General features: G+C 46.0%; 2 protein-coding genes, 3 long non-coding RNA genes and 5 pseudogenes across 33 annotated transcripts, besides 22 other annotated features; 2 read left to right on the top strand and 8 right to left on the bottom strand.

Moving 5' to 3' along the window:
- Positions 1–498: 498 nt before the first annotated feature.
- On the bottom strand, positions 499–55,443 carry LINC00842 (long intergenic non-protein coding RNA 842). The gene is made up of 4 exons (NR_033957.2): positions 55,012–55,443; positions 3,631–3,757; positions 3,334–3,452; positions 499–2,692 (listed from the first exon to the last, which is right to left on the bottom strand). It is a non-coding gene; the product is annotated as a long intergenic non-protein coding RNA 842 (long non-coding RNA).
- Positions 5,944–6,444: an enhancer, noted in NCBI's record as "H3K27ac hESC enhancer chr10:47101901-47102401 (GRCh37/hg19 assembly coordinates)". NCBI's record gives its function as "activates a minimal SCP1, AML or CMV promoter by ChIP-STARR-seq in primed H9 embryonic stem cells {active_cell/tissue: H9 hESC(primed)}" and the evidence as "EXISTENCE:reporter gene assay evidence [ECO:0000049][PMID:30033119]".
- Positions 11,643–12,599: an enhancer, noted in NCBI's record as "H3K27ac-H3K4me1 hESC enhancer chr10:47107598-47108554 (GRCh37/hg19 assembly coordinates)". NCBI's record gives its function as "activates a minimal SCP1, AML or CMV promoter by ChIP-STARR-seq in primed H9 embryonic stem cells {active_cell/tissue: H9 hESC(primed)}" and the evidence as "EXISTENCE:reporter gene assay evidence [ECO:0000049][PMID:30033119]".
- Positions 28,400–28,900: an enhancer, noted in NCBI's record as "H3K27ac hESC enhancer chr10:47124350-47124850 (GRCh37/hg19 assembly coordinates)". NCBI's record gives its function as "activates a minimal SCP1, AML or CMV promoter by ChIP-STARR-seq in naive H9 embryonic stem cells {active_cell/tissue: H9 hESC(naive)}" and the evidence as "EXISTENCE:reporter gene assay evidence [ECO:0000049][PMID:30033119]".
- Positions 28,901–29,401: an enhancer, noted in NCBI's record as "H3K27ac hESC enhancer chr10:47124851-47125351 (GRCh37/hg19 assembly coordinates)". NCBI's record gives its function as "activates a minimal SCP1, AML or CMV promoter by ChIP-STARR-seq in naive H9 embryonic stem cells {active_cell/tissue: H9 hESC(naive)}" and the evidence as "EXISTENCE:reporter gene assay evidence [ECO:0000049][PMID:30033119]".
- HNRNPA1P33 (heterogeneous nuclear ribonucleoprotein A1 pseudogene 33) lies at positions 37,389–37,952 on the bottom strand (annotated as a pseudogene). The gene has a single exon (NR_003277.2). The product of NR_003277.2 is annotated as a heterogeneous nuclear ribonucleoprotein A1 pseudogene 33 (transcript).
- Positions 56,568–57,183: an enhancer, noted in NCBI's record as "NANOG-H3K27ac-H3K4me1 hESC enhancer chr10:47152525-47153140 (GRCh37/hg19 assembly coordinates)". NCBI's record gives its function as "activates a minimal SCP1, AML or CMV promoter by ChIP-STARR-seq in naive H9 embryonic stem cells {active_cell/tissue: H9 hESC(naive)}" and the evidence as "EXISTENCE:reporter gene assay evidence [ECO:0000049][PMID:30033119]".
- On the bottom strand, positions 62,027–78,029 carry ANXA8L1 (annexin A8 like 1). Of its 3 annotated transcripts, NM_001098845.3 has the most exons (12): positions 77,933–78,029; positions 73,830–73,920; positions 72,565–72,659; positions 71,113–71,226; positions 70,259–70,349; positions 69,520–69,599; positions 68,972–69,031; positions 68,332–68,425; positions 67,998–68,093; positions 66,161–66,219; positions 65,290–65,412; positions 62,027–62,934 (listed from the first exon to the last, which is right to left on the bottom strand). In NM_001098845.3, the coding sequence occupies exons 1-12, from the start codon at positions 77,951–77,953 to the stop codon at positions 62,875–62,877; spliced, it is 984 nt and encodes a 327-aa protein (NP_001092315.2). In that variant the 5' UTR covers positions 77,954–78,029; the 3' UTR covers positions 62,027–62,874. The 3 variants fall into 3 exon arrangements, with proteins under 3 accessions (NP_001092315.2, NP_001265852.1, NP_001265853.1); NM_001278923.2 differs by lacking the exons at positions 69,520–69,599; positions 70,259–70,349; NM_001278924.2 differs by lacking the exons at positions 67,998–68,093; positions 69,520–69,599; positions 70,259–70,349 and having other exon boundaries at positions 72,565–72,773.
- Positions 72,015–72,556: an enhancer, noted in NCBI's record as "H3K4me1 hESC enhancer chr10:47752508-47753049 (GRCh37/hg19 assembly coordinates)". NCBI's record gives its function as "activates a minimal SCP1, AML or CMV promoter by ChIP-STARR-seq in primed H9 embryonic stem cells {active_cell/tissue: H9 hESC(primed)}" and the evidence as "EXISTENCE:reporter gene assay evidence [ECO:0000049][PMID:30033119]".
- A 2,212-nt stretch (positions 78,030–80,241) lies between the features above and the next one.
- FAM25BP (family with sequence similarity 25 member B, pseudogene) lies at positions 80,242–84,718 on the bottom strand (annotated as a pseudogene). Its single transcript, NR_104039.1, has 3 exons — positions 84,620–84,718; positions 82,604–82,666; positions 80,242–80,428 (listed from the first exon to the last, which is right to left on the bottom strand). The product of NR_104039.1 is annotated as a family with sequence similarity 25 member B, pseudogene (transcript).
- Positions 84,719–95,940: 11,222 nt separating this feature from the next.
- AGAP14P (ArfGAP with GTPase domain, ankyrin repeat and PH domain 14, pseudogene) lies at positions 95,941–116,544 on the bottom strand (annotated as a pseudogene). Its single transcript, NR_165820.1, has 8 exons — positions 116,359–116,544; positions 115,921–115,989; positions 113,549–113,617; positions 110,865–110,899; positions 103,187–103,287; positions 100,564–100,599; positions 97,212–97,262; positions 95,941–96,566 (listed from the first exon to the last, which is right to left on the bottom strand). The product of NR_165820.1 is annotated as an ArfGAP with GTPase domain, ankyrin repeat and PH domain 14, pseudogene (transcript).
- A 7,131-nt stretch (positions 116,545–123,675) lies between these two features.
- Positions 123,676–167,713, bottom strand: ANTXRL (ANTXR like). Of its 22 annotated transcripts, NM_001354208.2 has the most exons (19): positions 166,764–166,808; positions 166,295–166,465; positions 161,676–161,747; positions 159,905–159,976; positions 157,705–157,786; positions 157,553–157,586; positions 156,477–156,553; positions 156,331–156,399; positions 155,894–155,974; positions 155,743–155,803; positions 150,985–151,083; positions 146,933–147,002; positions 146,325–146,403; positions 145,139–145,347; positions 144,603–144,692; positions 143,306–143,344; positions 142,140–142,295; positions 140,489–140,569; positions 123,676–124,206 (listed from the first exon to the last, which is right to left on the bottom strand). In NM_001354208.2, the coding sequence occupies exons 14-19, from the start codon at positions 145,286–145,288 to the stop codon at positions 123,721–123,723; spliced, it is 1,002 nt and encodes a 333-aa protein (NP_001341137.1). In that variant the 5' UTR covers positions 145,289–145,347; positions 146,325–146,403; positions 146,933–147,002; positions 150,985–151,083; positions 155,743–155,803; positions 155,894–155,974; positions 156,331–156,399; positions 156,477–156,553; positions 157,553–157,586; positions 157,705–157,786; positions 159,905–159,976; positions 161,676–161,747; positions 166,295–166,465; positions 166,764–166,808; the 3' UTR covers positions 123,676–123,720. The 22 variants fall into 22 exon arrangements, 19 of the variants coding, with proteins under 19 accessions (NP_001341137.1, XP_047280661.1, XP_047280662.1 ...); XR_945612.2 differs by lacking the exon at positions 145,139–145,347 and adding an exon at positions 128,474–128,585 and having other exon boundaries at positions 166,295–166,808; XM_047424705.1 differs by lacking the exons at positions 145,139–145,347; positions 166,764–166,808 and adding an exon at positions 167,357–167,713.
- Positions 139,467–139,967: an enhancer, noted in NCBI's record as "H3K27ac hESC enhancer chr10:47685074-47685574 (GRCh37/hg19 assembly coordinates)". NCBI's record gives its function as "activates a minimal SCP1, AML or CMV promoter by ChIP-STARR-seq in primed H9 embryonic stem cells {active_cell/tissue: H9 hESC(primed)}" and the evidence as "EXISTENCE:reporter gene assay evidence [ECO:0000049][PMID:30033119]".
- Positions 143,973–144,576: an enhancer, noted in NCBI's record as "H3K4me1 hESC enhancer chr10:47680465-47681068 (GRCh37/hg19 assembly coordinates)". NCBI's record gives its function as "activates a minimal SCP1, AML or CMV promoter by ChIP-STARR-seq in naive H9 embryonic stem cells {active_cell/tissue: H9 hESC(naive)}" and the evidence as "EXISTENCE:reporter gene assay evidence [ECO:0000049][PMID:30033119]".
- Positions 144,577–145,182: an enhancer, noted in NCBI's record as "H3K4me1 hESC enhancer chr10:47679859-47680464 (GRCh37/hg19 assembly coordinates)". NCBI's record gives its function as "activates a minimal SCP1, AML or CMV promoter by ChIP-STARR-seq in naive H9 embryonic stem cells {active_cell/tissue: H9 hESC(naive)}" and the evidence as "EXISTENCE:reporter gene assay evidence [ECO:0000049][PMID:30033119]".
- Positions 148,337–148,836: an enhancer, noted in NCBI's record as "H3K4me1 hESC enhancer chr10:47676205-47676704 (GRCh37/hg19 assembly coordinates)". NCBI's record gives its function as "activates a minimal SCP1, AML or CMV promoter by ChIP-STARR-seq in naive H9 embryonic stem cells {active_cell/tissue: H9 hESC(naive)}" and the evidence as "EXISTENCE:reporter gene assay evidence [ECO:0000049][PMID:30033119]".
- Positions 153,272–153,850: an enhancer, noted in NCBI's record as "H3K4me1 hESC enhancer chr10:47671191-47671769 (GRCh37/hg19 assembly coordinates)". NCBI's record gives its function as "activates a minimal SCP1, AML or CMV promoter by ChIP-STARR-seq in naive H9 embryonic stem cells {active_cell/tissue: H9 hESC(naive)}" and the evidence as "EXISTENCE:reporter gene assay evidence [ECO:0000049][PMID:30033119]".
- Positions 155,538–156,038: an enhancer, noted in NCBI's record as "H3K4me1 hESC enhancer chr10:47669003-47669503 (GRCh37/hg19 assembly coordinates)". NCBI's record gives its function as "activates a minimal SCP1, AML or CMV promoter by ChIP-STARR-seq in naive H9 embryonic stem cells {active_cell/tissue: H9 hESC(naive)}" and the evidence as "EXISTENCE:reporter gene assay evidence [ECO:0000049][PMID:30033119]".
- Positions 167,714–167,807: 94 nt separating the features above from the next.
- Positions 167,808–168,955, bottom strand: LOC105378577 (uncharacterized). Its single transcript, NR_160731.1, has one exon. It is a non-coding gene; the product is annotated as an uncharacterized LOC105378577 (long non-coding RNA).
- Positions 168,765–169,254: a silencer, noted in NCBI's record as "silent region_2352". NCBI's record gives its function as "represses an Ori minimal core promoter by ATAC-STARR-seq in GM12878 lymphoblastoid cells {active_cell/tissue: GM12878}" and the evidence as "EXISTENCE:reporter gene assay evidence [ECO:0000049][PMID:35858748]".
- Positions 170,619–170,768: a silencer, noted in NCBI's record as "silent region_2351". NCBI's record gives its function as "represses an Ori minimal core promoter by ATAC-STARR-seq in GM12878 lymphoblastoid cells {active_cell/tissue: GM12878}" and the evidence as "EXISTENCE:reporter gene assay evidence [ECO:0000049][PMID:35858748]".
- Positions 180,113–180,982: an enhancer, noted in NCBI's record as "H3K4me1 hESC enhancer chr10:47644059-47644928 (GRCh37/hg19 assembly coordinates)". NCBI's record gives its function as "activates a minimal SCP1, AML or CMV promoter by ChIP-STARR-seq in naive H9 embryonic stem cells {active_cell/tissue: H9 hESC(naive)}" and the evidence as "EXISTENCE:reporter gene assay evidence [ECO:0000049][PMID:30033119]".
- Positions 180,983–181,852: an enhancer, noted in NCBI's record as "H3K4me1 hESC enhancer chr10:47643189-47644058 (GRCh37/hg19 assembly coordinates)". NCBI's record gives its function as "activates a minimal SCP1, AML or CMV promoter by ChIP-STARR-seq in naive H9 embryonic stem cells {active_cell/tissue: H9 hESC(naive)}" and the evidence as "EXISTENCE:reporter gene assay evidence [ECO:0000049][PMID:30033119]".
- ANTXRLP1 (ANTXR like pseudogene 1) lies at positions 184,197–234,780 on the top strand (annotated as a pseudogene). 2 transcript variants are annotated; one of them, NR_103827.1, is made up of 5 exons: positions 184,197–184,423; positions 190,197–190,295; positions 199,709–199,784; positions 204,834–204,914; positions 234,099–234,780. The product of NR_103827.1 is annotated as an ANTXR like pseudogene 1, transcript variant 1 (transcript). The 2 variants fall into 2 exon arrangements; NR_103828.1 differs by lacking the exons at positions 190,197–190,295; positions 204,834–204,914.
- Positions 186,788–187,453: an enhancer, noted in NCBI's record as "H3K4me1 hESC enhancer chr10:47637588-47638253 (GRCh37/hg19 assembly coordinates)". NCBI's record gives its function as "activates a minimal SCP1, AML or CMV promoter by ChIP-STARR-seq in naive H9 embryonic stem cells {active_cell/tissue: H9 hESC(naive)}" and the evidence as "EXISTENCE:reporter gene assay evidence [ECO:0000049][PMID:30033119]".
- Positions 201,577–202,078: an enhancer, noted in NCBI's record as "H3K4me1 hESC enhancer chr10:47622963-47623464 (GRCh37/hg19 assembly coordinates)". NCBI's record gives its function as "activates a minimal SCP1, AML or CMV promoter by ChIP-STARR-seq in primed H9 embryonic stem cells {active_cell/tissue: H9 hESC(primed)}" and the evidence as "EXISTENCE:reporter gene assay evidence [ECO:0000049][PMID:30033119]".
- Positions 202,154–202,654: an enhancer, noted in NCBI's record as "H3K4me1 hESC enhancer chr10:47622387-47622887 (GRCh37/hg19 assembly coordinates)". NCBI's record gives its function as "activates a minimal SCP1, AML or CMV promoter by ChIP-STARR-seq in primed H9 embryonic stem cells {active_cell/tissue: H9 hESC(primed)}" and the evidence as "EXISTENCE:reporter gene assay evidence [ECO:0000049][PMID:30033119]".
- Positions 203,863–204,362: an enhancer, noted in NCBI's record as "H3K4me1 hESC enhancer chr10:47620679-47621178 (GRCh37/hg19 assembly coordinates)". NCBI's record gives its function as "activates a minimal SCP1, AML or CMV promoter by ChIP-STARR-seq in naive H9 embryonic stem cells {active_cell/tissue: H9 hESC(naive)}" and the evidence as "EXISTENCE:reporter gene assay evidence [ECO:0000049][PMID:30033119]".
- Positions 214,198–214,297: an enhancer, noted in NCBI's record as "active region_3325". NCBI's record gives its function as "activates an Ori minimal core promoter by ATAC-STARR-seq in GM12878 lymphoblastoid cells {active_cell/tissue: GM12878}" and the evidence as "EXISTENCE:reporter gene assay evidence [ECO:0000049][PMID:35858748]".
- Positions 224,770–225,424: an enhancer, noted in NCBI's record as "H3K4me1 hESC enhancer chr10:47599617-47600271 (GRCh37/hg19 assembly coordinates)". NCBI's record gives its function as "activates a minimal SCP1, AML or CMV promoter by ChIP-STARR-seq in primed H9 embryonic stem cells {active_cell/tissue: H9 hESC(primed)}" and the evidence as "EXISTENCE:reporter gene assay evidence [ECO:0000049][PMID:30033119]".
- Positions 229,377–230,747, bottom strand: AHCYP1 (adenosylhomocysteinase pseudogene 1; annotated as a pseudogene).
- A 14,119-nt stretch (positions 234,781–248,899) lies between the features above and the next one.
- On the top strand, positions 248,900–278,900 carry LOC124902418 (uncharacterized). The gene is made up of 2 exons (XR_007062137.1): positions 248,900–249,355; positions 251,188–278,900. It is a non-coding gene; the product is annotated as an uncharacterized LOC124902418 (long non-coding RNA).
- The last annotated feature ends 4,706 nt before the right edge of the window (positions 278,901–283,606 follow it).

Below are 283,606 nucleotides of genomic sequence, written 5' to 3'. Positions count from 1 at the left end.
TCTGGTTTTGTAGCTGTTTGGTCCCAAGTTTGACAGCCGTTGTCTGCTGACTGAAAGGGAGCTGAAGCAGCTCCCTTTGCATCCTGGTTTCCTGGTTTGTAATAATAAACACTGGCTGCCATGTATTTAGTGCCCCAACCACTGTGCCAGATGCTTTATATACATTGCCTTCCCTCAATCCTGAGATCAGATAGATGAAGAAACTGAAGCTTATAGAGGTGAAATAATTTTTTCCACATTTTCAATAAGAGCCAAAGATGAAACCCAATCAGTTATCTTCCAAAGCCTATGACTTAGACTGTTGTAGCAGGAAGGACAGTTGGCCAGATGACCTCCAAGTGGCCTTGAAGCTCATAGCTAGAAAGTATGAGCTTTATGGGCAATGGAGAAGCACTGAAAGCTTTTAAGCAGGGGGATGGCATGGTCAGGTTACATGGAGGGAGAGTAGTGTGGCTGGATTGGCCTGCATTCCCCAGAAAGCAGAAGCTGGGGCAGAGGTCTATGAGCTTTTCCTTTATTAGGGAGAAAGATCCCAGGGAACAAGATGAAGAATATGGGGAAGGAGACAGGGAAGGAGGGAGAGTCAATCTGAAGATGCGCTACTGAGCTGGCAGCTGATTACTCGGTATCTCTTAAAACCATCTTAGGACAGTTTGTCTGGACGAAAAAAGAGGTAAGAACTCATCCATCGGTTTCCATATTCCCTTGGCAAAGGTTCGTACATGGAGCATTACCTCCCCACACTCTGGGGACACACAGGAACACTGAACATACCTGGACATAAACAGAGCAGGTCCTGCAGAGATGAGAAGGATGTTTGGGGTATGAGGTGAGGCGCCATCAGGTCGCACCTGTGTGAAGCCAGTGAGCTCTCTCAGAGCTGGTGCCTCAGTGGGTGCTGGACCAAGAGGCCAGTGAGGACAAGAGGATCATAAGCAGAGCAGAAACAGCATCCAATTCAGGGTCAGAGGAGGTGGTGTGGGCTGAACTGTGTCCCCCCAAACTCATATATTGAATTCCTAACCAACGGTACCTCATCATGTGGCCTTCTTTGGAAGCAGTGTCATTGCAGGTATAATTAGTTAAGATGAGGTCATACTGGAATATAGTGGGTCCCTAATCCAATCCCTTGGCAAAGGTTCATACATTGAGCATTGTCCGTATAAGACTGGTGTCCTTATAAGAAGGGGAAATTTGGACACAGAAACACACACAGGGAGGATGTGTTGTGACCATGAAGGCAGAGTTCAGGGTAGTCCTTCTACAAGCCAAGGCATGCTGAAGATGGAAGTAATCCACTAGAAGCTGAGGGACAGGCACCCAACAGGCTCCTGCACAGCCTTCCGAAGGAACCAACCCTGCTGACACCTTGACCTTGAACTTGCAGCCTCCAGAACTGTGAGACCATAAGTTTCTGTCGTTTTAGCCGCTCTGCCTGTAACGCTTTGTTGTGGCAACCCCAGGAAACTAACAGAGGAGGTGAGATTGGGGGCAGGGAGGCCCATCTGTGGGGGGCATCATGTCAGTCAGGCACTCAGTAACTGGGGGAAAATCCCAAACTCAAGTGGGTGATGGCAAAATGGGGAAATTATCGGCTCATGGAATGGGGCTCTCCAAAGGAAGTTCTTTGACTTCAGGCTTGATTCAAGGGTTTGAACGAGGATGGTAGGGCTCTCTAGTCCTTGCCCCCTTGTCTCCACATGTTTTGAACTGCACGTTTGTGTGCCTCCAGAATTCCTATGTTGAAACCCTAACCCACAATGGGATGGTATGTGGAGATGGAGCCTTTGAGAAGTGATTAGATTTAGTTGAAGTTATGGGGATTCTTCATGACGGGATTAGGCCCTTACCAGAAGAGACCAAAGAGCATGCTCTCTCTCTCTCTCTCTCTCTTTCTCTGTCTTTCTGTCTCTCTCTCTCTCTCTCTCTGCCATGTGAAGATACATCAGGGAGATGTCCATCTGCAACCCAGGAAGAGAGCCCTCACGAGGAAACAAGCAGGCCAGTACCCCAGTCTGTAGGACTTCCCAGCCTCCAGAACAGTGAGAAATAAATTTCTGTGGTTTATAAGCCACCCAGCTTAAGGCATTTTGTCACAGCAGCCAGAACAGACCAAGAGAGGTGCCTGTGTCTTGATCTCTAGAGAGAGCATTGGCCAAGGCCAACCCAGCCATGAGAGAGAGACAGAGAGAGGCAGGGCTGGGCTGTGGCTGGCTGGGGTGTGGACTGATCCAGAGCTGGCAGTGGGCCAGAGGAAGTTCAGCTCCCCAGGGCTGGATCTGGTGAGAGGACATGGAGGTCAGCAAACAAGTTAGGGTCCTGAGGCACCGGGTGGGGGTGGGGTTCAGCAAGGAGGTCTTGGTGGACAGGATGTGGCAGTGGCAGAGGAGCTAGTTCTCCAGAGCTGAGACCAGAGATGATACCAGGTAAGTGGCCCTTCACCTGTGCTCTGTGGCCTCACTTCTGTAGAGAATCGAGGCCAGCTTCAGGGTCAAGCTTCTCGGCTGGAAGCTGGGAGTTGTTGCTGTGGTTCACTGAGTGGCAGGGATACAGTGATGACTGAGAAAATGCTGAAGAGACCTGGAAGTCCCCCATAGAAGAAATCTGATTCTTACAGCGCTGCGGAGAGGCAGTCTGGGAAGGCCTTTCTTCCCAGAGTATCTCTTCAAGGTTCTGATACACCTCACAACCCCTGCAAATACAGACAGACCGGAATGGGGCTCCCAGGTCCAGAGGAGATATTGGGAAAGGGTCCGAGGAGCAGAGCAAGATGTCTGCTTAGCCGGCAGTAGCCAGCACTCCCGGCCTGGGCAGCCAAACAGGCATCTGCAAGGGGACTTGACAATGATCGGTGGAGCAGGAGGGTGCTTGAGAGTGTGGCTGCTTAATCATGGCCTTGAGGTTTGTTGTTGTTTAAATGTCACCACTTATTTGAAACTAATTCCTGTCAGACTGCGAAAAGTTTATCAGTGTAATTGGGTGCCGGCAAAAAGCTCTCTTAAAATACACATCCTTTCATTCATAAAGCTATCAATGGGGCATTTGATTAGCATCTTTTTGACTGCCAAGGAAACCATACTGAAAGCAGGGCATGCATTCAGAACAAAGAACTCCAGCTCGTGGGTGAAAACTCTGCGATAGCCATATCTCCCCCACCAGATAGTGTGCTTTGTGATGGCTGGCAGCCTGTGCCCCTTGGAAATGTCATTTTCAGCCCCTTCTGGGCTTGTGACTAAGGTGTGGGTGGTGGATCTACAAAGGATTTCCCAAAAAGAAGGCCTCCTTTACATACCTTTTGTTCTGTGGACTGACCCACTTGTCCCACCCACATACCTGCAGCAGGCGGGAGACTTGTGCCTTAACTGGGCAGCTGTGAGCACCAGTTTTTTTCCCCAAATTCCTGGGTGCTATCTGAGCATGCTGCCATTTGGCAGTGGGGCCTCAGTCACATCCTGATGGAGAAAATGTGAAGGTTTGTCATCAGCTTATTTAACAATTCAGAGGCTGGAGTCTATTCCACTTTTTGTCCAGTATGTAGCTTTAAAACAGTTACATATAACATGGAACAGTATGACATGAAAAGAGAGAGGTTTATAGAGGGAGATGGGAATCGTGACAGCCCCTGCTTACGGAGTTTGCCCCTCCAGTCCTGAATTCTTCTGCATCCCCACATCCTGCTTGTCTGGAAAACGGCTGCAGCTTGCTACTTCGATTCTTGGCCTTCCAGAAACTGGACTCCTGGCCCATCTTTTCATCTCTTTGGAGAAACAAACAACAAACAATAATCTCGTCATAATTAAAATTCACTGTGATATAAAGCTACTCTAAAAATAGTACAATTAAAATTAAAATTTATTTCATTTCTTGAGCTGACATTTCAGACAGCCAGGGGCCTCCCACTAAACTTGAAGGTGATGAGTCTCTGCTCAGTCTCACCTCCCGGGCTTCTGTTCCAGCATGAGTCTGAGCTCCATTCAACTCTTCCCGGGCCTTTTCAGCTCTAGGTGTAAAGGTTCAGTGTGAACTCGTAGAAAGAAGACAGGCTTTTCAGTCAACAGATCTGAATTCTTACACGCACTGTCTCATAGTCCTTGGTCTCAGTTTCCATGTTTGTACAGTGAGGATCATGGGTTCCAAGGATTTGGGTTCCAAGGTGGGGTTGGACAATGAAACCATAGCTGTCCAGTGTGGTGGCCATGGGCCACATGTGACTTCTGAGCACGTGAAATAGAACTGGCACAAATTGAGATGTGCCAAGTGTAAATTACACATTGAATTTCAAAGACAGCCCCTACAAAGAATGTGAAGTGTCTCATTAATAATTTTGTATATTGATTATATGTTGAAATAGCAATATTTTAGATATATTGGGTTAAAGTATGAAAATCAACATCAATCTTTTCGTTTTACTCTCACTATTTTTTAGAGCAGCTTTATAGTCACAGTGAAATGGAGTAGAAAGAACCCAAATGACCACTCCATCTGTCCTAAGCCAGTCTGAGGGCTTTCTGTCCAGCCCTAACGCTGTACCATGATCCTCACTGTACAAATATGGAAACTGAGACCAAGGACTATGAGACAGTCCTTATAAGAATTCAGATCTGTTGACTGAAAAGCCTGTCTTCTTTCTACGAGTTCACATTGAACCTTTACACCTAGAGCTGAAAAGGCCCAGGAAGAGTTGAATGGAGCTCAGACTCACACTGGAACAGAAGCCCAGGAGGTGAGACTGAGCAGAGACTCATTACCTTCGAGTTTAGTGGGAGGCCACTGGGCTGTCTGAAATGTCAGCTCAAGAAATGAAATAAATTTTAATTTTAATTGTACTATTTTTAGAGTAGCTTTATATCACAGTGAATTTTAATTATGACGAGATTATTGTTTGTTGTTTGTTTCTCCAAAGAGATGAAAAGATGGGCCAGGAGTCCAGTTTCTGGAAGGCCAAGAAGGACTTCCCGTATCCTTCCTGGGCCCCAAACATGCACAGCCTCCCCGTTAGCTACACTGTCCACTAGAGTGGTGTGTTTGTTACAGTTGATGCCAGACTCCATGGTTCGGGGTTTGCTCTTGGTGTTGTACATTCTATGGATTTGGACAAATGCATCATGACACGTAACCACCATTATAGTATCACACAGAATAGTTTCATGGCCCTAAAAATCCTCTGTGTCTTACCTATTTATCACCTCCTTTCCTGTTAAACCCTGGCAACCACCGATCTTTTTACCATCCCCGTAGTTTTGCCTTTTCCGGAAAGCCATGTAGTTGGAATAATACTGTATGTTGTCTTTCATATTGGCTTTTTTCACTTAATAATAAGCATTTAAAGTTCCTCCATTTCTTTTCATGGCTTGACAGCTCATTTCTTTTTAGAGCTGAGTGATATTCCATTGTCTGGATGTGCCAAAATTTATTTATCCACTCACCTACTCGAGGACATCTTGGTTGCTTCCAAGTTTTGGCAATGATGAATAAAGCTACTGCTGTAAACATCCATGTGCAGGTTTTTATGTGAACATAAGCTTTCAACTCCTTTGGGTAAATATCAAGGAGTACTTTTGCTGGATTGTATGGCAATGGTGTGTTTAGTTTTGTAAGCCACTGCCAAACTTCAGCCGATTCCTGGTTTCCCTATTCTCGGCAGGCTGGCCTCACAAAGTTCGTCTCCTGCAGAGCTCCAAGGAAGCTGGTTTTGGCTGAATCTGAAGATGATCAACACTGGTAGGATGCTGCTGTGTCATAGACTGGAACCCCAGCTCCTGATCATGCTGGAGTGGGGCTGCTGCTCCCTGCAACCCCACCTGCCTCCCCCTTGAGCTGGAAGAGAAGGGCTGATGGCCAGAGTTCTGCCATACCCCACTACGATCAGATCAAGCTCTGATCCCACCAGGCCAGGGGCTGTGCTTCCTTGATCATATAAGCCCAAGGTCCGGGGTCGCTCTCCTGGAGTCTGACATCAGCCCGGCTAGGTCCCAGTGCGCTGCCCTGGAAGGGTCAGAACACTTGTTCCTGAGATTATCTCTGTGGATTTTCCCTGATGAACTCTGATCTAGCAGGAAGTGTATGGGCTGCTAAGTACTTTTCCCTTGTTTGCTCAAGGAGTTTGCGGCCCCAAGATCATTTCCAAAGCCTTTTGCTTCAGCTTGCTAAAGGGAGGCTGCTCTCACTCTCTTCAGCTTGCTAAAGGGAGGCGGAGTTCTGAGGAAGGCAGGCACCTTAAGGGATGTTGAAAGTTGCCTCTGTTTGCTGTGCCTACCACCTACTTCTAGTCCTCCTCTCGCCGCCCAGATCATCCCCTACAATGCATTACCCATGCCTGCCCCCCACCACCCAGAAGCTATGGGGGCTCTGGTCCAAGCCCCACACTTGTCCGAAAGAGGTGCCTGGGCCCCACAGAAGCCTTGTCAGATGATGGCAGCTCTCTTCTGATAGTTCAATGGATCTGCCACCTACACAGAGAGGTCTGGAAGTCGCTAACTCTCTTTGAGTCTCAGATTCCATAGTAGTCAAATGAAGGGTTTGAACCAGAATATTTTCAAGAATTTGTGCTCTTCTAAGAGTCCATGGTTTTTTTAAAAGTTAATTTAAGTTTTAAAATTTATTTTTTATTTTATTTAAACATTTTTATTTATTTTTTAAAATCTTTTATTTTAGGTTTCAGGGTACATGTGCAGGTTTGTTACATAGGTAAACTTGTGTCATGGGGATTTGTTGCACAGATTATTTAATCACTCAGGTACTGAGCCTAGTACCCAACAGTTATTTTTCTGATCCTCTCCCTCATCCTACTCTCCATACTCAAGTAGGCCCCAGTGTCTGTCATTCCCCTCTTTCTGCCCATGGGCTCTCATCATTTAGCTCCCACTTATAAGTGAGAACATGTGGTATTTTGTTTTCTGTTCCTGTGCTAATTTGCTAAGGATAATGGCCTCCAGCTCTAGCCTACACTATGGAATACTATGCAGCCATAAAAAAGAACGAGATCATGTTCCTGTAAAGGACATGATCTCATTCTTTTTTATGGCTGCATAGTATTCCATAGTGTATATGTACCACATCTTCTTTATCCAATCTACCATTGATGGGCATTTAGGTTGATTCCATGTCTTTGCTATTGTGAATAGTGATGCAATGAACATGTGCATGCATGTGTCTTTATGGTAGAACGATTTATATTCCTTTGCGTATATACCCAGTAGTGGGATTTCTGGGTTGAATGGTAGTTCCGTTTTTAGGTCTTTGGGGGAATTACCTCACTGTTTTCCACAATGATTGAATTAATTTACACTCCCATCAACAGTGTATAAGCATTCCTTTTTCTCTACAACCTTACCAGCATCTGTTATTTTTTGAGTCTATGATTTATCTTTGTGGGAAATAGAGTAATTTTAAGGCCCTCCAACCTCTCCATGGAATGAAGTAGAGATCTGCCAGCAAAGCCAGCATCAGGACCGAGTAGAATATCCAGTACATGGCAGGTGCTGCGTGATTTTTGTTAAAATCATAATCTCATTTTAAGAGGACTGTCCTACACAGGCCAAGCTTGATTCCATGGCTCTTCCAGTTAATTTCCTCATCTAAGTTAGTATTAGCCATGTCCACATCTGAGCTGTGCTATTAAAAGCCAGACCAGCAGCCTCATTGCTCCCATCGACGGGCATATGGTACTAGATAAAAAGCCATAAATGTCCAAACTGTTGAGAAAAAATGTGAGATGAGTTGAGGGGGACACAGGTTGCCAGCCTGCCACTCTGGGCCCCGTGCTGGCCTGGGTGCAGCCCTGTGTCCTGTGTTGCTGACCTGTCTCCCAGTGTCAGGCTTGGGCCTCCCTAGGAAAATTTTCCATGGGGCTCTGGGCCTCCTCCTCCCTCCTGCCTTGCCTGAACTGGCCCCACACTCAGGACTGGGGAGTGTCAAAGTGACTGAGCCTGGGGGAAGGAACAAATGCAAAGCACGTGAGGATTCCTCCTCTGGGGAGAGTTTATCCCATAAGTAATGACATCACGGTTCCCCAGCCTTCCAGGATGGCATCCTCAAGGTCATCTTCATCCTCTCTTCCTCTACAGGCTCTGCCACTGCAGCTACAAACTGCAGCGAAGGCCCCCATTAGGAAAAATACTCCCCACGACTTTGCCAGCCCCTGTTCTGGACCTTCTTCCCCTCAGAGCCAAGCCCCACAAGAGTGTTCTACACTCCTGGCCACCACACTCTCACTTTCTCTTTGCTTCTCAGCTGACAGGCATTTTCACTTCTGTGACTGCTGAAGCTGCTCTGCATAAAAGCCCATCTCTACTAAAGATAAAAAATTAGCTGAATGTGATGGTGGACAACTGTAATCCCAGCTACTTGAGAGGCTGAGGCAGGAGAATCACTTGAACCCAGGAGGCGGAGGTTGCAGTGAGCCGAGATCGCACCATTGCACTCCAGCCTGGGCACTAAGAGCAAAACTCTGTCTCAAAAAAAAAAAAAAAAAAAAGCACAAGTGGCATGGTCTTGCCATGCGATTTGGGTCCTTGCAATACTTGATCTTTGCAGCTTCATTCTTGACATCACCTCCCTGAAATCTCCTCTTCCCTTAGCTCCCATGGCCTGACTCCAGCTAGGTCCTCTGTCCCTCATATGCCAGGCTTTCCTGGTTCTGCTGTAGCTTTTGTGTCCTGCCCCCAACACCCTCCATAAGCAATTGCAACTGTGCCCCGTTCCCAGACTCACACCTTCTCCAGTCTCCGTCTACCTGCAGGCTGGACGCCTCCACGGCGTGTTCCACACATACCTCAAGTGCAAGTCCAAAGCAAAATATGGTCCTTCTCAGATTCCAGCTGGATTTTCCATCACAGTTATTCCTATTGTGAACCACTGAATTGCCTAGTTAGGGGCATCTGATTCAGACTTGTTCCTTTAGCTTGGACTATGTCAAGAACCTCCCTCAATGACATCTCTGCCACCAGGCCTTTTGTCCAGCGATCCTTTCTCTGGACAACGTCTCACATCTGACCTTGACTCTCCCACTCAGCGGTTCCTGCCCTCTGCAGGATGGGGTCCCCGTGCTTTCACATGGCCCCTGGCCATTCACAGCTTCCCCCTGGCTGGCCTTCCTCTCCTGCTTGTTCCAGCACCCCCTCACTCCCACCCCATGCTTGAATCCACAGACTCCTTATTTTTGGGTCCTCACATATGCCACACTGTGCCCAGCTCAATGCCTTCCGAATCTCATGCTTTCCAATTCCAAGTTTACCTTCTCTGAAAACTTTTCCTGCCTCCCTTGTTTCGTGTCTGCATCCCTGGCTTTTGCACTTTGCCTTGTTCCTGTTGGGCACTTAGGGAATCTTAGAGCTGGAAGGATGCAAGAGAGTCTCCATCTTTTCACCTGGCTGTAACCCCGGCAAACAAAGGGTGTAGGTTGTTATCTCCTGGGCAGCTGGCACAGTGCCTGGCCCAGAATAATGCCCCCTGAGAGCACAGTAAATTGGTTTCCACCGTGAAGAACAGATATTGGAGCTTGAAGGTGAGCTAGCCTCCAACAGGGGACCAGGGAGGTGCTAGGCCAGCGAGCCCACCTTCCCCACGATGCAGCCAATCAAGACTCCAGAGGGCTCCAGCAACAGCATGAAAAAAATAGCTCTCCATACAAAGCATGGAAACTAGACTTTAGGGCCTAGGGGAATGGGGCTTGTCTGCCTCTATGTAAGAAAGCAGGACAGGCCGGGCATGGTGGCTCACACCTGTAATCCCAGCACTTTGGGAGGCCGAGGAGGGTGGATCATGAGGTCAGGAGTTCAAGACCTGCCTGGCCAACATGGTGAAACACCATCTCTACTACAAATACAAAAAATTAGCCAGGCGTGGTGGTGGGCGTCTGTAATCCCAGCTACTCGGGAAGCTGAGGCAGAGAAATGCTTGAATTTGGAGGGAGGAGGTTGCAGTGAGCCGAGATCATGCCACTGCACTCCAGCTTAGGCGACAGAGCGAGATTCCATCTCAAAAAAAAAAAAAAAGAAAAGAAAGCAGGACAGTATATTGCAAATTAAGCTCAATAAAAAGAGAGAAAGAGAGGGAGAGAGAGAGAAAGAGGGAGGGAGGAAGGGAGGGAGAGTGAGAAGGAAAGGGGCAGTCAGGCAGACCATGGTCCCCTGCCAATTCTCTGGGCACCGGTGGAAGCAAGTTCTGCATCTTGGGCACAGTACTTTATCACCTGATTGTACTTCCTCCACCTTTCCCCAGGCAGAACTATTGACCCAGGGATCTATAACATTTGTATATATCAACACAGAAACCAATTAACAAATGCTTATATTCCTGTGCAAATATGCAAACTTCCTTCTGCAGACAGGGGTAAGCAGACACCTGGCAGTATTTTTAGAAATATTTAAGAAACACAGTTCAGGTAAGAAGCAGGCTGCTGTACCCTCCTCCGGGAGGACCAGTACCTAGAACCATCTGTTTTTCTTTGTCTTCCCTGCTCTGCTCTGAGCGTGGGGATGGTCCTTATCCTTAGCTTCATCTTTATTAAAGCTGGCATTTTCGGCTGGGCATGGTGGCTCACGTCTGTAATCCCAGCACTTTGGGAGGCCAAGGTAGATGGATCACTTGAGGTCAGGAGTTTGAGATCAGCCTGGCCAACATGGTGAAACCCCGTCTCTGCTAAAAATACAAAAATTAGCCAGGCGTGGTGGCATGTGCCTCGAGTCCCAGCACTCGGGAGGCTGAGGCACCAGGATTGCTTGAACCCTCCGCAGTCAGCCAAGATTGCGTCACGGCACTCCAGCCTGGGGGACAGAGACTCTGTCTCAAAAAAAGAAAAAAAAAACAGCTGGAATTTTCTTCAGTGCTTACGCTGTGCCAGATACATGCATTTACTCACTTCACAATGAGAGGGAAGCCACTATGTTTATCAGTGAAGCAGGGTCATTTGGGAAGCATTATCCAACACCACCTACTATGGGCCCGGCCCATGGCAACTGGAAGCAGCACTACTCAGAAGGAAAGGCATGTGGAGAAGCTCAGAGCTGACAGGGGAGTCTATACTTGATTGTAAGATTTCTGTACAAAATGCCTTTCTGTGTGCTGTATCATGTAGTGAAAGATAAGAAACAATAGAATGTCCAGCAATCAGAGAAGGCTTGACATGACAGGCTACTTTTTAACAGCACTGAGAAAAGCTTGCTATCTATTAAATATTTTAAAATCAGGTGCTAAGCCGCAGAGTAAGCACCTCATTATTTGGAAATGCACTTATACATTCACAGAAGCAACACCCCTGGAAGGAAATACCCCAGTGATCATGGGATTGTAGTAACATTTTTGTTTGTACTTTTTATATTCCTTAAATTTAAAATTCCTTATGAATAGGTGAAAAGCCTGTCCAGGAAGCTTTGTAGGGTCCCCTGAGTTCTTGGTGTTCTGTCAGTGGAGGCTGGTTTGAGTCATTCCTGTAGGAGAGCTACCCAAAACAAAACGAAGGGGAAGCAAGAGATGCAAGCTTCTAAGCCTCTGACACCTTTTGCAAAATTGCTTTCCTGCAAGGCTGTGCTGCTTCACCTGCTCCCCCACGAGCTGGTGTGAGAGGCACAGGGTTTGGAGCAGACAGCTGTGTTCTGAAGGGATGGCATTCTGTCTGGTGACACTTAGTGGCAGTCCACTTTTCTCCCACAGGTTGCTGGCTGATCTAGTTGCCAAGGCTCCTGCGTAGGTGTTATCTCCAAACATGCAGGCATAGTTAAGAGATGAGAAATACACGTGTTTGGACAAAAGACTGGAGCACAGTTCAATCAGCCTCAGCAACATTATCTCTAAAAGCAAATGAGTCCTGCTGTTGCTGGGGACCTACTCCTCTGCCTTGGCTGGAAGTGTTTGAGTCTGTCTGAACGGTCTGTTATCTCCAGGGCAACATAAAGTTTGCAGGAGGCCTGTTCACTCCAGGTGTTATCGCTGTCGCTGAGATGGTGCTAAGCCTACAGGCGGCAGAAGGCCAATTGCTAAGGCAGAGGGAGCCTTTAGTGGGGAGCCAGGCAGCCTGGGGACCCTGGGCCACAGCTTCCTTCCCTATGACATGCACTCTCATGCCCTTCCCACTCAAACATCCAGTCATTCTGCACGTCCTGGTAGAGGGAGATGCCAGGCGAACCCTCGGGGTAACCCCAGCACCTGGAAAAACTCCTCAGTGGGTTTGCTCAGTGTCATTTAAGGATCCCAACCTTGAAGGTTTTGGACTTGGGATCACACATTGTTTCATTCAGAGTGTTAGGATAGGGGTCTGTCTAGTTCAGGCATCTCAAGTTAGAGATGAGAAACCAGACTCAGAAGTCTGACGGTCCTTGGAGGCCGGCCGAGAGAAAGACCTGAGGCTCCCCGTCTCCCTGCCTGGGCACCTCATACCACCTTGCTTTTCCCTGCCCCATGTCAAGAGCAAGCTGGAGCCGAATTTGGGGCTCCCAGTTGGGCTCCAAGTGTGATTTCCTCCACACTTGATGACCAGGAGGCCATTTGTAGGAGGCTGGGATGAGCAAAGTGGGTCAAAGTGCCCCCTGCCTCCAAATGCTCGCGTGGAGGTTGGGCAGTCAGACACCATGGGGGAGAAACCCCAGGACTTTAGCAGAACAAAAGAAGGGCACCCTCCCTTCCTGGGCCCTGCCAGACTCTTGGCAGAAGGCCAGGGCTACTCATGGGGCGGGGAGTGGGGGAAGGAGGGAGGAGCAGGGATGGTCTGTTCCAGCCCTCCTGTGTTCATCCTGAGCCGAGTCACTGAGGCCTGCAGCACAGCTATGACACAACTTTTGGGGTGTCCTGGTAGGAGGGCTTTGGGCTACAGGTGAGGCATTGGAAGCAGATTTCTCTCTATAGTAAGGCAGTAGATCCCCAGGCCTTGCCCTCTGTTCCTGAAAATGTGAGTTGTACCTTGAACCACAAAATGGCTGTGGGGTGCAGCTTGGTGTGTTGGAAGGAGGGCTTTGGATGTGGGCTGCAACTGCATCATCCTTGCTCAGTTCTCATGTGGCAGGTGTGCTCCTGCCTGGTCTGGGGCAGTCTGGCAGGCTGCTCTGTAGCCCCAAGCCTGGATCTGCCAAAACTGGCAAGGAGTGGAGGCCTCCCCGTGGAGCAGTGCCTGAACCTGCAGCCCCTGGGGCAGACACTCCTGGCTCCTGGGCACCTCACTCACCATGGCTCCCCACTTTCTTAGTTGGCTCGGGCCGCTATTGCAGAATGCCATACACCACGTGGCACGTGGACAACATAAGTTTATTTCTTACAGTTCTGGAGGCTGGGAAGTCCAGGATCAAGTAGCTGAAACAGATTTGGTTTCTGGTGAGGGCCTCTTACTCTTTCATAGATGGCGCCTTCTTGCTGTGTCCTCCTATGGCAGAAGGGGTGAGGGATCTCTCCAGGGTCTTTTATAAGGGACCTAATCACCCCTGCACAACCCAGCCTCCTAATAGCATCACCTTGAGGTTTAGGATTTCAGCACATGCACTTTGGGTAAACACCGTCAATCTAGAGCATCCTCCCCCCCCCATCATGCTGGCTTCCGGACTCTGCTCCCAAGTGAATGTCCACACCCAAGGGGGGCCCTGAGTCTTCCTTAAGTCTCTTTGTCTAGGACAGACTGTGCTGAAAGGGCCCATCTAATCTCCTGATATGGTTTGGCTGTGTCTCCATCCAAATGTCATCTTGAATGATAGCTCCCATAATTCCCACGTGTCGTGGGAGGGGCCTGGTGGGAAGTAATTGTATCATGGGGGCAGGTCTTTCCCATACTGTTCTCGTGATGCTGAATAAGTCTCATGAGATCTGATGATTTTATAAAGAGAAGTTCCCCTGCACATGCTCTCTTTTGCCTGCCACCATGTAGGATGTGACTTTGCTCCTCATTCACCTTCCACCATGATTGAGAGGCCTCTCCAGCCATGTGGAACTGTGAGACGATTAAACCTTTTTCTTTTACCCAGTCTTGGATATGTCTTTATTAGCAGTGTGAGAATGAGCTAATACATCTCCCGACAGCCTGGGCCCCACCCACCCCCACTCTTCAACCCTCCTCAGTCTGTCCTTGTACAGGTTCCTTCTCCTCCAGCCCCATCTCGCTTCATGTGACTTCTTTCTTCCTTAAACTCTCTGCACTCTCTCCTGCTCCCAGGATTTTGTATCTGCAGTTTCCTCTGCCTGGAATGTACTCCACCTGGTCTACAACTCCCAGCTAGCCTGGAGTGGAGAGCTTCTATGTCACTCCCTCTGGGATGCTCTTGCTGACCCCCAAGACTGGCTCAGGCCCTGAGTTTGACCCTCTTGTGGTTCAGAGAATTCCTGGGCATAGCCATGCCCTCACTTGTGCTTCCACTGCCACATGGGGTTGCTGGACTGTTGTCCACTTCCTCAGGGGCATCTGCTTCCTCAGAACAGGGCCTGGGCATTTTGTCACCTAGGATTCCAGTGCCAGCACAGAGAGTGGGCTCAGCTGCAGACACTCAGCAATGTTGACTGAATCAGGAGGCAGCAGGTGACTCGATGTTATGGGCTCACGGGAAAACCCCTCTCCTCTTCAGAGGGCCTTACCCTGAGGTGGCCTCACCCCAGTTGTCTTCACTGGGTATGGGTCTCTTTGCCCACCCGCTGCTGCCTCACTAACCTTCCTGGCCTCAGACAAATCTAAACTCAAGTCAAAACCAGGGTGAAGATGGGCCTACGTCAGCTCCAGAGAGGGACAGCCTGAATTCCCCTCCCTCTGGTCCCATTTCCTTGGGAGGATCAGCCTCTTCCTGGATGATGACACCAGGGCTCTTCACCCCCTAGGGAGGGGTCCAGCCCATGTCTGTGGCTCTGGTCTGGGCCCTGAGGGGACACACAGTAAGTGGCAAACACAGACGGACCAGGCCGAGAGCAAGACAACATCCTCAATGGTTAAGATGTATAGGCCAGAGGGAAATTGATCAGGAAATGAACTTAGAAGTATCCAGGGACTGATGGGGAAGGAGCTGTATTTGGAGGACCTGTGATGCAAGTTACAGAATCAAAGATGTGGCCCCTGGTTTTGCTGTGTCCTCCTGGAATGGGTAGCAGGACAGGAGCCACCATGCAGAGGGTGGTCACACACTCGGGCTTGCTTTAACCTGGGTCTTTCCTTACCAATGCATTTCTGGCTACACTGGGGAAAACGAGGTGGCTAACACATTTTTTTTAGGTGTTAGAAGACCTGTGTGCACTTTCTCTCTTTCTCCCTGCACTCCAGCCACACTGGCCTTTGAGTTTGTAGAATGCCTACACTCTGCTCTGCCTCAGGGCCTTTGCATGTACTGTGCTCACTTTATGGAAAGCTTTGCTCTCAATCTCATCCAATCTCTTTAATTATTTGAATGCTATCCATCCTTCAACATTCAGTTCAAATATCATAGCCAGTAAAATCTGCTGTAATAAACTCTCTTAGTTTCCTCCAATTTTTCTTCCTAATATTTATCTCAGTTTGTAGTCATGTATTCTTGCGATGGTTGGGCTAATATCTGCCTCCTCACTGGTGTTTAACCTCTAGTAAACACTAGAGGTTTAATCTCTGAGGTCACATCTCTGAGGGCAGAGATATGAGTGACAGGTCCAGTCTTATTCCCAACATCAAGGCCAGAGCCTGTCAGGCAGCAAATGCTTAGTAAGCATTTGTTGAGTTGACTTTGAATTGTCAGAGCCAGAGGGTCGGTTTAGCATTGACACATGGGGGACATCATGGGAGAAGCCACGTTTTGTTAGGACCTGGCCCTGGGGAGATTTCTTAAGCCAAAGGCTTTGGGTCTGCCACCCTTCCATCCAAGGAGAAGTCTGAAGACAGGGTCAGCATTTTGTTTGTCCTCCACAGTTGCTAACTTTTTTTTTATTTTTTGAGACAGAGTCTCCCTTTTTCACCTAGGCTGGAGTGCAGTGGCATGACTTCAGCTCACTGCAACCTCCGCCTCCTGGGTTCAGGCAATTCTCCTGCCTCAGCCTTCCGAGTAGCTGAGATTACAGGCATGTGCCACCAAGCCCAGCTAATTTTTGTATTTTTAGTAGAGACAGGGTTTCACCATATTGGCCAGGTTGGTCTTGAACTCCTGACCTTGTGATCCACCCTCCTCGGCTTCCCAAAGTGCTGGGATAACGGGCGTGAGCCACCGAGCCTGGCCCACAGTTGCTAACTTTTAACACACAGGACATTTCATGTAAAAATTGTGACTTGCAGCTTCTTTTGAAGAATCTGAAGTCAAGCAGCCCTGGCCTGCATTTGTGCATGGCTACCTTTGTGGGATCTTGGTCACAGCTGACCCTTTGGGTGGGCATGCTACTCTTCAGTTAGTTGGGCCCTCTTCACTAGTTTTTTCACTAGTTTTTAGCACCTGCTTGCCCCTGTTAGCAGGTATGGACTTTTACCTGAACACTCAGATTAGAAAGAGATGGAAAAACCACATGGCCTTGCAGAATAAGGGAGATCTCATCTCCATGCAATGAGGAATCAGTGGCAGGCCTCTTTGCAGAACCTCCCTGGAAGGGAATTGCTATGGTTGCATGTGTCCCACAAAGTTTATGTGTTGGAAACTTAATCCCCAATGCAGCAGTTTTGAGAGGAGGGAGTAATGTACAGAAAAATATCCAGAAATCTGTACAGTTGATATGGCTTGGCTCTATGTCCCTACCCAAATCTCCTGTTGAATTGTGGTCTTTAGTGTTGGAGGAGAGGCCTGGGGGGAGATGATTGGATCATAGAGGCAGATTTCCCCCTTGCTGTTCTTGTGATAGTGAGTGAGTTCTCATGAGATTATCACTTCCCCTCCTGCTCCACCATGTGAAGGATGTGTTTGCTTTCTCTTCCCCTTCTTCCATGATTTTAAGTTTTCTGAGGCTTCCCCAACCATGCTTCCTGTACAGCCTGTGGAACTGTGAGTCAACTAAACCTCTTTAACTCATAAATTACCCAGTCTCAGGTCATTCTTTATAGCAGTGTGAGAACAGATTAATACAACAGGGTTCCCCATGGATCTGTTATAAAAATTAGGTTGTGGATGTCTATCATAAAACTCCAGGAGGCTGGGCAAAGGGTGATTGGAAAGCAGTGAGCAGGCACTTTCAGAGCTCATGTGGGACATGGGGGGACTCCTGCATTCCTACCAGCCAGAGTGGAGCGTCCTTGTAGAAAATCTGGTGCGTTCAGTTGACATCCCAGAAAAGTCATGTCTTGGCAGGAGGAGTAAAGAAGCCCTAAATAAAGTCTAATCTAACCCCTTTCCTTCAGTCAAAGCTTCAAAACAAACCTCAAAAGGGTCAGGGTAATTTCTAAGTAACTCAGCTGGCTGCCAGAAAAATATCTACCAATCTTTAGAGGAGGACAACAAAATCTAGCATTAAGTAAGGTATAATTAACAATGTTTGGTGTCATATAAGAAATACAGACATGTAAAGATGCACAGAAGTGCAACTCCTACCAAGAGAAAAACCAGTCAATAGAAACACACTCAGGAATGATGGATGTTGGAAATAGCACACAAAGGATTGAAAACACCAATTACAGATATACACACGAATTTAAAGGAAACATGAAAGTAATCATCAAAGAAGGAGAAAAATTAAAAAGGAAATACAAGGGCCAAAAATAAAAATCTTAAATAAAAAAATTTCTTTATGAAATGAACAGATTAGACGTGAAGAAGAAAAGATCAGTGAACTTGAAAGTTGCAATAGAAACTTTCAAAACTAAAATTCAGTCAAAAGAGACTAAAAAGAAAATTTAAATGAATCTTTAGTAACCTGTGGGAAAATATTCATGCAAGTATATGGATCACATACTTGTAATTGGAAGCTGAGAAGGAAAGGAAAGAGGGAAGAGAAAAAATATTTGAATAATGGTAAAAAATGCTCCAAATTTGATGAAACATACAAAACCACCCATCCATGATGCTCAATAGATCAAAAGCAAGATAAGCACAAAGAAAACTATGCAAGGTAAAACATAATCCAATTGCTAAATGCCAGTGGCTAAGAAATGTGGGTGGGCTTCATCAAATCTATTGAAGATCGGAATAGAACAGACAGACTGACTCTCCTGCAAGTAAGAGAGAATTTCATCCTGCCTGACTGCTTTGAGCTGGGAGGTGGTTTTTTTTTTTTCCTGCCATTTTTGAACTGAAGTATCAGCTTTTTATGAGTCTTGAGCCTGCCAGCCTTTGAACTGGAAGTACACCATTGGCTCTGCTGTTTCCAGCTTACTAACTGCAGATTTTGGGACTTGTCAGCCTCAATAATCATAGGAGCCAATTCCTTACACACACACACACACACACACACACACACACACGTTATGCATATGTACAAAATTATATATAGTTATATATTATATTTAAGTATAATCATATCTATCTATTCCAAAATTGGGTCTCTAATCTGATTACATTTTAAGTTGCTAATAACTTTATTTCCAATTGTAAAGAGAGCACTAATAGTCCATGGCATGATCTAGCAATAAAGATATCACCACTGGATACTCCTAATCAACCCCTTATAAGAGACAAGGAGCTGGGTAACGGTGTATACTTTCAATTATTTTCCTCACACTAACAAATATAATAAGACTCACCAGGTGTTTCTAATGTGAAGTGATACTAAGTGGACAAAGGATGAAAAACACTTAATGGTAAGTATGTGGGTAAATACAAAGGCTTTTCTCATTTTTAAATTTCCTTAAAAGATAATTGATTGTTTAAACAAAAATAATAACAATGTACTGTGTGGCTTATAACCTATTAAAGCAAAATATGTAATGATAGCATGATGGACAGAATGGAGGAAACGGAAGTATATGGTTGTAAGGTCTTACATTGTACATAAAGTGTTATAATAGTATATTTGTAATGAGCTAATGATACATATTGTATACCCTCATGCAACCACTAAACATGAAGCCAGAGTTATAGCTAATGAACTCACAGTGGAGATAAAATAGAACCATAAACATTTTTAATTCCTCTAAAAGAAATCAAGAAAAGAGAAATAAAGGATGAAGAACAGATGAAATAAACAGAGAACAAATGACAAATGGTAGATTTATACCCAACTATACTGATAATTATATAAAATGAAACTGGTCTAAAAATTCCAATAAAAAGACAAATATTTTTAGACTGTATAATAAGGCAAGACTCAACTCTATGTTGTCTGAAGACCTCAATAATTTAAAGGCACAGGTAGGTCAAAAGTAAGAGGATGGAAAAAAATATACCATGTAGCACCAATTATAACAAAGTTGGAGGGGCTAGTTAAATATCAGAAAAAGTAAACTTCAGAACAAGAAATATGCAGAACAAGAAATAAACGAGAACATTTCATAATGATAAATTTATCAGAAAGAGAAAAATTGTAAACATATATTCACCTAATAATAGAACTTCAAAATATGACAAAGAAATGGACAGAAATGAAGGGGGAAGTAGAGAAATCTACACTTATATTTACAAATTGTCATACTTGTTTCTCAGTAACTTATAGAACAAGTAGAAAAAATGAATAAAGGGGAAGGACACTTGAACAATATTACTAACCAACTTGATTTAATTGATGCCTATAGAACCTTCTACCTAAATACAGATTTTTAGGTGTAGTGTTCTATATCCTAGGAATGCAAAGTCAGTTTAATCAACAGCGCAATAAATCAATCAATGCAATTCACCGTATTCGTAGAATCCACATTGTTTCCAACTGAACACAAAACTTTCATTATAATGGACCATATCTGGGGCAGAAAACAAGTTTATACATTTAAGAGGACCAAAATAATATAGAACATGTTATCTAAATTCAGTGGAACTAAAATAGAAGTTAATAGCAGAAGGATATCTAGAAAATCCCCAAGTATTTGGAAACTGAGCAACATACTTTTAAATAATACATGGATCAAAGAGAAAATCACAAAAGATATTTTAAAATAATTTTTCCTAAATAAGAATTAGAACACAGAATATCAAAATTTTTGTAATGATTAGAGACAAATTTATAACTTTAAATGATTTTTATTAGAAAATATAAAAAGTCCAAGGTCAATGATTTAAGCTTTACTTTTAGAAGTTGGAAAAAGAGGAGCCAATTAAACCTAATGTAAGTAGAAGAAAGGAAATCAAGTTAATAGCAGAAAACAATGTAATAGAAAACGGAATAATAAAGAAAGTCAATAAGATAAAAAGTTCTTTGAAAAGATCAATAAAATTGATAAACTCCTAATAAAAAGTCATAAAACAAACTACCAACATCACTAATAAAAGAGGGAATAAAAATTACAGACTATGTAGAGATTAAAGAAATAATATGGGGATATTATAGAAGCTTTACGGCAACAAATTTGACAACCCAGAGGAAATGGGAAAATTTTTCAAAAGAAAAATTACTAAAGCCCAGTGAAGAAAAAATAGATAACCTGAATAGCTTTATAACCATTAAAGAAATTAACTTTGTAATTAAAAACTTTCACACAAGGAAAATTCCAGGCTCCAGTGACTTCTCTAGTGAATTCAATCAAATATTTAAGGAAGTAGTAGTATCACTTTTATACAAACTTGCAGAAAGTAAAGGAGGAGGAAAGACTTTCTAACTTAATTTATGGGATCAGCATAATCCTGATATCAAACTCAGAGAAAAGATACTACAAGAAAAAAATCTTATAGGCCAATGTCCACAAGGAATATACATGCAGCTGGGCACCATGCTCACGCCTGTAATCCCAGCACTTTGAGAGGCTGAGGTGGGTGGATCACTTGAGGCCAGGAGTTCAAGACCAGCCTGGGCAACATGGTGAAACCCCATCTCTACTAAAAATACAAAAAATTAGCTGGGTGTGGTGGTGTACGCATGTAATCCCCGCTATTCAGGAAGCTGAGGCAGGAGAATCACTTGAACCTGGGAAGTGGAGGTTGCAGTGAGCTGAGATCGTACCACTGCACTCCAGGCTGGGAGACAGAGCAAGACTCTGTCTCCAAAAAAAAAAAAAAAAAAGGAATATACATGCAAACATCCTTAAAATATTTCAGTATGTTGAATCTAGGAATATATGTAGAGGGTAATACACTATGACCAAGAGTGCTTATCCTAGAAATGCAAAGTTAATCAGTGCAATTGACCAATCAATGAATGCAATTCTAGCAGTTTAAAGCAGAAAACCCAGGTGATGATCTAGATAGATGTTATAAAAGCATTTGACAATATGCAATACTCATTCACGATGTACTTTTTTTAAAAAAAATAAAATCCTCTTAAAACACTGGAGTAGAAGGGAAACTCATCAACCTGAAAAAATGCTGTCATGAAAAACCTACAGGTATTATCAAATTTGATAGTGAAAGACATAATGTTTTCCTCCTCAGGTTGGGAGTGCGGCAGGAATGTCCACTTTTGCCATGATCATTCAACATTGTACCAAAAGTCCTAGGTGGTGCAATAAGGTAAGAGGAAATACCGACATAAGATTCGAAAGGAGGAGGTAAAAGTGAATCCATTCATAGAAGAAATAATAATGTACTTGAAAATCCTAAGGAATTTACAAAAAGTTACTAAAATAAGCGAATTTAGCAAGGTCATAAGATACAATGGTCAATAAACAAAAGATCAGTTGTTTTCCTAAATTGTGGCAATTTGGAAGATTAAATTATATAAATAATACTGTCTATAGTACCATTTGAAAATACTTACAAGATGAGCAAAATCTCTATGTAAAAAACTATGAAACATTGTGGAGACAAAGTGAATTGCCAATATTGTTAAGAAGTCAGCTCTCCTGATTTTTGGTTGAAATTGACAAAGCGATTCCAAAATCTACATGGAAGTACAAATAATCTAGAATAATCAAAGCAATTTTTACAAAGAATGAATGTTGAGGACTTATCTACTTTATTTCAAGATTACAGGAAAGCCAGTAATGAAGACATGTGGTATAGGTTTCAGTTTAGACAATTCATCAGTGGAACAGAATCAGATGTCCTGTTTCTGGACATACATAATATGTTGATTCCTAACAAAGTTACCAAAGTAATTTGATGGGGAAAAAGATAGTCTTTGAATAAATGGTGCTAAAACAAGTGAAGATCTATACATGAAAAAAGTGAACTTCAACCCTTACCTATACCATAACTTGAAATGTATCACAGACAAAAATAAAAGCTAAATTTGTAAAGCTTCTAGAGAAAAACATAAGAGAAAATCTTCACAACTTGGGCAGGCAAAGATTTCTCAGGGCACATAAAATTTTTGAGGAAAAAAATTGATAAATGGGCCTTATTGAAATTAAAAGTTTTTGGTCTACAAAAGACACCATGAAGAAAATGAAAGGGCAAGTTGCAGACCAGGAGAAAATATACACAGGTATTTGGCAAAGTAATGGTATGCAAAAATTAAAAAGAACCCTGGAAGATCAGTAAGAAGAAGACAAAACAACTTTATCAAAATGGGCAGAAAATTTTGAGCAAACACTTCCCGAAACAACCAATAAACACATAAAAAGATGCACTGCAGCATTACACATCAGGGAAATGTGACGACCCCTCACACCATGAGGATGCCTGAACTTAAAGATCGACAATTCTGAATTTTTGTAAGAATCGGGAGCAACTAGAACTCTTGTACAATGTTAGTGGAAATTCAGGATTAATGCTGTCACTTCGAAAAACAGTTTGGAAGTTTCTTATGAATTTAAATATATACTTACCATACAAACCAGAAATTTCCACATCAAGTTAAAAAGCTGCACAGCAAAGGAAATGACAAAGTGAAGAGACAGCCTACAGAATGGGAGAAAATATTTGCAAACTACCCATCTGATCAATAACCAGAATCTATGCAAAGCTCAAACAACTAAATAGGAAGAAATCTAATAATATAATTAAAAATGGGTAAAATATCTGAATAGACGCTTCTCAAAAGAGGTCATACAAATGACACATAGGCATATGAAAAGGTGCTCAACATCATTGACTGTCAGAGATATGCAAATCAAAACTACAATGGGATCTCATGTCAACCCGGTTAAAGTGGCTTTTATCCAAGAAAGGCAATAACAAATGTTGGTGAGGATGTGGAGAAAAGTGAACCCTTATACACTGTTGGTGGGAATGTAAATTAATACAGCCACTAGGATGAACAGTATGGAGGTTCCCCAAACAACTGAAAATAGAACTACCCTATGATCCAGCAATCCTACTGGTAGGTAAATACCCAAAAGAAAGGAAATTAGTGTATCAAAGAGATAGCTGCACTTCCATGTTTATTGCAACACTATTCACAATAGCCAAGATTTGAAATCACTCTAATTGTTCACCAATAGACAAATGGATAAAGAAACTGTGGTACATATATACGATGGAGTACGATTCAGCCATAAAAAAGAATAAGATCCTGTCATTTACAACAACATGGATGGAATTAGAGGACATAATGTTAAATGAAATAAAAAAGGCACAGAAACACAAATTTTGCATGTTCTTACTCATTTGTGGAAGCTAAAAATTAAAAATATTGAACTCATGGAGATAGAGAGTGGAATGATGGTCACCAGAGCTGGGAAAAGGTTGTGGGTGTGGGGGGTGGGAAATGGAGATGGTTAATGGGTACAAAAGTAGAGTTAAATACAATGAATAAGATGCAGTATTTGATAGCACAACAGGTTGGCCAGTCAACGATAATTTTTAGTATATTTAAAAATAAGTAAACGTGTATAATTGGAATTTTTGTATCACAAAGAAATGATAAATGCTTGAGGTGATGGATACCTTGTTTACTGTGATGTGATTATTACGCATTGCATGCCTGTATCAAAACACCTCATGTACTCCATAAATATATACACCTACTATGTACCCATAAAAATAAAAAAAAAAACAGAAATTCCTCTCCTAGGTATTTATTTATTCAAGAGGAATAAAAACACCTGTGTTCACAAGGACTTATAAACAAATATTTATAACAATTTTAGTAGCTTCAAACTGGGGAAAAACCCCAGACAGTAGAATGGATAAGCAAATTGTGATATTGCTGCAGAATGGAACACTACCCAACATTAAAGCAGGAGAGATTACAGATACACATGACAAGGAGAATGGAGCTCAGAAACATTATGATGAGTGAAAGGAGCCCACACAAGAGACTACAGTCATGGTGGTATAGTTTGGCTGTGTCCCCACCCAAATCTCATCTTGAATTCCCGTGTGTTGTGGGAGGGACCCAGTGGAGGGTAATGGAATCATGGGGGCAGATCTTTACTGTGCTGTTCTCATGATAGTGAATAAACCTCATGAGATGTGATGGTATTATAAGGGGGAGTTCCCTTGCACAAGCTCTCTCTTTGCCTGCTGCTAACCATGTAAGACGCGACTTGCTCCTCCTTGCCTCCCGCCGTGATTGTGAGGCCTCCCCAGCCACCTGGAACTGTAAGTCCATTAAATCTTTTTTTTTTTGTAAATTGCCCAGTCTTGGGTATGTCTCTATCAGCAGCTTGAAAATGAATTAATACACAACGATGCTCAATGACAGTGATGCGTTCTCAGAAACACATCATTAGGGGATTTTGTCATTGTGTGAACATCATAGAGTGTACTTACACAAACCTAAATGGTACAGCCCATTACATACCTGGGCTCTATGGCATAGCCTGTTGCTCCTAGGCTACCAATCTGTGCAGCATGTGACTGTACTGAATACTGCAGGCAACTGTAACACGGTAATATTTGTATATCCAAACATAGCTAAACATAGGAAGGGTAGAGTGAAAATACAGCATAGAAGACAAAAAGTAGTGCACCTCTGTGGGGCATCTACCATGAATGAAGCTTGCAGGTCTGGAAATTGCTCTGGATGAGCTAGTGAGTGAGTGGTGAGTGAATGTGAAGTCCCAGGACATCATTGTACACTATTACAGATTTTATAAACACTATAAACTTAGGCTACACTAAATGTATTTTAAATTTTTTTCTTCCTTCAATAATAAATGAACCTTAGCTTCTTTATGTTATCAACTTTATTTTTTTAACTTTTTGACTTTTTTATATTAATACTTAGCTTAAGACACATGTTGTATAACTGTACAAAAATATTTTCTTTCTTTATATCCTTATCCTATAAGCTTTTTTCTTTTTTTACATTTTAAATTAGAAAAAAATTAAAATGAAGACACACACATTAGCCCACACCTACCCAGGGTCAGGATTATCAATATCACTGCGTTCCACCTCCACATCTTGTCCTACCAGATGGTCTTCTGGGGCCGTCATGCACATGGAGCTGTCATCTCCTGTGATGAGAGTGCCTTGTTCTGGAATCCCTCCTGAAGAACCTGCCTGAGGATGTGTTACATTAACTTTTTCTTTTTAATAAGTAGAAGGAGTGCATTGTAAAATAATCATGAAAGTATAGTATAGTAAATACATAAACTGCTAACAGTCATTTGTTATCATTGTCAAGTACTATGCACTGTACATAATTCTATGTGCTAGATTTTATACAACTGGCAGTGCAGGTTTGTTTACACCAGCATCACCACAAACACCTAAATAATACATTGCACTAGGTTGTTGCCAGGCGATAAGATTCTTTCAGCTCCATTATAATTTAATGGGATCACCGTCTGTAGTTGACTGAAGTGTCACACAGCATGTGACTGTATGCATATTCACCTCCTAGAACCCAGACTCATACGAAGAAGTAGGGAATACCCTACTCGCAACCATGTTTTATTTCCTAGTTTCTTCCATTGGCCATTTTCTTTTTCAGGCTGGAGACTTCCCTCCCATCCCCACTGGTGTTCCCAGTCTCTCTGCCTCCTAAGTCTTCCTCTGTTGCTCTCTGGGGACCAGCTTGTGCAGCAGTTTTGTATCACTGTAGGGTAGGGCTTCAATGAGCCCTGTCCTGTGTCCTTCCCTGGCTCACTGCGTCTTGCCTTCCCTTCCTCGCACAGCCCAGGGCCTGACACCACCTCCTGCAGTTGGTCATTCAGGAGCAGGGCACTCAGGGAAGGAGACGGCTCTGCTTCGAGTATAGCCTGGGCACCATCCACAAACGCCTTGGTGTTTGAACTCACCTGTGCATCCCAGATACAGGTATAGTCTCTCCAAAACAAAGGGTGTAGGAAATATTTTTACTTCTCCATCTTTCCAAAGTATCCTTCCCTTAGTATCTTAGCAACCTTCCCCGGAGAGGCTCTTTGGGCTGTGGATGTAGTACCCAGTATCCTGGGCTGCAGATTCATTGATTTTCCATGCTTTGATTGGGTATAATCATGCTCAGAGCTGAGCAAGGTTGGCAGTGAGTGGGCCACTGACATCAGCTTATTCATGATCTCTCTGTGCTCCGATTCTGACATGAACTTCCTTTTCTGTCTCAGAGGAGAGAGATTTCAGGGCTGTGAGCCTGAGGATGGACCAACACGCACGTCAGTTGTGTCTCTGAGGACTAAAGATGGCCAGGACCCAGGACCCCAGCTAGCCTCCGGATGCTGCTGGCTGCTGGGGACCCGTGACCTAAGGCACACCCCTCAACACATTTTCTTTCATTCCTGTCAATCTCCTGTACTGGTGACTGGGCTGGGCCCTCCTGCTGGCCTCCAGGGCCCCACCTGAGCCTCTGGTCCCGGCCTCAGTCAGGCCCAGGCCTAGGGGACCGGCTTCTTGTTTCCTTTCCCGAGAGCTCTCTGGGAGTCCTTACAATAGATTCCAACCCAGGCACTTTTGACAGTGAAAGAAGATTTGTATTATTTTCTTAGGGCTGCCGTAACAAATTGCCACAAACTTCATGGTTTAAAAGAACAGAAATTTATTATCTCACGGTTCTGGAAGTCAGAAGTCCGAAATCACAGTGTCACAGGGCTGTGCTCCCTACTTAGGCTCCAGGCAAGGTTCTTCTTTGCTTTCCTGCTTCCAGTAGCTCCAAGCTTGGCTCGTGGCTCTGATCTCTGCCTCCAGCCTCCCATAGCCTTCTCCTCTGTGTGTGTCTCTCCTTTTCTGTCTCTTACAAGGACTGAGTACTCAAACTTATATCTAACAAAGTACTGGTATCAAAAATATAAAAATTACTCCTGCAATTCAATAATAAGAAGACAAACAACTTAATTAAAAATGGCAAAGTCAGGATGAACTTACCTGAAGATCCTTAATTTAATTACATCTACAAAGCTGTTTTATCCAAATAAGGTTATAGTCACAGGATCCAGGAATTTGGACCCAGACCAACCTTTTGTGGGGGCCACAATTCAACCCACTCCAGGATTTTAATAATAACTATTCCATAACAAAAGACAGAACACCATGACTGTCCCTCCATTCACCTGCATGGCCTCTGAAACCTAAGGACACCTTAGAAGTGGCATCTCTAGCTCGGCGTGGTGGTTCATGCCTGTAATCCCAACACTTTGGGAAGCCGAGGCCGGCAGAGCACTTGAAATCAGGAGTTTGAGACAAGCCTGGGCAACATGGCAAAACCCCGTCTCCACTAAAAATACAAAAATTAGCCAGATGAGGTGGTGCACGCCTGTAATCCCAGCTATGTGGGAGGCTGAGGCAGGAAAATCATTTAAACCTGGGAGGTGGAGGTTGCAGTCAGCCGAGATCGAGCCACTGCACTCCAGCCTGGAAGATAGAGTGAGGTTCTGTCTCAAAAAAAAAAAGTGTCATCTCCACCACTGGCTCCCTGGGCCACAGACAGGCAGGGAGGAAAAGGACTCAGATCCCTCGTGTGCCTTCCACCGACGGCTTCGCCTCCTCCTCTAACAGGCCTGTGGTCTGATGTTGAGTCCATGTGGCCCCCAGTCTATGCCGGAGGTACTCCCCGGCTAACCCTAGAAGCCAGTTGTATTAGTCCTTTTTCATGCTGCTATGAAGAAACACCCAAGACTGGGTAATTTCTAAAGAAAAGAGGTTTAATAGACTCACAGTTCTTCACAGGGCAGCAGGAGAGAGAATGAGTGTTAGCAGGAGAAATGCTGGGCACTTATAAAGCCATCAGATCTCACGAGACTCACTCACTATCATGAGAACAGCATGGGGGAAACCGCCCCCATTATCCAATTACCTTCATCTATCTAGTCCTAACTTTAACACGTAGGGATTATGGGGATCGTAATTCAAGATGAGGTTTTGGGTGGGGACAAAGCCAAATCATATCAACGATGTTATCCTGTCAGAACTCAAGAGAAGGGTGAGGGCTGGGGGAGGGCCGGGGGATGAGCCCATCTGAAGTGGCCAGTGGAAGCAGTTGGCCTTCTGGAGAGGGAGGCAGGAAAGGCTGGGAGGTAGGTGGCCTTGGAGGCCCAGAGGGTAGGGGGAGAACGTGGGGGTGGAGTGACAGCTGGACATCCCGAGGTAGGGACTGGAAAAGGAGGCCTAGGGAGTTCCAGATGTACCCACCTTTCTCTTTGTAACTTAATGCTGGTTGCATGACCTGTAGGTAACGTTGCAGGGGACTTGGGGTACAGTATGAGCTCTGTGGTTCCCTGCTTTGAGAAAAGGAATCCTCTTTACAAACTTTCTATGTGATTGTGGTGGGGGTAATAATAAAGAGAGCCCCCCACTGCCCACCACAAGGGCAGTCAGAGGACCCACATTGGCCAGAGTGTGTCACACATTGGACGTGCTTATTAGGTTGGGATCAGCACGTGGACAGCAGGGCCAACTAGGGTCCATTGTTAGGAAACTGAGTGCTGGGAGAGCAGTTGTCTCTCCTTCGGCATGTGCTCTAAGGAGTCTGAGCTTGGACCTGCTGAGCACCATAGCTGTCTCCTGGGGAGACTGTGTCTGAAGCTGGAGCCCAACAGAGCCCTGCAGAGGCCAGAGACGGGGAGGGAAAGTTCAGGACCTTGCTTGGACTCCTGGATCCAACCTCACTTCAAAGTCATGGTCACGGATTTCCCAGTTAGAGAGCTCACCTTGAGAGGTGGGGTCTCTGTCCCATCCCCTGGAATCTAGGTGAGCTCTATGACTTCTCTGACCCATAGAGTGAGGCACATGGTGCTGTGCCCGCTTCTAAGCTCAGGGCTAAGAGGCTGTCAGCTTCCACTTCTTGCCTTTCTGATCCAGATGCCATGCTGTGAGAAGGCCCAAGCCACATGGAGGAGCTGTGCCTAGGCCTGCAGACCACAGCCCTCACTCGGTTCCCAGCTGCCAGCTATGTGAGGAAGCCACTTGGGATGTCCAGCCCTGTCGGGCCTTTGGATGACTCAGACGCCATCTGACTAACCCAGGGAGAGACCCCACACAACACCTGCCTGGCTTAGCCAAGCCAACTCCTTCAACTGTGAAAGATGGTGACAAATTATTGTTTTAAGCCACTAGGTTTTGAGGTTATTATGCATTATTTGAAAATAATTAAAATTATTTCAAAAACTGTTTATTGTGACTGATATGGATGCCTAAGGTCCTTGCATAAATGTGTCCTCACTTGATTTAGATGCCAAAATAGGAATCTGCACCTTGAATCTCATCATGAGCTCCATGAAGCTTTGGGTAGCCTCAAGAATTCTAGAGTGCAGGGGCTTAAATTCAAATAACTCTGGCAGAACACTGATGGCCTCCCTCCTCTGGCTGTATCATGCACAGCCTGCTTCAGCTAAGGGGACAGAAGGAGGGAGCCAGCATTTCTCTGAGAACCAATTATAAACACCTTGGGGGAACTCTCATGATCAGTAAGATGCTCTCAGAGCATCGCTTTATGCATATGCTAAGAAGCTGGGGCAAGAGTAGCTTTTTTTTTAATAGTACATTTCATGTAAATTTTTACTGAAGTGAACAGACATATACAAAAATACACAAATTATAATTATATGGTTCGATTAATCTTTGCCAAGGGAACCATGTCACCAGCACTCAGATTCAATAATTGAACATTGTAAGCACCCAAGAAACTGACTTGCACCCTGTGTTGATCATGCCCCCCCAACAGTGATAGTCACCTCATTCTCCAGAGGCCTTAGGCATTGCCTCAGGATCATGGTGGAAGCTTCTCTGGGTGGGGCTGCTTGGGGACCAGCCATCCTGCAGTGGGCCCATGATAAGCACCTGTGGCGCCACACCCCTGGCTAGCAGGCCTGCTGGGAACACCTGTAGGAAGACCTTGGCAGGATCATTGGCCCTTGAGTCAGCTGCTTGCTCAACTTCATGATCAGAGATAAAGGTGAATGCAAGTACTGTGGCCATGCCATGCTTAGGACTCGAGAATGGTGCAGCCTCTCTGTAGGCCAGGGAAGGACCACTAATATGGCTCCCAGCCAAGGGCCTCAGGGATTCTGAATGGCACAGTCTCTGCAGAACTTGCACTGTGTGGCTTCAGGTCTTCCAGGACAGCTAAAATGTGTGGGCCTTGAGGGTGCCTTTGGGTGCTCATAGCCTCATTAGGGAGATGAAGAGGTGAGCAGATGTCACATATGCCAAGACAGTGGAAGCATTAAGAAAGGGGAAAGGATGGGGAGGATATCACCCCAAAGGTATGGGAAAGGACCTGGTATGTCTGGAAAGTGAAGAAGGCCAGTGTGGCTGGAACAAAAGGCACCTGGCCAGAGAGCTGGGAGATGAGGGCAGACAAGGAGGAAGGGGCTTTCCAGGCAAGGCTGAAGCCTGGATTTACCCAGAAGGCAATGAAGAGCCACCAGACACTTTAGGGGGCCCATGGTGTTGTAAAATGAAGCATTTGGGCTTTGTCCCAGGTTCCTGGAAGGGAGCTTGGCATTTTCAGGGTGGCAGGAGTGTCTTTGCTATTCATCGTGGGTCCCTGGGGCCACACCGGAGTTTATGCTGACCAGGTGCTTCAAGGTGGGACTCCATAGCTTCAGGATGCAGGCTGGCCAACCATGGCAAGACCAGCCATGTGAATAAAGGGTCAGGACTTTGAGCCACATGATATCAGCCTGACCTCTGGGGAGAGAGTGGGTATTGGAATTGAGTACAAAGGTGTAAGCAATGATTTCATCAATCATGCCTAGGTAACAAACCCCAATAAAAACTCTGGACATTGTAGCTCAGTGCAGCCACCCTGGTTGGTAATCGTATAACCGTGTTCTGGGAGGCTTCACATTTGGGAATCTCCCCAAACCTCTCCCTGTGCATCTTTTCATTTAGCTTGTCCTGATTTGTACCAATCAATAAAACTGGAATTGTAAGTGCAGAGGTTGGTGAGTCATTCTAATGAATTATTTATTCAACTTGAAGCCCTGAGTGGGAGCCTCTATCTTGGTAGCCAGTGATTGGAAGTGTGGGTGCACTGGGAATGCAGCTGGCATCCTGCAGGGCCCTAAGTCTGTGGCATCTGTGCTAACATCAGGTGGTTACTGTCAAGACTTTCTTCACTCAGTCAGGTCTGTGCTTCAGGTGCACTGCTCTGTGGAGTGGGGAGGGGGCCTGGAGTGCATTTCTGCTCATGGGGCTCATGATTTGAACTCAGGCCTAATATGTTAATGAGCAGACACCTGGCCAAGCCCTGGGGGCCTCAAAAAACCAAGACAGGGGAAGCATCAAGAATGTGATGAGAGAGTACGCGGCCATGGGAGTGTCACCTTTGCCTCCTCTTCTCCCTGTGGCTGGAAAGGCTGGCCTGTCTGGCTGCCCAAGGATAGATGGGGAGAGGTTTAATTGAATCACCTACTGTGTTGGGTAAAGTAAACTGTCGTCATTGCAAATATAATCAGGACTGTATTTTAACAGTAGAAAATGTGATTATAATGACATATTTATCAGCTCCTTTCACCTGGGTGGATCTGAGGACATTTCAGAAAACAAGTGATTGGAATTGCTTGGCCTACCTCACACACTTACACACACACACTCTCACACACTCACAGAGACACACACTTATAAGCACACACAGTCCTGTGCATGCACACAAGTGTATACGCACCCACGCACATTTCCACATGCATGTGTGTGCACACTCACATACACAAACACACAGAGACACACCCTTACAGGGCATCTGGTGCTCTGGCCTGCTCTGACACGCAGCCCCTCCTGGGAGTGGGCAGTAAGCATTGGGGGGACATGTAGGTAGTCCCTGGGGAAGCTGGAAGGCTGACCACCTGGCGAGCAGCAGGGCGCACTCACTGGAGCCCCTGCCTGGATGAGCTGGCTTTGCTCAGCTCCAGCTGTGGTTCCCTCTGTAGACTGTGGGATCAGAAAGCCCTCATCACATGATGTAACTCTCACAAGGCTGCAATCTACTTCCCTGTCCAGGTCCCAGAGGCTCCAGGCTCTTTGTGGAGTCACCTGCTTGGGCAGCCACGGTTCTGTGGAGCTGCTTGTCAGAGAGTGCGCAGGCTCTGGAGTCAGTCAGACCTGGGTTTGACTGCTGACTCCATCTCTTACCTGCTGTGTGGCCATGAGCAAATGCCTATTCTCACTGGGACTCAGTTTCCTCATCTACAAAGTGAAACGTGTTCATACTTCCCTTATGGTCAGTGAGGATGGAATGGGATAACATTCTGCACCCCGCCTGGCACCACAGGCATATGAGGTATTCGATAAGTGAATGATTGTGCCAGACAAGAAAGCTGCCTGCCCTCCTCCTCCTCGGCCCTGTGCAGGGACTGGGGTGGATGAGAAAGCCCGTGTTTCCTGAACACCTGTTTGCACCAGGCACCTATTTGGCTGCTGCCTGGATGTCCTTCTCAGGTTCCAGCTCAGGTCTCTTGGACCAGTCCCCTGGTCTGGGGTAGGGATGCCTGGAACGGCTCTAGCGGCAAGGCCATATCTCGCCAGGCTGCCAGGATGAGCTGAGCATTGTGTCCACGGTGGGTGTCTGAAGGAAATAATGTATACAGTGGTCCATTTCCAAGACCAAGTGCCTTGAATCGGCTTAGGTCAGCAAACTATAGAAGCAACAGGACATACTAGGCCCCTGCTTGGATAGCTGCTGCCTGCTTGTCGGCCTCCCCCTTCTTCCCTCTTCCCCACCCCCTTAGTTGCCCTCACCCGAACCAAAGAAGTTTAGATAAAAGTTTATTAGTCTGCAAGATAGCTTGATTTGTCTCTTCTTGTCAGCCTGCCTAGCTACTTAGGTCATAAGTCAAACACTTGAAGAGCCCCTGAGCTGACTAGGATTGCAATGCATTGTGAGCTGCAACAAAATGCAGCAAGACAACCCTAAAAAAAAACACCTAAAGCCCCTACCTAACAATCAATAGGCAACATCCGGGAAAATTGTGACCCCATAGTACTCAGTCTATGAGCAACTGGGGGAGGGACCCGTACTCTAGGGATAAACTGCTTGTCGAAACTGCTGGGTGTGCTTGTCCATCAGACACCCGATCTTGCAAGTTCATCATTAAAAGTTTCACTTTCGCTGTTCTCTGGGTATCTGAGTCCATTCTTTGGGTTTGGACGGGTAAGTTTGTTTCTCACATGTACAAGCCAGAGGTCCATGAGTGAGAATCGGGGGCCAAGGAGCTTTGTCCATGGGGCCGTAATGGGATGAGAGGGCAGAGGTTATCAAACTCTGAGGGCTGGAGGAAGACATGGTTTCTACCTCTTATCTCATTTCCTACTCATTTAGCCTTCGGAGGCAGGCACTGCCGCTATCCCACCGAGGAGGAGTCTGACACTGTGGGCGGTGAAGGCCACAGTTACCCGGTGAGTAGCTGGGCTGGACTCCACCCTTGCTCCCTCCTACAATCAACCTCCTGCTCCTCCCAACAACTTTCCTGAAAGGAGGCAGTGACCACTGTGCCCTTGCAGCCTCCCCGGCAACCGACTTCTGAATCATCCCACTGCAGAGATCTCATTACCGCAGTGAGTGTGGCTCCAGCCTCCCCTCCCTTGGCTGCTAATGAGCGCCCTAATTTGATTGCCTCCAAATGAGTGTGATGCAAAATTAAAAGATGCCAGAAGACATGACCATAAATCCAGTGAGTTGGCTTCAATTTATTATGTTTGAATTCAATTAGATTTCTCCTCCGATGTTTTCCGAATATTTATCTAGCTGCTGGCTACAGAACGATAACTGGAAGGGGCTGTTACTGTTTAATTCCAGCCTCCTCCATTCAGCTTGGGCTCTGGCAATACCGTTGGATGGAAAATCTCAGCCTGGATGTGGGGAGGTCAAGGGAGTTCAAGGTCAGCTGCTGAGCCTTCTGCCAGCCAGCCAGCATATTTCCTGTTGGGGAAGGGATTCAAAGCAATATACCCTATTAAAATGTTTTAAAAATGATTTTTAGTGCATAAACACTACAAGGGACTCCACAGAAGGGAGTGTTGGTGTCAAGGCCTTTGTTGTGTCACAGGCAGCAGGGGGGATGGGGATCTGGGGTCTGGGCTCAGCCTGGCCACGAACTTTGTGTGACTTGGGAAAATCACTAACCTTTTCCAGCCTTGGCTTCTCCATTTGCAAAACGACGGAGTTGGACTCTGGGAACTGTTTTCAGTGGCCCTGGATTCTGCACTGCTACTCTCCTTTTAGTTTCAGGGTGTTTGCCCACTCTCCTTCCCCACCCCCACAGCCATGTGTCCTGCTTGACCCTGGGAACCTGACGTCTTTAAGCTGCCTCTCAGGCTTTCTTACTGACTGGGCAGAGGTTGGAATTAGCCAGTGGGAGACTCTAGCTGGAAGGCAAAAGTATAGGAAGAGAGAGAGTGGTCAGTGTATCCCCCCACCCCGTCCCCACTGCCCCTCCCCAAGGCTGTGTCTCTCCAAGACATCAGCTCCTGCTGGAAACCCCTTCTCCACATCTCTAGCTCTTACTGGCTGTGGCAACACTATTCCTCTCTGTCTAGCCCCATGAGTAACAGCATCCTAGAGTTGTTTGTTTTCGTGCTTCTCAACATCCCTGTTCATCCTCTTCACCTGGCCACACTTCTGTAAGGACTACTGCCATTAAAGTCTCATCATTTGAAGCATTCAATGCCATTTCTTGCCATGACCCTGAACAATGCAGATACTAAATCCATTTTTCGACTGTGGTTTTCCATGGAGGGCTCCCCAGGTCTAGAGGGGAGCTGAGACAAAAGCATTCCCGGCTTGGGAGCCTGTTGTGCAGTTGGGGAGGTCCCAGAGCACCAAGGCCAAGCTGGGGAGACGTTGTCCCTACGGGCATGGCCAGGCCTCCGGCCTCAGGGAGGAGAGGGAGACGGTGATCATGGAGGGGAGGCCCTGGGAGTGAGAAGCTGGGGGAATTGTTCCACCCTGCCCCTCCCCCCAACCTCCAGAGAGCGAAAGACGATGGGATGTGGGAGGAGGGCAAAGGGGAAGAGGAAGAGGCTCCCTGTCCTGCTGGGTCCTTAGCCAAGTTGGAAGAGGGAGAGTGAGAAGCCCGCATCTAGGGTAAAGGAGTATGCCCCCAGGGGAGGAGAGAAAGGCTGATGACACAGAGGGCTCATTTGCTCTGAAATGGGCCTCCCAGTGGAACAGTGACGAAGAGGCAGAGTCAGCCGTGGCGGAAGAGCAGGAAGGAGAGGAGTCCCAGAGCAGGATGGAGGGAGCATCAGGGAGATGGGTGGATGGCCAGGGCTGGCCTATGGGGCGATGACCAAAGGTTGCAGGGGTGGGTTCAGGAATGAGACCAATGAAGTCTCCTGATTTATGGCTTCCAGCTTTGGTGTAAGTCAATGACCCGAATCTCTGGAGAAGGGTGGGGAATCTGACTCTGAATATGTGGCCCAGGAGCCCTGCATGAAGGAGCTGGGGCCTGAAGAGTAACTCTGCATTGAGTACTAGGCCTCCAAATCAGATCCTGGCCAGCTGCTGTCTCTGATGGCTCCCAGTCCTCCCCTCAGACCCACGGCCGTAGGCCAGACTGGCAGGGGCAAGAGGCAGGAGCCAAGTGGGACATGTCCAGTGTCCTGGCCAAACATACACTGGACGCAGATGAGCCATATGCCTGGGAAACAGAGAAATGGGGTGAGGCCAGGTCTTCTTGTGAGAATGAATGTGCCTTACTCTCTCCTGGAGAGAGGGTGATGACAAGAGTTCATTCATTCATTCATAATTGCTTTTTGATTTAAGCAGGCGAGTTTGTTGTTTAACAGGCTGGGAACATCTCTCTTTTATTGAAACATGTGACATAGCAGGTTAAACTCCTAAAGATTCAGCACAGCAGATGAGAATCAAGGAGTTTCCTTCTTAAAAAGCATAACTTGCATATGAATGAAGATGATTCCAAATTATGTTTTTTCCCCATGACCCTAAAATTTTATCCCAAATGGAGTTATAATATTAGATATTGATCAGATCAGCATTTCATATCAAAGCTCAGGACATCCATCTAAATATTTAAAAATCTTTCACTCTCACAGCACATCTTGTGATCAATGTAAAACAAACAGATAGGAACAAATCAAATATGAGAGAAGGGTTTATGGTGAGAGAAAACAGTTTCTATCCTCTCCCCTCCCCAGTCCTGGCCTCACTCTCCAGAGGCAACTTCTTGTAAACATTTCCATTTTTAGTACTTCTGGTGGGTGCCTCCACAATGCTTAGTAGCATGTATAGGCACCCTTATTTTTTTATTCATCTGGAGAAAATTTATCTACCTCCTGTGATGGAACATAAGAAATGGCCTCATTATGCACCTCTGCTTCCTCCCTTCATCCTTCCAAAGTTTTATCATTTTGGCATAATTATTTTTAGTTTTCTGTTATTTACTTTTAAAACTTTAAACCATATAATTGTACTTTGATTCTGCATTCCATCCACCTCAGGGAGAGTAACGGTCTGGGGCGGTCAGGTTGGGTCTGTTCCCATACCCTCCCCTTCTTCTGAAAGGACTCTCCCCTCCCTCCCGGGGGCCTGTGCCCATGACCAGCCAGTCACAGGGCCAGGCATATGTCCTGGGCCCTGGCCACTGTGGGATACAGGCATGCTCCCCAATCTTGACCACTAGGAATCCTGCAGGACTTTCACTACTAAAACTGCTCTCTTCAGGTCACAACAGTAACTATCAGTTCAACTACAACAAAGGTTTCTGAAGACAATGGCTTCTCCACCCAAGCAGGTTGTATATAAATTCCAAATAGAACTTGGCATCACCCTGAAGGAATTCTAACTTCACACTGTTGGGGAAATTTACCAAGATAGCTTCAGAGTAAACTAACTTTACACAGCACATTAAAACAAAAGACATTTATTCAGCGTCATGATCAGACTATTACATTTAGCAATCAACAGCATGGGTGCAAAAAAAAAAAAAACCTATATTAAAACCCTTAGCTGGAATGCTTTACACTTTCCACAGAACAGAAACTAAAATAACCTGTTATACAGTTAGTCACAAATACAGTCCTCGAATTTTTTGCCCATACACATGAGTATTTGTCTAAAACATGTCTTCTTTGTAGCAGCTAGGCCCTGCCACCACTGTGCTTGGCTGAGTTCACAAATCTGTCGTAACCTGTAGATTCCCTGTCATTTCTCTGGCTCTCCTCTCCTGCTAAGCTTTGTTTCCTAATTAAAATCTGCCACTGCCATAGCTACTGCTGCTGCTGGAACCGCCAATAGCCACCTTGGTTTCATGGTTTTGCAAAGTATAGGCCTCCATTGCCACAGGGGCCAGAGCTTCTGCCTCCAAAATTTCCTCCCTTCATGGGTCCAAAATTTGAAGACTCATTGTTGTAATTGCCAAAATCATTGTAGCTTCCACCACCTCCAAAATTGCTTCCATCATTACCAAATCCATTACAGCCATCCCCACTGCCACCATATCCACCACCACCACGACTGCCACCAAAGCCACCAAGACCACTGAAGTTTCCTCCAATACCAAAGTTGTCATTCCCACTGAAACCACCTCCACGACCACCACCAAAGTTTCCAGAACCACTTCGACCTCTTTGGCTGGATGAAGCACTAGCCATCTCTTGCTTTGACAGGGCTTTCCTAACTTCACAGTTGTGGTCATTCACAGTATGGTATTTCTGAATGACAATCTTAACGACGGAGTCATGGTCGTCAAAAGTTACAAAGGCAAAGCCCCTTTTCTAGCCACTGACTCGGTCAGTCATGATTTCAGTCACCATTAAAAGGGATTACCCAAGCAAAATCATGGAATTATTGGTTATAAAAGTAATTGTTGGCACATCCTATGTAACATATCTAATTGAATAATGGTACCAGATTAAATTATAGATGGGAATGAAGCTTGTGTATCATCCATTATCATGTGTAATCAATAAACAATTTAATTCTCTTGAAAAAAATAAATAAAACTGCTCTCTTTTGTTCTGGGATTACCTCTAGGAAGGAAATGTAAAATCAGCTCTTGTAGGGTGCCTCCAGGCCCCTGACACGTGGAAAGATCGTGCAGGAGAAAACCAACCCAGAGGTCAGTGGAGGTGGAGAGGAAGTTGTGAGAGAGATCAAGCTGTGGTGGTGAGAAAGGCAGCTAGTCCTGCTCACTGAAGCCTCCATTGCTTCCGGACTGTCACAGTTACACCGACCTGACAATTTCAGTATTAGCATTAGAGAATTGTTTCAGCTTTCCAACTAACGCAGGGTGTATTGTACACCCCACCTCAGGTAAGATGAGAATTAGCACGTAGGCTGCCTGTGCTACTTTTCTGTTGCTGCTGTAACAAATTTCCACAAATTTATGATTTGCTTAGAGCACCACAAATCTTACAGTTCTGGAGGCCAGAAGTCCAGCATGGGCCTCACGGGGCTAAAATCAGTGTCACAGGGCAGCTGTGTTCCCATGAGGCGGCTGTGTTCCCATAAGGCTCCGGGTGGAGACTGTTTCCTTGCCTTTTCCAGCTTCTAGAAGCTGATGGAGTTCCTTGGCCAGCCACTTTCTCCCTCCATTGTCACAGCAGGTGTGGCTTCACTCTGACCTCTTCTGCTTCTCCCTTCCACCGAAGGGCCCCTGTGGTTACACTGGGTACACCTGGGGGCTTAGCCTGTCTAATATTGCCACACCCTCTTGTGAATCTTCTTTTTTCTTTTCTAAGAGATGGGGTCTCGCTTTGTTGCCTAGGCTGGAGTAGGGTGGTGTGACGGTAACTCACTGCAGGCTTGAATTCCTGTCCTCAAGCGATCCTCCTGCCTCAGCCTCCGAAAGTGCTGGGATTACAGGTGGGAGCCACAGTGCTAGGCCTCTCATGAACCCTGTCTTCCAGAAATGTGTTGGACTCTCATCCATTAGTAAGCCATCTTTCTCTCTTTTTTTAATGCTTTTCCCTTATAGATTTACTCCATTTTAAATTTATAAGCTTAAATTTCAGTGATGATGTCTTAGGAAGAACAGGAGAGGAGGAACAAAGGAACAAACCACTTTAATGGGAAGCTGAAAGGACCCTTTTAAAAGTGTGCAGTGGGGAGAGCCTGGGCTTGGTCTCTGGTAAACCTGGTGAATGGTGGGTTAACACTCCCTCCCTCACTCGGTGTTGCTGGGAGGATAAGACAGAACTTGTGGCGAGCAGGTGTCCAATAGCTGCCTCTTGCTATGTGCAGCCAGTGCCACATCCAGGCTGAGTGCTGTGGGGAGTGTGGCTCATCCCGCTGGGGCCACCCCAGGCCTCGCTCACTGGAGACTCCAGAATCAGGGCTGACTGAGCAGCTTGTGGCACTGAAGAATGTTCTAGGAAAGGAGGTGTGTCCTCCTTGGAAGGGGAAGCTTCATGGTGGGTGAGCTGAGGGTAAGGGGTGGGTGAGGGCCATTTGAAGAGTCACCTCCCCTACATTCTTTTATCTTTTGGAGCCTCCATCCACGCCACTTCAAACAATGAACACACACATCCAAGTCAGTAAGTGCACTTTGTGTATATCTATATAAGTGATGCGCAATTACTATATAACAGTTCACTAGCTGACCTGACATTATTCACATATCGTAGGCATGTGACTAATTGTAGGTGTGTAATGAAGTGTTCACATCTTATTACATATTTAATTCCTAAGGCATTTCTACAGTTTTATTTGAGAATTTTGGAACTGCCAGTATGTTTTTCATGTTTCAAACCTTTTCACAGGCCCTGAAAAAACCCAAAGGCCTTATATTCTGGGACCGTAATGGACAAAACAGCCCTGGGAAGTATGCTTGAGAGGATGGCGAAGGCTGGGTTTGCTGAGGGAGGTGCCAGCTAAGGTGCTGGGCACACCAGAGGCAAGGGATCTGGACCACAACTGTCAGTTTGACGAACACACTAATGGTGGAGTGACCCCCACCAGGAGTGGCCAGCAAGCAGGGTCCAACAGGAAAGACATCTGGGAGGCCAGCAGGTAGAATCCTGGCTCTGCCACCTTCGTGCTATGTGATATCAGCCAAGTTACTTGCCCTCTCTGATTCTCAAATGCTCGGAGGCCCTTTGACCTCTAGAGTCTATGGGACCTGAGTGACCACAGGGCTCTTGTTTGTTGGTGGCTGCCTCTTTATTTAACTCCTTTTCTCAAATACGGTCTATGGGCTTTGCTTAAAGTGAGGTGTCCTGTGCACACTCTTCTCCATGACTTTGAGGCCGTGAGAAGCCCCGCCCTGCAGAAGGACTGAGGAAACTAGTGCTGGAGTCTCCTTTCTTGTATCAGTGAAGGAAGGGGAGAGAGGAGATAAAGTGCTCAGGTTACAGAATGTGAGGATCATGCCCCTTTTTTCCAACTGAAGACATTCCTAGGCATTTTATCTCCCCTGTTGCAACTCCTAAATCACAAAAACCTTATGCATCCAGTTTGGCTGACATCCACCTGCAATGGGAGTGAGTGAGATTGAGCCACTCCTCAGGTGAATGGAAAATTAAGGCCAACCAAGGCCCACCCCATGCCCCACTGTGGGGTCTAAAAGGAGCAGGCACTGGCCTGCTTTCTTTTTCCCTAAAGAAAGCTCTTTGGGGACCCAGCAGAAACAGCAGAGGTGGGGATGCGAGCTTCCGCCTGCATTTGTTCCAGGGTGGGCCAGTGAGGATTTGGGAGGAATGGTGTGGAAAGGCCCTGCCCAAGAAGGCTGGATGCTGGCTGGGGAATGCCCAGGGTGCCAGCTCCCTACCCTGGGGAAAGGCCAGGCTGGCATATGCCGGAGCCAGGGTCCAAGGTCACAGAGAGGCCACACCTGGGCACCCCTCCCAGCAAGGGAAGGTCCAAGCTGGGAATTACTTCTCTTTGGAAAGTGAGGGGAGTGGTACAGAAATATTGCTATTGTTGCTGTTGTCCTGTCACTTCTGGCATTGGAAATGGTGTTGAGCTTCTACGTGACGGGCATTGGAGGTCAAACCTGAAACAGGTGAGGCCCATCCCTTTACTAGGCTCACGTTCTAGGTAGGGAGGAGGCAGGTACCTCCTCCACCTAAGAAACAACAAGAGATAGAGAATGCAGTAACTGTCCTAAAGAGAAAAACCAGGGGATGGAGAGAGAATAATGGTTGTCAGGACGGGTCAGACTTTAGGATGGTAAATGAGGAGTGGTCTCTGAGAAGGGATGAGGCAGAGGAAGTGAGGCTCAGGGAAGTGAAGCACTTGCCCAAGGCAGCCTGCTGGTCATGGCAGAGCTGGCAAGCTCATTCCCTCCTCATTATGTCAACCTTCTGGGACCAGAGTCTGGGCAGGGCAGAAACTACTGCACCAGGGGTGCGTGGCTCCAGCAGAGAGAGACAAAGTGCCCCATGCAATCCAGAAACTGAGCCCTCTGGGCTCAATCTTCAAAGGAATGACTCTCAGAGTTGTGTCCCCTGCCTTTTCTTCACCATGGAACTTTTCCCAGCTCCACTCTGGTGGGCTTGGGGACAGGACCTGCCCTCTGCAAAGTGATGACCAAGGATAAGTCGCATTTTCAAGGAGACCTTGGAGAACACCACCCTCTTATTGTGCAAAAGAGGAAACAGGTCCAGAGAGGGTGAGCCATTTTTTCAGCATCACACAGCTGACCTGGAGCAGAGTTTCCTAAAAGCTCCCTCGGTGCTCTTTCCCCTGCTGTGGCTAGACCCCTCCACAGGAACTTAACAGGAACCCAAAGGAACGAGTCACTCATGGCAGAATCACTAATGTGATGGAGGGCAGGAGTGAGAGACGGCATAATGTCAATGCTGGCACACTCCTGGCACACGGGAAGCTGTCCATGAGTGGTTGCTTCCCACCACTTCCATCGCCCAGTTTGGGACATGTCTGAGATCCAGTGCTGAGCCCAGGGTCTAGCATGTCATGGGAGCTCAGGAGTTCCTAATTGACTACATGAATGCTAAGGTGTGGGATGTGCTCCTTCCTGCTTTCTCATTCTCAAAGAATACTCTTATACACCTGGTTGTGGGGAGGGTATATAGGCAATCAACTTTTGCGTACTCACTTCCATTGTAGGATCATGCATGCATGTGGACGTGCGCACACACACAAACACAAATGCACACACACACACACACCTGCCTTCTCAAACTTGTGGGACCAGAAAGGATGCTGCAAGGCCTAAGATAATTGCTGGTCTCTTTTTTCTTATGCTTTAGCAGGAAAAACACACTCTTCCAAGCACACAGCTGCAGAGGTCTTCCTGAGCATCATGTAGTCTTTAATCATGTTGTGGAGGACAGGATGATCTGTGCCTCAGGAATCAGCTTAGTTGATAACTCAATTCCATGGCTGGGCCCCATTTGTAAGCAGTCATGGCACATCCCATGGAAACCTATAATCTAATTATGGCTGCTGCATCAGTCCTCATCCTTCATGCTGTCATCCACAGCTCCTCACCACCCATCTTACTTGGATGAAGGCTCTCTGAGGTATGAAGGGCAAACATCTGATCCTTCCACTGGAGGCCTAGGCTGCTTTCCTTATTCTCACAGCAGCCACAAGTATTGGGATCACAGCTTGAAAGGCTCTTCTTGGTCCGTGGGACTGGGGCAGTCAGGACAATTTCAGGCCTTTAGTGAATGGAGGCATTTCATTACTTCAGATCTCACCTAGTCTTGGAGGTCTTGGGCATTTTTAGAACTCACCCAGCCAGGCTGCCACTCAGGGTGAGGCTACCTGGATTGTTTATTGGTAACGAATGTTTGAATCAGAGACTGTTAGAAAACCAAAAATGAAGATTTTAACAATACAAAAAGCAGAACCTAAAGAGGTTTAATCAGTAGGATTGGTACCAGTTCTTTGTATGTCTGATAGAATTTAGCTGTGAATCCATCTAGTCCAGGGCTTTTTGTTGTTGTCGTTGGTAGGTTTTTTATTATTCGTTTAATTTCAGAGCTTGATATTGGTCTAGTCAGGGTATCAGTCTCTTCCTGATTCAATCTTGGGAGATTGTATGTTCCCAGGAATTTATCCATTTCCTCTAGATTTTCTAATTTGTGTGCATAGAATTACTCACAGTATTTTCTGAGGATCTTTTGTATTTCTGCATGTATCAGTACGCCATACTGTTCAAGCACATGGACTTTGCAGTTGGACATTCCTGAGTACAAATTCTGCTTCTGGCAGAGCATTTAGGTGACTTAGTCTGCTGACAAAGCTGCAGTATCTTCATCTGCAAATGAAGATGAATTGTAATATCTTTGTCATTTCTGACAGTACTTATTTGGAAATTCTTTTTTCTTTGTTAATCTAGCTAGTGGTCTCTCAGTCTTGTTTATTTTTTTGAAAATCAACTTTTGGTTTCATTTATCTTTTGTATGGATTTTTGCATCTCAATTTCATTAAGTTCTTCTTTAATTTTAGTTATTTATTTTCTTCTGCTAGCTTTGGGGTTGGTTTGCTCTTTTTCTCTAGTTCTTCTAGGTGCAAAGTTAGACTGTTAATTTGAGATTGTTTTAACTTCTTGGTGAAGGCATTTAACGTTATAAACTTTCCTCTTAACACTGCTTTGGCTGTATCCCAGAGACTTTGTTAAGTTGTATCTCCATTTTCATTACTTTCAAAGATTTTTTTATTTCTGCCTTAATTTTGATTTTCACCTAGGAGTTAATCAGGAAAAAGTTGTTTAATATCCATGTATTTGTGTAGTTTTGAGAGATCTTCTTGATATTAGTTTCTATTTTTATCGCACTGTGGTCCAAGAGTGTGTTTGGTATAATTTCAATTTTTTAAAATTTATTGAGACTTGCTTTATGACTCAGCGTATGGTTGATCTGAGAATATGTTCTGTGTACAGATAGGAAGAATGTATATTCTGTGGTTGTTGGGTGGAGTGAATGTCTATGAGGCCCTTGTAGATAAAATAATAGCTGAAATTGGAAAAAGAGGTTTAACCAGCTTTACTCATTTAAAATGCAAATGCGCTATTAGATAAGGGCCACATCACTTGGCATCAGGCCATAAGACAAGATGTGTCTGGATTATCCTGGGATTAATACTCATTTCCAAACTTCTAGGACTATTGAGAGTTGGTTTTTTTTTCTAGAAATCTCTGACGGACTACATTTGTTCCATAGTTCAGCCTCATCATCTTATGAACTATTTAGATAAGGGATAGAAAGTATCTTTTGAATTCATGTCAGCACCAATAGATTGGTGGTGGCTGCTTTAAAAACTGGGCCTAGAAGGATTCTGAATTCTTAACTGGGCTTAGAGAGAAAGAATGCCATGTTCAAAGAAGAAAGTTATCAATGGCTGCAGGAGGGGTGAGGTGGCCCATGTGTCACATGACTTGCTATCTTTGCACTGGGCAACCCTAACCTCTGAGAGGGTCCTTGTTGAATAAGATAAGTAGGTCCAGCCCTCAAGTTGTTATCAGTATAGCAGAGATGGTGAGCCACGAAGTGCTGCCAGATCACTGTATTGTGTTCTGGTCATGGCAGGTGCATGTATCAGTATGCCATACTGTTCAAGCACATGGACTTTGCAGTTGGCCATTCCTGAGTACAAATTCTGCTTCTGACAGAGCATTTAGGTGACTTAGTCTGCTGACTAAGCTGCAGTATCTTCATCTGCAAATGAAGATAATACCCACCTCACAGGGTAACTGGGGTCATTAAATGATATCAGATTTCAAAGCATTAGATGCTCACCTTGTAGTAATCATTATTACTATAATTACTATTGGTGTGGAAACACAGACACGCCTCTAAACTGTCCTGGGTACAGAGAAGGCTCTACAGACAGGCCCTGTTTTAAATTGCAAGTGATACTCAGGCAGTCTTCAGTAGACAAAGGCAGAGGCCATTCAGTGCAGGGGAGGACATTCTGTCCCCTGGTTAGGAAACCTGAACTATGGAATAGAAAAAAACTTAGACTCAATATTCAGAACAACTTTCCTGAAATAAAGGAAGACTTGAATTTTCTGACCGAAGGGTAAATTGATTTAGAGAAGTCAATGCTGAGATGACAGATCCTAACAAAATGAATGTTTGCCTTCAAAGAAAAGAATCCTAGGAGTATCCAGTAGAAAACCATCTCTCCAAAAACCAATCAAGACAACAACAAAAATAAAAACAACTACCCCAAACAATCACATGAAAACTCAAACCAAGAGAAACACTTGCAGAATGTCAGAATAAGGACTTCTGAAAATCCTTCCTTAACAACAATGAGAGCACTGGCAAAAATGTCAAAATTAACATTTTCAGAGTCCTGGAAATTAACCAAAGGCTTTCAGCAATCCAAGTTAGATTTATTCAAGAAACACAGCTGAATCTCAGTAAGAATAGCAAATTTTGTGGTGTTTTAACTTGCCTTATTCGTAGTCTTCTTTTCCAAGCTCTATGATAGACTTGAACATAAATGTTCTCAGCTAGGCATGGTGGCTCACTCCTATAATCCTAGCACTTTGGGAGGCTGAAATGGGAGGATTGCTTAAGTCCATGAGTTTGAGACCAGTCTGGACAACACAGAGACAACCTCTGTCTTACACACACACACACACACACACACACACACACACACAATTAACATTCTCACAACCATGACAGCTGTGAAAACCAGCAGCCTGGTAGCCACTGGGGAGGACAGAATAGGTTTAGAGCTCTCCAAAAATCCCATCCTCAGAAAGTTGTTACTATTTGATCTGTCTGACAGCTCCCTGGAAAAGGCACATTCTCAGGGATTGTCTTTGCTTAACATGGTTTGGAGCTTAGTCTGTGTGAACAGCCCTATCCTGAGGGAATCTGTCAAAAACAATCAGCAAAAATTGTTTGACATTGCAACTGCCTGAGATGGCAGTACCAGTTGGGGCTAATAAGAGGCTGACCAAAACAGTTACAAGGAAAAACTGGGGAATGAGGTATTCATAGAGGCTTTGGAAAAGCTCTGACATATTCTTAAGAACCTAGAAGGCCATGTGCACGTGCAGGGTTGTACACATGTCCAAGACAGATCTAACTAGAGCTTAACTTTTGTTTGGCTTTGAGGCTCTGTGCAAGCAGGAAGTAAACTCTGAGGCAGAGTTGTCAGCTGCTTGCTGAAGCATCGAAGGCATGGCTCAACACAAACAAAGCTTCCCAGCAAAGGTAGGTAGATTTAGTTGTGCAAGGAATTTAAAGAAATCTCTGTCCAAAAATTAATGGACAACTAAACTGAGGAAAGACTTCGGTGGCTACACATGACAAAAAGTATACATTAAAACTTAGTCCAGGAAATTCACTAAACAGAGAAACAGCAGCATCGGCAACAACAACAAACAGAAGCAACAACAAATTGTGAAGAGGGGTGAGGTCTGATTTTTGGAGACACCACATTATTTTATTTAAAACATTCAGTTTTTAAGAAAAAAATATGAGAAATGCAAAGAAACAAAATGTGTGACCTATTCACAGGGAAAAAGCTGCCATTAGAAACTTTTTCTTGAGGAAGCCCAGACATTGGACTTACTATCAAAGATTTTAGAACAAGTCTTAAAAACATGTTTAAACAACTAAAGGAAAGCATGTTTAAAGAATTTTAAAAAGCATGAAAATGATGTCTTACCAAATACAGCATATCAATAAAGAGATAGAAAATTATATAAAAAAGGGAAAAAAATAAAATTCTGGGTTGAAAGTGCAACTGAAATAAAAAATTATTAACCAGAGGGGCTTAACAGCCAATTTGAGCAGGCAGAAAAAAGATTCAGTAAGTTGAATAAGGGTCAATTGAGATTATACAATCCAGGGAACAGAAAGTCAAAAGAATGAAGAAAAATGAACAGAGCCTCAGAGAGCATACCAATATGTATATAATGAGAATCCCAAAAGAAGAGGAGATAAAGGGGCAGAAAGAATATTTGAAGAAATAATTGCCATAAACTTCCCAAATTTGATGAAGAACATTAATTTACATGCTCAAGAAATTCAACGAACTACAAGTGGTATAAAAACAAAGAAATCCATACCTAGATACATCAGAGTCAAACTATCAAAAGCCAATGACAAAAAGAGAATCTCGAAAGCTACAAAAGAAAAATAACTCAGCATATACACTCTAGCTTCAAATTCCTCAATAAGATTAACAACTGACTTTTTATCAAAACCATTCAGGCAAGAAGGCAATGGGATAACATATTAAAAGTATTGTAAGAAAATGACTGTCAACCAAGAATTCTATATCTAGCAAAGGTATCTTTGAAAAAAAAGAAGAAATGCCCAGATAAATGAAAAATGAGAGAGTTCATCATGAGTAGATCTTCCCTACAAGAAATACTAAAAGGAGTCTCTCAGGCTGAAATGAAAGGACACTAGATGGTAACTTCATCCACACAAAGAAATAAAGAGCACTGCAGGGTAATTACATAATTAAAAAGACAGTATAATGTATTTTTAATTGTAATTCTTTTCTTATCCTATCTGATTTAAAAATAGCTACATAAATGAGTAATTATAAAACTGGGTTGTTGGGCTTATAATGTATAAAGATGTAATTTGTACGATAATATTAACACAAAGGAAGGGGGCAGGAAATGGACCTATATTGAAGCAATCTTTAAATATATTGTTGAAATTAAGTTGGATTGATATGGATTAGATTGTTTTATGATAAAATGTTATAATCCCCAGGGCAAGAATAAGAAAATAACTAAAAATATATGGTAAAACAAACAAAAGAATTAAAATGATATGCTAGAAAATATCAATTGAATTCAAAAGAAGACAGTAATGAGGGAAAAGAAAAACAAAAAAGATGTAGGACATATAAAAATAGCAAAATGGAAGGTGTAGAGCCTATCTTTTCAGTAAATCATATTAAATGTAAATAGAGTAAACATACCAATCAAAATGCAGAGGTTGTGATTTTAAAAAATGAATCAACTGTTATCTATAAGAGACATACTTTACATTCAAAGACACAAATAGGTTGAAAGTAATAGGATGGAAAAAGATAATCCATGAAAGTAGTAACCAAAGGGGAGCTGGAGTGGCTAGCTATACTAACAGTAGACCAAATAGACTCTTAAGACAAAAATTATTACAAGAGACAAAGAAAAACATTTTATAATTGTAAAAGTTTCAATCTATTAAGAAGACATGGCAATTAAGAATATATATGCACTTAATAGCAGAGATCCAAATACATGAAGCAAAAACTGAAGTGAGAAATAGAAAATTCAACAATTATAGTTGGAGACATCATTACTCCACTTTCAACAACGGATAGAACAACTAGGCAGAAGATCCACAAGGATATAGAAGATCTGAAAAAAACAGTAAACCCACTAGAGCTGGTAGTTACCCACAGAACACTCCACCACCATCAACAGAATAGACATTCTTTATATGTGTATATGGAATGTTCTCAAGAATAAATCTTGTCATGAGAAGAATAGTGGCCCCCAAAGATATCCATGCCCTAATCCCTGGAACCACGTTACATTACATGACAAAAGGGGCTTTGCAGATATGATTAAGGGTATAAACCTTGAGATGCGGAGATTACCCTGGATTGTTTGGGTGGGCCCAATCAAAATACATGAGTTCTTAAAAGTGGAGACACTTTCCTAACCATGGTAGGGAGATGAAATGGAAGGAGGAGGAGACAATTGAGGTGTGAGAAAGGTTTAAGTGACTACTAAACTGATGGACTTGATCCACCATTGCTGCCTTTGAGGATGGAGGAAGGGGACTATTAATAAGGGAATGTGGGTAGCTTCTAGAAGCTGGGAACAGTTCAGCTGACAGCCAGCAAGGAAGTGGGAATCTCAGTCCTACAACTTGCAGGAACTGAATTCTGCCAACAACTCGAATGAACAAGGGAACTCTCCGAGAATTTCCACAAAGGAATACAACCACACAGATTCCTATTTTTAGCCCAATAAGACATGTCAGACTTCTGATCTTCAGAACCACAAGATAATAAATTTGTGTTAGGTGCAAATTTGTGGTAATTTGTTATGGCAGCAATAGAAAACACATACATGTATATTCATCCATAAAACAAAATGCAGTAAATTTAAAATAATTGAAATCATATAGAATATGTTCTCTAACAATAGCAGAGTGAAATTCAAAACCAAAAACAGAAAGAAATTTCGGACATCCACAAATATGTAGAAATTAAATGACACACTCCAAAATAATCAATGGGTCAAAGAAGAAATCACAATGAAAATTAGAAAATTATTTGAAATGAATGAAAATAAAATCACAACATATCAAAGTGTATGGGGTGCAGTCAAAGCAATACTTAGGGAGACTTTTATAGCTGTAAATGCCTATATTAAAAAGAAGAAAGATCTCCATAACCCAGACTTCCACCTTAAGAAAGTAGAAAAGGAAGCGCAAACTAAGCCCAAAGCAAGCAGAAAGAAGAAAATAATAAAGATTGTAGTGGAAATAAATAAAACAGGGAATAGAAAAAACACTAAGGGAAAAAACAAGAGTAATTGCTTCACTGAAAAGAGCAATAAAATTGGTAAACCTTTAGCTTGACTGAGAAGAAAAAAGTTATGTGCCCTATTTCATTCCCTATACATTAAATTATTAAATTATTAATGTATAGGGAATTAAATTATTAAATTAATAATGTTTAGAGAATGAAATAGGGCACACCACTACCACCTCATAGAAATAAAAGGATTATAAAGGAATACTATAAACAATTGTAAGACAGCAAAATTTTAACTTAGGTGAAATGGAAAAATTCCTAGAAAGACAGGAACTACAAAAACTGAATCAAGAACAAATAGAAAATTTCAATAGACCTTAGTAAGTAAAGGGATTAAATTAGTAATTAAGAAACTCACCATGCACAAAAAAGCTCAGTACCAAATGGTTTCGCTGATTAGTTTTCCCAAACATTTAAAAAAGATTATTGTTAATTCTTCACAATCTTTTCCAAAAATAGAAGAAACAAACTTCAACTCATTCTATGATGTCATTATTCTCATGATACCAAAACAAAAGACATTCTAAGAGAACACAGCAATATCTTTCATGAATATTAATACAAAAATTATCAACAAAATACTAGCACACTAAACCTAGAAACATATAAAAATGATTATGTATCACAATCAAGTGAAATTTATTTCAGGAATGCAAAGTTGGTTTAACATAATAAAATAAATCTAATTAATACACCACATTAATAAAATGAAGGATAAAATCCACCTAATCTCAATAGATGCAGAAAAAACATTTGACAAAATCAATATCCTTTCATGATAAAACACTCATAAAACTAGAAATAGAGGAGAATTTATGAAATCTAATAAAGAACATCTATGAAAAACCACAACTGACATCATCCCAAAGGGTGAAAGAGTGGATACTTTCCTTCTAAGACCAGTAAGAAGGAAAGGAAGTCCATGCTCACCACTTCTATTCAACATTGTATTAGAGATCTGAGCTAGGGCAATTATGCAAATAAGTATGTAAATTTAAAAAATAGCATCCAAATTGAAAAGAAAGATGTAAACTATATTTACAGATGACATAATCTAAGGAATTCACAAAATAACTATTACGACTAATAAATGAGTTCAGCAAGATTGCAGATACAAGAACAATATGAAAAACAATTGTATTTCTACACACTAGCAATGAATAATCTGAATATAAGATTAAGAACAGAATTCCATTTACAATGGCATCAGACAAAATAAAAGGCTTATGAATAAATTCAACAAATAAGTCTAAGACTTGTACGTACTGAAAACAATAAAACACCACTGAAGGAAATTAAAGAAGACCTAAATAAATGAAAAAACATCCTATGTTCATGGATTTGGAAGACTTAATATTGTTAAGATGTCAATGTTTCCCAAATTGGTCTACAGATTCAATGCAATCTTGATTGAAAGATTATGTGCCTTTTTCTCAGAAGTTCACATGCAGATGCAAGAGACCCAGAATAGCCAACATGATCTTGAAAGAGAGAGGACTACACTTCCTGATTTAAAAACTTAATACAGGTTGGGTGCAGTGGCTCACACCTGTAATGCCAGCACTTTGGGAGGCTAAGTTGGGAGGATTGCTTGAGCCCAGAGTTTGAGATTAACCTGGGCAACATAATGAGACCCCATCTCTACAAAAAATAAAAAAAAGATTAGCTGGGTGTGGTGGTGTGTGCCTGTAGTCCCAGCAACTTGGGAGGCCGAGGTGGGAGGATCACTTGAGCCCAAGAGGTCTATGATGCAGTGACCTATGATCAAGGCACTGCACTCCAGCCTGGGCAACAGAACAAGACCCTATCTCAAAAACAAAATGAAACAAAACAACCCCCCCAAACCCCAAAGAAAACCAAACTTACTACCAACATCTAGTAATCAAGATAGCCCAATACTAGAAATGTAATAGAATTGAAAATCCAATATTAAACCTTCACATTTATGGTTAACTGATTTTTGACAAAGGTGTCAAGACAATTCAAGAGGATTAAAAAAAAGCCTTAACAAATGATGCTGGGACAACCGGATTTCCACATGTGAAGGAATGAAGCTGGACACTTACCTTACATCATGTACAAAACTTAACTCAAAATGGACCAAAGTTCTAAATGTAAGAGCTAAAACTATAAAACCATAGAGGCAAATGTTCATGACCTTGGATTGGTAAAAGGATTATTAGATATAATACCAAAAGCAGAAGTGACCAAACAAAAAAAAATAAGTGGGGCATTATCAAAATTGACAGCTTTTGTGCTTCAAAGGACACCATCAAGAAAGTCAAAAAGCAACCCACAGAATGGGAAGAAGTATTTGCAAATCATATATATATACATATATATATATATATATATATAAAATTTGATAAGCCACTTGTATCCAGAATATATGAAGAACTCTAACAATTCAGCAATAAAAGACAATAACCTAATTAAAACATGGGCAAATGATTTGAATAAATATTTGTCCAAAGAAGATATACTCATGATCAAAAAGCACCTGAAAAGATGCTTGACATTATTAGTCATTAGGAAAGTGCAAATAGAACCGCAATAAGATACAACTACACACCCATTAGGATGGCTTTCATAGAAAAAGACAGGCAATAAGAAGTGTTGGTGAAGATGCAGAGAAATTGAAAACCCCGTTCATTGCTGGTGTGAACATAAGATGGTGCTGTCACTTTGGAAAACAGTTTGGTAGTTCCTCAAAAAGTTGGGTGTAGTATTATCATATGACCAAGGAATTCCACTCCTAGATACATACCCAAGAGAACTGAAAACCTATATCCACACAATATCTTGTACAAGTGTTTTCAAAGCAGCATTATTCATAACACCCGAAAAGTAGAAACAATCCAAATGTCCGTCAACGAATGGGTAAACAACTGTGGTATTCCTTTCCAGTGGTAAGAGACAGAATTGATTAGGGAAATGAGGCAGATTCACTAAACTCCACTGAAGGATGGACCTGAGCCAACAGTTCACAGGAAAATGACACAAAAGGCCTTTAAATATATAAAAAGCATCATGTTTAAAGCTTCACTTGTCATCATGGGAAGTCAAACTAAAACACTGAATTACTATACTTTGTCCACCAGATGAGTGAGGATCAAATTTTGAAGATGTACTGTCTTAGTAAGAGGTTTAGGAAATTGGTATTTTCCTTCTGTACTGATGAGAATGGGGACTTCTTGACAAAATCTATCTTAAGTACAATTCCACATGCCCTTTGATCTAAACACAATATTTTAGGAGTCTATCCTATGATGATACAAAGTAATATAAGAATGTTTATTGCAATAACTTCCAATAACAAGCTACCGAAACCAGCCTAAACAACCAAAAACAGATTAAATGAGTAGAGATTGGTTAAATAAATTATGGTACATTCACAATGAAATCTTACACTGCTGTTAAAAAGTATTAATTTTTCCTAAAGATATATTAAATACATATAATTAAAAATAGAAAGAAGACTAGCATTAGACAAAAGCTAGAGAAGTAGGGAAAGTACATATATTTTTGCGTATTCCTAGAGAATTTCTAGAAGCATATACAGGAAACTTAACAATCGTGAGAGAGTTTGGAGAGGACTTTGGCTGGGGGTTCTGGAGTGGTGCAGAGATTTATTTTCACCACTTACTCTTTTGTACTACTTGATTTTCTAGAAGCATATGCAAGATGAATTTCTAGAAGCATATACAAGAAACTTAATAACTGTGAGAGAGTTTGGAGAGGACTTTGGCTGGGGTCTCTAGAGTGGTGCAGAGATTTATTTTCACCATTTACTCTTTTGTACTACTTGATTTTTATCAAGTGCGTGCATTACTTTTTTGCCTTTTAGGTTTTTATTTTATGTATGTTTAGACTTTTAAATTTTCAAATAATCATAGATTGACAAGAATTTGTGAAGGGGTCCCAATATCCTTCACCCAGTTTCTCCACTGTTTACGTTTTACATTCTACAAAACAATATCAAAACAAAGAAACTGACATTAGCACAATGTGTGTTCTTCTATTACATTGTATCACATGTGTAGATTCCTGTAACCACCAAGACACAAAACTATCCCATCATCCCAAGATCTCTCCTGCTACCTCTTTGTAGTCACACTTCCCCACCACCGCCTCTAACGCCTGCCAACCACTAATCTGTTTTCACTGTTTATAATTTTGCCCCTGGAAGAATGTTATACAAGTGAAATCGTACAGTATGTGACTTTTTGAGATTGGTTTTTTTCACTTAGCCTAATGCTCTTGAGATCCATCCATTTAGTTATTTGCATGAATAATGTTTCTTTTTATTGCTGAATATTGGCATAGATGTGTCACTTAGTTTAAGCATTCACTTAGTGAGGGACATTTTGGTTCTTTTCTAGTTTCTGGCTATGATAGGAAGACACAGGAGAAAATCATCTGGACCTAGGAGTTGAGGATGAGTTCATAGGCATGGCACCCAAGTACGATTCATTAAAGAAAGAATTGATAAATTGGACTTCATCAAAATTAAAAACTTTGCCTCTGCAAAATATTCTGTTAAGATGATGAAAGGACAAGCTATGGAGGGGAGAAAATATTTGCAAACTGCATATCTGACAAAGGACTCACATTTACAATGCATAAAGAGCTCTCAAAACTCAACAGTAAAAAAAAAAATCTGATAAGAAATTGGGCAATAGACATGAAGAGACATTTCATGGCCGAGTCAAATCAGCATGTGGAAATATATTTAACATCATTAGCCTTTGGGGAAATGCAAATTGAGATCATGAGAAATCACTGCACACTTATTTGAGCAGTTGAAATAAAAATATAATGATAAAACCAAATGCTAGCAAGGATGCAGAGAAACCAAATTTCTCATCCCTTGCTTGTGAGAATATAACATGATACACACAGCCACTCCCAAAAATAGATTGACAGTTTCTCAAAAAACATGCACTTACCATATTACTCAACAATCACATTCCTGGGCTTTTATCAGAGAAATTATAATTTAAGTTTGCACAAAAAGCTACACACAAATGCTCATAACTGCTCTATTCGTCATGTTTTTATTGGCAGGTAATTTACATACAAAGAAATTCAAAAATCTTAAATTTCACAATTCAATGTGTTTTGTCAAATGCCTGCACTCCTGTCCCTCCCCCACTGTAAGATTTACAACACTCTAGCACCCCCAAAAAGTTATTTCATGCCCCCTTCAGCTAACCTCTACCATGCCACTCCATCCATAAACCCCAAAGCAACTATTAAAAAAAAAAAAAAAAGGCAAAAACCGCAATTACTTTTGCACCAACCTAATACTAGTCTGATTTTTAAATCACAGATTCATTTTCATATAAATGGAATCATACAATGTTTATTCTTTCATACCTGACTTCTTTCATTCAGGAACACGATTCAGAGCTTCTGCTGTGCAGTAGGGGACATCAATAGTTCATTTTCTTTTTATTGTCTGCTAACATTCCATTGTATGGATTCAACCTAGTCTGTTTATTCATTCTTCTTACTGATGAAGTTTTTTTCTCACGGCTTAAGTCCAAGGTGTGTCTTTTTCGTCCAGCCAGGTGGCCCCGGCAGGTCGCTCCTCAGGGACCCACATGGGTCAGGGCGGTGCAGCAGTGACCCACAGGGGCCAGTGCAGTTGAAGTGGCTTTGAAACCTGATTGGAGAAACAGACTGCTCAGCTGTTAAGAACACACAGCGCTCCAGAAAACTGGTGTTCAACACAACGCGTCACTCCGGCTTCCACTGCTGCTGCGGAGAGTCAGGTTCTCCGGCAAGGCCCCGCGCGCCCGCCCCCGCGCGCCCGCTTCTCTGTCCAGGGAACGCCTTTCTGCGGGCGGAGGCGGCTACGAGGGGGCGCTGCGAAAGCGGATTTCCAGGCACGCCTGGCGCCACTAAGCGGCGCTGAGACGGCGCTGCCTCCTGACTGCCGGTTGGAGGCTACAGGGGCTCTGGGGCAAGGGCCGCTTTTAGGAGTTTGCTGGTCACGAGGGGGGACGCGACCTCGTCCAAGATCTGTCTGCAAGGGACCCTTCCCAGCCGATGTGAACACAGCCCGGGGAAAGGGGTCTTCCGGGGAGCAAAGGCAGCCCGGGAAGAGGAGTAGGGGCTGAAACCAAAGGCAGCCTGGGTACCCAGGTTTTCCCAGGGGACAAGTCCCCCAGTTAGCTGGGCACAGGGAGGCATGGAGAGCGGCAGCAACTGCGTTGGGATGGGGCGGCTGCCCCAGGTTGGGGCGGTGACCCATGTTCCACCAGGCCAGGCGCAGGGCTGAGGTGGCTGACTCCTGTTTCACAAGTGAAGACCTGGTCACCCCAGCAGCAAGGCATTCCGGAGTGGGAGAATTCCTGAGTCCTGGGGAGGAAGCCGTGGTTACAGGGCTGTGGCCCTGAGCAGGAGCTGGCTGGCCCAGCAGGGTGGGCCGAGCACTTCAGTCAAGGCTGAGCGCCAGGCACCAGGGACTCAGGTCTGAGAGACCTGATGTACATCCTGCTCCAGAGCAGATCACAGAGATGCGCCCGCATGAATCCCCAGGCTAAGCCCAGAATTCCGTGGAAGATGCCCATGGGCCAGGAACACGGGTAGTCACCGCGCTAGGGCATCACACAGGGCCCCCCTTGGCCAAATACCACGAGGGAACTTAGACACCTGCATGGGGCCATGGAAGTGCCTGCAACCTCACACTCAGGCCTAGGGCTTACCGAGGTATTGCAGATATTTGTGTTCTCAGAGTAGGAGCTTAGGAATCAGTATCTTCTCTTCGCTACAGGGACAGAGATGCAGTGGCCTAGGACACATCACAAATATTTAAAACGATGTCCTTGGTCAAGGACAGAGGTAGCCAAGGCCAGCCTTCTCCCAGGAAACTAACCCAGGACCCCAAAGCACAGAGCTGTTAGGTGGGAGGGAATTGGTCTGTATGTCTCCCTATAGTGTTGCAACACTTCGGCGCTGGGCTCCCTGTCCCAGACTCACCTTCTATACTCAAGCCAGAGGCCTACGAAAGCCGGGTTAAGATCTTCCCCTGCCTGTCCCTGTAAAGCTTCCCCACTGTCTCTGGAAATCATTTGAGCTTCTTAGCCCCACAGCATGAGCCCGCTCTGACTCAGGCCCTGACAAGCTCTTTCTCTTCTGTCTCTCCCTCCTCTGTTGATATGGACACACCATTCCTTTGGCATGTCTAGTACAGACCAGATCCCCTGCTGTTGTTAGCATTCCTCCCTCTCCCTGGAATGTTCTTCCTTATCTGTCTACCTGATAAGCACTGAGTCATCCTGCAAAACTCTGCACAGCTTTCACCTTCCCTGAGGAGCCTCCCCTGGCCAGCCCCACCCTGTTGCAGGCAGAATGCTTGGCGGTGGGTTGCTGACCACAAATCCATTCCCCCTTTATTCCTTGCCAAGGGAATGCTGATTTTGCTCAGGTTGTCAACCCTCAGGGAGGTGACCCTAAACATGCCAAGTCCAACACACTAGCTCTACCCCCTGAGAGCATGAGAACAACACGGATGGGCATGTGCCCGGATCTGGCTTTGCCCTCATGGACTGCAGGTCAGGGGTGGGAAGCTCTTATAGAGCAGCCCCAGGAGCCCTAGGGGCCATCCTGCTGGCCATGCCATGGCAGTGTCAGAACCCCAAACAGCACCTGGGGTGAAGGAGCTACTGAAAGAGTGGAGAGACTCCACTTTGTCCTGTTAGATCTGTCTCAGAAGTATTTTTATTAGGATTGACTGGGTAAGCTTTCTTCCACAGGGAGCCTAAGGGGGCCCAGAGATTCTTCTCAGAATTGGAGGCCATCAAGGATTGGCTCAGGCTCGCTGGCTACTAGGCTCTCCTGTTCCCAAAGTCCATACTCTTGTTTGTTGTTATTCAAAAATATTTGTTGAAAGCCTGCTATCTACTAGGCCCTGAATGTTTAAAAACAAATAAAGTTCCTGCCTTCAAGGGGCTCACAGCTTTTCTGAGAGGACACGTAAACAGATAAAATGTCATTAGGGTGTAGTTCTGTGTAATAGAGGGTGTTCTTAGGTGCTGACAAGAGCATCTACTCTGTAGTTTAAGCAGAAAACAAATGTATGAAAGGCTATTGGACGGCTCACAGAATTCTGTGCGGCACGAACACTGTGTCTCAAATCATGCTGCAGGACAAACTTGGGGCTCAGTATGCTGGACCATGTTGTGCCTTCTCTCCCAGCCAGTGCTGCAATGGAAGAAAAGGAATTCAGCTCCTAGGAAATGCAAAACATTGATCTGAGGATAGAGAAGGAGTATATGTAGATATCATCTCTTGGAGGGAATTAAAAAGCAACGATGATAGAGCTATGGCAAGGCTACAGGTAGGGAATACCTATGGCAAAGAAAAACCAGAGCTAGACGATAAAGTAGTAAAACCAGATTTTATTCAGGACTATTGCAATAAGCGAAAAGAGACCTCAATATACAGTCAGGCTGATTCTAAAAACAGCATGAGAAGTTGAGACTTGGAGCCATGGAGCAGGTAGGAGTTGAAAGATGGAAAATTACCAAGAGGAAATGCCAGGGGTGAGGGTGATGCTGGCTAAACTGACCTAACAGGAGACCTGCTGAAGAAAGGCCAGGGTGACCAGACATCACCTGGGAAGGTGGAGGATGAGGACCCTGATCGGATATTGGGAGTGGTCAGATAGGAACAAGGGGAGTTCTTGCTGAATTGACTTAGTGGGATTCTTGCTCAAATTGAATTTTACAAGAAAGTACACAGATGAGCCTAGAAGGTTCAGGAGCCTGACTCAAGTTTGCTCAAGCAAAGAAACTTTGTCACTATTCCCTTATTTTTCCCCTATGCTGAAATTAAACTGGGCAGACTCCAAATTATCTTTAAAAACATAGGTGTGTTTTTAACAAATTCCAAAGAGCAATTGCAAAAGCACCTGTGGAGCGTGTCTGCTTTACCAGAAGTGCCCAAAAGGTTACTCCAGCAAAAATGATTAGCAGGTGCTGTGGATGCTGCTGGTGTCCTGGCCAGGGCCCCTTTGCTTCCTTCCCCAGGTGCCATGGGGGTCACCTGGTGGGAGTCAGCACATGGGGCCGTGACCCCTTACACCCATGCTGCTCCAGCTCTGACCCCAGGCAGAGAGAGCTTCCCCTCTAATCTGAGGAGACCTCTTGCTTCCAGGCCTGTCCCACATTTCTCTGCTGGCAGGGAGGCAGTGGGGGTGATGTCCATTCTGCCCCATCAGGGGAGATGATCAACTTCATGACTCTGCTTAAGCAGATCCCCTTGCTGGGCATGTACTTGGACTTGACCAAATTTCCTTGGCTGCAGCTCTTCTCAAGGCTCCTGTTTGGCCACATGAGGCCTGTTTTGGGGTGGGCTGCAAAAGAACCCATCGAACCAGTGGTCAGGGGAGCTTGCAGGGCAGAGAGATCCTCTAAGTCCTTCCTTCCTTCCTTCCTTCCTTTCTTTCTTCTTTCTTTTTTCTTTTTTTTTTGACAGAGTCTCGCTCTGTCACCCAGGCTGGAGTGCAGTGGCACTATCTCTGCTCACTGCAATCTCTGCCTCCCGGGTTCACGCCATTCTCCTGCCTCAGCCTCCCGAGTAAGCTGGGACTACAGGGGCCCACCACCATGCCCAGCTAATTTTTTTGTATTTTTTAGTAGAGACAGGGTTTCACCGTGTTAGCCAGGATGGCCTCGATCTCCTGACCTCGTGATCTGCCCGCCTCGTTCTCCCAAAGTGCTGGGATTACAGACTGAGCCACCACGCCTGGCCCCTCTAAGTCCTTTCTAAAGAGCTTTGGCAGAAAGCAGCTAGGCAATGGCTCAGAACTGAAAGCAAGTCTGCACACAAAGCAGGACTTGAACTGAAAGAAAAGGAATAAGAATTCTCACCCAGGGCTGGGATCCAAGAGACGCACACTGATACAACTACTAAAAGGTTGTTAAACTCCCGAAGGGCCCCTGCCTTGCTGTGTTACAGTCTGATTGTGTATTGTTGAAGCCCTTACCCCCAGTTTGCTGGTGTTTGGAGATGAGCCTTTGGAAGCTAATTAGGATTAGATGAGGTTATGAGGGCGGGGCCCTCATGATGGTATAGTGATCTTATGAAAAGAGCAGGAGAGAGAGAGAGCTCTTCCCCCCGTGACCAGGTGTAAGCACAGAGGAAAGGTCATGGGAGGACGTGTCAAAAAGGCAGCCGTCCGCAAGCCAGGAAGAGGCCCTCCCCAGGAACTGAATTGATCTTAGACTTCCCAGCCTCCAGAACTGTGCAAAATAAGTGTCTGTTATTTAAGCCACCTATTTATGGTATTTTGTATGTCAGTCTGAAAAGACTAAGACATGTTGGTGAATAGCTGCTGCATCCCCAACACCCAGGAGCCTCCCCTGGGGCCCCACAGACACCCTGCCATCCAGCACTAAGGGTTGAGGCCTGGCCCTGCAGGGGCCGCTACTCGAGCTCTGCTCCACCCCTGCAGACAGCACCCATTCAGGTGAGTGGGTTGTGCTGCACCAGTTGTTAAATATTCTGAGCACCACTTGTGGTGGATTTAAAAACAGCCCCCAGATTCGTTGACACTCTTCTCATTGACAGATTGGGTCTGTGTCCCCTTTCCTTGAAGCTGGGGTGGCTTGTGGTGTCTTCAACTGATAGGGCACCGGGGAAGTGATGCCATGTGACTCCTGACGCTAACTCACAGAAGGCAATGTGGTGTCCTTCTTGTCCACTGGGAGACGGTGGAGCCCTACCACTTGCTACCCTGAGGCCACCTTGCTGGAGAAGCTACGTGTAGGAGCGCAGGGGACAGTCCCAGTTGAGCCTGGCCTTCCAGCCATCTCACCAGGGGCCCAACATGTGAGTGAAGAGGCATCCAGATGGTTGCACCCCTCTGCCCTAGAGTCACCCCAACCTTCAGGTCTTCCCAACTGAGACTGAGTCGTCTTACTTGTTGGGTCAGAGACAAGCACCTTGCTGTGCCCTCCAGAACTGCTGACCCACAGAATCTGTGAACATTATACATGAGGATTTTATGCTACTGGCTCTGGGGTGGTTCGAAAGGCAGCAGTTGTAACTGGGAGCCCACCCTGTATAGAAATGTGAGGAAACTGAGGCTCAGAGAGAGAGTAAGTGACTCAGTCACTGATATAGTTTGGATATCCCCTCCAAATTTCATGTTGAAATGTGATCCCCAGTGTTGGAGGTGGGGCCTGGTGGGAGGTGTTTAGGTCAGGGGGCAGATCCCTCATGGCCTGATGCTGTCCTCACCATCTTGAGCTCTGACAGGATCTGGCTGTTTAAAAGTGTGTGGCACCTCCCCCCACCTCTCTTGCTCCCACTCTCGCTACGTGATGTTGGCTCCCCCTTCACCTTCTGCCATGACTGTAAGGTCCCTCCAGAGGCCTCCCCAGAAGCTGAGCAGATGCCGGCACCATGCTTCCTATATAGCCTGCAGGACTGTGAGCCAATTAAACCCCCTTTTTAAATAAATTACCCAGACTCAGGTATTGCTTTATGGCAACACAAGAATAGCCTAACACAGTCAAAGTCATGGAGCTGGTGCAGGGCAGAGCCAGAATCTGCCTCCCGTCCAAGTGAATTCAGAGCCCACGCTATTCCCATCTCCCTGATCAGGCTGGTTCCTGGGCACACGCTTACCCCTCAGGGCCACTTGAGGGGAAGTTTGCAAACTGGAGCATGTTCAGGGGTGATGGCCCCAAACAGGCTCCAGGAGGGACCACTGAAGGGACTGGGGACACTGGGCTTTGACAGAGGTCATCGCAGAATTTGTGGGCCTTCTTCAGATATCCAAAATGTTGTTACTGGGAGGGAATAAGTGTTGTGGCCCTAGATGGCAGAGGTGTGGGCTTGATGCGGCTGATTTTGGTTCAGGTAAAACAAGAACTTTGCTGGTCACATCCATTGGAAAAAGATTGGGCTGTCAAAGGACGCAGTGAGTCCCATCTTTGGAGGCAGCCAAGTGCACCCGGAGTACTCAACTGCACCCTGAGTATCACCAGTACACCCTGAGTACCCAAGTGCACCCCAAGCACACCAAGGACCACCCCTGGGTGGATGCCAAGGGGGTAGTCAGGCCACAGGTCGGAACAGCACCAGCTGACTTTAAATCCCTCTCTAACCCTGAGATACAAGGATGTAGCCTACACATCAGGAGGTGAATAGAATCTACCCTCATTTGCAAGAGTTGTCCCCAGGGCAGCGGTGGCTGCAGCCCATCCAGTGTTCCCACTGGGAGATGCCCACGAGGTGCTCAGGTACAGCCCATCCAGTGTTCCCACTGGGAGATGCCCACGAGGCGCTCAGGCTTCGTGGCTCCCCAAAGCTCTGTTTCTGACAAATTAAATTGGTCCTACACTGGTCCCTGCTAAACATCCAAAGATACTTTGAGTTGAATACAAATCTTTATTATTTTGAAAACCACAGCAAAGGCACTTCAGAATCTCCAGGTACCCAGTCTCAGTTGCCGTTCAGTGGGGACAAGAGTGGTGCTGAGGGCATGGTCACACCCTTCTGTGCTGCATGCAGAGGGGTGCAAGGCCAGGGCAGCTGACCTGGTCAGCCACCAGGGGAGCCCACGCCTCTTATAACACAGTGTCCTTGGGTCAGGAATTTGTAGTTTATTTTGTTATTAAGATGGCGAGAGAATTTTTCGTCCATTTAGAGCCTAACATTTTTAGATGAATGTTAATGGCATCTCGGTTGGGATGGATTCGTGTTCATTTCTCAGCTGCTGAAGGATGTGTGTTCTAAAACAAAAGGGCTCCCAGCCAGCTCTCCGGCTGCATGATAGAGAAGTGTTTTGTAAGACGCTTGTTAAAAACCCATATTCCCTGGCCCCTCTTGTGGAGACCCTGTTTCAGTAGATGGGAATGGGGCTGGGGTCTGTATAACCTGTGCCCAGGAGACTCTGTGACCAGCTTGGGAAGCTCCTGCAGGGAGGAAGGAATGATCCACAAGTCCCCAAGCCCTTCATGCTGAGGCATCTGTCTGGCTGGAGAAACACTAAGGTTGGCATTGTGCTCACACTGGGAAATGACCTGGAGGAAGTTGGGAAGAGGAGTCCAGGCCGGTTCCACCCTCTGGGTCAGAAACCCGGCTGGAAAGCACTGGAAATAGGGAAATAGAAGACCGAAAGGCTGGGACCCCCCTCACACCCAACCTGCGTCCATGGCCGAGGTTGAGTGAGGAGTCCTGGAGACTCTGGCTTCATGGTCTTTGCTCTTGTTCTTCTGTGCCTCAGGGGTCGCTGCCCACCAGGCTCAGCAGGGCGTTCTTGTAGTCGCCGCTGGTGTCTTCCTGTGGGTAGGAGGCGCATAAGCGTGAGAAGGGGTTTGTTTGTGCCTGGCTCGGCAGTGGCGGCTGTGTTATTATGACTAAGAGGTGTGCCCCTGGCCTGCACCTGGCCCGGCCCTCCAGGGTTCCTAGCCGCAGGGGTTGTGCCATCACCCCTCTTTCCTGGTTTTTAATTTCAGGCTATTCCTTTACATTTCCTTTTGATTCTCTTACCAACTACATGCAGGATTGATGTGGAAAATGAATCAGAGACAGTTCCACTCCTAAACAAGGAAGGGGTCAGCTGTCCCAGGGTTCTTCTATTCGGGAGCCAGGGTGCCCAGCCATTCATTTACACAACACGATGCATCATTATTCAACACCTGCTGTGGCAGCTTGGGAATCAAGGCTGAGAGTGAGGCATCAGCACACACCTGGGAGCAGGGCCGGGGGTGGAGGGAGCCTGGACCATCGCACCCTGACGGTGTGGCCGAGGCAAGCCCCTTCACCTCTGTGGGACTCATCTATGAAATGAGATCAATGCTGTGCTGCTGTGCATCTTGCTGAGACGTGGTGAGGGTACAGCAGGAGGAAGGCGAGCTGGTCTGCCCTGCATCTGGCTCACATCGGGTCCACAGTGTTTGTCTCCTGATGAGACTGACCTTGTGGTCCGATGACTGAGGAGCCCTGTTTCTTAGATACTGGTAGGTCCTGATGGGACTGGCTAGTCCGGGGTCTGCATACAGAGCTGGGAAATGGGCCAGGTCAGATCACCCAGATTCTTCTTCATGCAGTTGAGGACAGCGGGGCCAAGAGAGGGGAGTGAATTCATTCACAACGGCATGGTGAGTAAGGGGTAGACTGGGGCTAGACCCACTTTCCACACTCTGGACCAGTTTAGGTCTCATGGTTATTGTCTACTTTTCACCATTTAGTAAAATTTGCCTGCTTTGAGCCTGAAATCTCATTACGGGTTTCAAACTACAATGAAATTTTTTTAACTTTTTCCTTTCTAGACACGGTCTCACTCTGTCACCCAGGCTGGAGTGCAGTGATGCAGTCCTAGCTCACGGCAGCCTTGGACTCCTGGGCTCAAGCGATCCTCCTGCGTTGGCCTCCCAAAGCACTGGGATTACAGGTGTGGGCCACTACGCCTGGTGATTTTTATTATTTTGAAGACAATTTTTCTAATAGTTTTTAGAAAGAAAAGCATTAATTTTGTTTACTTTTTCAAATACATGAGTTATACTTGAAGTGTTTATACATTTGCCTCTTAATTTCAATGCAGGAGTTTTTAACTCATATTAGTGTTGAAAACCATTTTTGCTTTAATGACATCTGTGGTCTACACTAAAAAGAAAATGTTTGGTCAATGTATTCATGATTCTAACTCAATTTTCTTAAGTAACAACATTAGATAAAATTTGAAGAGGGTGGCTTCATGTATCTGTAGAAATCTCTCTGATGCCGTAAGTTACCATGTGTGGTTAAAAGGGTTAATGACAATCAGCTCAGACTGTCTGCAGGTGACAGCACAGTCCAGGCTGGTGTGTGCCTTGCCCTCCTGTCTCCCGACAAGATTGGCTGGGGAGCCTCAAGTGAAACCAAGAATAATTCCAATCCTCTCTTGCCCCTGCCCACCTGTTTCAAGATGTTGCCATCTTGAAACATCTGGAAACAGAAATGTCTTTTCCACCTATTGTCAGCTATGTGTTTCTTGAAAAGTGCACTTAACAACGACATTTGCAGAAGAGCTAGAGACTTGACTTAGTAGCCAAAGAAAACTTGGGGATACATTTGTCCTAATGTGACTTCTGCTAATGAAATCATCAAGACCTCAATTTGCAGACACCCCCAGAAGAGCTGTTTCTCCCAATTATCGCAGCGTGATAATCAGTCTGTGTTTTGAAGGCTCCAGAACTTTTGCTAATTGGAATCTGGTTAGATAGTCTATTGGCGCTCATCTGACTTATCTCCTTAGAAGTTGGCCGCCAGGACTACTTAAATCTGGATTTGAGCGGTGGGCCCGATTCCTACCGGACTAGTTCATCTCATTGACTATTCAGAGGTGGCTTCTTCTGCAAGGATTTGGTGTCTTTTCCAAGGAGCAACCATAACTTAAATGTGAAACCAACTTTCTGAGTGGGACACAGGGGAGCCTCTGTGCCCTGGTCTCTGCATCTCCCCTCTGCCCCCCATTCCCCTTGGGATCCAGCCACACTGACCTCTGCTGTTCCCTGCACACACCACATGGTCATGAATGCAAGCACATGGTGCCCACTGGGAAGGGAGGGGCTCACGTAGTGTTGGCCACAGCCTCCAGGTTTCCCTGAATGTCTGGGTTTCAGGCTGGCCTCAGCATTGGGAATGCCTGCTTACCATGATCATGCTGCTGAGGGTCTTGCCGTACATCTTCTTGAAGTGACATTTGATAAGATTTAAGTCAATCTCGCTCCTTGAAACGATGTTTCTTATCAGGGTCCCATCACGCGTCCCTGCTCCCTGGGCAAGACAGCAGCCATCAACAATCCTGCCTCACCTTTCCTGTCCATCTCTGAGTGATGGACGGATCTGTGTGGTTGGGTTCTGGGGCTTTTAGAGGGAGGGAGATGTGGGAAGGAGCCTGTGCTTCAGCCAGGGAAGCATTAGGAGGGAAGCTTTGGTGGCTTAGGGTGTCCACTCCCTTAATTCCTTCTCACCCACTGCCCAGAACTCTTCCTTTATGATGCCAAGTGCTCCAAACTGCAGTATGTTTGGTTTGCCACATCAGATTCTAGACACAAAATACTCACTGCTCCAGGAACAAGACTTCCTACTAGAGCAATGGCAGCAATCAGCTCAGCCAGGAATTTCACAGGCAGGGCCTTCCTGCTCACCTTCATCCCTGACCAGTCTCATGTCAGCTGGGGCCACATGGCCAAGGGAATCGCATGCCCTCTCTCATTTCCTGGGCAGAAGTGGCCAGAGGGCTTGGGTTTCGGGTGTGGAACTAACTTCAGGGGATATCAGCAACCATCAATCAGAGAAAACGGGCAATGGTTTTAGTTTCAGGGAATTATTCACCTCTGGAGATGCAGCGTCCCTTTCCCAGACTCAATTTCACCTCCGAGAACTAAAACCTTTCTGATCCACGACAGGTTTGGGTAAGATAACTCCCCCGTGTGGAGGATCGTGGTGGCTTTGAGCTCCTTGGCTTTGCACTTGGTGCTATGTAGGGTGAGCGTCAGGAAGAAGAAGACAGGACAGTTACCTTCATGGCATAGTAGAGTCTCTCTGCAAAGTAGCTGTGGAGGTTTTGGGTGCATTTCACTGGCAAACAAGAAAGCTGTGTTAATGTCTGGAGCTGGTAGGTGGCACTGCCTACAACTTTATGTCTTGCCTTAGGTCTTAAGAGTCAGTGTTGTGCAAGGCTTGGCATATTTCTTTGTTCCGTGCCTTTCCCAATGTGAGAGGCTTTGTGTCAGGTGGCGTGGGACAGGGAAGGTAGCCCGGGGCACTGGGCACAGCTCCAAAGGCCCAAGCAGGCAGGCAAAAGGGTAAGATGTGAAATGCACCAGACTGTGGGGCTCGTCTGAAGACACCAGCTCAAGCCCATCCAAGGGCAGCTCAGACTCAGGACAGGCCCTGGGCTCTCAACCCAGAGACACCTCCACCAAAAATCCAGCCTCTCAGCTCCACAGAAGCACCATGGGATGGTGGCTGCTGGCCTCAGAGTGCCCTCTCTCTCACACTTATCAGCAGAAACCCTGCATTTTGAATTCCCATGTGACAAGTGGAGTTTGGCCCCACAGGACTAAGGCACCTGGGGGCGTCTGGTCCAGAGACTGGGCCCATGCTTGCTCCCATGGGTACTGCTCAGAGACTTGGCATCTGGGTGGGGAAGGTTGGCATTTTCACTTAGGGCTGCAGAAGGAGCATGGGCTTTGAGTGAGGTAGGCATGTGTTCACTTCCTGCCTTGATGGTGCAGTATGGCTTCATTACTCAACCTCCCTGACTCATCTGGGAAGTGAGACTGATGCGAGGCTTCAAGGTGAAGTGAATAGGAAGGCCCAGCATGACGGAGCACTGCATGGCTTCACTATTCCCTGCTGGCAGACTTCATTCTTGGTGGGTTCAGGCCAGATCCAGGGGTGGAAGCTGAGATTGGAGCAGGGGTGTGATTAGATGTCCTGACATAGACCGGATTGTATCACAGCATCCAAGGCCAGCTGGGGTGTCTCAGATGGCCCTGTCCACCCAGAGAGGCTAGGAAACAGCAGGGAGCCTGCTGGCTGCTGGCTTTGCACGGAGGCAGCCTGGTGTGGAGGTGAGAGCTGCAGGCCAGGAGTCCGGACCTGGGCTCTGTGTGTAAGTGGGAGAAGAGACGTCCCTCTGCCCTGGGCCTCAGCTCTTTACTCTGCAGTGACTCTTCCCATTGTGATCTCAGCCCTGGAACCCATGAGAGCTCTGGAGTGGGTCCTCCTGAGTGGCCCTGACTTCCTGCTGTGGGGAAGATCCCCAGTGTTTCTCAGCATCAGACCATCCGTCACTCAGTTTGGACTCAAGCCACACATCACTGTTTCTTCAACTGGCAATGAAGGCAGGGGCCAGGCCCCTGGTTCATGTCCAGAAAGATGACTTTGTGCTGGCCAGGGCTTCACAACCACAGCCAGAGTGCTCCCTGCATGGCTGCCATGAGTACACACAGGGTTGGGGCTGGCATAATCACTGGCGTATGCATTTGTGTGCGCACACACACACACTGTCTGTCTCACACACACACACTCACATTCCACCCACAGTCATGCACACACACCCTCAGGCACACACACTCTCACGCACACACACACTCATGCAGACACACCCACACAGCACTGGGCACCACGTGGGCAGCACAGAGAACAATCTTTGGCAGCACACACTGGGACTCTAGAGGTGGAGCAGTCCCTGGGTGAGGGAGACAGGCAGAGTGTGAGTCGGGGGGACATCCCGTGAAGGTGACACAGGGATTCTTTCTCTTGTGGTCGCATCCCTAGGCCCTTTGTTCTTTGGTGCTGCCCCACGGTGAGCCCTGTGGCCTGAAAAACGTGCAAGTCTGAGCTCTTACCCACAGTGAGCATGGCCTCCTCCAGTGAGCCATGGGTCTCACTCTTGATGCTGTCCTCAATGCTCTTGTTGGCAATTTTCTCATACTCTTCAAACACTGTGGAGAGGGCTCTGCTCAGGGGATGGTCAGACCTCCTCGTGATGCCCCTCAGTGTCTCGGATCAGAGATCGCACATCAATTTGCCGCCCTGACCTCCCACTGGTGGCTGGGGAAACAGTCCTGGGCTCCCTGGCTCTCTCCCTAACTCTAGACTTGACAAGGCAGAAGCACGAGGGAGAGGCTCATGGCCAGGACACCCCTGTGGCCCCGGCCCCAGCCCCTCCCTCCCTGGTACCTCTCAGCAGGTGAGTGGCACTGCGCGTGCACAGGATGGTGATGAATTTCATCTCATCAGTCCCACGAATCTTCTCGCCTGCCGCATACAGATCCTAGCATTGGGACACCCACAATAAGCCAGTGAGGGAGACCAGGGAGGTGAGGGACTGAGCCCCAGAGTCCCAGAGCTGTGGCCATGGCCTGGCCCTGTCCACTCTGCCAGGCCAGCATGCTCCCCTGCTTGGTCGTCTCTGACAGGGAGCTCCCCTTTCTCTAGCAGCTCTGGCTTAGAATATTTTCTCTATCCTGGGCCACAAGCTGCTCTAGGAACTGCCTGGTCCCCAGACTTCCCTCTGCCAGCAGGCAGACCTACAGAGACCCGGACACCTGTGTCCAGCACTGGGGCCTAGCGCCCCCGGGTTCATGGGCTGTTCCTGCCAGGACAGAGCTTTAGTGCTCCCCCACCCCCAAGTCACACTCCTTCCTCCCGAGTCTCCCAACACCCTCACTCTCCTCCCCAGACACCACAGGACAAAGGCCTATAGGGAGCTGAGCTGGGTGGGTCCCAGCCCAGTGTCAGAGAAAGCCCCCGTGGGCAGAGGAGCCGGAGTCCAGATGGCAGGGGGTGGGGCCACATGGCCGGCTGGGCGCAGCCTCACCTGTGCGTCTTGGAGGGCCAGTGCCGGGTCCACAAAGCTGCTCACATCATCCCTGCTGCCCTAGGAACAGAGGAGGTGGCTCTGTAAGGCAGGCCAGCTGACCAGAGCATTAAGGGCACAGGGGGGATCCTGGGCTTGGAGGGTAGGCATGGCTCTGCTGCTCTTTGGCTGTGGAAACTTCGACAAGCCAGTTATTCTCTTCAGCCCTTGGTTTCCTCATTTGTACAACGGGGGTGGTAAGGACTGCCTCATAAGGCTTGGCGGATTCAGTGAGCTAAGGTAAGCAAAGTGCCTGGCATGAGGTCTGCACGAAGGACCTGCTCTCCTCCCGCTTCCAGGATGCTCTCACATGGCTGAGTAAGGACAAGTGTGGGGGCTCTGCAGTTGGGACCCTCTAACCATGCTGAGACACACCCAATGAGCCCTGGCTGCTGGGCTATCCCATGCCCATACCCTGACTCTTGTGGCGCTATTCAAGGGCTGCTCCCTGGGGTGGAGCTGTTGGGACTCCCAAACCAAGGCACTCCCAAGAGCCTAGGCTGTGACACCTGCAGGAGGCACACCAGGATCCTCTCCAGGTAGCCACTTGTGTCTGCTTGGATGTCCTCCTCCAGGCTGGACCCATAGTCTGCAGGGAAACAGGACCATGAGGCACAAGCAGAGGCCCACAGCCTACCCGGGGCCTGCTTTCCTCCTTCCAGCCCTGTTCCCCATACTTCTCCTTATTAAAGCCTTCTAGGAAAGAAAGTCCTTGGCACAGGGCATGGATGCAATGCCCGGGTGTCCAAGTGGCTGTCGCCTGGGTGGTGCTTCACAACTAGAAGCGACATGCGTACCCAACCAAGCTCAAAGCACAAGATGGACCAGGTCAGAGAGCCAGGCTAGGGGCTGCCAACCAAGCTCCATTTCATCTCAAGGCTTGGCAAAGCCAAAGCCTCCAGGAAAACTCCCCACTAGGTACATGATGTGGAGGACTGACTGGCCTCTGCTAGCCTGGGGTCCACACCCCCTACTACCACAGTCCTCAAGGGCAGAGATTTTAGTTGGTCACAGGCCTCTCTCCCCTGTAAGAGGAGCTGGTGAGCTTACAGATCAAGTCTGAATCATGTTCAGTGTCACCATCAGGCACAGATCTTGGCATACGGTAGGTGCTCAGCACCTGTGGGTAAAAAAGTCCCCAAAGGGTCCTTTCTAGTGTGGCCCAGGTTAATTCTTGATCCTTGTTCCCTGCCAGGCTGCCAAAGCTTGTGGCCACTCCTGAGCCCCTCCATCTGTGCCACCCCTTACCTTCCTCATACGCCTTCATTATCTCCCGCAGCTGGTTCTTGGTCCGAGAGGCCAGGATCTCAATGATGACACCCTCCTTGGTTCCTAAGCCCTGTGGACAGAAACCTCTGCCTGCTGGAGTGCTCTGCCATGACCTTCTGCTCTGTCCACACCTTCTTTTCTCAAGATGCCTGAGCCTCAGGAAGGACCTCACTGCCCTGCCCCACTTGAAGTGGGAGGATGTGATGAGAAAATCACATGCTTGTCTTCAGTGATGAACATTGAGGGCAAGTGCTGTGACGGGGAAGCCCTGTCTCAGCTCTCCCTCCTTAGCTGGGTGGTCTCAGACAGGCTGCTCCATGTCCTGGAGCCTAAGCATCCCGATCCATAAACAGGAATAAGAAGCCTCCCCTGCGCCAAAGATAGATTAGGGAGCGTGGGTGTAAAATGCCTGGCAGTGCCCATGCAGCAAGTGTCTTTCCAAACAAAATGACTATAGTTACTGGGTCCCCATCCTTATTAATCTGCAAAAGCAAAGAGTAGTGAGAGGTAAAGGGAAACCCAAGGGGCTGTGCCTGGGACTGTAGAGGTGGGTTTCCAATACCACTGTACACCTGAGCTCGTGAGGTTCTGAGAAGTACTGATTTTGGCTTCATCACGGCCACTCAACGTGTCAATCAGGCACCAGTGACTCCAGGTGTTGGGTGCAGTCTGAGCAGCAGGCTGCCTGCTCACTGGGCCCAGTTATGGCCCATATGGCCATTCCAAACAGTGGCTCAAGGGGAGCTCTGGGCTGTAGGTTCCCGGTCCCCGCATTGCCCCTACCCAGTCATGTGAGCACCCCTGCCACTCCCCTGCCCTGTCTGCCTGGTTACCTTCATGGCGTCATGCAGCTCCTTGGCTTCGTATCTGTATGGCGGATACATAAGGGCCACAATGAGCCTCTCAAACTTGCCACTGAGCTCAGACTTCAAGGTCTCAGTGAGGTCCTAATGCGGGAACAGGGAAAGGTGATATTTGTCATAAGCCAGGCCCACCTGAGTGCAGGCAGCGGAGTGGTGGCTGGGTCCAGGGGCTTGGGCTGGATTCTGCATGGGCCTTGCCACGTGCTGGCTGGGTTTCTTGGGCCAGCTCCTTAGCTTCTCTTAGCATCAGTATCTTTACCGGTTACACGGAGAGAAACGTGCTCCTGCTTCATCCCGTTGCTTAGGGGGTTGTGTGTGACTCAATTCAGCATTCAGTGCAGTGCTGGGCACATCATAAGCTCTCAGTAAAATGAAATTGGTATTGCTAGCTAGACTGCAAGCTCTGAGTATGGCATCACCATAAAATACCTGTCACTTGGCACTCAATGAATGAATGCATGCCTGAATTAAAGACTTCGTCTCACATGTGCCTCCTTCTAAGGTCACATGTTGCTACGAGGAGCCACCAGGCTACATCAGCTGATCTACAGAGCAGCAGAGAGATCAAGGGCTTTGTCAGACCTGGATTTTAATCCCCACCTTGTTGATTACAGGCTCTGGGACCTTGGGCAACTTAAAACCTCTCTGAGTGCCAGTTTCCCCAAATGTTTGAATACAAAGAATGTATCACTGTGAGGACTAAGAGAGGGAAACTGTAAAAATGCATACTGGGTTCTCCAAGAGAATATTTGAGCTGATCTTCCTTCGTTACATCTCCAAACTAATGATATGAGTCACTAGAGGCTTGAGGCAACCATGGCTGTGCACATATTTAATCCTGTGTTTACTGTGTACCCCCAAATGTCAGGCTTTGTCCTAGGGGTGGAGTGCAGGTGGGAGGAGAAACAAAGGGCCTGGCATGCTTACTCCAGGCTCTTAGAATTCCCAGGTGGCAGAAGGGACGAGGTGTGGGTGCAAGCAGCTCGACTGAGGAAAGCATGCCCACGCCCCAGAACAGAGCAAAGCCAGGCCTGCATGCCTGGGGCATGGAAAAGAGAAGGTGGTCTGGGCTCAGAGGGCAGGGCGAGATAGCCTGGGGGCAGGGAGACAGACCTCCAGTGGGGCCTGTTGGGTGCATGAGAAGGAATGCTGTGAGAGAAGAGGCAGGAAAGGAAGCAAGGAAGGCCAGCCCCCGGCCCGGGCTCTGACACCTAAAAGTAGATCTGCCAGATAAAACACAGGGCAGCCAGTTACATTTGAATTTCAATAAAGAACAATTGTTTTCATGCAAACAGGTTCCATGTGCCCATGCTACCAGTGGGCTGGCTCTAGGGGAAAGTCGTCCAGAATGGAGCTGCCTCCCAGGCTGTACCCCCAACCCCAAGGCTCACCTATCCCCACCCCCACCAGCCTTCCCCTTGCCTTGCCGAACTGAGCCTTGAAGGACTTGGCGATCTGCTGCCGCTGCGTGTTGCTTCTCTTGGTGAGCACATCGATGATAGCCTGCTCGTTGGTCCCTGCAGGGTTACAGCACAAGTGACCCTGCTGCCCCCAGGGTGACACACTGGTGAGGGCGGAGGAGGGGAAGGCGAAGGCAGCTGCTTGGTGGCTGAGCAGTTGGGACCCGACACCTGGATAGTTCCAAACCCCCAGACCATTTTCGTGGTGTAAACAAGACCCTTAGGAAATCTGCCTCCCCATTTCCCACCCCACACCCCCACAATGTTGGGGCGTGCCCAAGGCCAGCCTCACAAGATGGAATCTGAGGTCTGGGTGGCTCTGGACATCAGCCCGGGCCTTTGGAGCTTGGCCGAGTGAGATCTCTGGCCCTGCCCTCCTTTGTGTTGGTCGCAGTAGGGGAAGGTCAAGACTAAGAGTCCAACCCCTGAATCCGAGGCCTGGCCCAGCAACTGCGTGGCATTGGGCAGCCAGCCTCATTTCCCTGGGCCTCCGTTTTCTCATTTGGGAAGTGGAGATAACTTTCTGCTTCACAGAAAGCAGAGGGCATGAGAACGTTTTCTGGGCTTGTCAGGAGCGGCAGTTCTCATTAAGGCCCCTGATCCTCAGGCAGAGCCGGCTAAGGGGTCAGTCCCACCTGGGGTGAGGTCAGGGTACATGCTCTGCTCTCAGGTCAGGAGGGCTTTCTGGGCAAGCTGTTTAAATCTGGCCTCAGGCCAGCCCTCGCCCACTCACGGTAGTGCTGAGGGCAGCACTGGGCAAGTGCAGGAGATGGGAAGGGAGCCGGCTCCATGGCCATCGACATGGGGCAAGGGGGCCTTGAATCAGCCCCACAAACTCCCAACACCTCACACCCCTGGCAGCTCTGTGCCTGGCATCATAAAGCACCACCCCCTTCACACTTCATGTGACACACAAGGCCAAGAATTCTTGGGGCCACTTTACAAGTGAGAAAGCTGAGACTGATGGGAAGTCACTCACAGAGACACACAGCTCACCTCCCCACCCCCATTACCCAGGGAAGAGCAGCACCCTCCTGTCCAGTCTTGCAGGGTGGGTGCTGACCTCACTGCAGAAACAGAGGGCTGTGTGATTCTCTGGGTAGTGGAATCAGTTTCAGAGTATCATGGGACACCCCAGCTCCCCAGATGTCCCCTGGCACCCGCTTTCCAGGGCTGTGAGCGGAGGGGTCTTGAGCAGAGGTGGCAAGGCTGCCAACACCCACTCACCGATCCCCTTCATGGCTTTGTAGAGGGTCTCTGCATCAGGGTCTGGGTTGAAGTGGGAGCTGCTCTTCACTGTGACACCCTCCTGTTCAATCTGCAAGAGAACCAGGCCTGCTCAAAGCAGGCAGGGACAGGGAGGGCAGAGCAGGCTCCCAGCCCATCTGGTAGCCCGCCCTGACAGGGTGAGCCCCTTCCCTGGGCACGGAGATCTGCTCAGCCCTTGCAGGCCAGTGCTCTGCCCTTCAGCCCCTTGGCCAACAGGGTGGAGTAGCCAGAGCCAGAGCTTGTGGGGAGAAGCCACAAAACCTTTCCTGTCCCTGTCTGTGCCATCTGACTGCAGACAGCAGCCCCAGCCACACCCAGCTCCTTCCAGCATCACCCACCAGCAGCAGGAAGGGACAAACTCACCCAAAGTTAGGAGGGGAAAGAACACTGAAGCAAAGGCTTCCTGGAGCTGCATGCACCACCTTCAGAGTGTGCAGATGAGGTTGGAAGGCTGAGCATGGTTCTGCCTTTCTGAGGAATGGTTTGAGCTCAGTCTGCCCTCTTCCTGGGGAGTTGGGACTTACAGCAACTTAGAGGGCAGGGGCCCAGCTGAGCATATTGATAGTTCAGGGTGTTTGCAAGTCCACAGGCCCATGGGGCTCAGAGCGTCAGGTTTAGAAAAACCCGCACGATGCTCTGCAGATTGTGAAATAAACCAGATAACCAAGTGCCTGAGCCCTTGATTTCCAAGCCTCCAGTTCAGGGCTTGCCTGAGGGCTCTTTAAACTTGTGCCCTGCAGAATTTCTCAGATGATTAACATGGACATAAGTGTGTTTTGGGTGGAGGAATGGTAGAGAATGGAGGGATATTGGAGATAGGTATTGAATTAGAGGGAGACTCAGAGATCCTCCAGGATGAAAAAGAGTTTAGTCCCATCCAGTCTTGTCTTCCATTTACCTGTTCACTTATTCCTTCCATCACCTCCATCATCTGCCCATCTACTTTCCCACCTACGCACTTACCCATTTGACTACCACATCCATCCATCCATCCACCCACCCATCCATCTATGCACCCGCCCATCCATCCATCCATCCATCCATCCATCCATCCATCGAAGCCCTGGGTTAGATTGTGAAAATACAGAGATTCCAATGGATGGTATATCTGTAAGTATCTTTCCTTTGAGTAAGAGGTAAGGCATCTTTCTGAACTCTTTGCTTTAATTTCAAATGTCTGGTGACAGATCTTCCTGAGTCATTTCTTAGCACCATGTTTCACAGCAGAAATTGTTAGAAATAATTCCTATGGAAATTCCATCCAGAGAGAGCCAGTGTGGTCCCAGATATTGCTCATCGGTGTCCACACACACGATATCCCTTGCTTGTGGAGTCACGCTCTGCTATTACTCCTGTTAGCACTTCAAGCCCCTTGTGTGTGCCAGACCTGGGCCAGGTGCTTTAGAAGCAATGCTTATGTCATGGCTTCCTCAACAGTTGTGCTAGGTAAGTACTGATGCCTCACTTTACAGAAAGGGAGCTGGACTCCCTTACACAGCTAGTAAGTGATGCTGTTGGGACTCCCCAGCCTGACTCAGAAGCTGAGCTCTATCTACCTCCCCTGCCCTACTGATGACTCCACCTTTCCCAGACAATGAGTGTTCCTGGAACGTTCCACTGAAGGAAGCTTCACCCACAGGAACGCAGGTCGTCTGGGAATGTGGGAGGCATCTCAGCTCTCAGTGCCTGCCGGCTTCCCTCTGCCCCAGCACTCGGGGGCTGTGGTGCACCAGCGAGTGGCCAGGCTGTGTAACCACATCCCTGAGGAGCATGCAGTCCCGCAGGGGTGCGGTAGGTCTCAGGTGCAGCATTTGTAAGCAGCTCCCTGGCTGGTTCTGATTTTGCTGCATTGAGAAGCCTCTGTCTCACTTCCCACTCTAAGGTTTTAGAAAATAAGTGTTCTGGGAATCGGAGCCCTGGCTATCAGTGTGGAGTCCTGGAGCTCCAGACCTCCTGCTGAGAAGGAAGGGTCAGCCTCAGGCTCCTGCAGGGTCTTGCCCAGGGCCGTGCTAGTCCAGACAGGCACATTTTCACTGAAAAGGTGACTCAGACCAGCCTGTGACTACATCTATTAATATAACTTGTTCTGTGACAGGCACAGGGGAGCTGCCATGCCTTGGCCTTCCCCTGCTACGTGGCTGCCCAGAGGCCTGGGAGATGGGTTTGTCTCTATGAGAGACACAGAGGAAAAGGCAACACCAAAAAGAGAGGTGCAGATGGGCCCTGCCTGCAGACAGATCTCTCTCCAGTGGCTCCCTCATCTCCTCCCATCCCGTTCCTGGCCCAGCTTTGTGCCTAGAGGACACTGGGTCTTCGCTAGCAGCTCAGCTGTTGCAGGTGGGGTCTACCTGTGAACTTGCTACCCCGAGCCAGCTCTCACATGGGGTATGGACGACCAGGGTATGGTTTTGGCCCTGGAGTCAGGCTGTTCAGATTCTCACCTAGACTCTCACACTTACTAGTGAGTTCGGGCACCTGCCTAGCCTACTTGTGCCTCAGTTTCCTCATCTGTGGATAAGGATACTGGTGTCTACTTCATAGACTCCTTGTGAGGTTCAAGGGAGATATTGAATGTGAGGTGCTTAGAGAAGGGTCCGGCCACAGAGTAGGGACTCAGTGAGTGTCACAGTGATCCTGTCAATTTGGCAGGTCCCTACATGGACAGCCCTTTGTCCTGCTGCACTGGGTGCAAGGCCCAGTGCCAGACTGCCTTGGCCAGCAACTGACTTTGGAAACCACCCAGCACTGGGCTCTCCCTGCCATGTCCACCTCCTCAAAGGCAGGTTCCCAGCAGTCTGGTTGAAGCTGCAGGCCTCCATGGCCCCTTGTCCTGGAAGAAGGCTGCTTCCCTGGGGGCCAGGACAGCTGCCCCACCTCAGCCTGGCTTCCTCTTTGTCCCACCTGTCCAGAACCTAGCATGTCTGACCCTGAGGACACTTGCTTGGGTTGCGACATCTATGATCCAGAGACTCCCTGAAGCTGTACAAGCCTGGGTATCCCACAAAAGCTCACAGAGAACCTGGGGCTGGGCAGAGAGACCCAACTGCTCTCTGACTGGAGCCTGCTGGCCATTGGACCCTAGCAAGTCACTCAGTGTCTCTGAGCCTTCATTTCATCATCTGCAAAACAGAAAGTGCAGCCCTGACATCCTGAGGCTGCCTGGGAGGAAAGGAAAAGGGTGTGCAGAGCCGGGAGCCGGGAGATGTCACCTCTGTCCCCTTCTGGATATTCAACTCCTTAGCACAGCGATGGCCTCAGGCTCAACCATAGACAGAAAGCTCCCGAGAACCCATCAGTTCTGCTGGGCATGGGCTGCCCTGAGCCCCGGGTTCCTCCAGGCTCTAGCAGGCTAGGTCCTCCTGCTTCCCCTCTTCCCTCTCCAGTCTTGACAAATGAACATCATTGATCCCTGAGGTGAAGGCATTGATGGGTCCCCAACAGCAGGTTCAGGTTACTCTCATGCTCAAAGCCCTTCAGTGCCTTCCCACTTCTCTTAAGGTAAAGCCTAACTCCTCAGCCTGCCAGGCAAGGCCTTTCAGGACCTGGCCCTGCCTGCTTCCCCAGGTCCATCTCCTCCGGTACCAGGACCCTTGAGCTGTGCTGAGCAGCTTCCCTCAAAGCCAAGCTCCCCGCCCTCTGACCCTCTGCACACAGTTCCCTCTGCCAGGAGCAGTATGCCTGATTCTCCCCAAATGCACACGTGTGTGCACCCCATACACATTTACACACAAGGCTCAACCATGATACCCCCTCCTTTGAGTGGCCCCACCCCTGCAAGGGTCCCTCCCCTGGACTCTTCTCAAACCTCAGCTTCCCCCTTGCATTTCTAGATTTCTTCATCAGCCTGTCTCCCGGCCCAGGTCCCATCCCTGCCGTGGGCACTCTAGGCCTGGGACTGTTTCTTCTCGGCCCCTTCCCACCCTCCATGCTTGGCCCAGGAGGCAGCCAAATGTAGACTGAGCCACTCCCAGCCAAGGGCGACTTTACATTTCTCAGGACTCCCTGGTGACCAGCACCCAACACCATGCAGGAACGCAAATCTCCTGCCAGCTCCCACTTACCCAGGCTTTCCACCAGGCCATCTCTTTCACTTCGGGGGCACCTTTCTCACGGAGATGAAGAGACACAGGTTGGCCTCTGCTGGGACTCCACACGTCTGGCTCCTGCAGCTGAGGAGTGAGCAGGCCGCTCACTTGGGTGTGGGGGTGCAAGCCCTCCCAGGGCAGCGCTACACCTGCCTGCCGCCCCCTCGCCCCCGGGCTCTGCCTGGCTTTGGGCGTCTCCTGTGGCTCCCAGGCCCCACCCAGACACTGCCCAGGCCTGCTCTGGGGAATTACACAACTCACTGGCAGATATTTGGGCTGTGGCTGTTACGCATACTGGAAATTCTTAGCTCCAGCCTGCGAAAGCCCCACTCAGTAAACACAGCTCCATGTTGATTAGGCTGGTCTCAAACTCCCGACCTCAGGTGATCTGCCCACCTTGGCCTACCAAAGTGCTGGGATTACAGGTGTGAGCCACCGCACCCAGCCCATTTTCATCATTCCTAATAGCCATGGAGTATGCCATTTAATCAACTGTATATGCAATATTATTTTTTTTTCCGGGGGCAAGGGGCTCATATTCATCACAGATGGGAGGCCAGTTGGTGAGAAGGTGGCAGGCGGCACAGCCACCTTATACAGCATGCCATACTGGTCCACTGTCAGACCGGTGATGGCCTCAGCTCCATCACCCCCCAGGCTGACTCTGGCTCCTGCCTGGCTCTGCCCAGCCACCACAGCCCCTCGGGACCATTCAGAGGCATCACTGGAGGATGTGTGGTTAGTGGAGCAGCTGGTCATGGGGAGGTCTCGTTTCTTTGGTGGAAGGCATTCCACCTTCTCTCATGAGAAGAAAGAGAGAGGGCCAGGCATCTTGCCCACTACTACCCACTATCAACACTTAGGCCTGACATCAGTCTCTAAATAAATATTCTGGGCCAGGTGCAGTGGCTCACGCCTGTAATCCCAGCACTTTGGGAGGCCAAGGCAGGTGGATCATGAGGTCAGGAGATCGAGACCATCTTGGCTAACATGGTGAAACCCCATCTCTACTAAAAATACAAAAAATTAGCCAGGAGTGGTGGCGGGCACCTGTAGTCCCAGCTACTGGGGAGGTTGAGGCAGGAGAATTGTTTGAACCCAGGAGGCAGAGGTTACAGTGAGCCAAGAACATGCCACTGCACTCCTGCCTGGGCAACAGAGTGAAACTCCGTCTTTAAAAAAAAAAAATCAACAGCAGCTTCTAGGATGATGAGCAGTGACTCAGTCTCTCCTTGACCAGATTCTGTAACTGTCCAGCAGAAATGCTTATCTGATCTCTGCGAGAACAGGAAGCAGCTCAGTGGGGGCCTTCCTTGCTAAATTCTTCATCAAGCTGGTCTGTTATCTGCCCTGAGTCCTGCAAGAACATCTCAAGAAAAATCCCAAAAACATGCAAGACAAATGAGGGTCCTCCCTTAGCATGTCTTGAAGCACTGAGGCACCTGAAAGCTGTATATAGTTTCTGGGGAAACAGTTTTTTAGGAAATGTAGCACAGACACTAACTATTCTTCCAGAAGAGCCCCTTCCTGACATGAAAGATCTTACTTAGCATGACAGAGAAGCATCTGTTTCATCATGAGGACCTATCCAACCAGCAGCAGGGGCCCCAGTGCCAGTGTCCACCTCAGCAGAGGAGACACGGGGGACATGCAAAGTGTTTCTGTTGAAAAATACTTCACCTAGGGTGACTATAGTTAGCAGCAATGTATTGTATATTTCAAAGTAGCTAGAAGGCTAGGTACAGTATCCCATGCCTATAATCCCAGCATTTTGGGAGGCCCAGGCAGGCAGATCACCTGAGGTCAGGAGTTTGAGACCAGCCTGGCTAACATGGTGAAACCCCATCTCTACTAAAAATAAAAACAATAAAAAATAATAATAATAAAAATTAGCCGGACATGGTGGCCTGCGCTTGTAGTCCAAGCTACTTGGGAGGCTGAGGCAGGAGAATTGCTTGAACCTGGGAGGCAGAGGTTGCAGTGAGCCGAGATCACACCATTGCCCTCCAGCCTGGGCGACAGAGCAAGACTCTGTCTCAAAACAAAAACAAAAACAAAAACAAAAAAACAAAGTAGCTAGAAGAAGGGACTTGAAATGTACCCAACACATAGTAATACCAAATATTCAAGGTGATAGACACCCCAAACACCCTGATTGATCACTATTCTGTGCATGTAATAAATACTTAAATGTACTCCATAAATATGTAAAATATGTTATGTCAACAAGAAAATACTTTGCCTAGTGTTTCCATCCAAATGGGAATAAATCCAGCGCTCAATGTACACGTCATGGCTTTTTATTGAGACTGGGGAAGGGCCGTGGTAGCAGGTGCACTCACTGTCCAAGTTTGTCCAGACTTTCTGCTGCATGGGTGATGGCATTTGTGACTGTGTTGGTCACTGTCTCGGTGATTTCCTTCATCTTTTTGTCCCCTGACTCCTGGGCTTTCTTTATGGCTTCAGCAATGGCTGTTGGAAAGAGGAAGAATGTCCTAGTGATCCACCTGCTGAACTTGTGTCCCCTTGAGTGGCCTGTGGGATGTGGCCATCTTAATGGATTAGTCTCTGGAGTGGCCCGATGGGACCAAGGGCAGCAGGATTACTGCAGAATGAATTTGAATTTGGTTTTAATTTCCCCAACAACTTGCATTTCTTCAACTGTGAGTGAGACTGAGCATCTACTCATGGGTACATTGCCTGCTTATCCTTTTTTCTGGAAAATGCCTGCTTATGTCTTTTGACCATTTTTATATTGGGTTGTTATACTGGATTATCATTTTTATGACAAATATTTTTCATCAGTGTATAATTTTTCTTTTGGCTTGGTTTATAGTGTTTTTTTTTTTTTTGGCTATAGAAAATTTCAGTTTTGGATTGTCAAATTTACTTAATATTTCCTTTATGGCGCTGATTTTTTTGTCATAGTTCTAAAGATTCTCCCCTCTCCAAGATTAGGCCAAAGTCTCTGAAGTTATTACTATGTCTAAATGTTTATGATGTCTTCCCCCTCAAAACTCATATGCTGAAATCCTCAGTCTTAATGTAATGATATTAAGGGGTGGGGCCTTTGGGAGGTTGAAATTAGCACCCACATAAAAGAGACCACGGAGAGCTAGCTCCTTCCACCATGTGAGGACAGAGCTGGGCCCATCCATGAACCAGAAAGACTCCCTCACCAGATGCCAAATGTGCCAGTGCCTTCCTTGATCTTGGACTTCCCATCCTCCAGGAGTGTGAGAAATAAATTTCTGTTGTTTCTAAGTCACCCAGTTTATGGTTTGTTTTTGTTTTTGAGACAGAGTCTTGCTCTGTCACCCAGGCTGGAGTGCAGTGGTGCAATCTCAGCTCACTGCAACCTCCACCTCCCAGGTTCAAGGGAGTCTCCTGCCTCAGACTCCTGAGTAGCTGGGATTACAGGCATGTGCCACCATGCCCAGCTGGTCTTTGTATTTTTAGTAGCAATGGGGTTTTACCATATTGGTCAGGCTGGTCTCGAACTCCTGACCTCAGGTGGCCCACCCGCCTTGGCTTCCCGAAGGGCTAGGATTACAGGCGTGAGCCACTGCACCTGGCCTATGGTATTTTATAATAGCAGCCTGAGCTAAGATGGTTATCTCCTAGTAAGTTAATAAATTCATTTATGTAAATGTAAGTCCTTCATCTACCTGGAATCTATTTTGTTGAAAAGGAATGAGATATACACATGCTTTGTACATAGTACTACTCATAGCTCACACACATCAATTTAACATTTAACATAGAATTTTACATGTTAAATTTTTTTTTTTTTTTTTTTTTTTTTTTGAGACAGAGTATCACACTGTCGCCCAGGCTGGAGTGCAGTGGCGCGATCTCGGCTCACTGCAAGCTCCACCTTCCAGGTTCACGCCATTCTCCTGCCTCAGCCTCCCGAGTAGCTAGGACTACAGGTGCCCGCCACCGTGCCCAGCTAATTTTTTGTATTTTTAGTAGAGATGGGGTTTCACCGTGGTCTGGATCTCCTGACCTCATGATCCGCCCACCTCAGCCTCCCAAAGTGCTGGGATTACAGGCGTGAGCCACCGCCCCCAGAAATTTTTTTTTTCTTTTTTTTTGAGACCGAGTCTCGCTCTGTAGCCCAGGCTGGAGTGCAGTGGCATGATCTAGGCTCACTGCAAGCTCTGCCTCCCAGGTACACACCATTCTCCTGCCTCAGCCTCCCAAGTAGCTGGGACTATAGGCACCCACCACCATGCCCGGCTAATTTTTATGTATTTTTAGTAGAGACGGGGTTTCACCGTGTTAGCCAGGATGGTCTCGATCTCCTGACCTCGTGATCCACCCTCCTCAGCCTCCCAAAGTGCTGGGATTACAGGCATGAGCCACCGCGCCCTGCCATGTTAAATGTTTTGTCCCAGTGTGCTGTCACATAGTCTTGTGTGACTTTGTCTTCTTATTCCACAGAGAGAACCATCTGGACAGTGTCCTAACGCAGTACAGTCTGTGGCCTCTGATGAGCATAGATAACTGCCCCAGCCAAGAGGCTCTGAAAGGCTGCAACATTAGGGGCAGAGTTTGACCTGGTTAGTCAAAGAACAGGTTGGCCCAGCACCTAGCTTCCCTTCCTCCCTCCCTCCTTCCCTGCCCGACCTCAGCCGGCTGTACCTTTCTCTCCAGTCTCCTTGGCATGTCCCACCACCTCCTTCACCACTTCCTCCACGGCATGAACTGAACAGAGGAGACAAGTCCAGGGTGAGGGCTCAGAGCAGGCCGGCTGCCCCCGAGTCCAGGGTGAGGGTTCAGAGCAGAGCCGCTGCCCTCCCAGTCCAGGGTGAGGGCTCAGAGCAGGCCCACTGCCCTCCCAGTCCAGGGTGAGGGCTCAGGGCTGGCTTATCCTCACAACAGACCTATACATCCCTGGGCATCCTAGATGGGGCTCTGGGGTGCCACCCCCAGCCAGGACAGACTGGCTCATGAGAAGGACCTTCCCCCACAGCTGGCTTCATTTGGAGATGCCAGGGCCTTGGCTGCTGGGAGACGAGCTCAATGAGCCCCATGAGGGCATGGGTCCCTGAAGCCCCTTGGCCCTGCCCGGCCTGGAATGGCAATGAGCAGGCAGTCTTGCCAGCTGAGACATGAAGCCCAGGCTGGGCCTGTGTGCCAGGTCACACCCCTCTCAGGATGTGCTAGCGCCTGCCTCAGGTTGGTTTCCAAAGCCTCATCCAGTAAGACCAGGTCTCTCAAAGCAATTCCTCCAACAAAACGGAATTCTCTGCCTACTTCAGAGTTTTTTAAAGTGTGGGTGGTAGTGTGCTAGAACTGAAGGATTTCAGAGTCAGAAGAAATGGTTCTTATTCTAACTCTACCTTCCACCTCTTGGTTCCCTCATCTTTAGAATGGGAATCTGTTGGGATGATGAGACCCAACACCAGGTCACGGGGGCGGCAAGTCCAGCGGAGTCAAAGGAATGAGAAAGAGACAGTTCGAGAGAGAAAATGGGAGCAGGGCGCTATCGCGAGTGTGGAGGCTGCGAAGGCCCCGAGTTCTGGGAGCCCACGCTATTTATTGGTGATCTAACAAAGAAACAGGTGGTGAGGATGTGGAGGTTGAAAGGCAACAGTGTATCAAATGAATGAGAAACATATGGCTACTTGAGAGAATGGCAGTGCTAGAAGCAAGGAGCCAGCAAGTCTAGCAAGCCCTGCCTCAGCTTTTCTCCCAACGCTGAGCTTTTCTCCCAACAGGAATCATAAAAAACTCAGAGGCTAGTGAAAGGTTAAAGCAGGTGGTCCACACCAGCTGCAGAGTCAAAAACAAAATACGCATCTGCTGCCATTTAGAAAGAGGACACAAACTCAGGCAAGACTTTTTCACACGATGACCCATGAGTGGGGCCTGGCTGGGCCTCCCCACACATACCTGCTGACCTCTGAATACAACATACACTTCGGGACCAGGTGCAGTGGTTCACGCCTGTAATCCCAGCACTTTGGGAGGCCAAGAGGAATGGATCACTTGAGGTCAGGAGTTTGAGACCAGCCTGGCCAAAATGGCGAAACCCCGTCTCTGCTAAAAATACAAAAATTAGTCGGGCGTGGTGGTGGGTGCCTGTAATCCCAGCTACTCAGGAGGCTGAGGCATGAGAATCACTTTGAACCCAGGAGGCAAAGGTTACAGTGAGCCGAGATCGCACCACTACACTCCAGCCTGGGTGCCAGAGCAAGACTCCATTTCAAATACAAATACAAATAAAAATAAACATGCTTTAGGGGACTTGGATGAAATTGAAAATGCCCTTTTTGACTTTGAACAGACTTGGTGACTTGTTAAGAAATCTTTGAAGCTTTAAAGTTATGGTAAAAATAAAAATCCATCTTCCTTTTCCTGCATAGGTTATTCAGAATAGGCTGTTTTGACAAGAAAGGCTCCCCAGATTTCCAGAGGGAAGGGTCCAAGCTGCCAGTGTTCACCCAGCACCAGGACTCATGCCCTGCCCCCAGGAGACCTCCCCAGGTCTGCACCCCTCAACTCCGTGCTGACTTGGTAGAGCAGGAGACCAGGGTTCCTGAGGGGCCAAGGCCTCTCCGCAGGTCCTCGCCTGCCTACGTAGATCCGCCTCCCACAGACTCAGTCTGCCCCAGATCCCCCCAGCCCAGGTAGAAAGGAGCCCCGGGTCCTCACTGGCTCCCTAGGTGGCCTTCTCGGTGCGGTGGGCCAGGCCCTCGGCAGCCAGCTTCCCCAGGCCTCCCAGCATCGTGTGGCAGCAGACAGTGGCAAACTAGGATGCTGAGGACTGGCCCAACATGCTTTTATAGCTGCCTCTGGTGCCTGTCTAGGCTCTGGGGCAATAAGCCCTCACCCCAGCCCAGTAGGAGGCTGGACAGGTGAGTCAGTGAGGGCGGCAGCAGGAAGGGGCTGGGCGGAGCCACCCTGGAACTAGGGTGGCAGCATCCCCTGACAGCATGAGGCTTCTGTAACCCTGTCCTAGGGACCCCGTGAAGGATAGGGGCAGGGAGCAGGGCTGGACAGTAGAGATCTGGACATGCTTCTTCCTTGAGGCAGAGGGCCTGAGTGCCAGCCCCCCTGAGACCAAAGCTTCCCAAGCCTGGGTACTGATATGTACCTGGAGACAAGGCCTAGGATTCCAAGCCTGCTGCTCAAGGTCCCCAGTGTGGCCTAGTAAGAGGTTTGGGGGTTCTATGGGCCTGGAGACCTGGGCAGTCCTTTGGGTCATGAACACAAGTGGAATGAGGGTGACTGCCCTCCCCATTCCTGGAGACCCTGGCTCTGCAGAGCAGTTTGCGGCCTCCATGGGACAGGGTGGGCCGTTCAGGGTGGTGCCTTGCCTGAGTCAGAGGGGGGCACAGCACTGGGCAGAAGCGTAGTCACCTGGTGTCACTCAGCTGATGCTCACTCACCCAAGAGGCTCTGTGAGGTCAGCGGTGCCCTCCTATCCCCTGGCAGTCCTGGAGGAGTAGACAGAGGCCTCCACCACCACTCAGGGAGATGCTTCTGGCCTTAGCTAGAATCCCCTAGAAAGCAGCTTCCCTGGCTCCTGGTGCATCGCATGAGGAGTGGCAGGGCTGCTCCCTAGTTACTCATGATGGACAGACATGCCTCAAGCCACCTGCCACATGCTGCTTCCCTTAGTCACCAGCCCAACCTGAGCCTCCGTTTCCTCATCTGTAAAATGGGCATAGCGTGCCTTCTTGGCTGTGTCCCTAATCATCCCTGAGACAAAGCATGCAAGCTCCTGGTAAACACCTGTTCCCTCCACTCATCATTGAGGTGCCCTTTGGCAGTGAGCTCTGACCAACCGGTAGGGTGTGCCAAGGAGTGACTGGGACGTGAGGCTGCCTTGGAGCCAGAGGGCTGGGGAATGTGACTTCTGCTGGCCAGGAGCCAAGGAGAGGTCTTCCCATGCTCCTACTTCTGGGGTGCAGGCCTGTGGCAGGGGTCCGAGGCTGTCTCCCCAATGCAGGCTCCTGGAGCTGCTCTCCTGGATGTGTCAGGGCCTGATTAGTTTACTGGACTGTGGGCCCTCCCAGCCTGGGACTCTGGAGCTGAGACCCTCTTGCATTCCTGCATGGTGTTTGCGGGCTCCAGGGCTACGGCCAGTAACCCTAGGGTGGACAGTGGGTATCGTGGGCAGCAGGACCTCTGGGTCTCAAGACTGTGGCCCCACACATGCCATTGCTGTCTCCTTTGGGCAGGGGTGAATCGGGGCTTCAACAATTTAGAGGGGCCTCTTTATGAAAAAGAATACAATAATATGATTCTTGCACATTTTTCATTTATATACGTATGAACTTCTGGACCCAGAAGGGGCTGTGAAAGTCGGGGGCCTGGAGCTCAGGCGGGTCCAGATGACCCTGTCCTCCTTTTGTAACAGCCAGAGTCCAGGATGCTTTGCCCAGGGCATTGGGCTGGCACTGCAGAGGCCTGGGGGATGGGGCGACACCTGGGACATGGCTGGTGGGAATTGTTCTAGGAAACCTCAGGGATTCTCCCTGGACCTGTCAAAGCCCCTTCCCTGTTTCTTCTGAGGCTGTGTCCCCCCCACTCGCACAAGGGTCCTTTCTATGCCTGCTCCCCTGATAAATGTCATCTGCCTGCTCTAGAATGGCTTCCAGACCCCACAGACCCCCTCCTCATGAGCTCCCACCCTAGGGTACTCTCCACCAGTCCGCGCTTTCAGGAGCTCACCAGACCCAGACAGCCTGTTGTCAGAGCTCATCCACACAGCAGGACCCTGGCCCACTGCCCAGCCCAGAGCCAGGCCCACCACGGCCTCTGGGGACAACTGCCCTTCCCCCCACCCCCTCCACATGGTCCCCTGCCCATGAGACCCTGCCCTGCTAATTTAATGCACTGCCTTGGTGTGAGCACTGTGATTCTAATGACAACACACCATGGCCTTCTGGGTGAGGCTGGGTCCAGACACAGATCCCAAATGCCTGCTGGGGAGAAGGCAAGAGGCCCGGGGAGGCTCAGGACAAGACATGGGTCCCAGGCCCTGGTGCCCTCCCTCTTGGCCTTCCAGCTGCTGCTGCTGTGACCAGATTCCCGTTCACCCAGCCCCGTCCATGGGCCCCAGCAAGCCATCTGTGCCCCACAGAGGGCAGACCCCTAAGAGTGGGACCCCTTTCTAGCCAAAGAACATGAGATAGCCCCAAATCCTCCTAAACATGATGGATCCTGGTCTGAGGGGCTGGGCTCAGGTGACTCCTGCAGGGAACTTCACCTGCCTGGATGAGGTCAAGTGTGAATCAGGTGGGGCCTGCCCTCCACCACCCCATCATGGAAGAGGTCCAGCCCACAGTGGGCCCAAGAGGGCCGCCCTTGGACCTAGGGACCCAAGTCAGCATATCCTGAGTCAGAAGGTCAAGTCCAGCCTCCCCTCAGGCAGGGAGAATCTGGCTTTGACAGGAGCAGATAAATTCTCAAGGTGGAATTTGCCCAACAAACTAGTTTGGCAAGGGACTAGCTGGCTGAATCATTGAGTCGAGGACAGCCAATGTTTCCAATAGCAATTTGCCAACTTAGCAATTACCAATTCTGAAAAACAATTTGTTTATTTGAAACACTTAAATACTTAGGCTGTCTCATGTCTGAAGCATGATGATGCCTTGCGTGATTTAAAGGACAGACGTCACGAATGCCAAGAGTTTTGTGGCGGTCCATCCTGCCAGTGTCTTCTCCCACTTTTGTTCTGTGGATTTGAGCTCACAGTTTATGCTGTGCCCACCGCCTGCCCACCCTAACGAGACTCCTGGAGACTTGGCTGGCCAGTCACCAGAGGAAGAGGGGCCCAGCAGCACGCCAGCATTCACCCACCTGTGGGTATCAGTCAGGCTCCTGGTGGAAGCCAGAGGACATATTCGAATGGGTACTTGAGGAAAGGGGCTGTTCACAGAAGTGTGGACCGAGTTAAGGGAACCAGTAAGAGATGAGGAATGTCCTGGACCAGCAAGAGTGGGAGCTGTTATCTCCCTGGGTCTAGAGGGACAGGAAAGGTGTCCACAGATCCCAAAGAGAGCTGTGGCTGTAGAGGAGGATCATCAGGAGCTGCAGCCATCAGTAGAAAGATGTGGCCACTGCCAAACCAGCAAGGAAGAATCTGAGTGAATAACCACCTCTCCTCTCTCTCTCTCTCTCCCACCTCCTATGACGTCCTCCACTGTGTGAATTCCACTAGGGCCAGACAGTGAGGCACCCTGCTGATGCAGTCCAAGGAGCGGGCAGAGAGGAGCCAGTGGGTATGAAGGGGAAACAGATAAACAGAGAATTCCAGCTCACTCTGCGGGATTTCTGGGTCTGATAGAAACACGGCATTATTATTATTATTATTATTATTATTATTATTATTATTATTATTATTATTTTGAGATGGAGTTTTGCTCTTGTTACCCAGGCTGAAGTGCAGTAGCATGATCTCGGCTCACTGCAACTTCTGCCTCCCGCGTTCAAGAGATCCTCCTGCCTCAGCCTCCCGAGTAGCTGGGATTACCGGCACATGCCACCATGGCTTGCTAATTTTTGTATTTTTGGTACAGATGAGGTTTCACCATGTTGAACAGGCTGGTCTTGAACTCCTGACCTCAGGTGATCCACCTGCCTCGGCCTCCCAAAGGGCTGGGATTACAGGCATGAGCCACTGCCCAGCCTGCAGCAGCTTAATTTTACAGTGTCCCTTTTCTCCTTCTGGAAAGTATATGGGGCAACAACAAGACTGAGGAGGAAGAGGAGGAGGAGGAGGAGGAGGAGGAGGAGGAAAAAGCCCATCATCAATACACACATCAAACTCAACTTCAGAGAAATTAGGAAGCTGGGAAGCCACGTAAACCCAAAAGCAGGAGACACCAGCAGAACCAACGCAGGAAGCCAGGGAAGTGCAGAAGAACAGGGCATGGGGGGCAACCCAGGGGGGAATCTTCACTGTTGCCAGCAACACACACTCCCAGCAGGAGAGGACCCTCAGAGTGAGAACGCAGAGCTGGAGAAGTGAAGAAGGAGCAGGTGGTGCCCGGGGAAGTCCAGGGGTGTGGGATCTGAGAGCACCCCTTCCCAAGAGAGGCGGGAACACTTGGGAAGGCAGGGCTGAGTCCCTGGAGGCTGTATCTGGGAAAGGAGGCTGGCAGTAGAATCTTCCTGAAGCCGAGTGGGTTCTGAGAGGCAGAGGGGCAGTGGTACAGAGGTGAGGCTGACGCTTCTGTGCAGGAAGGGCAGGCTCCTGAGGAAGGGAGCCCCGAATGCTCTCCACTAGATTCCCAGGGAGCCCCACTCCCTCCACAGGGACCTCGCGCTGACATCTGGGAAATGCCATTCATACTGCAACGTCCGACACACTGCCATGAATGTGAGGGTTTTGTGACTGATGGGGTAGGTTTCTCTCTTCCAACTTAATAGTATAATGTCCATTTATTCCTCCCCCAGCCTCCCTGAACATGCACCTCTTAGATAGCCACAGTACGGTGATCAGAACCAGGAAATCCACATTCTCATATTTAACTATATTAAAATTATTTCACAAAATAACCAATTTTATTAATTTAATTACATACATTTAACTAATGTTTAAATATATTTAAATAATTTAACTGATTTAAAATGAACATATTCGCTAAACAAAAGACCTTATTGGAGTTTCACCACTTTTTCCACTAATGTCCTTTTTCTGTTCCCAAATTCCACCCAGGATCACGCTGCATTTAGTTATTTCTTAGTCTCTCGCCGTTTTGTAGGACTGCAATAACAGTTCCTCAATCTTTCCTTATCTTTCATAACCGTGACATCTTGAACCAGTACTGATCAGTATTTGTGAAATGTTCCTCGATTTGGGATTGTCTGATGTATTTCCATGATTGGACTGAAGTTACGAACTTTTGGCAATTACAGCACAAAAATGATGCGGAATCCTTCCCAGTGCATTCCATCAGAGTTATGGCATTGATAGTTCTTCTTACTGATGATGTTGAACTTGTTCATTTGGTTCAGGTTTCTGCTGGGTTTCTCCATTGTAAAGTTACTATCTTTCCCCCTCATAGGGGGAAAGATCTTAGGAGAAATACTTGGAGACTATGAAAATTTTGTATTTTCTCAAACTTTAAAATTTTTTTTCAGGCCAGGCGCCGTGGCTCACGCCTGTAATCCTAGCACTTTGGGAAGCCGAGGTGGGTGGATCACCTGAGGTCAGGAGTTCAAAACCAGCTTGATCAACATGGAGAAACCCCATACCTACTAAAAATACAAAATTAGCCAGGCATGGTGGTGCATGCCTGTAATCCCAGCTACTCAGGAGGCTGAGGAAAGAGAATTGCTTGAACCCGGGAGGAGAGGCTGCCGTGAGCTGAGATCGTGCCATTGCACTCCAGCCTGGATAACAAGAGCAAAAGTCCATCACAAAAAAAAAAAAGGCCAGGCGCAATGGCTCACACCTGTAATCCCAGCACTTTGGGAGGCCAAGGTGGGTGGATCACCTGAGGTCAGGAGTTGGAGACCAGCCTGACCAACATGGAGAAACCCCATCTATACTAAAATAAAATACAAAATTAGCTGGGCATGGTGGTGCATGCCTGTAATCCCAGCTACTCGGGAGGCTGAGGCAGTAGAATTGCTTGAACACGGGAGGTGGAGGTTGCTGTGAGCCGAGATCCTGCCATTGCACTCCAGCCTGGCCAATAAAAGCAAACCTCCATCTCAAAAAAAAAAAAACAACAAAACACCTATTTTGACAGCCGGGCATGGTGGCTCACACCTGTAATTCCAGCACTTTGGGTGGCCAAGGCAGGCGGATCACCTGAAGTCAGGAGTTCAAGACCAGCCTGGCGAACATGGTGAAACCCCGTCTCTACTAAACATACAAAAATTAGTTGGGCATGGTGGCATGTGCCTGTAAGTTCCAGCTACTTGGGAGGCTGAGGCAGGAGAATCACTTGAACCCAGAAGGCAGAGGTTGCAGTGAGCCGAGACGGCGCCATTGCACTCCAGCCTGGGCAATAGAGTGAGGGATCTCAAAAAATTATAATAAAAAAATAATAATTCTATTTTGAATTGTGGTAAAATATACATAAAATTTACTACCTTAACCACTTCTAAGTGGCAGTTGGAACAGGGGTCAAGGAGAGCACTTGGGTTGGGTAATGTAGGGTATATTCACATTGCCATGCAACCAATCTCCAGAACTTTTTCATCTGACAAAACCAAAACTCTATATCCACTAAGCAACTTCCCATTTTCTCCCTTCCCCATGTCCCTGGCAAACCCCGTTCTACTTTCTGTTTCTATTAGTTTGCTTACTCAGTCTGGACGCTTCACATAAGTGAAGGAACACCGTATTTGTCTTTTTCTAACTGGCTTATTTCACTTAGCATAATGTCCTCGATGTTCATCCATGTTGTAGCATGTGTTAGAATTTCCTTCCTTTTTAAGGCTGAAGAATATTTTATTGTATGTATATACCACATTTTATCAATTCATCTGCCTATGGACAATTCGGCTGCATCCATCTTTTGACGAGTGTGAATACCACTGCTATAAATATCAGTGTACAAATATTTCTATGAGACCTTGCTTTCAATTATTTTGGCTATATACCCAGAAGTGATATTGCCGGATCATTTGGTAATTCTATTTTCAATTTTTTGAGAAACTGCCTGTCCTGTGCTGAGCAGGTCTATATAAACCTACCCGCAAAGGCCAAGGAACCTGAGATACCAAAGAAAGAGGCTGACAAATCCAGTTTCTCAGAAAGAAACATTTAATAGGCGTTTATGAACAGAAGGCAAGTCAGGGATGGCACCAAGATAAGATGGTGGATCCCTGTGCCATCACCCCCACCCCCCCGACCCAGGGCTTCTATAGCATAGGGGAAGGGTAATGCGGGCTTCAGCAGGGATGTGTATGGCCAGACACGGTGGCTCACGCCTGCAATCCCAGCTCTTTGGGAGGCCAAGGTGGGCGGATCACCTGAGGTCAGGAGTTCCAGACCAGCCTGGCCAACATGGTAACACCTCGTCTCTACTAAAAATACAAAAATTAGCCAGGCGTGGTGGCAGGCGCCTGTAATCCCAGTTACTCGGGAAGCTGAGGCAGGAGAATCGCTTGAACCCAGGAGGTGAAGTTTGCAGTGAGCTGAGATTGTGCCACTGAAGTCCAACCTGGGAGACAGAGTGAGACTCAGTCTCAAAAAATAAAAAATATATTTTTTAAAAAGATAAAATAGAAATCGTAGATGAATTGTTGGAACTGGGATTAATCAGAATATGGCAGATTAGCATCCAAGATGGAATTGCTTTATTCTCATTCAAGGTTTCCCTCATTCTTCACTCTCCCCATGCTGGTCACCTTGCTGTTTGTTCCTCAAACACATATGAAATGCGTTTCTGTCTTGGCAGTCATCCTGCTACCTGTAATGTCAACACTGCTTTCTGTTGTCCCTTCAGTCAGGTCACTGTTCAAATAGCTCTCTAGACAGGCTCTTCCTTATCATTCTACTTAAAATAGCCCCCAATCACTCTGTGTCCCTTTAGCCTGCTTCCTCTTCCTGCTATTTCATACTACCTGAAAAAATACTTGAACTTCCTAGAACATAAGCTCATAAAAGCAAGAACTGTGCTCCACCTCTCCTCTCCTCTACCCCAGCACTCAGAAGAGCAACAGAGTCAGCATCCAGTGAGTGTTCATGAATCAAGTCACTGCTTGGCAGAATTCAGCACTGGGACCACAGCCTCGCCTATCTTCAACTCTTTCTCCTTCTGCTTTTCCTCCTCCCACTCTAGTAGCCACTCTTCTGGGGGCTTGTCCCTTAAATGATTAGTCCTTACTGACCTATTTTCTGTCCACTTTATCTGTTTTTGAGAGAGGGTCTCACTCTGTTGCCCAGGCTGGAGTGCAGTGGCATGAATATGGGTCACTGCAGCCTCCACCTCCTGGGCTCAAGTGATCTTCCTGCCTCAGCCTGCCATGCCATGTAGCTGAGGCCACAGGCATGTGCCACCATGTCCAGCTAATTTCTTGATTTTTTTTTGGTAAAAATGGGTCTCACTTTATTGCCCAGTCTGGTCTTGAAGTCCTACACTCGAGCAGTCCTCTCAACTTGGCCTCCCAAAGTGCTGGGATTACAGGCATGAGATACTGCACCTGGTCTTATTTTTTCTTTTCTTAAGATACAGGGTCTCACCATCTGGCCCAGGCTGGACTCAAACTGCTGAGCTCAAGTAATTCCCCCACCTCAGCCTCCAAAGTAGCTAGGACTAAAGGCATGAAAACACCATGCTTGGCTTGTCCAATTTCATTCTACACACTTTCTTGGTGTTTAAACAGCTGCTGTTGCTCTTCATTCTGTAGCTCTACATCAGATTCATGCTCTAGTCCTGTATATCCAAATGATGACTAGAGGCTGCCGGCTCTGCTCTTTCAAAGGCACAATGAGCGTAGCCCATCTACAAAACTCTCCCTTTTCCAATCCAGCTTTCCCTCCTGCATCACCTATCTCTCTACATCTGGAACCATCGGCAGCTGCCTTCATAAGGCACCTCGGTCTGGCATTCGGAAAACCACCCTGTCTTGCCAGAGCCTCTTGGTCTTGGGTAGCAAAAGCTGTATGCAATCTAAATCAAGCTTTCAATCATGAGAAATCACATTCCTTCTTTTCCCTTTGTAATATACTCGTGTTTTTTTTTTTTTCCTTTCTCAATAAGCAAATTGTACCACCATCTTATTCTGAGATGCTCCTTTTTAAAAGCTGTAGATCACATTAATGGAAGTGGTTACTGCTGGGAATATTTTCCATGTGCAATGATCTGTAACCCTCTTTTTCTTTTTTTTGAGACCGAGTCTCGCTCTGTTGCCCAGGCCAGAGTGCAGTGGCACAATCTCTGCTCACTGCAAGCTTTGCCTCCTGAGTTCATGCCATTCTCCTGCCTCAGCCTCCCAAGTAGCTGGGACTACAGGTGCCCGCCACCACGCCCAGCTAATTTTTTTTTTTGAGATGGAGTCTCGCTTGGTCGCCCAGGCTGGAGTGCAGTGGTGCAATCTCAGCTCATTGCAAGCTCCACCTCCTGGGTTCACGCCATTCTCCTGCCTCAGCCTCCCAAGTAGCTGGGACTACAGGTGCCCGCCACCACACCTGGCTAATTTTTTTTTTTTTTTTTTTGTATTTTTAGCAGAGATGGGGTTTCACCATGTTAGCCAGGATGGTCTTGATCTCCTGACCTCATGATCCGCCTGCCTCGGCCTCCCAAAGTGCTGGGATTACAGGTGTGAGCCACCACGCCCGGCCATGCCCAGCTAATTTTTTGTTTTTTTTTAGTAGAGATGGGGTTTCATGATGTTAGCCAGGATGGTCTCAATCTCCTGACCTGGTGATCAGTCCGCCTAGGCCTCCCAAAGTGCTAGGATTACAGGTGTGAGCCACTGCGCCCAGCCGAACTGTAACCTTCTTATCTCAACTAGCTGACATTATTACTTCACATCCAGTTCAATTTATAAATTAAGAGAGGTGCCATGGGCCGGGTACGGTGGCTCACGCCCGTAATCCCAACACTTTGGGAGGCCGAGGCAGGTGGATCACGAGGTCAGGAGTTCGAGACCATCCTGGCTAACATGGTGAAACCACGTCTCTACTAAAAATACAAAAAATTAGCCAGGTGTGGTGGCAGGCACCTGTAGTCCCAGCTACCTGAGAGGCTGAGGCAGGAGAATGGTGTGAATCCGGGAGGCAGAGCTTGCAGTGAGCAGATATCATGCCACTGCACTCCAGCTGGGGCAACAGAGCAAAACATCGTCCAAAAAAAAAATAAAAATAAAAATGAAAAAGAGGTGCCATGTGTACAAAAATCAATGCATATTTATGAACTTTTTTTCAAATATATTTTCACACATTTTATCTAAATACATAATACAGAAGCCTGTGTGACTTGGGCAATGTGGCCAGGAGGGCCTGAGACTAACACATCCACCTTGGCAAAAGGACATAAAATATGTCTTATGGTCAGAAAAATCAACATTTTGTGTATTCACTTAGTTTACGAAAAGTACTGAAAATGCTATTACTAGCTGAATTTGTGATTTCCTTTTGAAATTCTGAGTTATCCTTATTTTTCCCATTTTGTTTTTGCACCAAGGAGACTGCAGTCAAATAAAACAGATACTACACGCACTCATCGGGGCAGCCGTACTGCAGAAGCACGTTGATGCACTCCTGGCTGGAGGCCTGCCGGGCGTAGGTCAGCGCTGTGTTCCCGTGGGCATCTCGGGCCATGACGTCCACCCTGTACCAGATCAGGAGCTGCGCCAGGACCACATTCCCCTTGCGGCAGGCCAGATGGAGCGCCGTGCAGCCGTCTCCCTCCCCACAGGTCTCGTTCACCTCCTCACGGGAGCCATGTGCCAGCAGCAGGATGGCTGTCTGCAGGTCCTCATCAGCGGTGGCCCGCAGCAGGTGCTGGCCCAGGGACAGCTCAGTGCAGGGTAGTGGGGCCAGAAAGAGCTTCTTCTCATATTTGGAACGGATCCACCGTTCCTTCTCTTCCCTCGTGGACTTTACTGAGGGTTTTGTCTGCCCCTGGCTGCTCCCTTCCCAGATGCTGTTGGCTAGGTCATTGCCAATAGATGACATAACCTTCCTGAGCTCAACTGGCCAGTCATCCAGCTCCAGAGATCGCACACGGGAAAGGCGGGTGCCAAGACTGCAGTGGATTCCTGAGCATTCAATACACATGAGGACTCCCAAGTTCAAACTGGCCCACTTAGGATTCTGGGTCTCACAGTCCACACAGTGGGCATTCCCACGCATGTTTTGGATCGACTGCAGGGCCATGGCCTCGCTCTGGCTGGTCAGCTGGGACTTGCTTTTACTGCTCTCGCATGACTGCAGGCTGGCCACGATCTGGCTCTGGATGGCTTGGACCCAGGCATCCCGCTCCTCATATGTCGTGGCTTCAAAGTGCCACGTTTGGCCAGTGGCAGACACAATCATAAAGTTGTTGGTGCTTTTCTTCTTTAGGTGTTTCTTTTTATTGGCATGAGGAGAAGGGGGCAGGTTGAGCTTGGGGCTGGTGGTGCTGGAGATACTGGGGCTGAAGCATATGGAGTCACCCAGCCCGGTGTCCATGTCCTTGGATAGGCCATTGCTTTTAGAGCTGGAGATGGGTGCAGAGGCCGATGTGGCTAGGGATGGCCACTTTCCTGGGACTTTGATGGTAGATGTCCGAAGGTCAATCTCTTTTTTATGAATATTCTTCATATAATCACCTAAGCTTGAATAATAGGTGAGCACGCCATTGGAACACAGGGTGACGTATTTCTTTTTCCATGTCTTCAGCCATTTCCCACTTCGCTTTAAGAGCATGCCCTGTTTAATGGGGATGGCTCTGCTGCTCCCGATGGTGTCAGCATGATTCTCCGGGGCTTTCCTCTCTTTGTCTGGGTGACTCCCTTTCTCAGATGTAAACAGGTTGGACCAGCACATGGACCGCTTGCAAACGGGGGTGGGTGTGTTGGCAGTGGGAGGAACACTGAACTGAGGGTCCTCCTGGCTGGTGCTGGGAGTCGATGGAATGGAGGAGGAATAGTTATTTAAACTCCCACCTCCATTTCTGTTCTTCGTAATGTGCACGGTGGAAACCTGTGTGGAACAGAAGGAGGAATGGCTTCAAAAATTGGGTAGTGGCTTGCAGGGTCCTATAGACAGCTCACAATTACCTTTTAAAAAGATACATTTTCTGGGCCAGGCATGGTGGCTCACACCTGTAATCACAGCACTTTGGGAGGCCAAGGTGGGTGGATCACGAGGTCAGGAGTTCAAGACCATCCTGGCCAACATGGTGAAACCCTGTCTTTACAAAAAAAAGAAAAAAGAAAAAAAAATTAGCTGGGCATGGTGGCACATGCCTGTAATTCCAGTTACTCGGGAGGCTGAGGCAGGAGAATTGCTTGAACAGGGACCTGGGAGGCAGAGCCTGCAGTGAGCCAAGATCGCGCGATTGCACTCCAGCCTGGGCTACAGAAAGAGAGTCCATCAAAAAAAAAAAAAAAAAAAAAAAAAAAAGATACATTTTCTGTTGTTTGGATAGTATATTTACTCATACTAGCTCACTAACTAAACAGAGCTGCAGATCAGTTCTTACTCCAGCACATTCTTTTTACAACACTTAAGATGACTAAATGCAACATGAAATGGGGAAGATTTAAAAAAAGATGGCTTTGACTTCAGCATGAAACAGATACAAGTGTACAATGAAAATACAACCTCAATAAAAGTGCCACTTACCGCAAATGAGTTAACTGTTCATCAGGTATGCTCAAAGATCTATCTGCATCTCTATAAAATAAGAAAGCGCGTTACTTCAAAAACTGTTAATATCTTAGTATAATATTTGTTGAGTAAAATACTTCCTCCTGTGTGCTTTGGTGTTTACTTTACCAAAGCAGTTTTTACGAATTCTTCTCCTGGATCCTGACTTGCAGAGGGTTTCCTGACTTCTTCTTTCTCAGTACATCATGGCCTGTACCGTGAAGCCTTTTATATGATAACCAGTCAGAAATGCCCATGAGTATTGACTCTCCCTAACAGGCCATGGCAATAAACCAAACATATTTTCACTCTTCTAACCACACATTGAAACACAAGAATGTTCTACAAAGCAGTAGTAGTAAACTTTAATAAATGTAAATGTGATTCAGATTTCCTAGCTTCCTTTCTCTTTAGTTCTCTGTAGTATACTCTCATGATGTTTTTATGTATTTTCTGTTGTCTGAATGACAAACTCACCTGCCTTTTTAAGAGGCCAGTCTTTGATGAACTTTAAACTTTGTAAAACTAATGCATTGTGCCTGTGTATAAACCAGTGGTTCTCCAAATGTGCTGTGTGGACCTCTCGGGATCCCGAAGACCCCTTCCAGAAGGCCTAAGAGGTCATAACTGTTCTTTTTTTTTTTTTTTTTTTTTTTTTTTTTTGAGACCAAGTTTTACTCTTGTTGCCCAGGCTGGAGTGCAATGGTGTGATTTCGGCTCATGGCAACCTTCGCCTCCCAGGTTCAAGTGATTCTCCTACCCCAGCCTCCCAAGTAGCAGGGATTACAGGCACCTGTCACCACTCCTGGCTAAGTTTTGTATTTTTAGTAGAGATGTGGTTTCACCATGTTGGCCAGGCTGGTCTTGAACTCCTAACCTCAGGCGATCCACTTGCCTCGGCCTCCCAAAGTGCTGGGATTACAGGCCTGAGCCACTGTGCCTGGCCAACACTGTTCTGAATCATACTAATTAAACCTGAGAAAGCTGATGAAAAATTTTAAAAATTTGTGAAAGTCATTGCCTGCTTTTTCGTTGACACTTGCCATGATTGTATAAAAGCAAAAGTAGGTACAATGGCTGGTTTCTCAGCATAAATCAAGGCAGTGGTACCAATTACATTAGTAGTCATTCTATTCTTCACTGTCCCCTACAGGTAAAAAACATAGCCTGAATTTCTTAAGAACGTCTTTGATGAAGCAATAAAAATTAATGTTGTTAAATCTTGACATGTCTCTAATATTCTGAATAAGTGGAAAGTTAATGAGAAGTGCTTTTTTGTTTGTTTTTAAAGAATCCGTGATTTAACTGTGAACTGAAAAATCACTTTTTTCACAGAACATCATTTTTATTTAAAAGTACAACTGGGCCAGCGCAGTGGCTCACGCCTGTAAAATCCCAGCACTTTGAGAGGCCAAAGCAGGCAGATGGCCTGAGCTCCTTCAGGAGTTCGGGACCAGCCTAGGCAACATAACGAAACCGTGTCTCTATCAAACATATAAGAAAATTAGCCTGGCGTGGTGCCACACATCTGTGGTCCCAGCTACACAGGAGCCTGAGGTGAGAGGATTGCTTGAGCTGAGATCATGCCAATGCACTCCAGCCAAGTGACAGAGTGAAACTCGGTCTAAAAAACCAGTTCAACTATCATTCTCAAAAATAAATGAAGTGAGAGGTTGTCACTTCAAGGGAAATACGTATTTGTTCCCAATGATAAAATTTAAGCTTTCCTCTGGACTTTGAAAAACTTGTTCCTTCTACTGTAGGCTTGGCAGCTTTTCAATACTTAAAGGCGTGTTAAAGTAAGATTGGTGGTTAAACTAAAAGTGATTTTTGACACAATAAAACATAAACCAATATATTCCAAGTAACTAATGCATGATATTATAAATGCAAGTATGGAGCAAAAGATCCATTTACTGTGCAAGAAAGATCAATGAGTACTGATGGAATAAATTTATTAATATGTAAAATGCCACCGTAACTAATTTAAGAAACCACCACTTGTGAAGTTTTGATTTAGTGTTTTAACAAATACCCACAACTGTCTGAAAACTTTAAAAATACATCTTCTACCAACTACATATTTGCATGAGGTTAGGTCATCTTATTGCTTCTTTTTCTCTTTTTTTGAGACGGAGTCTCTCTCTGTCACACAGGCTGGGGTGCAATGGCGAGAACTCGGCTCACTGCAACCTCCACCTCCCAGGCTCAAGCGATTCTCCTGCCTCAGCCTCCCAAGTAACTGGGACTACAGGCATGCACTACCATGCCCAGCCACTTTTTGTACTTTCAGTAGAGGCGGGTTTTACCATGTTGGTCGGGCTGGTCTCAAACTCCTGACCTCAAGTGATCCACCCACCTCGGCCTCCCAAAATGCTGGGATTACAGGTGTGAACCACTGCGCCCCACCAGCTTATTGCTTTTTTTGTTTGTTTGTTTAGACAGAGTCTTGCTCTGTCACCCAGGCTGCAGTGCAATGGCACCATCTCAGCTCTCTGCAACCTCCGCCTCCCAAGTTCAAGCGGTTCTCCTGCCTCAGCCTCCAGAATAGGTGGGACTACAGGTGCGTGCCACCATGCCCAGCTAAGTTTTTGTATTTTTAGTAGAGACGGGGTTTCGCCGTGTTAGCCAGGATGGTCTCGATCTCCTGACCTTGTGATCCGCCCACCTCAGCCTCCCAAAGTGCTGGGATTACAGGCGTGAGCCACTGTGCCCAGCCTCATATTGCTTCTTTGAAGCAAATTGCAAAGAAAGCTCTAGAGAATCCATTTGTCTCCTATTAAGCTCAACATGCGAGACTTTAAATAATATAAACAAATGACACACTTTTTACTCAACTTTTTGTTGTAGAAAAGTTTTTTTTCAATGAAAAACTTCTGTTAACAATACTGTTCTCAAGGAATATTTTCTGTTTTTATAACCTGGGTCATGGGTTACTACTGATATCTAGTTGGTAGAGGCCATGAATACTGCTAAACTCTCTGCAATGCACAAGACAGTCCTCACAACAAAGCATTATCTAGCCCATAATATCAACAGTGGTAAGGCTGTGAAATCTAAACTAAAAATAGATTTTGAAAAAATTTCAATTGTATAATTCTACCACACTAAATATCAATATAATCAATATAAACATATACTCTTTGAGATTCTCAATCATTTAAGAATTATGAGAGTCTTAAGGAACAAAGAAAATACAAATAATTTGCTTCGATATTTTAGTAGGCACAATACAGCTTATGATGTCTAGAGCTGTGACCTAACACTGTGCTTGATATCTTGCAAAGTAATTAGCTAGAATAACAAGACAGGTTTCTAAAAAGCTCACCTTTGTGTGATATGATGAGGTATCTCCAAGGTCACACTGTGGAAGGAAAAAAAATTCATAACAATAGATGTTATCATTTGTTAGGCCTGAAGACATTTTTTAAAAGGGGGGCAGAGGAAACTCTCCTAGCGGCCCTGAAATTCAAATCTTCTAGTTCAGAACAGTACCATAAGGGCACTTTGTTTTCATTTCTTTGTTTTTTACAAAAATATGAGAACCAAAATGCAAGGAAATATGCCGTTAGAAGACGCGTTTCTGTTGGTGATTACAATATATAAATAATAACAGATGTCCCTTTTATATGCTTTTCTACCGACGAAACCTTTCATCCCATGCGATTTATTTTATGTATTTATTTATTTTTTGACCCAGAGTCTGTCTCTCTTGCTCAGACTGGACTGCAGTGGTGCCATCTTGACTCCTCACAACCTCCACCACCCAGGTTCAAGCGATTCTCACGCCTCAGCCTCCCAAGAAGCTGGGACTACAAGTTTGCGCCACTATGCCCAGATAATTTTTTTTTGGGGGGGAGGGTGGGTGGAGTTTCGCTCTTGTTGCCCAGGCTGGAGTGCAATGGTGTGATCTCGGCTCACCACAACCTCTGCCTCCCGGGTTCAAGAGATTCTCCTGCCTCAGCCTCCCAAGTGGCTGGGATTACAGGCATGTACCACCACGCCCAGCTAATTTTGTAGAGTGAGGCTCAAAACAACTGAGGGAAGGTAAATCTCAATTCTACTAATAGGTCTACACAATATCAGCACTTTTTAAAAAGCCTGTAACATTAGCATGTGAGATGGATATGTCTATAGTGCTTCAAGTAGTTTTCATCTCTGAAATAATTTTAAAATCACAGAATTTAAAGTTACATGCTGGAAAGGACCAATGACCTTATGTGACATTTAATTCAACACTCGTTTTACAGATCAGGGAAACAAACCTTAAAACTGACTTGCCCAAGGTCCCACCAAATAGGAGCAGTTTCTCGTCCTAAACTCAAATTAAGCAGTGGCTCTCAAACTTTGCTGCACATTAAAATCGCCTGAGAAGCTTTAATATCTGCCTCATCTTCCACATGAGACATTTTAATTTAATTAGTATTGGGTATGGCTTTGGGCATCAAGGTTCTTGGTAAACGTTTCCCAGGTGATTTCAATCAGCAGCAAAGTTTGGAATGATTGAGCTGGGGTGAAAATCAGAATCTTCTGGGATGCTTTTCTTCACAGAAAGATGCCTCACATCCATCCCGATTTTCCTAAAAGGCTTCTCAGTGCCTAGAGATAGAGGGAAAGTGGAGATGGGAAGATACATGTATTTGCAGACTTGCATTTTGAAAAAAACCTTGCATAAGTGATCTCAGCGAGTTCCACCTATCCCACTGACAACAGTGCACTACTGATTCATGATAAAACATTTTTCAAAATATCTTCTTGAAGCCAATTTGCCCTATTAATTTGTTCAATAACTTTATTTCACCAATAGTGAATACACCAAATGATCATTTCTCAAACTTGCTGGTGGCAAATTAAAACTTACTATACTCTCAAAAGTAGACTTCTAAAAAGTAGAATAATGAGGAAAAAAGCACGAAATTAGTTTCAGCAAAATTAATCTTCAAAGCTGCTTTTGAATTATATGCTAACTTATCAAAATCTTTGGAACTCAGAAGAAGCCAGGGACTCTAGTCAAAGTAATTTTTGTGTATGTGTGCTCAGAGATTTAAGAGACTTGGCTGACTACAGACATTTAGTGATTACTCAATAGGTCCCAAAGCTCAGGACTTGAGACAGAGTTTGAGTTCAGTTTTTGTTTGAAACACAATTTCCTCTCAACTATTGTTAAAAGGGAGGGAGGAAAGTGACATTATTATGAGTGTAAACTTGCCACTTTTAATTGAAGTAAAAGTTATTGACAATTGAATTAGCTAAAAAGGCTAGTGCATTTGAAACAAAATTGTTTATAAGCTAGTTATGTTTACAGAATGAAAAGTTAAATTAAAGATAAAGACATTAATATTCTAAATTAGCACTTTCCAAACTGTGTTCTAAAAATCAAGACTAATAACCCAAGGAGATGAGAATAATGTACACTGGACGGCCCCTGTGGAGCTGGTGGTGGTGTTGGTTGTTGTTCCTTTTAAAATAAACTTCATCTCAGGGTGCTCTCAAAGCGCATCTTTGTGGCCCATGAGGTGCTCATGCACAATGGGAGAAATTCAAATGCAGATACACTGTGGTGCCAGAAGAAGAAAAGCTGTTCCTTCTTCCAAGGATAATGTCCAAAGTAGTGCACACTGATTTGGGCCTATGATGCATTGAAAAACTAAGTTTCCACAAAAAACATTCAAGAAAGGGAACCTATCCTTCTCACTGTGTTCAACATTGTCTAAAGGCATAAAGGCATCAAAAAGATACACTGTTTCTGGGTTTGCTTCTTTGCTAACTGATTTTTCCTTCCACCACGACGTCTAAGATTAAAAGAGAAACTGATACTTAATATTGAGAATCTGGATATCAATATATGGTTGACTCCAATTTCTTAAGCTGATTGCTGAAGAGGACAACCAAATGGCTGAAATAATTTCCGAATAAAGGAATCTGTCCCTCGGCAGCATAGTTGTACTCACGATATTATTGTCATTGTAAGATAATGCTGGCTGGCTGTGCTGTCATCAAGGAATATTGTCGAACACGAGCTGTATTGTTGACTGAAACGCTCAGTAGATACCTGAAGGGGAAGGGAAGTGTAAGTCAAACTTATCAAAGTGTATTTTTTTCTCAGTTAAAATGTCAAATGACAAAGCACTAAGATATGTCTTACACTCCATGAACTGCCTGAGTGTGGTATCATGTGCACTCTATAGAAAACCCATTGGAGGCTCTCAACTTCCAGAGATGATGTTTAAGATATGGGTTATAAAATGCTGCCCTTAATATGGTACCTGTCATCAAACCTAACAAGGATTTTATGAATTACCGTTAAAAATAATGGGAAAAGTCGGCTTCGCCGGGCGCGGTGGCTCACACCTGTAATCCTAGCACTTTGGGAGGTGGAGGCGGGCAGATCACGAGGTCAAGAGATCGAGACCATCCTGGCTAACATGGTGAAACCCCGTCTCTACTAAAAATACAAAAAATTAGCCGGGCGTGGTAGCAGGCCCCTGTAGTCCCAGCTACTCGAGAGGCTGAAACAGGAGAATGGGGTGAACCCAGGAGGCAGAGCTTACAGTGAGCCGAGTTCGCGCCACTGCACTCCAGGCCGGGAGACAAAGTGAGACTCCGTCTCAAAAAAAAAAAAAAAAAAAGAAAGAAAAGTTTAAAATGAGATTTCATATTTTTTTCTACAGCAATAAAAAGCAGCCAAGAATTTCTATTAATTTATTTATTTATTTATTTATTTATTTATTTATTTTTGAGACGGAGTCTCGCTCTGTAGCCCAGGCTGGAGTGCAGTGGCGCGATCTCGGCTCACTGCAAGCTCCGCCTCCCGGGTTCACGCCATTCTCCTGACTCAGCCTCCTGAGTAGCTGGGACTACAGGCGCCCGCCACCATGCCCGGCTAACTTTTTGTATTTTTAGTAGAGACGGGGTTTCACCGTGTTAGCCAGGATGGCCTCGATCTCCTCACCTCGCGATCTGCCTGCCTCAGCCTCCCAAAGTACTGGGATTACAGGCGTGAGCCACGGCGCCCAGCCCTTCTATTATTTATTTACTACGATAAAATGTAGTGTATTAAATAATCCTGCTACAAGAGCATTTTATTGCAGTGAATACAAGACTAATGCATTTACTAAATTACTAATCCTAAATGTATTATTTCAGGTGATATTGTTACAAAAGAAGTGCTTCAGATTCAGGGGCTCTGTGTGCCAGGGCTGCTAGGCCACCAACAAGTGAGGAAGCCATAGGTTTCTCTAGTCCTATTTTCTTATGTGGAGGATAAAAAGAGTATCACTTAAATATTCTCTCACACCCTAAAAACAAATGACAACTTAAAAAATCTAACTTTCACTTCATGTTTAAATAAGACTGCCAAGACATGACTCAAATGAGACTCTCGGAGAATACTTTGCATTCACTTCAAAACTTGATCAATTGCATTCTATAAATCATCTGACCTGCACCTAGCCATTTTCCTGCTCTACCCCTGCTCTCTGCCTAGAATACTGCTTTTCTCTTTCCTTGCTTCAGCAAGCTCGACTCCATCTACCCTCTTGGATCTCTTTGTCGGCAGCCACACCAAAAAATGTATTTTTATACACTAATTAGTTGAATTCACCACTGCTTACAAGATGCTAATTCCTGCAGAGTATTCCCCTCATGAGAAAGTATGCCTCTCCATAAGAGTAAGGGAGGGCCCTTACTCTTCCTACCTCCAGCTGCTGAGCATAGAATTTTGAGTAAATCCAAAACTTCGACAAGTGTTTGACAATTCAGTCATCATTTGGAAGGTAAGTCTTACTACATTTAATTACAGCAAAAACACTACTAACAGTTTACTCTTTATAGGTATTATTTAAGGTAGTCACAAAATAGAAACAAACAATCTAACGTCAGTCAGCATAAATGAGAGTATGAAATTTTACAATATTTAACAAGAAATGGAAGGGGTTACTTAGTAGTTTTAAGGTTTAATGACAAAAACTAGAAAATAATCGTACCTAGTAATTTAGTAAGTCAAAACCAAAGCCTTACCATCAAAGGTGCAGTACCCATTGGATGCGTATGCCCACGCACTGACTTCTGCTGTACCTGCTGCCTCTCATTTTAACCCATTAAAAATACTAAAGTTGTTTTCCTTGTAGACATCTTTCACCTCCTTGGTTAGGTCTATTCCGAAGTATTTTAGTTTATTTTAGTTTATTTTTGCAGCTATCAGAAAAGGGATTGAGTTCTTGGTTTGATTCTAAGCTTGGTCACTTCTGGGGTATAACAGAGCTACTGATTTGTGTACATTAATTTTGTCTCCTGAAACTTTGCTGAATTCATTTATCGGTTCTAGGAGCTTTTTGGAGGAGTCTTTAGGGTTTCCTAGGTATATGATCATATCATCATCAAACAGCAACAGTTTGACTTCCTCTTTACTGATCTGCATGCCTTTTATTGTTTTCTCTTGTGTGATTGCTCTGGCTAGGCCTTCCAGTAGTATGTTGAATACAAGTGGTGAGAGTGGGCATCCTTGTCTTGTTCCAGTTCTCGGGGGGAATGCTTTCAACTTTTCCCCCTTTCAGTATTATGTTGGTTGTGGGTTTGACATAGATGGCTTTTATTACATTGAGCTATGACCCTTGTATGCTGATTTTGCTGAGGGTTTTAATCATAAAAGGATGCTGCATTTTGTCAAATGCTTTTTCTGCATCTGTTAAGATGATCATGTGATTTTTTGTTTTTAATTCTGTTTATGTGGTGTATCACATTTATTGACTTGTGTATGTTAATCCATCCCCGCATCCCTGGTATGAAACCCATTTGATCATGGTGGATTATCTTTTTTTTATTTTTTGAGATGGAGTCTCGCTCTGTTGCCCAGGCTGGAATATGCAGTGCGGTGATCTTGGCTCACTGCAACCTCTGCCTCCGAGGTTCAAGCGATTCTCCTGCCTCAGCCACCCGAGTAGATGGGATTACAGGTGAGCGCCACCACGCCCGGATAACTTTTGTATTTTTAGTAGAGATGGGGTTTCACCATGTTGGCCAGGCTGGTCTCGAACTCCTGACCTCATGATCCGTCCGCCTCATCCTCCCAAAGTGCTGGGATTACAGGTGTGAGCCACCGTGCCTGGCCCGATTATCTTTTTGATATGCCGTTGGGAACTACAAAACATTGCTGAATGAAGTCATGGACACAGACAAATGGAAAGACACCCCATGCTCATGAATGGGTAGAATGAATATTGTGAAAATGACCATACTGCCAAAAGCAATCTACAAATTCAATGCAACTCCCATCAAAATACCACCATCCTTCTTCACAGAACTAGAAAAAACAATCCTGAAATTTATATGGACTAAACAAGAACCGGCACAGCCAAAACAAAACTAAGCAAAAACAACAAATCTGGAGGCATGACATTACCTGATTTCAAACTATACTATAAGGCCATAGTCACCAAAATAGCACAGTACTGATATAAAAATAGGCACATACACCAATGGAACAGAATAGAGAACCCAGAAATAAACTCAAATACCTATAGCCAACTGATTTTCAACAAAGCCACCTAAAACATAAAGTGAAGAAAGTAAACCCTATTCAACAAATGGTGCTGGGATAATTGGCAAGCCACATGCGGGAGAATGAAACTGGATCCTCAACTCTCAGCTTACACAAAAATCAACTCAAGATGGATCAAGGACATAAATCTATGACCTGAAACCATAAAAGTTCTAGAAGATAACATTGGAAAAACCCGTCTAGATACTGGCTTGGGCAAAGACTTCATGACCAAGAACACAAAAGCAAATGCAACAGAAACAAATAGGTGAGACTTAACTAAAGAGCTTCTGCACAGGAAAAGGAACAATCAGCAGAGTATACAGACAACCACAGAGTGGGAGGAAATCTTCACAGTCTATACATCTGACAAAGGGCTATTATCCAGAATCTATGAGGAACTCAAACAAATTACAATTACAAAAATATGGAACCAGCCCAAATGCCCATCAGTCAATGAGCGGATAAAGAAACTGTGATATACATACATATATATATATATATATATATATATATATATATATATATATATGAGGAATACCACCTCAGCCATAATAAGGAATAAATTCATGGCATTCCCAGCAACCTGGGTGGAAGTAAGACTATTATTCTAAGTGAAATAACTCAGCATGGAAAACCAAATATCATGTTCTCTTTCATACGTGGGAGCTGAGCTATGAGGATGCAAAGCCATAAGAATGATACAATGGACTTTGGGGACTTGGGGGAAAGGCTGGGAGGAGGGTGAGGGATAAAAGACTACAAATTGGCTTCAGCGGATACTGCTCAGGTGATGGGTGCACCTAAATCTCACAAATCATCACTAAAGAACTTAGTCATGTCACCAAATGCCACCTGTTCCCCCAGAAACCTATGGAAATAATAAATAAATAAATAAAGTACAGCATTTTTCTCAGCAAACATAAAAAAAAAACAAAGACTAAAGTTCATATTTTTCACTCTCCTTTTGGGCAGGACAAATTTTAGATAGGTTTTTAAAGAATTAGTAACTTTTTTCCTTTTTCCGAGACAGGGTCTCCCTTTGTTGCCCAGGCTGGAGTGCAGTGGTGCAATTATAGTTAACTGCAGCCTCAAACTCCTGAGCTCAGGTGATCCTCTGCCTCAGCCTCCTGAGTAGGTAATACGAAAGGCGCATGCCACCAGGCCTGGCTAATTTGTTATTTAACCTTTTTGTAGACATGAGGTCTTGCTATGTTGACCAGGCTAAAAATGAACAAATCTTAATTAACTTAAATATTTCTAACACCTTGGGCATTCAGGAAAACAGCTCCATTTATGTTGTGAAGTAATGGGAAGCATATGGCAGTGGATAAACTTTGAATGAAAATATTAAACAAGGCCTTAGGAGAAAAGTGTAATATGCTTATTATAGATACATTAATTTAAAAAATTCTCTGGCTTAATATCATTATACTCAAATTAGACTTTGATTTAAACATAGGTCCTAAATTTGGATTAAATATAATAGATTGACCACAAATTTATTTCGTCTCCCTCTGGAAGCCTCATTAGTCATAAAATAAAGGTTACACCCATGACCAGCACAGAAGGTTGACAGAGATAATTTTTAGTAAATGCTGAGACATAAAAAGTAGACAAAGGAGTGGTAAATAACACAGAAACACAACTTTGCTGACTACAGAAAGTGACTGGAACAGAAGCGAGCCAGTTTGTCTTGCAGAACTAAAGGCAGGTTGTGAACTTACAGGCAAATGGCACTTTGGAAAGTAGGGTAAAATGTAAAAAAAAAAAAAAGCCAGCAAGGTCAGTTGCAAATCTCTAACTAGAGCCCAAAGTCCACCTGTCCTTCCATCTGACAAGAAACTTAGATGTGTGTTCTCTGGATATATCAAACCTGAGAATTTCTGGCTCAGAGATACTATGGCTTAAACCTGAGATATAAAGAAAACTGTACACCAAAAATGGAACTCCAACTGTCTTTGCTAACTCTGCTTTTCCTTTCCAGGCCTGCTTTTACTTTCCAGGCAGAAAATTGGGAGATCCTTCTCAGAAGAAACTGAAATGTCTTCAATAAAGATCCCCAGATAATACACTGAGGTCTCCCAAATGAAAAGCTAGTCAGGCTTCTAAGGCCTCACACTGAGTGCTATCAGTTAACAGAAATCCTGCTTCCAAATAAAGCAGGCCAGGGACCACCACACATTGGAGGGAAGCCTCCAAGGAAAGAGATCAAAACAATAGAAAAAAGGAATTGATAGGACCAGTCAAAATCAGGAGCAAAACTTTAAAAAAAAATCTTAAAACACTCTCAAAAAATACAAAATTCAATAGAAATAGTAGAGGATAAAGTCACAGAATATCCCAGAACTAGAATAAAAAGACAAACTGAAAAAAATAGAAGGGGAAAAATTAAAAATCAATGCAGGTGTACTGGTCTAAGCAGCCTAGCATCTGAATAACAAGACTATCAGTAAAAAAGTAACAGAGAAAATAAAAAAAAAATTCTCAAGAAGAGATAGTCTGCAGGTTTAGTAGCCTCAATAAAATGAAAAGATCCCCAACAAGCTGTTATAAAATTTCAGAACCTTAGAGAGAGAGATTCTAAAAAGCTTCCGCAGATAACTAAAACCTGGTTGTAAATAACATATCACACACTGGCAATAGATTCAAGAACAACACTGTAATAAGAGCACAACTGCAAAATGTCTTCAGAACCATACAATTTAGATTCAACCTAGAGGTGTACTCTCTATCAAAGAGGAGGGATTTTAACATCTCCACCCAGGAAAATGTGTTCAAGTACAACTAGAGACGATAACAGGACAGAAGGAAACACAGAATCTAGGACTCAGGCGATCCCACACAAGACAGCAGTTACGTGAGATCCCAAAAGACTTTAAGGAGTTAGCCCAGAAAAGCAGACATCGAGCATATCTAGGGAAACCCACGCTATATTGAACTAGGATGACAAAAGGCCAAAGAAAGTTGCCCCCCACACACACATAAAAAGGAACAGATGTGTTTTTGCAGATGGAAAATGTCTTTGAAAGGCATGTGATAAATGCTACAATACTTGGGGGAAAAACAGCTGTTAGAAAATAGGCAAATGAATATAGTCAGAAAATTAGCTTCATGCTAAAAAATAATGGATGTGAAAGCAAACAGAGCACCCAGAGGCTACTTAACGATATTTGGATAGATAAACTAACGTAGGCTAGGAAAAAAGAAGATCCAGGAGAATTGCAGAAGTGCTCAGATTTCAGAACTGTTTCAGAGACAGGATGAAGGACATGGAATGCAGAGGCACAGTGAAAACACCATATGACTTAGCAGTGAATAATATTTGCAGAGTCATAATCATGTAAATATTACTGATTTAATTAAAAAGTGTGCTACAATTGGAAGAAACACAGGGAGAAACATAAGATCATGGTGTAGCGGGGAAGGTACGCTTTTACCTGCTGTGATAGAAAGTCAATAGACAGTGCTGGCAATTAACTTAACTATTCTATTTTTGTTCTTTCATTAAAAATAAGATTAAATATTTAAGGCACTTTTTTTTTTTTTTTTTTTTTTTGAGACAGAGTTTCGCTCTGTCGCCCAGGCTGGAGTGCAATGGCGCGATCTTGTCTCACTGCAACCTCCGCCTCCTGGGTTCAAGTGATTCTTCTGCCTCAGCCTCCTGACTAGCTGAGATTACAGGCATGCACCACCACACCCGGCTACTTTTGTATTTTTAGTAGATACAGAATTTCACCATGTTGGTCAGGGTTGTCTCAAACTCCTGACCTCAGATGATCAGCCTGCCTTGGCCTCCTAAAGTGCTGTGATTACAGACGTTAGCCACCATGCCCAGCCTTAAGGCGGATCTTTTGAACCAGACTATTGAAATTTAACTTAAATGTCAGAAATCTTTAAAAGGTGGACACGCTAAGCTAAACACTTTTCTGGATAAATTTAATACTCAGGAAAATAGAAGAGATTTAGAAAATCCACAAAAAGAGGTCCATGCTACCACCACCAGGTCCACATTGTAATTTAAAGAAATCAAGAGAGACATCCTTTTATGTCAAACTATCAATTTCTTAACTATTTGAGTGTTTACTTACATGGTTTGTACAGTTGCTTCTTCTTATTTCTACAACTAAGAATAAAAAAAAAAAAACTGGTCACTTCTGATACAAATACCATAAAATAAAAGTAGTTGTTAACATCTTACTGATTACTCCTATGTAAAATGAGACAAAATTCCATTTAAAAAAATAATTTTCAATAATTTATAATTTAAATTATCTGGCATGATTAATTTCATAAGTCAAATCTAAAAACTTAGTTTTTCATTTAGTTTACTTTTTGTTTCTATTACATACAAATGAAAGAATCCTCATGTACAAAAGAAAAGGGTAAAAAAATTAGGCCAGATGAAAAATTTAGCTAATAAAAAGTTTAACTGTTGCATATATGAGCCATGATCCATTAGTATTCTCTCATTCTGCATTTACACATAGCTTACTTTAATTATCAGACTCTAAGAGCTAACAGCTCTAAGAACTACTTCCTGACCAGACACCTATCTCTAGATGCAACAGAATCCCTGTAAGCATCTTGAACCACACTTAGTGGTTATCTACTAATATGTCACTAAAAACAAATCAAAATTAAAAAACGGTCTTTACACAACTGGAAAGTAACGTAGCTTAATTTTTTTTTTTTTGAGATGGAGTCTCACTCTGTCACCTAGGCTCGAGTGCAGTGGCGGGATCTCAGCTCACTGCAACCTCTGCCTCCCAGGTTCAACCAATTCTTCAGCCTTAGCCTCCTGACTAGCTGGGACTACAGGCACGTGCCACCATGCCTAGCTAATGGTTTTTTGTATTTTTAGTAGAGACAGAGTTACACTGTGTTAGCCAGGATGGTCTTGACCTCCTAACCTCGTGATCCACCCACCTCAGCCTCCCAAAGAGCTGGGATTACAGGTGTAAGCCACAGAGCCTGGCCTAAATTTTGATGTTAAAATGAGTATACAAACCTAATTGGACATGGTGTCTGCAGCTCAAAAAATCATTTTTTTTCCTCTAAAAAGAGGCCAGAATAATAAAAGCCCCAAGAGGGACTTGGGCCATGCTTTGTTTCCTACACTGCCTCTGCCTTTGATGCTGGAAGGGCCTTGTAGGCAAAAGTTCCTACCACCGAAGAGTGAGGGACATGGAATAGCTTTTCTTTTACTGCTTCCATGCTCTCTAGGTGTGAGAAGCCCATGGCTCTGGAAGGAACTGGGAAATACAATTCTGATATGTTTTGGATATGTTGCCCCTCCAAGTCTCATGTTAACATGTGACCCTTAATGTTGGAGACAGGGCCTAGTGGGAGGCGTTTGGGTAATGGCAGTGGATTCCTTATGAATGGCTTGGTCCCATCCCCATGATAATAAGCACATTCTCATTATGGTAATTTAAAAGACTGTGGTACTGGCCAGGTGCGGTGGCTGAAGCCTGTAATCCCAGCACTTTGGGAGGCTGAAGCGGGTAGATCACTTGAGGTCAGGAGTTTCAGACCAGCCTGGCTAACATGGTGAAACCCTGTCTCTACCAAAAATACAGAAATTAGCCAGGTGTTATGGTGCCCACCTATAGTCCCAACTACTCGGGAGGCTGAGGCAGGAGAATTGCTTGAACCTGGGAGATGGAGGTTGTAGTGAGCCAAGATTGTGCCATTGCACTCCAGTCTGGGCAACAGAGTGAGACTCCATTTCAAAAAAAAAAAAAAAAAAAAGAGTGTGGTACCTTCCCCCTTCCCCTCTCTCCTCCCTCTTTCACCGTGTGGAACCACCTGCTTCCCCTTTGCCTTTTATCATGATTGTAAGTTTGCTGAGGCCCTCACCAGAAGCAGATGTTAAAGCCATGTTTGTACAGCCTGAAAATCTTTGAGCCAATTAAACCTCTTTTTTGTTATAAATTACCCAGCCTTAGGTATCTCTTTATAGTAATGTAAAAAATGAAGACAAATTCTAACCAGAAATAACTGACTCAAGATGGGCAAAGTCTACTCAAACTATAAAAACAAAGGTTACAAACTCCCGTGTTTTACTGTGCTGCATTACTTCGCACATTATTATAGAACCCTCACTTGTGTTCTTGCTGTTTAAGTCAACTGGAAAACTTGGCTGTGTATGGCTTGTTGGCAAATAAATGAGGATTTAATATAACATTAAGGGAAATAAGCAGGAGTAAGGCATGTTTAAATTTACATTATATCAAATGAAAAAGTTAATAACCTAAAACTTTTGAGTAGCGTAAACTTGGATGTGGTAAATGAATGTGGTCAGAGGACTGTGTAAGAGGAGGCCCAAATCACAGATTCAATCCCTGATGATAAACGACTATGTTTTTTAATTTGTTTAAATGAAAACCAAGCTGAAGCCTAAGTTCTATCATTCATCTTTAAAGTGTACTTTTTGGAGCAAGGGAAAAGGGATTATAAATAAAGATAAATCCATTAATTATAAATAAAGATAAATCCAAGAATTATAAAGACAAATCCATGACTCCTCCAACACATGACAAATTAATTGTGTTGATAAAAAGATGGCAAAATGTATAAACAAAAAGGTTACACGTTTTCACTAACATCATAACAACTAAAGGAAAGTATATCACATATTAAAATAAGACAAGTGAACATGTGAAAAGGTGAAAAATTTAAACCAATATGAGTTTTTCTAAATACTTTCTATAACCTGATCAAACAAGAGCTTTTATTCTTTCTCTTGGCGGAAAAAACAATGTTGTCTCACCATCTGTTTGAGAGTTCCTCTGGAATATTGTGCTTGCCTCTGGATTGGCAGAAGGGTTAAACTCCAAAGCTATATGCATAGAGGAAGAAAAGAAAAAGAGATGCAATCATTGATAAAAATTTATCAACTCGTTTATTCGACTGCTGCATTTAGGCTATTTCACTATCTCTACTTTGATTCTTATCCATTGAAATGAATGTATAGACATAAGATAGAGCCAGGCAAGATGGCACATGCTTGTAGTTCCAGCTACTCAGGAGGCTGAGATGGGAAAATCACTTGAACCCAGGTCAGGAAGTTGAGGCCAGCATGAGTAACACAATGACACCCTCCTTTATTTAAAAAAAAAAAAAAAAAAAAAAAAAAAAGAAGAGGTAAATTTTGGCTTTGAGTTGTGTAAAATCAACTTTGCATAAAATAAATCAAGATGGCAGTAAGTTTTAAAAGACAGTCTATTTTATAGGCAAAATATAAGTTGTATTCTAGAGTTTTTAAAATTTTTAAAAAGTAAATTCATCATATCTGTCACTTCCATTTCATTCTGAGGACACAGAACCTTAGTTCTCTTGAGTAGCTGTCTTCCATAGTCATGTGATATCTCTAAGTTTTCATTTCTTCATTAGCAATACATAGGGAGAACATACACAGGCCTTATTTGTATTGGAAAGGGCCAAGTGAGACATACATAAACTGTGCTGTAATCCTAAAGAATGACAATAAAGAGCCATTTTTGGGCTCTCATCCAACACTACCCATCTACTAACTGGTGTGTAACATCCATCAGGCTTTCCGAACATCACCAAGCAGAGTATAAGTTTACACAAGTACTTACATGCTTTGTGTATAAAGGTACAATCAATTAATTCACATAATGCATTTGTTTATTCTAAAGCAATCCTTAAATACCTTGAAATGTGAAGATAGTACTTCCAAGTTACAAAGTCACACTCATAATGAGTCTTAATTATCCTACCTCTTTAAAAATTAAGAGCCCGACCAAAGTTTAAATAGAAGAGCTATAAGACATTTCCTCTACAGTAATGAAATCTCTGGCATTTAAATGAAACCAATAAGCCTACTGGATTTAATATGTTTATGATGCAATGTTTTCTATTTTGAAAATTTCAGTTTTTATTCAAGAACCATATTACTACCCAGAATTACTTTTACTTAGATTCATCTCTTTGCAAAATTTTAGAGGCAAACCAACTAATTGTTTTCTCTTTTCTACCGGCTCCCATCCCCTGCCTCTGCCGACAGTGTAGAGACTAAAAAACTCCAACTTTCTTTCCTTTTTTTTTTGTGAGACGGAGTCTTGCTCTGTCACCCAGACTGGAGTGCATTGGCGTGATCTCTGCTCACTGCAACCTCCACCTCCCAGGTCCAAGCAATTCTCCTGCCTCAGCCTTGTGAGTAGCTGGAACTACAGTCATGCGCCACTACGCCCAGCTAATTTTTGTATTTTCTTTTTTAGTAGAGACAGCGTTTCACCATCTTGGCCAGGCTGGTCTCGAACTCCTGACCTCAGGTAATCTGCCTGCCACGGCCTCCCAAAGTGCTGGGATTACAGGCGTGAGCCACCAAGCCCAGCCAAAACTGTAACTTTCTTATCTTTGAACAAGATGCTATTGTCAGGAGGGGAAGGGACAAAGGGGGAGCCACGGCAACAAACACTCTTACAGGGAAGGTCTGACATTTTAACCTGCAATCTTTATATTACACATTAAAAGTCTACATTGACGTTTCATGTCTTTTGAAAGTTTTGACCGTGAACCAATCCCCACCTCCCTTTTAGAACAAGGAGGTAAATAAAGTCTGTTAAGTCACCAGAATAAATCTGGAGACACATTTTCTGTTAAAGTAAGAATTTTAAAGTAATCAGAGCCTCATAGGTAAACTCCTTTGAGAAACCCCAAACACACACACACAACCATTTTTCTGCAGCCCCGGCTGTGACATTTTACACCTTTCACAATTATTTTAAGCACTCTCCTTTTTTCTTTTTCCTTCTGTGTTCAAATTACAGTTAGAAGAAACTAAGCAGCTTCTATCAAGGTGACTTAAAGCAGCCCATTAAGAATACCATATAGCCTCTCCCGTGGCAAACTCCATTCTGATTTTAAATAAGAAATCCCCAAATATTTGAATAGGAACTGTCCTGAGATTTGGCTACTTTAACAAAGGAAACAATTAGGCACTTACCTGGTTCCTTCACTTAGGTACCATCTGGATAGGTTCAAAGAAAAATTAAGATGGGTACTGAAAAGTTGGGATATTTGAGTTTTTATTGAGAAAAGGAAGAGAATAGCTCAAAGAGGCCTAAACAAAGTCCCACAGGATAATAAACAGAGCTACAGACACTGTTGTCTCACCATCTGTTTGAGAGTTCCTCTGTAATATTGTGCTTGCCTCTGGATTGGCAGAAAGGTTAAACTCCAAAGCTATATGTATAGAGGGAGAAAAGAAAAAGGACGTAATCATTTATAAAAATTTATCAACTCATTTATTCAACTGCTGCTTATTCGACAAGAGCCATAAATAAATGGTCCCATGCCAGCCTGGGAGAATGAGGTGAGAGAGCAAGAACTGGGCGATTGGGAGGGGAGGCGAAAAGAAACTGACTGGACTCGGTGGGGAAAGACTAAGGGGTGGGAATTCAAGGCAGAGCCAGCTTTTGTTCCTGGCCAGCCCCCGGGAAAGCTGGCTACAAGCAGAAAGGAGCTCGAAGTGGGGGATGCCTCAAAGGGAACCTTGGGGACAGCAGCAGCCAGAGGCAAACCGAGGGTAGATGGCACCTATCACCTCCTTACCTTCAGGCATCTCCCGGTCACGAACGTGGTGCATGTGGAGGTCCTCACCAACTTCAACAGTCACCTCAGCAGGCTGTACAGCAGCAGCCATGGGCGCTCCTGCCATCCTGTCCTCAGCTCCTGCCTCATAGATCTCAGATTCAGAGGGACACACCGACCCCTGCTGCTGGTCAAACTCGAGGCTGACGCTAGGGTGCACACGACAGGTCAGTATGTTCCCCATGGGGCGCCTCTACTGTCTGCCACCACCTGTGCCTCTGCTCACAGCTTTGGCCACGCACTCCCGCTGTCCTAGGCCGAGGCTATGCTGCACTTGCAGAGATGGTCTTCCCGCTCCTCGCCTGCCCACCTCACAGTGCGGCCCCAGGCACCAGCCCTGGCCCCGGCCCCGGCCCCGGCCCCGGCTAGGGCTGCGGGCCAAGGCCCGCACCCTGCTGCCTCCCCTGAGTTGACTTGTCTGGGAGGGTGAAGACCAGCCGGCTTATTTATTAGGTTGTGAACCCAACAAGCGCTGAGAGACACAACAACTGCCTGAAGAGAGAACAGACGGAGCTCCTCCTCCTTCTGTAGTCACCTACAGACTGAAGCCCACTGGCCCCAGGTGGGAGCCCAGGCATGTGGCACACAATGCCCCACCCCACACTTCACAATGCCCTCCCCGACAGCTCACAGTGCCCCACCCTGCCTGCCACCCCTCCCCAACAGCTCAGAATGCCCCTGCCTTGGCTGCCCCACCCTGTGGCTTATGATGCTGCTGCTCTCCTGGCCCCTCGTGCAGTGCCAGTGGGACTAAGGTTTTCATTCATCACCAGCTTCCTGAGATTTTAGTCCTAAGAAAAGCACAGGGTAGTTCATTCCTCGAAGCCAGCTTCCTCTACGAGTTCTACACAAAGCCTCAGTAGAGTGGGTCCCATTAGCAACCAAGTTGAACAACTTTTATTTGCTGTCTGAATATAGATACACCTGAATTGTTGACTGCTTTTGTAACTAAACACTCCTCTCCTGTCTTCCAACGAGTGGTCATTTTTGTCCGCAACTTGACCACAGCAATCCCTGGGGCCCTAGCTCTACTCTCAATAAAGAGTTATGGCTGTGTGTTTTGAATGACACCTTAGGACCCATCCTGCCTCCACCTCCTTCTCCATAAAATAGAAACCTAACTTGCCCCTCCAAGCTCTGAAATGCTGAAACTTACCAACTCCCTTTTCTCCCCGCTGTTTCTTCCTTCTGTGGCAGGGACTTTCAGATTTTCTTTCTTTTACTAACAAGGCACTAAGCATGATTTTCTCATACAAAATCGAGAGCCATAAAGTGGCTTACCACAGTCCTAGTTCAATAAAGATGAATACTCGACATCTGGCAAGTAGTGTGTGCCTGACAGTGTCCCCACTGTGCTATGCTCATTTAACCCTCAGAAACAATCTCATGTTACAGATTTTACAGAAGTTGTTGAGACGGAGAAGGTAAGTAACCCCCCCCCCCAAGGTCACATGACTGCTAAGGGTGGGGCCATAGTTTGATCCCAGGTAGTCTGAATTCCCCAATTGCTTAAGCATGAGTATCAGAAAGTATAGCAGTCTGTTTTCACACTGATATAAAGAAATACCTGAGGTTGGGTAATTTTTAAAGGAAAGAGGTTTAATTGACTCAGTTTCACATGGCTGGGGAGGCCTCAGGAAACTTAACAATCATGGCAGAGGGGGAAGTCCTTCAGGAAAGTTACAATCATGGCAGAAGGGCAGGTCCGACTTACATGGTGGCCGCACAGAGAGTGGGAACATGTGAAGGAGCAACTGTCAAACATGTATAAAACCATCAGATCTCAGCTGGGCACGGTGGCTCACACTTGTAACCCTAGTACTTTGGGAGGCCAAGGCAGGTGGATCAACTGAGGTCAGGAGTTTGAGACCAGCCTAGCTAATGTAGTGAAATCCTGTCTCTACTAAAAATACAAAAATTAGCTGGGTGTGGTGGTGCATGCCTGTAATCCCAGCTACTCAGGAGGCTGAGGCAGGAGAATCACTGGAACTCAAGAGGCAGAGACTGCAGTGAGCCAAGATCGTGCCATGGCACTCCTGCCTGGACAACAGAGCAAGACTCCATCCCAAGAAACAAAACAAAACAAAACCCTATAAGATCTCATGAGGACTTACTGAATATCACAAGAACAGCATGAGGATAACTGCCCCTGTGATCCAATCACCTCCCCCTAGGCCCCTCCCTCGACACATCGGGATTATGGGGATTATAATTCATGATGAGATTTGGGTGGGGGCATGGCAAAACCATATCAGAAAGTAAAGGTAGAAGTCAGGCTTGGATGGGAAATGACATTGTAGATTATTATTATTTATTATTATTATTATTATTATTATTATTATTATTATTTTGAGATGAAGTTTTGCTCTTGTTGCCCAGTGAAATTGTTTCTCTAATTTCATTTTCAGATTGTGTCTTGTAGATGTATAGAAATACAATTGATAAATGATTCTGGCTATTAACCTTTTATGCTTCAACCTTGCTGAACACTATTTTTTTTTTTTTTTTTTTGAGACGGAGTTTCGTTCTTGTTGCCCAGGCTGGAGTGCAATGGCCTGATCTTGGCTCACTGCAACCTCCGCCTCCCGGGCTCAAGCGATTCTCCTGCCTCAGCCTCCCGAGTAGCTGGGATTGCAGGCATGCGTCACCATGCCCGGCTAATTTTGTATTTTTAGTAGAGACGGGGTTTCTCCATGTTGGTCAGGCCCGCCTCAGCCTCCCAAAGTGCTAGGACTACAGGAATGAGCCATCGTGCCCAGCCAGATTCGTATATTTTTAAAAGAATTTTTTTTACTTTTTATTTTTTTTTTGAGACAGAGTCTCACTCTGTTGCCCAGGTAGTGGCACAATCATTGCTCACTGCAACCTCCACCTCCTGGGTCCAAGTGATTCTCATTCAAGTGCCTAAGCCTCCCAAGTAGCTGGGATTACAGGATCCCGCCCCCATGCTCAGCTAATGTTTGTATTTTTAGTAGAGATGGGGTTTCACCATGTTGCTCAGGTTGATCTCGAACTCCTGACCTCAGGTGATCCACCTGCCTTGGCCTCCCAAAGTGCTGGGATTGCAGGCGTGAGCCACCACTCCCGAACAGAACAACATTTTTTTGATGTGGATTTTAAAATGCCTCCCCTTCTTTCAACATTGATTAAGTCCCTTCTACATGCCAGGCACTATATGTGTGAAATAGTCCCAACTCTCAATGAGTGTAGGCAGATACACAAACAAAGGCTTAAGGAGGTCAGTTTTCTGAGACCATACTGCTGGACAGTATATGAACCTGGGATACAAACCCACCTCTATTTGACCTCAAATTTGATGCTGGGGTGGTTTTAATTTTATTCTGGGAATTTCAGTCATTCAACCATAAAAAGGTGAAAAGTCTCTGTCAGATGTGCGTGTAGTGGTCTGTATAATAAAGACTGAAGGAAGCAACCCAACCAATTAAGAGACTTTCTCTAAAGGCAGAGTAATGCTAAGGGCAGTGGCAGTGACAAAAGTGGAGGAAAAAGTCTGTGATCATTTGGGAGACAGAATAGGAAGTGCTTGGTCATGAGATGTGAAAGAAGAGGGGAAGTAGAAGGAAAACAGAGCTGCTCAGGCTCTGCTGGGGAAGACTGGGTATGTAGCAGTGCCTTCCTCCTGGCCGAGAATGTAGGAAGAGAAATAGGTAAGGAGGAAAAGATAGTTTTTTACTCTCAGTGTCACATTAAAATGGAACTCTCTGGTCAAAAGTTGAATATAAATCTCTGTAGGCTAAGTCCATTTGTGACATCCCAACATATGTTTTCAAAAATAACATACACACTAAATCAAGCCATTAAGCGTAACTGGGGAAATTTCCTAAAATTTACATGCTAAAAAATCACCATTTTTCATTTATTACTTTCATGGAGCAACTTTGAATCTATGGTTACAGCAGGTGAGGCACCTTGTATAAAATAAAGCTAATACATGAAATAAAACCATTTAAAATTCTATTGTTCTCAGAGAATGGAGAAAGCAATTGAAGCCATGGGTGTGGAGGTGACTGCCTTGAGAAGCTGTGTATAGTAAGGAGAACTGGGAAGAAAGAAGACCTGGAGAATAGGGTGATTTGCACGGCATTAAGTGAAGCTTGCAAAAGTGAGCACTGGGAGTCAAGAGACATGTATGAATCAGAAATGGCTGCTCCTGTGAGTTGTTAGAAAGGAGATGATGCCTTCTTTTCATATCTATAACAGTAGCACCTAGCACAGTGCCTGTTCAATAGGTACTCGACATGTATTATCCCAATGCAGAGTCAAATTTTGCCAGGAAGGCAGGAAAGCTACAAATTAGCTATGGCAACTTAGTGATTGGGCTTGGGTGTGTGTGTGAGCGAGCTGGATGTCAGGCAGTGGGCAAAGTAGTGAACTGGAGGTGAGAAAACAATGACACAAACTCAGGGCTTCTCTTCCCAAGTATTTGGCTGAGAAGAGAGATGTAGTATTAAAGGGAGATATGTGGTAAAGGAAGCCTTTTATTTCAAGATTCAACAAAAGCGTGAGTATACTTCTATGTTAAAGGGAAAGAGCCAACAGAGAAAACACATTTTTGAGGTTAGAAGAGAAGGAAGAACTAATGCAGAAAGGCCCCAAAAGGCACAGGTGCGTGCAATCCGGATCAGGGACAGATTAGCTTTGGATTCCTACAAAAGCAAGAAGGGAGAAAGGACCATATGACACTAGAGCTATTTCTGCTATCACTGTCCAACACAGAAAGCCTGTGAGGGTCCCTGTGGGTGGCCAGGGCAGTGGAGTCCTCCTCTGTGATGACTTCTGAGCTCACCTTCTTAATATATGACTTCCTCCCTTGAGGGATGAGGAAGGATGACAGGCCCTAGCTTGAGTTCATATTGGCTAAACTCCAAAGGCTCTCAATCCCCCTTAACAAACAAGTATGTTGATTTCCCCAGGATCACATAAAGCTCTTCATGAAATTGCACATACATTTCTTCCTATGGGGTCTCAGAGTTGCAGGGACGGGAAGCAACATCTTCATGTTTCCACATGGGTAACACAGAAGAAATAAAGTCTCTGTACACTTTCAGGTTATTTCAACTCCCTTTCTGCCTAATGAAAGCTTTCCCACACTTTTCCTGGTGTCATGAATACAGTGAACATTTTCTCCCTTAGTCTTGAGAGATACACAGTCCCAGGCACCTTGTAAAGTTGCCTTGGCTGCCCTGGGCACATTTGTATGTGGCTGTAGGCATTAGGCAGCTGGGCCAGACAGTCTAGAGCCAGAGGGTGCACTGTCTGGCTGGCTATCCCTTCCACACCTGCGGGCATGCATCCTACCTCTCTGGACCCTGTCTCATTGCGCTGCACACAGGCCATGCACCTGCTCACCAGGCACCAGGTGCCCTTGTCATAAATATCTCCACCTGTCTAGCAATGAAGTGGGAACGCTCAGTTCTTTGTGCAAATCTCTGTATTTACAGGACCAGAGGTGTTTTGTTTTGTGAAACAAAAACTCTCTAAAAAACAAAGCAAGACAACAAATTGATGAAGCCAGGCCTCCCATTCCAGGAAGAACGTTGAGAAGTGAAGTGTGGAGGGGCAGCATGTTCTCGAGTACCCACAGTTGCTCAGGGAATGAGCCTCCAAATGGGGAAAAACCAAATGACTAGGTCCCGTCCACCCCCAGGGGCTCTAGCATCCTCTTCCATTTCCTCAACATTGACCTGGCTCATTTCTCTGGATGCCTTGTGCAAGGCATTGTGTGCCTGGAAGAGCCTCTCATAACCAGCTTGGGAGATAGATGTGCAGACACAGAGGGGAGAGGCTGGGGAAGGGTGGGAGAGGCAGGCTTCCCATCATGGCAGCTGGCAGGACCCAGATGCAGAGTCCAGGCTGCAGCAGGACAGGAGGGTGCAAGACGGAGAAGGGGGACAAGAAAAAGTAACTCCTCAGGATGATGGCACTGAAGGTTAAAGTCATGTGACCTAGAGAAAGCCCCCCAAAGCCCTACACACAGAGGCAAGACATTGCGTTGAAGCCTTAAAACAAAGAAACGAACAAACAAACATGGGAGGGGGGACAGTGTGGTTATCACTGTCAAATTAGTCAATACTGTTTAAAATCCAAATCTGGTATATTTTTAACTTGTACTTGTCTTTCAGAATTTCTGTGGAAAAGCATCAATATTGCATTCCAGTAGATGGGGGAGGTGGAGAGCCGTTTATTTACTCTCAAAGATGGATTAGGGATGACTGGACAACCTCAGCCATAGCTCCCCTCTCCTGACTTGCTCAGGAGCCCCATGTGGGGTGCCCATGGCCTGTGTGGGTGGCACCTTGGGCAGTCATGCAGCCACCATGTGCCACAGTGGGCGGTGGGACACTGCCTGTTGACACTCATCTCTGTTGGGGCTGTGGTTTCTTCTATGGGGACAAATGATTAAGGAGGGAAGTTTACCTTTTCTCGTGAAATGAGGAGGATTCCCTGAAATTTGCCTGGTCTTGGGGATGGTGTGGGGTATCTGGGAAGATAATTAGCATTTCCAGAAAGGGCCTCACTGCCTTCTGGGACACATTCAGAATTTGAGTAGCCAAAAAATGGAAACCAGGGACAAGAAGATGAGTACAGGAAGTGAGATATGCAAGTATTTTTCCTTTCAAAAAGCTAGGGAGGGGCCGGGTGCTGTGGCTCACGCCTGTAATCCCAACACTTTGGGAGGCCGAGGTGGGTGGATCACCTGAGGTCAGGAATTTGAGACCAGCCTGACCAACATGGTGAAACCCCATTTTTACTAAAAATACAAAAATTAGCCAGGCATGGTGGCAGGCTCCTGTAATCCCAACTACTCGGGAGGCTGAGGCAGGAGAATCACTTGAACCCAGGACGTGGAGTTTGCCGTGAGTTGAGATCACACCATTGCACCCAGCCTGGGCCTGGGCGACAGAGCGAGACTCTGTCTCAAACAATAACAACAACAACAATAACAACAACAAAAAGCTAGGCAGGGATACACAGTATTGAATTCATATTTCAAACACTTTTTGAGCTTTTTAAATGGAGAATTTGGCCTAAGACCTCATGTGTCCCAGCCCTTGATGACAGATGAATTCGGGGCTGTTGGGAGTGGAATGCATCCATGCCTGGCATCCCGACGGCACCAGGGCACTGTGTCGTGGCAGGTGCAGTATAAATCCAGCTCACTCAAAAGACAAGCTCCCTGGTGTCAAACACAATCAACTTTAGTTGATCAGCAAGAATTCAACTCCTTTGACCGCAAGAAAAGACTCAATGTATATGTCCAGTTCAGCAACAAAAGCCTGTTAATCTTGGGTGTTTGGTGCCTTAGAAGTTGGGCTCTGAGGGGGGGAGTGACAAAGGGGGTTCTGCCGTGTGCCTGAGCAGTGGGGACAGCAGCGGCAGCATCCTGGAGGGAGGCCTCAAGCACCTAGCTGGGGGGAGGCGGCACCTGGAGGAGCAGGTGAGGGGGAGGCACTCCCGGCTGGGTTGAAGGCAGCTCTTTGGGTTGCACAGAGTCTGTGCTTGGGAAAAGTACTCCGGGCTGTGTCTCAGGCAGATCCTTGGGCTGCAGGGAGCCTGTTTGCGGGCAAGGCACTCCCTGCTGTGTTGGCTGTGTCTCAGGCAGATGTTTGGGCTGCAGCGAGCCTGTTTGAGGGCGAGGCACTCCCGGCTGTGTCTCAGGCACATCCTTGGGCTGCAGGGAGCCTGTGGTAGGGAAAGGCACTCCTGGCTGTGTGGAAAGCAGATCCTTGGGCAGCAGGGAGCCTGTGCATATTGGGACTGTGCAAGGGCTAAGCTGAGGTACCTCCCCTGTAGGGAAGAGAAGAGAGAGAAGGTCACCGTGATGGCATTCGAACTGGGCTCAGAAGGCTGCGGTTGCCTGGCTCAAAGGGATGGGGCCAGGACCCATCGGGACCCACAGGGTGGGCCTTGCTGTGCTCCTCCTCTCTCCCCTTGGTGCTGCCTCCAGCCTGGACTCCTCCTTCCAGACTCAGCTCCAGCGTTCAAAGTCCCCTCTTCCTCTCCAGGCAGCCTTGGGTCTCTGACTCTGGACTCCCTCAGCCCTCCAGTCGAAATTGTTTGCTTCCCCCTGGTAGCTAGGAGGAGGCCCCAATTACCTCTGTGCCCCAGCATGGCACAGAAGGCTCTAGTGAGCATGTGGAAGGGATGAGTGCTCACCACAGCCCTCAAGGCTGGCTCCAGGGACCCTTGGGTGGGTGATGAGCTGAGAAGGCAGCAGCTCCACGGTTCCCTTGGTTTGGGAAGAGGATGATCCAGACCCGTAGGAAGAGCAAACTCTGTTTTGCAGAAGCAGCTGCTTTGCTTTCATCTTGGGCACACACTAGTGTAGCCAGGCACCACCCACACAGCTGCAAGCCACACAGAGATTGTCTTTGTGTTCATCTGTGATGCCTTTCTCTCTGCTGGCTTCTTATGCTCATGATCGGGGCAACCCTGTCTGAAGACTTGATCAGGGCCTTTCAAAAAGGCCCTCAGGGTCACTATAAGTAAGGTCAAAGGGACTGGGGTTCAATCTAGCCTCTGACCTCAGGCAAGTCACTCAACCTCTTGGGAATGGCTTTCCCATCTCTTAAATGGGCCCAGCAATACCAAACACAGATTGGTCACCCCAAGTCCATTCTTCCTGTCTTCCTTACTAACGAAGCCTGCTTTTGTTAAGAAAGGCAATGTGGTGCAACAAACCACCACGGCACATATTTACCGATGTAACAAACCTGCACATCCTGCACATGTATCCCGGAACTTAAAATTAAAAAAAAAAAGAGAGAGGCAATGTGCTCAGTTGTAAAATGACCTTTTCCCAGTCTCCCTTGCTGAGCAACATGGCCATGTGAATGCATTCTGGCAATGGAGTATAAATAGGAATTGTTGGACATTGCTTTAAAGAAGGCTGCTTTCCCTTTTTCCTTCTTCTTCCTGCCTGTAATATGAGTGTGATGGCTGGAGCTCCAGAAGCCATCTTATAAGCATGAAAGCAAATTGAAAGCCTGGCCTTTTCAAGGAGAATTGTTAGGTTTCCCCAAGGCTGTTCTCTTGGGGCTTAGCAGGCAGGCAATTAGATAACAATCTTTCTCAGAGCTGCTCAGCTCTCCCATTTCTCAATTTGTATAGGCTGTCCTCTGTTTCTGGAATGTTCTTCCTAACCTTGTCTGCCCAGTGAACTGCTGCTCACCTTTTCAGACTCAGCTCCAGAGTGGCCTCCTCCAGGAAGCCCCTTATCCTTGCTCCCAGCTAAAGTGACCACCCTGCTTGGTATTTCCAGTCATGTCCTGGCAGAAAGCTGAGCCCATTGTGGGAAGTGCCCTGTCCTTCTAGATGTGCCTGTCCCTGCTCTGCAAGCATGAGGACTGTAACTGCATCCCCTTCAGCACCTGTGGCTGGAGGGCTGCAGCAGGATCCCAGGATGCCAGTGGGCATATGCTACTTTGCCTCGACCTCCCCATCTGTGATGTGGCGCTGATGATGCCCACATACCAGGGCAGGAGCAGCAGCCCATCAATGCTTGTGGTTTCCCTGGCGTGGGGCCTGTTCTGCTCCTTCTGTACTCAAGGCCACCCTTCCCGGCTGCCTGGAATCCCAGGGGTCTCCTGCCAGGCCAGTCTCAGCCTGATGGTCCCAAGGAAACGCTCCATTCCTCACAGGTGTTCCACAGACCATGCAGACTTTGAGCTTGCTTGAACCTGTCATTCATGCATAAAGCCTCCCCTTGGACATGTGAGTGACAAATGCCTCAAATGCTGGATTCCCCTACAGAGATGGTCTCTCTCTTACTGAGAGGGGCCCTTCTCCCATCTAGGCCCCGTCCTGTGACCTGCCCTCTCCTGCCCCTGCCCTGCTAGTCCCCATCCAGGATGATGCTGACTTTCCCCTTGTGCCCCCTCAGACCCTGTCCTGAGCCACCTGTGTCTGCAGCTGCCTGTCCACCCTCCTTCATGCCCGATTGGGCTCCTGCCACCTGTTCAGGGATTCAGGCTTCCTTCTTAGTACAATCCAAGTGTGTTAGCCTGCTCTCCCTGACTCCACCCATCCCCAAATCTAGTCCTCCCAGGACCATCTTCCCTCCCAGCTCACACCCTCCAGAGAAGCTCTGCACTGCTGGCAGGATCCAGTCCCTCCACCCAGCCTGCACGCCAGACCGTCCCCTGCCAGGTTCCTGGGGTCTCCATACCCTGCCTTCAGGCAATCACAGCCCAGCTACTAGAAGAGCTGGCCATGCCCTGGCACCCTCCCTCGCTCCTCTTGAGGGCTCTGCTCCTCACCTCTCCATGTTGCACGCCCAAGCCCAGCCATCCTGAGCCTCAGCTCTGGTGCTGCCTCTGACAAGCTGCCTTCCTTGAAGGGGAGCATCCTGGTCCCAAAGCCCCAGAGCACTAGAGCTGAATCTCTTTCTCTTTCTCCAGACAGCCTGTCTCTCTCCTTGCAGCACAGAGTTGGGGTCCCTTCACATAACAGCACCCTCACCCTGCCTGCCCCAGGTCACACACAAAGCTCAAGGCCGTACCCAGAGCAAGAGCGACCAGAGAGTCTATGGGCTTGGCCCAGACCTCCACCTGGAGGAACACGGATGTTTTCTCCACGTTTCCTTGGGGCTCAAGAAGGTTCAGCACTGTATTCCACCCACCACTGCCCTCCTGACCACAAGCCGACTGGACCCAGAGTGCAGGTCACTCCATCAGGATGTGCTGGACCACAGTCCAGGCCTCACAGAGGTGGCTTTGTCATGGGGGCTTGAAGCCCCACCTCACTCCTCCTGGGCACCACCCAGACTATAAGGCCCAGGCAAGATCTTGGCTTCTGGTCAGTGCTCTCCTCTGTCCACTCAGGCCTCAGCCCCCAACCTTTTTTCCTCTGAGCAATCCCTAGGGGCAGCCAAGGCCATTGTGCTCAAACCCTCTTCTGGCATGGTTAGAAGGCATGGCGGGAACCAGAAAGGATAATGCCACTCCCAGAAGGAGTTGGCCCCTCCTCCTGGCACTGCCACCCAGCCTGAGGGATCTGTGGGGATGTTGTGAGGGGCTGCCTCCGTTCATTTTTGTGGGAGGAGGAAGTGCCAGCTGTGGGGCTCAGGGGCCTGCTGACTGCTGTCCACTCATTTCTCCCTGCCTTCCATCATCCCTAACACCAGTGCTGGGTGAGGGCAGGGGTGAGTCACCCTGCCCAGCCCCTGTTCCTTCCTTTTATCCATCTCTACTCACAGCTATTCCTCTTTTTATCCATCTCTACTCACATACTATGAGTCCACTAACATTTTTAATAAATAACCCTTTTAGCATGAAGATGAAAAAAAAAAAAAACCCAGATGCCTTACAAAGAAAGACCTTCTGATCAGCCAGGCCTTCCTGTGATAAATACCTTTACTCCATGGCCTAAAACTGAGCTTAGAGCCACTGTAAAGGACTTCCCTAACCCAAGGGTGAAGGCTCAAGGGTTTACTGAGGAATTTCGAATGGCTCCCTGACCTTAACCAATTTATTCACATAATATTGGGGCCTGGTGAAGCTAAGAAATGGATGGCAGCAGCAGAATGGGGTGGACCTGAGGAGGATATTAAAGACCCTCAAAAACCCCTGCATGAGAAGAGGTAAAAGGAGCTAGAGAAAATGCTGAACACATTTTACATTCAGTTCCTAAGATTGTTCCAGAAAAAATTGATTGGTGCATCATCCAACCCTGCAGACCAAAGCAGGAGGAACCAGTTTCAGATTACAGAACTTGCTTAGAAACACTGTTTCTGAAATATTTTGTGCTCAAAATATAGCAAGGAGTATTTCCTTCAGAGACTGGAATGGCATTAACTGCTGTATTTACAAATGAGCTCCGTCCTGAACTTGGCAGTTCAATTAAAACCCATAAGCCAGGATGGAAAGTTACAGACATGACTGAATTGGTGGCCTTAGCTGAACATTTTGAGAAGACTCTAGAGCAAGAAAAAACCCAAAAGGCTAACAATCTTATGCCTCTCCAATTACACCAGTTACAGGGGCCAAGACCAAAGGGACCTTCTCATTTTTATTTTAAATCACAAGCAAGAGGTGCAGAATAAGGAATTCCTTACCCCAAGGTAGATGCCTTCATTGCAAACACCCAGGACACTGGGAAAGGAGATTGTTGACTTTTGTCTCAGTCTACCACCAAGGCTCCTCCCTTTAGGCTGGACTGGTTCACCACTAGAGGGGACCCAAGAGATTTTAATGCTCAGAATAATAAAAATAGACAGGGCTCAGGGATTCTCTAGTAAACTCTCCCCAAAACACCCTTAAATAAACATAGAAAAACAAGATGTAAGCTGGGAATCCTGTGCAATGCTGGTGTATACCAGGGTCGCCTTATCCAGCATAAACCCTACTTTAAAAAGCCAACAAATCTCTTGGCGTGAAAGGATCATCTCTGTGGTGAGGGTTTCGAATCAAGTTCAAGAGGCTTCCATATCTGAACCCGCCTAATCAACTTGAGGATATTTGCAAGAAAATATACCTTTCTACTATGTAACAGTGATCCAGTAAACTTGCCAGGGTAGGACTTTCAGAGTTGAAAGGACACATACAATTCTCCTCAGAGGGAGAAGCAATCGTAGAGTTTCCTGACTCTCCTGAACCAGAATGGTTATGCTCTCTACAGACAAATCGATAAGATCAAAACTCAGGCCCATAATGAAACACCTTTCTAAAACACCTGAATATTTATGGGTCTCTTCCTCAAATGATAGAGAAATAATTAAAAGTGCGGCGTCTATAAAGGTCCAAACTGGTTATTCTAAGTCTTTCCTAAATTACTCCAATATACGCTAAAACCTAATGAAATTAAAGGGCTCTCAACAATTGTAGGAGATTTAACTAAACTAGGATTTAGAATTCCATGTACCAGTCCTTGTTAACACTTCCATCCTACCAGTTAAAAAGCCAAATGGATGAGGTTGAAGATTTGTTCAAGATCTACAGCTAATTAATAAGATTATAATACCAAGATTTCCCATAGTCCAAAATTCAAATACTTTATTACCTAACGTACCCACTGATTTAAAGTGGTTCATGGTAATAGACCTCTGCTCAGCCTTCTTTAGCATTCCGGTTCATAAAGAGAGTCAACATTTGTTTGCTTTTACTCAGAAAAATCAGCAGTACACCTGGCCTTTTCTATTTTTCCCAGGCATTGCCTCAGTACTTAATAACCCTACAGTCTTCTGGACATTCTACTGTTACTCAGTATGTAGATTACCTGTTATGCTCTCCCACTCAACAGTGCTCTGAAATTGGCTCAATTTACCTTCTATAGCAACTCACACATAAAGGTCACAAGGCCTTGATGGAAAAACTTCAATTTTCAAGAGAAATATTTCACTATTTGGGACATGACCTGACTGCTGAAGGGATTTCCCTTTCACCTGGGAGAATTCAAAACTATTCAACATTTTCCTTGGCCTGGAACCAAAAGACATTTAAGAGGTTTTCTTGGACTCACAGGATATTGAGGATCCTGGGTTGCAAATTTTCCCTTAATTGCCTCACCATTGTTTTAGCTCACTAGAAATGCAGTATGGGAATCTTTACCTCGGAAAGACAGTCCAGGCTTTTAACCATGAAACTGGCCTTATGACAGCCTCCAGCTTTAGGACTTCCAAACTACACTAAACCTTTTACCTTGGTTGTTCATGAACACAACAATCAGGTATTAGAAGTTCCTACTCAAGAACATGGGGGAAACATAGGCCCACTGCATATTCCAGTCTGCAATTAGACCCAGTAGTTAGGGAATATTCTAATCATTTAAAAGCAGATGTAGCAGCAGCCAAGTTGGAAGCTTCATCCGAGCTTGTTTTAGGGAATGAACTCAATTCACAAGTCCAACATGCTGTGAAAAGTCTATTAAGTTTCAACCAAACACAGCATTTTTCAGCAAGCCATCTAGCATCTTATGAAATTCTTCCCGATGTCTTCTAATCTCCATCTAAAATGCTGCAACCTACTTAACGCTGCTATTGTATTAACTCTTCCTGACTCTGGTGATGACCACAATTGTGTAAGTGCAGTATTGGAAATAGTGGCCTCTTGCGTTAATTTACGAGACAGTACATTGGCTAATCCTGAGTTATTATTTTTTTGTTCATAGGTCCTATGCCAAAAACTCAAAAGAAAATATCAGGCAGGATATGCCATTACCACCCAAAATGAGCTAATAGAGGAGGGAATTCTTCCTCAACTTAAGTCAGCTCAAACCACAGGCTTTTTGCTCTCACCCAAGTCTGTCCTATAGCTAAGGACAAGTCAGTAAATATTTACACAAATAGAAGACATACTTTTGGAGTAGTACACAATTTTGGCATTTATGGAAACAACAAAGGGTTTCTTACTTCTAGTGGGATCCTCATTAAATAAACGGACTCCAAATAGATAAACTCCTTTCTGCTACCTGGTTACCATCAGAGATGGCCATTATTAAGATTGAAGCTCATACCTGTAAAACTGAACCTGAATATAAAAGGAATGCTCTAGAAGGTATTTATGCCAAATCAGCTAGTGCTGAAACTATTAGGATATACGATTTAAATTAACTCCATAAGATTGATCCAAGTCAATTCTCTCATGATGACCTACTCAGTAAACACTGCAATGCACTTGATTTGGAAAAACAAATTTGGTATCTAAAGGATGTAAATTCAATGTTAAGCATAGACTCACAGAGGGCTCAGATGGCTGCCTGGCCCTTCCTGAGTCTTTGAAGCTTCTACTATTAAAAGCTCTGCATCCCACAACTTGTCCTGAAACAGAATCCATGTTATGAAGAAATACTGGTGGGATGACTGTTTCAAAGTTGCTAAAATGGTTTATAATCAATGTTTGGTTTATCAAACTCATAATCCTGGGAAAACAATAAAAACTTCAGGTAGTATATTTTCACCACTTGATGGGCAATTTCTTTTTTTTTTTTTTTTGAGATGGAGTCTCACTTTGTCACCCAGGCTGGAGTGCAGTGGTGCAATCTCGGCTCACTGCAACCTCTGCCTCCCAGGTTCAAGTGATTCTCCTGCCTCAGCCTCCCAAGTAGCTGGGACTACAGGCATACGCCACCACACCTGGCTAATTTTTTATATTTTTAATGGAGATGGGGTTTCACCATATGGCCAGGCTGGTCTCAAACTCCTGACCTTGTGATCCACCTTCCTTTTGGACACTTACAGATGGACTTCCTTCAGTTGCCAACCTCAACGGGGTATCAGTATGTCCCTGTAGCAGTTTGTATGTTTTCTGGTTGAGTAAAGGCTTTCCCATGTGGGAAAGCTGATTCAATGACAATAGCCAAGAAATTATCAGAAAATGTGTTTCCTTCTGGCGACTCGCTGGAGAAATCTCCAGCAATAAGGAAACTCATTTTACTGTGCAAGTTATAAAGCACTTAAGATATTATGGACATGATGGCACTATCATTGTCCTTAGCCCTCTGTCTTCTGGAAAAGTTGAAAGAACAAATGACATCTTAAAACTCAAATTGACAAAGTTAACTGAGTCAATTGGGTTGCCTTGGCCAAAGGTACTATCATTGGCTTTGATGATAATCAGATACGCTCCTACTGGAAAACATAAGTTGATACCTTACGAAATAGTCACTGGAAAGCATATGCCCCTAGTAACAGAACCGCATGCCTCTCCCACTCTCCTAAACTCTGATATGCTTAAACTTGGTAGGCTTTAATGCATTATGTCAAAGTGTATTCTCACCAGGTAAAGGAAGCTTTTTATGATGCACTGACTGAGGATAATCAAACCTTTCATGGTGTAGAATCTGTAGCTTGGGTCTTCTGGAAATTATGTCAGAGGAAAATTGCTTTGAACCTCATTGGAAGGGACCATACCGAGTCCTTGTCACCACCCACACTGCAGTGAGGCTTCAGGGCCTTGGACCTTGGGTCTGCATTTCACAACTCAGAAAGGCCCCTTCAGACTCTTGGGACTGTATATATATTGCAGACTTTCAGGTAAACCTGATGAGAGAAATTTCTCCCCAGAAGCAGACAACATCCTAGAAATGGACAACTTTTCAAAGATCATAAATTAAGATTTCTCTGACATCATGGAAAACTTAAGTTTTTGTCTTTTCCCCTCATCTCCTGCTGTCCTAATCCTTTCCTTTTCTCTACAGGAAAATTCATGGGACCATAATCAGTGGATGGCTTTAGCTCAAGCTTCTGCTCCAGCATAAAACCCGAGCAATTGGGTTTGTGGGCTAAAACCAAAAAAATGAAGAAACAATTCCATTAATGCCAGTGTCTACGTTCCCAAAGAGAATCACCTTGAAACTCCAAAGGATGAGTGGAAAGTTGTCCTTGATACACTAAACATAATTGCTACTTTCTTTCCTGCACTTGCTAGAAACAACACTCTAACATTTCCAATTAATAACCTGATTGTTACCAAATATACAAAACCTATTCAAGTGATACCTGCAAAAGGTATATTTGGCTTCCAGGCACTAGTCTCTCAAGACCTGGGAATTATCTACGTGGGTACAAGTAATTGCTTGTATAATGTCACCAGATTAAATTCAGTAGGGTACTTTTTAAAAACTAAATGTGGTTATATACCTTTACAACATATTATAAGGGAGGTACAAAAAAGCAAACTTCCTTTTATGCAGACTGATGGGCAAACAATTTTTTTTTTGAGACAAAGACTCCCTGTGTACCCCATGCTGGAGTGCAGTGGCATGATCTTGGTTCACTGCAACCTCTGCCTCCTGGGTTCAAGTAATTCTCATGCCTCAGTCTCCCAAGAAGCTGGAATTACAGGCATGTGCCACCACACCCAGATAATTTTTGTATTTTTAGTAGAGATGGGGTTTTGCCATGTTGGCCAGGCTGGTCTCAAACTCCTGGACTCAAGCAATATGCCCACCTAGGCCTCCCAAAGTGTTGGGATTACAGGAGTGAGTCACTGCACCCGGCCATGGGTGAACAATTGTAACAAACCCTTGCTCAAATACAACTAAATGGACACTTCTCCAACCCCTAAGGGCCTATATTGGGTCAGTAGAGAATGTGCTTATTCCATTATGCTGAACTCCTGGGAGGTCTGTCTGGCTACAAAATTTAAGAATTTTCCCAATTTAATGATTAGCTCTAAATTTCATACAGTGGGTTCCCCACTACCAGCAAGAGTGAGCCCCCAGGAAACCAACTGAAATCTTTACTCAGTAGAAACTAGCTTCTCTTTGTCTGTTTCAAAGTTGGTGCTAACTTCAGTTATTGACTGTTTTTGCTTCTGATCACAGGACCTATCATGGGAACTTTCATGGGAAGGTATTTGAAAGGCAGGAGTTAGCCATATCAAATAGCCAGATGTGAACCATGAGTAAAAGCCATACTCCAAAAGAGAGGTGATGACATATACATTCACATGGAACATCATGCAGCTTCACATCTCCTTTTTGCTACAGTTGAGGGCTTGTGTTTGGTATTGAACACAAGTGAATGTTACACCTATCTCTCCTCTGATTTTGTTACTACAGAAAGTTTAATTTAAAAGGTGGCTGGCTGGTATTACTGTTTTCTTAGACTCTGCCACCAAATACATTAAGAAAATCTCTCAAGAGAAAGGAACACATAATGTGTTTATGGGAGCAACTGACAGTTGGTTTGCAGGCATCCTAAATGGTGGATGACAAACTTGGGTTTTCTAATCTTTATATTTATTCTAGCGACTTTCCAGGCTATCATGCTTGTGTTACCAGGCTAACAACAAAGATGAATGCCTCTACAAATCAGGCCATTTTACAGTGAATTATGGCCTGTACACCCTGAACAAAGACTATGACTAATCAACTTAAACACTGTTGAGCTGCCTAGACTGCCTGAACCTTGACTTGATTGATTTGGGTCAGTTTGCTTCATAAGAAACATTGTTAAGGAGTTCACTTTGGTCTTTTGATATCATCCTCTTTGTAGTCATCCTAATAGTCCCCGTGGTCCACTGAACCCTCTAAAATCTTCGATGTGTTGTATGCAACCATCCATTGAGCATAAGTGGTCTCACTTCTACTAAGTCAGCAAGAGCATACAAAAGTATTGAAGTGGCATGATGTTGTGACTTGTGAATTCCATACTGAGATCAAGTAACTCATTTTTGATGGTGACAGAGAGTGGCATCAATGCCCAAAGTTTTGGTCAACCTCCCCAAATTGAGAGGCCACTCAAAAGAGTGAAATTGTTAAATAAAACTAAATTTTGGTCTGAGAAAGCCTCCATACTCACATACTTGAGTTCTCACATATGAACCACAGCCTAACTCAGTACATAAACAAACTGAAAACCCAACTGCGGAGTATACTTCTATAATGGGAGCTGAGCCTTGGCCATTCACAGCAGCCACACTTCAGCCACTCACAGCAGCCAACTGTTGAAATGAGGACACACAGAGCTGTTGCCAATTCAGCTGTTACTGTACCTCAGTTCCGTTTTCTCTATGTCGTTTTCCCTTTTCTGTTCCAAAATCTTATCTGACCCTGTGGTAGCCCTGGAAACTCTCTGAGTCTGTCCTGATTCTGAGGGCTGCCCTATTTGGAATCATGTTTTGTTTTTTCTGCTCAATTCAACTCCGTTACATTTAATTTGCCTGATGTTTTTCTTTTGACATATGTTAAACAATCCTTAAACATCCATAAGTGCACTTGAGCTCACCTGCATACACACTGTCAGTACCAGGGGCTATCACCACAATTATATACTCTATTTATTGTTTGCTCGATTTGGGGCCATTATTTTGTCAGCCTCTTGTTTTTCATTATTTTAATTTTTGGAGCTTAATGTTTAACATTGGATAAGGCAAGTCTTCTCTCACTGCTTTTCTGTATTAAAAATTTCTTAATGATTCTTAACTGTCTATTTTTTTCGAGTGAACTTGTCGTTTTGATCAAATTCCCTAAAAATGTTTCATTACAATTTTCACTAAAATAACATAGCAAGCTCATGAATTCCTCTGGGAAAAGTTGACATTGTGCTCTAGATTCTTATATTTTCAAATTTCTCTTGTACCAATAAGTAAAGTTTTATAGTTTCTTTTCATCATGGGTCAGCATATTTGTGTTACACTTATATATGGGTATTTTGTTTTTTATTGCTATTGTAAAGAGAAAGGAATCTTTCATGTTTATTTCCACCTCCTTTGTTTCTACTTATTTATTGCAAAACATTCCAGTAAAAACTTACCACAATCATTCCAGACCTAGTGTTTACCCACTGCTGAGGGATCCTCCGGAGCAGGACCCCGGGCACTAACACTGAGGCCACCTCCCCTCCTCTGCCCCAGTCTATCCCAGGAGATCCAGGGAGCTCTGAGGTATGGGTCTACACTTGCACTGATGAAGAGGAGCAGGGTTGGGGTGCCTCACAGTAGAGGAGACCTCCAGGTGGCTGCCCCCTGAATCTGTGGGGTAAGTGTAAGGTGGTGAGGAGGTTCCTGGAGTTTGAGAGGGTCTCCTTCCTCACTGCCTCTCTACTGATTGCAGATATCTAAGCCAGCAACTAATTACTTCTCACATCAGCTCAACCACTCTAAGGTAAAGGGACATTTCCTGAAGTGATTGGCAAACAATCAGAAACCTTAATTGCCAGTGCTTTGGAGTTTTGGCTCAATCTTTGTATTTCCCGATTATGTTACAGAAATGTGTGTGTGTGTGTGTGCATGTGTTTTGGGGTTGGAGGGGTGGTGCTGAGGAGTCGAAGGGAAGGCTCTCTGTAATTGCAATACCAAAGTTATGATCTGAAACTTTCCCAAAAAGCACTGGCTTCAAGAACAGCTGCAAGCTGGGATTCCTGGACAGTTGGAGGCCACAGCCAGCCTGGCTTTGCCACCCCTGTCCCTTGGTCTAGTGCCCTCCACGGGCATATGGCCAGGAGGAGAACTCAGGAGCTCCATGGTCATGAATGCATCCTAAGGCCCGTCTGCATTAAGCTCCAATTGTTACCCAGAACAACTATCCCAGCAAACATGAGTACGAATTTAGAAGGAGGTCTGCAAGTGACAGTGTGAAATCAAGATATTAATATTCACAAATGTATCATGTGTAAATTTCAGTAAATTCTCATTAGAAGCTGTTGATAGTTTCTTGGAAATCATGACTTCCAGTGAAACAGTGTACAAGAAAACAGACTGGATCATAGATTAATTGATATTAGTAAATTAAGGTCCTGTGGCATATATCTAGTCATGAAGGCATCATCAAACTTCTAAATAAAAACCAAAATGCTTCTAATATTAAACATTGAAATAAATGTGAGCTATACACACCTTTAAGAAAAGTTAATAAAAGCAAATAACATAATTATTTACTCAGTTATTCCAGCTTAGGGTCGCAGGAGGCTGGAGCCTATCCCAGCAGCTCAGGGTGCAAGGTGGGAACTAACCCTGGACAGGATGTCATGTCCTTGCAGTGTGCACTCACATGCCCACACACTCACACAGCACCCATAGAGACACGCCAATCCACCTGATGTGCACATCTCTGGGATGTAAGCAGAAACTGAAGTACCCAGAAAAATTCCCTGCAGCCATAGCAACAACATGCAAACTCCACACAGACATTGGCCTCAGCTGGGAATGGATTTTTTTCTGATCAGCATCATCATTTCTCACTCGGTGTTCAGATGACGTTGAATGAAACGTTATTTGAGGACCTGCCGTGTGACATTTTGCACTGTAGAGAGATGCACTTGCAGGTGTTCCATAGATCACTCTGACAGCAGGACATGGGGTGGAACCTGACTCAGACATGAGCCTCCCCTCAGGTCAGTTCATAACCCGGCTCTACCACTCAACAACCCTGCCATGTTGAGCCCATCACTAAACATCAGAGCTTCGGTGTCCACAGCTCTGAAATGCAGACAGTAGTGACTACCTTGCAGGACAGAGAGGTGGCCATGCACACAGTAAGGACCTGGAGCCAGGTTGTTGGATGCTGGTCCTATTGCTTCCTGGCTGTGTGACCCTGGGTGGGTTACCTAACTTTGTAGGGCCTCTAGCTTCCTCCCCACAATAGAGTTATGGCATATATTAGTTTGTGGAATGTAGTTGCAACAGTGTCTGGCCCACCTTAAGATCTATATGAATGGCAGCTATGAGCCTTCCTGGGTGTTGTGAGAATGAAATGAGATCCAGTTTCTAAAGGGCCTCCTGCTGTGGTGCGCACACGAATTAAACTCACTGGAAAGGCTGTTATATCATTGTGGGCACTATATTTGGTGACAGAGAGTAAGGTTTCACACTATTAGCCTGACTTTCCTGATGGATCGAGTGATATTGTTTCCCATTAACATAATGAGTATCCACAGGATAAGGTGAAGGAGAATCCTCAGCATGGATGGGAGGTAGAGTTTGGCTCAAGAGACTCGGAGTTGTGCTGCTTCATTTTGTATAAGTGTGTAGTGGGGATGGCCTGGAAGAGGACACTATCAAAAAATTTATTCAGGGAACTGAAGGTGATGGAGCAGGGAGACACACTCAATTTAAAACAAAAATTGAAATTAAACAAGACTGACTGCTTTTGCCACAAAAATGCTGAGGTTTTTGGTAAACTGAGCCTTGGAGAATTTCCTGCATTATTATGTGCCAAAATGCAAAAATGTTTGGATTTGCTGAAACAATAAACTAAACAAGGTTTTAAAAGGCAGCAGCTCCTCTAAATTCGACAGCACATTCCAGTCAAACAGGCTCATCAACTTCCCGAGCTTATCACACTCCCCAGGTCAGCCCACAATGCCAAGTCAGGAAGAAGAGTTTGGAAATAGCCTCCTCACAAGGCCGGGCATGGGTGGAGAAAGAGGCATGCACTGGTTCTGTCAGGATCCCCCAACCTGCTGAGGGCCTGAGTGAATCCCTGTCTGAGGGGAGATCCTGGAAGAGGGGTGTGCAGCACACAGGTGGCCTCTTCACTCTGCAGTGAAGAGACAGACAGCCTATGCCTGTCCTGGCAGGACGTCTCACTGATGCCTCCACAGCCGTGCGGTTGCAGTTGGGCTGCCTGGCTGGGGCCGAGCCACCCATCCAAGCCTGGTCTCCAGCGGGTTCTCACTGAGATGCACTCTCTCTCCTCCAGCCTCAGGGCTGCTTCTCACTCAGGGACCCCTGGCTCAGGCAGGAAGGTCACATTCCCAGTGTCTCTGAGCAGGAAGCTGCTGAGCTCACCAGCAGCCTGGCTGGTGTCTGGCTCTGTACACTCATGACTAGGCTTACAGTCTGACCCTGTGGCTCTGAAACGGGCTGAAGGTCTTAAGGGGATGCATCCTCTTTAGTGCATGATTCATGTTAGACCCTAGGGCCAGCACACCGAAGGCTTAAAGAGGAGAACGGGGAACTCCTGCCAGATTGTCTGAATTCTTGGGTATCCGACAGAAATCTTACAAGACACTCAGTCGGGTGTTCAGGACTATAGTTGGGAAGCACAAGGTCAAATTAGGTTGTCGCAGAAGAGCTAGAAAGGAGCCTAGGTCTACAAGCCACAGCTATGGGCCTCCCTGGGTTAGGGACAGATCTGGGGTTGATTTCTGATAGCCTGGAGGCAGCCACTTACTATCTGGGTGGCCTTAGGCAACTCTCTGGGCCACTCTGGGCCTCTATTTTGCCATTAGTAAAACAGGGATTGTCTCTCCTTTTCCAAGAATCGCAAGGTGGACTTCACATGATGACAGTGGCAAGGGCCTGGCAGAGCCCTGAGCAGTGGTAAGTGCCCTCTGTAATGCAATTACTCTGCCCCCCACCACCCCACCCCTAAACCTTAGCTTCAAAGAGCTGCCCTTGGGAATGAGACAATTTCAGCGACTTGCTCCATCCCCTGTCTCACCACACTGGACAGTAAGGCCATTTCTGGCCCTTTCCCACGCCAACCTTCCCACCTCTTGCCTTTCCTCTGCTTGAGGTGCCTGTTTTCACACTCGGCCGTCAAGCTCTATCCCTCCTAAGTGTCTCACCTGTTCAGTGCATAAGGCTGGACTAGTGCCATGTGACCGGAACTGGGCTGTAGCAACGTGGAGAGGCCTTATGGGACCTCGGATGGAAAGTGGGCTTCTGTGCAAGCATGGCTGGGATTGAGAGCCCTGTGCAGAGGCACAGAGCCAGGAGCCCAGCGGCTGGAGGAGCCCTGCATGCCTCTGACACCAGCAGTGCCCTGCCAGGTGTCAGCACGCCTCCCAGGGGCTCCCGGCCCATTTCTTATCAGCAGCATCCAGAGGCTTGCAGCCTGCAAGGCCTTGTCCATGCACAGCCACCTGGCCACTGAGAACCTATGCTGGCCTGATGCAGGAGGTCTGGCCAGTGCAGGTCCCTCTATAAACCCTGGTGATGAAATCATCTTCCAGGTGCAAAGGGCTGGACTGTGGGAGGCACAGGCAGATGAGTCCCAGGCCGAGCCAGAAGCAGGGCTCTCCAGGGCCCCAGGGCCTAAGCAGAGAAGCCCCTTGGTGCTGATCCAAAAGGAGAGCAGTGCAGAGTAAGGGCAGGAGTCAGCCCAGTTCACATCCAGCCCTATCACTCGTGGGCTTTAGGAGCAGGGACATGCTACTTAATATCTCAGCACTTTTGTCCCCTTCACCAAACTGGATAATAATAGCACCTACTGGTACAGTTACTGGGAGGATAAAAACAGTGAAAGCATGGCTTAGCCTAACAAATGGCCCATGGGAGGACTGCGTACATTACTGAGGCCTCATTAATAATTATATAATTATTAGTCTTCATTCATAATAAGTTACAAAGAGAAAATCTTAAAAATTTGGTCCTCCCTATGGTCCCAAGGCAATGAACCAAGGAAGGAATCCTTATTCCCTGTTAGAACCAGTCACTGTTGCCCAACAACTCTGTTAGCCATCCTAGCCAGCACTCCTGGCCCCAGGTGATGAACAAAGGAAGAGCTTTGATGCCATGTCCAGAAACTGGCTGGGATGCCCATGGGCACCGTTTCTGTGTGTCTTGTGCCGTCCTCTTTTGCAGATGCCTGACATGGCTCTCTGAGCCCCAATCCCAGAGGACAGTGGTCAGGGGAAAAGCAGTGGCCTTTTGTCCATCAACTGTGTCCCTGTGCCCTAGCTCACCTGGTCCCTGCTCTGACAACACATCCATGGCACCTGGTGGCAGCTTGCGTGAGAGAGGTCACAAAAGGTATCCAGATTGCCCTGAAAAGCAACGTGGCCATGAGGAAGACATGCAGCTTGGACACTGCCTCCAGAAGGCATCAGGACTCCCCAGCCCCCCACAGCTCTGTGCCCAGGAAAACACCCAGACAAAGCTCCCATCCCCCTCTGGGGGAGGGGCCTGGCAGCCTTGTGTGCTGGGGACATGGTCACTGTGGCCACAGAGAGTTTTGGAATCTAGAACAAAACAGTATTTTGCTGAAGGAAGAGAAAACGCCAGGGGCAGATTCAGATAAAAAGTCCAAAGACAGGAGGAGCCTGTGGTTCTGAGCAGAGGTCCTGAAGGGGAGCATGAGTTAGGCCTGGGGGCCCAGCATGGGGGCCTGGGCAGGGAGAAGGAGCCTTGCTGCTGGGGCACACAAGGGGAAGGCAGGTGAGAGGACCATGCCCTGCTCAGGGAGTAGGTACCTGACACCAGGGAAGAGAGAAGAGGAAGGCAGAGAAAAACAGGCCAGAAAGCAGCCCAGGACCCACGGCGGGCAGCCCCTTGGCCACTCGGCGCTGCAGTCAGGCCTTTCTGGGCTCCGGTGGGGATGGGATGAGGGCCGTGTGTTGCAAGGCAGTGCAGGCCGCTGGCAGGTGACTTCCTCCCCCTGGAGACATGTGCCCCACACTCTGAGGAGAGACAGGCCTGGCTTCCCCAGATGCCCACTGAGGCTGCAGAGGAGCCTGACCCTCCCAGGAGGAAGCAAGAGATCCGACCACAGACAGAGCCAGGACCAAGGGGGAGAGGGGCAGAGCCAGGTAGGAACTCTGGGGTCCCTCTCCCTCAACACCAGCCACCCAGGCGCCCTCTCTACCCCTGTGCAGGGTCCCCTGCTGCTGTCTGGCAGGGTTCCCCTCAGCAAGATGGGCCCTGGACCCGCCCGTGAAGGAGGTTTCCTCAGGGAGAGTGGCTGTTGTGTTGGCTCCGGGGCTCAAGCTCCTGCACAGGTGTCTTGTGAGGGCGCTTTCAGGCCTCCACCTCCTCCCCTCCCTGCAGCACCTGTCAGCCCATCTCAGCAGGCGACAAGCCCACTCAGTGACAGCTTTTCCTCACTGCCTGAAGATTCTGCTGCCCGGGCTGGCAGGTGCCCCTGGCATCCTTGCAGTGTTCGTGGTGGTGAGAACATGTGTCAGGACTGGTCATTTCTATTTTTTTTTCTGATCTGCATGACCTTTTGTGACTCAGGTTGCTTGACTCATGCGCCTGCAGGCAAGTGGTCTAAAGCCAGGGGCCACTGCCAGAGCTGAGGCACCCCTGTGGGAACCAGGGACTGGTCAGACATCAAAAGCTGCCACTGTACAGAAACATGGATCCTTCTAGAGAGGGAGTTCAATGTGTGGGGACAGACCCGGTGGTGCAGGGGACAGGAGCCCTCATATATGCCTGCCACTGGGGCACGAGGGTGAGGTGGGCATCTGGTTGCTCTTGACATCAAGTGTCCAAAGTCCAGCCCCTGTAGAGCCTGCCTTCCTCCAGGGCCCAGGTCTCCACAGTGGGACCCATCTGCCCCCTCCTCCCACAGTCCCATGCTGGGGTCACAGCCCCTCTCCACTGTGCCCTTCTCACCTCTATCCTTCTCATCCCGCCCACTCCTTGGCATCCACAGCAACAAATAATCACAGTGGGGCAGGTGTTTACAGGAGCTGGGGGCGGAGGCGGGAGTGGAGGTGGTGGAGGCGGAGGCGGTGGTGGTGGTGATGGTGGTTTTTCCTGCTCTGGCTCCTAAAAAAAGAAAAACAACTGTCTGCTCACAGTGCTGGCAGGGCACAGTGCTGGCCACTCCCAGATGTGTGTCTGGGGAATGAAAGGACCAGAAAGAAACCCACACCACAGTGGAGGGTCCTTCATGTGAAAAACACGCAAACTCCTCCTAGTTGGCAGACATGGCTCTTCTCGTAAATGCCAACGACTTTGTCTCTGTCCCCTTGGTTCTCCCGTGGCTGCCCTTGTTGAAAGAGGCCTGCCCTGGGGGTTATGCAATGGTCCCAGCATTTGCAGGTGACTGTCCGTATCCACCTGGTTGCAGATGCAGCCTCCCCTAGACCACTCTGCAGCACCGCAGAGGCCACCCTTGGCCAGGGTTGCCTGTTCCCACCCCATCCCAGGCCCAGGGCCTCCTGCCTCAGCTACTCACCACTGCCCATGGCCCCTGGGGTGGGTCCCCGACCCAGGTGAGCCACAACTTGTTCCCGGACTCCTGGCCCCTGTGCTCACTGGGCTGGTGTCCTTCCCAGCTCGGTGCCCACCAGGACTCCCCCATCCCTCAGCCCTGCAGTCCTGAGAGGCTAACCCCAGCCAGCCCCTCGTCCCTGCCAGGAGACATGGATCCAGAGAGGCCAAATGGAGCCACACCTGCCTCTAGAGCCTGGGGACAGGGCCAGGTCCCTGAAACACGGGGCTCCTTTTCCAGAGCGCCTCTGTCCTTAGCATCTTACAAAAGGTCCTTGACAGAGAGCCCCATTTATTCAGGACAGATCATCACAGTTGCTGAAACTGGCCACCCCAGGCTGCGAACTGGTGACAAGGCTTATGTTAAGGGGTGCAGGGAGCGGAAAGGGCATGCTGGGGACATCACTGTGAGTCCCCCATCTTCTCAGGCTCCATTCTGCCCCTCTGTCAACTTCTCTGCTCAAGCAGATGGAGATCATGGGGCGCAGGCTTCATGGCACTCTTGGTGAAGGTCAGTGGGCTCCTTGGGATGTGACAATATCGGGACCAGAACTGCAACTTACCTTTTCTGGCTTCTGCACAGGTGGTGGCTCCTTGACAGTCTAGAATGTTCAAAAGAGACAAACACAGGCTGGATGGGGGTGGGCGGGCTCTGCCTTGGCCCTGCACACAGCTGGGACCCTGGCCTGGAGCACCAGGACAGAGCACTGCCTTTGGGGTGTCACTCTGGCCACCCTGAGCCTGTGAACTTGTACCCGGCAGGCTCCTCCTCCTGGGCCTCAGCCTCCAACCTTACCAAAGGGGAACCCCTGTACCGCCGCTGTGGGGTTCCTAGGGGTCAGCCAGGCCAGGGACCAGGTCCCTAGTGAGGCCCAGCCCCTACAAGTGTCCTTCTCTGCCCACAGCCACATGGAGAAGACAGCGTTCGCCCCACTTCCCTTCCTTAGGGAGAGCCTGTCTGTCTACAGGAGCCCTCCCTGACCTCCCAGCCTCATGGCTGAGTCCCGGGCTTCCTCCCCTTGCAGCTCCCTATGCAGACATGAGCCCTGTGTGTTCCCTGGGCTGAGCTCTGCGCTCTCCTCCTTCTGCTCTGTTCTCTGTCTGCAGCTCTCTGAGCTGGGTCCGTCCACCCCAGCTCCCAGCACCCCTTCCATCTTCCCTGCCCCGGGCTCCATCTCTGCTTTTGGGTCCTGCTCCGCCTTACAGGGAGCCCTTCCCACTCCTGTGGGGTGGACATTTCACCCTCAGCCATGACAGGACAGAACTGTGAGCTGCCTGTGGGGAATGGTAGCCACCATTTCTGTCCCTGCCCAGCCCAGTATGGGGCCCAGGGGAAGCTGGAGCTCAGTAAAGACAGATGAAGGAATGGGGAAGGAACTAGACATGTGCCGAGATCCACACTGGTTCCTCAAGGTACAGACAGCTGGGGGTTACAGCGTCCTCCATTTGGGCCAGCAGGGCCTCATGGGGGCCCCTCTCTTCCTCCCTCCACACAGAGGCCACCTCCTGGCCCTTGTCCATCTGAGGCTTCCAGAAGTCTGGATTGTTGAGGCAGCCCTGGTTTCAGGGGTTCTGGGGTCACTTCTCTCTAGGAGCCAGGGCAGGCCTCAACCCCATGTCCAGGGCATTCCAGGCCAGCTCTCTGTGGCCAGCCCGGGGCAGGAGGCCCTGCAGAAGCCCAGGCTTGCTAGGCTCTGGGAACGTGTGGACAGGTCTGCGACTCCCTGGGCTCACGTGATGAGCTGGGAGCTGAGGGAAACTTCCCACAGGCGGGATCACGGGGGGCAGTCACATGTTAGAGTCCCTCAGAGGGTGGGCCTGTGCCTGGGCCCCAGAGCTGGGCGGGCAGGGAGCACTTGCCTGCTTGCGGCACAGCCGCCAGACACAACACAGCAGCAGTGGCACAAGCAGCAGGAGTGGCACAAAATAGAGCCAGTTGCGGAAAATGCCCTGGTGGAGAAAGAGAGCACCATAGGAGGGCCTCGGTGGCCTCTTCCCCGTGCCCACCACTTGGTGGCCCATCTGCCCACTCCTCACTCTCCCTAGCTGGCCCCGCATCCGGGTACTACAGTGGGGCCAGCGGCCAGGGCTGGGCCCCAGAGAGCTATAGACCCTTTCTCTGGCCCTGCTGAAAGTCTCTGCCCCAGAGCCCTGCCAAGAAAGTCCCGGAAGCTTCCATGGTCTGATGATCCCACCCTCACTGCACACCTCGCCTGCAGCACAGGGCTTCTGTGAGGACCACAAAATCTACCGGTACAAAGACAGGTGAGGGTGGAGGTGCAGGCACAGGAGCAGGGGCAGGAGACCCGGGTCCATCCCCCACAGCCTCTCTCCCCACTTCCAGGCTCTGCACCGTGGGCACATCCACGCACTGCTCTGAGCCTCAGCCTCCACACCTGTGCAAAGGGAATGAGCCGCCCTCCCTGGGGGCACTTGTGAGGTTTAGAGAGCTCCAAGTCCTGGCTCAGAACCAGGGCCACATGGGGTATAAGCAACGGGAACAGTTCTCTGGGTGTTCTTCGCAATAAAGGAATCTTGGGCGGCATCCGTGGGAAGGCAGGCTGCTCAGGCCTTCCTCATGTCCAGAGCTCTACTTAAGAGAAGGCTGGAGAGGGGAGGGGAGGGGAGTGGAGAGGAGGGGAGGGGAGGGGAGGGGAGGGAAGGGGCAGGGGCCTGTGCTGGGAACCCGGCTGGCTGAAGGAGAGGAACCACTGAGGCTGAGCATGAAGGCCGCTGGCGAGGTGGGAGCCCCATGGCTGCTCCTGATGTGTCTGTCACAGTTGGGCCATCAGTGGGTAGATTCCTGATGGGGAATGCGTGCATTCAGCCTGCAGATCCATGCATGGATGTGCAGGGACAGGCAAGGATAGACCCAGAGGGAAGACTCTCAACACTGGTGTGTCCTCACAAGTGAGACTGGGTACAAGGCAGTGGAGTGGGCTCAGGCCTCCCGCCCGTCCCTCCAGCACATCCTCCTGCCTATGCGGCCCTGGGCCAAACTGCCCAAAGACATGGAGCTCTGAAGAGCAGGCACCTGGGGCACAGCATCTCCATTCCCAGGGGCCTCTTGGAGCTGAGCTCGGGTCCGAGTGCCTGAGAGCCTCCCCTTCAGCAGCAGGAGGGGACATACTACAGGGCTTGGCGAGGGAGCAGAGAGGGACATCTCAGGGGCCTGAGCAAGGAGGAGAGGCAGAAAGGGGGCTGAAGGCATCTGGGAAATGACAGCAAGTGACCACCAGGCAGGCTCAGGGGCCAGGGTCATCAGCAGGTTCAGGACCAGATCAGTAGCTGGGGCACCAGTTCAGCAGCACACACATACCCTGACGGCAGTGTGTGGAATCCTCCAGGGCTCCTGGGCCTGAGGTCCTGGCCTAGAGGTGCTGGACTCTGGCTCCTGGCAGACAGCCTCCCAGCCTCACCCACCTGCACCATCCAGAAGCCGGGTTGGAGCAGCCTCAGGTGCCTGCTGCACACGCTACTTTCTGGGACTGCCTGGGAACGGTCTGCCTTTTCTGTGCTCCTTCTAGTGCAGAGGCTCTGGACAGTCCTCATACATGTTTGCAGCCCCATGCTGGTACTCACACATGTGGTGCTGGTGATGCTGACATTGCTCTTGAAGAATGTTTTGCCTTTGTTCAAGCTGACTTCAATAGAGTACTCCCTAAAGCATAGAAAATGCAGATGGTGAGAGCCAGTCCAGAGAGATGCAGTTCTTGCCCTTGGACAGCATGGGTAATGAGAGGTCATTCCCCAAACACTTGCAGGTAAACTTAGCAATGATGACCAAAGGGTAAGTGGGTCAGACAGTGAGGGGCCCTGCATGGGGTCTCATGCCATTGTGACCGCGTCCTAAATGACCAGGGACTGCTGCTTGGTGTCACCATCCTGGCTCTTCTGTATTTACAGAGTGTGTTGGCTTAACTCTGAGAGGCAACCTGGAGCAAAGGTACCATTCCTTGGGCAATCATCTCCTGCATCCTGCCTTCCTCACAGACCCTAGGATGCTGCAGATCCCTGAATACCTTGGGGGTCACTAACAAGGGATGTGGGGAGGAGGGTGCTCTTTGCGCAGCCACAGATATGTGCTGTCCCAGCAGGGGGTGGGGGGCATCCACATTTTGTACACCTCAAGGTGCCCAACCCTGACTCCCTGGTCTCTTGCCCTCTAGCCTCCTGCCAGGGGCACTTACTCTCCAGGTTTTTCTAGTTTTGGCCCAGGGCAATTCATGGAATTATTGTCGATACTGGTTGGCTTTTCATCTAAAAGAAAATGACATGAGAAGAATGTCAGTGCACCTGTCTGTCCACTGTTCCTCCCCATGTCTGTCCTCAGCATGCAGGGCTGACCCTGTGGCCCAGGACCGGCATGTGGGCTCTGCCTTCCTATTGCACAGACCCCTGCAAGCACCCGCCACACCCAGGCCCTGTGCAGCACTCTGTTGTGTAACAGGAACAGGCAGGCAGAGTCCCTGCTCTCAAGGACTCACCTTTAGGGATTGCACGGGACACAGAAAACAAAATAAAAAACAGGACAAAACAGATGACAGAGAGTGCAATGTGCTGTGATGTCCATGACCAGAGGAGGTGAGGGAACCAGAGAGGAAGGGACAGCCGCTTCATTATGCATGACTTCTCCTATCTTGTAGAGCCACAATTTCTGGTCTAGAGGAACATGAAATAATGCAAGGCCAGGGATTTGCTTCAAAATACTCTGTGGTAAGGGTTCCAAGGAAAGCAGGTGGGGGCAGGTTGAGAATTATTGAAAGTAGGTGATGGCTTCTTTAAGTTCATTGCACAATTCTTGTTATTTTGTGTAGTGTTGCAAACTTCCATGAATGATAAATTATCTCTGAAGAGGTGACATTCCAGCTGAGATTAAAAAGATGAGGAGCCAGCCAGGCAAAGATCCCAGGTAAAGGTGCTTGGGGCTGAGAGAGTGGCATGTGCCAATGCTCTGGGCAGTGACTCGCTGACCTTGTCAAGGAGGGAAAGAGGTGACCCAGGACAGGGGGCAGGGCCTTGTGGGCCCTGGAAAGGGGTTGGGGTTTTATTTCTTGTGCAGTGAATCTGTCCAGGTTGGGCAGATCCAGGATGTATTTTGCACATGGAGGCAACAGGACTTGCTGGTGGGATGGATGTGAAGAGGAAGCTCAGAGGAGTCAAAGATGACATTTGAGTGTTTGACCAGAACAACTGGGTGGACAGCGACACCATTTACCAAGATGAGGAAGCCTGAGGAGGGGACTGGGTTTTTTTTTTCAAGTCTGTAATTTTGTTTTCCAATTTTTGTTTATTTATGTATCTATTTACTCATTTTTGTGGGAGTGTGGTGGGCTCAGGAGAGTTCGGTAATGTGTAGACATGGAACATTCTCACTCCTGAGCCCACACCCTTTTCACACCTCCTGAAGTGCGGGAGAGGGCGTGGGCCCTGCTGCATCTGCCTGCTGGCCTGGCTCCAGCTCTCTACCCACTGGGCTCGGCTGCCAGGACCCCGGCTTCCCAGGGCCCATTAACTGCATAGCCAACCTAGGACTGGCAGAACCCGTGGTATTGACTTTTTTGCCAAGGATGATTTCAAAACAATTATGGCATCCTCCTCATTTTCCTTTAAAAGGCTTTCTCTGCTTTTCTTTTCCACCTCCCTAAATATGCACATAGTTTACTCTGGCATGTATTTTCCATTGCAATGTCCTGTTCCTGAATAAATAGCATTTCTGTTTAGAGACACTCTCTCTGTTTGTTATTTCAGTTGTCAAAAATTGCATCCAGGCGCTTCCAGAAGCCAGAACCAGGCTCTGCCCCTGCTGCCCTACAGGGACTGATGCAGGACAGAGATCCCTGAACTGCACCTCCAGGCTGGCATCAGCCGCCAGGGAAGGCACACTGCCATCTAGTTGGGGGTGCAGGGGAGGCGTGTTCAGTGGTGGCCAACACTCCAGGGACATGTTCCGGGGATCTCTTCCTATTAGTGAAAATAGGTTTAAAGGTTGTTCTCAATTATTTTAAAAAATAAGTTTCTTTTTACTCTTGGGCCAGCCATCAACCAGGAGCAGAATGGCCATCTACGCAGGTGCTCACAGCTGTGGCATGGGCTCCCCACTGTGAGACGTCGGTGCTGGCCTGTGTATGGAGATGTAGATGGTAAGCTCCAGGGTGGGAAGCCAGTACACCCACAGGCCCACAGAGGAGGCAGCTGAATGCCACTCACGGAGGTAGGCTGGGTACCCCCTTTCCCAGGAGCTGCCACCACAGGGAGGCAGAAGGCAGATCGCCTGGGTCTGCTTTCCTGCCCTGCAACATGGACTGTATGGCCCTGGGCAGGCTCTTCCATCATGCTTCTCTCTAGCTCTCCATCCATATGAGAAAGTTGTCAGAATTAAAATGGAGTCATTTGTGTTAAAAAATAAAATAAAATCCATGACAAATAGGGCTAAGAAAGGCTACAAAGAGAGGGTTTTATGCCTATATGCCTGATAACAAAAATATCACAAAAGACTTTGCAAAAACCACAACCTTGCACAAAAGCCATTGCAGACTTAACACAAAAAAATACTTCTACAGGAACATGTGCCCAAGAACTGCCTGTCCAGCCTTGGACTAGTGTCACCCTTGTAACTGATCTTTTTAGGCAAGAGTAATGGTCTTAAAACAATTCCCTAATCTTCATTTCTCCTTTAAAAGCCTATGTCTTCTTTACCTCCCTGATTATGCACATTACTATGGCACACACATTCCCAGTGCCGGGCACCGTTCCTGAATAAATACTGTTTTCTTTTAGAGAGAAACTCTCTGTTGTTCTGATTGACACATACAAAGACTTTCTGTAAGGCTGCTTTGAGGATTCAAGGAGATAGTGTGCATAAGGCACTTGGCACGATATCTGATATAAGTGCTCAGTAAGCATTAGCTTTCCTTAGAAAGGGGCTGCTCAGTCCCTAAGACAGTTCCAAGAAAGTATAACCCAATGAAAACTGAATTCCCTGAGACCATCCACACAATGCTGATGAGTGGGAATGTGGGGATGACAGGCTCAGCCCCTTCCTATGTACTCATGGAAAGGAGGAAAAAGGTCAAGAAGCCTCTTGGGGGAAGAGAAGTCATCCTGGGATTACCATATGGCCCTGGAATTAGATTTCAGTGAACATACTAACATCAGATCAAATGAATGTATCAAGGGGCCACCTGGGAAGATCAAGGAGGATGCAAAAATCCAACTGCACCCCAGGCCCTCAGTGGGGAAGAGCACACCCCACCCCCAGCACCCAGGGCACAGTGTCTGCCTGGACTATGCGCTTCCTCAGGCCATTCCACCATCACAGAGGTTCCCTGATGCCTAACTATTGCCAAATAATAGGAGATTTAAAAAAAATACTATAGCCCTTCCATGAACCAACTGCTCTACGCATGTGATTTTGCTTACTTAGGTGTAACTGTGGCTGACCATCTATAACATGAAAATCCACACCCAAAATCCTTCAAAATCTGACATTTCTTGAGCACCAACATGATGTTCGAAAGAAATGCTCATTAGAGAATTTCAGATTTCAAATTTGCGGTTTGGGATGCTGAAACATCAGTATACTGCACACGTTCCAAAACCTGAAAAAATCTGAAAACTAAAATATCTGTGGTCCCAAGCATTTCAGTTAAAGGATACATAGCCAGCACCATATTGCCTCCATGTTAAATTGAGAAAATAGAGGCTCAGAGTAGAACACTCATCTGGTCAAGGTGACACAGGCAATGTGTGCCTGAGCCAGGATTCCAAGGCCCAGGCCTACAGGCTGGCATCCTCCCTCAGTGCAAGGTAAACATACCCCTCTGGGCAAGCTACTGGTGCACCTGGCCATTCAGGCTCAGATCTCCGGGGCTGCCACCATTTCCTAGAAGTAGCCTTGTGGGCTTTGGGTCCTGGGCTCTCAAGGGAAGGGGAAACTGAGGCTAAGGTGGGCAGATGCAGCTGTGATCGCAGACCCAGTCCTAAACCCAGCCTCACTGAGTGGGAAGCCCTGATGTAAGATGCTCTTGAGGCACAGATGGATTTGTTACTTCCCCACTTGGCAGATGAAGGGAGGGGTGACCGGCCTTCCCAGTGCCTCCTTCCACTTGTCCTCATGGCCTCTAACCCCACAGGGTCCACAGGGAATGGTTGGCAAGGGCTGGGAGGCTTGGCTGGCTGTGGGGAAAGGCAGCATTGTGTGGGAAATACGTGACTCAGAGGCACAGAGGAGACAACTTACCAATGATAGTGCTTTCATTGAAGATAAATCTGCAAATAACTTCATCCCGTTTCTTTAGATTCTGAAAGCCATTTCCATGAATAACCACATGGTAGGGTTCTGCAAGGACAACATTCAAAAGGCTGAGTGAGGAAGAGTAGGGGGCTGCCTCCCCTCTGACCTCCCTATTCCTGGAGATCCACCCCCAAAACCGAATTCACAGAGGCTCCTGTAAGGAAAGAGCTGTGTCTGAACCAACATCTATGTGTCCACTAGGTCAAATCTTCATCTGGTGTCACTGAGGGTCCAGGAGGAGGCAGCTGGGCCTTAAGCACACTCAAGGACCCTCTCCCTACCATTCCTGAACCAACACGCTCAGGAAAGGCCTTGGTCCTTGCACAGGGCAGGCTCAGAGTGGTATTCCTGCCCTGAAATCTGTGGTGCTCCCTCGGCCCCAGGTGTGCAGGCCGTGCACTCAGCCAGGCCCTCCCTGATGTCAGGTGTAAGCGGAGCCATAATGCTGCCTGAAGACACCATGTCTCATGCCTCAGCTGGGCACCCAGGCCTGGATGCCTCCTTCAGGGCTGCTGAACATTCGAGGTCTCTCCTCCCTGTCTTTCTGTGTGCCTGTGGCAGGCAGGACACCCACAGCATCAGGGCCAGGACTCAGGTGGGGCAGGCGAGCCACCTAGGACCCTGCTCAAGGGAATCCATCACAGAAGCCCTGTTTTAGCTGTGATTCCAGAGAACTACAGGTGATTTCTCATATTCTGCTCTTCCTGAACCAGCAAGGACCACAGGGCACCCATCCTGAGGCTCAAGGAGTGTGTCCTTCCACCACTGTAGCTCCTGCCCTGACCCAAAGACCACAGGGGACACATGCAGGTGACGGCTGGACCCAGGAGCCAGCCAGGGTTCCCGCAGGTCTGCAGCTGCCAAGGGCATTGGCCTCCACCCCTGCCTCCTGGCCCAGGCCCCACGCATTCCAATCCCTGCTGATGCTTGGGGCGCCCCCGGTCCATGCACCCAAGGAAAGCTTCCTGTGAACCCTGCTTCCTGCCTTTCTGCAGTGTCACACCTTCAAGGCGGGCTGTGGGTGAAGTTGGCCTACCGACATGCTTTCTGAGGCTTTCAAAATGGGAGCCTGCAGTTAAAAGCCTGAACATTAACCACAAATATCTAGATTTCCAGCTTTCTTGGAAAATGGGAAATGCAGGCCTTAGTGGGTTTGTGTTTCTCCATGTCAGCTCCTGGCTGGGACCTAGGGAACCATGCTCCTCAGATGAGGAGCTCCGAGGCCCACCTCACTCCAAGGCCCTCAACGCTGACTGCTGACATCAGCCAGCTGGGCCTGGCCTACTCTTCCTGCTCAAGGTGCCAGCCTGGCTCTCGTAGTCACCCACTTGATGGATACTATGCTGCCCTTGGAAGAGCCTGGGCCTGGTGGGGGCACTGAGGCTGTGAGAGACAGCAGGAAATGCCAACTTGGTGCCCTGTTCTGAGCAACTAGACATGGGCCCCTCAGGGCAAGCCTGGGGTCCTCTCCCACAGCTAAGGCTGACAGCAGCTGCTTCCAAATCTGATGCTGCCAGGCAACTTCTTCCCCACTCAGGCTTCCAAAAAGCCCTGGCCAGCCAGACACTAGGCTCAGTGTGTGCCCGGGAGGGAGCAACTGGGCCTGTGGCCTGCGCCCCTTGGTCAGCCCAACTTGGCCACTCTAAGCAGGGCTGAGTGCTGCCCCAAAGCTCCATGGACAGGATAATTGCAAATTACATTCTGGGCTGTGTTAGGACTATGTATTGCAAGCAAGCATTTTTTTTTTTTCAAGGTGGATGGATGAAGAGAGAGGGGGGGTGGGAGAGATAAAGGAACATGGCCAAACATTCATTGTAAAATCCCAGTGGTGGATAGAGATGTGTTTGTGTTCATTGTACAATCCTTTCCACTCACCTACAGGTTTGAAAATTTCAACAATAAAAGGGTGGAAGAAAACCAAAGAACTAAATAAGAAAATTATGCTTAGACATAGACAACCAGAAGTCATGATACACCCTGGGTGACAAGTGACTGATGAGAGGGACAGACCAAGCCCTTGGGCTGCAGGGAGTCAGAGGGGCTGGTCATCAGGGAAGGCTTCCAGGATGAGGTGCCCTTTGAACAGGGCTGTGAAGGACAGGTGGGCTCGGCCCTTCAAGGTGAGGCAAGGCTTGCAGAGTGCCTGTGCTCCACCTGGTCCCACCTCTGCACAGGGCGCCCAGAACAGGAAGTGGACCCTGGAGGGCCTGGGGGTTCTGCTAAGAGCCTCAGACTCCTGCCAGGCTGGAGAGGGAGATGCCTGTCAAAACCCTCCAGCCATGTGTGGGGGATGGGCTCAGGATGGGCCTTGAGCGGTGAGGCCACCAGAGGCCTCTCCCAGGCTGGATAGGAGGCCCAGGGCTAAACAGGGGGAGTCTGGGCTGCATGCCTCCCTCCCTGGCCTCCTTCCTGGGCTCCCTGGAGACCTCCTGGCTTCTCAGTGGCAGCCTGCTGAGAGGGCTCATTCTGTTGCATTTGGGTTTCAGGCTCCTGCCTTGCCCTTTCCCTCCTGTGACTGTCACCCTCCATGTGGGGCAGCTTTGCACAACTCAGCCGACAGCTGACAGATCAGGGCTGTGACTGCCGGGCCACGTGAGCAGAGGCAGAAGGCCGAGCTGGTGGGCAGAGGGCACCTGCCACCTCGACTCAGCTGCCTCCAGGGAGGAGTGAAGACTCACATCCTCACCTGGGGTTGACAGGGCTGCTCAGACGCCACAGGCTGTGCGTGTCCAGGGGACATCATCAGAGGAGCACAGCTGTCACACTGGCTGCACGGCTGAGCCGCTTTAAATCAGGAGGAACAGAAAGAGACCCCGAGGGGGAGGAGAGCCCTCTCTACTCCACCCCTGCCCTCAGCTCTGCATGGGGGAGAGGCGGGGTCGGGGACAGAGCCCAGGACCAATCATGGAAGTGTCAGCGTAGCTCCTGTTTCAGGGACCTGCCAGCTCCCAGCCCTGTGCCAGTCCCTGCACAGCCCAGTGCCTTTGGACTCACGAGAGGCCTGACAGCGTCTTTTCTGTTCATGGGAGGCACTTCTGGAGCTCACTGACATTGGACAATTTGCTCCTGGTCGTGTGCCCATGGAGAGCAGAGCTCAGACATATACGGTGTGTCTGTCCCCACAGCCTACCGCCAGGACACCCTGCAGTGAGGAACAGGGAGGCCAGAGCCCAGCTGCTGGATGCCTCGTGGTCTTGCTAAGGGCCTAGTAATGTCCTCTCGTGATGAAGGGAGGACACCCAGGGCTCCCTTCAACTCCAGCAGCCGCAGTTGTGCAACTGCCGGCCATGCAGACCCCCAGCCTACACAGAAAGAGCTCAGGACAGACAGAGGCATCACAGAGGCCCACACAGGACTGTCACAACCCATACTGGGACCCCAGCTGACAAGAGGGCATCCTCGCTACGTCTCAGACAGCATGGACAGGCACTGGGATTGATCCTGTGGGATTGAGGTGAGCTGAGGGTGTTTGTGTGGACGACTTTGTCGGGCTATGGAAGTTTCCTTCTGCTCATAGGGTGCTGTGGGATGTTGACACCCCTACTTCTTGTTCTTCATCCCCTGAGATAACCGCTTGGTTCCTGTTTCCTATTTTGTTGATGTGGTAAATTACACAGACATTTCAGCTCCTGCACCTGCCTGGCCTTCCTGGGAGGAGCCCTGGCTGCTCCTGCCCTGTGGTCTGGGTTAGCTGCTACTCCATGCCATTTGCTGGTGTTTCCCTGAGAGCTTCTCACACATGTCTTTTCTTGCTTTAGAGTTAAACTTACCGTTGTGAGGTTACAACACACTAATTGTACAAAGGTACTCACACCACCACCCCCGCATATTGCCCCCACACCAATAGACACATTCACATCCATGTGGGCCACATGTCCACTCCCACCGACCCATGCACACTGGACCACAAACACACTCAACCCACCCCATACCACACACATCACACCACACACCACACACCCGAAGTACACACACCCACACACCACACACACACATAAATAGCAAACACACATACACCAAAAATACCAAAGACACACCACACATCCCATACACACACCACACACATCAGCAACACACTCCCAACTCCCCATACGACACAAACACACACTGGACACCACATACCTGCACACCAGACACCCTTCCCACACACCAGCAGCCTTCCACACACCAGGCAACCTTCCCACACACTCCCACAAGACCCCCACTCATGCCAGACACACACAGTGCACATACACCACACACACACACGCATATATGCTCCCTACGTACACTCACACCCCCACATGCATATTACACAGCACCTCAGCTCCCACACAACATACACCCCACAATACAACACACACAGATGCATCACTCATGCACACCCCACACACACCACACTCACAGCACATATACACACCCCACACAATCTCACACACATTTCCACAGCACACAGACCACATATTACCCTCTCCCGCAGATTTCACACACATCAAGCCTCCCACAGCACAACTTCCCAGACATACTACACATACTGCACCCACACAAACTACATACACACATACCACACACACCAAACACATACACACCACATACACACACCACACTCACACACTCCCCACACACATCCTCCCCCACACATACCAAACAAATGCACACACTCCATACACGCATGCACTCATGCACACCACCCTTTGGCTACCCCAGGGCCTCCGCAGCTCTCACCTCCTACACACTCAGAGGAAGGCTCCACCGATGTCACATCAAGACAGACCTTTGACGTGAGCTGGAACACAGGAGGGGTGGGGCGGGACAGGGAGAGTGAGCTTCCTGCCAAAGGATCCAGGTCCCCAGCCCCTCACCTCTGCCCACTCACGGCATCAATGGTGCTTCTCAGGGCCTTGAAGCCATTCTCCACTGCAAACACGTGGCCAGGGCTGTCTGCAATTGCTGTTATCTACAGAGAGCAGAGCTGGGTTGGACTCCCCACCAGGAGGTGAGGATGCAGCAGACCCCCGGCCCAGGAGACAGTGTCTTGCCCTCATGCTTTGGGGGCAGCAGAATGTCAGGCTCTGAATGTCACAGACTTCTCCAGCCAGCAGCCCACTCTTAGGGAGCGGGGAGCTCTTCCACCCTCCCCTTTGGCATGGTGGGATTTATACAACATGCTGTCAATCACTTCTGCAGTGGCCATGAGTTGGCCCAACTCACTTGGGGCAGCTTAGACAACCGTCCTTGGGGTGGCCCGGGACGGTTGGCTCGAAAGTGACCACTAGGCTTGAAAGTGGCGCCTGGTTACCTGCTTGGAATTACCTGATCCAGATTATAATCAGCCACACCCAGGGTGTAAACGTTGGCCCCCAGTTTCCGAGCCTTTTGAGCCTAAGGGAAAGAAGGCATTGCATATTGGTCATCAAAATACATGGAGCAAAATGCTGGTAAGTATGAACTGGACTCACTTCTCTGAGAGTGTCCTGAAATGCATGTGCCACCAGTTCTCCATCAGTCATAGCAATAATCATGCTGGGAACCTTGTCTGTAGAAGAAGCAAAGAGTGGCCTGCTCAGCAAAGGCACCAGGAGTGACCTCCAGAAGCTCCGGAACCCCTGCAGATGGCTGGGCCCACAGCGCTGCCCACTCCAGGGCATGGCCACGTGCCCCCACCTCATCCTCCAGAGGAGAGGCTGCCAAGACCCAAGCACCTGCCACCCAGAGACCTCCTAGAGTCAGGGAGGTCTCAGCCCAGCACCCATTTTACAGAGAAGGGGCTGAGAGGGGCAGGGTCTTTCACACCAGGCTGCCTGAACCCTCACCCACTAGCGACCTGCACCACCTCTGCCTGAGGGCAGCTCCAGCCAGGACTCCACAACCACAGGCCTGTCCCACGGGCAGAGGGAGGAGCTGCTGGGCCCTCCTGTAACAGACAGGCTCAGGGAGGCTCCCAGGGGGCCAGGTCTTGCTGTAAGCAGAGCCTGCAGGCAGCCCTGCCGGCATCTCTGGGCCCAGGAGTTCAGGACTCCAGGCCAGTGGCACCTGGGCAGGGGACCCCACAGCCACCTCAACGCCTTTCCTCTCCAGCCCTGCCTTTTCCTGACAAGAGCTGCAGCAACACAGTGGGGAGGGAAGTTGGGGGCCCTGGACAGCCTTCTGTACCATATGAGACAGGGTCAGGGGATGCAAGTCACTCGGAGGGAAGACATGCAAGGGAGGAGGAAGGCTAAGGTGTGTGCAAGGGGCAAACCCCTTGGCTCTTCCCTTGTCCTTTTCACACAGCCCAGCTGGAGGGCAAGCACCTCAGGGTTATGAGCACCAGAACTGCACACGCAGGATCCCACACAGTTCTCAGAACTCCATGGGGTGAGGGCTTACTATGCTCATTGCACCAGGGAGGGACCTGGAGCTCAGAGCAGGTGAGCAACTTGCTCCAAGAGGCAGGGCAGGTGTGGCCTTGCAGATTCTGCACACAGAGCTCTCTGAGGCTCACACCCAGCTCTGTTCCCCCTACAGGACCACCAGGGGGACGGCAGGTGCTTACTTCCGGAGTTGAAACTTTCGATCTGTTGAATTGCCTGCAAGAAAATGAAGAAATATTGAGCCTGGACAGTGAGATGCTCCCACTGATGCTCTAAGATTTTGTAGGTTAGGGTTAGGGTTAGGGTTAGGGTTAGGAGATCAAGGGGTCTATACCTTTCTAAATCCTGCCTGCATGAATGTGTGACCGTCAGGCACAATTTTCTGAAGTTGGTCAAGACCGTTTTTTATTCTATTCCTGAAAAAAATTTAAAAAGGTGGTTGACCTGGAAAGACATTGACTGTTAAAAATCAGCTCCCAAGCTCTCCGGGAGCCACTGTTCTTTGCGCCAGTCCTCCTGGATGAAGGAGGGGCCCAGGCAAGGGCTTTGTCCTCCTCATTCCTCATTGTGATTTTGACCAGAGATTTCAAGCCCTTCTGAGCTCATCCGAGTTACAGAGAATGCAGGCCTGGGGAACTTCACCAGGGCCCTGCTTGGACCATCTCTGGTGACAGTAGGAGTTTCCCATGGATGAGCAACTGTGAGTCAGGAACTGCAATGGGGCTGACTTTCCTAAACCTAACCCTAACCCTAACCCTGAACCAGGGATGGGCAACTGAGAGTCAGCCACTGACAATGGGGTTGACATTCCTAACTCTAACTCTAACTCTAACTCTAACTCTAACTCTAACCCAAACCCTAACTTTAACCCTGAACCAGGGATGGGCAACTGAGAGTCAGCCACTGACAATGGGGTTGACATTCCTAACTCTAACTCTAACTCTAACTCTAACTCTAACTCTAACTCTAACCCAAACCCTAACCTTAACCCTGAACCAGGGATGGGCAACTGAGAGTCAGCCACTGTCAATGGGGTTGACATTCCTAACTCTAACTCTAACTCTAATCCAAATTCTAACCCTAACAAGGACGCTGTTGTGTTGGGCACTCCGTCCTTTAACAGGTAGGGCTGCATTTGGGAAAAGTCATCCTGCTAAGCCACCAGCCCTGCACCCAGCCCAATGACCCCAGACCCCTGACCCTGACTCAGTTTCCTGCTCTATCTTTACCCTGATACAGGAAGTAGCAAATCTGCTTAGAGTGTCTGGCCTCCTTGACTTTCTGTGCCCCTGAAACAAAAAGACCAAAGGCTGGAGAGGCAGCCCCGACAGCTGTGCATGCAGGGGCTGAACACTGATCTGCGGACTGGCCGGGGCATGAGGCCTGTCAGTTGCTGTTAAAGCAGACAGAATGGGCTGGGGCAGTCAGGACTGGCTCTGGTGGCAGGACTGGGACAGGCTGGGGACTTAGGGTCAGGCTAATTCAATGTGACAGGCTGAGCCTGCACAGCAAGGCTGAGCAGAGCATGGACCCTGAAGGATGGCTTCCCACTGTGGGCAGAGAGTCCCTGCCATGGCCGGAGCTCTGAGAGCCCTGCCTGCCCAGCCCAGGAGGGGAGGAGGCCAGACCCATCCATACCCAGAAGAGGCCATGCCCTGGCCTTCCTCTGGCCATGCCCAAACCCCGCTCCCCGTCTGGGTCACTCGCCACAGTCCTCCCCCATAGACTTGCTTTTTACCACCTCACACCCACCCAGTCTCTCTGACAAACCCACAGCGCAGGACACACAGACTCAAGCTCCCCTACTCTGTATTCCCTCGAAACTGCAAGTGGGGCCCAGTCCCCCATCCAGTCCTCAGTGTCCTCACCTCTCTTCTGTGCTTCATCTCCTCTGGGCCCAGTTCCGGGCATGTGCATTGGAAGTGCCCTCACCTCCGGCCAAACAGGAACTCTGCTGTGCTCCCTGCTGGGCCTGGGCTCCAGCCTCCTGAGCTTGTTCCTCCTGCCTCCCTCCACTTTCCCAGCCTGCCCTGGAGCTCAGAACCCCACCCAGGGGCTCCCCAGTCTGGGCCTGCCAGCATCCCTGCACTAAAGCCCCACTACTCCCACCACCAGCTTTGACCCTGTCTCCCTCCCACACTGGTCAGGGCAGGGGGAACAGGCACAGAGCAGCAGCCAGCACAGGTGTGTGTTCACAGGACACACACCCCCGCCCTGCCAGCCCCTGCACCCTGGGAATCCTCACAGCCACCTTTCAGGGAAGGAGGCAGAGCGGAGAGAGGGCAGGGGAGCGTGAAGTGGGGGAGGCTGAGAACTTCTGGAGCACAGGGGCCTGCAGGTAACCTTGCAGCCATGGGTAGGAGGATGCAGGGGAGCCGGGGCTAAGGTCAGGTGGGTACTGTGAGTTGCCCTGACCGGCCTGCCCTGTGTGCTGTCAGGCTCCCAACCAAGGTCTCCGGGAGCCCTTCAGCTCCCTGGAGCTCCCTCTGGCCAAGCTCATCAGGCCTCCCTTTGGGGCTCAAAGCAGCACTCACTTGTCTGAGGTGAGTGGCAAGACAGTCTGGCCGTCTGTGGAGTAGGTGATGAAGCACATCCGAATATTTGGGCTGTGAAGGAATCATGTGCTGGTGAGAAGCCAGTGGCACAGGCTCAGAAGCCAAGGTGGTGAGGCCAATTCCCCACCTCCCACCCCAACTCTTCCGCTTTGGAGCCCCTTGCTGGACACAAGGAGGTGAGATAAATGTAGTGAAGGACTCTGAGGCCTGTGGAGACAAGGGCTCCATAGAAGGGAGAGTCAGGATGGCAACTCACTGCATCCCCACACTCCCAACACCCCAAAGACACTTGCACACACACACGCGCACACACAGGCACACACTCACACACATATGCACACACATGCACACACAGAGGCACACACACACACAGGTGCACACACCACACAAACACCCACACACATGCATACACACACACTCACACATGCACCCATACACATGCACCCATACACGCACACACCCACACACAGGCACACACTCACACACACAGGCACACACTCACACACAGGCACACTCACATGCACACACATGCACGCACACACGCACACACTCACACACAGGCACACACGCACACACACACAGGCACACACGCACACACTCTCACACACGCACAGGTATACACACCCCCCCACACACATGCATACACACTCACACACACACACAGTCACACACATATGCACCCACACACATGCACCTGAACATGCACACACTCATATGAACACGCACACACGGCACCCACACTCAGGCACCTGCACACACACACACACAGACACACATACCTTATAATGAACAGGCAGGGAGATGCACATACAGCCCTCCCAGCTGGCCTCCCTTCTACTGGAAAATTCTTTGCCTCTTCACCCCATTCCCTCCTCCCTCTCCTCTCCGTCATCCCTCCTTCATCTCAGACAAGTGACTCTCCCTATTGGCAGCCATGCACACAGCCTCCCCTTCCTCTCCCTGACCCTCCTTCCTGCCGGCTGACCCTCAGTGGCCCTCAGCGACAGTGCTGCCATACGTCCCCAGCGGAGCTCCCCATGGCTCCTGCCCTTGTTGCCCATTCATTTTACCCACAGTCATCAGACTTTTCTTCCTTAAGTGCCATCTTGATCATGCCACTCCCCTGCTCAAGAGCCTTCTCTGGCTCTCTATGGCTCAGAGCAGGAAATCCCAGCTCCTTGGCCTGGCATAATGAGCCCCTGTGGCTTTGGCCTCAAGCTGACCTGCCCAGCCCTCTCCCAGCCCTCCCTGAGCTAATCTCATTCCCAGCCAAGTCAGACCACTCACGCCACCACAGGTCCCCTGTCTTTTCCATCCTGCAAGACCCAGTTCAAAGACCCACATCCTTGGAAGCCATCCTTGACTTTGTCCTTAGGAGTTCCTGTTTTTTCCTTTAACCTTCCACGGAGTTCTTTGCCCCCTACTTGAACCCTCAGCAACTCGGAGTTCCAGGACTGAGTCACTGGTTTCCCTGCCTATTGTCCCTTCCCAGCGTGTGATGTCCCCAAGGGCAAACTGCCTCCCCTGCAATATGTCTGGGCTCACAGGCAGGAGCCAGCCAAGGCCGCTGAGACCCCATGGAACCAGTGAGTGCTGGCCTCATTCCTGCTTCAGAATGCCACCTTGTGCTCTGTGTCCCCCACTGAAGGACTCCCACGCCCACCCCATCTGATGGGATGTGCCCTCTGCCTGCCTTCCAGAAGAAAAGCTCTCTGCAGCTCAGGGGAGGCTGCCATGCAGAGATCTGTACCTTTGGAACCTCGCCACTGTTTCCTCCACCCACATATAAAGGTCAATCCAGTTATTGTTCACGCTGCCAGACCTAAAACAAAAGGAGATGTGGGTCAGGGAGATGAGTGCATCTCTCCGATGGGCAAGTGTCTGCCCCGCCCCCAGCCTCCCAGCAGGCTCTTAACAAGCTCTCCTGACCCCAGCACAGCTGAGGCTGGGGTACACCCCCAGTGGCCACTGGATCATCCGAGGTCATGAGTTTCACCAGTTGAGTGGTCAGCATAAGGTGACCACCCAGCCCCATCTGCCTGGGACTGAGGAGCTTCCTGGGATGTGGGGCTTTTGTTGCCATCCAGGTGGCTGATCAGGTTAGGTGGGGCACTGTGTAGAGTGGAAATGGGAGAGAATGTACTGGTTGGAAAAGCCCCCAGTGAACAATCCAAATATAGAAAATCAACCAAAAAAGTTTCATTTATGATAGCATCAAACAGAACAAAATACTTAAGAATAAATTTAAACAAGGAAGCTAAAGAAATGTGTACTGAAAACTATAGAACATTGCTGAAAGAATTTAAAGACACAATAAATGGAAAGATATTGCATGCTTATGAATCAGAAGGCACAATAATAATATTGTTAAGATAACAATGTAATCTGTATCAAAATCTCTACAGCATTTTTTGCAGAAATAAAAAAATTTGCACTAGATTTCATATGGAATTTCAAGGGACATTAGTCATACAGCAAAAAAAAAAATCTGAAAAAGAAGAACAAGATTGAGGATACACATTTCCTGATTTCAGAATTTATTACAAAGCTACAGTAATCAAACTATTATGGCACTGATGTAAGGACTGACATGTAGAGCAATGAACAGAACAGAGAGCTCAGAAATAACCTGTCATGTCTGTGGTCAAACGATTTCCAACCAGTGTGCTAAGAACACTCAGTGTGGGAAAGAACAGTAGTTTCAAGAAATGGTGCAGGGAAAATTGGATGTCTATGTGCAAAAGAATGAAGTTGGACCCTTCTGTAAACCATTACAGAAATTCACTCAAAATGGGTCAAAGACCTAAATGTAAAGGCTAAAACTTTTAAGCTCTTAGTAGAAAACATAACTTTTATGACATTAGATTTGGGGATTTTTTTGGATATGGCACCAAAAACACAGGCAACAAAATTAAAAATAGAAAAGTTGAGACTGTATCCAGATTAAAAACTTTTGTGCATCAAAGGACACTACCAAAGGAGTGAAAAGACAACCTGCAGAATGGGAGGAAATATTTACAACTCATATACCTGATAAGGGATTAATATCCAGAATATACAAAGAACTCCTACAACAACAACGAAAAAGAAACAACAAAAAAATGCAACAAAAAAAATGGGCAAAGGATTTGAATAGACATTTCCTCAAAGAAGATATGCAAATGGCCAATAAGCACATGAAAAGATGCTCCACATCACTAGTCACTAGGGAAATGCCAATGAAAGCCTCAAGGAGATACAACTTCACACCCATTGGGGTGACTATTATCAAAAACCAGAAAATAGCAAATGTTGGGCTTTTGTTGGTGGGAATGCAAAATGGTGCAATCACTGTGGGAAACAGCTTGGCATTTCCTCAGAAAGCTAAACATAGGATCACCATAGGATCCATCAATTGCACTCCCTGGCATATACCAAAAAGAAGTGAGAGTAGGGACTCCAAGAGATACGTATACACCAGCGTTCATAGCAGCATTATTCACAATTGCCAAATGGCAGAAGCAACCCAAGTGTCCATCAACAGACGAAAAGATAAACAGGCCGGGCGAGGTGGCTCACGCTTGGAATCCCAGCGCTTTGGAAGGCCAAGGCCGGGGAATCACGAGGTCAGGAGTTCAAGACCAACCTGTCCAATATGGTGAAACCCTGTATGTACTAAAAAATACAAAAATTAGCCTGGCGTGGTGGCATGCCCCTGTAGTCCCAGCTACTCAGGAGGCTGATGCAGGGAGAATCGCTTGAAACTGGGAGGTGGAGGTTGCAATGAGCCGAGATCGCGCCGCTGAACTCCAGCCAGGCAGCAGAATACTCCAACTCAAAAAAAAAAAAAAAAAAGATAAAGAAAATGTGGTACATATACATACAGAGAAATATTATTCAGCCATAAAAGGGATGAAATTCTGATGGATGCGACAACATGGGATAAACTTGAAAACATTATGCTAAGTGAAAAAGGTCAGACAGAAAAGGCCAAATATTATATGTTTGCTTGATTACATTGTGTGACTCCCCTTACATGAAGTACCTACAATAGGCAAACTCATAGATAGAGAAAATACACTAAAGGTCACTAGGGCTTGGGGAAGGGAGGAATGGGGAGTTATTGTTTAATGGAAATAGAAGTTTTTTGGGTTTTGATGGGGATGGGGTTTGAGACAGGGTCTCACTCTGTCGCCCAGGATGGAGTGCAGTGGTGTAATCTTGACACACAGCAGTCTTGACCTCTCAGGCTCAAGCGATCCTCCTGCCTCAGCTCAGGCTGAGTAGCTGGGAGTGGAGGCACACATCACCATGCCTGGCTAATTTTTGTATGTTTTGTATGGACAGGATTTTGCATGTTTCCCAGGCTGATCTTGAACTCCTAGACTCAAGCGATCCTCTTGCCTTGGCTCCCAAATTGCTGGGATTACAGGAGGGAGCTACTGCTCCCGGCTGAGAATAGAGTTTCAATACGCAATGATGAAACATTTCTGGAGATGGATGGTGGTGATTGCACAACACTGTGAATGTACTTAATGCCGCTGAATTGTACACTTAAAAATGGTAAATTTTTGTTATGTATGTTTTCCCACAATTAAAAAATTACTCAAAAAATACAAGGGGTCATTCCCACTTAGAGCCCTCAAATGTCACCTGGCCAAGAATAGGAGCGCATGGGAGGCTGATTCATTTTCTTCCAGCTCAATCCAATCAATGAACAAGTGAATAATGAGTCTCATGAATAAGCTGGACGCTAATGACCAAAGAGCCTGCCTGCAGGCAGTAGATGTTGTTTCTGCCTGGAGGATTACCGCAAGTTTCTCAGGGTCCCGCCCAGCTGCGTGGTCTTTGGATGGGCTTTGGAGTCACAAAATCCAGAGTTTCAATTCAGCACCATGGTCTATCTGGAGGCTGTGGTGGGTCATTCCCTGGCCATGACCTGGCTCATTGCCTCCTCCTTAGAATGGGGCAATGCCCTTTACCCCCAGCCTTGTTAGGAAGACTCATTAAGGTTGCTTTTGTCTGCTCCCTTTACATCCACTCTAGGCACTCCCTCTGCATTCCCCCTCATCCAGTCTGTCTGGGATTACATCAGGGCCTCTGCAGTTCCTGTGAGTTTCTAGCCTGTGGCTCTGCCTTGCCTGGCAGGTCCCTTCATCCCCATCCTCTGTCATCGCCTCTGACCTGCAAATTCTCCCTTCATCCTCATCACACTTGGCAAGGTGAAAATGAAGATACCCTTTTTACAGATGGGGGACACGAAGGCACAGAATGATGAAGCAACTTGCCCAAGACTATGTGGCTAGTGAGTGGACTCTGCCTGTCTCCAGAACTGAGTTGCTCCTTCCCCAAGAGTAGCAGAACAGTCAGAAACCATGGGAATTGGTGGGCTGGGGTACACGTCCCCTAACCATTAGTATCCAGGAGGAATGAGAAAAATCAGAGGAATTTCAACCTGCGATGCTGGAAAGTGTGCAGCACAGGAAGCCGGAGTCTTGTCACACTAGCTGTCTCTGGATGCTTCCCCAACCTCCAGGAGCCACCCTTGTCCAGGAACCAGATAGAAAAATACCTGTACTACTCACAGCCCAGGATTGTGGTGAGGTGCCAGGAGTGCAGGGGAAGGGCTTTGGAGGCCAGAAAGTGCTGCAACATTCTCCTGAAGATTGCACCACTGCTGCTACTGAATAAGCACAGAGTATTACCACCCAGCAGGAGGAGCAGGAAAGGGAACCAAGGCAATCTCTCCAAAGCTGAACATTTGCCTCTTTTCTTTCCTGGTGAGCCAGAAGGTGCCTAATACGTAGCCCAGCTTCCCCAGGGCCAGCCTGAAACAGACCAAACTGTTCTGAAAGTGTAGGAACTATCGCGTGGCTCTCCAAGTTGCAGAAGAGGCACTTAGAAGCAGCCAACCAAAGGCCTTCTCTAAGCAGTGACATTAGAATGCCCAACACAGGCAACAAAGCAATCTCTGTGGGGCCCAGTAAAATAGAAGTCATTTGCGTGAAAAAACAAACAAGCAAAACAACACAGAAACCCCAAACATCCGCAGTGAGCATCTGAGAACTGCTGAGAGGCAGGTCCGAGCAATCATCTGTTGCAGCAGCGTGAGGATGAGGATGCTGACCCAGCTGATGGAGGGGTAGGGAATCGTCCAGAACCCCTTTGGTGGCTTTTTTCCTCATCCAGGAGATGAAGCACCAGGGAAAAGAAAGCCAGGGCATTCTTTCTGCCTCAGAAAAACAGGAGGCCTAGGTCTGGTCTGACCAAAGTTTGGCCCTGCTTCTGTGACGGAAGCTTGCATCTCCTTGAGTGGTGTCCTGTCCCTAGTGAAAAAGAGACAGTGGCTCCTGAGGGTGACCCAGGGCCAGAGCTAGAAGGGACACTCACTTGTCCAAGATGAAGTAGAGGTCAAATGAGCCCTGGCATCTGTGACCTGCTTGCCCCTGGCGCCAGTGCTGCCTCCATCCTGGGCCATGGTGGTGGTGGGCTCTCCTGGAGCCCAGGGCCAGGCGGTGAAATATTCTCCAGTCAGGTCCATGGTACCGAAGGCTTCCTGCTCTAAAAAGCGGTGGAGGAAGCAGCAGCAGCAGCAGGAAGACCAGGAAGTAGGGCCCCAGGGACTCATGGCTCCCCATTATCTGGCTGTCCCTGTGACCCCACCTCACTCTTGGGTGCCTGTGCCAGGGCCCAGAGAGGCTGAGCACAGGCCCCTTCTTTGCCGCCTCCCCTTATGCCCGGGGCCACACCCCTCCTCCTGCCCTTTCACCAGTGCACACTATGGCCCTCCACCAGGTACCTCCCCAGATCGCAGGGACTAGGGTCAGCAGCTGGCTCTGGGAGACTTGCTTCCAGCTACCTGCCTGGCCCTTCCCCCACCCTGGGGACAGAATTCTCTGTTATGGTTGACAGGAAGGTTGACATGGTGACTTTGTGACCTGCAGCTCTTCCCAATGTCCTGCATGTTGACAACATCAGGGGGAGGCACAGGACCTTTGGAGGGGCTACAAGAGGAAGCCTCCATTTCCCTTATAACAGCCCTCACAGTGTCCCTTAAAACCACTAGACCCTGCTGTTTGTTCATTGGAAGAGTTAGCCCAGGTGAGTTAGGTGAGGACATTGCTGTGGGTGAGGAGGTCAAGGACTGGGAGGCCAGAGTGTTGGCAATGGGAGGTTATTTGTGTGACACTGAAGTCCCCCAGGAGATGGCAGTTCGGGAAGGAGATGGAAACTGCAGTGTTGCCAGAGTCTTTGTGAATGAGGGACATTCCGGTTCTCTACTGCTGTGTAACAGACCACCTACATTTAGGGACACAGAACAGGCCCATTTTATTATGCTCACAGGTTCTGAGGATCAGGCACTCAGGGCGGAGTTAGGAGGGCTCCTCATGTCTGGGGCCCCATAACTTGAAGGATTGGGCACTGGAATTATCTGGAGGCTGCTCCACTCACAAGTGTGGCTCCTAGGCAGGAGGGCCCAAAACCTGGGCTCAGCTGGGACTGTGAATGGAGACCCTGCATGTAGCCTCCCCGTGTGACCTGGGCTTCCTCCCAGCATGGCAGCTTCAGGGTGCTTGGGCTTTTACAGGTGGCCCAGAGGTCCAAGAGTGAGTATTTTCAGTGAGCACGGCAGAAACTGTAGAGCTTTTTATGACATCACCTTGGAAGTCACACAGTGTCACTTCCACTGTGCTCTATTGGTCCAAGCAGTCACAGCTGCCAAGAGTCAATGGGCAGGAACACAGGCCCCCTCTCTAGGGAAAGAATGTGGACAGGTTCACATCCCAGTGTCAAAACTGCTGTATGACCAACGCTTTGAATAGCAGAGAGGTTACAGTGTGTGGAAAGACGTAGGCACCAATGAGTGAGACTCAAACAGGACTCAGAAAAGTCAGACTGTAACTGTTAGAAACACCTTAATCAATTTTATTTTATTTTGTATGCACAAGAGTGATATCCAATTAAAAATCGTTCTCTAATAAGTCTAAAATATATCTTTCAATATGTGTAATATACAAATTACAAGTGATAAAAGTATTGGGTTAGTTTTTTGTTCTTTGATTTCTTTTGTTTTGGAACTGTATTTAATATAATAGAGTATCTTAAATAAGGGGTATTTCAGAATGAATGAAGCCCAGTATATTTCCTTCAAAAGCATATTTGAGCTATCTTGCTTCATTCTTCTTGATACTTGGTATTAGCATACTTTAATATTTTTGCCTGGTGGTAAGTCATCTCCTTGTGGTTTACTTTTTTCTTATTTTATTTATTTATTTTTTTGTAGAGACAGGGTCTTGCTATGTTTCCCAGGCTAGACTCCACCTCCTGGCCTCAAGGGATCCTCTGGCCCTGGACTCCCAAGCGCTGAGATTAGAGGTGTGTGAGCCACCCTCACTGCCCTCTTTGTGGTCTTAATTTGCTATTTCCTAATTACTAATGGGAACTGGTCACCTACTCACTTGATTTTGGTCGTTCATGGTTCCTCTTTGAAGTGCCTATTTAATGCCGGCATCCATTCTTTGCTTCAGGTGTTTTTCTCTTTCACATTGACTCAATAACAGTCTTTATATATCCTGGATACTAATCCTTTATCACTTGCTGCAAGTATCTTCTTTTACTCTGTGGCTTGTTTTTTTCACTTCATTTATTGTTTTTTAAACAAAGCCTAAGTTCTTAATTTTAACGTACTTGAACTGACATTTTCTACCCTGGCCCCCTCCCACCCTTAGTTCCCAGACACCTCTTATGATCTGGGGTCGAGGAGCCCGCCTTCCTGGCGGTCTCAGCTGGGGCCTGGGGAGCGAAGGCGGCGGGCGCTCGCGGGAGGAGCTGCGCGATTCGGATGCTGGGGAGGTGAAGCTCGCGGGGCCGCCAGGCCGCCGGGGTAAGGAAGGCCGGGAGGCCGCGGGGGTCCACGGCGCGGAGGGAGCCGCAGGCACCGGGCACAGCCCTCGCCCATCGCCGAGACCCGGCAGGCCCAGGAGCCAGAGGGCGGCGGCGTGAGAGGGAACCGCCTCCAAAGGACGCCCTCGCCCTCCCGCAGGCATAGTCGCAGGCGCCAGTCCCGGTCCGAGCCAGCTGGGGGTGGCTCCGGGGAGCTGAGCCGGGGGAGGGCCGGGCCGCCCAACGGATCAATAGGGGGGTTTCTCCCAGGTTGCCGTTTCTCTGGCCCGCGACGCCCTACCCGCCGGAGCCGCCCAACCGCAAGCCCCGCCCCGAAGGCGGGTGCAGCCAGGAAGGCGGGGCCTGGTGGCCTCTGGGCGCTGGCGCCAAGTTCAGAGCCGCGCCCTGGGCTGGGCGGTGGCGGCCGCGTCTGCACTTCCCCCCCTGCGCGCCTCTGGAGAGCCCGGGAGAGACGCACCCTCAGGTCGGCCAAGACCGAGAACAAGCGGGCGCGGGCAGCGGAGCCCATCTCACTTGCACGAAAGGCAGCGTTCTTGAGTCCTGCCTTTGACGGCGGGGGGTTCTTCCCTTCCCTCTGTCAGCTTCCTCCAGCTCTCTCCCATGTCCTTTCCGAGTCCCATTGCTGTCCCTGTCTCTTGCCTCTCTGCTTCTTGTCTCCTTGTCCTCTCCTGTTTCTCTCATCTCTCCCTTTTTCTTGTGTCCGCCTTGTTGGCTATTTCTCTTTTATCCTTTTTCCTTCTCTCTCTTTCGGCCTCTCCCCTCACTCTCCCTATAGGCTTCCTTCTCTCTTGCAAGCAAGAATTCTTCTTATGTTTTTCCCCTAAGGTGACTTCTTGGCCATAATCGTTTGCATCCACCCCTCCCCGCCCCAGCCCTCTCTCTGTTCATCTTGTAGTGCCCCATTATTCTCATCCAGGGCTTGTGCTAGGTGCTGGCGTCTTCAGCCCAGATCCTTTCTCCAACAGAGTATATACAAAGATCTGCACATGTAACCCGTTCAGTGCCTTTCCTGGGAAAAAGTACATAGATGATCAAATTATAAATCTCTGAATTTTCAGGGTCACCTGAAAAAAATACCTGGTTTTAGATACAAGACAATTGAATCCTTTTCTTGACATTTTGCGTTTACTCATAGAGGCACAGACAGCACAGCAGGAAGCTAAGCCTTGCAGAAGCTTTTAGGGGACATTGCCACCCACACCTTCTGTGCAATGCCAGGTGCAGGGGAGGCAAGGGACAGGATACAGACCTGGGTTGTGGGAAGACAGTGGGAGGCCAGGGCTTTGCACTTGAAACATTTGGGTGAGACTGACTGGAAATAAGAAATTAACAGTAAATTTCTAAAATATGTAGTTGCTTTGCCTCCTCAGAAATAATGGAACCTGATGTTGTGGTATATTGTGATCTTTAATGATATTCCAGCTTTTGACCAGCTTCTGTGGAACATCTCTACCCTGCCCTGCAGACTACCCTGTGACTCCTGGAAGTCTAGGTCCTTTGTTGCATGGAGAGGATGCAAACCACGTGCTGCAGCTCCCGATGCCTTTTCCGAGCAGATTCCTCAGAGGGGGTGCCTGACATCAGAGATGAATTTCAGCCAATGCCTCCGAAGAGGCAGATGCAGAAACCTCACTCCTCTCAGTAACCCTGAGCAAAGCACTCAACCTCTCTGAGCCTCGGGTTTCCATCTGTAAAATGGGCTCAAGCTAAGTTGTCTCTCCAGACTGTCAGGCGGCGCGCAGGGAGGAGGTGCAGACGCGGCCGCCACCGCCAAGCGCCCAGCGCGCGGCTCTGAACTTGGCGCCAGAGCCCTGAGGACACCAGGCCCCGCCTTCCTGGCCGCACACGCCTTCGGGGCAGGGCTTGTGGGTGGGCGGCCCCCGCGCGGGAGGGTGCCGCGGGCCAGAGAACTCGCAATCCGGGAGAAAGCCTCTGATCAGCTGGGCAGCCCAGCCCTCCCCGGGCTCAGCTCGGCGGACAGCCCTCTGATGGCTCGGGCTGGGCCGGGCGCCGGCGCCTGCGGGAGGGCGAGGGCATCCCTTGAAGGCGGCTCCAGCTCTCGCTGCGGCCCTCTGGCTCTAGGCTCCCCGACCTCTCACTCCTGCGCCAGGGGGGCCGCGGCGATGCGCCCCGTGCCTGTGGCTCCCTCTTCGCGGAGGACCTCCGTGGCCTCCCGGCTCTCCCTCCCCGCGCGACCTGGCGGCCCCGCTAGCGGCACCTCCCCAGGGCCCAAGTAGCCCAGATCCTCCAGGAGCGCCCCGACACCTCCGCTCCCCTCGCCCCAGCTGTGACCGCGCAGCACTTTGCCAGGAAGGGGGGCTCCGCGACCCTTAGAACATAGAGGTGTCCAGGGACTTAACTGCCCCTGGAGGGTGGCAGGGGGCCAGGGCAGAAGGGCCGTGGTCTGGACGGAATGACTGTGGGGTGGGTGGAGACTGCGCTGGGACTCGGAGGACCTGGGCTTTCCCCTGCAGTGGTGGAGTGAGGGTAGATGGGATAGAGTCTCAGGTAATTGCAGTTCTTGGTGCTGTTGCAGGCAAGTGTGCATGGGTCACATTGCTTGAGCGTAGGGTGCAAAGTAGCTTCCTTTGGAGAAGGGAGAATTCTTCAAGTACTGAAAGGAAAACCACCCCGAGTCCCTGCTCCCTCATTGATTAATTCCGTCACTCAGTGGGTGTTCTGACGTGGTAGGGGTGAGTGGGTGCGCGGAGATACCGTGAGGAAGCGCTGAGTTTCTCTCCAAGGCTTTGGAGGGTCTGTTGCAAAGATGAGATCCTCAAGGACAAACATAAGTCTGATGAGGGGGAAGTTGGGTTCAGAACATATATCAAACCTTAGAGATGGTCCTGTTACAGGAAAGGGGTCCCCATCTAAACACCAAGAGAGGGTTCTTGAATCTTACGCAAGAAAGAATTCAGGGCGAGTCTGCAGTGCAAAGCAAAAGCAAGTTTATTAAGAAAGTCAAGTGGTCAAAGTGCAGCTACTCCATAGACAGAGTGGGACGTTCCCGAAAGTAAGAGGAGTAAAGCCCCCATCCTAGGTACAACGCTTGTGTAGATGGGGAGATGTGCTCTGCAAAAGGGTTTGTGATAAAGGATTCATTTTCTTAATTACTCTATTTTGCAAGCATCAATATTATCTTTAAAGCAAAATTAGGAATGCCGTTGTTCTCCAGATATCTTGATATCTGGATACTCCCAAGTCTGGGTCTGTTTAGTAAACATTATTAATTTGTTCCCTTAACTGTGAACATCTAGAGGCGAGGAATGCCTAGCTTTCTGAGAACGCAGCCCAGCAAGTCCCCGCCTCATTTTCCTAGCCCTCACTCAAAATGGAGTCGTTCTGGTTTGACTGCCTCTGACAGTCCTGAAGCAAAACTTTTCTTTTATGGAAGAGAGAACATTGAGGAATAGAGAGAGACATCAAATCCGAAATGCAGAACATCAGAGACAAAGAAAACAATTTGAAAGTCACCAAACTCAAAACACAGATTACCCAGGAAAGACTGGTGGTGAAACCAATGATAAAGTTGCCACAGCCACCAGTGATATGTCCTTGGGTGCCTCAAAAATAGAATTCTGTATCTATCTGGAATATAAATCAAGTGTGAGCACAAAATGAAGGTATTGTCAGATGTGCAAAGTGTGAGTTTACAACCTGTACAACCTTGATGAAAGGATAAGAATGTATTTCAGAAAGAAGGAAACAATTTGGAAGAGTGGAGTTCAAGAAATGACGGTGAGCAAAGAAGCTGGGAACACACTGATTAAGGTGAGTGGCTAGGTACGGAAAATAATGACCATCACCAATATGGGGAGTTTTCTGAAAATAAAAGGATAGAATAATTTCAGAGGGAGACCACTTCCAGGAAAGTTTATCCAAGCAGCTTGGGAGACCTTGAGCCATCTGAGGAGTCTGAGATTTCCTAGGCATGGGCCTGTTTTCATATCCCTGCTGGCCTCTGGCTAAAAGAAGCCTGTGAGGGATGTGGTCTTTCTGTGAATGTGGTGGCCCATTGTGGTGGTAGAGAGTGGATTCCCAAAACACTCCCTTCCCCTAGTCCTACTCCCCACAGTCAGAGATCTGATTGGTGCAGTTTCGTGCTCCCCACAATGTACTTAACTTGCCATTTAAAGTCAAAATTTGTCTGCTAAAAAAGAAAAGAAAAAGAAAAAAAAATCCAATCCAGCACCGTGGCTCATGCCTGTAATTCCATAGCTCTGGGAGGCAGATGTGGGAGGACTGCTTGAGGCCAGTCTGTGCAACATAGCAAGAACCTTTCTCTCAAACAAACAAACAAACAAACAAACAAAAAAAACCAAAAAAAGAAACCACAGAAAACAAAAATAGGTGGGTGTGGTGGCGCACACTATAGTCCTACTTACCGGACTGTGGGAGGCAGGAGGATCACTTGAGCCTAGAAGTTCCAGGTTATAGTGAGCTATGAGTGCACCACTGCACTCTGGCTTGGGCAACAGAGTGAGGCCCTGACTCTTAAACAAAAATTGGCTGGGCAGGGTGGGATCACACCTATAATCCCAGGACTTTGGGAGGCCAAGGTAGGCGGATCATTCGAGGTCAGGAGTTCGAGACCAGCCTGGCCAACATGGTGAATCCCCGTCACTACCAAAAAAAATACAAAAACTAATCGAATGTGTAGGTGTGCACCTGTAGTCTCAGGTACTCGGGAGGCTGAGGCACGAGAATGTCTTGAACCCAGGAGGCAGAGGTTGCAGTAAGCCAATATCGCACCACTGCACTCCAGCCTGGGCAACAGAGTGAGACCATGTCTCAAAACAACAACAACAACAACAGAAACCAGCTATATACTTTCAAAAAGAGACACATCTAATACATAAGGACATAAAAAAGTTTAACATAAAAGGATGGGAAAAGATACAGAGATGTGGCCGGGATGCTGGGGAAACCAAAAGGAAGCGGGAGTCTTCAGCACAGAGAAAGCGTGACCAGGGTTTAAGAGGATCAGTTCCCAATCAGCTGCATTTTCTAGACAGCCATAACAATTCTAAACTTGCATGCACCTAATAAAATAAAACAAAAAACATAAACTATAAGGAGAAATTGTGAAACCCACCATGTATTTGAGAAATTTCAACACGCATGTGTTGAGTAGACACAGTGTTACTAAAAACTTAGAAGATTTGAACAACACAATTAATAAACTTGGTTTTAATGGTCTTCTAAAGAATCCTCCCCCAAATCATGTATTGAAACAAATCTCAATAAAATTCAAAGAAACAGTATCATACAGACCATGTTCTCTGATTATAATGCGATTAGGTTGGAAATCAATGACAAAAAGAATTTTTTAAAACCACATAAAATTGGAAGTTGAAAATTGAATGTATCAAAGTAGAAATCAACACTGAAATTAAAATCAACTGATAATAAAATATTAAATATGAAAACTTATGAGATTCAGTGAAAGAGAAACTTAGAGGGAAATTTGCGGCCTATTAGGTTTATTTTGCAGCAAAGAGGGTTGAAAATAAAGAGCTAATAATCTAAATGAAAATATGAGAAAAAGAGTAGCAAAATGAACCCACAGAAAGTGAAAGGTAGAGGATATTAAATAAATAACTATAAATAGAAAACAAAAAATGCAATAGAGAGTAATAACAAATCTAAAGGTTATTTGAAAGGTTTGCTAACATAGACAATACGCTAGTGAAATTGATCAGAAAACAAGACAGTGCTTCCTATCCTTTTCTGTTTTTCATTCTAATCTCCCCATCCTGGGAAATGTTTTAGGCTTTATTTTTCTTAATAGTATCTCCTCGTTAACCCCCATGAAATTTTGATTCCACATATATACTAGATTGCCCTTTATGTACTGTATACATATCTGCGTTTTATATTTTAAAAGAGTAAGACCCACACAAGGCTAATTTTCACTCCTTTAGGGACAATATCCTCCCTGTTTAGAATGCCTAGAAAAAGAGAAGGCACAACTAAGCAATAATAGGAATTAAAAAGATGTAACTACAGATAGAGCAGAAATATAAGAATTAAAAACATTCTGAACAACTTTATAACAAGGCATGCTAATTAATGTTCAAATTCCTAGAAAAATATGTCATATGAATTGACAGAAACAGAAACACTAAGTAAGTATTAGGGCCAGGCATGGTGGCTCATGGCTGTAATCCCAGCACTTTGGGATCCAAGGCGGGCTGATCACTTGAGGTCAGGAGTTCAAGACCAGCCTGGGCAACACAGTGAAACCCTGTCTCTACTAAAAATACAAAAATTAACTGAGCCTGGTGGCGCGTCCCTGTAATCTCAGCTACTCTCGAGGCTGAGGCAGGAGAATCTCTTGAGCCTGGGAAGCAGAGGTTGCAGTGAGCCAACATCACGCCACTGCACTCCAACCTGGGCGACAAAGTGAGTCTCCATCTCAAAAATAATAATAAAAAATAAATAAATAAATGTTAGTCTGCTCTGGGTGTCATAAGAAAATACCACAGGCTGGGGGGCTTAAACAATAAAAATTTATTTGCAACCAGTCCTGGAGGCTGAAAGTCTATGATCAAGGTGCCACCAGGATTGGTCTCTGATGAGACTCCTCTTCTTGGCTTGCAGAGACCTTCTCATGGAGTTTTCACATGGCCTTTGCTCTGTGCATCCTTGAAGAGAAAACTCTGGCGTCTCTCTTCTTGTAAGGACATCAGTCCTAGTTGATTAAGGGCTTAATCTTATGGCCTCATTTAACCTTAATTACCTCCTTAAAGCCCCTATGTCCTAATAATTCAGTCACATCACCAGTGAGGGCTTCAACATACCCATTTTGGGGGAGACAGAATTCATAACATCCAGAAATTATTAAATTATATCATTTTAAAGTCTTCTCAAAAGAAAACGCAAGGATGATATCATACCAGATATTCAAAGAGCAGATTATATTTATCATGTTCAAAGTCCTTCCTAGGAGAAAGAGCAAACCTCCAGGTGCATTTTATGAGTCTCCTATGACCTAATACCAAAAACAGATAAGGACAGCACAGAAATCGGAAAGTATGGACCCATCTCTCTCATGATCATAGATAAACAACAAGTTCTAAATTATGACTAAACTCTAGCATGTTTTAAAATATCATGGCCAAGTTAGGTTTATTTATAGCATTTTAAAATTGGTTTTGCATGCATTAATGTATCTAAACATACTAAATTTAGATTACTGGACAGAAATACATGTTCATCACAAAATACCAGAAGAAGCATTTAGATAAAACACTTGTTTGTGACTTGTAGCAAACCAAGATTAGTAGAGAAACTTTCTAATCTGATAAAGAATTTCTACCAAAAGCCTTCAAAGAATATCATTGTTAATTGTGATGTTAGAAACATTCTCTGTAAAATCAAGAGTGCCTCCATCACTAGTCAACATTGGATTGGAGAACTAGTCAGCACAATTCTTATTCTTTTTTTAAAAAAAATTATATTTTACAAGAAATCAAAATGAATCTACAGATAAATTCATAGAAGAGAGTTTAGTGAGGTGGGTCAATATATAAACATGTAAGTACATTTCTGTATATGATACACAGTTTAAAAACTTTTAAATTATCATTTACAATAGTAGTAAAATGTAGTGTATTTTGGGAAGGCACTGGACCAATGAGGTCAAAATCTTCATAGGGGAATTTATCTGAAAGGCACTGGAAAAGACCTGTATAAACAGACATATGCCATGTGTCATATTCACTGATAGGACAACTCTCACTGCAGACCTGTTTCTTCCAAATGAATCCATACATTTAATGTTATTGTAATCAAACATTAAGAAGTTTTTGGGAGAGAGGAGACTCGATGAGCTGATTCTAAAATTTATGTCAAAGAGCAAATAGCCAACAATAACCAGAAGAAAAAAAAGTGGATGATTGACCGTATTGTGTGAAGACTTGCTGTAGAACTTTGTATATGTGTCAGATGAGTCTAGGTTATCTTCCAGATACCCCCTTCCCTCTCCCCATTTAATCATCTGAAAAGCACAAACTATATTTCTCATGTGTATATATCATTCTCCCACGTATCCATTCCAGGTTCCCAAGGGAACGCCACACATCCTAGTTGCTCAGGCACCAGGCTGTCGGGGCCACCTAAGTCATACCTAGACTCTTAAACATTTTCTGTCCAGAAGTGGCACACATTACTTCTGTTAACATTCCATTGGTCAATCAAAACCTGCCACAAACATGGCAGGGAGCGCAGCCCTTCCCTTAAATGGAAAGGGACAATGATGGACAGTAATACAGTCTTCCTCCATATAGTCATTAAGATAATGTGGTATGGATGCTATCAATATAAGCCAATAGATAGAGATTGGCAGCCTGGCCAACGTGGTGAAACCTAGTCTGTACTAAAAATACAAAAATTAGCCAGGCGCAGTGTGTATGTGAAGAACTTTGTGTATGTGTCAGATGAGTCTAGGTTATCTTCTGGTTACCCCCTTCCCTCTCCCAATTTAATCATCTGAAAAGCACAAACTATATTTCTCATGTGTATATATCATTCTCCCACGTATCCACCCCAGGTTCCCAAGGAACGCTGCACATCCTAGTGCCTGTAATCCCAGCCACTCGGGAGACTGAGGCATTATAATCGCTTGAACCTGGGAGGCAGAGGTTGCAGTGAGTTGAGATGGTGCCACTGCACTACACAGCCTGGGCAACAGAGAAAGACTCCATCTCAAAATAAATAAATAAATAAAAACAGATTCAAATCTATATGGAACTTGAAACACAAGTAGTGACGAGATCAATAGGCAAAAGATGGAATTTTCCACAAATGGAGCTGGGACAATTTGTTAGCTTCATGGCAAAAAATGAAATCAAATATCTGGCACAAATCACACTTATAAATTAATTCTAGGTAGAATCAAGACTTCAATGTGAAAGGCAAATCTTTAAAACTTGTAAAATAAAATGTATTTCACCTCTAACGGAAGAAATTCTTAAGATATAAAACAGAGCAAATCTTAAAGTTTAAGAAAATGACAACACTTTGGGAGGCTGAGGCGGGTTGATCACGAGGTCAGGAGTTCAAGACAAGCCTGGCCAAGATGGTGAAACCTCATCTCTACTAAAAATACAAAAATTAGCTGGGCGTGGTGGGGGTTGCCTGTAATTCCAGCTACTTGGGAGGCTGAGGCAGAGAATTGTTTGAACCCGGGAGGCAGAGGTTGCAGTGAGCCGAGATCACACCACTGCACTCCAGCCTGGGCAACAGAGAGAGACTCTGTCTCAAAACAAAACAAAGCAAACAAACAAACAAAAACCACCACTACCACCACCATCACCACCAACAACAAAAAAACAAAAGAAAAAGAAAAATGACAAACAACTGGATTAAAATGAACAACTTTTGCTTTACTAAGAGACAACAAATAGAGTGAAAAAACAAGCCACACCATGGAAGAAGATATTTGCAACAATTGATAAACGATTAGTATTCAGAATTTAAAGAATATGAATGAATCAATACGCAAAAGATAAACACCCAAATCAGAGAATGGACACACAGGCATGAGCAGGCACTTCACAAAGGAGGAAACAGGAATGACCCAAAATCATGAGAACAGATGAACAACTGTTTAGTAATTAGGAAACTGCAAATTAAGACAATACTTTTGTCTATTGATTAGATGTCAAAACATAATTAAAAATAAAATAAAATAAAATATGGCACTACCAAGGGTCACGAAGGATGTGAAGCAGGAAAACCTAATATGCTTTCAGAGGAATTACACCAACTCTACCCATTCTAAAATACCACTTATTTAAAATAATCCATTGTTTTAAACACCACTCCAAAGCAAGACAGAAACCCCCCAAAGTCCACTAACCCAGTGCTTTTTATCACTTGTAATTTTTTGTTTTTTTTTTTGGAGGAAGAGTCTCACTCAGGCTGGAATGCAATGGCACAATCTTGCAATCTACAACCTCCGCCTCACAGATTCAAGTGATTCTTCTGCCTCAGCCTCCCGAGTAGTTGGGATTACAGATGTGCACCACCACACCTGGCTAATTTTTGTATTTTTAGTAGAGATGGGGTTTCACCATGCTGGCCAGGCAGCTCTCAAAATCCTGACCTCAAGTCATCTGCTGGCCTCAGCTTCCCAAAGTGCAGAGATTACAGGCATGAGTTACCCTTCCTGGCTATCACTTGTAATTTTTGTGTCAAATACATTGAAAGATCTATTTTAGACTTATTGAAGAAGAATTTTTAATCATATATCACTTCTGCATACAAAAATGAAGAAAATAAAATTAAGGTATTTCTAACTATCACAGTCTAACTTTTCTGAGTCCAACTTGAATCCCATCATCAGTACCCACGTTTTTCCACACACTGTAACGTCTCTGCCATTCAAAGCATTTGTCATACAGTAGTTTTGACACTGGGATGTGAACTCATCCACACTTCTGCCCTAGAGAGAGGGCCTGTGTTCCCTCCCATTGACTCTTGGCAGCTGTGACTGCTTGGACCAATAGAGTACAGTGGAAGTGACACTGTGTGACTTCCAAGGTGATATCATAAAAGTCTACAATTTCTGCCTTGCTCACTGAAAATACTCACTCTTGGACCTCTGGGCCACCTGTAAAAGCCCAAGCATCCTGAAGCTGCCATGCTGGGAGGAAGCCCAGGTCACACAGGGAGGCTACATGCAGGGTCTCCATTCGCAGTCCCAGCTGAGCCCAGCTTTTGAGCCCTCCTGCCCAGGAGCCACACTTGTGAGTGGAGCAGCCTCCAGATAATTCCAGTGCCCAATCCTTCAAGTCATGTTGGGCTGCTCAAGCCTTCCCATCTGGGGCCCCAGACACGAGGAGCCCTTCCCACTCTGCCCCGAGTGCCTGATCCTCAGAACCTGTGAGCATAATAAAATGGGCCTGCTCTGTGTCCCTAAATGAAGGTGGTCTGGTGCACAGCAGTAGAGAACCGGAATGTCCCTCATTCACAAAGACTCTGGCAACACTGCAGTTTCCGTCTCCTTCCAGATCTGCTACCCCCTGGGGGACTTCAGTGTCACACAAATGACCTGTCACTGCCAACACTCTGGCCTCCCAGTCCTTGACCTCCTCACCCACAGCAATGTCCTCACCTAGGTCACCTGGGCTAACTCTTCCAGTAAACAAATGGCAGGGTCTGGGGGTTTTAAGGGACACTATGAGGGCTGTTGTAAGGGAAATGGAGGCTTCCTCTTGTGGCCCCTCCAAAGGTCCTGTGCCTCCCCCTGGTGTTGTCAACATGCAGGACACTGGGAAGAGCTGCAGGTCACAAAGTCACCATGTCAACCTTCCTGTTAATCACAACAGGGAATTCATAACAGAGTTGGGGTGGGAGGTGGGGAACTGGCATCACTCACCCTGGCTTCTGAGCCAGTGCCTCCGGCTTTTCACCAGTACTTGATTCCTTCTCAGCGCAAATATGCGGATGTCTTTTGTCACCTACTCCACAGATGGCGACACTGTCTTGCCACTCACCTCAGACAAGTGAGTGCTGCTTTGAGCCCCAAAGGGAGGCCTGATGAGCTGAGCCATAGGGAGCTCCAGGGAGCTGAAGGGCTCCCAGAGACCTTGGTTGGGAGCCTGACAGCACATGGAGAAGGCCGGTCAGGGCAACTCACAGTACCCACCCTGACCTTAGCCCCGGATCCCCTGCATCCTCCTACCCATGGCTGCAAGGTTACCTGCAGGCCCCTGTGCTCCAGAATTTCTCAGCCTCCCCGTTCACACTCCCCTGCCCTCCCTCTACCCTGCCTCCTTCCCTGGGAGGTGGCTGTGAAGATTCCTGGGGTGCAGGGGCTGGCAGGGTGGGAGTGTGTGTCCTGTGAACACACACCTGTGCTGGCTGCTGCTCTGTGCCTGTTCCTCCTGCCCTGGCCAGTGAAGGAGGGAGACAGGGTCAGAGCCAGTGGTGAGAGTCATGGGGCTTTAGTGCAGGGATGCTGGCAGGCCCAGACAGGGGAGTCCCTGTGTGGGGTTCTGAGCTCCAGGCCAGGCTGGGAAACTGGTGGGAGGGAGGTAGGAGGAGCAAGCTCAGGTGGCTTGAGGTGGCCTAGAGAGGTGCCCAGACCTAGCAGGGTGCACTGCAGAGTTCCTGTTTGGCGGGAGATGAGGGCACTTCCAATGCACATGCCCAGAACTGGGCCCAGAGGAGGTGAAGTGCAAGAGAGAGGTGAGGATACTGAGGACTGGATGGGGGCCTGGACCCTATTTGCAGCTTCGAGGGGATACAAGGTGGGCTGCCACATCTTGAGCTAGGGGGAGGCTTGGATCTGTGTGTCCTGCGCTGTGGGTTTGGCAGAGAGACTGGAGTGGGTGTGAGGTGGTAAAAAGCAAGTCTATTGGGGAGGACTGTGGCGGGTGACCCAGAAGGGGAGTGGGGTTTGGGCATGGCCAGAGGAAGGCCAGGCCATGGCCTCTTCTGGGTATGGATGGGTCTGGCCTTCTCCCCTCCTGAGCTGGGCAGGCAGGGCTCTTAGAGCTCCGGCCATGGCAGGGACTGTCTGCCCGCAGTGGGAAGCCATCCTTCAGGGTCCATGCTCTGCTCAGCCTTGCTGTGCAGGCTCAGCCTGTCACATTGGATTAGCCTGACCCTAAGTCCCCAGCCTGTCCCAGTCCTGCCACCAGAGCCAGTCCTGGCTGCCCCAGCCCATTCTGTCTGCTTTAACAGCAGCTGACAGGCCACATCCCCCAGCCAGTCTGCAGATCAGTGTTCAGCCCCTGCATGCACAGCCGTCAGGGCTGCCTCTCCAGCTTTTGGTCTTTTTGTTTCAAGGGCACAGGAAGTCAAGGAGTCCAGGCAGTCTAATTAAGCAGATTTGGTATTTCCTGTACCAGGGTAAAGAGAGAGGAAGAAACTGAGTCAGGGTCAGGGGTCTGGGGCTGTGAGGTCTGGGTGCAGGGCTGGGGGCTTAGCAGGATGACTTTTCCCAAATGCAGCCCTCCCTGTTAAAGGACGGAGTGCCCAACACAAGAGAGTCCTTCTTGGGTTAGAGTTTGGATTAGAGTTAGAGTTAGAGTGTTAGAGTTGAGTTAGAGTTTAGAGTTAGAGTTAGAGTTAGAGTTAGAGTTAGAGTTAGAGTTAGAGTTAGAGTTAGAGTTAGAGTTAGAGTTAGAGTTAGAGTTAGAGTTAGAGTTAGAGTTAGAGTTAGAGTTAGAGTTAGAGTTAGAGTTAGAGTTAGAGTTAGAGTTAGAGTTAGAGTTAGAGTTAGAGTTAGAGTTAGAGTTAGAGTTAGAGTTAGAGTTAGAGTTAGAGTTAGAGTTAGAGTTAGAGTTAGAGTTAGAGTTAGAGTTAGAGTTAGAGTTAGAGTTAGAGTTAGAGTTAGAGTTAGAGTTAGAGTTAGAGTTAGAGTTAGAGTTAGAGTTAGAGTTAGAGTTAGAGTTAGAGTTAGAGTTAGAGTTAGAGTTAGAGTTAGAGTTAGAGTTAGAGTTAGAGTTAGAGTTAGAGTTAGAGTTAGAGTTAGAGTTAGAGTTAGAGTTAGAGTTAGAGTTAGAGTTAGAGTTAGAGTTAGAGTTAGAGTTAGAGTTAGAGTTAGAGTTAGAGTTAGAGTTAGAGTTAGAGTTAGAGTTAGAGTTAGAGTTAGAGTTAGAGTTAGGAATGTCAACCCCATTGTCAGTGACTGACTCTCAGTTGCCCATCCCCGGTTCAGGGTTAGGGTTAGGGTTAGGAATATCGGCCCCATTGCAGTTCCTGACTCACAGTTGCTCATCCATGGGAAGCTCCCACTGTCACCAGAGATGGTCTAAGTGGGGCCCTGGTGAGATTCCCCAGGCCTACATTCTCTGGAACTAGGATGAGATCAGAAGGCCTGTCATCTATGGTCAACGTCACAGTAAGGAATGAGCAGGACAGAGCCCTTGCTTGGCCCCCTCCTCCATCCCCGAGGCCTTGCACAGTGAGCAGTGGCTCCCAGAGAGCTTGAGAGGTAATTTTTAGCAGTCCACGTCTTTCCACGTCAACCACTTTTTTGGAGTTTTTTCAGGAAGAAAATAAAAGAGGGTCTCGACAAACTTCAGAAAATGGTGCCTGAAGGACACATATTCATGCAGGCAGGGTTTAGAAATGTATACACCCCTTGAGCTCCAAGAATCGATTCTAGTTGACAAGGTCTTAGAGCATCAGTGGGAACATTTCACTGTCCAGGCTCAATATTTCTTCATTTTCTTGCAGGCAATTCGGCAGATGGAAAATTTCAACTCCAGGTTTAAGCACCTGCCGTCCCCATGGTGGTCCCATAGGTGGAACAGAGCTGGGCGTGAGCCTCAGAGAGCTCTGTGTGCAGACTCTGCAAGGCCACACCTGCCCTGCCTCTTGGAGCAAGTTGCTCACCTGTTCTGAGGTCCAGGTCCCTCCCTGGTGCAATGAGCATAGTAAGCCCTCGCCCCATGGAGTTCTGAGAACTGTGTGGGATCCTGCGTGTGCAGTTCTGGTGCTGATAACCCTGAGGTGCTTGCCCTCCAGCTGGGCTGTGTGAAAAGGAAAAGAGAAGAGCCAAGGGGTTTTCCCCCTTGCACACACCTTAGTCTTCCTCCTCCCTTCCTCATTTCCCCTCTGAGTGACTTGCATCCCTTGACTGTGTCTCAGATGATGCAGAAGGCTGTCCACAGCTGCCGACCCCCTCCCCACAGTGTGCCTGCAACTCTTGTCAGGAAAAGGCATGGTTGGTGGGGAAAGGCATTGAGGTGGATGTGGGGTCCCCTGCCCAGGTACCACTTACCTGGAATCCTGTACTCCTGGGCCCAGAGATGCTGGCAGGGCTGCCCGCAGGCTCTGCCCACAGGAGAGCCAAGCTGCTCCTCCCCCTACCCATGGGACAGGCCTGTGCTTGTGGAGTCCTGGCTGCAGCTGCCCTCAGGCAGAGGTGGTGCAGGCTGCTAGTGGGTGAGGGTTCAGGCAGCCTGGTGAGAAGGAGCCTGCCCCTCTCAGCTCCTCTTTTGTAAAATGGGTGCTGGGCTGAGACCTCCCTCACTCTAAGGGTCTCTGTGTAGCAGGTGCTTGGCTCTTGGCAGCCTCTCCCCTGGAGGATGAGATGGGGGCACCTGGACATGCCCTGGAGTGATCAGTGCTGTGGGCCCAGCAGCCCGCAGGGGTCCTGGAGTGTTGGGCTAATCAGACCCAACACCATATCGTGGGAGTGATGAAGTCTGGTGGAGTCAAAGGAATGAGAAAAAGACAGTTTGAGAGAGAAAGTGGGACCAGTGGGCCATCACAAGTGTGGAGGCTGCAAAGGCCCTGAGCTCTGGGAGCCCATGCTGTTTATTGGTGCTCAAACAAAAAACAGGTGGTGAGGATGTGGGGGTTGAAAGGAAACAGTGTATCAAGTGAATGAGAAACATACAGCTGCTTGAGATAACGGAAGTGCTAGAAGCAAGGAGCCAGCAAGTCTAGCAGACATGCAAGCCCTGCCTCAGCTTCTCTCCCAACACTCAGCTTTTCTCCCAATACAGGAACTTTTGGAGGTCACTTCTGGGGCCTTTGCTGAGCAGGCCACTCCTTGCTTCTCCTGCAGATGACAAGGTTTCCAGCATGATTATTGCTATGACTGATGGAACAATGATGAAACATCCATCTTTGGACACTCTCAAAGAAGTGAGTTCAGTTCGTATTTATCAGCATTTTGCTCCCTGTATTTTGGTAATTAATACTCAATGCCTTCTTTCCCTTAAGCTGAAAGGGCTCGGAGCCTGGGGGCCACCATTTATACCGTGGGTATGGCTGATTATAGGAAAGACCCAGTAATTCCAAACAGGTTAACCAGGCACCAATATAGAGCCTTGTGGTCAGGTTAGGGTTAGAGTATGGAAAGGTGTCCCAGACAGCTTTCCTAGGGCCACCCCAAGAAGGGTCATCTAATCTGCCTCAAGTGAGTTGGGCCACCCTATGACTACTGCAGAAATGACAGCATGTCATATAAATCCTACTAAACCAGAGGGGAGGGTGGAAGAGCTCCCCACTCCCTGAGAGTGGGCTGCTGGCTGGAGAAGGCTGTGGCCCTCAGAGCCTGGTATTCTGCTGCCTCCAAAGCATGGGGGCAGGACGCTCTCCCTTGGGCTGGGGATCTGCTGCATGCTCACCCCTGGGCTGGGAGTCCAAACCAGCTCTGCTCTCTGTAGATAACAGCAATGGCAGGCGGTCCGGACCATGTGTTTGCAGTGGAGGATGGCTTCAAGGCCCTGAGAAGCACTGTTGATGCTGTGAGTGAGTGGAGGTGAGGGGCTGGGGGTCTGGCTCCTGTGGCCAGAAGCTCACTCTCCCTGCCCTGCCCCACCCCTCCTGTGTTCCACCTCATGTCAAAGACCTGTCTTGAAGTGACGTCTGTGGAGCCTTCCTCTGAGTGTGTAGGAAGTGAGAACTGCGGAGGCCCTGCGGTTGCCAAAGGGTGGTGTGCACTAGTGCATGCGTGTATGGAGTGTGTGCATTTGTTTGGTATGTGTGGGGGAGGATGTGTGTGGGGAGTGTGTGAGTGTGGTGTGTGTATGTGGTGTGTATGTGTTTGGTGTGTGTGGTATGTGTGTATGTAATTTGTGTGGGTGCAGTATGTATAGTATGTGTGGGAAGTTGTGCTGTGGGAGGCTTGAAGTGTGTGAAGTCTGCGGGGAGGGTAATATGTGGTCTGTGTGTTGTGTAAACGTGTGTGTGATCTGTATGTGAGGTGTGTATATGTGCTGTGAGTGTGGTGTGTGTGGGGTGTGCATGAGTGATGCATCTGTGTGTGTTGTGTTGTGGGTGTATGTGGTGTGGGAGCTGAGGAGGGTATGTGTTGTATGTGTGTGGGGGTGTGAGTGTGTGTAGGGGGCATATATGCATGTGTGTGTGGTGTGTGTGGGGTATGCGCAGAGTGTGTGGCATAAGCTGGGGTGCTGTGGAAGTGTGTGGGAAGGGTACCTGGTGCGTGGTGTCTAGTGTGTGAGTTTGTTGTGTGGAGGAGTTGGGAGTGTACTACTTGTGTGTGTGGTGTGTGTGTATGGGATGTGTGGTGTGTGTTTGCTGTTTGTGGAGTATGTGTGTTTACTATTTATGTGTGTCTGTGGTGTGTGTGTGTACAGTGGGACTAGAGTGTTTGGGCGTGTTGTGTGTGTCATATGTGGGTGTCTACATGGGGATATCTTGTGCGTGTGGCATGTAGGGAAGGAAATGGTGTGATGGCATGTATGTATATTTTGTGTGTGCATTCAGTGGGTGGTGGGTGTGTGTGCCATGGCTGTGTGTGTATGGTGTATGTATACGTGTTTGCTGTTTATGTTGTGTGTGTGGGGTGTGCTGGGTGTGTGTTGGGGGAGTGGAGAGTGTGTGGTGCGTGTGTGATGTGTGTGGTGTGTGTGTGGGATGTGTGGTGTGTCTTTGGTATTTTTGCTGTATGTGTGTTTGCGATTTATGTGTGTGTGTGGTGTGTGGGTGTGTGTGCTTCGGGCGTGTTGTGTGTGGTGTGATGTGTGTGGTATGGGGTGGGTTAAGTGTGTGGTGCAGTGTGCATGGGTGAGTGGGTGTGGATGTGTGGCCCACATGGGTGTGAATGTGAGTGTCTATTGCTGTGGGGGGAATATGCAGGGGTGATGGTGTGAGTACCTGTGTACAATTAGTGTGTTGTTAGCTCACAACAATAAGTTTAACTCTAAAGCAAGAAAAGACATGTGTGAGAAGTTCTCAGGGAAACACCAGCAAATGGCATGGAACAGCAGCTAACCCAGACCACAGGGCAGGAGCAGCCAGGGCTCCTCCCAGGAAGGCCAGGCAGGTGCAGAAGGTGAAATATCTGTATAATTTACCACATCAACAAAACGGGAAACAGGGACCAAGCGGTTATCTCAGGGGATGAAGAACAAGAAGTGGGGGCGTCAACATCCCACAGCACCCTGTGAGCAGAAGGAAACCTCCATAGCCCAACAAAGGCATCCGCACAAACACCCTCAGCTCACCTCAATCCCACAGGATCAGTCCCAGCATCTGTCCCTACTGTCTGGAATGTGGCAAGGGTGACTTCTTGCCATCTGGGGTCCCGGCATGGGTGGTGACATTGTGTGGTCCTCTGTGATGACCCGTCTGTCCTGACCTCCGCCTGCACACGCTGGGACTCCGCATGGCCGGCATTTACGCAACTACCGCTGCTGGAGAGGAAGAGAGCCTTGGGTGACTCTCTTCCATGGGGACAGCACGAGGCTGGGTGCCGCTGGCCCCAGAGCAGCAGCTGGGCTCTGGCTTCCCAGTTCCTCACTGCAGGGTGCCCTGTCAGTAGGCTGTGGGGACCGACACACGGTCCATGTCTGAGCTCTGCTCTCCATGGGCACACGACCAGAGCAAATAGTCCAATGTCAGCGAGCTCCAGAGGTGCCTCCCATGAACAGAAAGGACGCTGTCAGGCCTGTCGTGAGTCCCTAGGCACTGGGCTGTGCAGGGACTGGCACAGGGCTGGGAGCTGGTAGGACCCAGGAACAGGAGCTGTGCTGACACTTCTACGATTGGTCCTGGGCTCTGTCCCCGACACCGCCTCTCCCCGATGCAGAGCTGAGGGTGGGGATAGAGTAGAGAGCTCCCCTCCCCCTCAGGGTCTCTTTCTGCTGCTCCTGATTTAAAGCTGCTCAGCCATGCAGCCAGTGTGACAGCTGTGCTCTGATGATGTCCCCTGGAGATGCACAGGCTGTGGCGTCTGAGCAGCCCTGTCAACCTGTCAACCCCAGGTGGGGATGTGAGTTGTAACTCCTCCCTGGAGGCAGCTGAGTCGAGGTGACAGGTGCCCTCTGCCCACCAGCTCGGCCCTCTGCCTCTGCCCACCAGCTTGGCCCTCTGCCTCTGCCCATGTGGCCCGCAGTCACAGCCCTGACCTGTCAGCTGTTGGCTGAGTTGTGCAAAGCTGCCCCACATGGAGGGTGACAGTCACAGGAGGGAAAGGCCAAGGCAGGAGCCTGGAACTCAAATGCAACAGAATGAGCCCTCTCAGCAGGCTGTCACCAAGAAACCAGGAGGGCTCCAGGGAGCCCAGGAAGGAGGCCAGGGAGGGAGGCACACAGCCCAGACTCCCTCATTCAGGCCTGGGCCTCCTATCCAGCCTGGGAGAGGCCTCTGGTGGCCTCACTGCTCCAGGCCCATCCTGAGCCCATCCCCCACACATGGCTGGAGGGTTTTGACAGGCATCTCCCTCTCCAGCCTGGCAGGTGTCTGAGGCTCTTAGCAGAACCCCCAGGCCCTCCAGGGGCCGCTCCCTGTTCTGGGCACCTTGTGCAGAGGTGGGACCAGGTGGAGCACAGGCACTCTGCAAGCCTTGCCTCACCTCGAAGGGCCGAGCCCACCTGTCCTTCACAGCCCTGTTCATAGGGCACCTCATCCTGGAAGCCTTTCCTGATGACCAGCCCCTCTGACTCCCTGCAACCAAGGGCTTGGTCTGTCCCTCTCATCAGTCACTTGTCACCCAGGGTGTATCATGATTTCCGGTTGTCTATGTCCAAGTATAATTTTCTTCTTTAGTTCTTTGGTTTTCTTCCAACCTTTATTGTTGAAATTTTCAAACCTATAGGTGAGTGGAAAGGATTGTGCAATGAACACAAACACACCTCTATCCACCACTGGGATTTTACAATGAATGTTTGCCCATGCTCCTTTGTCTGTCCTTCTCCCTCTCTTTTCATCCATCCACCTTGCAAAAAAAAAAAACAATGTTTGCAATACATAGAATATGTAGTCCTAACACAGCTTAGAATGTAATTTGCAACCACCCTGATCGTGAAGCTTTGGGGCAGCCCTCAGTCCTGCTCAGGGTGGCCGAGTTGGGCTGACCAAGGGGCGCAGGCCACAGGCCCAGTTGCTCCCTCCCGGGCACACTGAGCTCAGGTCCGACTGGCCAGGGCCCTTTGGACACCTGAGCAAGGAAGATGTTGAGAATGCTGCCTGATAGCATCAGATTTGGAAGCAGCTGTTGTCTGCCTTAGCGGTAGGAGAGCACCCAATGCTTACCCTGAGTGGGGCCAGGTCTGGTTGCTCAGCACAGGGCACCAAGCTGGCCTTTCCTGCTCTCTCACAGCCTCAGTGCCCCCACCAGGCCCAGGGTTTTCTGAGGACAGCATAGTATCCATCAAGTGGGTGCCCACAAGGGCTGGGCTGGCACCTTGAGCAGGAGGAGCAGGCCAGGCCCAGCCGGCTGATGTCAGCAGTCAGTGTGTGGGGCCTTGAAGTGAGGCAGGCCTGGGAGCTCCTCATCTGAGGAGCATGGTTCCCTAGGTCCCAGCCAGGAGCTGACACGGAGAAACACAAACCCACTGAGGCCTGCATTTCCCATTTCCTAAGAAAGCTAGAAATCTGGATATTTAGGGGAAATGTTCAGGCTTTCAACTGTGAGCCCCCATTTTTGAAAATACTTGAAAGCCTCAGAAAGTATGTCAGCAGGCCAGCTTCACCGACAGCCTGCCTTGAAGGTGTGACGCTGCAGGAAAGCAGGAAGCAGGGTTCAGAGGAAGCTTTCCTCGGGTGCATGGACTGGGGGCACCCCAGGCATCAGCAGGGATTGGAATGCGTGGGGCCTGGGCCAGGAGGCAGGGGTGGAGGCCAATGCCCTTGGCAGCTGCAGACCTGCGGTCTGCTGACTCCTGAGGCCAGCCCCACCTGCCCTGTGTCCCCTGTGGTGTTTGTCTCAGGGCAGGAGCCACAGTGGTGGAAGGACACACTCCCTGAGCCTCAGGGTGGGTGCCCTGTGGTCCTTGCTGGATCAGGAAGAGCAGGAGATGAGGAGTTACCTGTAGGTCTCTGGAATCGCAGCTAAAACAGGACTTCTGTGATGGATTGCCCTGAGCAGGGTCGTAGGTGCCTCACCTGTCCTACCCGAGTCCTGGCCCTGCCCCTGCCCCTGTGGGTGTCCTGCCTGCCACAGGCACACAGAAAGACAGGGAGGAGAGACCCCGAGTGTTCAGCAGCCCTGAAGGAGGCATCAAGGCCTGGGTGCCCAGCTGAGGCATGAGACATGGTGTCTTCAGGCAGCCTTGTGGCTCCACTTACACCTTACATCAGGGAGGGCCTGGCTGAGTGCACCGCCTGTACCCCTGGGGCCTGAGGGAGCACCACAGATTTCAGGGCAGGAATAGTACTCTGAGCCTGCCCTGTGCAAGGACCAAGGCCTTTCCTGAGCGTGTTGGTTCAGGGATGGTAGGGAGAGGGTCCTTGAGTGTGCTCAAGGCCCAGCTGCCTCCCCCTGGACCCTCAGTGACACCAGATGAAGATTTGACCCAGTGGACACATAGATGTTGGTCAGACACTGCTCCTTCCTTACAGGAGTATCTGCAAGTTGAGTTTTGGGGGAGGATCTCCAGGAACAGGGAGGTCAGAGGAGAGGCAGCCCTCCACTCTTCCACATTCAACCTTTTGAATGCTGTCCTTGCAGAATCCTACCATGTGGTTATTCATGGAAATGGCTTTCAGAATCTAAAGAAACGGGATGAAGTTATTTGCAGATTTATCTTCAGTGAAAGCACTATCATTGGTAAGTTGTCTCCTCGGTGCCTCTGAGTCACGTATTTCCCACACAATGCTGCCTTTTCCCACAGCCAGCCAAGCCTCCCAGCCCTTGCCAACCATTCCCTGTGGACCCTGTGGGGTTAGAGGCCATGAAGACAAGTGGAAGGAGGCACTGGGAAGGCCGGCCACCCCTCCCTTCATCTGCCAAGTGGGGAAGTAAAAAATCCACCTGTGCCTCAAGAGCATCTTAGACGAGGGCTTCCCCCTCAGTGAGGCTGGGTTTAGGACTGGGTCTGTGATCACAGCTGCATCTGCCCACCTTAGCCTCAGTTTCCCCTTCCCTTGAGAGCCCAGGACCCAAAGCCCACAAGGCTGCTCCTGGGAAATGTTGGCAACCCCGGAGGTCTGAGTCTGGCTGGCCAGGTGCACCAGTAGCTTGCCCAGAGGGGTATGTTTACCTTGCACTGAGGGAGGATGCCAGCCTGTAGGCCTGGGCCCTGGAATCCTGGCTCAGGCACACATTGCCTGTGTCACCTTGACCAGATGAGTGTTCTACTCTGAGCCTCTATTTTCTCAATTTAACATGGAGCTAATATGGTGCTGGTTGTGTATTCTGTAACTGAAATGCTTGGGACCACAAATATTTTAGTTTTTAGATTTTTTTCAGGTTTTGGAATGTGTGCATTATGCTTATGTTTCAGCATCCCTAATCCTAAAATTTGAAATCTGAAATTCTCTAATGAGCATTTCTTTCAAACATCATGTTGGTGCTCAAGAAGTGTCAGATTTTGAAGCATTTTGGGTGTGGATTTTCATATTATAGATGGTCAGCCACAGTTGTACCTAACTAAGCAAAATCACATGTGTAGAGCAGTTGGTTCATGGAAAGGCTATAGCATTTGTTTGAAAGTCCCCTATTATTTGGCAATAATTAGGCATCAGGAGACCTCTGTGATGGTGGAATGGCCTGAGGAAGCGCATAGTCCAGGCAGACACTGTGCCCTGGGTGCTGGGGGTAGGGTGTGCTCTTCCCCACTGAGGGCCTGGGGTGCAGTTGGATTTTTGGATCCTCCTTGATCTTCCCAGGTGGCCCCTTGATACATTCATTTGATCTGATGATAGTATGTTCACTGAAATCTAATTCCAGGGCCATATGGTAATCCCAGGATGACTTCTCTTCCTCCAAGAGGCTTCTTGGCCATTTTCCTCCTTTCTGTGGGTACATAGGAAGGGGCTGAGCCTGTCATCCCCACATTCCCACTCATCAGCATTGTGTGGATGGTCTCAGGGAATTTGGTTTTCATTGGGTTATACCTTCTCGGGAGTGTCTTAGGGACTGAGCAGCCCCTTTCTAAGGAAAGCTAATGCTTATTGAGCACTTAAATCAGATTTTGTGCCAAGTGCCTTATGCACACTATCTCCCTGAATCCTCAAAGCCGACTTACAGAAATTCTTTTGTATGTGTCAACCTAAATAACAAACAGACAAGGGCTCTTTACAAGAAAATGATGTTCATCTGAGAATAGGGCATCACAGTGGGAATACGCATGCCATAGTAAACTACATGCATATTCAGGAAGGTTAGATTTTACAGGAGATGTGAGAAGGATTACATAATTGTTTGAGTTAGTTCTTCTTGGCTACTAAGATCAATAATAATAGAGGTGACCCCAATGTGAGGTTGCATGGGCAATTGCGGGTCAGATGTCCTTGCAGAAGTATTTTTGAGTAAGGTTGCAATGGTCTTTGCAAAGGTTGTAGTTTGGTAGAGATTTGTGATAGTTTTTGTTATCAGGTATACAAGCATGTGAATCTTCTCTTCATAAACTTCCCCAATTCAGCTTGCCAGGATTTTTTTGTTGTTTTTTTAACATGTTAACTCCATTTTGATTCTGAGAACTTTCACAATTTCTCCCTTTTGATCAAGATCTTTCTGCAAACACCTCACTAATCAATCATTCTGTAATTAGGTTTTGACTGTCCCTGGATAATGGGATGGGCCTGTCCTGGTTGCAGGTCTTGGTCCATTTTGGAGGGAGCAATTGGCAACTTGGAGTAAGTGTCAATCCCTTTTAGTCACAGTTGACCTTTAAAGGATGTTTGAAAGGAGTGACTCTCGGGCTAAGTCTATCTTGAGTCCATTATTAAGTTCAATTTTGTGAGTTCCATAGTCTTGCTGTTATCTCAAAGTGATGGGCTAGCATTATGGTTACAAGTTGTACTTCTGCAAAAATTTAACAAGTAACATATAAAAAGTTTAAAAATGGAAAATACAATTTGCATAATAGTTTTTATCCATGAACCTAGGCTTAAAGGCAACTGTATTAGTTTGTTCTCATGCTGCTAATAAAGACGTACTTGAGACTGGGTAAGTTACAAAGGAAGGAGGTTTAATTGACTCATAGTTCCGCTTGGCCGGGGAGGACTCACAATCATGCTGGAAGAGCAAGAGACATCTTACATGGTGGTAGGCAAGAGAGAATGAGAGCCAAGCCAAAGGAGAAACCCCATATAAAACCATCAGATCTCCTAAGACTTATTCACTACCACCAGAGCAGCATGGAGGAATCCGCCCCCATGATTCAATTATCCCCCACCGGATCTCTCCTATAACAAGTGGGAATTATGGGAGCTACAATTCAAGATGAGATTTGGGTAGGGACACAGCCAAACCACATCAGTAACCCACTGAATAAATCAAATGATCATAAGGAATTAGGTGAGATCTGTTTTAACCATGTGGCCTGTTTTCTTACTTTGTGTATATTGGTATTGACTTTCCAAGAGGAATTTATCCAGGGATGGCATGCAGTATTAGCAATAGTACAGACATTTTCTTATTTAGTCAATGTATACCAAAGGATCTCTTAGGTCAGATTCTGTCAACTTACAAGCAGAAGGTAGTAATTGTGAAATTTCAATTACTCCATTATCTTGCCAAGTTAGAAAGGTAACCTTAAGGAGTGTAGGAGTCTCATTATACTATGGAGTCTTTTCCAATGTCTTGAAAAAAGCTGTCTATAGTGTGCAAAGGTCAACTTCTCATCCTGATTTGCAGTTTGTCTCTGGTCATGGCATCAAATGGTTTGGTAAACTTTATTTTTTATTTTATTTTATTTTATTTTTTTGAGACAGAGTCTAGCTCTGTCGCCCAGGCTGGAGTGCAGTGGCACGACCAGGTTCACGCCATTCTCCTGCCTCAGCCTCCTGAGTAGCTGGGACTACAGGTGCGTGCCACCACACCTGGCTAATTTTTTTTGTATTTTTTAGTAGAGACAGGGTTTCACCATGTTAGCCAGGATGGTTTCGATCTCCTGACCTCGTGATTCACCCGCCTTGGCCTCCCAAAGTGCTGGGATTACAGGCGTGAGCCACTGTAAACTTTTTATGTGGCCCATACATCAGGCACAAGGCTGCTTTCTTAAAATTCATCTAGTTTCAGCTTATAGGGCTTTTGGAACAGAACAGTTTTCCATTTATAGTAATTCCATGGAAGAAGGCTGGATTGGTGGAACATAGAAGAATTCGGGATGTGGTCTACTCTATAGACAGATAACAAGAACTTGGACAACAACTGACTACAAATGCTTTTTGAGTAGAATCCAAAAAACTTAGAATAGCCATGGTTAAAAATCTGATAAAAGTTCACAATCGACAAGAAAATTTAGTTGTTTCCATTACCTGCAGGAATTTAAGATATTAACCATAATCATGACTGACAGCATCATATCACAAGTATCAGACTTATAAATTTCCTATAATCTTTAGAATACTCACATCAATAACACAGCCAAATAAATACAACTTTAAAGAAGTTTTAACATAACAACCAAAATTATGACTTATAATATATTAGATTTTGTCATATAATTTTTAGAACATTCCTATCAATAACCTACCCATAAATGTGACTAAAAGAAGATGTAGCCTCACTTCTCATTTGACAATGCTTGTCATATAATTTACCAAATAAGCCTAATCATTTAATACCTCTATAAATTAAAATATATCTTCTTGCATATTCTCCAAGGGCCCAACTGGAAAATCTCAAAATTAATTGTAGTTCAAAAGGACTTAATTTAGAATTTTGATCCAGGAGAAGCCCACCAAAAATATCAAGAGATTCAAAGCCATAGATCAAAATAGAATCACAGGTCACTGTTAAATAATAGCCATTCATTTAACTCGAGTGATTATCAGGAAACTTCAAAAGCAATACAGAAAGTTACAAATATTTTAAAACCTTAACCTGTTCAAAGCTCAGTTTTCTTAAGTAATCAAAAATTTGATAAAGACAACACAGAAAATTATCTTGGTAAAATATAAATATATAAATTGTTTGTCTTTTAGGTCAGTTACCAAAAGGTAAAAAAAATCTCCTGCAATGTAATTGCTTCTTCTCATGGGAAGCCTGTTCAGTCTTGGAATTGAACCTGATGAAAGGGTCCTTAAATTCAATTAGAGATAAAAGAACATATCCAAGTGTTATGAATGTACACTCATATTATAGGAGAGTATAAACAAGAAGACTAGTACCTTGAGCAGAGGAATGTAGAGCTCTTAGATAAAGTAAAACCACGTGAAGTTTCTTGGTAACATGGAACAATTCAGACATATCAAGAAAAGCCAAGAGTACATAATCTAGTTATATTGGCGGAAAACATTGCTTTTCTTGGCCTTCAAGATAAACATTATAGTGCCAGGCCATAAAAGCCAAGTTAGAACTGGAGGAAAAAAGTTGGAGCAGCTGATGAAAAAGTTGGAGAAGAGAGTTATCACCTCAGCCAACCAAAAAGCTGTAACTTTTCGGAGGAAGGGAGTAGGAGCGCTACAGGCTATGGTGTATGGCCTGCAGACCATGTGCAGTGGGATGCAGCAGAAATTGAACTTCTGAAATAAGAACCTGAGGAAAATAAATACCTTATTAAATAAATACCATTTATTTATTTACCTTATGATAAATAAAATTACTTTCTATTTAATAAATAAATAAATTTTATACCTTAATGAATAAAATTACCATTCTTCATGAAAAAGATTGCATTCCTTATCTGAAACTGGGGAAATTAAATGGATCTCAGGAAAAAATGTGCCAGGAATAGAAACTGCCTGCAGTTTAGAAGATGGCTGTTAAAGAAAACAGCAGTCAGAATTAAAAATCAAAACCTCTTGCAATTTTACTAATAGCAAATCAATATTTCAAGAAAACTTTGGTGTTCTAATATAGGAGACCAATTTTTTAGTTTAGTATTACTGTATTTTTAATATCAGAGCTCAATCTTTATGAAGACTTATAAATAATTTTATTCTGATTATTACCAAGTCAATTACATGCAAAATTTTTTTCATCAATTTACCCCCCCACAAATATTTTTGTTTTTGTTGCATTTGCTTTTGGGTTCTTGGTCATGAAGTGTCTGCCTAAGCCAGTGTCTAGAAGAGTTTTTCTGATGTTATCTTCTAGAATTTTTATAGTCTCAGGTCTTAGATTTAAGTCTTTGATTCATCTTGAATTGATTTTTGTATAAGTTGAGAGATGAGGAACCAGTTTTATTCTTCTACATGGTGGCTTGCCAATTATCCCAGCACCATTTGTTGAATAGGGTGTCCTTTCTCCACTTTATGCTTTCGTTTGCTTTGTCAAAGATCAGTTGGCTGTAAGTATTTGTGTTTATTTCTGGATTCTCTATTCTGTTCCATTGGTCTATGTGCCTGTTTTTATAACAGTACCATGCTATTTTGGTGACTATAGCCATGTGAATAGTTTGAAGTTGGGTAATGTGATGCCTCCAGATTTGTTCTTTTTGCTTAGTCTTGCTTTGGCTGTGTGGGCTTTTTTGGTTCCATATGACTTACAGACACATGGAACCAAACCAATGTCATTGTTCACAGATATTTTAACCCGGGTATACAGATCAAACAAATATTTAATTAGGCATGCAGAACTAAAAGTGAATTTGCCAGAAAAGACATGCCTCACAAACAAATGTAAATTATGTAGAAACTAGGGTGCTCAAATCAGAAAAACATTTGTCATTATACCAGAAAGAATTACTGGAAAAGACAAAAAATTGTTATCATTTCAGGAGGGATGTAAGCTCTTTGGCTTACGGTGGCCTTATCCAAATCAGATGCTGAATGAAGTCAAGAGCTTCCACCCAAAAGTAGGAGGCTCAGCCTGAGAGAAGACTCTCCAGGGCAGAGAAAGCAAGTCACAGAAACAGGGAGCTCCAAGGGCTCAAGTGAGGACTGCACACCAATTCCAAGAGTGGCTGATTTCTTCAAGTAGTGGTCCTACTCCAGGTCCTACTTCTGGACACCATTTATGTCAACCTGAACGACAGAGAGTTTCTCTCTAAAAGAAAACAGTATTTATTCAGGAACGGTGCCCGGCACTGGGAATATGTGTGCCATAGTAATGTGCATAATCAGGGAGGTAAAGAAGACAAAGGCTTTTAAAGGAGAAATGAAGATTAGGGAATTGTTTTGAGACCATTACTCTTGCCTAAAAAGATCAGTTACAAGGGTGACACTAGTCCAAGGCTGGACAGGCAGTTCTTGGGCACATGTTCCTGTAGAAGTATTTTTTTGTGTTAAGTCTGCAATGGCTTTTGTGCAAGGTTGTGGTTTTTGCAAAGTCTTTTGTGATATTTTTGTTATCAGGCATATAGGCATAAAACCCTCTCTTTGTAGCCTTTCTTAGCCCTAACTGTCATGGACTTTATTTTATTTTTTTAACACAAATGACTCCATTTTAGTTCTGACAACTTTCCCGTATGGATGGAGAACTAGAGAGAAGCATGATGGAAGAGCCTGCCCAGGGCCATACAGTTCATGTTGCAGGGCAGGAAAGCAGACCCAGGCAATCTTCCTGCCCTACCAGGGCCTTCTGCCTCCCTGTGGTGGCAGCTCCTGGGAAAGGGGGTACCCAGCCTACCTCCGTGAAGGGCATTCAGCTGCTTCCTCTGTGGGCCTGTGGGTGTACTGGCTTCCCACCCTGGAGGTTACCATCTACCTCTCCATACACAGGCCAGCACCGACGTCTCACAGTGGGGAGCCCATGCCACAGCTGTGAGCACCTGCGTAGATGGCCATTCTGCTCCTGGTTGATGGCTTATCCAGGAGTAAAAGGAAGCTTATTTTTTAAAATAATTGAGAACAACCTTTAAACCTATTTTCACTATTAGGAAGATATCCCCGGAACATGTCCCTGGAGTGTTGGCCACCACTGAACACGTCTCCCCTGCACCCCCCACTAGATGGCAGCGTGCCTTCCCTGGTGGCTGATGCCAGACCGGAGGTGCAGGTCAGGGAGAGACTTCCCTCTGTCCTGCATATGTCCCTATGGGGAAGCAGGGGCAGAGCCTAGTTCTGGCTTCTGGGAAGTGCCTGGATACGATTTTTATCAACCAAAATAACAAACAGAGACTGAAGTGCTATTTATTCAGGAATAAGGCATGGAAAACACATGCCAGAGTAAACTATGTGCATATTTAGGGAGGTGAAAAAAAAGCAGAGAAAGGTTTTCAAAGGAAAATGAGGAAGATGCCATAATTGTTTTGAAATCATCCTTGGCGAAAACGTCGATACCACGGGTTCTGGCAGTCCTAGGTTGGCCAGGCAGTTGCTGGCCCTGGGAAGCCGGGGTCCTGGCAGCCAAGCCCAGTGGGTAGAGAGCTGGAGCCAGGCCAGCAGGCAGATGCAGCAGGGCCCGTGCCCTCCCCAACACTTCAGGAGGCATGAAAAGGATGTGGGCTCAGGATGAGAAGGTTCTATGTCTACATGTTACAGAACTCTCCTGAGCCCACCACACTCCCACAAAAAATAAATAAATAAATATATAAAGAAATAAAAATTGGGAAACAAAATTACAGACTTAAAACAAACAAACCCAGTTACCTCCTCAGGCTTCCCCCTTTTGGTAAATGGTGTCACTGTCCACCCGGTTATTCTGGTCAAACACTCAAATGTCATCTTTGACTCCTCTGAGCTTCTTCCTCACATCCATCCCACCAGCAAGTCCTGTTGCCTCCATGTGCAAAATACATCCTGGATCTGCCCAACCTGGACAGATTCACTGCACAAGAAATAAAACCCCAACCCCTTTCCAGGGCCCACGAGGCCCTGCCCCCTGTTCTGGATCACCTCTTTCCCTCCTTGACAAGGTCAGCGAGTCACTGCCCAGGGCATTGGCACATGATCTTTGCCTGGCTGGCTCCTCATCTTTTTAATTTCAGCTGAAATGTCACCTTTTCAGAGAGAATTTATTATTCATGGAAGTTTTCAACAGTATACAAAATAACAAGAATTGTGCCATAAACCTACTTTCAATAATTCTCAACCTGCCCCCATCTGCTTTCCTTGGAACCCTTACCACAGAGTATTTTGAAGCAAATCCCTGGCCTTGCATTATTTCATGTTCCTCTAGACCAGAAATTGTGGCTCTACAAGATAGGAGAAGTCACACATAATGAAGTGGCTGTCCCTGCCCCTCTGGTCCCCTCACCTCCTCTGGTCATGGACATCACAGCACGTTGCACTCTCTGTCATCTGTTCTGTCCTGGTTTTTTTTTTGTTTGTTTTTTAATTTTGTTTTCTGTGTCCCATGCAATCTCTAAATGTGAGTCCCTTGAGAGCAGGGACTCTGCCTGCCTGTTCCTGTTACACAGCAGAGCATTGCACAGGGCCTGGGTATGGTGGGTGCTCACAGGGGTCTCTGTAAGAGGAAGGCAGAGCCCAGATGCTGGTCCTGGGCCTCAGGGTCAGCTCTGCATGCTGAGGACAGACATGGGGAGAGACACTGGTCAGACAAGTGCATCGACATTCTTCCCATGTCATTTCCTTTTAGATGAACATCCAATCAGTATGGACAAGACTTCCAAAACTTGCCCTGGACCAAAGATAGAAAAACCTGGCAGGAGGCCCTATAGGTTAGGAGGCCAGGGGGTCAGGGTTGGGCACTGTGAGCTGTACAGAATGTGGATGCCACCCCCACTGCTGGGGCGGCACGTGTCTGCCACTGGGTTAAGGGCACCCTCTCCACCTTCTATTGTTGGTGGCCGCCCCCAAGGTATTCAGGGATCTGCAGCATCCTAGGGTCTGTGAGGAGGACAGGATGCAGGAGATGATTGCCTGAGGAATGGTACCTTTGCTCCAGGTTGCTTCTCAGAGTTAAGCCAACAGACTCTGTAAATACAGAACAGCTGGGATGGTGACACCAAGCAGTGGTCCCTGGTCATTTAGGACACGGTCACAATGGCATGAGACCCCATGCAGGGCCCCTCGCTGCCTGACCCACTTACCCTTTGGTCATCATTGCTGAGTTTACCTGCAAGCGTTTGGGGAATGACCTCTCATTACCCACGCTGTCCACTGGCCAAGGTCAAGAACTGCATCTCTCTGGGCTGGCTCTCACCGTCTGTGTTTTCTGTGCTTTAGGGAGTACTTCATTGAAGTCAGCTTGAACAACGGCAAAACATTCAAGAGCAATGTCAGCATCACCAGCACCACATGTGTGAGTACCAGCATGGGGCTGCAAACACGTATGAGGACTGTCCAGAGTCCCTGCACTAGAAGGAGATACACCCTGGGGAGCACAGAAAGGGCAGACAGTTTCCAGGCAGTCCCAGAAAGTAGCGTGTGCAGCAGGCACCTGAGGCTGCTCCAACCCGGCTTCCAGCTGGCACAGGTGGTTGAAGCTGGGAGGCTGTCTGCCAGGAGCTTAGAGTCCAGTACCTCTTGGGTGTCCACCTTCTCCACGTGGACCTCCCAGGCCCAGGAGCTCTGGAGGATTCCACACACTGCCATCAGGGTGCGTGTGCCACTGAACTGGTGCCCCAGCTGCTGATCTGGTCCTGAACCTGCTCATGACCCTGGCCCCTGAGCCTGCCTGGTTGTAACCTGCTGTCATTGCCCAGATGCCTTGAACCTCCTTTCTGCCTCTCCTCCTTGCTCGGGCCCCTGAGATGTCCCTCCCTGCTCCCTCACCAGGTCCTGCATTTCGTCCCCTCCTGCTGCTGAAGGGGAGGCTCTGGGCACTGGGACCCGGGCTCAGCTCCGAGAGGCCCCTGAGAATGGAAGTGCTGTGCCCCCAGTGCCTGCTTTTCAGAGCTCCACATCTTTGGGCAGCGTGGCCCAGGGCCGCATAGGGAGGAGGATGTGCTGGAGGGACAGGCGGGAGGCCTGAGCCCACTCCACCACCTTGTGTCCAGTCTTATTTGTGAGGACGCACCAGTGTTGACAGTCCTCCCTCTGGGTCTACCCCTGCCTGTCCCTGCATATCCACGCATGGATTAGCAGGCTGAACGCACACATTCCCCATCAGGAATCCACCCACTAACGGCTCCACAGTGACAGGCACATCAGGAGCAGCCCTGGGGCTCCAGCCTCACCGGCGGCCTTCATGCTCAGCCTCGGTGGTTCCTCTCCTTCAGCCAGCCAGGTTCTCAGCACAGGCCCCCTCCCCTCCTCTCCCCTCCTTTCTTCTCCCCTCCCCTCCCCTCCCTTCCCTTCCCCTCTCCTGCCTTCCCTTCCCCTCCCCTCCCCTCCCTGCCCTCCCCTGCCTTCCCCATCTTTCTCTCTAAACAGAACTCTGGATTTGGGGAAGGCCTGGGCAGCCTGTATTCCCACGGATGCTGCCCACGTTCCCTTTACTGTGAAGAACACCCAGAGAAGAGTTCTGGTTGCTTACACCCCATGTGGCCCTGGTTCTGAGCCAGGTCTTTCTCTGAGCTCTCTAAACCTCACAAGTGCCCCCAGGGAGGGAGGCCCGTTCTCTTTGCAGAGGTGTGGAGGCTGAGGCTCAGAGCTCTGTGTGGATGTGCCCACGGTGCAGAGCCTGGAATTGGGGATAGAGGCTGTGGGGATGGACCCGGGTCTCCTGTCCTTGCTCCTGCGCCTGCACCTCTCTTGGCTGCAGCACCCCCACCCTTGCCCATCATTGTACCTGGAGATTTTGTGGTCCTCACAGAAGCCCTGTGCTGCAGGCGAGGTGTGCAGTGAGGGTGGGTTTGTCAGACAGTGGAAGCTTCCGGGACTTTCTTGGCAGGGCTCTTGGGCAGAGACTTTCAGCGGGGCCAGAGGAGGGGTTTGTAGTTCCCTTGGAAGCATCCCTTACCCCCGGCCCCACTGTTGTGCCTTGAGGTGGGACCACCTGTAGAGAAGGGAGAATGGGCAGATGGGCCTCCAAGTGGTGGGCACCAGGATGAGGCTACCCAGGCCCTCCCAGGCCTGGCATTCCTCTGTCCCTTAGGCGTGGTTCATATTGCTGTCTTTCTCAGCCAGGGCATTTTTTGCAACTGGCTCTATTTTGTGCCGCCCCTGCTGCTTGCGCCACTGCTGCTGTGTTGTGTTTGGTGGCTGTGCCGCAAGAAGGCAAGTGATTTTTGCCCACCCAGCTCTGGGGCCCAGGCACAGGCCCACCCTCTGAGGGACTCTAACATGTGACTGCCCCATGATCCCGCCTGTGGGAAGTTTCCCTCAGCTCCCAGCTCATCACATGAGCCCGGGGAGTCGCAGACCTGTCCACACATTCCCAGAGCCTAGCAAACCTGGGCTTCTGCAGGGCCTCCTGCCCCGGGCTGGCCACAGAGAGCTGGCCTGGGATGTCCTGGACATGGGGCTGAAGCCTGCCCTGGCTCCTAGAGAGAAGTGACCCCAGAACCCCTGAAACCAGGGCTGCCTCAACAATCCGGACTTCTGGAAGCCACAGATGGACAAGGGCCAGGAGGCAGCCTTTGTGTGGAGGGAGGAAGAGAGGGGCCCCCATGAGGTCCTGAGGGCCCAAATGGAGGACAGTGCTGTAACCCCCAGCTGTCTGTGCCTTGAGGAACCAGCATGGATCTCAGCACATGTCTGGTGCCTTCCCCATTCCTTCATCTGTCTTTACTGAGCTCCAGCTTCCCCTGGGCCCCATGCTGGGCTGGTGAGGGACAGAAATGAAGCTCCCCACAGGCAGCTCACAGTCCTGGCTTGTTGTGGCTGAGGCTGAAATGTCCACCCCACAGAAGTGGGAAGGGCCCCCTGTAAGGCAGAGCAGGAGCCAAAAGCAGAGATGGAGGCTGGGGCGGGGAGAGTGTCAGGGGTGCTGGAAGCTGGGGTGGAAGAAGCCAGCCCGGAGAGCTGCAGACAGAGGACAGAGCAGAGGGTGGAGAGGACAGAGCTTAGCCCCATCCCCAGGCTCCGGATGCAGGTGTGGCTCCATTTGGCCTCTCTGGATCCCTGTTTCCTGGCAGGGACAAGGGTCTGGCTGGGGTTAGCTTCTAGGGACTGCAGGGCTGAGGGGTGAAGGAGGCCTGGCGAGCACCCAGCTGGGAGGGACACCAGCCCAGTGAACACAGGGGCCAGGAGTCGGGGAGCAGGCTGTGGCTCACCTGGGCTGGGGACCCACACCAGGGGCCATAGGCAGTGGTGAGTAGCTGAGGTAGGAGGCCCTGAGCCTGGGATGGGGTGGGAACAGGCCTCCCTGGCCAAGGGTGGCCTCTGAGGTGCTGCAGAGTGGGCCCAGGGAGGCTGCATCTGCAACCAGGTGGATGCGGACAGTCACCTGCAAATGCTGGGACCATTGCACAGCTCCCAGGGCAGGCCTCCTCCAACAAGGCTGGCCTTGGGAGAACCAAGGCGACCGGGATGAAGTTGTTAGCATTTAGGGGAAGAGCCATGTCTGCAAACCAGGAGGAGTTTGCTTTTTTCTCACGTGAAGGATGGTCCCCTGTGGTGTGGGCTTCTTACTGGTCCTTTCATTCCCCAGACACACATCTGGGAGTGGCCGGCACTGTGCCCGGTGCTGGCTGAGGCAATGACACCATACCCTTGCTCTTAAGAGTTGTCTGAAAAGTCAGCAGACCATTGTTTTTTAGGAGCTAGAGCAGGAGATACCATCATCTCCACCACCACAAACTCTGCCTCCACTGCCTCTGCCCCCGGCTCCTGTAAACACCTGCCCCACTGTGATTGTTTGTTGCTGTAGGTGTCAAGGAGTGTTCTGGATGAGAAGGATAGAGGTGAGAAGCACAGTGGAGAGGGGCTGCGACCCCCAGCCTGGAACTGTGGGAGGAGGGGGCAGATGGGTCCCACTGTGGAGACCTGGGCCCTGGAGGAAGGCAGGCTCTACAGGGGCTGGACTTTAGACACGTGATGCCAAGAGCAACCAGATGGCCACCTCAGCCTCGTGCCCCAGTGGCAGGCATATATGAGGGCTCCTGTCCTCTGCACCACCAGGTCTGTCCCCACACATTGAACTCCCTCTCTAGAAGGATCCATGTTTCTGTACAGTGGCAGCTTCTGATGTCTGACCAGTCCCTGGTTTCCACAGGGGTGCCTCAGCTCTGGCAATGGCCCTGGGCTTTAGACCACCTGCCTGCAGGTGCATGGGTCAGGCAACCTGAGTCACAAAAGGTCATGCAGATCAGAAAGAAAAAAAAATAGAAATGACCAGTCCTGACACACGTTCTCACCACCACGAACACTGCAAGGATGCCAGGGGCACCTGCCAGCCCGGGCAGCAGGATCTTCAGGCAGTGAGGAAAAGCTGTCACTGAGTGGGCTTGTCGCCTGCTGTAATGGGCTGACAGGTGCTGCAGGGAGGGGAGGAGGTGGAGGCCTGAAAGCGCCCTCACAAGACACCTGTGCAGGAGCTTGAGCCCCGGAGCCAACACAACAGCCACTCTCCCTGAGGAAACCTCCTTCATGGGCGGGTCCAGGGCCCATCTTGCTGAGGGGAACCCAGCCAGGCAGCAGCAGGGGGCCCTGCACAGGGGTAGAGAGGGCGCCTGGGTGGCTGATGTTGAGGGAGAAGGACCCCAGAGTTCCTACCTGGCTCTGCCCCTCTCCCCCTTGGTCCTGGCTCTGTCTGTGGTCGGATCTCTTGCTTCCTCCTGGGAGGGTCAGGCTCCTCTGCAGCCTCAGTGGGCATCTGGGGAAGCCAGGCCTGTCTCTCCTCAGAGTGTGGGGCACATGTCTCCAGGGGGAGGAAGTCACCTGCCAGCGGCCTGCACTGCCTTGCAACACACGGCCCTCATCCCATCCCCACCGGAGCCCAGAAAGGCCTGACTGCAGCGCCGAGTGGCCAAGGGGCTGCCCGCCGTGGGTCCTGGGCTGCTTTCTGGCCTGTTTTTCTCTGCCTTCCTCTTCTCTCTTCCCTGGTGTCAGGTACCTACTCCCTGAGCAGGGCATGGTCCTCTCACCTGCCTTCCCCTTGTGTGCCCCAGCAGCAAGGCTCCTTCTCCCTGCCCAGGCCCCCATGCTGGGCCCCCAGGCCTAACTCATGCTCCCCTTCAGGACCTCTGCTTGGAACCACAGGCTCCTCCCGCCTTTGGACTTTTTGTATGAATCTGCCCCTGGCTTTTCTTCTTCCTACAACCAAAATACTTTTTTGTCCAGATTCCAAAACTCTCTGTGGCCACAGTGACCATGTCTCCAACATGCAACCCTGCCAGGCCCCTCCCCCAGGGGGAAATGGGAGCTTTGTCTGCGTGTGTTCCTTGGGATAGAGCCATGGCGGGCCGGGGGGTCCTGAGAAGGCATCCAGGCTGCATGGCTTCATCATGGCCACGTTGCTTTTCAGGGCAATCTGGATATCTTCCGTGACCTCTCTCACCCAAGCTGCTGCCAGGTGCCATGGATGTGGTGTCAGCACAGGGGCCAGGTGAGCTGGGGCACAGGGACACACTTGATGGACAGAAGGCCACTGCTTTTTCCCTGACTGCTGTCCTCTGGGATTGTGGCTCAGAGAGCCATGTCAGGCGTCTGCCAAAGAGGACGGCACAAGACACACAGAAACGGTGCCCATGGGCCTCCCAGCCCGTTTCTGGACTTGGGACTATGTGCTTCCTTTGCTGGTCCCCTGGGGTCAGAAGTGCTGGTTGGGATGGCTGACAGCGTTGTCGGGGCAACATTGGTTCTAACAGGGAATAAGGATTCCTTCCTGTATCATTGCCTTGGGACCATGGGGAGGACGAAATTGTTAAGATTTTCTCTTTGTAACTTATTATGAATGAGGACTAATAATTACTAACGAGGCCTCAGTAATATACAGAGTCCTCTGTGGGCCAGTTGCTAGCCTAGGCCATGCTTTCACTGTTTTCATCCTCCCAGTAACTGTACCTACGTGCTATTATTATCCAGTTTACTGAAGGGGCCTGAAGCGCTGAGATATTAAGTGGCATGTCCTTGCTCCTAAAGCCCGCGAGTGATAGGGCTGGATGTGCCCTGGGCCTGGCTCCTGCCCTTACTCTGCACTGCTCTCCTTTCGGATCAGCACCAAGGGGCTTCTCTGCTCAGGCCCTGGGTCCCTGGAGAGCCCTGCTACTGGCTGGGCCTGGGGCTCATCTCCCTGTGCCTCCCACAGTCCAGCCTTTTACACCTGGAAGATGATCTCATCCCCAGGGTTTATAGAGGGACCTGCACTGGCCAGACCTCCTGCATCAGGTCAGCATACGCTCTCAGTGGCCAGGTGGCTGCGCACTGAGAAGGCCTTGCAGGCTGCAAGCCTCTGGACGCTGCTGATAAGAAACGGGCCGGGAGGCCCTGGGAGGCGTGCTGACACCTGGCAGGGCATTGCTGGTGTCAGAGGCAGGCAGGGCTGCTCCAGCTGCTGGGTTCCTGGCTCTGTGCCTCTGCACAGGGCTCTCAATCCCAGCCACGCTTGCACAGAAGCCCACTTTCCATCTGAGGTCCCATAAGGCCTCTCCACGTTGCCACAGCCCAGTTCCAGTCCACAGCCTAGTCCAGATTTATGCACTGAACAGCGAGAGGCTCAGTCAGAAGGGACAGAGCTCGACTGTGGGGTGTGAAAACGGGCACCTCAAGCAGAGGGAAGGCAAGAGACGGGAGGGTGGGCATGGGAAAGGGCCAGAAATGGCCTTACTGCCCAGTGTGGTGAGATAGGGGATGGAGCAAGTCTCTGAAATTGTCCCATTCCCAAAAGCAGCTAAAGTTTGGGGGAGGGTGGCAGAGTAATTGTATTAAGGAGGGCAATTACACTGCCCAGGGCTCTGCCAGGCCCTTTCCGCTGTCACTGTGTGAAGTTCACCCTGAAATTCTCCAGCAGGAGAGACAATCTGTATTTTACTAATGGCAAAATAGAGGCCCAGAGTGGCCCAGAAAGTTGCCCAAGGCCACAAGTGGCTGTCTCCAGGGCTATCAGAAATCAACCCCAGATCTGTCCCTAACCCAGGGAGGCCCATAGCTGTGGCTTGTAGACCTGGGCTCCCTTCTAGCTCCTCTGCCACAATCTAATTTGACCTTGTCCTTCCCAACTGTAGTCGTGAACACCCGACTGAGTGTCTTGTAGGATTTCTGTCGGGTACCCAAGAATTCAGACAGGCTGACAGGAATTCCTGTTCTCCTCTTTAAGCCTTTGGTGTGCTGGCCCCAGGGTCTAACGTGAATCATACACTAAAGAGGACGCGTCCCCCTGAGACCTTCAGCCCATTTCAGAGCCACAGGGTCAGACTGTAAGCCTAGTCATGAGTGTACAGAGCCAGACACCAGCCAGGCTGCTGGTGAGCTCAGCAGCTTTCTGCTTGGAGACACTGGGAATGTGACCTTCCTGCCTGAGCCAGGGGTTCCCTGAGTGAGAAGGAGCCCTGAGGCTGGAGGAGAGAGAGTGCATCTCAGTGAGAACCCGCTGGAGACCAGGCTTGGATGGGTGGCTCGGCCCCAGCCAGGCAGCCCAACTGCAACTGCAGGGCTGTGGAGGCATCAGTGAGACGTCCTGCCAGGACAGGCATAGGCTGTCTGTCTCTTCACTGCAGAGTGAAGAGGCCACCTGTGTGCTGCACACCCCTCTTCCAGGATCTCCCCTCAGACAGGGATTCACTCAGGCCCTCAGCAGGTTGGGGGATCCTGACAGAACCAGTGCATGCCTCTTTCTCCATCCATGCCCGGCCTTGTGAGGAGGCTATTTCCAAACTCCTCTTCCTGACTTGGCATTGTGGGCTGACCTGGGGGTGTGATAAGCTCGGGAAGTTGAGCCTCTTCGACTGGAGTGTGCTGTCGAATTTAGAGGAGCTGCTGCCTTTTAAAACCTTGTTTAGTTTATTGTTTCAGCAAATCCAAACATTTTGCATTTCAGCACATAATAATGCAGGAAATTCTCCAAGGCTCAGTTTACCAAAAACCTCAGCATTTTTGTGGCAAAAGCAGTCAGTCTTGTTTAATTTCAATTTTTTTTTGTTTTAAATTGAGTGTGTCTCCCTGCTCCATCACCTTCAGTTCCCTGAATAAATTTTTTGATAGTGTCCTCTTCCAGGCCATCCCCACTACACACTCATACAAAATGAAGCAGCAAGATTCAGAGGCTCTTGAGCCAGACTCTACCTCCCATCCATGCTGAGGATTCTCCTTCACCTTATCCTGTGGATGCTCATTATGTTAATGGGAAACAATATTACTCGATCCATCAGGAAAGTCAGGCTAATAGTGTGAAACCTTACTCTCTGTCACCAAATATAGTGCCCACAATGATATAACAGCCTTTCCAGTGAGTTTAATTCGTGTGCGCACCACAGCAGGAGGCCCTTTAGAAACTGGATCTCATTTCATTCTCACAACACCCAGGAAGGCTCATAGCTGCCATTCATATAGATCTTAAGGTGGGCCAGACACTGTTGCAACTACATTCCACAAACTAATATATGCCATAACTCTATTGTGGGGAGGAAGCTAGAGGCCCTAGAAAGTTAGGTAACCTACCCAGGGTCACACAGCCAGGAAGCAATAGGACCAGCATCCAACAGCCTGGCTCCAGGTCCTTACTGTGTGCATGGCCACCTCTCTGTCCTGCAAGGTAGTCACTACTGTCTACATTTCGCAGCTGTGGACACCGAGGCTCTGATGTTTAGTGATAGGCTCAACGTGGCAGGGTTGTTGAGTGGTAGAGCCGGGCTATGAACTGACCTGAGGGGAGGCTCATGTCTGAGTCAGGTTCCGCCCCATATCCTGCTGTCAGAGTGATCTATGGAAACACCTGCAAGTGCATCTCTCTACAGTGCAAAATGTCACACAGCAGGTCCTTGAATAACGTCATTTCATTCAACGTCATCTGAACACTGAGTGAGAAATGACGATGCTGATCAGAAAAAAATCCATTCCCGGCTGAGGTCACTGTCTGTGTGGAGTTGGTGTGTGAAAAATGGCATTGGTATTTTTTTTAGTAATTGCATCGAATCTGCAGATGGCTTTGGGTAGTACAATCACTTTAGCAATATTAACTCAACCAGTTTGTGTAAATGGGATGTCTTTCCATTTGTTTGTGTCCTCTTCAATTTCTTTCATCAGTGTTTTATAGTTTTCCTTGTTGAGATCTTTCACCTCCTTGGATAAATTTATTTCTAGGTATTTCTTTTGTAGTTATTGTTAATGGGATTGCCTTTTTGATTTCTTTTCCAGCTGTTATTATTGGTGCTACTGAATTTTGTATGTTGATTTAACAATTTTTTTAAATTATAATAAAGATGAGCATCTCACTATGTTGTCCAGGCTGGTCTCGAAATCCTGGGCTCAAGCAATCCTTCCACCAAAATGCTGGGATTACATATGTGAGCCACTGCACCCAGACTCTATGTTGATTTTGTATCCTGCAACTTTACTGAATTTGTTTGTCAGATCTAGAAGTTTTTTGGTGGAGTCTTTAGGTTTTTCTAAGTATAAAATCATGTCATTTGCCAAGAGGGAAAATTTGACTTCCTCTCTTCCAGTTTGGATGCCTTTTATTTCTTTCACTTGCCTGATTGCTCTGGCTAAGATATCCAGTACTATTTTGAATAGGAGTGGTGAAAGTGGGCATCCCTGCCTTGTTCCACTTCTTAGAGGGAAAGCTTTCAGCTTTTCCCCATTTCATATGATGTTAGCTGTGAGTTTGTCATATGAGGCCGTTATTATGCCTAATTTGTCAAGAGTTTTTGTCAAAAAGCTTTTTTTTATTTTATCAAATACTTTTTCTGCATCTGTTGAGATGATCATATGGTTTTTGTCCTTCATTCTGTTGATGTGATATATCATGTTTATTGATTTGTGTACGTTAAATCATCCTTGCATCCCCAGAGTAAATCCCACTTGATCATGGCGGGATTATCTTTTTGATGTGCTGTTTCACTCAATTTGCTAGTATTTTGTTGAGGATATTTTGTGTCTATGTTCATCAGGGTTATTGGCTTGTAGTTTTCCTTTTTTGGTGCGTTCTTGTTTGGTTTTGGTATCAGAATAATGCTGGCCTCATAGAATGAGGCCTCTTCTATTTTTTAGAATAACTTGAGGAGAATTTACATTAGTTCTTCTTCATAAGTTTGGTAGAATTTGGCAGTGAAGCCATACAGTCCTGGGCTTTTCTTTGTTGGTAAATTTTCACATTACTGATTCAATCTTGTACTCATTATTGGTCTGTTCGCGTTTTCTGATTCTTCTAGTTTCAATCTTGGTAGGTTGTAAGTGTCCAGGAATTTATCCATTTTCTATAGGTTTTCCAGTTTTTTGGTAAATAGTTGTTCACAATAGTTTTTGATGTGTTTTGTATTTCTGTAGTATTAGTTACTATGTCTCCTTTTTCATTTCTGATTTTGTTTATTTGGGTCTTATCTCTTTTTTTCTTGGGTAGCCTATCTAGCAGTTTATCCATTTTATCTTTCCAAAAAACCAACTTTGCTTTTCATTGATTCTTTGTATTTTTAGCCAATTTCATTTAGTTTTACTCTGATCTGATCTTCATTGTTTCTTTCCTTACACTAATTTTGGGTTTGGTTTGCTCTTGCTTTTCTAATTCCTTGAAGTACGTCATTAGATTGCTTACTTGAATTGTTTCTACTTCTTTGACGTAGGTCTTTATTGCTACAAACTTCTCTCTTAGGCATTGCTTTTGCTGTATACCATATGTTTGGGTATGTTGTGTTTCCATTTTCATTTGCTTCAACAAATGTTTTGATTTCCTTTTTAATTTCCTCATTGACACAATGGTTGTTCAGAATCACATTGATTAATTTCCATGTACTTGTACATTTTCCAAGTTCCTCTTGTTATTCATTTCTAGCTTTATTCCATGATGGTCTGAGAAGATATTTGGTATGATTTTGATATTTTAAAAATTTATTGAGATTTGTTTTGTGACCTGACATATGGTCTATCTTGGATAATGTTCTATTTGCTGATTAGAAGAACATGTATTCTGCAGTTGTTGGATGAAATATTCTGTAGATGTCTCCTAGGTCCATTTGTTCTAAGCTGTAGGTTAAATTTATTTTTTCCTTGTTGGTTTTCTTTGTGGATGACATGTCTAATGGTGAGAGTGAACTGTTGAAGTCCCCAAAAATTACTGTATTGAAGTCTATTAGATTTAATAATATTTGCATTATGTATATGGGGGCTCTGGTGTTGGGTGCATATATCTTTAGAATTGTTGTATTTTCTTGCTGAATTGATCCCTTTATCATTATATAATATGACCTTCTTTGTCACTTTTTAATGCTTTTGTCTTAAAGTCTGTTTTATCTGATATAAGTATAGCTACTTCTACTCACTTTTGGTTTCTATTTGTGTGATATATCTTTTTTCATTCCTTTCCTTTTAGTCTACATGTGTTTACATGTGAAGTGAGTTTCTTGTATGCAGCATATAGTTGGGGCATTTTCAAAATTCATTCAGCCAGATTTTATCTTTTAAGTGGAAAATTTAATCCATTTACATTCAAGGTTATTATTGATATATGAAGACTTATTTCTGTCATTTTGTTAAATGTTTTCTGATTGTTTTGTATATTTTTCCTTTCTTTCTCTCTTGTAGTTTATCATTATGGTGTGCTGGTTTTCTATAGTGGTAACATTTGAGTTCTTTTTCTTATTTCTGTGTTTACTCTACCAGCAAGTTTTAGACTTTTGTATGTTTTCATGACGGTAGCTATCATTCATTCACTTCCAGGCATAGGACTCCCTTAAGTATTTCTTCTAAGGCTGGTCTAGTGATGATGAATTCCCTCAGGTTTTGCTTGTGTGGAAAAAACTTTATTTCACATTTTTTAAAGATAAAGAATAATGTTGTTAGGTATAGTATTATTGGCTGACAGGTTTTTTGGCCCCCTTTTTAGGGGGGAAATATATTATCCCATTCTCTCCTGTATTATCCCATTCTCTCCTGGCCTATAAGGTTACTGCTGAGAAATTAACTGTTCTTCTGATCGGGCTTCCTATATATGTGACCAGAGCTTTTTCCTTTCTCTTACTCTTTTTAGAATTCTCTGTTTGACTTTTGACAGTTTACTATAATGTGCTGTGGAAAAGACCTTTTGAGTTTTTAATTACCTGTGAATTTCTAAACTTCTTGTATCTGAATGTTAAATCTCTTACTAAATTTGGGAAGTTTTCAGCTATTATTTTGTTAATCAGGTTTTCTATACCTTGGGTCTCTTCACCATTTGGAACACCCCAAATTTCTGTTTTTGGTTGCTTTATAGTGTCCCGTATGTTCTGTAAGTTTAGTTCATTGTTTTTTATTCTTTTGTGTGAGTAGGGCATGGGGACGGGGGCTCTGGCTGGGTTATTTCAAAAGGTCTGCCTTCAAGTTCTGAGATGCTTTCTTCTTTTTGCTCCACTCTACTGTGGAAGCTCTTGAATAAATTTTTATTTTGTTCATTGAATTCTTCACTTTCAGAATTTCTGTTTGATTCTTTTTTCTATTATATCTGTTTCTCTGGTGAATTTTTCATTCATATCCTCAGTTGATTTCTAACTTTTTGTATTGTTTATGTCCTCTTGTGTCTTACTGAGCTTTTATAATATCATTTTTAAAAATTATTTTTCCCACGTTTCATAAATTTTTTTTCCAGTGAAATCTGTTGCTAAAGAATTATTGTAATCTTTTGGAAGTGTCATATTTCCTTGTTTAGTCATGTTTCTTGCGTTTTACATTGATATCTGCACATCTTTTGTAACAGTTGCTTCTTCATACATTTTGGATTGGCTTTTTCCTGAAGATATTTCCATGGTTTTTATTGGGTAGGACACTTTAGCTTTGCTTCTAAGTGTATGAAGTAATGTAGTGTCTCTATGATTTCTTCACCTCTAAGCAGTATCAGTGGTGTGTGATTTCCCTAGTGGCTTAGGCTGTGGTTGTTAGTGGAGGCTATGATGATGTTTTGCTGCGGTTGGGGATGTTAGGTGGGTGTGCCCTCAAACCCTGATGGTGGCAGTGGCAGGGTAAATGTACCTCTCCTTGTGACCCCAGGCAGTGTACACAGGCACTAGTGTCAGCAGGTACAAATGGGCCAGTTCTTAGGCCTCCATGTGGCTGGCTTGGGTGCTGGCAGTCATAGTGGTAGGCCTGGCCAGCGGGCAGGTCCTTCCCTTGGCAGCATGTGTGGAGTGAGTGTTGACAATAGCAACAACACAGCAACTCTAAGGCTCTGAAGCAACACACATCAGTGTTAGTGATGGCTGGGTAGGCCAGTTCCCTAAACCCAAAGTGGTACATGCAAATGGATGCTGGCTGTGGTGGTAGTGGTAGACTGAGTGGGTCCATCATCAGGCCCCTAGGAGGAGTACATAGAGGCCAGCAATGGTGAACAGAGTGGGGGTAATCCCTAGGCCCCCAGGCAGTGTGCTTGGGCACTGAGGTAAGCAGTGTCAAGGTGGGTGGGTGTATCCTCAGGCCCCTCAATGGAACACTCAGGTGATGGCTGTGGTTGGCAAAATGGAGGGGTCCCCAGGCCCACTGGCAGAGTGCTCAAGTGGCTGTGGCAGTGGCAGCAGTGGGCCAGGGGAAACTGTCCTCAGGGTATGTGCAAATGGCTGGGCCATAGGCAGGTTGCTTACAGTGGCTCCAGCCATAGGCAGGAGTTCTCAGGATCTGGGAAGTGTGAGATTCAGCCCCTAGCTGTTGAGGGGTGGCAGCAGCAGTGGTAGCAGCAGCAACAGGGAAAACCAGTAGTAAAGGGGATGCAAGTATGCGTGGCTCTGCTGCCCAAAAAGGGCAAAGTCACTGTCAAGTGGCATGTGCTTTGGCCCCAGTGACAGCAACAACAGATGCAGTGAGCAGTAGCAGACCCTGCCCTCAAGGCATGTGCATGGCAGCCTTACTGCTGGGGTGGGAACAGGGTTGCTGTCCATGATAACTGCCCCAGGTAGACAGTTTTCAAGCTCTAAGAAACCCACACTTTGGCTCCTTTTTCTCTGAGGGCAGCCTCTCAGCACACTGGGGAGGCAGCCTCCCTATTGTGCTGCACTGTCCATTCCCCAAGATGCAGGACACTGTGTGTGCTAGAGTGCTAGGGAGGCTCTGCTGGGTCCAACTGGCATTGCACTACTGAAGCCCTACAGGTGAACACAGGGAGATGTCAGTGGGACTCTAGAGATGTGGAAATGCAGGGGCTGTTGGTTTCCAGTGCAGGATGCAGTCTGGTGGTGGCTGGGCTCTCCAAATGGCAGAGAGCTACAGCTGCCTAAGACCTGGGGACTGGGACCCACATGAGCTCCCTCTGAAGCAGTGCTGTTACATGGTCTCTAGGCACCTTCCTACGCTAGTCTCAGGGCCTATGAGGGTTGAGGGGTTTTCCTTTGGCTATGGTTATAAAATCCATGGTCAGAATGTCAACCGCTGTGGATCTCTCACTAACCTTTTTCTTGCACTAGGGAGCCACTCTGGGTTCCCAGCCAATCCCAGCCAAGCTTGCTGCCTCACTTTCTTCCATTTTCATGCCTCAGTTATTTCCCATCATTTATCTATTGAATTCCAGCGTTCACTCTTAGATGTTCTTCTTGAAGTGTGATTACTTGCTATTTTTATTTTTCTTTGTGGAGGAGGTGAGTTCTTGATGCCTCTAGTCAGCCATCTTGAAGCCTCTCCAGCCTTTTGCAGTTTTACTTATCTTCTGACACCAAATCTGTCAAAAGAAAAATTTAAACAAATTAAATGTAACAGAGTTTAACTGATCAAGAAAAAAATGTGTCTCAGACAACATCAGAATCAGAACAGATTCAGAGAGGGTCTGTGGCTACCATATGGTCAGATATGATGTATGGTCAGAAAAAGAAATGACATACAGAAAATGAAAGTGAAGTACAAACATCTGGATTAGTTACACCTTGGCATTTGCCTTATTTGAACATGGTTTGAACAATTGGCTCCTTATGAGTGGTTGAAGCATGGCTGCTGTGATTGGCTAAGACTCAGCTATTGTTACAGAAGCAGACTTCTCATTTAGGGTTTCAGTTTGTTAGGTTGCAGTTCATGTGTGAGAACTCAAGTATGCAATTACAGAGGTTTTCTTAGGTCAAATTTAGTTTGATTTAACACAAATGTTTTTGTAAACTTTGGCAAGCTATTGGGGAAAAGCTCAAATAAAAGCCTGATTTCATAATACACTAAAATATATACAAAATAATTTAAATATATATGAGATTATATATATACACATATATAATTACTAATAATAACTAGAATAAATACAAGTTTGATTTCATTATCCATGAATCCTTATTCTAGAGGTCTAGATAAGCATAAAAGCAGTGGAAATTTTTTTATTTTTTCTTTAATTTCAAGACCAGCTTTGTCACAAGGAAAAATGTTCAAAGGAAAATATTCACAGATTTATTCATATTCATTAATTCAGCAAAAATGTATTCCACATCAGGTGCTGGGATGACAAAATGAACCAGATGAAGAATGTCTCACTTTCATGGCAGGTTTACATTTTCTTAGGGAGAGTCATATGGTGACAGATACTGTCCAAAGGATTGAAAGTCATTAATGTGTCAACAAATGCCTGGTTGGCCAGAGAAGACTCTTTTGGGAGAAAAGGAGAGGAAGAGGGAGGGAGTGACAGTTAAACTGAGAAAAAATGATAAGAAGTCAGTGGAGTAAAAATCTGGGGGATTCCTTTCAAGCAGAAGATACAGCCAGTGTGAATATTTTGGGGCAGCTTGGAGTTGGTGAACCAAAGGTAGGAAATCAAATATTGTCCTTGTCAATCTGTTCATGATGATAGTCAGTGTCACACGGATGCAGGGTGTGGAAGACAGGCACGCACCAGCCCTGCAGGTCAGTGTTGACAGGAGTATGTTTTCCACAAGTAGTTGTTGTCTTGCATCTGGGTTCACAGATACAGGGCTCTCTGTTGAATGAATGAATGAGTATTTCTAGTGAGACACGGTCCTTTGAATATACTTTTGGTTGTTTTTCTGCTTCACAAGGAAACATTTCAGATATGACATGTATGAACAGGAATCTGTTTTGGGCCTAACTGTGGAGAAGTGAGAAACCCCTTTGGCATTTCCAAGGGTAATCATAGAAGAACATGGCTCAGAGTGGTTTAGCTTCTCCAACTTTCATCTTTCTTGTCTCAAAAATAAGGATAAAATGAAATGGAGACATAAAGAATGCTAGGCTATGCTATGGCAAGGCTAAGGGAATGGCAAGGTGAGCCTGTATAGCCAGATCCAATCCAGGCCTGTCTGCCAGTGGTCTGCACCTGGTGGCAGTTGCCCACTCCAGCATCAGGATGGATGTGGACAGTTCTGGCTCATCAGCTGTCCGGGACACTAGGAGAGCACCAGCACATCTAAGAACCTCCTGTGCAAATGCATGCCAGACTCCTCTTAGTGCTTGACAGGGAGAATACTGAGAGGGGAACCTACCCTTTATCTCTCATCCTGTTGTGGAGAGGAGGTGGCCCGCTGTGTCCCCACCTTGCCTCACCCTCTCTCCTCACACCTGGAAAGATGACCATCTTAGCCCCCAACCCAGGAAAAGCATTGATCACCCATTATTTGTGTCTCAGTGTTTCTGCAGGGCTTTACTCTGAGAAGTAAAGAAGAATAGGTGTGTAAAGCGCCTAGCTTAGAAAAAGAAAGAGGAGCTCTGGAAATAAAGAAAGACAAACATTAGGAGAAGGAAGGAAGACAGTACAGGGTCTGAAGTTGGAATGTCCCTGGGAGGACTTCAGCACTGGTGTCAAAATTGATATACGGCAGGGAGAAATGAGTGGTCGGCAGTCAGCAGGCCCCCGGCACCCTGGAACCCCATAGCTGGCACCTCCCCTCCCACAAAAACTAGCACAGGCAGCCCCTCACAATGTCAGCACAGATCCCCCAGGCTGGGTTGGCAGTGCCAGGAGGAGGGCCCATCTCCTTCTGGGAGTGGCATTATCCTTTCTGGTTCCCACTATGCCTCCTAACCATGCCAGAAGAAGGTTTGAACACAATGGCCTCACTGCACACAGGGATTGCTCAGAGGCAAGAGGGTTGAAGCTGAGGCCTGGGTGGACAGAAGAGAGCACTGAACAGCAGGTGAGATCTTGTCTGGGCCTTATAGTCTGGATGGTGCCAGGAAGAGTGAGGTGGGGCTTTGAGCCCCCCTGACGAGCCACCTCTGTGAGGCCGGGACTGTGGCCCAGACATCCTGATGAAGTGTCCTGTGTTCTGGGTCCAGTTGGCCTGTGGTCAGGGGGCAGTGGCAGATGGAATATGGTGCTGAGACTTCTTGGGCTCAAAGGAGAAGTGGAGAGAAATTGTCCCTGTGCCTCCAGGCTGAGGTCTGGGCCAAGCCCATGGACTCTCTGGTTGCTTTTGCTCTGTGCTCAGCCTTGAACTTGGTGTGTGACCTGGGGCAGGGAAGTTGAGGGTTTCATGATGGGAAGGAGTCCCCAACTCTGTGCTGCAAGGAGAGAGAGAGGCTGTCTGGAGAAAGAGAAAGAGGCTCAGCTCTAGTGCTCTGGGGCTTTGGGACCAGGGTGCTCCCCTTCAGGGAAGTCAGCTTGTCAGAGGCAGCATCAGAGCTGAGGCTGAGGCACATGATGGCTGGGCTTGGATGTGCAACATGGAGAGGTGAGGAGCAGAGCCCTTAAGGCAGAGGAACAGAGCCCTCAAGGCAGAGGAGCGAGGGAAGGTGCCAGGGCATGGCCAGTTCTTCTTGTAGCTGGGCTCTGATTGCCTGAAGGCAGGGTGTGGAGACCCCAGGAGCCTGGCAGGGACGGTCTGACATGCAGGCTGGGTGGAGGGACTGGATTCTGCCAGCAGTGTAGAGCTTCTCTGGAGGGTGTGAGCTGGGAGGGAAGATGGTCCTGGGAGGACTAAATGGGTGGAGCCAGGGAGAGCAGGCTGACACACTTGGGTTGTACTAAGAAGGAAGCCTGAATCCCTGAAAAGGTGGCAGGAGCCCAATCGGGCATGGAGGAGGGTGGACAGGCAGCTGTAGACACAGGTGGCTCAGGACAGGGTCTGAGGGGGCACAAGGGGAAAGTCAGCATCATCCTGGATGGGGACTAGCAGGGCAGGGGCAGGAGAGGGCAGATCCCAGGACGGGGCCTAGAGGGGAGAAGGGTCCCTCTCAGTAAGAGAGAGACCGTCTCCGTAAGGGAATCCAGCATTTGAGGCATTTGCCACTCACATGCCCAAGGGGAGGCTTTCTGCATGAATGACAGGTTCAAGCAAGCTCAAAGTCTGCATGCTCTGGGGAACACCTGTGAGGAATAGAGGGTTTCCTTGGGACCATCAGGCTGAGACTGGCCTGGCAGGAGACCCCTGGGATTCCAGGCAGCCTGGGAAGGGTGGCCTTGAGTACAGAAGGAGCTGAACAGGCCCCATGCCAGGGAAACCACAAGCATTGATGGGCTGCTGCCTCTGCTGTGGTCTGTGGGCATCATCAGCACCACATCACAGATGGGGAGGTCGAGGCAAAGTGGCATATGCCCACTGGCATTCTGGGAGCCTGCTGCAGCCCTCCAGCCACAGGTGCTGAAGGGGATGCAGTTACAGTCCTCATGCTTGCAGAGCAGGGACAGGCACATCTACAAGGACATGGCATTTCCCACAACAGGCTCAGCCTTCAGCCAGGAGATGACCAGAAAGACCAAGAAGGGTGGTACTTTAGCTGGGAGCAAGGATAAGGGGCTTCCTGGAGGAGGCCACTCTGGAGCTGAGTCTGAAAAGGTGAGCAGCAGTTCACTGGGCAGACAAGGTTAGGAAGAGCATTCCAGAAACAGAGGACAGCTTAGGCAAATTAAGAAATGGAAAGCTGAGGGGCTCTGAGAAAGATTGTTATCTAATTCGCTGCCTGCTAAGCCCCCAAGAGAACAGCCTTGGGGAAACCTAACAATTCTCTTTGAAAAGGCCAGGCTTTCAACTTGCTTTCATGCTTACAAGATGGCTTCTGGAGCTCCAGCCATCACACTCATACTCCAGGCAGAAAGAAGAAGGAAAAAGGGAAAGCAGCCTTCTTTAAAGCAATGCCCAACAATTCCTATTTATACTCCATTGCCAGAGTGCATTCACATGGCTATGCTGCTCAGCAAGGGAGACCAGGAAAAGGTCATTTTACAGCTGAGTACGTTTCCTCTCTTAACAAAAGCAGGCTTCGTTAGTAAGGAAGACAGGAAGAATGGACTTGGGGTGACCAATCCGTGTTTAGTATTGCTGGACCCATTTGAGAGATGGAAAAGCCATTCCCAAGAGGCTGATTGACTTGCCTGTGGTTAGAGGCAGGAATGAACCCCAGTCTCTTTGACCTTACTTAGAGTGACCCTGAGGGCCTTTTTGAAAGGCCCTATCAAGTCTCCAGACAGGGTTGCCCCGATCATGAGCATAAGAAGCCAGCAGAGAGGAAGGCATCGCAGACGAACACAAAGACAATCTCTGTGTGGCTTGCAGCTGTGTGGGTGGTGGATTGGCTACACCGGTGTGTGCCCAGGATGAAAGCAAAGCAACTGCTTTTGCAAGACAGAATTAGCTGTTCCTACGGGTCTGGATCATCCTCTTCCCAAACCAAGGGAACCGTGGAGCTGCTGCCTTCTCAGCTCGTCACCCGCCCAAGGGTCCCTGGAGCCAGCCTTGAGGGCTGTGGTGAGTGCTCATCCCTTCCATATGCTCACTAGAGCCTTCCAGGCCATGCTGGGTTACAGAGGTAACTGGGGGCTCCTCCTGGCTACCAGGGAGAAGAAGACAAGTTCAACCCCAAGTGAGGGAGTCCAGAGTCAGAGACCCAGGGCTGCCTGGAGAGGCAGGGGAGACATTCGACACTTGAGCTAGGTCTGGAAGGAGGAGTCTAGGCTGGAGGCAGCACCCAGGGGAGAGAGGAGGAGCACAGCAAGGCCCACACTGTGGGTCTCGATGGGTCCTGGCCCCACCCCTTGAGCCAGGCAACCGCAGCCTTCTGAGCCCAATTCCAATGCCATCACAGTGACCTTCTCTCTCTTCTCTTCCCTATGGAGAAGGTACCTCAGCTTAGCCCTTGCACAGTCCCAATGCACACAGGGTCCCTGCTGCCCAAGGATCTGCCTTCCACACAGCCAGGAGTGCCTTTCCCTACCACAGGCTCCCTGCAGCCCAAGGATGTGCCTGAGACACAGCCGGGAGTACTTTTCCCAAGCACAGATTCTGCAATGCAAAGAGCTGCCTTCAACCCAGCTGAGAGTGCCTCCCCATCACCTGCTCCCCCAGGTGCCACCTCCTCCCCACTAGGTGCCCGAGGCCTCCCTCCAGGATGTTGCCACTGCTCCCTGCTCTTCTCAGGCACACTGCAGAACCCCCTTTGTCACTGCCTCCCCTAGAGCCCAACTTCTAAGGCACCAAACACCCAAGATGAACAGGCCTTTGTTGCTGAACTGGACATATACATTGAGCCTTTGTTTATGGTCAAAGGAGTTGAATTCTTGCTGATCAACCAAAGAGTTTGTCACCAGGGAGCTTGTCCTCTGAATGAGCTGGATTTATATTGCACCTGCCAGAACACAGCACCCTGGTGCCATGGGGATGCCAGACATGGATTCATTCCACTCCTAACAGCCCCAACTTCATCTGTCACCAAAGGGTGGGACCATGAGGTCTTAGGCCAAATTCCTCTCTAAAAAAAAGCCCCCAAAGTCTTTGAAATATGAATTCAATGCTGTATCACCCTCCCTAGCTTTTTTTGCAATGAAAAATACTTGTGTATTTTATTTCCTATACTCCTCACACCCTTGTCCCTGCTTTCCATTTTTTTGGCTACTCAAATTCTGAATGTATCCCAGAAGGCAATGAGTGTCTTTCGGAAAATGTGAATTCTCTTTGTAGATACCCCACACTGTCCCCCCAAGCAAACTTCAGCAAATTTTCCTCATTTCATTACAGAAGATAAACTTCCCCTCTTAGTCATTTGTCCCCAAAGAAGGAAGCACAGCCCCAACAGAGATGAGTGTCAACAGGCAGGATCCTACCATCCAGTGTGTGCAGACAGTGGCTACAGGACAGCCCGAGGTGCCACCCACACAGGCCAAGGGCACCTCACATGGGGCCCCTGAGCGCATGAGGAGGGGACCACCTGGGGGGCTGTGGCTGAGGTTGTCCAGTCATACCTAATCTATCTTGAGAGTAAATCAACTGCTCTCCACCTCCCCCATCTACTAGAATGCAATATTTATGCTTTTCCGTAGAATTTTTGAAAGGTAAGTACAAGTTAAAAATATAACAGGTTTAGGTTTTAAACAGTATTGACTAATTTGGATGGCAATGTCCCCGCTCCATGTTTCGTTTTTTTTTTTAGGCTTCAACACAATGGCTTGCCTATATGTGTAGGGCTTTGGGGGCTTTCTCTAGGTTGCATGACTTTGACCTTCAATGCCGTCATCCCGAGGAGTTACTCTTTCTTGTCCCCCTTCTCCGTCTTGCACCCGCCTGTCCTGCCGCAGCCTGGACTCCGCATCTGGGTCCTGCCAGCTGCGATGTTGGGAAACAGGCCTCTCCCACCCTTCCCCAGCCTCTCCCCTCTGTGTCTGCACATCTATCTCCCAAGCTGGTTATGAGAGGCTTTTCCAGGCACACAACACCCTGCACAAGGCGTCCAGAGAAATAAGCCAGGTCAATGTTGAGGAAATGGAGGAGAGCACTGGAGCCCTGGGGGTGGATGGGACTCAGTCATTTGGTTTTTCTCCATTTTGAGGCTCATTCCCTGAGCAACCGTCGGTGCTAAAGAGAACATGCCACCCCTCCACACTTCACTTCTCAACATTCTTCCTGCAATGGGAGGCCTGGCTTCATCAATTTTTTGTCTTGCTTTGTTTTTTAGAGAGTTTTTGTTTCACAAAATACACACACTTCTGGTATTGTAAATACAGAGATTTTCACAAAGAATTGAGTGTTCCCACCTCATTGCTGGACAGGTGGAGATATTTATGACAAGGGTGCCTGGTGCCTGGCCAGCAGGTGCATGGCCTGTGTGCGGCCCCATAGGCAGGGTCCAGAGAGGTGGGTCACATGTCTGTGCAGGTGTGGAAATGGATGGACAGCCAGACAGTGCACCCTCTGGCTCTAGACTGCCTGGCCCAGCTGCCTAATGCCTACAGCCACATACAAATGTGCCAGAGCAGCCAACGCAACTTTACAAGGTGCCTGGAACTGTGTGTCTCTCAAGACTCAGGGACAAAATGTTCATTATACTTATGACACCAGGAAAAGTGTGGGGAAGCTTTCATTAGGCAGAAAGGGAAGTCAGGCATGGTGGCTTATGGGAGGCCTTTGGGAGGCCAAGGCAGGCAGATTGCTTGAGTCCAGGAGTTCAAGACCAACTTGGACAACATAGCAAAACCCCGTCTCTACCCAAAATATGAAAATTAGCCAGGCATGATGGCCTGCCTCTGGTCCCAGCTACTCAGGAGGCTGAGGTGGGAGGATTGATTGAGCCCAGTAGGTGGAGGTTGCAGCTAGCCTCTGCACGCCAGACTGGGCAACAGAGTGAGAACCTATCTCAAAATAAATAAATAAATAAATAAATAAATAAATAAAAAGATATATAGATAGATAGGAAAAAGAAAGGGAATTAAAATAACCTAAAAGTGTAGAGAGATTTTATCTCTTCCTCAGATTGGGTTGTCTCTAATTAATGACAACTATGTTTCTGCCCTGGGAGGTTCAAGCCCACTTCTCTGCAGCTGGCCTGTGCTCCTGTGTTAACCCATGTGTAAACATGAAGATGCTGCTTTCCATCTCTGTGGCTCTGAGACCCCATAAGGAGAAATGCATGTGCAATTTCATGAAGAGTTGTATGTGATCCTGGTGAAATCAACATACGTTTGTTAATGGGGATTGAGAGCCTTTGGAGTTTAGCCAATGTGAACTCAAGTTAGGGCCTGTCATCCTTCCTCATCCCTCAAGGGAGGAAGTCATAGATTAAGAAGGCGAGCTTAGAGGACATCAGAGGGGAGAACCCCTCCACCCTGGCCACCCACAGGGACCCTCCCAGGCTTTCTGTGTTGAACAGTGACAGTAGGAGCAGGCAGAGGGAACTTTGCCAGCCACCCTTCTGTGGGCCACTCCAGCCCTGCCTCCTCCACTCCAGCTGAGTTGATCTCCCTGGTTTGGCATCAGTCAGAAGCTCCTCACCCTAGTGAAGGGAGAAAAGGGGGCACAACCCTTGGTCATGCAGGTGGACTGAGTTGCAGGTGGGCTGCCTTTTTAAATTTTAGATTCAGGGGGCACATGTGCATGTTTGTTTCAAGGATATATTGTGTACTGGTGGAGATTGGGCTTCTAGCGTAGCCATCACCCAGATACTGAAAATTGTTTCCAATAGGCAGTCTTTCAGCCCTCATCCCCCTCCCACCCTCTTATTTCCCACCTTATTTCCATCCTTATGTCGATGTATACATATTGTTTAGTTCCCACTTATAAGCGAGAACATGCAGTATTTGATTTTTTGTTTCTGAGTTAGTTCGCTTCGGATAATGGCCTCCACCTCCACCATGTTGCTGCAAAGAACATAATTTCCTTTTTTATGGCTGCATAATATTCCATAGTGTATATATACCACATTTTATTTATCTGGCCAACCAATGATGGATACTTAGATTGGTTCCATGACTTTGCTATTGTGAATAGTGCTGAGTTAAATGTACGAGTACAGATGTCTTTTTTTATATAATGATTTCTTTTCCTTTGGATAGATACCCAGTAGTTGGATTACTGAGTAACATGGTAGTTCTATTTTTAGTTCTTTGAAAAATCTCCAAGCTGATTTCCATAGATATTTAATTAATTTACATTCCCACCATCAGTGTATGAATGTTTCATTTTCTCTACATCCACACCAACATCTGTTGTTTTTTAACTTTTTAAAAATAGCCATTCTGACTGGTATAAGATGATATTTCAGTGTGGTGTTAATTTGCCTTTTTCTAATAATTGGTGATGTTGAGAATTTTTTCATGTGTTTGCTGCTTATATTTCTTCTTTTGAGAAATGAGTGTTCATATCCTTTGCTCAGTTTTAAATGAAGTTCTTTGGTTTTTTCTGTTTAGTTGTTTGACTTCCTTATATATTCTGGATATTAGTCCTTTGTTGGAAGCATAATTTGCAAATATGTTCTCCCATTCTGTAAATTATAGGTGTATTCTGAGTTTCTTATATTTTGAAGTCTACCTCTCTAGAAAGATTAAGGAAATTTTCCTGAATTATTCCCCCAGATATGTTTTCCAGCTTTGCTTACTTTTTCTTATTTTCTCTCAGGAATGTCTATAAGTTATAGGTTTGGTGAAAATCCCATCTTTATTTGTTCTTTTTTAAAATTCATTTTTCTATATTTTTGTCTGACTATGTTAACAAAATACCAGTCTTCAAGATCTGAAAATTTTTTCTTCTGCTTGGATCATTAAAGCTTTTAACTGTATTTTGAAATTCTTTAAGTGTATTTTTTATTTCCGGAAGTTCTGTTGTTGTTTTAAAGGTATTTATCTCTTCCTTCATTTCCTGGTTTGCTTTCATGGTTTCTTTGTGTTAGTTTTCAACTTTCTCTTGGCTCTCATTTACCTTCCCTGCAATCCATACATTTAATTCTTTATCTGTAATTTTGGGGTTTTCATTTTCGTTGGGGCTCATTGCTGGAGAGCTAGTGTGATTATTTGATGTTGTCACAACATTCAGATCTTTCATGGTGCTAGAATTTTTACACTGGTTCCTTCTCATCTGGAGGAGCTGACACTTCTTATGTTCAAATTTATTTTCATTTATGTGGGATATTTTCTCTGTTATCTCTCCCTCCCCCCGCCTTGAGGGTGTCACTGTAGGGGTTATGGCCTTTCTCCTGCAGCCCTGTGCACTTCTGTTTTTTATTGGGCTGTGCAGTTCAACCTGCAGGCCAGTAGGGGGCACTTCTGTGTTAGGGAACCTCTTTTCGCTCCATGGGGGTCCCAGCTGTGCAGGCTTTACTCTCCTCTGCTGTCTGTGATTCCTGTCATGTCTCTGGTGAATTTCAGCATGCTCTCTTAAAGGATCTATTTGAAGTGTTAGTATTTACTCACTATTTTGATGCCTGAGAGATTCTCACTAACTACTGGCTGTGGCATAAGCGCATGGGTGTATATCTGACCTTTGCTCACTGAGGTGCTCTCTATTGTTTCAGCTGATGGACTGGACAGCAGAATGCCAGGTTCCCTGAGCTTCCTGCTAAGAGTAGGTTGGGAGGGTGGAAGAGAGGTTGCAGCTGGGCAGAGCTGGAACCCTGGCTTTCCCACAAATACCCCAAATGATAAGCGTAGGCACCAGCCATGATAGGGGTGGCTGGGGGAGCTCCTGATGACATGCACAGAGGTCTCTGTGGTGGGATGAGGGGGCTGCACTGGCTCCACGTCTAGATAGGCAGGAATGCAATCTGCTTCCCTATCACACCCCTGTTCTGGGGCTGGTGTCTCAGTTCAGATGCACACTGTGGTCTATCTGCAGGCCACAGTGTGGCTGAGAGACGTGGAAAATGCCTGTCCTGTGCCTCTCCGCAGGAGTGGCTTCAGGGTGGAAATTCTTCACTCAGCCCAATGCAGGCAGTTGTATGGCTCGCCTGTTCTCCAATGTGGTAATGCCGCCACCCCATGGAGAGAGGGAGAATGGCTCTGCCTGTCAGCCATGTGGGTGGGAGTCATGGCTAGTGTTGGCTGCTTGGGTGGGCCCAAACTCAGGTCCAGAGGGTAGTCAGGTGCCAGCGATGTTGGACTGGGCTAGGTAATTCCCCAACTCCCACACCTCTCAGTGACCCACTAGATGGCATGTAGGAGTCCTGATGTGGCTGGACCAGGATCTAGTCAGCCCAGAGTTCAGGTGCTGGCTGTGATAGGGAGGGGTGGGCTGATCCCCTGGAGCCTGAGAACAGATCACAGGACTGTGGGGGCTGGGCTTTCCGAAGGGCTCCAGGCCACAGCTGCAATGTTCAGGCATAGCAGGGTGGCTGTGCTGTGCACCGTTCACCCAGGAGGGCAGGAATCTTCAGCTGGGGCAATGAGCAATGATAGTTGTTGGGCTCATGGTCCACTTGCACTTCTCTCCCAAAGCTGGATTTTGCTGTTAGGAGCTCAGGAAGGTGCCTGACCTTCCTGCTCCCTTCCTGGCCTGGGGCAGCAGAGGCAAGCCTGTGGTGGAACGGGCTAATGGGCAGCCTCTGGGGGTTGGGTTCTCAGGGGAACAGTGAGCTGTGGCTGTCATGCTCAGTCAGGGGTGGGCGGTGGCACTGGCAGCCTGTCACCAAAGCAGGCAAGTCCCGTTTGGCAGAGAGGAGCAGCAGAGGGAAGCCTTGTCTACCCACTCCTCCTTACCACAGCTGCAGTATCTGTCTTTGGGGCACACGAAAGTGCCCAGTTCCCCTCCATGGCAGGCAGCAGCAGCTGCACCAGGCAGATCAGGGATGAAAAGCCTGTGGGATCCATGTAGGCTTGAGCAGTGCCTCTGCACAGTCTCCAGCAGGCTCCCTGTGTTCATCTGGAGGCCCGGGGGCAATGAGAGGGCTCCCTGTGACTAGGATTGTGAAGGTCCATGGTGGAGTTGTGAAATTTCAGGGTTCTCTCACTTGCTCACCTCTTCCCTGTGTTAGGGAGCCCCTTTCCGCTCCATGGGGGTCCCAGCTCGGCAGGCTTCCCTCTCCTCTGCTGTCTGATTCCCATCATGTCTCTGGTGAATTTCAGCGTGCTCTCCTAGAGGATCTGTTTGAAGTGTTAGTATTTACTCACTCTTTTGATGCCTGAGAGGTGCCAACTAACTACTTCTACTCCTTGGCTGCCACTGTTCCATTGCCCCCTCCTCGGGGGAGGGGCAGCATAATTTCAGAAAACAAGTCTCACATCAGAGCTGCCCAAAACCAAAGTGTACAAAAGGGAACACGGTGGGCAATTTTTATTCCTTATTTTAGACCAGAACTATAAGAACACACATTTCTGAGAGTCCAATGGATGTCACGTTAAGCACCCCTGTAGAGCTGGAATGAGCCAGAGCAGGTGAGGTAACGAGTAGCCCCACATGGAAGCTCACAAGAAGCCAGGGCACTGCTCACCCCTGGGATGGCACAGAGAGGGTCCAGGCCCCCAGGGGCACTGCAGGCCTCCGTTGGTCATTCAGGGACCTCAATATGCAGGGGAAGCTCTGCCAGGCAAGAGCATTCTTTTGAGATCAGCTTCTTATCAGCCAGACAGAAGGAGCAGGGCTAGGCTGGGTGACAGGCATGTGCACCTGCCACTGCCATGAGCTCAGACACAGCCCGCTGAGCTGCAGGGGAGGCTACAATTTAGTAGCTGTGCATCCAAGAAGGAGTTGGGGATAGATTTGTGGACAGTGCCCAGTCCCCGCTAGGGCACCAATCACTGAGGGCAAGGACCCTGGAGCTTTAGCTCTCCTACTGGTTTTCCTAACCTACCAGGGAAGGCTCCCTTCATGGCAAGACCCTGGTGGGACTTTTGGAGGCAGATGTGCACACCCAGTCTGCACACCTGTATTAGCTGAACTCCTCACAGGGGCTTAGAAACAGACTGGAGAGGAAAATGTACACGTAGGAGGTTTCTTTTGTTAGGGAGTCCTCTGGGGAACACCATGGTGAGGGAGAGAATAACGGCAGGAACCAGACCCACATAGGATGTGCTACCGCAACCATCTCCAATCAATGGGAAAATAAATGGCTATCCGTTTGCAGGAATGTGTTATTTAAGGCACTTTTCCTGGGGTCCTGAAACTTCAACTGTCAACCCACAAGCCCCAGCAAAAAGGCATGGAGGTGATTGGGACAGGGACTGCCTAGTGACAAGGTGAGCCCTTAGATCCCCCACCCCACACCCACCACCAGGGGCTCGAGCCTCCAAGAGAGGAGGCATCAGGTGGGTTGAAGTGTAGGAAAGTGTAGGAGGGCTGGGCTGGGCTTTAGCAGCTGAGTCTTCTGGCTCTAGTCCAGAGCCCTGTGCACTTCCCCAGGTTGCCCCCTTCCGCAGTTGGGAGCTGAACCACCAGGCCCTCCCAGATGGCTGCTTAATGGTGAAGCTGCCTTAGTGCAGCACTCTGATCATTTATCATTAAAGTGGGCAGAGCCAGAACTCCCAGAGCTCAATGGGGCCTTGATACATCCTAAGCTTCTACTCTGTGCTAGACCCTTGGTCCTAGGAGGTGGGGACGTCACATCAGAACACCGGGGAGTTTTATCAACTTTCTTTTATCCTCCTTGGGTATGTGCTGCTGATCACCGCGGGTGAATTGTTGTAGACTCACTAATATTTTGTGACCTTGGCTTGCTTTCTTCACATTTGATAGATTAGGAAAGTACAGGTCTGAGAATTTATAGCAACTTGCTTAACATCCCACAACTTTTAAGTGGAGGAAGCAGGAGTCAATGCAGAGCAGCTGTCTGCAGAAGTGTACTGGGCACTCGGTTCCTGTCCGCAAGTGCAGAATCTGCAACCAGGAGTGGGGATATGGGGGAAGTATCCACCTGCCTCTCACAGAGGCTAACAGCCTAGAGCATGTCCCCAGCTTCCTGCCAGGTCATCACTAGAGCCTGAAGGAACCCCTCCACCTGGCTGGCCAGTGGACCCAGCTCTGGGCTGGGGCGAGGCTCCCTCACCACTGACGGTTAGGTAAACTGTCCTCCTGGCCGGCCTGGGCTATTCCTGAGCTTGCTGCTCAGCCCCTCCCTCCAATCACTCAGCTCAAGTCTCCAAGCCTGGGCTAATGGCTTGGGCTCTTTGAAGCCAGGAGCCTCCCCCAGACTCCCACCAGGCATGACTGCAAAACTCCTCGCATGCACACATATACAACCACACATCTACATGCCTGTGTTGAAGCTTGTGTGTCTACACAAAGCTGTGGTCTTCATGCAGTTCCTCTGACCCCTTCTGTAAACACCAGAATTCCCTGAGTAGGCTCAGCATGTAGAGAGAGACAGGGGCAGAAGGGAACTCCATCTCTCACCAGGATTCCCTGAGTAGGCCCAGCATGTAGAGGGAGACAGAGGGGCAGAAGGGAACTCCATGTCTCAAGCACTGCCTAGTGCTTCTGCCTGTGCTGGGCTGGGTAATTTGCATACCTGGTCAGATATCTATTGAAACATTCATTCCGTTTTGTGTTCTCCCTCTCTGTTTCTTTTTTCTTTCCTTCTTTTTTTAATGGCATTGAGATTTTTATTTACCTACCTTCCTGCTTTCTTTTAACATTATAAACATTATAAGCCAAATTATTCTCTTTTTGACCCAAGGTTGTGATAGGAACCCTCTTGTTACAAAGTGGTGGCTGATCTGTGCCTGCTTTTATGCTTTTCTGGCCCCTCTCAACCTCTGGCTGTCACTTCTCTGTTCTTTCTCAGTTGTCCCTTAAGAGTGTATTCTAATCCCTGTGAAACAGGGACTGAAAGTACCAATCTCATTGTTACGAGGTTTAAGAGAAGGTCCAGCATTAAGCCAAGCTCTCAGGAAAATTGAAACAGTTCCTCCTTGCCCTTCAATACAGTTCCTTCTCATCTGTCACGGGCTGAGGAATGACTGAACCATAAACCAAGCACAGGGTATAAGTCCACAGGCCAGGTGAAGGCCTAGATGGTAAAGTACGTGGGCTTTGCGACTCCACTGCTGACATCCAGGTTAAGGAAGGACTGACTTAGTGAGCAGTTCCAAGACCATTGAGCTCACAGTTCCCTGTGGCTGTCTCCCTCATACTTCCACCATGACCAGGCTTGAGGAGGGGACTCTCAGTTCCCCTGACTCACTTGGAATAGTATGAGGGGTGCAGCAGAAGCCAAAAACTGAGTGAACGGCCCTGGGGAGTCCATGGGGGATGCTGACAAACCAATCACAAAGTTGGTGCCATTCGCTCTTAAGAAGGAGAGGCAGGGCCTGGGCAAGAACAGCAGCTGGAAGGTGAAATGCAGGCCTGGCTCTCAGTAGCGGTAGTGATCAGCCTTGAAGGGGCAATCAGGGGAGATGCCCCAGGTACTGGGCCTGTTTCTCAGTCAGCTTGGTCAATTTCATGATCAGCTTGCCCAGGTGGGCTTCAGCCACTGCCTCATCCAGCTTCTTGGGTAGGACATGAACCTCAATGGGGTACTTCTCTGGGTGGATTCACAGCTCATTCTGTGCAGTCACCTGGTTGATGAGTCACTCATCACAAAGCCAGGGTGGCCCATGGCACAACCCAGGCTGACCAGCCGACCCTCAGCCAGCAGGATGGTGTGGCGCCCATTCTTCATCCAGTACCCGGCCACCTGGGGCTTGATGGCCACCTTCTCCAAGGGTTCTCACTGAGCCACTTGACATTGATCTCCACCTCAAAGTGTCCAGTGTTACATACAATGGCATCATCCTTCATCTGTTCAAAGTGCCGGCCAAGGATGATGTTGACACAGGCTGTGGTGGTGATAAAGATGTTGCCCTCCTGACAGGCTTCATCCATGGTGGTCACCTCATAGCCCTCCATGGCAGCCTGCAGTGCATTGATGGGGTCGATCTTGGTGATGATGACGTGGGCCCCGAAACCCCACAGGGCCTGGGCACAGCCCTTGCCCACATTGCCATAGCCTGCTACCATCGCTACCTTGCCGGCAATCATCACCACTGTGGCCCACTTGATGCCATCTATGAGGGACTCCCAGCAGCCATAGAGCTTGTTGAACTCACTCTTGGTGAGGGAGTCATTGACATTGATGGCAGGCACCTTCAGGATCCCATTGACCATCATCCTGTGTGGGTTGTGGACCCGTCATGGTCTCCTTGGAGGTGCCTCAGATGCCCAGCAAGAGCTGTGAGTACTTGGTGTGGAAGAGGTTGGCAAGGTCACCCCCATCCTCCAGAATAATGTTGAGAGCCCATCCCTGAATTACAGTGACTGCTCGATGCACCATGGGTACTCTGCGTTCTTTTGCCCTTCCAGGTGTAAACTGGAATGCCAGCCTTGGCAATGGCAGCCAACACATGGTCCAGGGTGAGGAAGATGTTGCTGCTGGGGCACCCAGGGTGATGAGGGACCCAATGTGGATGGCCATCTCCATGGTCATGTGCAGGCAGCTGGCACTGTGGTTGCCCTCTAGTGGCTTGGAGGCCGAGTACAGCTCCCACATGTGCATCAGGCCTGGCATCTCATTCTCTACAATGTTCAGGGCCTTGCATCCCCAGGCGGCCAGGCCAATGTCAATAACTTTGCTGGGCAGTTTGTCAGACAGGCTGGTGACGCTTATGATGGAGACAGGTGAAGGGGACTGGGCCTTGGTCTAGGGACAGGCACTGGGTGGGTGGCTCTGGACAGGGTCTCTCTCTCTCTCTCTCTCTCCCTCTCTCTGTGTGGGGGGGTGTGTTTTCTATTTTACATTTCAAGCAGATGGCCAGGCCCTTGGTATTGCACAGGTGCTTGCAGTGTGTATTAGCCAGGGATAGCCAGAGAAATAGAACCAATAGGATATATACGGGTATATGTATATGTAAGAGGAGATTTATTATTAAGAATTGGCTCATGTGGTTATGGAGACCGAGAAGTCCCATGGTTTGCTATCTGCAAGCTAGAGAAAGAAGAATGTCAGTGGTGTGACTCAGTCTGAGTCCGAAGGCCCAAGAATTAGAGGGGCGGGGGTGAGGCAATGGTGTAAGTCCAAATGCTATGACCTGAAAGTTAGTGTCCCCTAAAGATTCATATGTTGAAATCCTAAACCCAAAGGGATGGTAGGAAGTGGGAGTATGGGGAGATGATTAGGTTACCAGGGTGGAGCCTCATGGATTGAATTAGTGTCTTTATAAAAGAGGCCCCAGAGGGCTGCCTCACCCCTTCCACTGTGGGAGAACACAGGAGACATTGTTGGCCAAAAGATGCTAACAATGAACCAGAGAGCTGACTCTCACCAGAAACTCAATCTGCCTTGATATGGACTTCCCAGACTCCAGAACTGTTTAAAATAAATTCCTGTTGTTTGAAAAGTATACAGTTTGTGGTAGTTTCTTTAGAGCAGCCCAAATGGACTAAGATACAGTGGGCAACAGTGGCCTGAAGTGAAACTCTCTTCCATCTTGCGTTAAGATGGAAACTCCTGAGAGGTGACGCTCAGTGTCTCTGAATGAGGGAGTGGGCAGGGAGGTAGAGAAGGCAGAGGTCAGGGGGTTAGAGATGTAGCTTGCACATCACTGGACCACCAAGGGGTGTCTAGATGGTGCCAGGCCCAGGGACCCAGCCTCACCATGGCCCCTGGGACTGAAGGGCCCATGCAGGCTGGACACTGGGTGATAGGGGAAGCCAAGAGGACTGCCGACCAGGGGGCTTCTGGACACAAGACTTTGACCCAACCCTGGAGAAAGAGGAGCCCTTCGGGGTATGTGAAAAATTTCCCTAACTATTAAGACTTCCATTTCGAAATTACGAATCTTTGAGATGAACCACAAACCTTGCAAAAATTTTACAGACCACTTGAGAAAACCCCCACACTTCTTCTATCAGCTGTTCATCTTCTATCAGTGTTCACTTCTTCTATCAGCTGGAGAATTTCCATGGGAAGTATAGGAAAGCCCGTCTTAGGGTCCATATGGGAGATCCCAGCCTGAGCCTGGCTACAGGCTGTGCAGAGGCAGGACCCAAGAGGAGACCAGAAGGACAGGGCTGTAGTGACTGTAGGTTGCCAGCTCATGATCACAAGGGCAGCCAGGCCTCAGCAGGACCAGACATTGGAAAGCCCACAGGACCCCTGCTTGGGGTCTCCTTCAGGTTTCCCTGCTCCCTGGGCCATGCGGCCTCAGCTCTGCCCCTTCTCTCCCTCTGCACCTGCTCCCCTCTCCCCACCTCTGCCTCTCTGTGTACTTGGCTGCTAGTAGCCCTGAAGTCTGCGGTTGCTCATCCTCTGTTCAGATGACCCCATGGCCACGTTGCTGGGGAGAGATTCTGATCCCATAGTCTGGGTCAAGCTGTCCATGCCTGATCTGACCACCAAGGTCATACCATACAATCAGGGCTGCTGCTGGATCCAGCATGGGGTATGGGGAAGTTTGAGGATGTGGCAACAGGTGGAGCAGGTGCCCCCAAAGTTGTCTCCAGCATGTGGAGGAGCCTGCCCATCTGTCTCCCCATGAGTGGCCCCTGTCACCTGCTTCTTTCACTCCTGCTCCTGATGCTTCCACGAAGCTGAGCCACATGAGCCAGTGAGCATCCCTCTGCCGCCCTCACTGCCTCAGCATCGCCCGTTCCATCAGGCCCCACTCCTGCCTGCTGCCTGCAGCCTACCCAGTGAACTCAGCTCGGAGACCAGGGCTGGGCCTGGGCAGAGGGGATGAGTGAGTCCCATGCCTTATGTGCAGGAAACGTGGGTCTGGGCTGTTAACAGCAAAGCCATTGTATTAGTCCACTAGGTGGCCAAAACAAAGTCCCACACACTGGGTGACAAAAAAACAGACATTTTTTTCTCAGAATTCTGCAGGCTGCAAGTCCAAGGTCAAGGTGTGGGGAGGGTCGTTTCCTCCGAGTCAGCCACCTTCCTCCTGTGTCCTCCCATGCTTTACCCTCTGTGCATGTCTGTTTCCTAAACTGTTCCTATAAGCACACCAGTCGTACTGGATTAGGGCCCACCCTAATGACTTTGTTTAATTTAACCTTTACAAATCCTCTCCAACCACAGTACAGCTGCATTCTGAGGAACCAGGGGTTGGGACTTTAATATATAAATTTGGGGAGGACACAATTCAGTGCATGCCTGTCTTTATCAGAAGCACTACCCTCTCTAAGTGGTAATTTCTAAAAGACAATGGGGCTCTGGGGAAAGACTCCAACATGTTATGAAGCCAAAAGGCCCCAGTTCCGGCTGGACTGCATCGTTATGGGTAGTTTGGGGGCCACAGCTGTCCAGAGTGAATGAGATTCCACACATCCTCCCTGCCCAGCACACCTGGGGGCTCCGCCATGGCTGCTCCTGCAGGATGAGCTCCAGGCATTTGATGCCATGCTGGGACAGGACCCTATGGCTCAGGCCAGCTTGCAATACCGGAGGGGACCTTGGAATCTCGTCATTTCCTCTGATGAGTGAGGAGCCAGGGTAGACCATGTGGGTGCCCTCATGGTTCTGGGGCAGTGACCCCCTGCTCATGATCCTTGTGGAGGTTCTGGGGCTCTAGGGACATCCAGGCCAGAATGCCCAGCAGTTCAGCTCATAAGTCCAAAGGTAACCTGGGAGTCTCAAACTCACGGATACAATTATTGCAACCAGAAATCCTGGTCCTTCCTTCCCTATATCCCTGCTTCTGTGGGTGGGTGGGGGCATCCCAGGAGGAAAACTCTTGCTCAGAGAACAGATGGCCCTGGAGGTGTTTGTTTGACAGCTGGGACTCCATGAAGGGGAGGGTGGCCCCAGCTCAGGCTGTCTCAGAAATGGGAAGGAACAAAGTCTGCAGAAGCTCTACCCTGGGGCCCAGGGGACAGCAGGCACAGGGGCTGAGAGGCATCTCCCATTTACCCTCTCCCCAGGGTCTTCCTGCCTTGGTGGCCTCAGACATCAGTGGCTCAGGGGCCTCCCTGAGGACTGGGATGAAGAAGAGAAGGGGGTGGTGACAGTCCATTTTTCCAGGAGACACAAGTGTTACTTTTGTTTACTAGGCAGATGTTACAAACTGACTTCAAAACAATGTTTGCAGACTCGTGGAACAAATACCACGGAGCAGCACCTAGCACAGAGGAAGGCCCCCTGCCCTGGGCATCTGTGGGAAACCAGGGCCCAAGTCTGCGGTGAGCTGGTGCAGAAACTCTGAGCTGAGGAGCTAACATTACACCCATCTGCAACTGAGAGAACCTGCCAGGCTCCAGCAAAACCAAACAGGACATTCTCCCCAGGAGACACCGTCCTCATCCAGGGGAACCAGGATTCTCATGGAAAATCATTTCCTACTGAAGACGAGGTCAGAGGAAAAACTCCCAGGTATCCCAAAGAGAGGCAGCAGATACAAGAAACAAGGAGATTCAAAGCCCAGAGAGTAAAGAGAATAGAGTGATCTAAAAGGAACATTGAAATAAGGGTGTATAAAATGTTCAAAAAAAGATAAAGGAATAAAACTATATGACAAGAACAGCTAATTATAACAAATGCAGAGTTTTAAAAGGACCGAAGTTCTAAAATGCATTAATGAAAAATGAAACACAACCAGAAAGTTCAAGACAAAAAGTGGAATAACTCCAAAGACAGATCTGAGCAGCATCTGCCCTGCAGCCCCACTGACCGAGATGGAAACCAGAAACAGGATGTTGTGTGCTGGGAGCAGATAAGGAGTGTCTAGCAGGGCAGCTCACTCCACCATCCTCAGCCCACTCCACCATGCTCAGCTCACCCCACCATCCTCAGCCCACTCCACCATCCTCAGCTCACCCCACCATCCTCAGCTCACTCCACCATCCTCAGCTCACCCCACCATCCTCAGCTCACCCCACCATCCTCAGCTCACCCCACCATCCTCAGCTCACTCCACCATCCTCAGCTCACCCCACCATCCTCAGCTCACCCCAGCATCCTCAGCTCATTCCAACAGCCTCAGCTCACTCCACCATCCTCAGCTCACTCCACCATCCTCAGCTCACCCCACCATCCTCAGCTCACTCCACCATCCTCAGCTCACCCCACCATCCTCAGCTCACCCCAGCATCCTCAGCTCATTCCAACAGCCTCAGCTCACTCCACCATCCTCAGCTCACCCCACCATCCTCAGCTCACCCCAGCATCCTCAGCTCACTCCAACAGCCTCAGCTCACTCCACCATCCTCAGCTCACTCCACCATCCTCAGCTCACTCCAGCATCCTCAGCTCACTCCAACAGCCTCAGCTCATTCCACCAGCCTCAGCTCACTCCACCATCCTTAGCTCACTCCAGCATCCTCAGCTCACTCCACCATCCTCAGCTCACCCCAGCATCCTCAGCTCACTCCAGCATCCTCAGCTCATTCCACCAGCCTCAGCTTACTCCACCATCCTCAGCTTACCCCACCATCCTCAGCTCACTCCAGCATCCTCAGCTCACTCCAGCATCCTCAGCTCACTCCAGCATCCTCAGCTCACTCCATCAGCCTCAGCTTACTCCACCAGCCTCAGCTCACTCTAGCATCTTCAGCTCACTCCACCATCTGCAGCAGCCAGAGGTTGAAGGAAAGACGGCAAAGCTGACACATGCACACTCACACACACACATGCACACATACAAACATATGCAATCACAAACACACACACATCAGCAAACACACACACACATACATAATACGCACACACATGCACATCGACACACAGGCAAACATACATCCCAAAGCACACGCACATAAACATATACACACAGGCAAACATATACGGTTTAAATTGGCTGACTTGCCCGGCCACAGAGTGAACACCTGTGGAGGAATCTGATAGCTGTCTGCTGTGGGGCACATTCAGGGGGCTAAGGCTCCAGGAGGGCTGGGGGACATTTCTGCCAGGCAGGCTGAGCAGGGTGGAGGCCTTCCCCTGTGGACAAGGCAGGACACATTCCTGGGCCTCTACAAGGGGAGTCAGAACAAGTTCATGTCAGAGACCAGGGAAGCCTTCACTTTACCTCCTCTAGAGCACTGGGTTGCTCAAAGCCTCTGACTGATACTCACGCTGGCGCTGGACAGCTTCTGTAGGTTAATTTCCCTTTTGCACCACAATGACTAATTCTAATCTCCCGGCCTCCACACTCACCACCTCCCCGACACCGGACCTAGAATCTCACCTCCAGCTAAACAGACACCTTCCCCACAACACTGGGAGGACTCCCACTCTTCTCCCACATGCCCTGGTTCCCTGACCTTTCCTCTGAGTACCCTGACAGAGAGGGCCTTCGCCTTTGTTTCACTTCCTAACGGAAGTTGGAGGTCGGAAGTCGGAAGTCGGAAGTCAGAAGTCGAGTCTCCAGTCAGGCCCTGGCTCCCACTCCCCTCCCTCATCTTTCCTGCCTGATCTCCTTTCCCTCTTTCTCCTGTGTCTTCACACTCTCCTCTCCAGGACTCCCAGAGTGCTCCCTCCTTGTCCTCTGGCCCTCACCCCTTCCAGTACAGCCACCACCCCAGCCCCTTGCCCCACCGCTGTTGCCCACAGGAGCTGTTTGCCTCCCTCCTACCCTCCAGGGCAACCCGTTGACGCCCAGCACCCTCCACATCCTGCAGTGGCCCAAAGTGGCCCCTGTCTGTGAATCTCACCAGCCACTGGTCAGACGTAGCCTGCGCTCTGCTGTGTCTTGCAAACCCCTGGCCCTGTCTTTCCCAGCGGAGTGCTCCCCTGGTTTTCTGAGTGTCTGCTCTTTGCCTTGGATGGCCTTGGCTTCTCTCTGGGCAGCTCTCAGGCACATCTGTGGCTTCACTATTACCCCTGGGATGATGCCTGAGGCCATGGCTCCACCCCCATCCTCCTCTTGAGTTCCAGAAGTTTCTCTCCAATTGCCTACTCAACAGCTCCCTGAGATGTCTGAGGTCCAGTGGTCCAGATGCAGAGATGAGGATGCCTGCAGCTGATCTCAGACCCTTTGGGCTCACTCACCAGAACACAGCCTGGCTAGGTACCCAGCACCCCACCCATACGCCTCTTCCGCCACCCTCCTTGTCCCCTGTGGAAACACGCTCACCAATGCATTATGCTTCTCCTGCTGTGAGCCTGTAGGTGCATCTCCTCTCTTTCTGGCTGACATTTATTCATTGAGGAATCAGCTGGTGCCCACTACTTAGGAGGAACAGGCTGGACACCATGCTCAGTCCCCAGGTACACACACCCCATGCACGTATGCCCTGGCCCTGCGTGCACATGCTTCATCCTTCTGCACATACTCCATCCTCATGTACACACACAGCATCCCTGTGCACACACTCCACCCTCATGCACACATGCTCCCTCCTGTGCACACATGCCTTGTCTCTTGCACCCACGCTCCATTCCAGTGCACACTCACCCTGTCCCATGCACTCACCCTGTCAGTGCAGAAGGGCCCTCAAGTTCTCCCTTACCTCACTTTCACTTCCCGCCATGTCCACCCCATGCCTCCACCCCCAACCTCCACCTGGCTAACTCCTATGATGCTTGTGATTCTCCAGGGCCCAGCGGAAGGTTCCTTCTTCACAGCAGCCTCCTCCAACACCCAGGTCCCAGAGTAGACGACACCACACCCTTTGTGCTCCAAACAGCATCCTCCTGTACTCTTCTCTCTGTGTTCACAGGACTGTGTTGATAGTCTGTGCTCCCCTCAAAGTCAGGGTCTCCATGGTCAGCATCTGACACTCAGCTCAGGGTCCAGAACAGGGAGTTCCTGTCACTTTGTGAGGCAGGAGTGGGACATGTGGCTGGGATCTTGGGAACCCACAGAAATGAACCCCGGCTAGGTGCCAAGCACCCAAGCACATGCCTCTTCCACCACTCACCTTGTGCGCTGTGTTCCCCCAGGGCCCTCAAGAGTGGGAGAAAGGGAAGGTTACAATGATTTCTCCATGGTGACCTAGCACTCAGTGCTCAGTCTCCCGGGCTGTCTCCAGCTCCAAAGCTGGTGCAGCTCAGTGGGGCTCAGGGGACTGTGTGGCTTCAATACCCTCTTTTGGTCTGTCTCAGTGGCACCATGGGGTCAAGCTTGACTGGGTAATCTGGAGGGGAGGATCCTTCTGGAAGGGACAGAAGCTCACAGCCAGGTCTGCCAGCTGCCTCAGTGCCCACTTGGAGTGAGGAAACACCACTCAGGAGGGGAAACAGGCTCAAGGCAGGACGTGGGCACAGGTTGGTGGATGAGGGGTGCCAGTGTGGGCGTGGGGACAACAGAACATGCCAGAGGCTCTTGGTGACAGGGGACGTGATGGATGATGATAAAATGGTTGGCTGATCCAAGGGGTGCCACAGGAGCAGGCGGGGGTGACTTGGGCCTCAGGGCTCTGGGCTGGAAGGATTTAAAATGCACCCAGCTGATCCCAAAGGCATCCGGGGTTCGGAACCACTGATGTGGAGTGGGAGGAAGGGCTGACCCAGGAGAGAGTCCTGGGGAACAGTTCCGGGAGGCAGAGGAGAGACCAGAAGGAATGGTGAGGGGCACTGGGGATCCCTGTAGCCAGGAGAGGAAGGAGAGTCAGACAGAATGTGGGTCATGGGCTGCAAGAGCTGGTGAGACAGGCCTGAGGAGGGGATGTGAGCACAGGCAGGGAAATGGCCACAGAGGGGCCACCCTCTCCCACAGCCTCACTGTGCCCCGTGGGCCTCAGCGGCTGTGTCTACTGCTCTTGGCAGCACTCCTTGGAGCGTGTCTCGGTCTCGGGGCTGGCATTTCTCTCTGGGCTCTGCCCGGGGCTCCCCACACTATGGCTCCTTTGAGGGAGCCCATCTCAGCTCACCTTCATAACTGGACTTTGGCCAGACCCTTCTGGAAGGGACCCACCCCCTCCCCCAAGACTCATTGTCCCCAGACACCCACACGTGGCTTGGTGTGGGCACGCCCCTATGTGCATGTGTGGGGAGTGGCTGAGCTTCTGAGAATGCCACCAGTGAGGGCACCTTTGTCCTGGCCCACAGGACAGGGCTCCCAGAAGGGTAGCGAGCCCGGGTGCCCAAAGGCCTGGAATGGGCCCTTCATCAGTCCCGGGGCACGGAGACAGCTTCCATCTTCCTCTCTGGAGGGCATCTCACAGCACCATGTGCAAGATGGCTCCCAGCTCTGGGGGCAGCTCTGGGCAGTGGCTATGTGCCCCGGGCATGGCTGCCTCCCCTGGCCCAGCTGGTCCAGCTAGTCCCTACAAACCCCAGCCCACACCTCCAGGAACAGCCTGGGGATGCTATGTGCTTAGAGCGAAGGGCACTGGACCAGAGGTCAGGACAATAAGTGCTTCGCATCACAGGACATTCTTGTCTGTTACCTCCAAGGTTGCACTGGATGAGAAAACAAATCACTCCCCACCCAAGATGTGATTCCCTCAGGGCTCCAGGAGCCATGGGGGTTCTGGGAGTCCCATGGCAGCCTTCCTGAGATGAAGGGGCTGGTCCTGGATGTAGGATGTGTTTGCTGAATGGTGGGAAGGACACAGCCAGTTAGGAGGCGGCATGGGGAGGGTGGTGCTGGGGGAACATTCCCGGCAGGGACCCCAGGGTGGGCAAATCCTGGAGTGGCAAAAGTTAACCTCTGCCCAGGAGGATTCCTCCTCCTCTTGGCAGCCAACATCTCCTGGGGGCCCACGGGAGAGCAGGAACCTGCAAGCCCAAGAGACCTGGGGGATCGCAACTGTACTTCCCACAAGAGGTGTGTTTTGGGCAAATTGTCTCAACCCTGGAGGCTCCGTTTCTTATTCTCATACACCGAACCCATCCCTACTTCTCGGGAGTGATTAAGAGGTGTCTAGACATGGCCATTCCACTGAAGGGAGGATGCTGTCACTCTGCGTCCTTTGCTGAGCTCCTCATTGTGTCAATTGTGTACAAGCTGCACAATAAATGGAAGAGACACAATCTTTTTGATGTGATCAAGGTCTAGTAAAAACAGTGGAGAAACCCTGTGTCCTCTAAAAATACAAAATTAGCTGGGCGTGATGGCTCATGCCTGTAATCCCAGCTACTCAGGAGGCTGAGGCAGGAGAGTCACTTGAACCTGGGAGGTGGATGTTGCAGTGAGCCGGGATCGTGACATTGCACTCCAGCCTGGGCAACAAGAGCAAAACTCCGTCTCAAAAAAAAAGGATGATGAAAATGTCTGGGCATGGTGGCTCACACCTCTAATCCCAACACTTTGGGAACCCAGATGGGAAGATTGCTTGAGTCCAGGAGTTCAAAACCAGCTTGGGCAACATAGTGAGACCTGTCTCTCCATATATATATATATATAATTAAATATATATATATATTTAATTATTTATTTATTTATTTTTGAGACAGGGTCTTGCTCTGTCACCCAGGCTAGAGTGCAGTGGCATGATCTCGACTCACTGCACCCTCCACCTCCTGGGCTCAAGCGATTCTCCTGCCTCAGCCTCTCAAGTAACTGGGATTACAGGCACCTGCCACCACGCCCAGCTAATTTTTGTATTTTTAGTAGAGACGGTGTTTCACCATGTTGGCCAGGATGGTCTCAAACTCCTGACCCCAAGTGATCTGCCCGCCTTGGCCTTCCAAAGTGCTGAGATTATGGGCGTGAGCCACCATGCCAGGCCAAAAAAAAATTTTTTTTAAACTTAGCTGGGCTACTCAGGAGGCCGAGAGAGGAGGATCCCTTGAACCCAGGAGTTTCAGGCTGCAGTGACCTGTGATTAGGCCACTGCACTCCAGCCTGGGCAACAGAGCAAGACACTGTCTCACGAAAAAATATTTTAAAAAAGAATGATGAAAATGTAATATGTCATTTGGGAACATGTCCTAATAATGTAATAACATGTATATGTAGAATAAGTTCATTTTTATAAAGCAAGCATATAATTGTATAAAAGTACAAAAAAATGGCCAGGCATGGTGGCTCATGCTCGTAATCCCAGCATTTTGGGAGGCCGAGGTGGGTGGATCACCAGAGGTCAGGAGTTCAAGACCAACTTGGTCTACTTAGTGAAACCTCGTCTCTACTAAAAATATAAAAAAATTAGCTGGGTGGGCATGGTGGCAGGTGCCTGTAATTCCGGCCACTTGGGAGGCTGAGGTGGGAGAGTTGCTTGAACCTAGGAGGCAGAGGATGCAGTGAGCTGAGATCGTAGCACTGGACTTTAGCCTGGGCGACAGAGTGAGACTCTGTCTCAAAAAAAAAAAAAGAGTAGAATAAACCTGGTATCATATATGTAGCACGCATATTACCAGTGATCATCTTTGTGATTCTGTGGGAATATGGGAAATCCTCATTTTCTACATTACATATTTACATGATTCTTGAACTGAAGAGAAAACCAATACCGATATATTTTTAATTGTGGTTGTGGAGGGCAGTACTAGCTTATTCAAGATTATTCCTAGTAAAGGGCCACTCAAAATTTACTGATTTGAGACCTTTGTTATCATATGATAATTGAGAGCATTTGGGAACTTTTACAGCAAGTTGACATTGCCCAGACTTCCAGAAGTGTCATTAGTAGATGGTTCTTGTTGAACAGGGTATAGACCGCCTTGGGTTACTGAACTTGCATGGCTAGTTGCATGTAAACTAGTCACATGCAGTAAAACCATGTACTACACCAGGGGCAGTGGCTCAGACCTGTAATCCCAGCACTTTAGGAGGTCGAGGCGGGCAGATCATCTGAGGTCAGGAGTTCAAGACCACCCTGGCCAACATGGTGAAAACCCGTTTCTACTAAAAATACAAAAATTAGCCAGGTGTGGTGGCATATGCCTGTAATTCCAGCTACTTGGGAGGCTGAGGTGGGAGAATCGCTTGAACCTGGGAGGCAGAGGTTTCAGTGAGCCGAGATTGTGTCACTGCACTCCAGGCTGGGTGACAGAGAGAGCCTCCGTCTCAAACAAAACAAAACAAAACAAAAGAGGGATGCCAAATCAAACATAAAGTTACAGATATCTATCATAGGATAGCCGGGCACGGTGGCTCATGCCTGTAATCCCAGCACTTTGGGAGGCCGAGGCAGGCGGATCTTGGGGTCAGGAGATCAAGACCATCCTGCCCAACATGGTGAAACCCCGTCTCTACTAAAAATACAAAAATTAGCCAGGTGTGGTGGTGGGCACCTGTAGTCCCAGCTACTCAGGAGACTAAGGCAGAAGAATCACTTGAACCCGGGAGGTGGAGGTTGCAGTGAGCCGAAACTGCGCCACTGCACTCCAGCCTGGGCAACAAGAGCGAAAACTCTGTCTCAGAAAAAAAAAAAAAAAAAAGAAATCTGTCATAGGATTATATGAAGAGACCAATTTTATTTATGTAGGAAATACCTGTCTTTTGACTAGATCTCTGAGCTCTGGGCAGAGCCCACACTGAATCCTGAATCTCCCAAAAGGGAGAATTATTATGAGGCTAGACCATGTGATGCTTTTACAGTGCACTTAAAATTTTTTTTTAAACGAAGACACTTCTAATGTGTAAACTACACTCTTCCTTAAAAACCAGAGGAGGCTTTGGTGCAACAACTCTTTTAGTCAATAAGTCAGGTAACACAATACAAAAGCAGGCAATTTAAGAGCTGAGATGAACTTATCTGCTTACACTCTTGGGGTTTCATAAGGAAAAACAGGTTTCTCCCCAAAAAGGAGTCTGGTGCCTTCTCTGCTTTCTTGAAGGAAAGCCAGGCTATTATAAACTATAATAGTTTAGGTCCCTCAAGCAGCAGAGGGTGCAAGAGAAAGGAGAGGCAGCAGAAGTAAATAAAACAAAACAAAACAAAACAAAAAACAGAACTCAGTCAACTGAGAAAAAAAAATCTTTAACTAAAAAAAAAAAAAAGAGAGACAAGGTCCTAGGAGAAAAAAAAAAATATGTGAAGGCCTTTTCAATACAAACACACACACATACACACACACACACACACACACATGCACAAACACATACACACACACATCTTGGATGTTAGCTTTTAGTTAAGCTGACTTTTAATCATTGAGCTCCTTTAAAAAAATCTTTTAAAATCTCATTACCATAATTCAGCTAGAACAAATTGCTGCTATTTCAGAAGTACCAAGTATCAAACCGAAAATGGCTTGATTTAGGAACCACACCCAAGCTGTCGTGGTGGAAAAAAAGAAGCCAGAGCCCTTAGCTATGGAACTGCAGTATGGAGTGACAGCCATTGCTCTTTCAGTTTGGCCTGGCTAGCAAAAAGGTGGCCTTGTTATGTAAATAAAGCCCCTTAAGTAGTCAAAGTAAAAAATCTTCCCTGTTTTTTTTTTTCCCCTTTTTTGGCTGTTTTTCTCCCCCACCACAGTGTGGAAATTTAGCCACTTCAGAGGTCTTGTTCCCCATAATTTGGAAGTTTCCTTTGGATTTGATCAAGTCGGATAGAGTTGATCAATCCCAATGGCAAAAAGACTGAAACAACAACAAAAACAGAAACAAACAAACAACAACAACAAAAACAATTAAGCAAAACAAAGATGGCACAACTTATCCAACTACTGAGTGCTCTAATGGTAAAGAGAAATTACAACCAGCTGGTTGTTAATCTTAACTTTAGCCAAGACAACCCCCAGTTTAGTTACCCATCCTTAGGTAAGGGATGGGTCTCAGGCTGAAGACTGCTCTTTACCATCCTAGTGTAGCAGGACGAGCTGCAGACAAAACTCCTCAGACACCGAATTAAAGAAGGAAGGGGTTTATTTGGCCGGGGGCATCGGCAAGACTCCTGTCTCAAGAGCCGAGCTCCCCAAGTGAGCAATTCTTGTCCCTTTTAAGGGCTCACAACTCTAAGAGGTGCGTGTGAGAGGGTCATGATTGATTGAGCAAGCAGGGGGTATGTGACTGGGGGCTGCATGCACCAGTAATTAGATTGGAACAAAACACGATAGGGATTTTCACAGTGCATTTCTATACAATGCCTGTAATCTATAGATAACATAACCGATTAGGTCAGGGGTCGATCTTTAACTACCAAGCCCAGGGTGCGGCGCCAGGCTGTCTGCCTGTGGATTTCATTTCTGCCTTTTAGTTTTTACTTCTTTCTTTGGAGGCAAAAATTGGGCATAAGACGATATGAGGGGTGGTCTCCTCCCTTACTAGAAGAAGGAAGAAACTCACATTTGTCTTCCCCGTTGGAAGCAAGCTCAAACTCCATAAAGGAGTTACCTGCATTTCATCGTCATCAAAGCAGGAAAAACTTGCCTTTCTTGCGTTGGAAGATAGTAAAACTCCAAAAAAAAGGAGTTGTACTGCAAAATAAACTTTAGATCTTGACCAAGTTTTGAAAGATCAGTGATTCTCTGGAGGGGGTGCTTCCAGGCCTGTCTCGGCAAATTGTTCTATTGGTTTGAGCCATAAAGATAGTTCAAGCTGGTACCGAGCACTGATAGGAGATTTGTCAAAGGTCAGGGGAGCCTCCACCCAGAATCCCTTCATGGTTGCCAAAATGTGAGCCTTGAATATCTGAGAAGGGTCTCAGTTAATTTAGGAAGTTTATTTTGCCAAGGTTGAGGAGGCACACCTGTGACACAGCCTCAGGAGGTCCTGATGACACGTGCCCAAGGTAGTCAGGGCACAGCTTGGTTTTATACATTTTAGGGAGACATGAGACATCAATCAATATATGGAAGATATACATTGGTTCTGCCAAGAAAGGTGGGACAGCACAAGCAGTGAGAAGGCTGCCAGGTCACAGGTAGGTGAGTGACAAGTGGCATTCTTCTGAGTTTCTGATTAGCCTTTCCAAAGGAGGCAATCCGATATGCATTTATCTCAGTGAATGGAGGGATGACTTTGAATAGAATTGGAGGCAGGTTTGCCCTAACCCTTTTCCAGCTTGACTTTTCCCTTTAGCTTAGTGATTTTGGGGCCCCAAGATTTATTTTCCATTCAGTGTGTGTGTGTGTGTGTGTGTGTATGTGTGTACATATATACACACACACAAATAAATAAAATGAAAAATCTCATTAAGAACAGCAAGCAGTATGGTATTTTTAACTTGCCCTATTCTATTCTCATCCTCTCCTCGCTGGCTCCACTGCAGCCTTGAAAATTAACAGCCCATAATTACAGTGAAGACCAATAGCCTGGCAGCCACTGGAAAGACAGAATGGGGCTGGATTTCCTTCAAAGCCTCATTCCCAGAGAACTGTCATTTGACTTGGCTGGTGGTTTTCAGAAACATCCCACTGCCAGGATGTCTTTTTCTGTCCTAAGAGCTCACTTAACGAAAAAGCCTTTTCCTTAATGGCATTTGTCAAAAACATTTAAAGGCCGTTATTCAAGTTGGTGCCTGTATGAGGTTGTAGATAACATTTTGGGCAGACAATAGGCTAACTAAAAAGCTTTAAAAGTAAAACAGGAGAATGAGATGTCCATAAGGGCTTTGAAAATTCCAACAGAATGATTCCTAGAAATCTATGAGGCTACTCCCAAGTGTAGGCCTGCGTACATGTTCAGTAAAGACCTGGGAAGGCTCAAAGCTCTCACCTCTGACTGGCCTTGAGGCTCTGGGCAAGCAGGAAGTGAAGGCTAAGGCAGAGATGTAAACTGCCTGGCTGAGTGTTGAAGAGTAGTCCCAGACTACAAAATTATTTCAGAAAGCTCATTAGACACTGAACAACAATAACAGCAGCAACAACAGCAACAACAAATAGGGGGTATAGAATCTGATTTCCAGAGTTGTCACATTAGATCGGGGTCCCCAACCCTGTGGGCCATGGACTAGGTCCATGGCCTGGTGAGGAACTGGGCCACACAGCAGTAGGAGCAGTGAGTAAGCAAGCGAAGCTTGATCTGAATTTACAGCTATTCCCCATCACTTGCATTACTGCCTGAGCTTTGCCTGCTGTCAGATCAATGGTGGTATTAGATTCTCATAGGAGCACCAATCTTAATGTGAACTGAACATGTGAAGGGTCTAGGCTGCACGCTCCTTATGAGAATCTGATGTCTGATGATCTAATGCAATCCCCCTGCAGTGTGTGCATCTGTCACTGTCTCCCATCATTCCCAGATGGGACCTCTAGTTGCAGAAAAACAAGCTCAGGGTTCCCACTGATTCTACATTATGGTGAGGTGTATAATTATTATATATTACAATGTAATAATAATAGAAATAAAGTGCACAATAAATGTAATGTGCCTGTGCCGGGCATGGTTGCTCACACTTGTAATCCCAGCACTTTGGAAGACCAAGGCAGGTGGATCACCTGAGGTCAGGAGTTTGAGACCAGCCTAGCCAACGTGGTGAAACCCCATCTCTACTGAAAATACAAAACTTAGCCAGGTGTGGTGGCAGGTGCCTGTAATCCCAGTTACTTGGGAGGCTGAGGCAGGAGAATTGCTTGAACCTGGGAGGCGGAGATTGCAGTGAGCCTAGATTGCGCCACTGCACTCCAGCCTGGGTGACAAGAGTGAGATTTCATCTCAAAAATAATAATAATATAAATAAATAAATAAATGTAGTGTGCTTGAATCATCCCAAAACCATCTTCCCTACACCACGGTCCATGAAAAAACTGTCTTCCATGAAACTGGTCCCTAGTGCCAACAAGGTTATGATGAACTAATTTACACTCCTACCAACATAGACCAGGTGTTCCAATATTGGAGGATAAGAGAAGATGGATGTCCCAGCTCAAGAAGACAGATTAAATTCACCCTTCCTCTGCCTTTTTGTTTTATTTGGGCTCTGAAGAGATTGAAGGATGCCCATAGATATTGGTGAGGATGATCCTCTTCACTCAGCCTACCTATTCAAATGCTAATTTCTCTGGAAACACAGACATACTCAGAAATAATGTTTTATCAGCCATGTGGGCAACCCTTAGCCCAGTAAAACTGACACATGAAATTAATCATCACAGGGAGGTCTGGGACAATTCACGTCTTTGTTAATTTAAATAGACACATGAAGAAATTATTTTTCCTCTATCTTTTTTCCTTCTTCTTTCTCTTTCTTTCTTTCTCTCTTTCTCTTTCTTTTTGTTTTTAACTAAAGGACATTTTGTAAGCACATGAAACCAGAGAATTGCAGTAGCCATATGGCTACTATGAGGTGAGAAAAAAGAAAGTTTTTGCATCCTGCAGATCTGCCCCATCTATGGTCTTTGTGTTAACTGAGACGACAAATACGTTACTACCTAAGCTTCCTTTAGTAACGTCTTCCACTACCTTTAGGTTAAAACATTTTAAAAGATAAAATTAAAACTATAAAATGTTGTACTTTTAGAGTGGAATAAAGTTGGCTTCCATAAGCTCAGATGTGAATTTTACACTGATTCTGGCCAAATTTTTCAGATAATTTTAGAAAACTGTCTAAAAATACTCTGTAAATCTAGTGTTAATTATTTGACATTACTTTTTCAAATGTTATTAATATTATAGTGTTAGATGAAGAAAGTGTATAATCACTAGGGATGAGTTTAATTTTCTTAAGAAAGACAGATATTGGGATCCTCTAATAATACATTAAATGCCCACTAAAGTCAGAGGTATGTATTTGATAATGTACCTTACTATATTCTTGTGGACAAGAAGGAGCAATATGGATTACGTAATGGAATAATTTGGTAAATTATTTAATGGTTAATAGTTACATATTACTAACAAGTAAAATGGTTTTAACCGGAAAAATTCATTTTTGTTTATATTCTGGTAACATTTTCATCAGTGTTTTAGACATGTTCATCTGTCAAACACATGAAAATTGAAACAACTCTAAGGATTAGCTAATAGGTTGAATGATAAAATAAAAACCTATATAGATGTCTGTGTATTATAATTATGAAACAGCTTTTAGTCAATAAAACTAAATAGGAAAGATCCTTAAATATTACATATTCAACAATAAACCACACACATGTAATGACAATGCTAGGATGAGAGACATATGTTTTAAAAAGCAAGATTTTACTACAACAAGCAGTGTTTAGCTAGCCAGGCTGTAAACCAAGGGTTGGCAAAGTATGGCCTGCAAGCCATATCCAGCCAATAGACTGGTTTTGTAAATAAAGTTTTATTGCAGCATGGACACACTCATTCATTTGTGTATCGTCTATAAATGCTTTCTCACTGCAACAGCAGAGTTGAACAGTTGTATAGAGATTATATGGCCCACAAAACCTAAGATCTTAGCCTCTTTCCCTTTACAGTAAAGGTTTATTAATCCTGCCTAAAAACAATTTAGCGGAATAATTTGGCTACAAGGAAAATAATGATTTTCTCTTATAAGTTTAATGTCTGGACAAGGTTAATGAGAGCTATGTTTTTCTCCAGGTAGAGTATCCTGGACGTGCAGTTTTTTTTGAAAAAAAATGCATCACATTTTTGAGAGTCTGTCACTTGAAGGCATGGTTTAGTCTAATCTTGGTTTATCTCAAATGTAAGTTCAGAAATTGTGGATGTTACAGCAAGACATAATTTGACTCTGAATCAGCAAGTACTTTCAAATATTCAGAACTATCTGGAAGTGAAAACAGCTTCCTCTGTAGACAGACAGCAAGTTTCTTATCCCAGAACCCTGTAGATAGACCATCTGTGAAAGTTATAATCAGGAGATTCACAAATGTGATAATGATGACACAGTCACATTGACAATGAGGCTTTTAGTCATACAGATTAAATATGTACTCTATTGTGCAAACCTCCTAGTAATTGAGAATAAACTTAATCTTGGGCTACAAGTAGGTACAAAGTATTCCCAGTTAGATTTTACATGTATACATTTTGAAACTATTACTTTTTTAAAAATAAAGCAATGACTTTTTTAAATTATTTATTTGTTTATTTATTATTTATTTATTTATTTTTAAGGAGTCTCACTCTGTCACCCAGGTTGGAGTGCAGTGGCGTGATCTCGGCTCACTGCAACCTCTGCCTCCGCGGTTCAAGCAATTCTCCTGCCTCAGCCTCCGGGGTAGCTGGGACCACAGGCATGTGCCATCATGGCGTCCTTGGTGTTACCTAAAAATAAAGCCAAGGGTGATCAGAAGGTAATCACCTCCTGGTCATGCTCCCACTGGTCACCAGTGTCCGCGGGGCGACCCCACATTGTGATCAGAGCAGGCCTGTGGCTGCGCTCAAGGCGGGAGCGTTCATAGCTTTCCTAGCGGGGGCCCTGCGGGACGCCCAGGCCGCGCTTCTTTCCCTTGCTCACCTGGACCTGAAGTGATGGGGGAGGTGTAACAATGCAGTGGGAATGCCGAAGTGTGTCTCAGCCGTGCCTTTCACATTCCAAACAATGCAAAAGCTTGAAGAAAACCTCAGCAGTTGAAACCGTGATGCAGTTCAGCAAAGAAGTAGCTCCTGTCCTGGTAAAACAGTGAAGTTCTCACGGACGACCTCATTGAGTAAGTTGTGAAGCTTGTTGACTTGATCAGAATGATCAGCCAGCATACATGTTCTAATACGCTGATTTGTCACTGATAGGAGCAGCTGCAAAGTGGAAGAACAGGCCTTTAGTCATAGTTTGTTCACTTGGTAGCACAAGTTGGTTGTGGATGCAAGAGTGTGGCCAAAGTCAAGAAAAGCTTCCATGAGAATCGCTTACTTATGTGGAATTTACAAATAAAAAGTAGTGGTATATTATTTGTAAATTGTAGGCTACACATGTATCTAAAATTTACTGCACACACGTGTGTTATCTTGGGTGGTTGGGTTAGTGTGTTCTTGAGAATGTCAGGAAGATTTATTTTGGATTTTGGAGGGTGTGAGATTTGTGGGGGTGGTTTTGTGTATGTGAAAATGTGTTTATATGAATTCTTAGTTTGGAATTTGATATGTATTTAATTGGTGAGAATCTAATATGTATTCACGTGTGTGGGTTGGTTGTGTCTGTGTGGAGATTGCAGATTAAAGAAGGTCATAACTGGGCTGGGCAGTATTGTGGAACTGTATGTGTATTTGGGGATATGAGGTGGCATGTTTGCATATTTGTGGCGTGTTAGTTAATCACGGGTATATTTAGGGCATGTAGACAACTACATGAGTATTGAGTTTGTGTGTGCATTTAAGGGCGTGGCAGTTTAGATGAAGGTTTTGTGGAGCTATGTGCTTCTGTTTTGCAGTAAGTGGTTATTAGGGTTATATATTCTGGGAATTTAGTATGTGTGTGTCTGATAGAGAGATGGGGTTCTCTTTTTATACAGGAGAGTGGGAGAGTTGAATTTATATGTATTAGAGGTATGTGATATGGTTATTGGTTAGTACTTGGCAATGTGGGAGCTGGTTCATACTAGATTGGGATAATTTGGGATTGGGAAGTGTTTTTATGGGTATTTATAAATGATATGCTGGAGATATTTCCATGCATCTTGGGTGTATATGCTGGTTTGTGTGTATATTTATCAGCAGATAGACGAATTATCTAAGTCTATTTATAGAATACGGGATTGTTAGTATTTAAAGTGTATTTCTTTGGAGAATGCTAGGATGTTCGTACATGTGTTTGGGCATGTTTAGGGGATGAGGTGAGGAGGTTGTATTCTGGAGATGCAGCATATTGATTGGATAGTGTTTCGGGGGATTTATACACTCAGGGATTGGGGATATTTTTGTGAGTTTTTATGTGCCCATGGGTATATGAAAGTTGTGTGCGTATATTAGAGTATTATTGGTGTTTTTGTGGGGTTTTTTTTGCATTGTATGGGTTTTATCTGGGAGGGTGGGGTGTGTATTCATGGGTAGTTTGCGAGTGTGTATATGAGGGGTTTTGGGTATATTAAGACTTAGTGGTCCTCTGTGTCTGTTGTGAAGTGAAATACTCGCAGAATTTGGTGTTGCCACTCATATGTGTGTTCTCAGAGTTCGTGAGGTGGACTTATATGTATTTGATAAAAATAGTTTGTGGTTCTTTGTGTATTTGAGTTTATGTGGCTTCTGTATTTTGTATTCTGGGAGATGTGGGAGGTTCAGTGCATGTCTTTGGAAACAGAGAGGCTGTGTAGGTTGTGTTTGCATTCAAGAATCATGGATTCCTGTATTTCAGAGCTGTGGGATTGTATGTGATTCTTTTTCTGGGTGATGCATGACACAAGTGTTGTATACCTTGTGATTTTTTGGGGGGCCTATGCCTATAGGATTTTCATTATGTACTGTTAACAAATCTACTGAAAAGGATTTTCTTAAAAAAACAACTCAAAAACAGGAAAGATAAAATCCATCATTTTGTTTTACTACCCAGATCCCTTCCGTAGCTGTCATACAGAGTGTGATTTATGACTTGTAAGTTGTGCTATGGAGCTTGACAAGTAAGTTTGATTTCATTTAATATTTTCTTTAAACCATCTTAGATCTTCTCTTTGACAAGTATTTCATCTATTACTGTTCTCAAAATGTAAAATGGGTAAGTTAATGAGAACAAAAATTGTGCCCTAAGATATATTTGCATTATTTACATATTTGCAATTAAATCTTAACAGATTTAATTGTAATAGAATCTAACAGTTTTCCTCTTGAAATTTTTTAGACACCAGAAATTTTTATTCCTAATAAATAATGTTTATCTTCCTAGTCACAAACCAAACAGAAAGCAAATTTCATCAGAGTTTAGAATGGTTAAAACCAACATAGCTGCAATATTTTTATTTTTGTTTTAAAATTTTGTTTAATCAGTAAATCAATCAGAGTTGACCATTATGTAATCCACAGACCTTGAAATAACAGATATATTTCTCTGCAGATCAATATCTATATACATTTTTAAGATGAGTAGAAATTCTCCTGAAGGTCATAAAGAAAAAGTATGTCACATAATACAGTAAATAAAAATAATAATTGTTATTAATTTTTTCTGCTTATTATGTTCCAGAATCTGTACTAAGCATTTTAGAGGATTATTTTATTTAATTCCCACAATAATCCCTTGAGAAATATACTACAGTTATTATCTTTAATTCACAGTTACTGAAAATGAGACACAAAGAGGTTAAGAATTTTGTCCAAGGTCAGGCAGCTAGCGTGACTTAGCAAGGGTGTAATTAAGAAAAAATATGTTTTTCTTATCTTATGGGAAATTTGGAAAAGCAAATATCTACATTCTCTTTTTAATTAAAAAATATAAAATATAAAATGTGAGTCTCTCTTAAAGCAGCGAATCAACTTTAATTAAATTGAAACAATACACAATCCTTTGTTGTTCAGGCTCTATATTATTATTATCTCTGCTGACAGCAAAAGCTAAGAATAGAAAATATTTCTGATCCAAGTTGGTAAATTATGAATCAACCTGCTAAAGAATCAGAATAGACTAACAAATGGAATTAAATGTGATTATTGTATATTACATATATAATATAAAAATTTCTTATTGTTATAGTTTTACTAAGATTCTACCAGTTTCAACTCAAATATAACATTTAAAATCCAAGCTTAATAAAAGAACTTGGCATGAGATGTTTTCATAGGAAATAGTGACAATTCATATTATTTTTAATTAAGTGTAAATGAGATGTATTATTTCTGTATTTCATTTTCCTTCTAAAAGTTATCTTTAAAGTTTTTTTTCTTTCTTTTTTTCTTTTTCTTTTTCTTTTCTTTTTCTTTTTTTTTTTTTGAGACGGAGTCTCGCTCTTTCGCCCAGGCCGGACTGCAGTGGCGCGATCTCAGCTCACTGCAAGCTCCGCCTCCCGGGTTCACGCCATTCTGCTGCCTCAGCCTCCCGAGTAGCTGGGACTACAGGCGCCCGCCACCACGCCAGGCTAATTTTTTGTAGAGACAGGGTTATTTTTTGTATTTTTAGTAGAGATGGGGTTTCACCATGTTAGCCAGGATGGTCTCGATCACCTGACCTCGTGATCCGCCTGCCTCAGCCTCCCAAAGTGCTGGGATTACAGGCGTGAGCCACCCCGCCCGGCCTAAAGTTTCACTTTTTCTGAAGTTGATAGCTATTACTAACTGTTTTGAGCAAAGTTTTTTGAGATAGATTAATTTATAAAATTAGGAAGAAACTAAAGTAGTTGCGAAAGTTTCTAAAAAGATAATAAAGTAGTTGTCTCTATGTTATAATAGAAAATGAGAATGTGAATGCAGATCATTTTGATTCTCAGAGTTTGTGTTTTCAGCAAATATTACCTGAATATTGATATATAAATTAGAATTCCCCAAAGGAAAACATTTAAAAATGTTAAAATTAATAAAATCATTAACTTACATACTTGTCCTTAGTATCAGGACAATCTCCAGTGGATTCAACAGAGCATCTGCAGTTTTGTTGAACAAAGTCTATATTCTGCAATATAGACTCATGGTGTGAGCTTACTGGTCACATTCTTTGTTCCTTCTTGGAGCTTTGGGAGGCATTTATAAAAGAGCTGCTGCAGTAGAAGGACTGAGTTGTATCACCCTGAGGATTTAAGTTTCTATGGAGAGAATCAAATTCACTTTAGTATAGGGATTTAGTAGGTTTCCCTAGCCTTATTAATAAAATACTAGTACGACATGAAAAATGCATACTTTGTCTTAAAATAATCCAATTAAGACACTATTTTTGCATAGCAAAATTCTTTACCAAACACCAGTTGCAAATCAAGTGAAACTGCTTTGGCAAGAGGTGATCATAACGCTCTCCTACTCCTGCCCTTTCCTCCTACTCCAGCTGAAAATACTTGCTGCAAATGTCCTTTTATAGGAGACTTTGACTCCAAGGTGTAGAAAAGGAAAGGAAAAGGTCAGATATATATGTCTTGTCTATAACTGAAACCTAATACCAGCACAAAAGCCTAAAAGAACCGATGTTTAGAGGGCGTTGGCAGGAAACTCTTTGCTCTGCTATCATCTGTTTTAAGCTACTTTGATACATGATTTATTTTTTCAGCTTCTACTCTGCTACTATTCAACTGCAAATGCAATTTGTTATATTGTACACTTCAACACCTTGAACAATATCTTAATTATTTTTGAAATGTATTACAAGTTCATAAAGAAAACAGCATTTTGTTTCTTCAGTCATCTACTTTGGATGAACGTGTTATTTAGAAAAGAATAAATGGGAAAAATGATATATTAAAAATAAAAATTGCATATTAACTTTTTAGATCAAATAAACCAATTTTAAGCATTTTCATGGACATTTATAACGAAAATAGATAAACATTTAAATACAGATGATTTAATTCAGTATTTTGTTTCTTGAAAATATTGGAATATGTGTTTTAGATAATGCATATATTTCTGTTATTGAAAAATAAGCTTTCAATAGTCAGCTGACTTCATATGTAAATAATAATACCATTTTAAACTTATTCAAGGATTTAGGTGTCCTTAAATATGATTTTATAACTTATTTTACTCCCTTAAAGTAAATATTTATGGCATCTGTAAGTCATTGTAAAATTGTAAAACTGGCATAGCATAGTATACAGATTGTCCTTTGTAATATTTTATAGTATTCACATTTGTATTTAATCACAAATTTGATACAATTTAGCCAAACCTTCAATACATTTATGAAGAGGGCACTAGTGAGACTTTATACAATGGAATAAAATAACAAAATGTGCTGACAGCATTTTTCCACTCAAAGAGGTATATATATTTTTTATACTATCTAATTCTTTAACTAACTTTATTTTTTTAGCATCCAGTGGTGGAGAACATTACTGGAAGTGTGATTAAGGCTATTATAAGATACATAAACTGTATGGCATAAGCATTTTCAACTCAACTTCACACTCTACATTGTTTATGAACTTAGTATGCCAGCTTTTTAAGTGTGGTGGGATCTGGTATTCCACACTTATATGTCTCTGAATCCCACCCTTGTACTGATGCCAAGATGAACTGAAGCAAGGATGAATTTTTCTCTTACATAGAAACATGAATATATTCCGAACTGGAGTGAGCTCTCACTAGCGGTTTGCCTATGGTGATTACTTTGTGCCTTGTAATGGGTCATGTAGTATCCTCATAAGGGAGTGTCTGTGTCCTAGACCCTCTCCCATTCCAGTACCTGTAAATGTCACCTTATTTTGAAATAGGAGCTTTACAGATATAATAAAGTTAAAGAACTCAGGGTGAGATCATCTGAATTTAGAGTGAGTCATGGGTAGTTGGGACACAGAAACACAAGCAAGGTCATGTGAAGATAGAGACAAAGGTTAGAGTTATGCTGTCACAAGCCAAGGAGTGCCAGGAGCCACCAGAAGCTAGAAGAGGCAAGAAAGGATTCTTCCCTAGAGGCATCAGAGGAAGTATGCCTCTGCCTCCACCTTGATTTTGGTCTTCTGGCCTCCTATAATTGAGAGAGAATTTTTTGTTTGTTTGTTTGTTTGTTTTACTATTTTAAGCCACAAATTTTGTAGCAATTTCTTTTGGCAGCACTGGGAAACTAGTTAATGCCTCTATTATTTGGTTAAACAAAAAACATTATTAAGTATTTTTAAAACAATGTATAACAGTGTTGATTATGGTAAGCATACAATTTATAATTAGATAGGTTTCTGTGTAAAATTTCATGTTACTGTATTGATTTGTTTTAACCACACAAGACTTGCTTGGATGTGGTACTATTGAATACCATCCCCATTCCCTCCTGTCCCACAGCTTTTTGAAATTTATGGGGCTTTGTTCTAGACTGAATATTCCTTTTCCTTCAAATTTCATATGTTAAAGCCCTGCCCCACAATGTGACAGTATTGGGAAGTGAGGCCTTTGAGAATTAATTAGGTTTAGACAAAGTCATGAGTGTAGGGCCCTCTTCAATGGAATTAGTGTCCTTATAAGAACAGGAAGAGAGTCTATAGAGTGCTCTCTCTCTCTCTTTCTCTATCTGCTGTTTGAGGATACAGCAAACCGGGAAGAAGACCCTTACCAGGAAACAAATTTGCTAGTACCTTAATCTTGCACTTTCCAGCTTCTACAATTGTAAGAAATGTCTGTTGTGTAAGCCATTCAGTCCATAATATTTTGTTATAGAAGCCTGGACTGACTGATATAGGCTGGAACATGCTGGAGAGATGGTACAAAAACTAATTTTAGAAAAATATTTTAAGTTGTAAGATCTGACGCAAAAATCACTTAAATATTTCCATTTACATCACCAAATTACTCCATTTACAGTATCAAATTAAGGAAATTTATGTTTTATTCAAGCCTTTTAAAATCAGCACACCCACCTTGCGGAAGTAATTAATAACCCATGATTATTAATTATGTTTGCCAAGTTAATTTTCATCCAGTATTACTTGCAAGGAAAGTTTGAAATTGATGAATCATCTTCCTCTTGAGATGTCACTTGTGGAACTAAAGGCTACCTATAATTTCTGTAATCGTTACTCTTTAATGGAACTTTAAACTTCTAAGAAAAATATTTCAATATATTGTTAAATTGACTTAAATGACTAAGATTGTGGTGGAGAGGATATTTCCCCAAACTAACTCTTTCTATGATACTTAGGGGTTCATTGTAATAGTAACACCTTGCTAGCAATCATCTGCTAGTGATTTGCTCATGGAAGAAGGCTAAGGAAATTTAGGTTTGATGACCTTTTTCAGGGTTTCTGGGAAAGCAAAACCTGCCTCTCTCTACCACCCACTGCAAACAAGCATGTTGTCCAAGCTACTGCTGCCAACCAGGTCACATCCATTAGTGAAGTCAATGCTGTGAAGAGAGACATTCAAACCTGGGTCACTGATAATATCATTTTCAATTTCTGACCCAATCAATTCTGGGTCTCCCAATTCCTCTCTCCGTGGTCTTATTGTAGTAATACGTTTTTTAAACTGTTGAAGTCACATTGAGCGGAAATTTCCCTTAATTACAACTCTTAATATTTTAACTATTTATGCTAAGTTTATTTGTTCCAGAAAAAGTACTTTAATTCACTTTCATTTTTGTAGGACTTGAATTTTTTAGGGCAGTTTCAGTTTCACAGAAAAATTAAGAGGAAGATAGAGATTTACCATATATATATATATATAGTTATATATATTATATATGATAATATACCATATATTACTATATATGTCTTACATGTATGTGGAGGCAGGGTGTATGTTTTTTTATATATATAAAATATATATATACACACACCCTGACATAATGTGTATATATAATATATATATAATTATATATATTATAAATATATATTATATATGTAATATATCCTGCCTCCACATGCATGGCCTCCTTCATTATCATATCCTCCTCCAGAGTGGTACAACTGTTAAAATTGCCTCACCTACATTAATACAATTTTATTACCCAGTGGTAAATATACATAACATAAAAGGTACCATTTAATCATTTTCAATTCTAAAACTCAGTGATATTGAATACATTCACAATGTTGTATAATTAACACTGTTTTCATAACTTTTGTATCACATCAAACAGAAGTTCTGTACCATTAAGCACTAATTCTTCATTCCCCTTGCCCCAGCCTCCATGCTCTGGAAACATGCAATCTGCATTCCCTCTACATGAATTTGACTATTCATGATCTTTCATATAAGTAGAATCATATACTGTTTGTCCTTTTGTGTCTGGCTTATTTTATTTAGCATAATGTTTTCAAGGTTTATCCATGTTGTAAACATGTATCAGAACATCATTCCCTTTTTATGGCTAAATAATATTCCCTTGTATGTACATGCCACATTTTGTTTATCCACACATACAGGTTTGTTTTCACTTTTTGACTCTTGTGAATAAGAATGAGTGATGTTATCTGGCGTGTGCATGCAGCCACTTTCTTACTAAAGACCAATAGCATCAAGCACTCTACTAATGGTTGTTATTTATCTGATTAGGATCCAGAGTTCCAAAAAGGTTAATTCTTATTTTTTGCAGTTTAATGGCAGTTTTTGTGGAGGGACTGACTTCTAAAACTTCCAATCTTCTAAAATCCACTTTAAAAGAATGGTTTAAATTATGTGCTTGTAGGATGAAATTGATAAAAAATTATTTTACCAACTTTCAAAATTGCATCACAGAGATAATGTCCTTTGACTATTGGGTGTTCACATATTTGGCATGTTATAAACAACTTTCTGGAAGATAAAGGCCTTTTGTCTCATACTTAATATTAAGACAGGAACCAGTGTGCTAGCAATGGCTTTTGGGTTTGATGTGATATATTTGTATGTAATGATTTTTTTAAAAGTTAGAGTGAAAAATCCTCTCATACAAAACAAAATAGTTTTTACTGTTATGAGAAAGCAGTCATTAATCACTTACAAAACATGCAAGTATCTTTATGATATTTGGTGATTTATTTTTCTCCAGTCATCTTGTGGAAAAAGTTTAGGTCTCTGAAGATTTCTCAGTGCGTCATAACTGACAGCAGCAGGAATGTGGTTTTGCTAAAGGCAACAGAAAAGCAAAACTGTCTCAAGGTTTTAATATTAATCCAAAGGTTAAACTTTCTTACCTTAATGTTGCTGCTTTCTGTATGCACATCCCAAAGGAGGTAGGAAGGTGGAAAGGACGGAGGAAGGTAGAAAATGTAGAAAATTAGAAAATTAGGTAAACTTAAAAGGTAATAAGACTAACATTCATTCATTCACATTAAGCTCCTACCTTGTACCACATTCTGTTGTAGGCCCTGTGGATATAACACAGGGCCTTTCCTTTTTTCCTGTGAAAAAAAGGAAAGAAAAAAATATATGCCTTTTTGGAGCTTACATTCTCTTGGAAGGAGATATATAATAACATAAAAAATTAAACTATATAATATGTTAAGTGTTGCTAAGTGCTATGGAGGAAAGTAAAGCAGACAAAGCAAATAAAGAACACGAGAAGGAGATACAATTTTAAGTAGGGAAATAAGGAAGGCATGACAGAGACAGTAGCATTTGAGTGAAAGACTTGAAGAAGGTGATGTGGTTTGACTGGGTCCCCCACTAAATCTAAAGCTTGAATTGTAGTTCCCGTAATCCCTTAATGTGTCATGGGAGGGACCTGGTGGGAGACAATTGAATCATGGGGGCAGTTACCCCCATGCTGCTGTTCTTGTGATATGAGTGAGTTCTCATGTTCTCTGAGGGTTTTATCAGGGTTTTTTCCCCCATTTTGCTTGGCACTTCTCCTTGCTGCCACCATGTGAAGAAGGATGTATTGCTTCCCCTTCCACCATGATTGTAAGTTTCCTGAGGTCTCACCAGCTGTGCAGAACTGTGACTCAATTAAACTTCTTTCCTTTATAAATTACCCAGTCTAGGATATGTTTTTATTAGCGGCATGAGAAGGAACTAATCCAGGAGGTAAGGAAACAATCCAGGGGGGAATTTGAAGACAGGTGTTTTCAGTCAGAGAAACCATGTACAAAGCATCTAACGTGACAGTGCTATGGTCTGAATGTTGACAACCCCCCCAAATTCATACGTTGAAGTCTAATTCCAGTATGATACTATTAAAAGTTAAGGTCTTTGGAAGGTGATTATGTCATGAATACAGAGCCTTCATGAAGGAGATTGGTGCCTTTATAAAGGATGCCTGAGGGGATTGGTTTGTCCCTTCCACCATATGATGACTCCACCATATGAAGAATAAGATGGGTCTATGAACTAGGAAATAGGGCCTCATCATATACGGAATATGTCAGCACTTTGATCTGGGACTTAGCTTCCAGAATTGTGAAAAATAAATTTCTGTCATTTATAAGCTACTTAGTCTATGGTATTTTGTTATAGCTGCTCGAATGGACTAACACAGAGACAATTCCCAGGCTGCCCAAAGAGCACCAGGAAGTGTTGGGTGCAGTAAAGATGGAACAGAGGCACAAGGGGAAGAGCAACAGGGCTGTGATCAAAGAGGTGTGCCTGGTGGGGAGCATGAGTAGAGCTGTATAATCTGTACAATAATGACTGAGAGTGGAATTAGAAGTCCTTAAAAGTGAGTGAGCAGAGTGGCATGATCTCTATGATATTATGTTATATTCTTGCTTGGGTATTGAGAATAGACTGAAGGTGAGGGCTAATGCAGAAGCAGGAAGGGGGATAAAAATTCAGATGAGACATGATGTTGGCTAGGCCTGGGTGGATAACAGCAGTAGTAAAAATTATTTAAATGTTTTGAAGGTAGGTTTGCTGAGAAGTAAAGGATGTGTGGAGATTATTGGATTGAGAATTGTATAAGGACTGTATTGTATATTGTATGAGATTGTAGATCCAGGATGAGTCACAGTATTTTTGAAGTTGTAGTAAATGGAATGAACTAGAAAGATAGAAGTTAATGTTCAGAAGGCAGGAAACTTAAAAGTTAGATTGTAAAAATTTGCAATTAGGAGTAATAACATGGTTTGAGCTGAGATCATGAGATTGAATAGCTAGATACTGAAGATAGCAAGTACGTTGGAAATGACGAGGTCAAATGTCAAAGAAGATAAGTAATTTAAATGAGATATCAAAATAATGGCAGTAAGTCAGGTTGTAAAGACTTCAAAGAATGAGGGAAAGTGACTAAACATTGGGAGAGTGATCAATATAATCAAATGGTATGAGATTCCAAGCTGGAGGGGTTTGAGGAGAAGGAAGTAGAAGTATTCTGCAAGAGGACACTTATTCTACTTCTAGAGGCAGTGGTTAGAGCGCTGAGGGTGAGAACTAGTCTGCACTTGGGGGGCTACATGAGAAGCAGCAGCATCAGTGAGAGACAGATGACAGTAAGAATGAAAATGTAAAGGGAAAATTGAGAAATTATAAAAATGGAGATTCTTCTGTGTACTGTGTACATTTCTTACAGAAGCTTTCAACACATTTAATTTCATTTGAATCTTGCAATACTCTTGAGAGATATTATCATTCCCCTTTTACCAAAAAAAGGCTGACTGGCCAAGATCACATAAAATCACATAAATAATAGAAGTCAAAAGTATGACTTTAACCCATCTAGTGTTACAAGAACCACATAATCTTCAATAAATTGAGAGTATCTTAACTAATTAATTAAATTTTAAAAATTAATAATTTTTTAAAAAGATGTATTCAAGTTATAAATTCAAAGAGAAATGAACATATTACTTAGAAACAGCCCCGGATTAGAGTCCCAATTATATCACTTAATAACTGTGTGGTTTAGGTAAGCCATGTAAAGTTGCTGTACTACTTAAATTTAAAATAAAGACAATTTTACCTAAGCATAAAATTGTTGTTATGTTATTGTGCAGTTATAAATCACTTATTAAATTATAAATTTATGATAATTATTAAAGAGAATACTTAATTTTAAGCCATAAGGTCTTCTATTAGAAAAATATTCAAATATAATGTGATATATCACTCATTTTTATAAATAAAAATATAAAATTAATTATAGCCTTAATAAAAAATTTTGGAAGTGCATTACCAAGACTAAATTTATATTTCATAAAATGAATAAATTTAAGATGTATACCTTAACTTTATGTATTTCTGCACTCATATTCACACCAGCCATGTTAAGGTAAGGAACAGTTTCACTACCACAGAAAATGTTCTGGTGCTTTATTCCAGTCAGTAACAACCACTGGTCAAATTTGTCTGGAATCATACAGATTTTACACTTTTGTATCTGACCTATTTTACTCAACATGATGTTTTGGAGATTTATCTATGCTGTTTTATGTGTCAATATTTTATTTTCTATTGCTATGTATTATTACTCTGTAAGTCAATATTATAATTTGTTTATCTCTTCTCCACTTTATAGATGTTCCATCCAGTTTTTGCCTACAAAAAAAACCTGCCATGAATAATTTTATATCTGTCTCTATTGTGTGAATACACACCCTCATTTATTTTTGGTATATACCTATAAATTGAATCACGATGTCATTGGGTATTTGTGCAGTTTAACTTTATAAGAAATTGCCAAACTTCTTTAAAATATAGCTGTAAATTTACTCTCCCACCACGAATGTATGAGATTTTCTTTGTTTCATAGCCTTTTCAACACTTGCTATATTCAGTCCCCAATTTTTTTTCTTAAGAGATGGGGTCTTGCTCCATCACACAGGCTGGAGTGGAGTGGCACAATCATAGCTCACTGCAGCCTTGAACTCCTGGGCTCAAGCTATCCTCCCATATCGGTCTCCAGGTATTTAGCCATTTTAATTTTACCAGTTCTCTTGGATATGTAATGACATCTCATTGAGGTTTTTATTTTCATTTTTTCTGATGACCAACTATGTTCAGCACATTTTCTTTTCCTGATTCCCCATTTGGCTGTCTTCTTTTATGAACTGACCGTTCAAGTCTTTTGCCCACTTCTAATTGAGTGATGTATCTTCTGCATAACAATTTGTAGGATTTATTTACTTTCCATAGAAATATTTTGTCAGGTCTGTGTATTTCAAATGTGTTATCTCACTGTGACATTTCTATTCATTTTTCATTGAGGTAAAAACATAACTTGTGATCTATCCTCTTAGTAAGGTTTTAAATGTACACTATAGCACCGTTAAGTATAGGCGTGATGTTGCACAGAAAATCTTTAGAACTTACGCAACTTACACAACTGAAACTTTATACCTGTTGAACAGCAACCCTTCTTCCTCCTTCCCCTAACCATTCTATTCTCTATTTCTATGAGTTTGACTATTTTAGAAAGCTCATATGTGTGAAATCATGCAGAATTTATCCTTCTGTGACTGGCTTATCACGCTTAGCATGATATCCTCCAGGTTCATTCATGTTCTTGCAGATGGCAGAATGTCCTTGCTTCTTAAAGCTGAAAATATTCCATTGTATTTATACGCCACATTTTCTTTATTCATTTATGTGCTGATGGACATTTAAGTTTTCAGATTTTGTTGTTTTGTGAGTAATGCTGCAAAGAACATGGGTATGCAGGTAACTCTACCACATCCTGATTTCCATTCTTTTGGAATGGAAATTCCAAATTACCCCTCCTAATAAGTGGTAAGTGATATCATATTTTGGTTTTTATTTGTATCTCTTTGATCATTAGTGACGTTGAACATCTTTTCATATACCTTTTGGCTATTTGTATGTCTTTGAAGAAAATTTATTCAATCATTTTGCCTCCCTTTTTAAGTTATTTTTTTCTGTTGTTAGGAGTTCCTTATATATGTAATGAGGTTTTTTTGAATAAATGAATATAAGTTTAATATAGTAAAAACATTAACAATTTTTATTTTTATGTTTAATACATTTTGTGCTCTCGAAAAAAAATCATTATTTATCTCACTCAAGATCATTATGATGTTCCTCAAAGTATTCTTCTAGAAGCTTTAGCATTTATATTTGGGTCTGTGATCCATCTTACATTGAATTTTGTGCATGATATGAGTGAGATATTAAGATTAATGAAAATGCTAATTATAATAGATTCTCAGGTCCTAGCCAAAGCTTTTGTATATTGGGATCTCTTGAGATCTAGGTTATTTAAAGGTAATAGACGATCAGTATTAATGAATTTGTTTTCTTTTTCCATCTGGTGGTTCTCAACCTTTGTTCCATATTATCATCAAGTGGTTTGCTTGCTTGCTTCTTTTTGTCATTGCTTTTAGTAGCACTGCCTCAATCCTACCTTCAAAAATTCTAATTTGATAACCTGGACATCAGGATTTTTGGGGAGAAGGGGACAGGGTCTCACTTTGTCACCTGGGCTAGTGTACAGTGGCATGATCATAGCTCACTGCAGCCGCAAACTCCTGGGCTTGAGGGATGCTTCTGCCTCAGCCTCTCGTGTAGCTTGAATTACAGGCTTGAGCCACCATGCCTGGTGACATTGGGATTGTAATGGGTCTCCAGGTGAATCTAATATAAAGCCAAGTTTAGGAATCATTGACAAGCTCCAAAAGCCTGGAAAAAATGTATACATGAAGATAGAGGTTAGTGTTACTCTCTCCTTGGATGAAAACACCTGACAAGTTTTATTGATTTATTGGGAAACAACGCTGGAAGCAGTTTCTCCTCTGCCTCTTTAATCCCTTGGCCAGTGCAATCTTGAGTTAAGCATAGACTCACTATTAAGTCTTGTAGGGTGAATACATCTTTACTTCAACTTTTCATCCACTTTATCTTCATCTCGGAGAATTATTGTGAAAAAAAAAGTTCTCAGTGTATAACTCATATTAAGTAAAAGACATATAATATATTGTAATAATTCAGCAAATATTGCTTGTGGTGTTTTACCTACTTTACACTTGTGGAAAGTTTAAGGAAAAATTTTAAATAGTCCTACATTATTTTCATAGAAGAATCACAGTAAAATAAGAACTTTGCAAGTCCACCATTTTACTACGTTGCATTATTTGAAAAGAAAACTAATTTTGAAGTGTCTGATGATTTCAAAACACAGTTCACTATTATTTAATTAGTGAAAGGAGATGCATGCGAGGATTTGAAATAGAATTTTTAACATTGACTTAGATACTTTCCCTAAATGTATTAGACATAAAAGTAAATGGTATTTATATATTTGTTTGTAAGATGCTATAATTTTAAATTTAAATGTCTATGTAGCTTTTTCTGAAAGAAGCTGTTCTACTATCATAGAAGCAATTTTGGGGCATTTCTCTTACTTGATTGACTCTTTTCTTATCCAGATGCTACCCATTTTCAAGATTGCACAGACTCCACTTCTATAAGGGAACTCAGCCCACAAGGCTCTCATGTACGTCAGTAACATCTATATCTTTATTATACCACATATGCCTTGCCCTATCAAATGAAATTGTATACCACGAAGTCAGGACCATATCTCACCTCCTCTGTAAACTCCACAATGCACAGCATAGTGTTACTCATGGGAAAAATGAAATACTTTTGATTGAAATGGGTTAACATTCTTCTCATGTTAAGGAACATACTTCTTTAATTGTACCTGTTGTTATGCCGGTTGTAAGACTTACTCTTTTCTCCAGAGTTGATATCAATAATTTCAAAACATATAAGAATTGAAGATAAATGGGGAAACAAACAATTTATGAAGGTCAAAACTATGAAGTAAATTTCAGTTCATGGTTATTTGGTAGAAAAACTAGGTTGGAGAGTATGGTTCACATTTGAGACCAAATTAAATATTATTTAATAGATTTCTTTCACACTTAGTTGAAGGAAAGCATGCAGTAAAAATTTAGCTTGACCAAAAACCTGACTTGCTCTTGGCAAAAATTGTGGTGGAGAGAGAGAGAGAGAGAGAGAGAATGAATAACCTCTACCCTGTGGGAGGGTCTTTCCATTCCAAATGGCACAAGTAGAGAATCTGATGAATCCGAGCCTAGGAAAGTCAAAAAGGAAGCAGACTGGCATCCAGTCATTGAAGACAATAAACCTGAACACTAAGAAGACATGATTAAATAAATGTCAGGTTCTGAACAATTAAACTGGTTACTTCTGTTACATTGAAGTAAAGAGAGAATACCTTGGAGTCTAACATAGTTTTCCAAATAAAAAGATAATGAGGCAGAAGATGACACTTTGTTTACTAAATTTTCTAGTTCATACTGAATAGTTTAAGTAGAACTTGAAAGCCAAGGTCTCAGGGAACCATTTTTAAAGTGCTTTTCAAAGAGCTCATATTAAAATAATTATTTTATATGTAAATAACAAATAATTAGATATGAGGCTCACAAATGAAATATTTATGTTCATATAATATGGCTAATGTATGGTAACAATAGTATTAAATCTATAGATCTATGATGGGAGAATTACTAGAAAAGCAATAGTAGGTCTCCCAATCCATGAGCATGGAATGATTTTCCATTTGCTTAGATTATTAGTTTTCAGCATACAGTCCTTACACACATTTTGCTAAATTTATTTCCAAGGGTTTATTTGTATAGTATTGTGAATATAATTATTTTCTTAATTTTTTTAAGAGATAAAGTGTCTTTCTCTATCTACCAGGCTGGAGTGCAGTAACTTGCAATGATAGCTCACTGCAACCTCGAACTCCTGGGCTCAAACAATCCTCTTGCCTCAACGTCCTGAGTACCTAAGACGGAGAGGTGAATGCCACCATGCTTGGCTAATTTAAAAAAATGAATAAATTCATAGAGAAGAGGATTTGTCTTTGTTGCCCAGGCTGGATCTGAACTCCTAGCCTCAAGTAAGCCTCCTGACTTGGCCTCCGAAGGCACTGGGATTACAGGCCTGAGCTATTGAGCCCAGCCACTTCCATTTCCTGAGGGCTTTATCAATGTATTCTTCATTGTATTGGCTATAACTTCCAGTGCAATATTGGATAGAATTAGTGAGTAAACATTATAGACATCTTTGGCACGTCGCCAATTTTGAGGGGCAAATATCCAATCTTTCATCATTAGATATTGCTGTAAAATGTAGTGTTTTTGGTTGTTGTTGTTGTTGATGTCCTCTATCAGGTTGAAGAATTTCCATTCTATTTTTTTTTATTAATTCATGTTAGATTCTGTCAAATCCTTTTCCTGCATCATTGAGATAATCATTTCATTTTAGTTCTTTATTTTATAACACAGTATATTACATTACATTTTATATTTAAAATACAAAAACAATCTTGCATTTCTGGGATTAATTTCACTTAGTCATGGAGTACAATCATTTTTATATATGGTTGAATTTAGTTTGATAATATTTTATTGGAGATTTTTGTGTCTATATCTGTGAGGTATATTGATCTGTAATTTAATTTTAATTTTTATTTTTTAAATTTCTTTTTCTTTCTTTTTTTATTTTTGCCTTTGAATATAGGCCTTATAACATGAATTGGGAAGTTTCTCTCTTTTTCTATTTTCTGAGTATGTGTATCATTTCTTCATTGAATATGTGAAATAACTTACCAGTGAAGTCCTGTATATTTCCTTATGAAAGACTTTTAATTGCTAATTCGATATATTTATTCAGATTTTCTATTCATTTTTGTTTCAGCTGTGGTAATTTATATGTTTTTAAGACTTTCTACCTTAAATATAAGTTGTATAATTTGTGATCAAAAGTGTTTCATAGTATTTCCCTTATAATTAATATATTTGGATGGGATGGGGGAGGATTGGTAGTAGTAACCTTTGTTCCTGATTTTGGTAGTCAGCACATTATCTCTTTTTTCTTTCTTTTTTTTTCTTTTTTGAGACAGAGTTTCGCTGCTGTCATCCAGGCTGGAGTGCAATGGCAGGATCTGGGTTCACTGTAACCTCCACCTCCTGGGTTCAAGTAATTCTGCCTCAGCCTCCCAAGTAGCTGGGATTACAAGCACTCGCCACCATGCCTGGCTAATTTTTGTATTTTTAGTAGAGATGGGGTTTCCGCATGTTGGCCAGGCTAGTCACAAACTCCTGGCCTCAAGTGATCCACCCACCTCAGCCTCCCAAAGTGTTGGGATTACAGGCGTAAGCCACTGTGCCCGGCATTTTTTATTATTCATCATCTAAATATTTCTCAATTTTGTTTATCTTTGCAAAGATTCAAACTTTGGATCTTTAAATTTCTTTATTGTTTTTTGTTTTATTTTCTATTTCATTGATTTCTGCTCTAATCTGTATTATTTCTTCGTTTTTCTTGCTTTGTGCTCAGTTTAGTCTTCCTTTTCTAATTTCTAAGGTTGGGAGAATGAATTATTAATTTAAGAACTCTCTTTTTAAAATAACTTTTAAATTTTGATATAATTGTAGATTTACTTACAGTTATAAGAAATAATATAGAGAGATCTCTTGTAACCTTATCTCAGTTCTCCCAGTGGTAACATCTGGCAAAAGTATAGTACAATATCATAAGCAATATGTGGAGATTGATATAGTCAACATACAGAATATTTCCATTACCATGGAATCCCTCATGTTGTTCTTTCCTAGCCACATCTATTTTCCTCTTTCACCTCATCTTTAACCCTTGATAACCACTAATCTTTCCTCCATTCTCATAATTTTATCACTTCAGTAATGTTCTACAAGGGAAATTCTATATCATATAATCTTTTGTGGTTAGATTTATTTACTCAGCATAATTCTCTGAAGATTTATGGAGGTTGTTGTCTATATCAATAACTTGTTTCTTTTTGTTGCTAAGTAGTGCTTCATTGCATGAATGTAATACATTTTGTTTAAACTTATTCACTCCTTCAAAAATGTCTGGGTTGTTTCCAGTTTGGGGTTATTAAAAATAAAGCTGTTCTGAATATTTGTATAAAGTTTTTGAATTAACGTGGTTTTTAAAAATTACCCTGCTGTAAATGCCCAGGAGTGAAATTACTGCATCATAATGTCATTGCCTGTTAAACTCTTTGTTTGCTTTTTAAAGAAAGTATCAAATTGTTATAGAGAATGGCTTTGTTATTTTACATTCCCATCAACCATGCAGCAGTTATGTAGTTTCTTTGCAGCCTTGCTAGCACTCAGTATTATCATTATTTTTTATTGTAACTATTCCATTGGGTATATATTGAAATCCCATTGGGGTTTTAATTTTTCATTCCCTAATGGCTAATGATGTTGACATCTTTTCATGCTCTGATTTTCCAAACATATATTCTTTTCAGTGAAATGTATATTCATGTCTTTTGCCCACTTTCTAATTTGACTTTGTTCACTCCTAAGTTTTGAAAGTTCTTTATATATTCTTGCTACTAGTCTTTTTCAGACACATGGCAAGCAAAAGGGGAAGGAAGCAGCTCTTTTTTACTGTCAAGTTGAGGTGAAGGTCAAGGTTCCCCATTAGGCCTTCTTTGCCACACAAAAAGTAAATACTCTTGTGTTTTTAAGGTAAAGTAATGAATGCCAAGAAAGACTCAAATTTTATTTATGTACTGATCATAAAAATGAACTATGATTTATAATTCTTCTCTTCCATTTTCATTATACATAAATTAAGAAAACAAAATACATCATGCTCAATAATAAGGATTCTGAGTAGAAACTCACCAGTTCACCTTAGCTATATTTTCCCTTTTGGGTTTCTTTTCTTTTACTTTTTTCTCTCTCTCTCCTTTTTCTTTAAAAATTTTGGAGTGTAAACATATACATCATCTTAATTTGAGTCCTTATGTGTTGACGGTGTGCAGGGAAGAATGGGAAAGTAACTGTTAAGTGGAGCTCAGAAAGAGCTAACAAATTCTTGAAAAAGTGAGATTATTGCTGGTCTTTCAATTTTTTTTTTTAACTTTCTGTTTCCTCACACTCTTCCGTACTAAATGAATTTTATATATATATATTTTTTTGGTTGTTGTTGTTGTTGTTGTTGTTGTTGTTGTTTTGTGATACACAGTTTTGCTATTGTTGCCCAGGCTGGCATGATCTTGGCTCACCGCAGCCTCCACCTCCTGAGTTCAAGTGATTCTCCTACCTCAGCCTCCCAAGTAGCTGGGATTACAGGCATGCACCACCGCGCCCGGCTCATTTTTTGTATTTTTAGTAGAGACGGGGTTTCTCCATGGTGGTCAGGCTGTTCGCAAACTCCCGAACTCAGGTGATATGCCCGCCTTGGCCTCCCAAAGTGCTGGGATTACAGGCGTGAGCCACCGTGCCCGGCCGACAGGTGTTTACGAGTTACAGACTATGTGCTTTGAGAATGAGGCAACCGATTTAAGGATGTAAGCATAATTTAAGGATATTGAAAATGATATAGGAATAAACTTGGTTTAGTCATTCATGGATTTATTCATTCTTCAGATGACTATGTGTGTGAATATTTAAGAATTCTAAAACCACATGGGGTTACTTATAACTATATAGGAGCCTAACACAATAATGGAATCAGAATATACTTTGCTGAAGGGAGGAGGCTTTTAAATGAAAATCTTCTCTCTACGTTTTTATGTTTCTAGCAAGAATCCACTGAAGACCCACATTTCCCCGAAGGTTAACAGCCCCCTTCTCAGTTTTTCTGGTAAAGTGTTTTTATATTGGTGGAACACCTGTCACACTCTGTATTTTTCTTATCTCAAGTAGAAAAAATTTTGCCCTTTTACTTGGGACTGTTAACAGCCCTGGTAGTGGAAAAGTAGAAGGAAATGATTCTGTGAATTTTCTGTTATATAAATTTTAGCCAATTTAGGGCTTTTGAATGAGGGGCCATACAGCCAAGGATTTAGGATTTCAGCTCAGGAAAGAAAACTACATAGGTGTTTAATTGTGTCCTAGCCATTTATTAGCTGGGTAACTTTGAGCAAGTTTTATATATATCCTTCCCATGAGTTTTTCATTTCTAATACTGGCTTAGTAATACAGTATGTTTCATAGACTTGCTGTAATAATTGATGGAGTGTATCTAATAGTGTTTATTTTACTGTAACTGGGCCACAGTTTGGAAGTACTCAATTAAAATTAGCTGTCATTATTCCTAGTATTAATATGGTGATGAACAGCTAAAGAGCATTTAAATAATTATCATTAATATGGATAAATTTTGAGTATACCTGAATAAATATTTATAATATAACTGTTGAGAATATACAAGTTTAATATTTTAGGGAAATACAATGTCAAATTCTATGAAGCTCTATTCTCACACTAAAACAATAACAGTTTGCTTTCAGATATTTTGAATATTATTGTGACATTTCCCCCTTCTACCTTTCTGGGACCTCGGATATAGGAACCATGTAAGGGTAAATATTCTAGGTCTTCGTTTTGGGACAGGGGTGATATACTACAGTTCCACAGGGGCTGAGCCAGGTTTCAAGGTTGAGAGAGCTGATGGTAAAAATAACAATGAGAGCAAAGGCCAAAATGTATGGAATATTTATTATGTGTCAGACATTTTTCACTAAGCATTCTAGTACAATATTTCTTCAGATCTATGAGGATCTTAATCTTAAGTAGTAAATGGTTTTATTATAACCACTATACAAAATAGAAACACTAACATAAAAAGGTTAAATAATCTGTTTAAATTATCTTGGATTAGGAACCCAATTAGCTGTGTCCTTAGAACAGAAGCTGGTAGCACTACACTGAACTATACCACACTTGCAAGCCTTCAGAGGAAAATTCCCTAAGAGAAAATGGTATCTATGACTCAATATTTCTTCCCATACCCTCAGTGACTTACGGTATTTATTTACTAAATGCCAAAGCAGATAGTCCAATAGGAAATATGTAGCTAAATGGCCTGGGAAGAGAAGGGAATGTCAAATAACAGGCAAAATAGAATCTGACACCCTAGGTCTCAGCAAGTGTTTTGAATGGACAATAAAGAAAGTGACTAGAATATAACCTCTGAAAAAATGTTGTGAAGCACCAATGGACTTGAAAAAATCTAGGGAGCTGATGTAAAGGACATCCACTTCATACTGACAATTGTTGAACAAATTACTTGTTGGAGATGGAGTTGCAGACAAAACAGATATTTACCACTGCTTTAAAATATGTTTATTTACTCAGGAGAAGAGTCTGGAACTGTGGTTTCAGAACGAGCTTATCCAACAGTAAGAAGAGGACTGGGGCATACCTTTTAAAATAATAATGATATATTTATATCCTAGTGTGATTTATTTACCTTTTAGTAAATCAAGTTCTCAGAAAAATAAAGTAAAAAAATCTTAACATTACATATGCAGGACTTAATCTGAATAATCATAAATTTTCATAAACATAATTTACATACCACACCATAGTAGCTGTGATATAGTAAATTCATAAGTTTTCTGACTATGGTTTAGCTCTTTCATTCTAAGAATAAAAAAGATTCTATTATGTCACAAGACATGTATCTGGATGGTTAAAAAAATCCAATCATACATAACTGAAGAAAATATAGGTATTTTAGTGGAATAAGAATGTGATATACAAAAACAGAAAAATAAATAACTTCAATGTTACTTAAAGAAATAGAACTAACAAAGATGCATCATGGAAGAGAGGATAGTTCTCTAAAAACACATAAAATAACTTTCTAAGATGAAAATTTTACATATATAAAAGCATTTGTCAATGAAAGTAATAATAATTCCATTCATGCATTTGTTCATGTATAACCAATAACTTTCTTGTGATGTCATAGAAAAAATTCAAGCATCAAATCAAAAAGCAAATTTTATTACGTAAGAAACAGTGGCCTTTAAACTGACAATATATTTGTTTGAATAAAAAATATTATTACTTTAAAATAATCAAATTAGCAAAATACATGAACATCTTAATTTTTGGTATGTGTTTAAATATCAGGACATTTACTCATATTCTTCATAAACAGAGTCATAAGTCTTAGTAGATGCTGCCATGTGTAGGCAGGTTGTCTTCTCTAATTATCCTCAGTCCCCACCATTCCATAGTGTCCCCAGTAGAGATACTACTGACATTTTTCATTTGTTGCCATAATTCAGCTGTTGTTTTTCATAGTCAGCTTGCCTTCTTTATTTTAATATTTATATACCATGTAGGCATCTCAGTGTTTCACTCTTGCTGTGAGACAGCCATAGATCCCTTTTGACCTAGAGTTTTTTATTCTTTCTTTTTCAAAATTATTTTCCCTAAAAGAATGGAACCTATAAGCCTCCAAATAGTGCATTTAAACTCAATCACATCTAGAAAACAATGCTAAACTATTCAGAAAGAATGAAGAGAATAAGTGAATTCTCCAAACCCAGAGCTAATGAGTGCCAGCTCTGAAAATGAAGTCCTTGATTCTTGACATCTGGCCTAGTGTGCCTAGGAAGTATAATCGGTTACTCTGACTCAGTCATTTTAATAATTGAAGTAAACTACTTAACAGTTAAACATTATATACTTAAAATACTTAAATTAGCTTAGATATAATCAAAGAATTTCGCTTTTTAATTCCAAATAATGAAGTGTTTGGTTGTAGGGTATTAGATCTTTCATGGAAGAAAGTAGTCCCACAAGTCTAAGTACAAATTTCAAATGTAAAATAAAACTGATCAAGCCAGAGACCAGGTTTGGCAAAAAGTATCACATGATATGACTTGTAAAATGTCAATTATTGTGAACAGTTTTAAAAAGACCTCATCAGACCGTATTGCATGTACTCGTAAAGGGGAAAAGAAGTAAATATCAGCATGTATTGAATACTTTATACCCATTATACATCGGGCTTTTTAGATTCATTCTACCATTTAATTTTCATGGACATGCTGGGGATAGGGTATTGTTATCATCCCTATTCTTTAGTGAGAACTAAGATTTACCAAAAAAAAAGTAAATTTTCCAAAATTAATTACTAATAATGTGTACACAGACCATTTCCAAATTCATGAGATAATTGCAGTTTTAGTTACTTTAGGCTGTTAAAACAAATTACCGTAGACTGGGTGACTTAATCAGAAAACGCTTGTTCTCACAGTTCCAGAGGCTGGAAAATTTAAGATAAAGGTGCTTGCACATCCAGTGACTGATGAGGGCCTATTTCTTTGTTTGCACGTGGCCATTTTCTCATTATATACTGACATGGCAGAGACTGAGAAAGAGAAAGAGATTATCTCTTTGGTGTCTCTTCCTATAAGAGTATTAATCTCATTCACCAACTAATTACCCCCCAAGGGCCCACCACTGAATACTATCACACTGGGAACTAGGGTTTCACCATATGAATTTTGAAGGTACATAGACATTCAGTTTTAGCAATTGCTAACAATATTACTCTTACACAACCATTTTTCTCACCTAAATATTTTCAATCAATTATTTAATAAATGGAAGCAGTGGGATTACCTTGTCATGACCATAAGAATTTATCTGGGAGATGTGTATGTATGTGTGTATGTTTATCATGGGGAGAAGTTTGTGAGTAGAAGCAATGGATTGAGAATCTGGATAATAAGAAAATATTCTATTGATCCTGGTGATTTGAATGTAAGATAGGAGCTGGTCGTCAACTGATTTAATCAGTGGGTATTTCAGTATGAGGCATACTTGGTGACTAAGCTTTCATGTGGTAATCTGAGGTGAATATTGACATAGAATTAGAATTATAACTCACATAAATTCACACAAAAACATTTTTACATTGCCTACTGATTTTTATACATATAACCAAGAAATAAAGTATATGGTGGCTACCTTTCTCTAGGGATTTATAGGGTAATTAGACAAACTCTTCCAATAATTATAAAAATAAGAACTGAAATAACAAGTGCATATTCTGAATTACAAAAATCATTCAAAGTAACAAAAAGCTTATATCTTTGATCCCAATAACCTATTTTAATTTTCTTTTTAAAATAAAAATGTTAGAGGCAAAACAAAAGTGCCATAACTAAACCAAGTACAGACAAAGGAAATAGGAATGAGAAACAGTGTATGTGTGTTTGTATGTGTGGGCATGCCTATAGGTATAGTTGTGTGTGAATTAAAGTGAACACACTTGTTAATTGAATAAAATACAGTAAGTGTTTGTATATGTATCTGCATGTTTGTGTTGTATTTTGGAGTTGTTATTCAGCTTTTACAGAATGTTCAAATAGAAAACCAAATAGGATTGTCACCTATATTGCATAAATAACCAGAGAAAAGTCACTTAAGTGGCCATAAAAGAAATGTTGAAAATAAATGCAGAGAATTATATTTAGAGTAAGAATACCCACATGTATTACAGTCCCCAAAAAGCAATTAAGCAGAAGAAATTGCTTTTAGAGCTTGGAAAGATTTAAAGTGTTACCATTAAAGTTTGAGTTGGGTGTTACTCCATGAAGAGAATATATCCTTAAACACTGCTGCCCTGTGCAGAACATACTCACTTTGTGGACAAAGACATAAAGGCCCTGATACTGGACCTGTTGCTGGTTAGAAATGTCTTCCCATGACAAATGGGATCTAATTAAACTAAAAGGCTTCTGCACAGCAAAAGAAACTACCATCAGAGTGAACAGGCAACCTACAGAATGGGAGAAAAATTTTGCGATCTATCCATCTGACAAAGGACTAATATCCAGAGTTTACAAAGAATTTAAACAAATTCACAAGAGAAAAACAACCCCATCAAAAAGTGGGCGAAGGAAATGAATAGACACTTTTCAAAAGAAGGCATTTATGTGGCCAAAAACATATGAAAAAAGCTCATCATTACAGAAATGGTCATTACAGAAATGCAAATCAAAACCACAATGAGATACCATCTCGGGCCAGTTAGAATGGTGATCATTAAAAAGTCAGGAAACAACAGATGCTGGAGAGGATGTGGAGAAATAGGAACACTTTTACACTGTTGGTGGGAGTGTAAATTAGTTCAGCCATTGTGGAAGACAGTGTGGTGATTCCTCAAGGATCTAGAACTAGAAATACCATTTGCCCCAGTAATCCAATTACTGGGTATATACCCAAAGGATTATAAATCATCTACTATAAAGACATATGCACACATATGTTTATTGCAGCACTATTCACAACAGCAAAGACTTGGGACCAACCCAAATGTCCATCAATGATAGACTGGGTAAAGAAAATGTGGCACATATACACCATGGAATGCTATGCAGCCATATAAAAGAATGAGTTCGTTATTTGCAGGGACATGGATGAAGCTGGAAACCATCATTCTCAGCAAACTAACACAGGAACAGAAAACCAAACACCACATGTTCTCACTCAGAAGTGGGAGTTGAACAATGACAACATATGGGCACATGGAGGGAAACATCACACACTGGGGCCTGTCGGGGGGTGGGGGGCAAGGGTAGGGATAGCATTAAGAGAAATACCTAATGTAGATGACAGGTTGATGGGCAGCAAACCACCATGGTACACATATACCTATACAATAAGCCTGCACCTTCTACACATGTATAACTTAAGTATCATAGAAAGAAATGTCTTCGTTAATAATATTTCTCACCTTTTCTAGATATAAATTTAATTCACAATTGGGCAGGGCATGGTGCCTCACACCTATAATCCAAGCACTTTGGGAGGCTGAGGCAGGCGGATCACCTGAGGTTAGGAGTTCAAGACCAGCCTGGGCAACATTGTGAAACCCCATCTCTACTAAAAATACAAAAATTACTACTTGGGAGGCTGAGATAGGAGAGTCGCTTGAACCCAGGAGGCAGAGGTTTCAGTGAGCCAAGATCGCGCCACCACACTCCAGCCTGGGCAATAGAGCGATGCTCCATCTTAAAAAAAAAAAAAAATCAAAATAAAATAAAATAAAAAATAAAAATAAAATTTAATTCACAGTTGTAACCAGCCTAAATTAAAAATATTTCTTAAGCAAAAGATTGAGACTTTATGTTTTAGATAATTGTGTTTTTATGACAGAATACCTACACACACAAACAAACAAACTAAAGAACTTTTTCTGTTATATACCAAATCATACTTTTATTAGTGTGGTTAATTTTATCTTTCTCTCTGTGTGTTTCTCTCTCTCATCAATTTATTTATTATCTATCTCTTAATCAATCCATCCATTCATCCTTCCATTCAATCTTCTATTACTTTTAATATTTTTAAATAAACTGCCTTGTTGTTGTGATTTGTATTAATGTAGACTGGCAGAGCATGATATGACAGACTTTTATTTGCATGGAATCTCCTGAAATCAGCTAATAATTCACTATGGACTCTATTTACTCAGATTAATAACTGTGCAGAAATGTCATTATCTGAAGAGCACAAATCTGGGGACAGACAGAATTTTAGTCATGGGCTCTGTCATTGACTGACTGTGTGATTTTGGTTGCTTAAATAATCTAGACTCTAGTCTCCTCAATTATAAGACAGGAATAATAATGGACTTAACTTTATTATATGTTAAGCAACATAAATTGCTTCGGGTATTCAAAAAAGATAATTAATGCTGTGGATTAGGAATCTGAAATAGAAGCTTGAATTCCCAGGAGCGAAACAAATTTAGCAATACTTGCACGACTATTGGAGAACCAGGCCACTTAACAGGTATACATATGCCCCTCTGGCTACCTCCTAGATATTTTCTGCCACATCAGCAGTAGGCAGAGGACCAGTTGGCTTAGTGTCTATATTGTTTACATGTGGCAGCTCAAACAATGTGATATGAATATGAACTAAGGAGGGAGACACTTCACACTTAACATCTGTTCTTCAGTTTCCCCAACAGGATTCCTCCAAATGTGAAAGGAAACTCATCAATAACAAGCTGAGAAATGAGTCTAAACAACTGACATTTTGGAATAACATATTTGACATTTGTGAGGTCCACCGGTTGTGGCTTAATCAAGAAAGCCATCAGATATCCACAGTATCCATCTTTTAGGCATACACATCTAAAAAACACATCCATTTGTCTTAATTTAAATCCATATTTTAACTTTCAAAATATTATTTCATGGATATTTTGCCACACAATTATGCTAGTTTTTACTATTTTCTCCCCTAATGTGTAAAAGAACAAGAGAATACAAATTCCTTGGCATGTCAGTTATTTAGTCATTTCAGATTTTGATATTTCCAGAAGTCATAAGAGGATTCTTCTCTCACAGATGTAATTATAAAACACATTTGATTTACCAACTTTTAGTCTTCTGTTTTCTACAAATTAGCTGTCTTGTGCAAATGGAGAAATAGCATATGTATTTGGTACTAAGTTTCTCTCGTAGTTGTCAGAACCTCACCAGGTCTGATTTTATTGTTTTGTAAGAACTGGGCTTTAAAAAAAGTCAGACCATATGATAATTTTGATATTAAAACTCTTCTGAAAGACTAAGTGAATGAACTAGTCATCTATATTCACTGATTAAAAACAAAATAAGACAAACTTACTCCATAGTATAGTACTTTGGGTTTGTCTAATTAAAAAAAATTCATTTACAAATACCATTTCTGAGGAACAATAGCATTTCTCTAGGATACATCTACATACATGCAAGTGAAGAAAATAGCTTTTGTGTTTACTTTATGTCTTGTAGGAGTTGTATAGCTACATAAGAGTATTGTAATGCAAGAGGTACATCATAAAAACTGCTTTGTTATATGTTGTGTGCATGTATATTTGTGCATTTACATATCAACAGCATACTCACTGTTGTTCAGTAGCATATTTTGTGATGAATGATGAAACCAGTACAAATTAAATGTGAATTTGACTTATGAACTCTTCACATCCACTACCTCATAAACATTACAAGCTAGAGAATGTAGGGATTTGAATCCACAAACCACAGATGTCAAGATTAATACATTACGTTTTGATTACTTGAAACTGCCTGTACAATTGAATTTACAGTTGTTTTTTAAAAAAGAAAATAGAACTGAGAAGAAGTGCTACAACAATCATACTTTGTGATTTAAAAGAAAATAAATACTACTAGTTCATGCCCAGAAAAACAAAAACAAAAACAAAACAAAAAACTATGGGAATTTTATTACCCTTATCTATACTCTCCCACCTGCAAGAAAAAATTCCTCTCCTCACAATGAATAACACTAGGTAGAGGAAATATCTCTGCTTAGGTTTAGAAGGAAGAGAAAAAAAAACATTGTGAAACATTAGTATGTAAATAAGAATCTGAAGGCAAAGGCAATGTGGAGAATAGGGCATGATTTCACCTCTGGGAGGGAGATGTAGCCTGGCAGGCTCACAGCGACTTTTTCACAGTCAGAGCCACCTACCCAAAGGTAGAAACCAAAGCAAGTGTAAATCAGAAAAATAATCCTCAGTATATTACATTTAATGTCAAAACATACTTTGTAGAATATATGAACTGCAGTCTTATTTTGAGAGCTAATCTAGAATTATGATTATATTTGGAAGCCTGATTCTGTTTGCCTCATTTGGTCCATTTGGTTGTACATTAAGGCTTGAACAGAAGGTTTGTGCTATAAAGCTGTCTTTAAATAGGCTCCATGACATTTAAAGTTATCTGCTCGGAAATAATCAACTTTTTCAAATTCATAATAGCCTTGCTTTGGGGAAATTAGTTTCAATTTGATGAGCAAATGGATCACTAAGGATCACTGAGGTGGGGAGTAGTGATGGGAAGCAGTCATAGAAACCACTAGTTAACATATGTCACGGCTAATAATATCAGGTATTTTGATGCTAGTGTCAATGAGATCGAGCATGCCAGTTAATTTCAAAGAAAATAAACAACAACAAACACTTTGATTGTGTTATACAACCTGCAGTCATTATTTTCTATTAGCTGTTATCTACCTGTCTGTTTATCCATTGATTGATTCATCAGTGTGTGTATGTGTGTGTGTGCATTTCAGAATAGAATGAGTGATGAAAATTATATTCTTTCATGCACAGATATTTGTAGAGGTCCTGCTGTGTGCCAGATATTAAGCAATTGCAATTGAGTAAAATAGTATTTAAAAACTACTCACTGCCTTCAAGGAGCACAGGGTCTAACTAGGGAACTCAGACAAGTAAATAGGCAATTACAATGTAGGATAGTTCTGGGGATCAGAAAACAAAACCCCCAAATGAAAGGCTCAGCAGCAGCCTCAGAAACAAACATTTTTCTCTGACCTTCTCCTGTCCTCTTGTCTCTCAGTTTTATTCTCCCATAAGGCTGGCCATGGAAACTAGAATCTCTCTTCCACAACAGTGGGTCATAGTAAACAGAACCCCTAGAACCCCTTTTCTTTAAAGCTAGCCATAAAACCTAAATATATTACTCTGATTTTTCCTCCACTTTATCTGTGTGAAAACTGGCCATAAAGAAATTATCTGACTTACCTCGTTTGACTGAACATCTTAAGACCCCCACTCCAAAGATGTTGCTGCCCCATAACCAGAAGAAGAAAAAAACACATGCTTAGAAATGTCAAGAAAAATCTAGACTGACAGGCCTTGCTGGGTTTCCCTACCCAGTCTATTAGCATTATTAGGTCATATACCTTTCTTCCAATAGTATTTCTACACAGCTGTCCATACTTTGTTAATTTCCCCTGTATCTTAGGGTCTGCATTTGGAAGGCTGCCGTGTATACTCATTAAATGAATTTCTAAGTCTTTTTTTCCTCCTAATCTGCCTTTTGCAACTAGATTTTTAGTAAAACCACAGTGGGACAAGGGCCTTGGCATCCACAGCATCCACAATAGCAAGTCTTATAATACAAGGTTAAGTACAGAATGAACCCACAATGAGGAACATAAAATTTGAGGAGCTTAATATAAAATATGGAATTTGCCAATTCTTTCCCAGTGAAAACAATAACATACAGCACATATTTTTCTGAAGCAGAGACAATACCTTCTTACACATTAATTTTATCACTGATAAAATGATTAATTGTATCACTGATAAAATGATTAATTTTATCATTAATTTTAAAGTGAAACACAATGGTCATTACTTGCCCAAGCTTAAGAAGCTAATTATTAGGCAAGGCACTGTGGCTCACACCTGTAATCCCAGCACTTTGGGAGACCCAGGCGGGCAAATCATGAGGTCAGGAGATCGAGACCATCCTGGCCAACATGGTGAAACTCCATCTCTACTAAAATCCAAAAAAAAAAAAAAAAAAAATTAGCCAGGCATGGTGGCACGCACCTGTAGTCCCAGCTACTCAGGAGGCTGAGGCAGGAGAATCACTTGAACCTGGGAGGCAGAGTTGCAGTGAGGAGAGATTGTGCCGCTGTACTCCAGCCTGGCAACAGAGTGAGACTCCGTCTCAAAAAAAAAAAAAAAAAAGAAGCAGCAGCTAATTATTATCAGAGTTGTGAGTAGAATCCAGGACTCCAAATATGAATCCAATGCTTTTTGCCTAAGTTATGCTGCTTCAATTTACATTTCTTTTTTTAAATAGTAGAAATTAGTGGAAATGAAACATTTGTAAAGTTAAATCTTCTTGCTTGTTTTTCCTTTATTTTTTCTCCAGTTTGCAATGAAATCAGTATAACAAGTAAAAATGCAAATGGATAACTAATCAAATTAATGGCTTACAATTGAAGAATAACATCATATAAATGCTACTACTGATCTTAGAAGTCCCATCCATTTCAATGAAAGCTATATTTGGGAATTCCACAACTCAGTCTGCTCTCAGTAGGGATGAAGGAAATTGTTTCTGTATCTGGCCAAACTATTATGGAGTTTGGGATACATTCTGTTAAATTCTGTACTTTGATGTGATGTAATATAATCCAGAATAATACATTTATGCTACATACAATGTTTCATTAGAGATTTAATGAACAAACACTCTGATCCCCCTCTGTGATACTATTTTAAAAAGAAGCTCATTATGATAATTAAATATAAATGCAGGTGTAGGCTGCCTAGGTTAATAAAGACCAGAAAAATGAGCTGGCCATTCTAGAACTTTGTTCTCAGCTGGAGGAGAATCGATAACATCGATAACATTGTAGGCTCACTCTTGGCTCTAATTGACACTCAGAACAATAGGATTGAATACTAAAGCTCATCTCAACCAAATTGAATTGGCAATAATGCCTTTACATCCACAACTGATTTACAGGTTAACTGTAAGACCAGTGCCTTTGTTATGGAGGCAGATCAATTTTATCCAAAATATATGTTTAAACTTATTAGCATTTTGGCTCTGGAATCAGTAAAGCCTGTGAATCTGTTCACAGTAAAACATTCACTAGCTTGCTGAGACTGAACATTTCTGAGATGCTCTGAGTTCTAGTTATTTTTTTAACTCTAAAGTAGATGTAAAATTTCAGGAAAGAGATCAAGAATTTTTGGTATATACCAAGTACTAAGTAATAAATGTAGACTCATTAAATGTGAAGGCGGACTATAAAAACAAAGTGGCTATAAAGGAAGTTATCTATTTGAAATTTGTGAAATCTGAACTTTACCAGTCTAGAGCAGAGGTCAGAAAATGTTTTTTTTTTCAATTGGCCAGATAATAAGTGCTTTAGTTTTTTGTAGGGTATATAATCTTGGTTGAACTCAACTCATTGTAGCAAAACAGCAGCCACGAGTATATGCAATAAATTTAAATTGTTGTATTGTCACACGCACACAAAAAAGTTTACTAAAACAGATAGGAGGGAGTGACATAAGCAAGATGTCGCATTTGGCAACTCCAAGCTTCTGTCCCTCCATAGAAATATTGAAAAATGAGTAGAAGCCATCAGAATCAACATTGTCAGAACACTGGAAAACAGACAGGTTTATAGCAACACAGTGAACACTAAAGCAATAAAATGTCAATGTAAAAATAATAAAAAATCATTGTGGCAGTTTTACTTTCCCTTTCTATAACCACTCCCCAGTTGAAGAGCAGTCTTGCAGACAGCAGCCCACGTTCCCAGTGTGAGAGAATAGTCCCTGTTTCCAGAGGTAGAAGAGACAACTTCATTTGCAAATTATTTTGGCCCGTTTTAACCTCTATGGGGGCTACCTGGAGGAATGATGTAAGGTGCTTTCATCTGTTTTGTCTATTGCACAGCATATCCAAGCGGTAAAAGTGGTGGGAGTTGCTTAAATATATTGTTGGACTCCTAAGAAACCTAAGCTTGAGGCAAAAGACATTTAAGATATATAAACAAATATCCAAGGCCTGGAAACACAATAAGAACAGAGATATTCCTTGGAAAATTAGGGTAATAAAAAACACCCATGAGTTAGGAGAGATTTGAAAAGCCTCATACATGCCAATTATACAGTGCATGTTCAAAAAATACCTAAGAAGTCCTTAAGTTTTATAGTGTTTTGGATCTTTGTTTTGTCTGATACTGATCCCTAAACTTTTATTTTTTCAACCTTTATTTTAAGTTCTGGGGTACATGTGCAGATGTGCAGGTTTGTTACATAGGTAAATGTGTGCTATGGTAGTTTGCTGCACAGATCAACTCATCATCTAGTTATTAAGCCCAGCATCCGTTAGCTATTCTTCCTGATGTTTTCACTCCTGCCAGCCCCTACCACCCTTAACAGGCCTCAGTGTGTGTTGTTTCCCCCCATGTGTTCATGTGTTCTCACGGTTCAGCTCCCACTTAGAAGTGAGACCATGCAGTGTTTGGTTTTCTGTTTCTGCATTAGTTTGCTGAGAATAATGGCTTCCAACTCCATCCATGTCCCTGCAAATGACATAATCTTGTTCCTTTTTATGGCTACATAATATTCCATGGTATATATGTACCACATATTCTTTATTTAGTCTACATATCCCTAACCTTAATGCAAGTCTGGCTAAGTGTTTAAAGAGGTACTCAGACAGAGCCAAACAGTAAAGACAGAGAGAGGTTGTTTGGTTGGTTGTTGTTTTTTTTAGTTCCTGGTGTTCAAGAAAACTCTGTCAAACATTAGCTGAACAAAAAAAGCCAAAGAACAAAAACTTTATTCACAATATATGCAACAAATATATTTGCTGAAAAACAGTAGAGAAATGTCATTATACCAAGAGTTTACTACAGCCTTCAATAATTACAAAAGAGCAAACCCTGAGAAGTAGGAACATTTGATTTCCAGAATCACATTGTAATATTCAAGTGTCCATTTTTTTAACAAAAAAATCACAAGGCATACAAAGAAATAGGAAATAAGACTTATTTAATAGAACAAAATAAATTAACAACTACCATCCCTAAAAATGTCTAGATGTTGTAATTGCCGGCAAAAAGATTATTTTTAAAAATTATCTTAAACATGCTCAAATAATTGAAGGAAAACCTGAACAACCAAATAAGAAAAATCAGAAATATAATAAATGAACAAAATAAAAATATCAATAAAGAAAAACTATAAAAGGAGCCAAAAATTCTGGAGCTTTAAAGTATAAAAACTGGAATAAAAAAATTAAATAGAGAAATTCAACACAAATTTTACCAGCCAAAAGGCAAAATCAGGAAATTCACAATAGGGTGATAGAAATTATCTATTCTATC

The sequence above is a fragment of the Homo sapiens genome, chromosome 10, assembly GCF_000001405.40.
Source record: "Homo sapiens chromosome 10, GRCh38.p14 Primary Assembly".
Lineage (NCBI taxonomy): Eukaryota > Metazoa > Chordata > Mammalia > Primates > Hominidae > Homo > Homo sapiens.
Note: the sequence above shows the minus strand (reverse complement) of the source record. Positions and strands in the feature narration are given on the sequence as shown.

Coding starts and splice junctions, on each gene's coding strand:
- ANXA8L1 (NM_001098845.3), bottom strand. CDS start 77,953: ATGGCCTGGTGGAAAGCCTGG. Junction 66,220..67,997: donor GGAGGCCATGCTCACTGTGG/GTAAGAGCTCAG, acceptor CTTGTTTGCCAG/TGAAATGCACCCAAAACCTC. Junction 65,413..66,160: donor GACTCTACTATGCCATGAAG/GTAACTGTCCTG, acceptor TGTCTTGCCCAG/GGAGCAGGGACGCGTGATGG.
- ANTXRL (NM_001278688.3), bottom strand. CDS start 166,542: ATGGGGAGCCATGAGTCCCTGGGGCCCTACTTCCTGGTCTTCCTGCTG. Junction 159,977..161,675: donor ACAGTGGCGAGGTTCCAAAG/GTACAGATCTCT, acceptor ATTCCTTCACAG/CCCAAATATTCGGATGTGCT. Junction 156,400..156,476: donor TTCAGGACACTCTCAGAGAA/GTGAGTCCAGTT, acceptor TCTTTCCCTTAG/GCTCAAAAGGCTCGGAAACT.